The sequence below is a fragment of the Salvelinus namaycush genome, chromosome 17 (assembly GCF_016432855.1).
Source record: "Salvelinus namaycush isolate Seneca chromosome 17, SaNama_1.0, whole genome shotgun sequence".
In the NCBI taxonomy this organism is placed as follows: Eukaryota; Metazoa; Chordata; class Actinopteri; order Salmoniformes; family Salmonidae; genus Salvelinus; species Salvelinus namaycush.
The window spans coordinates 16157703-16420764 of NC_052323.1; the positions used below are offsets into that span (position 1 = coordinate 16157703).

At 44.6% G+C, this 263062-nt stretch overlaps 3 protein-coding genes across 3 annotated transcripts; 1 reads left to right on the forward strand and 2 right to left on the reverse strand.

Annotated features, from left to right (window-relative positions):
* Nucleotides 1-3720: 3720 nt before the first annotated feature.
* Nucleotides 3721-19426, reverse strand: LOC120062027 (sodium/hydrogen exchanger 6-like). The gene is made up of 16 exons (XM_039011830.1): nt 18808-19426; nt 16677-16876; nt 15973-16050; nt 15437-15513; nt 15200-15312; nt 14695-14800; nt 11198-11339; nt 10208-10313; nt 9993-10081; nt 9757-9870; nt 9397-9508; nt 5180-5333; nt 4940-4970; nt 4754-4839; nt 4457-4562; nt 3721-4174 (listed from the first exon to the last, which is right to left on the reverse strand). Exons 1-16 carry the CDS (start codon nt 19097-19099, stop codon nt 3896-3898), a joined length of 2085 nt encoding a protein of 694 aa, XP_038867758.1. The 5' UTR covers nt 19100-19426; the 3' UTR covers nt 3721-3895.
* Nucleotides 19427-21066: 1640 nt separating this feature from the next.
* On the forward strand, nt 21067-31909 carry LOC120062354 (transcription initiation factor TFIID subunit 7-like). The gene is made up of 12 exons (XM_039012267.1): nt 21067-21177; nt 21370-21446; nt 21780-21858; nt 22314-22447; nt 22799-22919; nt 23068-23126; nt 23632-23704; nt 24232-24345; nt 26180-26380; nt 30220-30332; nt 31021-31080; nt 31570-31909. The coding sequence occupies exons 1-12, from the start codon at nt 21138-21140 to the stop codon at nt 31612-31614; spliced, it is 1116 nt and encodes a 371-aa protein (XP_038868195.1). The 5' UTR covers nt 21067-21137; the 3' UTR covers nt 31615-31909.
* Nucleotides 31910-61036: 29127 nt separating this feature from the next.
* Nucleotides 61037-222495, reverse strand: LOC120061966 (dystrophin-related protein 2-like). Its single transcript, XM_039011751.1, has 24 exons — nt 222408-222495; nt 172609-172786; nt 135761-135917; nt 132259-132379; nt 129798-129909; nt 129386-129542; nt 123340-123486; nt 120381-120459; nt 119177-119237; nt 116654-116715; nt 116078-116152; nt 114130-114334; nt 98622-98707; nt 89793-89950; nt 79410-79576; nt 79145-79259; nt 77297-77433; nt 75684-75749; nt 69980-70045; nt 68353-68502; nt 63370-63619; nt 62286-62415; nt 61931-62017; nt 61037-61687 (listed from the first exon to the last, which is right to left on the reverse strand). The coding sequence occupies exons 1-24, from the start codon at nt 222493-222495 to the stop codon at nt 61668-61670; spliced, it is 2874 nt and encodes a 957-aa protein (XP_038867679.1). The 3' UTR covers nt 61037-61667.
* Between the last annotated feature and the right edge of the window lie 40567 nt (nt 222496-263062).

Consider the following 263062-nt stretch of genomic DNA (forward strand, 5'->3'; position numbering starts at 1 on the left):
CACAGAGACATACAAATAGTATCCGAGTTCATCAGACTCTGGGGAAGTAGATGAAGGGCCTCATTGCCAAAATCCCAGAGTATCCCCTTAACCCAGACCATAACCACACAGCTAACCGTATGCCTAACCCTAACCCTAATGAAGACCTAAAAGCTCTTTTTTGTTTTCATCCGTTATTTAGATTATAGCCAATTTGGACTTTGTGGCTGGGGTAACTAGTGACAATCTTATTTTTGGTCAGGAAAATCTCCAAGTGCACCTCCCATACCTACATCTGCCCTGGGAGGAAAACTTACTACAACTCAGCCTGTCAGTCCATGAGAAGGATGGGCTATTCTCTATGGAGAGGTGAAAAAATAAAAGAGATGGCTAAGACTCAGGCTGTCCATAGGGGGAATGTGATACACTGTTAGGGGTTGAAGGCCAAGGCTGGTGGAGAAATTACTGGGATGAATTCAGTTTTTCCTGTTCTTATTCCCGGCCAAACCTTAGGGGAAGGTCAGGACTGGACTTTCTGGATCTGGTAAGCCATTAGCTAACATTACATTCTTCCACCAGGACATGTTCAGAGGCAAACCAGACCGGGTCAACATCATCATGCTGATGTGAAATCAGCAGGTCAATAAGGAGACATTACAGAGGGTTCAATCAAAAGCACAGGCTGTGTTTATTGACCATTGCACGCAACTTGAACAGGTGAGAATATTTACAGAGATGTAAACAGTCAGTACCTGCAACACTGAGGAAGCACAGTGTGACACACACAGCGAAGTAGCAGTATAAACACATCGGACAGTCTGAAAACACAGAGTACAACAAGCCCCTTTGGTCAGCTACTTCAGACTAGTGTCAACATGTTAATTACAAGTTACCATAGTTACCATTCATCGTTCAAAACAATAGAACACATACTGTAAGAACAGTACAGGCAAGGTATAAGGTGACCTATAATGGGTCTTTTTTGACATTACATTACTTCATATGTTAGTTATAGACTGGCACACAGTCCTGATCTTGCTTGATTTCTTTTTTCCTTAAAGTGAAGACGGAGTCAGTGGCATGGAAAAGCAAGGAGGCCAATCTTGTTTCTCTTGGTTACATAGATCATAACCTGTGCATCAATGGATACAACCCTTCAGGTCGTGACCTCTGATAGTTATGACATGACCATGAGTTTACTAAAAATCATAATTCACAGGATTCATGTCAATTCCTTCATAACCCCAACAAAAGCCCCTTAAAAACAGCAACACAAACATGACAAATGGAACTTACAAGACAAATCTAACTCAGACAAAGGTTTCTAAAAAGACAAGTGCAAATGCTGCGCCATCGCGGACACTCGCCTTATTTCCCTTCTTCATCAAGAATAAACAAAACAGAGAGAGAAAAAAAACTATATATAAAATGGTGGGAAGAAAAATCATTTCCTGCACATTGTGGTGTCAAGAGGCATGCTTGATAAAAATAAAAAAGGAGACCACACGTCGTCAGAGGTTCCTGCACAACAGGAGATAACACTAAGTGGTACACTGCCTTCCTCTACCCCTCCCTCCCCAGGTGCGAAAGTGAATAACATTGAATATAGGTAGAATGTCCACTATTTCTCTCTACCTCCCTTTCCTCTGCTCCTACCCCGTCCCTCTCTTTGTACTTCCCTCCTACTCTGCCCTCGCTCTCTTTCTCTCCTCTGTAATGCTGTCTGGCACAGGGCCTGATTCCATCCACATCAACAGTGCGTCGTCAGGGTGGTGTCCGGTCAACACGTCCTGTTATACCACATTAACAGCCACCACTGATCCCAGACCCGTCACAGAGCAAACCCCCATGTAGCCAAGCAGCTAAAAGGAGCTACTCACTCTGGTGCCAGACATCAGCTATAAATAAACCCAGCCCCCATACATTGTAGTACGAGGCATATAGGATACATTAGAATCTAATATAACCTATTGTTTGATTATTTGACACAAATAAAGTATTGCACACATACATTTTTCTACAACCATGTCATCCCTACCAGCTTTTCTCTAAATATCTACTCTGAATCATAGAAACACAGAAATGATTGCTTCAAACATATCTTCATATCATTTCAATAACAAATATGTCTGTAGTTTTGGATCATTTAAAATCGAAATGTTATGAGTCCAACTGGCCTATTCAAGTTGTTTCTGATAGTATGTACCAATTCTTTGTCAAGTCATACAGTACCAGGGACAATATAGTCAATGACTCAAGGCAGTTAACAGTTGAACTGCGGTCCACTACATACAGTGTGGCTGCAGCACCTCAACAATGTTTGACATGGACATACTCAGGCCATTTCCATAAATAATCCAACCAAGCAAATTCGATTTGAAATAGAATTGAATAAGAAATTAATGTTTATCCAGATAAATTTGCCAAAAACAAAGCAAATTAGATCCTTAATTATGAGCTACTGTAACATGTTCCCTCTACTACTGTAACTAAACCAGATAGATCTTAGCCAATAGGAAGCAAGGGCTTAGCCCAGATGGAAGTACACACTAGGTTTGATTTGAGTAACATTTCAATCCCTAATGTCAAATATATACCATGTTACACGTGTATAGTATTAGAATTACAGTGAAAACGAGGATGTAGCTAAAGTACTTATAGTATGTTGCAAAATACATCAGGTTTTTTCAGGCTGCCTGCACTCAATTTTCATCAAATGTCAATGAAGGAGGAATGGCACCAACTTTCACCGTACGGGACATTTAGAACTCGCACTCGAAACGACAGCCCTTTTTTCTGCTTCTGTGGTGAGTGACATCAGCTTCTAAAAGAAGATGTCAAAACCTCCCAAAGTCACAGTCTGAGGTCATTGTGGGAGATCCAAGACGTGTGCTAGGTTACACAGAGCGAGCTGAATTATATTGTTAGCTTGGTTGAACCAGGCTAGAACATCGTTAACTATCTACAGACCAATGGCTCAAAACACAGGCAGCCTGTCAGCCGTAGAGAGGTCGCCACCCAGTGGACGGAGGAGTGTATCACTTCTAAAAAGGGAACATAAACTAGTGGTCACTCAGGCACTTGATTCTAACCGTATGCATAGCAACACAATGCAACGCCGAGCCACTAAGTCAGCCAGCATCCCTTGGATCACACAGAGAAGGCAGCAACATTCAGAATCAGACCCCAAAACAGGGCTACAAAACTCAGTCAGCCCCTCGACCTACCCACTCCCCACGCATTACAAAAAACAACGTTATTATGCACCCTGTGATACAGAGACAAATAGTATTAGCTAAGCTAGCTGTTGCACTGTGACCTCCACATACAGACTAATGCATGCGTATAGACGACTCTGCAGCGCTACGGTGAGCAGATTGCCACGTGCTTTCATTGGGTCCTGTTAGAAGACAAACTGAGAAAAGCTATCGGTTTAACCAAATCAAAAGGAAACATGAATAAATGATTCATATTATAATGATGGCGACAGGAGTAGAAATTAACAAACAATAATGAGGTAGACATGGATTAACCACTTGAGAAACTCAAAGAGGAGAGGCAGTGGGGGAGAGAGAGAGACAGATGAGGAGCGGTATGAGAGAAGAGGAAAGACAGAGAGAGAGAGGAGAGAGAGAGAGAGACAGATGAGGAGCGGTATGAGAGAAGAGGAAAGACAGAGAGAGAGAGGAGAGAGAGAGAGACAGATGAGGAGCGGTATGAGAGAAGAGGAAAGACAGAGAGAGAGAGAGGAGAGAGAGAGAGACAGATGAGGAGCGGTATGAGAGAAGAGGAAAGACAGAGAGAGAGAGAGAGACAGAGAGAGACCAGTCTCTTGCTGATCTTAGTTGATCTAATTCCTGCGGGGAGCAGGACGTAGAGTGAATTGGTCATCTGGCTAGCTGGCCTCTCTTTCGCCTCACATCCGCATGCGGTGTCGCGGGTCGGCGAGCGGGGGCTCGGAGTCGTCCATGGGCAGGACAAGACGAGTACCCCTCATCACCAGCTCGTGGTCCCCGTACGTCAGCTCGCGGTCCAGGTCGTCAGCGGAGATGACGGCGGAGGTGGTGCCCGCGGGCCCGGCACTGGTGTGGGCGCCGCTGGCGTCCGTGCTCACAGTGATGTCACCGTAGGTCAGGCTGATGTCCCCGTCTGTCAGGATGAGGTCCGAGTCGTCGTCCTTCAGCTGGCACTCGTTCTGGTGGCAGGAAAGAAACATTTCAAAATAGGTTACCACTAGATGACACTTTGATTATGACAGTTCTCACTAATCAAATACTCCTGCTATAACTGAACTAATGCTTTAGCTTTGATGAAATTAGCAACTCCTCATTTGCGTTCATTCAAATATACACTATCCGCTGTGATACTCATTAAAACAAAGAAGAAAACACTTCCTCACTACATGTCATCACTATTACCATAATCCCCCTAACAGGGTCACAGGGTTAATAGGAACACATGGTTGGTGGGGCCTGACCTCATAGGCCTGTGGGCTGGTGAGACATCTGGCCAGTGGTCCACAGCAGGCAGGCATGGTGACGGTGAGTGGGGGGCCGCTGTGGGTCAGGATGGGCTTCAGGTAGCTGGAGAGGGCGTAGAGTCAAGGCCTCAACTGTGTCACTTAGTAACAAAACAAACTGCTCAAATATGTAATGGGAGACTTACTATAGGAGAACCATCCGCCTCTTCTTCAGTACACCACTGCTGTCGGCTAGTATGTTATTGTATATATATGTGCAACTACTGCAATCAAATATATGACATCAAAGGATACTTGTGGTCAAAGTTGTACCAGATCCTGAAGAGCCAGGCACTCTCGTGTTTGGTGCTCCGCCGCTCTGATCCCTCTGTAATGCTCATCTGACGAGACACACAAGACTGATACAGCGATCCACTCAGAACAACAGACGATTACAGCATTCAAGTCAAATAACTCAACTTTCAGAGTCTTAATACTCACTGTGTTATCTGCGTCCGAATCGACTCCAACACTGTTACAAACGCAGATACACATAAATGAGTCGACCAGATCACAGTGGTCACAGACGATCATAATGAATATGGACAGGCAACCTTATGTGCTTTGTGTATCCTCGATTAGAATAAACATCAATTCAACAAAGGTTCCGTTTGAAGGTGACAAAAATAAATAGGCAGACACCAACATCCCCTAACCTTTGACCCCCCGCGGTGGACCTACCGTATGTGCTGGCAGGAGAGCATCTGAGTGGTTCCCCCTCCACAGACCCACACAGTGAAGAAGACGATGAGGAGGGTGGTGGTGAACATCATCTGACGGGCGTACGTAGCCGTGTCCCGGATGGAAAGGGCAAAGGTCATCGCCCCGCGCAGACCTGTGGAGGAAGACAAATCAAATTGGTCACACATATTATTGCGGGTGTAGCGAAATGCTTGTGGATAATGTAAGAAATAACACAAAAAAACTAAATACTGCAAAGTTGCTTAGGAGCCTGGATTCTTCTGGAAACAAGGAGGGGTAATATTGTGTGTGTGTGTGTGTCTCCACAAGTAATATCACTTAAATTAGCTTTTTGTTAGATAACGTCACTGGTGTGGGAACTCTGAACATTTCCAATTATAGTGATCACATGACAATCAGTTAAAACAGGTCCATAGGGGTCATTGAAACAACAGGTGCTGGTATGACTCAAGTTACTACATTAATATTCTATAAAGGATGTACTGTATTAGCAAAACAGCATCTCCTAAATCACCAGACAAACAAAAGCAGACTCATAAATGAACATATATATTTTTTTAAAGCTTTAGGACAAAAATTGGGACGATATTCCCAAAAATTCCCCAAACATATTTTACATACCGTCGTGGCCAAAAGTTTTGAGAATGACACATTAATTTCCACAAAGTCTGCTGCCTCAGTGTCTTTAGATATTTTTGTCAGATGTTACTATGGAATACTGAAGTATAATTACAAGCATTTCATAAGTGTCAAAGGCTTTTACTGACAATTACATTGATGCAAAAAGTCAATATTTGCAGTGTTGACCCTTCTTTTTCAAGACCTCTGCAATCCGCCCTGGCATGCTGACAATTAACTTCTGGGCCACATCCTGACTGATGGCAGCCCATTCTTGCATAATCAATGCTTGGAGTTTGTCAGAATTTGTGGGTTTTATTTTGTCCACCTGCCTCTTGAGGATTGAACACAAGTTCTCAATGGGATTAAGGTCTGGGGAGTTTCCTGGCCATGGACCCAAAATATCAATGTTTTGTTCCCCGAGCCACTTAGTTATCACTTTTGCCTTATGGCAAGGTGCTCCATCATGCTGGAAAAGGCATTGTTCGTCAACAAACTGTTCCTGGATGCTTGGGAGAAGTTGCTCTCAGAGGATGTGTTGGTACCATTCTTTATTCATGGCTGTGTTCTTAGGCAAAATTGTGAGTGAGCCCACTCCCTTGGCTGAGAAGCAACCCCACACATGAATGGTCTCAGGATGCTTTACTGTTGGCATGACACAGGACTGATGGTAGCGCTCACCTTGTCTTCTCCGGACAAGCTTTTTTCCAGATGCCCCAAACAATTGGAAAGGGGATTCATCAGAGAAAATGACTTTACCCCAGTCCTCTGCAGTCCAATCCCTGTACCTTTTGCAGAATATCAGTCTGTCCCTGATGTTTTTTTCTGGAGAGAAGTGGCTTCTTTGCAGCCCTTCTTGACACCAGGCCATCCTCCAAAAGTGCCATTCCTGAGCAAGCTCTGTACTGGTGGTGCCCCGATCCCACAGCTGAATCAACTTTAGGGGACGGTCCTGACACTTGCTGGACTTCCTTGGGCGCCCTGAAGCCTTCTTCACAACAATTGAACCGCTGTCCTTGAAGTTCTTGATGATCCGATAAATGGTTGATTTAGGTACATTCTTCTTTTTTTCTTTTCTTACCCCTTTTTTCTCCCCAATTTCATGGTATCCAATTAGTTACAGTCTTGTCTCATCGCTGCAACTCCCGTACGGACTCGGGAGAGGCGAAGGTCGAGAGCCATGCGTACTCCGAAACACAACCCAACCTAGCCGCACTGCTTCTTGACACAACGCACATCCAACCCGGAAACCAGCCGCACCAATGTGTCGGAGGAAACACCGGTCAGCGTGCACTGCGCCCGGCCCGCCACAGGAGTCGCTGGTGCGCGATGAGACAAGGATATCCCTGCCGGCCAAACCCTCCCTAACCCGGACGACGCTGGGCCAATTGTGCGTCGCCCCATGGACCTCCCGGTCGCGGCCGGCTGCGACAGAGCCTGGGCTCGAACCCAGAATCTCTGGTGGCACAGCCTTAGACCACTGCGCCACCCGGGAGGCCCCTTAGGTGCAATCTTACTGGCAGCAATATCCTTGCCTGTGAAGCCCTTTTTGTGCAAAGAAATGATGACGGCACGTGTTTCCTTGCAGGTAACCATGGTTGACAGAGGAAGAACAATGATTCCAAGCACCACCCTCCTTTTGAAGCTTCCAGTCTGTTATTCGAACTCAATCAGCATGACAGAGTGATCTTCAGCCTTGTCCTCGTCAACACTCACACCTGTGTTAACAAGAGAATCACTGGCATGATGTCAGCTGGTCCTTTTGTGGCAGGGCTGAAATGCAGTGGAAATGTTTTTAGGGGATTCAGTTCATTTGCATGGCAAAGAGGGACTTTGCAATTAATTGCAATTCATCTGATCACTCTTCATAACATTCTGGAGTATATGCAAATTGTCATCATACAAACTGAGGCAGCAGACTTTGTGAAAATTAATATTTGTGTCATTCTCAAAACTTTTGGCCACGACTGTACAGTACCAGTCAAAGGTTTGGACACACCTACTCATTCCAGGTTTTCCTTTATTTTTACATTGTAGAATAATAGTGAAGACATCAAAACTATGAAATAATACATACGGAGTAACCAAAAAGTGTTAAACAAATCAAAATATATTTTATATTTGAGATTCTTCAAAGTAGCCATCCTTCGCCTTGATGACAGCTTTGCAGACTCTTGGCATTTTCTCAACCAGCTTCATGAGGAAGTCACCTGGAAAGCATTTCAATTAACAGGTGTACCTTGTTAAAAATTAATTTGTGGAATTTCTTTCCTTCTTAATGCATCTGAGCCAGTTGTGTTGTGACAAGGTAGGGGTGGTATACAGAAGATAGCCTTATTTGGTAAAAGACCAAGTCCATATTATGGCAAGAACAGCTCAAATAAGTAAAGAGAAATGACAGTCCATCATTACTTTAAGATATGAAGGTTAGTCAATACAGAACATTTAAGAGCAGTCACAAAAACAATCAAGTGCTATGATGAAACTGGTTCTCATGAGGACCGCCACAGGAAAGGGAAACCCAGAGTTACCTCTGCTGCAGAGGATAAGTTCATTAGAGTTACCAGCCTCAGAAATTGCAGGCCAAATAAATGCTCCACAGAGTTCAAGTAACAGACACACCTCTACATCAACTGTTCAGAGGTGACTGCATGAATCAGGCCTTCATGGTCAAATTGCTGCAAAGAAACCACTACTAAAGAACACTACTCTGTCTTTGTGAGACGCAGAGTAGGTGAACGGATGATCTCTGCATGTGTGGTTCCTACCGTGAAGCATGGAGGAGGTGTGATGGTATGGGGGTGCTTTGCTCGTGACACTGTCAGTGATTAATTTAGAATTCAAGGCACTTATAACCAGCATGGCTACCACAGCATTTTGCAGCGATACGCCATACCAGCTGGTTTTCGCTTAGTGGGACTATCATTTGTTTTTCAACAGGACAATGACCCAACACACATCCAGGCTGTGTAAGGACTGTTTGATCAAGGAGCGTGATGAGTGCTGCATCAGATGACCTGGCCTCCACAATGAGATGGTTTGGGATGAGTTGGACCACAAAGTGAAGGAAAAGTAGACAAGTGCTCAGCATATGTGGGAACTCCTTCAAGACTGTTGGAAAAGCATTCCTTATGAAGCTGGTTGAGAGAATGCCAAGAGTGTGCAAAGCTGTCATCAAGGCAAAGGGTGGCTACTTTGAAGAGTCTAAAATATATTTTGATTTGTTTAACACTTTTTTGCTTACTACATGCTTCCACATGTGTTATTTCATAGTATTTAATGTCTTCACTATTATTCTACAATGTAGAAAATAGTAAAAATAAAGAAAAACCCTTGAATAAGTAGGTGTGTCTAAACTTTTGACTGGTACTGTATATATAACTGTGGCTGATATTTCATCCCCGGAAATCCTGAAATTGGATAGAAAGGGATAGCTTATTTTCCTTCACACGCCTTTTCTCTTCAAGTAAATACAAAGCTATTTATTCTGGTGACTGAACTTAAGCTGCAATTTATGAGAAAAGGAAATTGACAAACTGTGGCGCCAGATCTCTGTCTGACCACGTCACACACTGTACCAGCAAACATCATCATGTGTTGGAAGTTGGAGCTGATCTTGTTCCTGCGTCCCAGGTTGAGCAGGAAGGACAGGGGGTAGATGTTGGCTGCTCTTCCCAGGAACACTGCCAGCTGGGAGGAGAACACTGTCAAGGAGGCCTCCAAACAGTCCAGAGAAACAAAGAAACCCCTCCAGTCTACTGAATATTTGCACTCTAAAAAACATTAAAAAGCTATAGAATTTTTGTTCTTACCATGACCTTTCTGGTTTCACCAACTTTACATGCAATATAGTCCATACTCCACATTAACTCCCTACAGTGCTACTAAATCAAAAGTTGAATATTAATTGAAGTATTATAGTTTTGAGTAAAAGATACGAAAGCCCCGACGATGAAGGTGGGGTTGAAGATGTGGTTCTTGAAGGTGAACAACGCCAGACCCATGTAGGAGAAGATGAAATTCTCCGCCAGGAAGTTCAGCAGCTCAAACAACTACAGGACAACACAAAAACAACCTTTCAGGGACTCTGATGGAACATCAACATTTAGCAGATGACATTGCTGTCCAAAGTAGCTTGCCCGTAAATAACTGCAACGGTAAACGTTGTCCTCACCTGTTTGGTCCTGTCCTGGGACTCAGGGGACAGGTTGTTGAAGGTGTAGTGAGCCTGAGTGATCCCACAGAACAGCACCGCCACCACACCTGCACACACAACATCAAGCAGACACACCCACATCGTGATTAACCATAATAAGCTGGGTGATGAAAAATAACCCGTGGGGTGGGACCATGACCTGAGTGTAGCTTTGCGGTAAGATGAGGGTTTACCTGTGAAGCCACAGGCCTCAGCCATTAAGAAGGTGCTCCAGGACATGAGGAAGAAGAGAGCCGTCTCCAGGAGCTGGAAGTCTCTCAGCTTAGTGAACTTAGTGACGTGAGGAGAACAGTCAAGGAGAAAATACGACATGAAACACTACACTGACATTAGGAACACCTGCTATTTCCGTGACAGACTGACCAGGTGAATCCAGGTGAAAGCTATGATCCCTTATTGATGTCACTTGTTAAATCCACTTCAAATCAGTGTCGACGAAGGGGAGGAGACAGGTTAAAGAAGGATTTTTAAGCCTCCAGACCTGGATTGTGTATGTGTGCCATTCAGAGGGTGAATGGGCAAGACAAAAATATCTAAGTGCCTTTGAACAGGGGTATGGTAGTAGCTGCCAGGCTAGTGTGTCAAGAACTGCAACGCTGCTGGGTTTCACCCTCAACAGTTTCCTGTGTGTATCAAGAATGGTCCACCACCCAAAGGACATCCAGCCAACTTGACACAACTGTGGGAAGCATTGGAGTCAACATGGACCAGCATCCCTGTGGAACACTTGAAACCTGTTGAGGGCAACTCAATACTGGGAAGGTGTTCCTAATGTTTTATACACTTAATGTATACACTACACAACTCACTATACACTAGCTATTGCCACCATGGCAGAGATGGAGAAGAATGGCTCAGAGAGCGTGGCCAATTCTCAGTTCCCACATTTCATGGAGGAAGTGAAAATTGCAGTGAACTAGTTTTGAAATGGAAGGCAGTTTTATCTGTTTTGCTTTGTTGTTTTTTACAGAGAAGCTTAGAGAATTAAGTTCAACATATAGCAACAAGCAAGTTGATAATACCAAAAACCATAACTTAATACATTCTAATACAAGAACAAAAGCATTTCCATCTGTTTCTAACCTTGATGTTATTGCAACATCAATCTATATATTTCTAGACACTCAAATCACACAGGAAGTATATCACTGCGTAAAGGATATGAGTGCTGTCATGACCCCGGTGGCCACCCCCAGGGCGAATGATCCACTGAAAACACCCAGGAACACCCCGAAAGACTTCAACATGGCCATCACCTCAAAGGTGTGACTGTTGTCCCCCTCCGGCTGGTACGCCACGATGGACCTGGTACAAACACAGTCAATATTAGAAAAGGTACAACATAAGAGAACAGTTCAGGTGCCCTATGTGGGTGGATGAAGTGTTATAAGGCTGGAAATGAAATACTGGTATGTACTATAGCATTTCTGGAGCCTAGAAATGAATGTGCCTTGCTTGCAGAATACTTAAAGAAAACATGGATAATTTGGTATAATTACAGAACTAGAGAGCTGCTTTACAATGTGCTTTCATCCTGAGAAGGTTGAAAGTCTTGAATAATCTGCAACCCATTGATATCAGAACCAAGGTATGGTATATTCCTACAGACCAGGGGAGGGCTTAATCCTAGTGGACCCATAACTGATGATCAGAATGATCCTAGTGGTCCCCATAACTGATGATCAGAATAATCCTAGTGGACCCCATAACTGATGATCAGAATGATCCTAGTGGTCCCCATAACTGATGATCAGAATGATCCTAGTGGTCCCCATAACTGAAGATCAGAACGATCCTAGTGACCAAAGACTACACTGTATAGTACTAGTACTACCGTTTGCATGCCCAGTCTGTTTGAAGTGCAGATGGATCTCTTAGGCAAATACGGTGTGGCTTGCTTTCATAGTTTCATATGGAAATCATTAAGGAATGATGAGATTGTACTACAGTATGTAAATATTTGTGTATGGACATCTGCTAGTAAGTACTGTACGTGATGCCATTATTTTAGTAGCAATGTGCTACACTAGAGGGTTCTATAGGTATTCCAGCTACCAAGTTCGATCCATCGTCCGGTATTCCAGCTACCAAGTTCGATCCATCGTCCGGTATTCCAGCTACCAAGTTCGATCCATCGTCCGGTATTCCAGCTACCAAGTTCGATCCATCGTCCGGTATTCCAGCTACCAAGTTCGATCCATCTTCCGGTATTCCAGCTACCAAGTTCGATCCATCTTCCGGTATTCCAGCTACCAAGTTCGATCCATCTTCCGGTATTCCAGCTACCAAGTTCGATCCATCTTCCGGTATTCCAGCTACCAAGTTCGATCCATCTTCCGGTATTCCAGCTACCAAGTTCGATCCATCTTCCGGTATTCCAGCTACCAAGTTCGATCCATCTTCCGGTATTCCAGCTACCAAGTTCGATCCATCTTCCGGTATTCCAGCTACCAAGTTCGATCCATCTTCCGGTATTCCAGCTACCAAGTTCGATCCATCTTCCGGTATTCCAGCTACCAAGTTCGATCCATCTTCCGGTATTCCAGCTACCAAGTTCGATCCATCTTCCGGTATTCCAGCTACCAAGACAGATCGATCTTCCGGTATTCCAGCTACCAAGACAGATCGATCTTCCGATATTCCAGCTACCAAGTCAGATCCATCTTCCGGTATTCCAGCTACCAAGTCAGATCCATCTTCCGGTATTCCAGCTACCAAGTCAGATCCATCTTCCGGTATTCCAGCTACCAAGTCAGATCCATCTTCCGGTATTCCAGCTACCAAGTCAGATCCATCTTCCGGTATTCCAGCTACCAAGTCAGATCCATCTTCCGGTATTCCAGCTACCAAGTCAGATCCATCTTCCGGTATTCCAGCTACCAAGTCAGATACATCTTCAGGTATTCCAGCTACCAAGTCAGATACATCTTCAGGTATTCCAGCTACCAAGTCAGATACATCTTCAGGTATTCCAGCTACCAAGTCAGATACATCTTCAGGTATTCCAGCTACCAAGTCAGATACATCTTCAGGTATTCCAGCTACCAAGTCAGATACATCTTCAGGTATTCCAGCTACCAAGTCAGATACATCTTCAGGTATTCCAGCTACCAAGTCAGATACATCTTCAGGTATTCCAGCTACCAAGTCAGATACATCTTCAGGTATTCCAGCTACCAAGTCAGATACATCTTCAGATATTCCAGCTACCAAGTCAGATACATCTTCAGGTATTCCAGCTACCAAGTCAGATCCATCTTCCGGTATTCCAGCTACCAAGTCAGATACATCTTCCGGTATTCCAGCTACCAAGTCAGATACATCTTCCGGTATTCCAGCTACCAAGTTCGATCCATCTTCCGGTATTCCAGCTACCAAGTCAGATACATCTTCAGGTATTCCAGCTACCAAGTCAGACACATCTTCAGGTATTCCAGCTACCAAGTCAGATACATCTTCAGGTATTCCAGCTACCAAGTTAGATACATCTTAATGTATTCCAGCTACCAAGTTATATATATCTTAATGTATTCCAGCTACCAAGTTAGATATATCTTCAAGTTAGATACATCTATCCCTAAGAACTTTGGCAGAAACACTTCAACAGCTTTTCATTCAATTCAAACTGGAGGAACTATTAGGCCTAGATTTTGAAACTGGTAAAATATGGGGAACCACTCATGAAAGATTAGCTGAAGCTTGGAATTAGTGATGTTAGATAACATGTCAAAATCCAAATGGAGTCAATGGAATGGAAACCACTTGTTTTATGTGCTTGATACCATTCCATTGACTCCATTACAGCCATTATTATGAGCCGTCCTCCCCTCAGCAGCCTCCACTGGACGTAACAACAAACTTGTATCACCCAAACAGCAAATCACCAGGACTCCATACCACCAGAACCGGGTTGCAGTTTTAATTGGTGCCTCAAGATTTTCCCTAATGCATACCTCTGGATCTAATATGGGCTCAATACTCAAAACTTTTAGGTTCTGCAAACACCTGACGAACTTTGATTTGAGAGAACTATCCCTTTCTGGGTTGTACTTGTGCTGTGGTTCATATCTGCTATATGGAGTGTAATAGCTGGTCAATTGCCGTGCATGTTCTAACGACGCAAAAAGAAACCACTACAAAAGCACTGAACTAGCACACCAGTTCAGGGGAGTGTCTCGCGTCGCCGCCACACCCTCTACCCACTGATTGGCTCCAGGGGCGTGCCGCACCCCCGCACTGAGCCAACCATAACACAACCGAATTCTGAAATAATAAGAGTTCCCGGCAGAGGGAATGTAGTGGTTAGGGTTACCAAAAGGTCAGCCTCACAGTATTAATACTAGGCTTGTTATTGGTATAGTGCCAAGTCACACACAGGACATTCCATACCAACAAGTTGTTTGAGGGTGTCTGTGTGCCCATGTCCATGAACCTGTGTGGGTGTGTAGGCCAAACACCCCCTTATCCTGCCCAAATTATATATTTTTAAATAATTTAAAAACAGTTTCAAAGCACATCTGTTGAAAGATGAGGTTTGTCAGCCAAAGCTTCAAAACAATGGATCGCAAAGACAAACACAGAACTTCACAACGTGAGTGTGTACACACAGGCGCACAGACAGACGGTAGACAGGTGTGTCAGGTTAAGACGGAGGACTCACGAGGACAGCACCACGGCCACGGCGTCGTTGAGAACGCTCTCTCCAAACAGCAGAACGTACAGATCCACGTCCACCTGCAGCTCGTTGAAGATGGCCAGCACCGTCACTGCAGGACGAGAGACACAGTAACCCACGTTAGACTGTCTACAGAATGGCACAATCACATGCAGATGGACCCCCAAGACCACATTCTAGAACGTAAGACGGGCAACATATAGTTGGCAACATTCTACTAAAAACAACCCACAAATAGAGCCCTATAGGTTAGAAATCACTGGTGGTGTGTGCAGTCATAACATTCAGTACATCAGCCTATGCTATATTCCACAACTCACATTATTCCAGTCACTGAAATAATTAGTGGCAGTGCATGTATTTGCAGCTTGTGAATCAGGAAAACCCCCTTTAAATAACTATGTATGAACTAGGCATATTACTAGTGAAGCAAGCGGTTGAGCATTATGTAGTGTACTAAAGAGGTGACTGAGGTGAACGGGGTCTGTACCGGGGTCAGTAGCAGAGACGATGGCTCCAAACAACAGGCAGTCAGTGAAGAAGAAGTCCCCATTAAGCTGTCCCACTTGCTTCATCAGCGTGACACAGCCATACATCAGCAACCTGCACAGAGACAGAGATCATGCTACTTCAGCTGAGCATTTCTCTGACATGTCACACAAAGGACTAAAGGTGCATAAACACACAGATGTAATGCATACATGTATAATGCAGGGTATAAACTCACCCAATGATGAAACATGATATGACTGTTCCCAGAAAGGCATAGGCTAGGATGGACCCCATGTTCCTGAAGAAGTGTCTCTGGGAGAATTAGATGAAGGATTAGGCCTAAATATTACCCAAGAACAAATCAACACTGTGATTTAACTATCATTTAATGCTGCAATATGTAACTTTTTGGGCGACCTGACCAAATTCACATGGAAATGCGTGTTATAGATCTGTCATTATCATTGAGAGCAAGTCTAAGAAGTGGTAAATCTGTTCTGTGTGCACTATTTCTATGCTCCCCATATTTAAGTTTAGTTTTTGTATCTTTTACTTTTGGTTTTGTATACCAGCTTCATCTGAAAATACAATATTTGTGGTTTCTGGAAAATATTTCTCACTGCGGTTTAGATGGTAAAATGATTATCTACACTATACTTGCTTGTTTTATCACAAACTGAAATTAGGCAAACTGTTAGCATTTTAGCAACCAGGAAATGGCAGAGCGATTTCTGCATAGAGCATCTTTAAACAACTAACTACATGTCTTACCCTCTTCAGACTGTAGCCGGCATGGAAGATGATGGGGGGCAGGAGGATGTTAAAGAACACTTCGGGGTCAAAGGTCACCTATAGAAAAGAGGAAAAACACAAGAGGGATTGTATTACATGACTGAACTGTAGTGTCCCACTGACTATGGAGGACTACAACTAATAAAACCTGTTATTATTAGTTAGAATCTAATTATAACTAACAAGGGTTCTAAATCCCTTTTCAATTGTGTTGATGGATGAAAATAGCACTAGTTGTTATGTTTGTTAATCCAATGTCCTACAGTTAGGCCTAGTTCTGATCAAGCCTCTTTAGGCTGACATCAACTCTAAGTCCTAAATGGCATCAAGGAAAGGTTTATTTTCTCTGATCAGGTGACACAGTGTTTGCATAGAACAGAGCTGAATAGTGCTCTGTAGGCTACCTCAGGACATGACTGATTACATATGCTATGCTCCGAGTTAGACACAGTCTCACGAGTGTGTGTCAGACAGTGAGTAAGTGTGGAAAATGTCTAGGGAAAGATTGAGAAGGAAATATGTCAACAAAGGCAACCTACTTGCCTGATTCGTACTAAGCCTCCCAAACAGCACTTCAGATATGAAGAAACACTTTCAGACAACAACCATGCCATCTGTAAGCATCCACTGTTTTGGTCAGTCAAGCCATTCATAACTAGGACCACATCTGTTTGGGACTCTACCTTGCGAAGCATCTCGTTGTCTTGTACATCATTGATCTCAGAGGGGCTGATCTCACCCTTCAGACTGTACTCGTAAAACTTGCCACTGACGTTGACGAGCAGTGTGGGCGGGCTGGCATTGACATGGCAACTGAGGGTGACGTTACTAATGTCACGGGGTACGTGGATACCATAGCGCAGGACCACCCCAACCAGCACACCTGGAGGGAGAGAGAGGGAACAGAGGGAATTAAATGGGATGAACAAACACAGAATTGCACCTATGAAAGCCCCTACAGTACATGGCACAAGGTAACCCATGCTAACTGGGTTCACATTTGTCCTCTCCACCCTTAAAGCTGGTACAGCAGCACCTTGTGAATTGTACATAAATAACCAGGTAACAGGCTTCAGGGACGTGCATGGAGTAGAGAGTACTATACTAAACTACAGTAAAACACTGAAGCAAGTTGGACCTTCCTGGGTGTATAACACAGAACGGTATGGGTTTAGTGCATGCACAGTCGCATAACTGATCAGGCATGAATATTGTTTCCCAACAACAGAGATGTACACTGAACAAAAATATAAACGCAACAGGTAAAGTGTCAGTCCCATGTTTCATGAGCTGAAATAAAAGCTCCCAGAAATGTTCCATACACACATAAAGCATATTTCTCTCAAATCTTTTGCACAAATTAGTTTACATCCCTGTTAGTGAGCATTTCTCCTTTGCCAAGATAATCCATCCACCTGACAGGTGTAGCATATCAAGATGCTGATTAAAAAGAATGATCATTACACAGGTGCACCTTGTGCTGGGGACAATACAATTGTGCAGTTTTGTCACACAACGCCAGATGTCTCAAGTTGAGGGAGTGTGCAATTGGCATGATGACTGCAGGAATGTCCACCAGTGCTGTTGCCAGAGAATTTAATGTTAATTTCTCTACCATAAGCTGCCTCCAATGTCGCTTTAAAGAATTTGGCAGTACGTCCAACCGGCCTCACAACCGCAGACCACGTGTAACCACGCCATCCCAGGACCTCCACATCCGGCTTCTCCACCTGCGGGATCGTCGGAGACTAGCCAGCCGGAAAACTGATGAAACTGTGGGTTTGCACAACCGAATAAATTCTGCGTAAACTGTCGGAAACCATCTCAGGGAAGCTCATCTGCATGCTCGTCGTCCTCATCAGGGTCTTGACCTGACTGCAGCTCGGCGTCATAACCGAATTCAGTGTGCAAATGTGCATGATAATGCACGGCCCCATGTCGCAAGGATCTGTACACAATTCCTGTGAGCTGAAAATGTCCCAGTTCTTCCATGGCCTGCATAATCACCAGACATGTCACCCATTGAGCTTGTTTGGGATGCTCTGGATCAACATGTATGACAGTGTGTTCCAGTTTCCAACAATATCCAGCAACTTCGCACAGCCATTGAAGAGGAACGGGACAACATTCCACAGGCCACAATCAACAACCTGGTCAAACTCTATGCGAACAAGATGTGTCGCGCTGCAAGAGGCAAAAAACGGTGGTCATACCAACTGGTTTTCTGATCCATGCCCCTACTTATTTTTTTTTTTAAAGGTTTTTGTGACCAACAGATATCTGTATACCCAGTCATTTGAAATGCATAGATTAGGGCCTAAATAATTTATTTCAATCGACTGATTTCCTTCTATGAACTAACTCAGTAAAATTTTTGAAATTGTTGCATGAGTTTATATTTTTGTTCAGTATAACAGTGATACAGCCATTCTAGGACTCACATTGACCTAGCTAGGCATTATGGTGTCTCTACCGCATCCCTATAGGAATGACAACACTGTCAGCATATTTCCAGGTAATGTTAAAGGAATACTGTGAGAGTTAGTCCTTGTTCTACTTCCTCAGAGTCAGATGAACTCGTGGATACCATTTTTTTTTTTATGTCTCTGCGTGCAGTATGAATGAAGTTAGCGGTAGTTTCGCCAGACAATGCTAACTAGCGTTAGCGCAATGACTGGGAGTCTACAGGTATATTAGAAATGCTACGTAAAGATGCAATGACCTGTATAGCTAACTACATAAACAATATGACGATGAGTAATATCAATGACATCATGCAGTCTCCTGACAAGTGGGCCTCTCACCCATACTCACCATAGATCATAGCTAGTCCCGTTTCATGCAAAAACCTGAAACGACGGTGCTTGAATAACCATATAGTTAAAATCGTAAGGGTTAGGAGCATGATGAAAATCAGCAGGTCGGCACTGTCTTGTCTGTGGTTATCTTCAACCTTCCTCTCTGTTACGATGTTCTCCATGGCACTATCCTCTGCCCTGCAAACACTGATGCAGAACGACAAACAGGTTAGAACGGTCAAGGCTAACGTCTTCGACATCTTCCGAGTAGCGTTGACTCTGAATTTATTGTAACCCATGTTGAACATTCAATATTCAAGATAGTAGCTACGTTGCCGTTATTCAAAATTTCTAGATATATATTTCATGCGAGATAACTAAGCGGAGACAGCAACATTAGATTGATGTTTTCCTTCTCTTCGGTGGGGTTTATCGGCGGTTGGCATCAAACGTTATGGTGCATTATCGCCACCTTCTGTACTGGAGTATGGGCCAGAGGCAGGGAGAAACTAAATCTTACCTGCCAGCCCCGTTGCTTTAAAAAAATATAACAACATATTTGAGACTATATCTAATAAAGTTCTACTCAATATAATCTTTAAAATGATTTCCTGTATCCCCTTCTCCCTCATACTAGATCTCAGCCTCTCTCTTTCCTCTGATACTGCCCACACTGTAGCAATACATGCTCCACGGTCTCTGTTTCCTGGCAATAATCACACTTTCCTGTTGGATTCTTTCCTTAATCTTCTAAAAATAGCCTCCTCTCTTCTGTCCCTTCCTGGCGATGGATGGTTCCGGAAAGGAAAATGTTTTTTGTCTCCGTATTGCATTTTTTTATTGTTCAAATTAAAAGTATTTTCGGATGATAAAAATAAAATATGATAATGCTGCTAATTGTATGTGCCCATATTAGTGATGAATGTGTCAAACTATATATTGATTTGTAGATATTACTATTAACTCTTGAGATATAGTTTTTCTGGTTAGAACTCTTATTATGAAGTTTGCTTTGGATTTTGACCGGGAAGTTAAAGACGTCACTCGAGTAGTACGATGGTTACTAGTTACCACAGCCACAAAGTCATAAACCCCGCCCATACAATTTCTCTTCTTAAAATAAAAATAAAACCTTAACCCTAGCCTTAACCACACCGCTAACCTTATGTCTAACTCTAAGCTTAAATTAAGATAAAAAGCTTATTTTTGTTGTTATGAATTTTTGTCGTACCCTCTGTTTTGGTGTGTTTGGACCATGACAGGAACTTAGTGATAGGTCCAGAGGAACTTGAAGCTTATGACCGTCTCCACTACAGCCCCATCGATGTGAATGGGGGCGTGTTTGGCCCTCTGTTTCTTGTAGTTTCAGCTCCTTTATCTTGCTGACGTTGAGGGAGAGGTTGTTGTCCTGGCACCACACTGCCAAGTCTCTGACCTCCTAAGGTGTCTCATCATCGTCGGTGATCAGGCCTACTACCATCATGTCAACAGAAAACTTAATGATGGTGTTGGAGTCATGTGTGGCCATACAGTTGTGGGTAAACAGGGAGTAGAGGAGGGGGCTAAGCACGCACCCCTGAGGGGCCCCTGTGTTGCGGGTCAGCGTGGCAGATGTGTTGTTGCCTAGCCTTGCCACCCGAGAGCGGCCTGTCAAAAAGTCCAGTATCCATTTGCAGAGGGAGGTGTTTAATCCCAGGGTATTTAGTTTAGTGATGATCTTGGAGGGCACTATTGTGTTGAAAGCTGAGCTGTAGTCAGTGAACAGCATTCTCACGTAGGTGTTCCTTTTGTCCAGGTGGGAAGGGCAGTGTGGAGTGCAATAGAGATTGTCATCTGTGGATCTGTTGGGGCTGTATGTGAATTAGAGCGAGTCTAGACTAATGCAAAATGGTACGCAGTGTCATCTGGATATGTGTGCAACAAAAGTTCAACATTCACCTTCTGCTACCATTTCTGTCGAAACCATTCACACATACAGTTTGACTCATATGTTCCATAAATCCAACGTATGCAACACACAGAACGTTCTACAACTGCTTCTGCAACCCAATGCTGAAGGAAAACGCAGCGTAACATCGGAAATGAATGTACTTCGGTGTACTAAACTCTGTCGGTGTGATCGAGGCGTTATACGGAACTGTGTGTGCTGCAGTTACACTGCACTGACTGCAATATTTTTCCGAAAGGGATTTACTACCGTCCTGCTCCCATTCTGACCAGTAGGTGGCGGAATAGTCCATTGAATAAGGTCAAACGTAATCAAAGAAGAGTCTTCCGGTTTGCTGTGTTGTTTCTAGCTGTGTGTGCATCGACAAGGCTCTTTATTTTTCATTTCAAATAGTCACCATGCAGAACAAAAAGACCAAATCGAACTCCAAAATAAAAGGTACGTTTTGTTAATTAGTGGAATAGGAGATCGCCTGTCTTCGGTGAAGGTAGCGTAACGTTAACGTTAATAGAAACTCAACCAGACAGCTAACTAACTAGCCAGCTAGCTAACTAACCAGCTGGCTAGCTAGCTAGATAATCAAGCCTACCAAATATGACTATTAATATGTTATTATGCACTGATTTGCAGTGGGGAAGGTCGGTTCGAAAAACAAAGATGATGCACCCCATGAGCTGGAGAGTCAATTTGTCCTGCGGCTGCCTACGGTAAGAAAACATATGGAATATAATGGGATGAGGAGCATTTTTGGTTTTGTGTATTTTTTTAATAGCCATGTATCTCAAATTCAAAATGATGCTATTTTTTAACCAACTTAGCTACAGTCTACATGCTGAAACGTGTGAATATTGTATCAGAATGAATGTCACCATGATTGATTTATAATTGCCAACCATAATTGAACCTGAGACTCGAACACTCGTTTGCCTGTATTGTACCTTTCTGTGCACCCATATCTTGAAATAAAGGAAATCATACTTGACATGGCATAAATTGTTTCGGGATTGATGTATATTTTGACTGCATGATCTCTGTCAAAGGAATATGCCTCAACAGTGAGATGTATTGCCCAGTCTAGCAGCATGAACCTCAAAGACAGACTCACCATTGAACTGCACGGTAGGTATTGAGCCTTCATGTCTTGTTAGTTCAAGTGTTCCTTGTTGTTTTCATGGAATGGTCCTAACTGTTCACTCACAATATTACCATCTGCCGCAAAGGAAGTTGGTCACACTCTGTAATATAGTAAGTTAGTCTTTGTAATTTGCATAATTCAAATCAAGGATAAGGTAAATTGGCCTCATTAATCATGCTAATGAAGCAACTTGAAATTAAAGTAGAGGGAACCTTGTTTAACCCTGGTGCTCATTTAACCTTTTTTGGTTCAGAAGCAGTTATACCAGCATCACATTACAGAATGGCCATTCCTTCCCAAGAAAGCACCTATTGCCAACATAAGGATGAAATCATAGAAGTAGGATAATTACAACGGACATTCAAGTAAACCTGTGATAGGTGACCAGTAGTCAAATTATTTTTCTATGTGTGAAATGACATCGTATGATGTTCTGCAGCTGATGGTCGTCATGGCATCGTGAGAGTGGACCGTGTGCCTTTGGCGTGTAAACTGGTGGATCTGCCCTGCATCCTGGAGTCTCTGAAAACAGTGGACAAGAAGACCTTCTATAAGACTGCTGACGTCTGTCAGGTAGGACAGGAAGGATGCTCTCATACAAGCACCATATAGGAGTAGGATGGTGTATGAAGTCTCCAGACCAGTTGTCAATGGCTGCAGTGTCTGCTCTAAGGTTTAGAATGCCCTGTTTCTGTATGACATTTCAGTCATTTAACAGACGCTCTTATCCAGAGCAATTTACAGGAGCAATGAGGGTTCAGTGCCTTGCTCAAGGGCACGCCGAGAGATTTTTCACCTAGTCGGCTCGGGGATTAGAACCAGGGATTATTGATAATGACCTCACATAGTGTTGGTTTATATATTTTCAAGCATTCTATAAGGTTGATTATGCATTGCTCTTTGACCCTGTTCTGTGTGGGGTAGATGCTGGTGTGCACGTTGGATGGAGACCTCTACCCTCCCTTGGAGGAACCCACCGGTACTGTAGACCCCAAGAAGAAGAAGGACAAAGACAAGGACAAGAAGTTTGTGTGGAACCATGGCAGTAAGTAGACATATATCCCCTCTGTATTGAAATATGCTGAGTGTAGCACTTTGCAGCCTGCAGAGACTTAACTTCAAGCCTCAGCCAATCTGCAAGTTTCCTTTCTGATGGTTCTGTTAACTTTAAATCATGATGTTTTGGTCTCCAGTCACCTGTCCTCTAAAGAACACAAGGAAGAGAAGATTCAGGAAGACAGCAAAAAAGAAGGTACTGACATCTTGTGTTTCCCCTAGAGCGCTCTCTCCCCCTCATCTTGTGAATATTTTCTTCAGATGATGTCGGGATCTCGTCCCAGGCCCTTAATTCAAACAACACATTTACATTTCATAAAAGAGGAACTGCAGCGGATGTAAAAACTAAGATTTACATAAAAATAAAGGCCTTCCATCTTCATTTGCCCCAAAGGTTTGCAAGAGAGCAATCCAACTCTCTGCTTTGATCCAAGTGACAGAGAGCGAGTGAGAGGAAAGATTCCTACTTTGTCTTTTGAATAAATCTTCTTTAAGGTGCAACACCATATCGGTTTGGCTCGCTGTTCTTAATCGCTAATGTGTTTGCTGGCACATGGCCAGCCATTCGCTAGGGGTGGTGTGTGTGTGTGTGTGTGTGTGTGTGTGTGTGTGTGTGTGTGTGTGTGTGTGTGTGTGTGTGTGTGTGTGTGCGCAGAGTAGTCTGGAGGCATGAAGTAAGTCTAACCTGATTTCCTCTGCAGTACATCGAATCTCCCGACGTGGAGAAGGAGGTGAAGAGATTACTGAGCACGGACGCAGAGGCCGTTAGTGTCCGTATCCTTTAAGCTAGCTCACTGGGGCAAACACGCGCACAACACTCTGTCTCTAACGCTGCACCAAACCGTCACTAGGTATTGCAGTACCCTTTTATACACGCACTGTAAATGAAACACAACACATCCAATAGCTGTTGACCAGCGGGGACCCTACTCTGCTGGGCCTCACCTGAACTGAATCCTGCTAACGTGTTAATGTGAGACCTGCACACCAACACCTTCGTCAATAAGCACTGTGATGAAATGATAAAGCAGGAGGAACTATTCCCCAGGTCTTTGATGTAAATGAGAATGTGTTCTCGGTCAACCTACCTGGTGGGGGGGGGAAACAAGCACAGAACATGGGACAGCATCAACATCGGAGTGCACCTCCCTTAGTGTAGATTTCAATGGACGGTGGTACATGTTAATATGTCCTTGTAGGCCCATAGTGAAGCCAGTTTTGAGTAGCTGGAACGTGACATAACTTAATGAAAGCAGTGAGGTAGTGTTTGGTGTACAACATTTCCCTAACTTGGCGTTCAGGCTGGGAGGTGATAGCTGAGGATGAGACCAAGGAGGCAGACAACCACGGCTCTCTGGCCAACCTGGACTCATCACCTGGGACATCGGGACACAAGATGGGGCATGGCTCCTCAGGTAAGCACCATGGAAGTGGGCAAAATGTAGTAATACTATAATATGATCATTTAGCAGATGTGTAGCTTCCGTGCAGAGTGACTCTCAGTCCACAAATTGAATACATGTATTAAGTTAACTATGTTTGGAATGAGAGCCATAACTGATATTACAGGCTCCTACCACCTTAGGGCCATCACACCCACACAGAAGTTAGAACATACAGTATGCCACATAGCCTTTCACTGTTCCAACGCAGTACAGTAGTACAGTAGGCCTTAGTGCAGGGTTTCCCTAACTTTCTTTTGGCCCACAACCCTATTTTGGTATCAAAAAAAAATTGCGCCCCCCCCCCCCACCATGTAAAAAAGTGATGTCATCAACAGCCAATGTTAACTTTTTTCATTGGGGCTATGACAGTCTATTACAAATCAGTCTGACAGTACTTTTGACAGTATTTCAGTCTGAAGGAAGTTTGAAGTGACTGAAATGCATCAGAAAGGTCTTGGGATGTTCAGAAGATCATCAGACAATCATTTTGTTTGATCTTGATGTTCTTTTCCCCCCAGTGTGATTTAGTGCCTGGTCTTGTCCACTCTGTTATAATGAGGCTTGTTGGGTATTGTAAAGAGAAACAGAAGACCCATACGTGTTCCTGAGAGTCTAATCTTTCAGTGATGGGGTCATAATATGTAGCTTAAACCAATCAAAAGATAGAGCCACATTTGTAGGAAGAAAACAGAAACCTTTCTGTTTATTACAGTCACATCTAGCGGCTACCAGAGGTTACTGACACAACCCCGGTTCTAGGAACCAAACAAGATTATTATTATTTATTTTTTCAGTTTCTCTCGCGACCCCTAGTTTGGGAAACGCTGCTATAGCTTGTTCTCCATCTTTTTAAATAGTGAGCCAACATGTTTTCAGCACTTATTTCCCTGACCGATTAAAACTTGTTTACTCGCGCTCTCGTCTCTGCAACAGACATACAGTTCCTTCAGAAAGTATTCACACCCTTGACTTTTTCCGTTTTTTTTGTCACCGCCTGAATTCAATGGATTCAATTTAGATTTGTGTCACTGGCCTACACACAATACCCCATAATGTCAAAGTGGAATTATTTTTAGAAACTTTTTTAACAAATTAATAAAAAAGGAAAAGCTGAAATGTCTTGAGTCAATAATATTTTGTAGCTTAAAGCGGCAATCAGCAGTTGAAACGATAGTGTGCTCTGGAGTAATGGAACCACTCTCAAATTCATAGACAAAGGTATGGTTGCAAAGACTGGCCATCTGTGATATCAAAGTGATAGCTGTATCATGTTGTGAGTGTTTGTTTACATTTACTTTGTTTACAAACATTGGAGTAAAACAAGCTTGTATTTTGGTTTCTCATTGAGTATGACAGTTGAGCTAAGCTCATGAGGCATTTATAAGTTCTTCAAGAATCACTGTACATATCATTCATTTATAGGTCTAAAATGTATGTACAGTAGCTACTGCGTATTGCCCCTTTAAACCATTCAAAAGATAGAGCCATATTTGTAGGAAGAAAACAGAAACCTCTCTGTTTATTACAGCCACATCTAGCAGCTACCGGAGGTTACTGATGTTTTCCCGGTTTTATGAACCAAGTGCGAATTTGGTTCGAATACCATTTTCAAATTAGGTGACCGCACATGGGGTCCGGACCCCTAGTTTGGGAAAAGCTGCCTTGGTGTTTCTAAAACTGTCCTAAAGGGAGGATTGTGTTTTGTTGGTGAGGAGTGGTCGCAGTAAGAAGACTGAATTATTATTAAAATATCAAAAAAAAATATTATATTTGACAAAATGTGAAAATCAATGTTTTCTTCCAGCCCAACGTGACGAGCTGAGGGAGATCTTCAACGACATCAGCAGCAGCAGCGATGATGAGGAGGATGAGGGGGACCTTCGTCATGAGGACGAGGACCTGAACATCATGGACATGGAGGAAGACCTGGTTAGACAGCTCCAAGACAAACTCAACGAGTCATCAGACGGTGCTCGGGACGAGGCAGACAGGAACAACCAGATAGGTGAGGCCGGATGGAGAAGAGGGGTGGTGGAAAGAGAAAGAAGGGCAACGGGGAGTGGGCGAGTTTGTTTTTCATCACCGGGGCGATTGGGGGGTTGAAGATTGCAGTCATAGATATTAAGAGATTGGCATACCGTCCCCATGTTGGCACAACATGTTCCTTTGCAATAACATTGTTTTTTCTATTCTAAGTGGAGTGTGATTGTTTTGTAATTGGTATAAACATGGCGCCTGTCTACAGTATTGGAATAGCAGCCAATGTGGGGAGAGGAGGAGCGGGGGGGATGATATGTGGCTGTAATAGCAGCACAGAAGCACAGAGTACGGACAGACAATAAGAGGACCTCAAATCACATGAACCACTCTCAATGTCCCCATGTCAAAACGGACGACGGCAGTACCCCACCCTACACAAGTGAGCTTGAGTTGGAATGAAGCTGAGTTTTCTAGGTCAGAGAGACATCTCCCTCCCTCCTCCCTATCCCTTCATCTCCAGTTATATCCCCATTCAGAAGACGGACAGGTACTCGCTCTCTCCTCCTGGGGCTGGTTCAGCCACTGTGCTTTCTGTGACAGCTCACTGGCTTACAAGGAACCGTCTGTCACACAGCCACCCCCGTCCTGCAGCTCTCCCGACACTCTTGTAGGGCTGCCTCTTTCAAAGTCTGGCTGTGGCCGTCTACACGTAGTGCTTGTAATGAGGACCATGGCATCTGAAAAAGGGTTTTCAATCAATACTGACTGTGTGGGATGATGTTAGCTAAGACGGTGGCTCAGTGTGTATTAGGTTTTGATTGAATTGAATGGAAGCCACATGACCGCTGTTCCTTAGTAATACGAGCCCCTGTGGACCAGAGAATGAGAGCAGTCCGTTCTATTCCTTCTATTTCTATGGAGCAGACAGCTAACATTCACCTCAGTCACTTAGCCTGGTCTTATATTCACTTTAAATATGCCTATTGCACACTTTAAAACCCAAAGTAATCTGTCAAGCTGAATCCGCGTCCTATCACATCAGTTGTGTAGATCCGTCTATATGCCTCAATCCCCAAATGAATGGAAAAGATAAGCACTGACTAAAATCAGGAAATTGATACCTGGGGTCTGTATTTTTTTATTTAACAAGTCAGTTAAGAACAAATTGTTATTTACAATGACGGCCAAACCCTCCCCTAATCCGGACGACGCTGGGCCAATTGTGCGCCACCCTATGGGACTCCTGATCACGGCCGGTTGTGATACATCCCGGGATCGAATCAGGGTCTGTAGTGACGCCTCTAGCACTGAGATGCAGTGCCTTAGACCGCCTTAGACAACTGCGCCATCTCAATAGTCTCACAACGTTGCGTCTTCTCTCATCTTTTTTTATACCCTGAACAATCTAAATCTAAATTCAACATGTAAAGTGTTGCCCCCATATTTTATGAGCTGAAATAAAACATCCCAGAAATGTTCCACACGTACAAAAATCTTATCTCTAAAAAATTCTTCCTGTTAGTGAGAATTTCTCCTTTGCCAAGATAATCCATCCAACTGACAAGTGTGGTATATCAAGAAGCTGATTAAACAGCATGATCATTACACAGGTGCACCTTGTGCTGGGGACAATAAAAGGCCATTCTAAAATGTGCCGTTTTGTCACACAACACAATGGCACATATGTGTATGGCGTCGTGTAGGCGAGCAGTTTGCTGATGTCAACATTGTGAACAGAGTGCCCCATGGTGGGGTTATGGTATGGGCAGGCATAAGCTACGGACAACAAACACAATTGCATTTTATTGACTACAATTTGAATGCACAGAGATACCGTGACGAGATCATGAGGCCCAAGGTATCTGTGACCCACAGATGCATATCTGTATTCCCAGTCATGTGAAATCCATAGATTAGGGCTTAATGAATTTATTTCAATTGACTGATTTCCTCATGAACTATAACTCAGGAAAATCTTTGACATTTTTGCATGTTGCATTCATATTTTTGTTCAGTATATATATTTTTACAAAACATCCACATACAGAGGCACTATACCATCCCACTATATCATCCCTGCCCAGACCCACAGCCCAGTCTCCAGCGCCCGTTTCACTCTCCAACACATGGCCTCAAACTGCACCATTTTGTTCCTCTCTGTCGCCCACGCACTTAACATTTAGATAATAAAGCATTTGCTTTCCATTGTGCGATGGAGGATTGGTTGATTTCCAATTAAGTATACGTTTTTTTCAAGATGATATATGAGAAAAGTATCGTCTCAGCCAGCAAGTTTCTCACTACACCCCCAAATGCCGTGTCATGAAATATGCAGACAGACGGATTAAAAGTGAATGTACATTGTAATACTACTGCCAACGTTCTTACTCCGCCCATAACTTTTGGATTTTATAGTATTCCCAGAAGGCGTGCATTATTTAGTCATTGTTCGTTTTACACTTAAGTCATGACTCTGCCTTTGTGCTGTAGAATTGGTGAATTCTGTCTCTTGTATAATCAATTCTATACATTAGTTTATACTGGTTTGAGCATAGATTTTCATGACCTGGAATTTTGTTAGTGCCAACATTCCCTCCACTCTGTGCCAATAGTCTTGGTTCCAATAGTTTATATATTTTTTACATCTTAACTATCATATGAACATCCTTTTCTTACTCAGATAAGGTTTCTTCAAAATTACTCTGATGTCCAAAAGATTTCAAATGGACATTTCTTGATATGAAACTTTTAAGTTGCATGTTTGAAAATATTTACACTACCGTTCAAAGGTTTGGGGTCACTTAGAAATGTCCTTGTTTTTGAAATGACATTTTAAAAAATGGTCCATTTTAAAATAACATAAAATTGATCGGAAATACAGTGTAGACATTGTTAATGTTGTAAATGACTATTGTAGCTGGAAACGGCTGACAAGTCGTCAACTGGCAGCTTCATTAAATAGTACCCACAAAACACCAGTCTCAACGTCAACAGTGAAGAGGCCACTCCGGGATGCTGTTCTTCTAGGCAGAGTTCCTCTGTCCAGTGTCTGTGTTCTTTTTCCCATCTTAATATTTTCTTTATATTGGCCAGTCTGAGATATGGCTTTTTCTTTGCAACTCTGCCTAGAAGGCCAGCATCCCGGAGTCGCCTCTTCACTGTTGACGTAAGTGTCATCTGGGGAGGAGCATGCTCATCTTCAATATGTACCCATGTTCCTCTTTAGTGCGTTTAACGATGTCGCAAGTAAAAGCCCTGGGTGGCCGCTTCTCAATGTCTCCTTTTCATCATTCACACTCTAATTAAGGAGCTGGAAGAAGGAAGCTTGTCCTCTGTGTATCCTGATCAGTGCAGGTCAAGGAGAGGAAGCCCTGGTTGTTGTTTTTCTTCAATTGGGCCTGTAGCAAATGGCTGGTCTTGGTGGTGCTGTGTGTGGAAGAGTCAGTTGGTTGGATCTCCATACAAGTCGCCTCCTTTCAAGTTTTCCTTTCCCTACGTCCTACGTATCTTAAATTGATGCATGTCTCGTGGTAGGCGTCCAGCGTATTGTTTTCACTCTAATGTAGGTTAAAGGAATAGCTATCTTTCTGTGGTTTTTCTTCTTCATTAGTCCACTTTTGATACGGTCCTGACATGTTTTGCATGTCAGCAATCAAGTTCAAGATATAGGACTTTCAAAATGCAAATTGTAACATCAACATTTTGGGACGAATGAAGAACATTCGGGGGGGAAAAACTCTCTTTTTAGTGTGGGTTATTCCTTTAAAAAGTGGAGACAAGCAGAGGAATACACTTGATACTATGGAGATATGAAGTAGACTGTGTGTTTTGAGATGGGAATGGTTCCTTTGTCTGTTCCTGTAGTGATGGAGTACCAGATGCAGATAGACTGTGTGAAGGCCAAGCTGAAGGAGACGCGCGCCCGCAAGAAACAACAGGAGGACCTCATCATGAAGGTGGAGAACCAGGCCCTGAAGGTGAGTTATCGACGCACACAACTTTGACATTACGTTTGATTCATTCAGCAGACTGAGATGACCACAAAGGATGATTCATAAATAAGGCCTTCAAAAACAAGTCTTAGTAGCAGGCTAGTATTCACCCCCACACTCATATTCACACTTTCACTCAAACACACACACCGAGACACTCTCACTCACACACGCAGACACACACCGAGGCAACCTTGGAGGGAGAAGTCTTTATGTGGAATATTACCCCTCTAAGCGACTGAGTGTAAAACTTCCCAAACTCAGACCGCATAAAGAAGGCATAAATATTACATTTCCACCATCAGCCCTTTGGGGGGAGGGGGGGGGGGGAGCATTAAAAAATCATTGTTCCGCCAACTGCTCTTCGGGGACAGATTTACAACGTGTGAGACACGGGCGGGGACAGATTTATTTTTTTACCATGTCGTTTCAGCTCTGTGCTCGGCTGGCCGGGTCTGGCTGTGATCTATCTTTCACTGTTATTATCACAGCCACAGGAAAAGGTCACGGTTGTCTGACTGGCATTCCAAATGGCCTTTCTGTCAGATGGAAGATACGCTCGCTAGGAAACGGCGGCACGCTGAAGTTTCAAACATCAAAACAAGCTAAGGGAACTGTCTAATGACTGACCTCTTTTTTTGTTTTTCCTTCCCTCCCTCTCTTCTTTCTGCAGAACCGCTTTCAGGCTCTGCTTAATGAAATTATCCATCAGGAGGAGAGAGAGATGGAGCAGGTAATGTTGTCTGGGAAGACGGGAAAGGACATTTTAAAACTGCATCAGTTTATGACCTCTTGTTGGTTATGAGTTATAAATGTAATGAATTATTGTCTTTGGTATCAAGCAGCATTTGCTGTAAAGGAATGTGAAGGTGCAACTACGCTGCTTGAATAAGAGAGACAAACTAACCAAAACATGTTTGTTTGTGAGAACTGCTGTTGTCTTCCTCTAGTGACTGAACATCCCTACACATCCAGCTTTTAGAAGGATAAGGGTGGTATTTATAGCCAACATCCAAGCCAATTGGTTTGCTCAATCTTAATCAATCTTAATTTGGATTGTCAAGAACTCCTAACACCAATCTGAGTATCTGTATCAACTTGTGTCTGTCTTCACATCAGCTTGGTTAATGTTGGAAGATGTGTTAATCATCCACTTAGCCTACCAATGACACCCGGGCGTTCGGCATCAACCGATCTCTGCTCCGTTTCTCTGTCCCAACAGCTGGCCTCGCTTCAGGAGCAGCTGGACTCGCTGATCGAAAAGTGACCCAAGTGACCACCAGGGGGCAGCCAAGTGTCAAATAGGCGCAGTGAGAACCACGGGGGAAGAGCGAAGAAGCATCTGCCACCTCTGACAGCCCTCCTCAGTGACATGCTGTGTCATTCCATTATACATTTTCCCTTTAGCCTCCAGACATCATGACATCATTTGTTGAAGGATTCATTTTTATTTTGTATTGTTCCTTTTTTAATTCTGGGATGTTGTCGTGTTAGTAGGATTATAGAATGAGGGTTGTCTGTCTGCTACTCTGTATGAATAAACACTTTGTTTTACCATTCAATCGTGTGTCTGTGTTTGACATTTTCTAGTGACACCGTCTTACTTCATCTGAGTGACCATACCTATTACATACTAAGTCATCAACCCTGTTGACTGGACAGTGGTCTCCTATATCCTCTGATTACCCTCCTACCTTCTAGAAAGATTTTCTTCCACAGTGATCTCTCTCTACCTCGCCCTCACATGTTCCTCTGGTCACCCGCCTCTGACTTCATACAGGGGATTATTCTGACGATTGAGGGGGGGGTGGATTAGCACACTCAGATTAAAATGGCCATCTCCAAAACTCTGGTAATCCAGCCATCTGTCAGAGAGCAGGAGGGATGCCCCGGGCTGCAGCAGGACGCCAACACAAACAATCCCGCCTCACTAGGCTAATTAGGGAGAGCAGGAGAGTGAGAGGAGAAAGACACACACTGGGAAGTGGCACACGCTCCACTGCCTTTCTCCCAGAGCCTGCAGTGTAGCCCCATGGTATGAAATACACCTTTATACATTCTGACAGTTTACAGAAAAGGAGGTTTGGTCCCGAAATGGAGGAGACGTACCTACTGAACAGCCAAGAAGAACGTTCTGGCTGGAGGGACTGGCCCAGTGCCACGTTTAACGCCGGGGACCAAGGTAACACCCTGCATTCGTGATGGCATCGATTCCTTATAGGGCAATACTTTTGACCAGGGCCAGCATATAGTGCTCTGGTCAACAGTAGCATCCTATATACTGTACGGAATCGGTTGCCATCTCAGAAAACGCTGAACTATAGAAATGCCTAGGGTTTAATGTGTGGAGGAAATGATGCAATGTATAATTAGCATTGTGTAGTAATTAATACTTCACAGACTGATGCATATTTTTAGAGATCATTGTATCTCTCTGCCCACCTCAATTAGACTCTGTTGAATAATTCATGCAAGCAATTAAAATATTCTGTATCTGAGCGTAACACACCACAAACATTTGGTCAACGCAATTGCTACACAGCGTATTGGCATCTGTGGGGTTTGAACAGTCGCGGATCAGTGTGTTCGTGCACGGGCTGTGTGGTACTGATCTATGGCTGATGACGTCCCCTAACCACACACAGACACCTCACCACATCCAGCCATATGGCCCCGGGCCTGAAGTCCAAGGATGACAAAGATTTTCCGGGACAATGCCAACATGAATATCTGGCCCGTTCCCCAATTGTGTTCTGTGCTGCTCCCATTCTGTCGAGGAGCCTCCCACTCGGTTCCACATAGTTCAAACCAACACAGCATACAAATGACTCACATTAAAGAGAGCAAAAGAGGTTGGGGCCGTAGCATTCCAAATACATACAGACAGAATTGAGCTGAGGGTCAGCCAGAGTCCATAAACCCCCCCCAAATGACACTGTGTGTGTATGTGCGTATGTGTGTGTGTTGACAGTGGAACGTTCTGGAACATATGACAACAGCCTCCTCTCCTCTGCTCTGCTCTGCCACCTAATCCCCACTCTCTACCCCCCCCCCCCCCCCCCCCCCCCTCCCTCCAGACGCTGTTGGACAACTTTGAGCGCAGGGTGATTGACGGCAGTCATAAAACCAAAGTGCCGGCACTAGATTTTTGTGGGGAAGATGTTCAAGATGGAGGTGTGGGAGACGCTGCTGACCTCCATGAGGATCGGAGAGGTGGCCGAGTTCTGGTGTGATGCCGTTGTGAGTCCAGCGACCGTTCAATCAAATACACACACACAACGTACCTTGACTGGTTCAAACGCACAGACACACACACTTTCCCCTACCCGAGGTGAAACAGAGGTCAGAGTCAGAAGACTCAGGGACTTTCAATTTTCTGGTAATTAGTGTTCACTGGGATGGGGGAGGAAGCTGCTCCTCTCCTCCTTCTCATGCAGATGAAGCAGCCTCCGGTGGCCACCTACATGCTCTTATTAAAAACTGAAACAAAGAAATATTTTTGTGCGCTTCAATTTCTCTATTTCTCTCTCCATCTGGAGAAACAAAGAGTAGGAAGCATTTGCAAGTCAAATGGAGCTATTGATTGTGATTTGTTAGTTTAGGGCCGCTGGTTCATCAACCAGCAGGGGTGAGGTGAGCCACATCAATGTTTGTGTGGTGTTCCTGTCTCTAGTCAACTCACATTTTATTTGTCACGTGCTTCGTAAACAACAGGTGTAGACTAACAGTGAAATGCTTAATTACGGGTCCTTTTCCAACAATGCAGAGTTAAAGACTAAGAGGAATAAATACACAGAGAATAACAAATAAATAGTCAAAATAACATGGCTAGAGTATAAACAGGGAGTAGCAGTACAGAGTCGATGTGGAGGGGTATGAGGTAATAACATGGCTAGAGTATAAACAGGGAGTACAAGTACAGAGTCGATGTGGAAGGGTACGAGGTAATAACATGGCTAGAATATAAACAGGGAGTACCAGTACTGAGTCGATGTGGAGGGGTACGAGGTAATAACATGGCTAGAATATAAACAGGGAGTACCAGTACTGAGTCGATGTGGAGGGGTACGAGGTAATAACATGGCTAGAATATAAACAGGGAGTAGCAGGACAGAGTCGATGTGGAGGGGTACGAGGTAATAACATGGCTAGAGTATAAACAGGGAGTACCAGTAGAGAGTCGATGTGGAGGGGTACGAGGTAATAACATGGCTAGAGTATAAACAGGGAGTACCAGTAGAGAGTCGATGTGGAGGGGTACGAGGTAATAATATGGCTAGAATATAAACAGGTAGTACCAGTACAGAGTCGATGTGGAGGGGTACGAGGTAATAACATGGCTAGAGTATAAACAGGGAGTACCAGTACAGAGTCGATGTGGAGGGGTACGAGGTAATAACATGGCTAGAGTATAAACAGGGAGTAGCAGTACAGAGTCGATGTGGAGGGGTACGAGGTAATAACATGGCTAGAGTATAAACAGGGAGTACCAGTAGAGAGTCGATGTGGAGGGGTACGAGGTAATAACATGGCTAGAGTATAAACAGGGAGTAGCAGTACAGAGTCGATGTGGAGGGGTACGAGGTAATAACATGGCTAGAATATAAACAGGGAGTACCAGTACAGAGTCAATGTGGAGGGGTACGAGGTAATAACATGGCTAGAGTATAAACAGGGAGTACCAGTACAGAGTCGATGTGGAGGGGTACGAGGTAATAACATGGCTAGAGTATAAACAGGGAGTAGCAGTACAGAGTCGATGTGGAGGAGTACGAGGTAATAACATGGCTAGAATATAAACAGGTAGTACCAGTACAGAGTCGATGTGGAGGGGTACGAGGTAATAACATGGCTAGAGTATAAACAGGGAGTAGCAGTACAGAGTCAATGTGGAGGGGTACGAGGTAATAACATGGCTAGAGTATAAACAGGGAGTAGCAGTACAGAGTCGATGTGGAGGGGTACGAGGTAATAACATGGCTAGAGTATAAACAGGGAGTAGCAGTACAGAGTCGATGTGGAAGGGTATGAGGTAATAACATGGCTAGAGTATAAACAGGGAGTAGCAGGACAGAGTCGATGTGGAGGGGTACGAGGTAATAACATGGCTAGAATATAAACAGGGAGTAGCAGTACAGAGTCGATGTGGAGGGGTACGAGGTAAAAACATGGCTAGAGTATAAACAGGGAGTAGCAGTACAGAGTCGATGTGGAGGGGTACGAGGTAATAACATGGCTAGAATATAAACAGGGAGTACCAGTACAGAGTCAATGTGGAGGGGTACGAGGTAATAACATGGCTAGAGTATAAACAGGGAGTACCAGTACAGAGTCGATGTGGAGGGGTACGAGGTAATAACATGGCTAGAGTATAAACAGGGAGTAGCAGTACAGAGTCGATGTGGAGGGGTACGAGGTAATAACATGGCTAGAGTATAAACAGGGAGTAGCAGTACAGAGTCGATGTGGAAGGGTATGAGGTAATAACATGGCTAGAATATAAACAGGGAGTAGCAGTACAGAGTCGATGTGGAGGGGTACGAGGTAATAACATGGCTAGAGTATAAACAGGGAGTAGCAGGACAGAGTCGATGTGGAGGGGTACGAGGTAATAACATGGCTAGAGTATAAACAGGGAGTACAAGTACAGAGTCGATGTGGAGGGGTATGAGGTAATAACATGGCTAGAATATAAACAGGGAGTAGCAGTACAGAGTCGATGTGGAGGGGTATGAGGTAATAACATGGCTAGAGTATAAACAGGGAGTACAAGTACAGAGTCGATGTGGAGGGGTACGAGGTAATAACATGGCTAGAATATAAACAGGGAGTACAAGTACAGAGTCGATGTGGAGGGGTACGAGGTAATAACATGGCTAGAATATAAACAGGGAGTACAAGTACAGAGTCGATGTGGAGGGGTACGAGGTAATAACATGGCTAGAATATAAACAGGGAGTACAAGTACAGAGTCGATGTGGAGGGGTATGAGGTAATAACATGGCTAGAGTATAAACAGGGAGTACCAGTACAGAGTCGATGTGGAGGGGTACGAGGTAATAACATGGCTAGAGTATAAACAGGGAGTACAAGTACAGAGTCGATGTGGAGGGGTACGAGGTAATAACATGGCTAGAATATAAACAGGGAGTAGCAGTACAGAGTCGATGTGGAGGGGTATGAGGTAATAACATGGCTAGAATATAAACAGGGAGTAGCAGTACTGAGTCGATGTGGAGGGGTATGAGGTAATTGAGGTAGCTATGTACATATAGGTAGGGGTAAAGTGACTAGGCAACTAGATAGATAATAGACAGCAGCAGCAGCGTATGTGGTGAAAGTGTGTGGTGTCAGTATGCATCTGTGCGCGTGTTATGTGTGTGTGGGCGTATGTAGTGTGTGTGTGTATGTGTGTGTTTTAGTCTCAGTGTAAGCATGTATGAGTGTGTAGGTTGAGTCCAGTGTATCAATCCAGAAACTGTCAAGCGCTATGATGAAACTGGCTCTAATGAGGACCGCCACAGGAAAGGAAGACCCAGAGATACCTCTGCTGCAGAGGATATGTTCATTAGAGTTACCAGCCTTAGAAATTGCAGCGCAAATAAATGCTTCACAGAGTTCAAGTAACAGACACATCTCAACATGAACAGTTCAGAGGAGACTGCATGAATCAGGCCTTCATGGTCGAATTGCTGCAAAGAAACCACTACTAAAGGACGGACACCAATAAGAAGAAGAGACTTACTTGTCCTTTGGTCTGATGAGTCCAAATTTGAGATTTTTGGTTCCAACAGCCATGTCTTTGTGAGACGCAGAGTAGGTGAATGGATGATCTCCGCATGTGTGGTTCCCACCGTGAAGCATGGAGGAGGTGGTGTGGTTGTGTGGGGGTGATTTGTTGGTCACACTGTCAGTGACTTATTTAGAATTCAAGGCACTTATAACCAGCATGGCTACCACAGCATTCTGTAGTGATACGCCATCCTTTCTGGTTTGCACTTAGTGGGAATATCAATTGTTTTTCAACAGGACAATGACCCAACACACCTCCAGGCTGTGTAAGGGCTATTTGACCAAGAAGGAGAGTGATGGATTGCTGCATCAGATGACCTGGCCTCCACAATCACCCGACCTTAACCCAATTGAGATGGTTTGAGATGAGTTGGACCGCAGAGTGAAGGAAAAGCAGCCAACAATTGCTCAGAATATGTGGGAACTCCTTCAAGAATGTTGGAAAAGCATTCCAGGTGAAGCTGGTTAATGGAATGCCAAGAGTGTGCAAAGCTGTCATCAAGGCAAAGGGTGGCTACTTTGAAGAATCTAAAATCTGAATATATATTTTGATTTGTTTAACACTTTTTTTGGTTACTATATGATTCCATATGTGTTATTTCATAGTTTTGATGTCTTCACTATTAGTCTACAATGTAGAAAATAGTAAATATGAAGAAAAACACTTGAATGAGTAGGTGTGTCATAACTTTTGACTGGTACTGTATATATAGGGGTAAGGTGACTTGGCATCAGGATATATGATAAACAGAGAAGCGGCAGCATAAATGATGATTGTATGTGAGTGTGTGTGTAGAGTCAATATAAATGTGTGTGGGTGTTATGTATGTGTTGGAATGTCAGTGTGTGCGAGTGTGTAGAGTCCTGTGAGTGTGCATAAAGACACAAATTAAAATAAAATACAAGGGTCAACTCAGACTTGTACCGCTTGCCATGCAAAAGCATAGATAACAGTTTATGGCTTAGGTGGCTGGAGTCTTTAATAATTTTCCGGGCTTTCCTTCCACACCACCTGATATAGAGGTCCTGGATGAAAGGGAGCTCGGCCCCAGTGATGTACTGCGCTGTCCGCACCACCCTCTGTACCGCCATGCAATTGAGGGCGGTGCTGTTGCCAGTGACGCAGCCAGTCAAGATGCTCTCAATGGTGCAGCTGTAGAACTTTTTGAGGATTTGAGGGCCCATGGCAAACCTTTTCAACTTTCTAAGGGGGAAGAGGCGCTGTCGTGCCTTCTTCACGACTGTGCAAGTATGAGTGGACCATTTTAAGTCCTTAGTGATTTGGACACAGAGGAACTTGAAGCTCTCGACCCGCTCCACTGCTGCCCCGTCGATGTGGATGGGAACATGCTCGCACCCCCCGCTTATCAATCAGGTAACATTCTGAATATACACTGAGGGTACAAAACATTAGGAACACCTTCCCAATATTGAGTTGCACCCCCCTTTTGCCCTCAGAACAGCCTCAATTCGTCGGGGCATGGACTCTACAAGGTGTTGAAAGCGTTCCACAGGGATGCTGGCCCATGTTGACTCCAATGCTTCCCACAGTTGTGTCAAGTTGGCTGGATGCCCTTTGGGTGGTGGACCATTCTTGATACACATGGGAAACTGTTGCGTGTGAAACACCCAGCAGTGTTGCAGTTCTTGACACACTCAAACCGGTGCGCCTGGTACCTACTACCATACCCTGTTCAAAGGCACTTAAATCTCTTGTCCATTCACCCTCTGAATGGCACACATACACAATCCATAACTCAATTGGCTCAAGGCTTAAACATCCTTCTTTAACCTGTCTCCTCCCCTACATCTACACTGATTGAAGTGGATTTAACAAGTAACATCAATAAAAGATCACAGCTTTCACCTGGATTCACTTGGTCAGTCTATGTCAAGGAAAGAGCAGGTGTTTTTAATGTTTGTCTACTCAGTGTTCAGCTATGGTTTGGGGAAGGGTTAAAGGGAGAGGAGAAAAGAGGGGTTGAATGCATTACACACAACACACACAGGTTTAACAGGTAGTACACACACACCAGTGATAATACACACAACACATATACACACACACACCAGTGATAATACACACAACACATATACACACACACACCAGTGATAATACACACAACACATATACACACACACACCAGTGATAATACACACAACACATATACACACACACACCAGTGATAATACACACAACACATATACACACACACACCAGTGATAATACACACAACACATATACACACACACACCAGTGATAATACACACAACACATATACACACACACACCAGTGATAATACACACAACACATATACACACACACACCAGTGATAATACACACAACACATATACACACACACACCAGTGATAATACACACAACACATATACACACACACACCAGTGATAATACACACAACACATATACACACACACACCAGTGATAATACACACAACACATATACACACACACACCAGTGATAATACACACAACACATATACACACACACACCAGTGATAATACACACAACACATATACACACACACACCAGTGATAATTGGCAAATCCCATTACCAGTACACCCCCCAAAGTTTACTGAAACATATCTAAACACATGCAGCACCACACCTCCACACCCACACCCACACACACACAGACACACACACCACTGCCGATCACACACATCTGTCCAAACAAACACATCTTGGCGCCCACAAATACATCTCCAGACAACCATTCCAACCATTTACATTACAAGTCAACTCCAAACACAGCCTTCTCTCTCTGTCTCCAACAAACAACATCTCATCCTGCCTCAACCACTCAGCTCACGAACAAAACGGGTTATGCAACCAGCCACTAACCACCAGGGGTACAGGCGGAGGCAATAACAACAACCTGGATCCTTGGGACGTCATTACCCCGTTTAAAATGATTAAGGTAAGGGTTAAGTGTAGGGACGTCCTAAGGATCTCGGATACCACGAACCAACATTAAATCCTCAGCCAAGTGGAGCTGGGTCGTGTTCAGTAGGCAACAAATGAAGAAAACTAGGAGGGACTAAAAGGTCTTGTCCAATAAGAAATGATAATTTTCATTTTCAGTGGCAAAATGTTTTGCTAAAATGTGCGTTATTAAACTAGACCCTGGATGACTTTTTCATTTGCTCTGCCTGTCGCCCCTGCTCTCCACAGATGGGAGACCCCTTCTTCTACAAGCGGGATTTGTGGATATTGGACAAGGATGAGAAGATGAAGGAATTTCCACATTTCCAGGGATTAGCACTGTGCTGCCTTCTATGATTGTCTCCATAATCCTCAAGGAGTCTGACATACACAATATAGCTCAGTACCCTATGAATCATACTGAACCCTGAGACACTGTCCATAGAGGCTGTCTTTTCTTGGCTTCACTCTCTGTTCCACTGCATCGACTTATAGCGATGGCTGTGTGCGTGCGTGCGAGCGTGCAAGCGTGCGAGCAAGTGTGTGTGAGAGAAATCGCGGAATCCCTCCCAGCTCCAGTAGACCAGTAGGAACTGTTGAGTCCCAGTCCTCATAATGAGGCTTATGGGAATGGCCTGCCTGCTGGTTCCTAGTACCTTCCTTCTTCTCATCTACGAGAGCACCTTTCCTCCCTCTCTTCCTCTCAATCTCCTCCTCTCCCCTCCCATCCTTTTCCCCTTTGCCATCTCTCACTCTCTCCCCTCCCCTTGTCGTGTCATATTATCTTCTAGTCTCCATCACTTCCTATCTGCCATCCACCTCTCCTTAGCGTCCCCTCCTTCACTCCTTCCCTCCATCTGGGGAGACATCTTCTTTCTGAGAGGGACTCTGAGTCGGCGGAGGCTCTCCGTGGAGCTCTGTTATTGCCGGAGGCTATGAAGAAATCTATTTAAATGTTGGCAGAATGAAAGATTTAGAGGGAAGTGGGGATGAAATAGAGCGGAAAAGAGAGGAGAGCCATCAATGGGGATGTAAACCGGGCATTCCAGCCCACTCCTCAGAGAGACAGGATTAGGTGGTGTTTCTGAGACAGGGGGTCTGAGTCAGAAGGACACTCTCTGTTTCTTTCTCAGTCTCTCTCTTTTATATTTCTCTCTTTTATCTGTCTCTCTCTCTCTCTCTCTCTCACTCTTTCACACGCCATCTCATGTGCACACACACACACCCACACCCACACACACAACAACACACACCCACACACACAACAACACACACACACACACACACACAACAACACACACCCACACACACAACAACACACACACACACACATTATATCCCTCAGTAGGTTTGACGTGTTCTGCGCTGATAAGAAAACACAGTAATTGGCGATGTACCATATTCAAGCATGCACAGGCCTATATGAATAAAAATTACTATCACAGCTATTTCATAGTTAATGACACTACACTGGTGGATCCATTCTAATGAAGCCTCAATTTCAAAGATAGTAGTGAATATTGATTAATATTTCCATCTTATACCTTAATAGAATCTCTCTGTCTCTGTCTCTCTCTCTCTACTGTTCTCTCTCTCCACGCTTCCATTAATAACATCTCTCTCTCTCTCTCTCTCTCTCCCCTTCTCTCTCCATGCTTCCATCTCCACCCTCCCCTTTCCTACTATAAGAGGCCTAAAAGGAATTGTATGGTCAATCCGCCTTCTGCATTGTGGCAATGCGGCATTTACGGTGATACGGCCTCTGCAGAAGTCAGGGCATTCATACTTCTTGTGATTTGTGTAGCAGATCAGAGTTGTTGAGCAGAGCTGTTGTGAAGGAAGTTGTGAAGGAAGTTCGTTTGTGTTTATACAGGACCTCCCGCCCCCACCTACCTTCAACCACACTGTTACAACATTTGGTAAGCGCACTGATATGCGGTTCAGAGCTCGATTTGGCCTCTGCATGCGTACGGAGGCTCCGCAATTGCGTCACACCCTTCACAAGGAGCCTCCGGCCACAAATTTCTGATCGAGCATTTCAATTGGCTTTAAGGCCTATGCTCAGAGCTGCCAATTGACAGCAATGGTCGTGAGACACATGCGTTTGACACGATTCTCACGCACACACGCCACACCTCTTATATCTCACCCATTGGAAAGTACTGCTTTTATTATTTGTATTTGTCCATTGTATAGTGCGTATACAATTTTTACTTTTCAACTGTGCTCCACATCGTTTTGAAATCGAAGCATCTGCGACCGCAATTTAATATTACGCGCGGAACCTCTATCATTGTAAGGGAATGTATGGGATCAAACGGGATTGGATGCGAGTTGTAAAGAAACACCCATCAAGATTAGAGTGGAGCTGAATGGAGCTGAATGGAGAGAGAACGTTCTCCACTGAGATGATACAACTGTTTAAAGAGCAGCACTGTAGCCCTGTTTTATGTACAATGTTGTCAACACAATTAGATTTCCGTTATTCCCGTCCCAATTCAGCCTTTTGACAGCATGTACTAAAATCGTTTTAATCCACACTTGCATTAGTCCCCTCGTTTGGTGATTGGCATTTAGGCTGTGACAAGGAAAAAGCAGCAGACAGACAGACCTACAGTATGTTTTAGCAGGGAAGTTTGGTAGTGACCTGCTGATTGGTAAATATCCAAATAATTTTGTCAACCCAAAAGTGTAAGTTTTGATTCTAGAGGGGGTACAATAAATATACAAATACTTGGGGGAAGATTTATGTAATCTTGTCTTCAGGAGATTTCATTATCAATTTACTTTATTTAGTCTGATCAGTGGATTTCTCATTCTTACCAATGGGCTAAGCTATAGGGTAATGAGTGTGCTGCTCAGCAGCAACACTACTGCTATTCCCCACACTAACACTATTTTATTATTACACTTCTTCACAATTTTGCCAGTGTAATCACAGATTTGAAATCTGATAGGCCTACTTGTCTTGTTGAAAATTAATTATATGAGGCGATGTATTTTTACAGCCTTTCATGGACAGTTTTGAATAAGTCATGCAAATAAGCATTGGATATTAGATTCTCCAGGCCTTGAACATAATTTTTCACATTTTAGTATTATGCGAAATGGTAGGGGGACTCACAACTCATAAACACATCATATTTTGTCTATGTAAGATGATGGCAGGGATATTCAACAAGTTGGCATGAACCCTAGGATATTGATGTTTATCAGATTTCTCTTCAAGGTTGGGTGATTTTGAGAAATGAATTGTTATAACAAGAACATTTTCAAACACCAATCATTTGGGAAACATAGATCAGGGAAGGCCAATCCTCCTGGAGAGGAAGCAGGATTTTCTTCCAGACCTATTTTAAAGAGATAGTTCACCAAAATTACAAAATATAAAAGGTTTGTATCCTTACCTTGAAAGCAGTCTATGGACAAGAAGACAGCAATCTCTGATTTGGTGACCCACTGCCATTAATACTATAATAGTATTTGATTTGCACAGCATTCCCACTGACCTTCCCTCTGTCTCCCCATCTCCTTTCACTACTGTCTGAATAGTGTCAAACCACTTAAGAAATGTGTTTAAAATAATATTTAATCCCCCGAAAATCTCAAAATAACAAAGTCATCGAATTTTGAGTGTTCATTTAATGTTAAAAGTTTGTCTGAATACCCCTGACCTGTAAAATGTTCCTCCCCCAGACCCCGTCTAAGCAAAGTCTCAATCCAAGCTTTCTTCAAAAGTTGGCAGTCCTGCCCATGCTGCAGTGTGGAACGAGAAGGAAGCCAATAAATGCTTTCACATTGTGTCCAACCCGGACATACTCTTGCCTCTCTGGTACACAAAGAGAGGAGGGCCTTCGCTGATAGAATGAGGGGGAAATACTGGGAGGAGAAGGAGAAATACTGGAACTGCCTGGAGCAGGAGGAGAAAGAGGATGCAGCGTAGGATGAGAGCAAGGAGACCGAAGTGAAAAAGGAGGATGAATGCAAAGATGAAAAACCATGGAACATGGTTGTAACGAACGTTGAAACAGCCATTACTGCTACAGTGAAAGATAAGGCTACAATGAAGGATGAAACAGCCAATAAAAAGGCAGAGAGCAGTCTGGAAATCCAGACCAATCAGAGCTCTCCGTCCGTGGGAGAGGGGATGGACTGGCAGCAGAAGTTAAGACATCACGTTCCTGCAGAAGGAGGGCAATGTCCTGCTTACAGAGAAATACAGCGAGGCCACAAGGAGGCCCTGGAGCATGTGGACTTCATTCAGAACAAGGTGTGTTAGTTCCTTCAGCGGTCAGTTGATTCAGTGATATTTTAATTCAGTGATGTGTTCCAACGGTGTGTCCATTAAGTGGAATGTTCATTCATTCATTGGTCTCTTCATTCAGGGTAAGGTTTTCATTCAGTGTGAAACAACATTCATCTAGTCACATAACTGATAATACACTTGGAAATAAGTATTTAGAGAGAAAATCATGTTTTATTAGAGTGGCAAGCTGAAAAACAAAATGAATGTGGTTATGAAATGATTAAGAATGATGACGACAATCCACAAAGGCAATAGGACATTTGCTGGATAATGTTTGTGTTTTTGGAAGATCTTTTGAACACAAGGTGACTCCTCTAAGAGACCGAAGGAGAGCCATCGGTTCATGCCATCTCACAAGCTTTAATCATGTTCCATTGTTGCCACTCCACTGAAGAGAGAAGAGCAAGGCTACAGGGTTGTAGGTACACTGGCAGAACAGAACAGGAACAGACAGAGGAGAGATGGAGATAAAAATAACAGAGACCCTTGGAGATTTAGTGACAGCGCTTTCCCAGGCATCTCTTACTCTCTGTTACCCCCCCTCCCACTATTTCTGTCTCTCCCCCTTGCTCTTTCTCTCTCTGTCAAGCCTTCTCCATTTTCTCTCTGTGTCTCCCTCTCTCTCTCTCCCCCACCCACTCTTTCCCTCACTCTATGTATCCCTCCCCTCTCTCCATCCCCCTCCCTCCCGTCATCAATATATTTGCCTCTCCCTCCCTCTTTCCATCCCTATATCTCTCTCTCTGCCCCCCCCCCCCCCCTTCTCCCTCCTTTACTCCCTCCCCATCCCTCTCTCATGGTGGACTATAAAGAGAGGAGGGAGGACTGGGACTCTCTGGAGAAGGTGCGTGTGCCGAACACTCTCAACCTCAGCCAGTGTCTGCTGGAGCTCAGGGACTATCAGGAAGTTGTGGCGCTCAACACCAAGCTGCTCAAGAAACACACGTGTACTTTCTTTCTCACACACACTACCTCTCATTCTGTATGCTTTTCTCTTCCTTTGTCTTTGTTTCTTACCGCTCCTCGCCTCTGTCAGTTTCCCTCTCTCTTCCTGTACCTGTCTCCTCTTCGTCTGTTTCTCTCTTCATCACCCTCTCTCTTCCTGCACCTGACTCCTCTTCATCTGTTTCTCTCTCCATCACCCTCTCTCTTCCTGTACCTGTCTCCTCTTCGTCTGTTTCTCTCTCCATCACCCTCTCTCTTCCTGCACCTGTCTCCTCTTCGTCTGTTTCTCTCTCCATCACCCTCTCTCTTCCTGTACCTGTCTCCTCTTCATCTGTTTCTCTCTCCATCACCCTCTCTCTTCCTGTACCTGTCTCCTCTTCGTCTGTTTCTCTCTCCATCACCCTCTCTCTTCCTGCACCTGTCACCTCTTCGTCTGTTTCTCTCTTCATCACCCTCTCTCTTCCTGCACCTGTCTCCTCTTCGTCTGTTTCTCTCTCCATCACCCTCTCTCTTCCTGCACCTGTCTCCTCTTCGTCTGTTTCTCTCTCATCACCCTCTCTCTTCCTGCACTGGTCTCCTCTTCGTTGTTTCTCTCTCCATCACCCTCTCTCTTCCTGCACCTGTCTTCCACCTCTTCGTCTTGTTTCTCTCTCCATCACCCTCTCTCTCCTGTACCTGTCTCCTCTTCGTCTGTTTCTCTCTCCATCACCCTCTCTCTTCTGTACCTGTCTCCTCTTCGTCTGTTTCTCTCTTCATCACCCTCTTCTTCCTGTACCTGTCTCGTCTTCGTCTGTTTTCCTCTGCATCACCCTCTCTCTTCCTGTACATGTCTCCTCTTTGTCTGTTTCTCTCTTCATCACCCTCTCTCTTCCTGTACCTGTCTCCTCTTCGTCTGTTTCTCTCTCCATCACCCTCTCTCTTCCTGCACCTGTCTCCTCTTCGTCTGTTTCTCTCTCCATCACCCTCTCTCTTCCTGCACCTGTCTCCTCTTCGTCTGTTTCTCTCTCCATCACCCTCTCTCTTCCTGTACCTGTCTCCTCTTCGTCTGTTCCTCTCTTCCTGTACCTGTCTCCTCTTCGTCTGTTTCTCTCTCCATCACCCTCTCTCTTCCTGTACCTGTCTCCTCTTCGTCTGTTCCTCTCTTCCTGTACCTGTCTCCTCTTCGTCTGTTTCTCTCTCCATCACCCTCTCTCTTCCTGTACCTGTCTCCTCTTCGTCTGTTTCTCTCTTCATCACCCTCTCTCTTCCTGTACCTGTCTCCTCTTCGTCTGTTTCTCTCTCACCACCCTCTCTTCCTGCACCTGTCTCCTCTTCGTCTGTTTCTCTCTTCATCACCCTTCTCTTCCTGTACCTGTCTCCCTTCGTCTGTTCTCTCTTCACCCTCTCTCTTCCTGTACCTGTCTCCTCTTCGTCTGTTTCTCTCTCCATCACCCTCTCTCTTCCTGTACCTGTCTCCTCTTCATCTGTTCCTCTCTTCATCACCCTCTCTCTTCCTGCACCTGTCTCCTCTTCGTCTGTTTCTCTCTCCATCACCCTCTCTCTTCCTGCACCTGTCTCCTCTTCGTCTGTTTCTCTCTTCATCACCCTCTCTCCTGTACCTGTCTCCCTTCGTCTGTTTCTCTCTCCATCACCCTCTCTCTTCCTGTACCTGTCTCCTCTTCGTCTGTTTCTCTCTTCATCACCCTCTCTCTTCCTGTACCTGTCTCCTCTTCGTCTGTTTCTCTCTCCATCACCCTCTCTCTTCCTGTACCTGTCTCCTCTTCGTCTGTTTCTCTCTCCATCACCCTCTCTCTTCCTGCACCTGTCTCCTCTTCGTCTGTTTCTCTCTCCATCACCCTCTCTCTTCCTGCACCTGTCTCCTCTTCGTCTGTTTCTCTCTCCATCACCCTCTCTCTTCCTGCACCTGTCTCCTCTTCATCTGTTTCTCTCTCCATCACCCTCTCTCTTCCTGCACCTGTCTCCTCTTCGTCTGTTTCTCTCTCCATCACCCTCTCTCTTCCTGTACCTGTCTCTTCTTCGTCTGTTTCTCTCTCCATCACCCTCTCTCTTCCTGCACCTGTCTCCTCTTCGTCTGTTTCTCTCTCCATCACCCTCTCTCTTCCTGCACCTGTCTCCTCTTCATCTGTTTCTCTCTCCATCACCCTCTCTCTTCCTGTACCTGTCTCTTCTTTGTCTGTTTCTCTCTTCATCACCCTCTCTCTTCCTGCACCTGTCTCCTCTTCGTCTGTTTCTCTCTTCATCACCCTCTCTCTTCCTGTACCTGTCTCCTCTTCGTCTGTTTCTCTCTTCATCACCCTCTCTCTTCCTGCACCTGTCTCCTCTTCGTCTGTTTCTCTCTCCATCACCCTCTCTCTTCCTGTACCTGTCTCCTCTTCGTCTGTTTCTCTCTCCATCACCCTCTCTCTTCCTGTACCTGTCTCTTCTTCGTCTGTTTCTCTCTCCATCACCCTCTCTCTTCCTGCACCTGTCTCCTCTTCGTCTGTTTCTCTCTCCATCACCCTCTCTCTTCCTGTACCTGTCTCCTCTTCGTCTGTTTCTCTCTCCATCACCCTCTCTCTTCCTGCACCTGTCTCCTCTTCATCTGTTTCTCTCTCCATCACCCTCTCTCTCCATGTACCTGTCTCCTCTTCGTCTGTTTCTCTCTCCATCACCCTCTCTCTTCCTGCACCTGTCTCCTCTTCGTCTGTTTCTCTCTCCATCACCCTCTGTCTTCCTGTACCTGTCTCCTCTTCGTCTGTTTCTCTCTCCATCACCCTCTCTCTTCCTGCACCTGTCTCCTCTTCGTCTGTTTCTCTCTCCATCACCCTCTCTCTTCCTTTACCTGTCTCCTCTTCGTCTGTTTCTCTCTCCATCACCCTCTCTCTTCCTGTACCTGTCTCCTCTTCGTCTGTTTCTCTCTTCATCACCCTCTCTCTTCCTGTACCTGACTCCTCTTCATCTGTTTCTCTCTCCATCACCCTCTGTCTTCCTGTACCTGTCTCCTCTTCGTCTGTTTCTCTCTCCATCACCCTCTCTCTTCCTGCACCTGTCTCCTCTTCGTCTGTTTCTCTCTCCATCACCCTCTCTCTTCCTGCACCTGTCTCCTCTTCGTCTGTTTCTCTCTCCATCACCCTCTCTCTTCCTGTACCTGTCTCCTCTTCGTCTGTTTCTCTCTCCATCACCCTCTCTCTTCCTGTACCTGTCTCCTCTTCGTCTGTTTCTCTCTTCATCACCCTCTCTCTTCCTGTACCTGTCTCTTCTTCGTCTGTTTCTCTCTCCATCACCCTCTCTCTTCCTGCACCTGTCTCCTCTTCGTCTGTTTCTCTCTTCATCACCCTCTCTCTTCCTGTACCTGACTCCTCTTCATCTGTTTCTCTCTCCATCACCCTCTGTCTTCCTGTACCTGTCTCCTCTTCGTCTGTTTCTCTCTCCATCACCCTCTCTCTTCCTGTACCTGTCTCCTCTTTGTCTGTTTCTCTCTCCATCACCCTCTCTCTTCCTGCACCTGTCTCCTCTTTGTCTGTTTCTCTCTTCATCACCCTCTGTCTTCCTGCACCTGTCTCCTCTTCGTCTGTTTCTCTCTCCATCACCCTCTCTCTTCCTGTACCTGACTCCTCTTCGTCTGTTTCTCTCTCCATCACCCTCTCTCTTCCTGTACCTGTCTCCTCTTCGTCTGTTTCTCTCTCCATCACCCTCTCTCTTCCTGCACCTGTCTCCTCTTCGTCTGTTTCTCTCTTCCTGCACCTGTCTCCTCTTCGTCTGTTTCTCTCTCCATCACCCTCTCTCTTCCTGTACCTGACTCCTCTTCGTCTGTTTCTCTCTCCATCACCCTCTCTCTTCCTGTACCTGTCTCCTCTTCGTCTGTTTCTCTCTCCATCACCCTCTCTCTTCCTGCACCTGTCTCCTCTTCGTCTGTTTCTCTCTCCATCACCCTCTCTCTTCCTGCACCTGTCTCCTCTTCGTCTGTTTCTCTCTTCATCACCCTCTCTCTTCCTGTACCTGTCTCCTCTTCGTCTGTTTCTCTCTCCATCACCCTCTCTCTTCCTGCACCTGTCTCCTCTTCGTCTGTTTCTCTCTTCCTGCACCTGTCTCCTCTTTGTCTGTTTCTCTCTCCATCACCCTCTCTCTTCCTGTACCTGACTCCTCTTCGTCTGTTTCTCTCTCCATCACCCTCTCTCTTCCTGTACCTGTCTCCTCTTCGTCTGTTTCTCTCTCCATCACCCTCTCTCTTCCTGCACCTGTCTCCTCTTCGTCTGTTTCTCTCTCCATCACCCTCTCTCTTCCTGCACCTGTCTCCTCTTCGTCTGTTTCTCTCTCCATCACCCTCTCTCTTCCTGCACCTGTCTCCTCTTCGTCTGTTTCTCTCTTCATCACCCTCTCTCTTCCTGCACCTGTCTCCTCTTCGTCTGTTTCTCTCTCCATCACCCTCTCTCTTCCTGTACCTGTCTCCTCTTCGTCTGTTTCTCTCTCCATCACCCTCTCTCTTCCTGCACCTGTCTCCTCTTCATCTGTTTCTCTCTCCATCACCCTCTCTCTTCCTGCACCTGTCTCCTCTTCGTCTGTTTCTCTCTCCATCACCCTCTCTCTTCCTGCACCTGTCTCCTCTTCATCTGTTTCTCTCTTCATCACCCTCTCTCTTCCTGCACCTGTCTCCTCTTCGTCTGTTGCTCTCTCCATCACCCTCTCTCTTCCTGTACCTGTCTCCTCTTCATCTGTTTCTCTCTCCATCACCCTCTCTCTTCCTGCACCTGTCTCCTCTTCGTCTGTTTCTCTCTCCATCACCCTCTCTCTTCCTGCACCTGTCTCCTCTTCGTCTGTTTCTCTCTCCATCACCCTCTCTCTTCCTGTACCTGTCTCCTCTTCGTCTGTTTCTCTCTCCATCACCCTCTCTCTTCCTGCACCTGTCTCCTCTTCGTCTGTTTCTCTCTCCATCACCCTCTCTCTTCCTGTACCTGTCTCCTCTTCGTCTGTTCCTCTCTTCCTGTACCTGTCTCCTCTTCGTCTGTTTCTCTCTCCATCACCCTCTCTCTTCCTGTACCTGTCTCCTCTTCGTCTGTTTCTCTCTCCATCACCCTCTCTCTTCCTGCACCTGACTCTTCTTCGTCTGTTTCTCTCTCCATCACCCTCTCTCTTCCTGCACCTGTCTCCTCTTCGTCTGTTTCTCTCTCCATCACCCTCTCTCTTCCTGCACCTGTCTCCTCTTCGTCTGTTTCTCTCTCCATCACCCTCTCTCTTCCTGTACCTGACTCCTCTTCGTCTGTTTCTCTCTCCATCACCCTCTCTCTTCCTGTACCTGTCTCCTCTTCGTCTGTTTCTCTCTCCATCACCCTCTCTCTTCCTGTACCTGTCTCCTCTTCGTCTGTTTCTCTCTCCATCACCCTCTGTCTTCCTGCACCTGACTCCTCTTCGTCTGTTTCTCTCTCCATCACCCTCTGTCTTCCTGCACCTGTCTCCTCTTCGTCTGTTCCTCTCTCCATGTACCTGTCTCCTCTTCGTCTGTTTCTCTCTCCATCACCCTCTCTCTTCCTGTACCCGTCTCCTCTTCGTCTGTTCCTCTCTTCCTGCACCTGTCTCCTCTTCGTCTGTTTCTCTCTCCATCACCCTCTCTCTTCCTGTACCTGTCTCCTCTTCGTCTGTTTCTCTCTCCATCACCCTCTCTCTTCCTGCACCTGTCTCCTCTTCGTCTGTTTCTCTCTTCATCACCCTCTCTCTTCCTGTACCTGTCTCCTCTCTCTGTTGCATCATTCTCTAGGTACTGTTTTCTAAAGACATTAGTCAAGAGTGATATTCATTGTTTCCTTTTAATCTGAATTATTTATCACGGAGTGGATGTGATATTGATTTACTGATCATATCCTTCTCCTTCGCTCTTTCTGTTCTTTCACTCCCTTTGTATTTTTCTTCTCTATTCCTCTCTTACCCACTTTCTGGGCCTGTCTCCTGTTCCCTCGCTCCTTCGCTCAATCTCTAACTACACATAATTTACTCTGTCTCCATCTCCCCCTGTCTCTTCTAATATCCCTCTCTCTTATTCCCTCTCTCCTCCCTGCTTTTTCTCCTCTTACTTCTTTCTGACTGTTGACTCTTCCATTTCCTTCCCTCTACAAATGTCTTCCTCTACTGTATCCTCTATCCCTCCCTCCTCTAACCCTTCCTCCTCTATCCCTCCTCTACCCCTCCCTCCTCTATCCTTCCCTCCTGAATCCCTCCCTCCTCTACCCCTCCTCTATCTATTCCCCCCTCCTCTACCCCTCCCTCCTCTATCCTTACCTCCTCTCCCCCTCCCTCTCCTATCCTATCCTTCCCTCCTCTACCCCTCCCTCCTCTATCCCTCCCTCCTCTACCCCTCCCTCCTCTATCCCTCCACCCTCTATCCCTCCTCTACCCCTCCCTCCTATCCTTCCCTCCTCTACCCCTCCCTCCTCTATCCCTCCCTCCTCTATCCCTCCTCTACCCCTCCCTCCTCTCTCCCTCCTCTACCCCTCCCTCCTCTACCCCTCCCTCCTCTATCCCTCCTATACCCCTTCCTCCTCTATCCCCCTCTTCTACCCCACCCTCCTCTATCCTTCCCTCCTCTATCCCTGCCTCCTCTATCCCTCCTTCCTCTATCTTCCATCCTCTACCACTCCCTCCTTGATCCATCCTTCCTCTATCTTCCCTCCTCTACTCCTCCTTCCTCTATACCTCCCTCCTCTACCCCTACCTCCTCTACCTCTCTTCTACCCCCCTCCTCTATCCTTCCCTCCTCTACCCCTCCCTCCTCTATCCCTCCTCTACCCCTTCCTCCTCTATCCCTCCCTCCTCTATCCCTCCCTCCTCTACCCCTCCCTCCTCTATCCCTCCTCTACCCCTTCCTCCTCTACCCCCCTCCTCTACCCCTCTCTCCTCTATCCTTCCTTCCTCTATCCTTCCCTCCTCTATCCCTCCCTCCTATTTCTCTGTAGATATCTTCAAGGCAGTGTACCAGCAGCCTAGGGCCCACTTGGCTCTGTGCAACGAGCAGGAGGCCAGGAAGCACTTCCAGATGTTGGAGCGTTTGGAGCCCAGGTTCAAGCCCATTGTCAATCAGGAAAATAAGAGGATGGGTAAGAACCTCTGGAACAAGCACGTCAGCAATAAGAAGAACTACTGGGAAGCTACAGAGGAAAAGTAGGGCCCTGAGGAGAAGAAAGTAAAGAAAACTGGAGGGGAGTGTTGGGAAAGAAGGGGAAGCAGACCCGACTGTAAAAGAGGGAAGTAGTGATGGAGTGAGAGAGGAGAAGAAGCAAGAGGTAAAGGGGGTGGGGGGAGTGCGCAGACAGCAGCCACTGCTGAGAAAGAGGGAGGTGGTCGTGGAGTGGAAAAGGCTCGTGGGAAGAGAACAGAGAGTGTAGAGGTAGAGAGATGGACAGGCGGGGTAGATAACAGAGCAGGAGATAAAGAGACAGATATGGCAAGGAGATAACGTACAGTTGAATTCGGAAGTTTACATACACTTAGGTTGGAGTCATTAAAACTCGTTTTTCAACCACTCCACACATTTCTTGTTCACAAACTATAGTTTTGGCAAGTCGGTTAGGACATCTACTTTGTGCATGACACAAGTAATTTTTCCAACAATTGTTTACAGACAGATTATTTCACTTATAATTCACTGTATCACAATTCCAGTGGGTCAGAAGTTTACACTAAGTTGACTGTGCCTTTAATCAGCTTGGAAAATACCAGAAAATTATGTCATGGCTTTAGAAGCACAAGTCTGGTTCATCCTTGGGAGCAATTTCCAAATGCCTGAAGGTACCACGTTCATCTGTACAAACAATAAAAAAGAATGTGTCTGACTATATGGTGGAAAGACTCCTGTATTTATTTCATTTTTACTTTTGCGTTTTACTAAGAAAAGGCTATGTTTTTTATTTAAGTAGTATGTGTTCAGGAAGTGGAAATTAGTCTAAGCTATAAGAAGTTTGTTAATGGATATTTATATTTTGTGTTTTAAGTTATCATTTCAGGTTTACTTGGTGTTATCACTGTTACACACAATGATGGCAAGTATAAACACCATGGGACCACGCAGCCATCATACCGCTCAGGAAGGAGACACCTTCTGTCTCCTAGAGATGAACGTACTTTGGTGCTAAAAGTGCAAACAATCTCAGAACAACAGCAAAGGACCTTGTGAAGATGCTGGAGGAAACAGGTACAAAGTATCTATATCCACAGTAAAACGAGTCCTACATCGACATAACCTGAAAGGCCGCTCAGCAAGGAAGAAGCCACTGCTCCAAAATCGCTATAAAAAAGTCAGACTACGGTTTGAAACTGCACATGGGGACAAAGATTGTACTTTTTGGAGAAATGTCCTCTGGTCTGATGAAACAAAAATAGAACTGTTTGGCCATAATGACCATCATTATGTTTGGAGGAAAAGGGGGAGGCTTGCAAGCCGAAGAAAACCATCCCAGCCGTGAAGCACGGGGGTGGCAGCATCATGTTGTGGGGGTGCTTTGCTGCAGGAGGGACTGGTGCACTTCACAAAATAGATGGCATCATGAGGGAGGAAAATTAAGTGGATATATTGAAGCAACATCTCAGACATCAGTCAGGAAGTTAAAGCTTGGTCGCAAATGGGTCTTTCAACTGGACAATGACTCAAAGCATATTTCCAAAGTTGTGGCAAAATGGCTTAAGGACAACAAAGTCAAGGTATTGGAGTGGCCATCACAAAGCCCTGACCTCAATTCTACAGAAAATTTGTGGGAAGAACTGAAAAAGCGTGTGCGAGCAAGATAGCCTACAAACCTGACTCAGTTACACCAGCTCTGTCAGCAGGAATGGGCCAAAAGCTTGTGGAAGGCTACCCGAAAGGTTTGACCCAAGTTAAACAATTTAAAGGCAATGCTACCAAATACTAATCGAGTGTATGTAAACTTCTGACCCACTGGGAATGTGATGAAAGAAATAAAAGCTGAAAGAAATAATTCGCTCTACTACTATTCTGACATTTCACATTCTTAAAATAAAGTGGTGATCCTAACTGACCTAAAACAGTGAATTTTTACTTGGATTAAATGTCAGGAATTGTGAAAAACTGAGTTTAAATGTATATGGCTCAGATGTCAGGGAGGTCAGGGAAGGCTGCTATAAAGGCTAAATGTCAATCAACTGCCCCCCAGGAAGTAAACAAGGGTTGCACAGGGAACAAAGACACCAATGAGACAAGAAGCAGTACCATTCAATCCGAATCAACCAATAGGAGTACATTAGCCACCGCTGACCTTCCTAACCAGCAGGCCACAGAGGTACTTTCAGAGGTAGCTGAGGTGAGTCAGGTTAGACACACAGATGGACAGACCTAACAAAGGAGAGAGTCAGGTTAGACACACAGATGGACAGACCTAACAAAGGAGAGAGTCAGGTTAGACACACAGATGGACAGACCTAACAAAGGAGAGAGTCAGTTTAGACACACAGATGGACAGACCTAACAAAGGAGAGAGTCGGGTTAGACACACAGATGGACAGACCTAACAAAGGAGAGAGTCCGGTTAGACACACAGATGGACAGACCTAACAAAGGAGAGAGTCAGGTTAGACACACAGATGGACAGACCTAACAAAGGAGAGAGTCAGGTTAGACACACAGATGGACAGACCTAACAAAGGAGAGAGTCAGGTTAGACACACAGATGGACAGACCTAACAAAGGAGAGAGTCAGGTTAGACACACAGATGGACAGACCTAACAAAGGAGAGAGTCAGGTTAGACACACAGATGGACAGACCTAACAAAGGAGAGAGTCCGGTTAGACACACAGATGGACAGACCTAACAAAGGAGAGAGTCAGGTTAGACACACAGATGGACAGACCTAACAAAGGAGAGAGTCAGGTTAGACACACAGCTGGACAGACCTAACAAAGGAGAGAGTCAGGTTAGACACACAGATGGACAGACCTAACAAAGGAGAGAGTCAGGTTAGACACACAGATGGACAGACCTAACAAAGGAGAGTCAGGTTAGACACACAGATGGACAGACCTAACAAAGGAGAGAGTCCGGTTAGACACACAGATGGACAGACCTAACAAAGGAGAGAGTCAGGTTAGACACACAGATGGACAGACCTAACAAAGGAGAGAGTCAGGTTAGACACACAGATGGACAGACCTAACAAAGGAGAGAGTCAGGTTAGACACACAGATGGACAGACCTAACAAAGGAGAGAGTCCGGTTAGACACACAGATGGACAGACCTAATAAAGGAGAGAGTCCGGTTAGACACACAGATGGACAGACCTAACAAAGGAGAGAGTCAGGTTAGACACACAGATGGACAGACCTAACAAAGGAGAGAGTCAGGTTAGACACACAGATGGACAGACCTAATAAAGGAGAGAGTCAGGTTAGACACACAGATGGACAGACCTAACAAAGGAGAGAGTCCGGTTAGACACACAGATGGACAGACCTAACAAAGGAGAGAGTCAGGTTAGACACACAGATGGACAGACCTAACAAAGGAGAGAGTCAGGTTAGACACACAGATGGACAGACCTAATAAAGGAGAGAGTCAGGTTAGACACACAGATGGACAGACCTAACAAAGGAGAGAGTCAGGTTAGACACACAGATGGACAGACCTAATAAAGGAGAGAGTCAGGTTAGACACACAGATGGACAGACCTAACAAAGGAGAGAGTCAGGTTAGACACACAGATGGACAGACCTAACAAAGGAGAGAGTCAGGTTAGACACACAGATGGACAGACCTAACAAAGGAGAGAGTCAGGTTAGACACACAGATGGACAGACCTAACAAAGGAGAGAGTCAGGGTAGACACACAGATGGACAGACCTAACAAAGGAGAGAGTCAGGTTAGACACACAGATGGACAGACCTAACAAAGGAGAGGCAGAGGAAAGCAAAATGGATGAAGGGAGAAAAACAGAGGGAAAGAGTTCTGATGAACAGCCGTGTCCATCAGAGGGACAAGCAACACCAAGCCTGGGGTCCCCACTGGAAATATCCATCCCTCCACCAAGTCCAAAAGTAAACACAAGAAAAACAGGTAAAACATACACAGGCATTGATGTGATTCATGACATTGATGTGATTCATGACATTGATTTGATTCATGACATTGATGTGATTCAAGACATTGATGTGATTCAAGACATTAATGTGATTCATGACATTGATGTGATTCATGACATTGATGTGATCAAGGCATTGATGTGATCATGACATTGATGTGATCAAGACATTGATGTGATTCAAGACATTGATGTGATTCATGACATTGATGTGATTCAAGACATTGATGTGATTCATGACATTAATGTGATTCATGACATTGATGTGATTCAAGACATTGATGTGATTCATGACATTAATGTGATTCATGACATTGATATGATTCATGACATTGATGTGATTCAAGACATTGATATGATTCATGACATTGATGTGATTCATGACATTGATGTGATTCATGACATTGATGTGATTCAAGACATTGATGTGATTCAAGACATTAATGTGATTCATGACATTGATGTGATTCAAGACATTAATGTGATTCATGACATTGATGTGATTCATGACATTGATGTGATTCATGACATTGATGTGATTCAAGACATTGATGTGATTCAAGACATTGATGTGATTCATGACATTGATGTGATTCATGACATTGATGTGATTCAAGACATTGATGTGATTCAAGACATTGATGTGATTCATGACATTGATGTGATTCAAGATATTGATGTGATCATGACATATCATGTGGTGATTACCATAATTCAATTCAGGGTCATACTTGGTGGCATACACAAAAGACAAGCAGACGTTGTGTATAACAAATACAAATTGTATTTATTCTTTGTACACAAAGAGTAGAAAGCAGCCAGTAACCCACTCGTTATTAAAAAGCCTTTCTTTTTCAACAATTTTATACAGATTAAAAACCGATGGGGAGGACAACAACAAGGAGGAATGTCAGTACAGTACACAATTAAATAAACAAATAAGTAAATGACAGACACATTAGTCATAATCAAATGGACAAGTAATGAGGCGTAGTAACGTTGCTTTAAAAAAGACAGTAGAATAGAAAAGATGAGTCTGTGTTTTGCGGTGGCAGGGCGTCTCTGTGTGGTAAAATAGGCTAGGCTAGTGTATGTCGTTGTAGCTCTGATTCCCATAAGAGGTTAAGTAATTCATGGCCCTGCCGTGTTCGAGAACACCAACAAACCTCCCTGTGTCTCGTAACGATGCCAAGGTGCCCAGAACTCAGCGTGCACAGAAGGTCTCGCCATTAGGAATAATGAGCGGCGCTCGATAACGGGTTGACCAACTATATATAGCAGGGACACAGCCATACCCGTTGGCCATGTCCTCTAAACTGTTTCTGTCTCCGGCGACTAGGGCTTCTCCTCAATCACGCCGAAAATGATCGGACTGGTATCCAGCGTGAGGTCGCGCTACGGGGAGCCCGAGACACTACTCGTAGCGCTCCAATGTGGTTCGAGCTCCACAGTGGTTTTATCTCGAACATTAGACGCCTCAGATGGATAATCACATGACTACAGAGAGACGTGACGCGGGCAGTATAACGTAGTGTTCTTACAGAGGCTTCGATTCGATGGGCTACAACACAATGCCACTACAAAGACAGTATGGACTTCTGGGAGTTAAAGTAAGAGGGACACAGTGAAGAGCTACAGTTTTCTGCTGCACTGTTACATATCGTTATATCAGTCTGCCGAACTACCTGCTACAGTGGTGTAATCATTCATTCCACCTACTCTCTCCTACCTCCAGTATTGTCCAAAACACACAAAACATTTACAGTGCCTTCGGAAAGTATTCATGCCCCTTGACTTATTCAACATTTTGTTGTTACAGCCTGTATAAAAAAATATACTTTTCCCCCCTGACCCATCTACTCACAATACCTCATAATGACAAAGTGAAAAAATGTTTTTAGAAATGTTAGCAAATGTATTGAAAATGAAATACAAAAATATCTAATTTAAGTATTCACACTGCTGAGTCAATGTTAGAATCACTTTTGGCAGCGATTATGGCTGTGAGTCTTTCTGGGTAAGTCTCTAAGAGCCTTGCACACCTGGATAGGATTTTGCCTGAACATAGCTCTATTCAGTTTCTTTTTATAATAAAAAAAGGTCCCTGAGTCCTTGCCATTGACAAGCATTCCCATAACATGATGCAGCCACCACCACCATGCTTGAAAATATGAAGTGGGGCTCAGTGATGTGTTGTGTTGGATTTGCCCCAAACATAACACTTTGTATTCAGGACATAAAGTTGATTTCTTTACCACATTTTTTTCAGTTTGACTTTATTGCCTTATTGCAAACAGGATGCATGTTTTGGAATATTTTTTATTCTGTAAAGTCATTTAGGTTAGTATTGTGGAGTAAACATTTCCCCCAAAATAATTCCACTTTGACATTATGGGGTATTGTGTGTAGGCCAGTGACACAAAATCTAAATGTAATCCATTTTAAATTCAGGCTGTAACACAACACAATGTGGAAAAGGGCACGGGTGAATAGTTTCTGAAGGCATAAAGGTCTACATGACATATGGTTTCTAGGCCTAATCGCTGTAGTTCGTAATTGCACACACAGAGAGCGAGAGAGTTGTGATGCATTCCCAGCTGCGTATATTCAGAGCCAAAACTATGTTCAGGGGGCTCATCAATGTGTAATGAGACGTGTGTTTACAACCAAAGAGTAAACATTATTTGCGTTGCGTGTTTATTTCACTTGAGCAATTCTTTGTTCCTGGATCCTGTAAAGAAGGATGCCGGTGCACGTCAGCCCTTGGCAAAGGTAGAACAGATGTCAATGATAATGACTTTCTATGCCAGTTAAACACTAAACAGTGGCAGGCATTGTTCAGCGGGGGTGGTTAAGGAGTGATCGGGGGATAAGGCGGCTGAGGTATGGAATCGAGGCGCCCTCTCTTCCCCATATGGTTATTATCATTTCGATTATGAACGGCGCCCCACCTTGCTGACTCTCAACCTGTACAGTGTACAGTTCCCTAGCAACAGCAGCAAAACAAACAGACAGCCACGACGGAACTGGACGATGTGAAATGTGAACGCCGGCGCCTGGAGGGGATAAAGTCTAACGAATACTGGGATGGGATTCAAACTGAAATCTGTTCTTGGCAATAAGGTCAGAATGTTCTCTGAATGAATACAAACTATTCACATCATGGCTCCCTGCGACTGTGGGTGTAAGAACTTTATGGAAGTGGTACCTCATAAAAAAACAGAGCATCTGTCCTCTTTTTTTCTAGCAAACCGCTCGCCTACTGTCTGCGTCCGTCTCTTGGAGATTTGCTGTGGCAAGCACATCAAAGTGGATGGCTCCTCTCCACTCAGCCCAGGAGCACTAAACAGACTATTTTCTTCCCCTTTCCTTTGGTCTCTCAGATCTCCCCTCCTCCGAGCCTCCCTTCCACTTCGCTATCACATTCCCAGCATCCTCCCTCCCTCCACCCCACCAAAGCCCTATTTGACCCCACCCTTTTAATTAGTCTCTCAGGTGCTAGGCCGCTCTAGCGCTGTCAATTCCCACTGTCTTCCCTGTCCTTACTCATAAAGGCTCTCTGATGCCTCTAATGCAAAATGCCACAGAACCCAGACCCCTAAACAGAACTAGCATCTGATATTGAATGACATTCACATCCACCCACTACACCCAACTGATGCAATTTCCTCCTCTGATTGTGAAAACACTGAATGACAAAAAAGGCATATGTGAGCCAGTACTTTAACATCTGATAGACAAATGGATGAGTCACAAGCATAAAAAGAGAAAAGAAGAGAGGGAGAGGGGGAGGAGAGAGAGGAGAGAGAGAGCGCCAGGGCGAACTCCATTTAATAATGTTTGAGGCAGCAACATAAAACACACGTATTGGTCCGTGTTGAGCTCTGTCTGGGTTTAAGGCAAATAGACTGTGCTCTGTCTGGAGTGTCACATGATCCTGGTGTGATGGTAGCCCAACCGCCCCGCCAGCGTCGAGCTCCTACTATCCTAGGCATTTGTGTACCCCTGAAAGGTTTAAGCAACATGGGGCACTGGGGCATCATGCCTTCTCTGCTGTGCACGCAGCGGGAGCCAGAGGAGGGCCCGGCCTTTAAAGCTAGACGCTTTCTCAGCTAAACACATATCGGCGTTGTCTCGAGACTCTCCTCCTGAACAGAGAGACGCAAAATCACAGCCCTTCTTTCGTCACTGATTTCGTTTCACAAAAGTTTGCGGCTGTGAGTGCAAGCGTATGTGCGTTTATACGTGTGTATTCCTACTGTATGTGATATGAATCTGAGTATGAGTACGTGTGTTAATACAGCATGAGAGTTCATCTGAAACAACGTGGGTCCGCGCGTGTGTGATATGTGCACTCACTGTGACAGAGAAAGAGGGGAGCCATGCGAGAGAGACGACAGGCATCCCAGTTTGGTAAGATTAGAGGAGCTGTGTGCACAGAAGCAGCGCTGCATGCGCTGGCAGGCACTTTGGCTGTCTTAAATAAATCATAGGGTTTTACTGATGATGTGTCAGTCCCACAGAGTCAATAAGCTTGTTGTGGGTCCCGCTGGCTCCCCGACAATCTGCTCTGCTTTGCTCTGGGTACGCCTGCCCCAGCCGCATGATCACAGCCGCATGAAACGCAGCCAGCCTGGCCCACATCGAGTCAACGCTGGTGCGCATGAACGCCTCGTTAAAAAAAGAGAAGTTTGAAACGCATTAGAAAACAGGAAAAACACAAACGCACGCAGTTACTGGATAGAACAAACATGATGGAAATCCTCACTCATTTTTGCATTGTGTAAAAGTCATTTTTGTGGAAGGTCCTTGTGCTGTATGGATATAAAACGTCACACCTTCGGACGACTACGTGGACGCTGGTTAGCACAGTGTCATGGCTGGGATGCTAGCGTTAGCCAGTAGTGGATTAGCTAGCTAAAACTGTTTCTGCCTGGCTGGGCTGCTAACGTTAGCCGTTAGCTTCCTTAGCCTCCTTAGCTGGTTAACACAGTGTCTGGCTGCACCGCTTAGCCATAGCATAACTTTAGCCATAGCTTGTTAGCATAGTGCTTGGCCCGGCCTGGACGTTAGCATTAGCTGTTAGCCTTTGGCTCCCACAGGGGTGGTTAGTGCACAGAGGTCCAGGGGGAGGGAGAGGGGTCAGCTCTGGGTGAGCTGCTGTATGGGTCAAGGACCTGGTGCACTCTCTGTCCCTCTGACGGCAGCTATATGGGGCACGGGCCATCAGGCATCCCATCAGGCATCACTCTGCACTCCAAGCGTCGCCCTGGGTTAGATGAGTGACGTGGTTCCTGGAAGAGGAGAGAGGGGGAAAAGTGGCAATTAAGGGTCAAAATTCATTTTTAGAACACAAGCAGAATGGCCAGTACTCAATGTGGGTCTTCACCAGGCTAATGGGTTTTGATCAGGCTAGTAAACTGTACATACCCTGCTTCTATCTGCTGGAAGTAGACTCACTACCTTGATGGGCACAAGTAAATGGTTGTATCTGTGGCGTGTCTGTCTCAGGTCTGTAGGATCAGAGAGAGACTCACCAGGTTCTGAAGGGAAGACGTTTCTCAGCTGCTCTATGACCTCCTGCAGCTGCTGCACTGTGTCCTGTTCATGATCATCATCACCATCTCCTGTCACACACAGCATCACACGGAGAGAGATGAGTGACAACAGAACATTAAATCATCTCATTCCAATGTTGTTATGGCCCACTAAATTTCCCCCCAAAATGTTTTCCAGTCAATAATCCAGCAGGAATCGCTTGGAACTTGCAACCCACCAGTGGGACCTCGCCTGATTGCTGTCTCTGTTCATTTGGCAAATGACGGAGTGGAATGTTAGCTAAAAAGACTGGTACCCAGACAAGACAGGACCTAATATTTGGGAACATTTGACTTAGTAGCTCACCTGCTGCCTCTGTGTCTGTGGTCTCTCTACTGGGTCCGTCCCCCTGACGGCCTCCCCCTGACACCGGAGATGACAGGGACGAAGGTTCCGACCCGTTGGCCTCCGAATCGTCTTTGGGCTGGTGGAAAGTAAATAGTGTCATCAATCACCACAAAATTCCCATCGACAGCTACTTCAGAAAAGCACAAACGTTATTGGAATGTGTTGGTTGGGGTTGAAGGATATAGTAAACGCGCAGACGCACTAAATACGTCAAAGTGTTCCAGTGAAACTGAAGGCTGCGTTGGCTGGGGATTCAGACCTAGTTGTACGATGAACAAAGGAAAATCTACTTTCTACGCAGATGAAAACAGAACGGTTGACACTGACAGTTGACTGCCCACACCCACTCCACCACTTCATATTGGAACAACTGAAGGAAATAAAGAATCTACGTGCATGAACATTTCTTAAGAAGGGATTGAAAGGCATTATATGACATGGGAGGTTCATGGAAGTGGTGAGAAAGTTCAAATCTACAACTTTAGAATTCTTGGTATTCAGTCCCACTGTTCCCAATCCCATTCCCCTCTTTCCACTAAATGAACCATCTCTCCAGTCTCTCTTTCAATCTCCTCTCTCTATTCCCAATTTCCAAGTCTTTTCACCTGAGGAAATGCCTTTCTGTCACTCTCTCTTTCTCTCTCTCCCTCTACTGCAGCAGTACAAATGATCTTTCCATTCCTCCCTCTCCCTCTCTATATTCCCCATTCACACATTCCTATTCTCCTACAGCAGTGTCCTATTTTCTCTCAGTCCATCCATTCTCTTTGTTCCCCTTTTTTGCTTCCTTTTATCATTCTGCTTCTTAATCCCTCTTGAGTCTATCCCCCTCTTTCTTTCTCTCCTTACCGTAGGTATTTCCCTAAGTCTCTCAGCTCTATCCCCCTCCCTTTCTGTCTCTGTACCTGCAGTTTTAAGCCCTTATAGTCGTTCTCTACCTCACCCCCCCTCTCCTCTTTTCCAAGCCTTCTTTTGTCTTTCTCCCCCTTCTCTTTCTTTCCACTTTCCTTTCCCCTTCCTCCCTCCCTACCTGCAGCAGTAGCTCTCGTAGCCTGTGCAGCTGGGACTCCAGTTGTTTGTTGTGGTCCTCTAGGATCTGCATGCGTGTCTCCAGGCGAGTCTTGTGCTGCCGGAGGACCCTTGCCTCGGCCAGGAGCTCCTCGTCCTGCTGGCCCTCTGTGGGAGATCCCGGAACCCCCTCACCTCCTTCTGTCAGCTGGGGCGCAGCAGCCGCCTCCTCATGCCTCCACTTCAGCCGCCGCCACTCCCCCTGCAGCACCCTGGGGAATAGGAGAGAGGACAGAGACATCAGCAGACAGCATTTTAAAGAGCTGGGAGTTTTCACTGTCCACAATAGGCTATGCTAGTAAATGGTGTGAGCTGTCTGTAAGCGCCATAGTGCGTATAACTCAATGACTTTATTTCTACTGTAAAGCACATTTCTAAAAGAGAATTAATTTCAAAGTGGTTTACAAATATAATAAAAAAAGAAACGAAAGATAACACAAAACGTTTTCTATACAAATATACATTTAAGATAGACAAGAATATTTTTTGGGAGACAAATTCAAAAAGTAAAACAGTAAAATAACAGTGGACATGAGAATACAGCGAAAAACGTATAAATAAATGAAGATGGCACTATGGCTGAGACAACTAAAAGCACCGTAGGTAAAAGTGCAGCTAAAAAAGTATGTCTCAACCTTTTTCTTCAAATTGTCTACCATTTCTGAGGCCCTCAAATCCTCTGGCAGGCTGTTCCAAAGGCCAGCATCACAGTGACTAAAGGCAGGGCCGGTTCCTGGCATACAGTGCATTCGGAAAGTATTCAGACCCCTTGACTTTTTTCACATTTTGTTACGTTACAGCCTTATTCTAAAATTGATTAAGTACATTTTTTCCTCATCAATCTACACACAATACCCCATAATGACAAAGCAAAGACAGGTTTTTAGCAATGTGTGCAAATGTATAAATAAAAAAATACAGAAATATCACATTTACATGAGTATTCAGACCCTTTACTCAGTACTTTGTTGAAGCACCTTTGGCAGCAATTACAGCCTCAAGTCTTCTTTGGTATGGCACTACAAGCTTGGCACACCTCTATTTTGGGAGTTTCTCCCATTCTTCTCTGCAGATCCTCTAAAGCTCTGTCAGGTTGGATGGGGAGTGTCGCTGCACAGCTATCGGGTTCAAGTCTAGGCTCTGGCTGGGCCACTCAAGGACTCAGAGACTTGTCCCGAAGCCACTCCTGCATTGTCTTGGCTGTGTGCTTAGGTTTGTTGTCCTGTTGGAAGGTGAACCTTCGCCCCAGTCTGAGGTCCTGAGTGCTCTGGAGCGGGTTTTCATCAAGGAACTCTCTGTACTTTGCTCCATTCATCTTTCCCTCAATCCTAACTTCTCTCAGTCCCTGCCGCTGAAAAACAGCATGATGCTACCAAAACAGCAGCATGCTGCCACCACCAGGCTTCACCGTAGGGATGGTGCCAGGTTTCCTCCAGATGTGACGCTTGGCATTCAGGCCAAAGAGTTAAATCTTGGTTTCATCAGACCAGAGAATGTTGTGTCTCATGTCTGAGAGTCCTTTAGATGCCTTTTGGCAAACTTCAAGTGGGCTGTCATGTGCCTTTTACTGAGGAGTGGCTTCCGTCTGGGCACTCTGGCATAAAGGCCTGATTGGTGGAGTGCTGCAGCTCTGGTTGTCCTTCTGGAAGGTTTTCCCATCTCCACAGAGGAACTCTGGAGCTCTGACAGAGTGACCATCGGGTTCTTGGTCATCTCTTTGACCAAGGCCCTTCTCCCCCCATTTCTCAGTTTGGCCAGGTGGGCCAGCTCTAGGAAGAGTCTTGCTGGGTCCAAACTTCTTCCATTTAAGAATGATGGAGGCCACTGTGTTCTTGGGGACCTTCAATGCTGCAGAAATGTTTCTCTTCCCTTCCCCAGATCTGTGCCTCGACTAAATCCTGTCTCGGAGTTCTACAGATAATTCCGTCGACCTCATGGCTTGGTTTTGCTCTGACATGCACTGGCAACAGTGGGACCTTATATAGACAGGTGTGTGCCTTTCCAAATCATGCTCAATCAATTGAATTTAACACAGGGGGACTCAAATCAAGTTGTCAATTTTTTATTTTTTAGGAACTCAGTCAGGGTCTCAATTTACTACTGAGAGTAAGAATAATATAATTCACCAGGTGCAATTTCGAAATTTGGTTGTGCATCATTAGTTATTCTCTTGTTATGTCGTCCACTGACAGTTACTCAATTAGCCATATCAGCTGACAATTGTTAGCTGGCAATCTGTCTAAATCTGTAGTAATTATGATTGAATACCGACCTGCCAGGTGGGTTTTATCTAATGTTCACTGTCTGTGTGCTGATCATGCGAACTGACTAGTGACATAGTCAGGAAAAATGATCGCTCTAAACATATACACTGTATGAAAACAGAAACGTAATCGAGTTGAACTGTTGATCAGGATTAACTTGTGTTTAACATAAAGACGAATCCTGTGCATGCATCGTTTACCACAGCTCATAATTTTTTCTTTGTCTCTATAACATTTGTGACGACCCTCCCACTCTGTCTGCCGAATTCTTTCTCTTTGCTCTTGTTTTCCTTATTAGGATGTCGGTGGGCGGAGCTGGGAGGGTCGTCAGCGAAATGGGACACACCTGGGCTCGGGTGTGTCCTGGGGATAAATACACCTTTCCCCATTCATTGGGGAGACTCTCTCCACGCAGACACACTGCTGAATTTTGGTTGTGGCTGTTTTGTTTGTTTGCATTATCACATCTATGCACGTAACCACTCACTTACTCTACTGACTACACACACCATTGTTACTTGTTTATAGTTTACTTTAGTTAAGAAATATATTTGTGTTATTCCTTGATCTCCATGTTGTTTCGCTTTCTGTTGCGGGCTATGAGTCGGTTCGTGATACATTTCGCACAGACAATAAAGATCACTTTTCTGAGCAGCGAAATTGTGCACGGGAATCTTTTTCTTCTTATTTTCCTGACAATTTTCACAGAGCAAAGAAAGTTGAGGCATGGGATGACGGTACTAATTCTACCACATATGCATGAGCTACACACTCATGACTTCCACAATGAGTCTGATTTTGGTCGTCAGGCCCAGATTCTGACATATCACATGGGGTCCTATAAGCCAATCAGAATAAAGGAAGACAGCTGCAGTGCTAAATGAGGAGCACACAGGATATACCTCATCATAACAATACAGAAATAATACCAAACTAGGTTAAGGTTTCAGACACCAGCTGTGTGTATATATGTTATTCATCTAGCTTTATTAACCTATTATTCATCGGTGACAAACGGAGAGCAAACAAATGGGTGTGTGTGTGCGTGTGTGTTGGCCCGAAGGTCAGGGGCACGTAGAAAAGACAAAATAGAATAAATATGATGAATCATACCTTTTAAAGTTGCCTCTGGTATCAAATGAAGTGTATGGGAAAAGCATGATTCTCTCTCATTTCAACTTTTACTTCAAGGTCTTAAGGGTACTTAAGTAACACAGAATCCTATTTGGGCACGAGAATCCAATTGATGTGTTCCAAAGCCATTTCTTTCCCATCACACTCATGCATCATACAGTAGTATACTCTGTTCACTATACAATCACCCTAACGATGGTGTAGTTCTCACATTGGGTGTCAGAAGCATGGATAATTGATTAGGATGGCCATGGTAGTGACCCTGTAGAGTTGTAAGAGCTAAAGCTTGGAAGTCCTACAGGTTCTAAGACCAAAAGGTTCTACACCTTAAAGGTTCTAAGACCTAAAGGTTCTAAGCCCCAAATGTTCTAAGGCAGGGGTGTCAAAGTCAAATGGACGGAGGGCCAAATAAAAAATTTAGCTACAAGCCGAGGGCCGGACTGTTCGAATGTTCATTGAAAATTTTTTAAATGACGCATATAGTCTAGTGAACCTAATTGAACCTACTGAAAACCTAACAAATATATTCCAATATGATCAGATAAATAAAGCAATATTTTCTTATGGCTCTGTCAGTAATCTTTAATTTTTAACAGACACAAAAGACAAATTTCCTTTATATACTTATAAAGGAATTATATATTTATATATTTATATATTTATATATATATGGTGTTTCTGCTCATACTCACATTTAAAAAGAGTTGCCTTTTTTCTGGGCAAACTTCGTCACAAACTTTAATCATGCAGTTTTTGATGAAATCCCCCTCCGTAAATGGCCGGGCTGATTTAGCGATCTCTTCTGCCAAAATAAAACTGGCCTTGACAGCAGCCTGGCCTTGTGATTTGGCTTTTTTGAACAGAGCCTGTCGAGATTTGAGGCCTCGTTTTAATTCCTCTGCCTTTTGTAGCCTTTGTTCCATGTCCATATTCTTGTTTTTGTCCGCGTGTTTCGTTTCATAATGTCGTCTCAGATTATACTCTTTCAGTACCGCCACACTTTCTCCACACAGAAGACACACAGGTTTTCCAGCTACCTCCGTGAACATATACTCCGACTCCCACCTTGTTTGAAACCCCCGGTTCTCAGTGTCCACCTTCCGTTTTGCCATTTTTGATGGGTATCTGAAAGTTAATTTTACTGTGATGCTGACGACTGCTGTGCCAATAAATATTGAAATGAAGCAGCCTACTGCTCGGTGCGTCACCGTTGCATTGTGGGAAATGTAGTATTGGTGCGTGTAAAAGATCTGCGGGCTGCCGGCTTGCTGCGGTCTGCGGGCCGGTTCTAATAATAAATCAAGATCATCCCAGGGGCCGTAAAAAACCTTCTCGCGGGCCGGATGTGGCCCGCGGGCCTTGACTCTGACATATGTGTTCTAAGGCCAACGGGTCCTATGTCCTACAGGTACTAAGACAAAACAGTTCTACACCTTAAAGGTTCTAAAACCAAAAGGTTCTATGTTCTAAAAGTTTTAAGACAAAAAGGTTCTATACCTTAATGGTTCTAAGACCAATAGTTCTAAAGGTTCTAAGATTTTTCTCACCGGTTCTCGTTCTCCAGGCGGGCCAGCGTTCTCTGCAGCTCGTCCTTGTCCTGACAGTCCAGGTGGGCCAGCAGCATCTGTTGTCCGCTGGGGGAGTCCTGGTCCAGGGCGCCGGGGCTGGAGTGACGCAGGAGGTACTGATCTTCATCCCTGAGTCCCCCACATGACACAGCACAGGAGACACTCAGCACACTGAGCCACAACCCTGCCACCAGCAGCACAGCACAGCAAACAGCCACAGCACAGGACAGGACAGTGTACAGCCACAAACAAGACAGCACAGCACAGGACAGAGCAGCACAGCAGCACAGACAGCACTGCAGAAGCAAAGCGCAACCGACACATTGGTATGGTGGAGCAGTACTGACACGTAATGGCACAGACACACAGACAGCAACAGACACACGGACAGCAACAGCAGCACAGGCAGGAACGACGCACATGACATAGACAGACATGACATAGACAGACATGACATAGACAGACATGACATAGACAGACATGCAGAAATAAAGGACACTAATGACGCCAGAGCACAGCCAGACATACTGCAGCACTGGGCAGCAAGCTAACAGAGCGACATAAGAACGAGGGGACTCAGCACACACAAAGAGCAGCAGTAGAGACAGGACACAGAGACAGAAGACAGGAGACAGGAGACAGAGCAGTAGCCCTACTGACAAGAACAAAGTACAGAAACACTTGGAACAAACATAGCCACAGTGTCACAGTGATAAACCAGACACACAGAGCAAATAGCTTGCAGACAAACAGCACACTGAACAACTATACAAACAGCCATGTTGACACATCAAATAGGCAGCTTCACACACCATGCCAATGCCCTCCCTATCTCGCAAATACACACGTGCACATACAGACACACATACACAGACATGAACGCACACACTGACACACACACACACACACACACACACAGACATGAATGCACCCACACATATACACAGATATGAATACACACACTGACGTGGACCTATGCACACACAACGCACATAAACACAAACACACCCTCGCTCTCTTTCTCTCGACACTAAAAACACACACAGTAAACCCTTTGATGGAGGCCACTACACCTTGGTGGTAAAATTCATTTTGTTATAGCAGTGCTCATAATGAAAACACACACACACGCCTCACCCCCAAAACACTCTCTGTCTCAGCCAAAGCCTTTGATCAGGGCCAACACCTGTGTCCAGTCAGTTTATATGATTCCTTAGTGAGGGCTCACCTTATTGACTCCACCATTCACATCAAAGCTACTCCCCCTCTCCCCTCCTTTTCGCTCAGCCAGCCTCTGGCTCTTGACATCATGTTCTGTAGTATTTCAATGGGCCTCCCTCTCTCCTGTGTATTTGGTCTTTAATCACAGACTGTTATATGGTGAAGGGGGAGTGTGTGCACTGCCTCGGCCATGGGTCCTTTTCATAAACTTGGTGATTATTTTATGTGACTGACCAGCCTTCCCTGAATGTGTGTGTGCACACTCGGGGTATACACACAGGCATACACATGCCGACACACTCCCTCAGACACATAAACACGCACACACATACACTTGGCTGAAATGAAAGGGTTCAGTGTGTGGGGGAGGTGGGAGTGTACTCACAGACTCTCATCAGGCGACAGGCTATCTGTGAAGAAGGAACAATTCTGGTTCTCCATCTCTGCCAACCTGGACAACAGGAAAACAGAGAGAGAGAGAGAGAGAGAGAGAGAGAGAGCGAGAGAGAGAGAGAGCGAGAGCGAGAGAGCGAGAGAGCGAGAGAGCGAGAGAGCGAGAGAGAGAGAGAGAGAGAGAGAGAGAGAGAGAGAGAGAGAGAGAGCGAGAGAGAGCGAGAGAGAGAGAGAGCGAGAGAGCGAGAGAGCGAGAGAGCGAGAGAGCGAGAGAGAGAGAGAGAGAGAGAGAGAGAGAGAGAATAGGTAGGTACTCTGTAGTAAAAAGAGGTCAAGAGCAACAGATTGACAGATTTGATTTATTCTAGAAAGAAGAGAGGTTTTCATTCCAAGAAGAGCTATTCAGTACAGTACTGTATCGTAGTGTTTCAGGACCAAGGACAGCGAGTCTAGGTTTTCAGCCCTGCAGCAGTGACTGTTGTTTTTCAGTGGCATGGACAGCTACCCCACTGCACTTCTCTTTCTACTGCCTTACAGTGTAGTTGAGACGTTTGGCAGATCAGCACCATGGACATTTACCACACTGCTACAGACTGTTATCAGAGACAGAAGAGGAAGCGAGACACCACACTCGCTGTTTTGTTTCTTCTGGTTCAATGAAAGTCAATGAACTAAGTACACCAAACCCAGCTGCTATTGCATTTGTGTTTATGGGAGACACACCCACTTAAGTTAACCAGAACAGACCATTTTTTTCCAATGGTAAATGGCCAGAGCGAACTATCTTAATATATCCACCATCTGTGCTGTTATACTCCTCCCCTATTACCAGAATCAGCTTAATTCACCAAATACATTTGCATGTACAGGAATTTGATCTGGCAGCTGAATAGGGAGAACTTTGCTTTTAGCAACACCTCACTCTCTCAGCAGTGGGAACGGCCTTCCGAGGGAGCTGCCAGGAATGCAGCTCCCTGGCTGGTGTTGGAACCACCAGCCATGTACCACCTCCGCCAGAGACACTAATGAAATGTGTCTCATGCTACTCAAGCTCCCGGCCCCCCACAACACACACACACACACACACACACACACACACACACACACACACACACACACACACACACACACACACACACACACACACACACACACAATCCACCACCACCAAAAAACATCTATGGATTGACGGATGGAGGGAGAGAAAAGAGGGATGAGGATGGAGTGATGAAGAGAGCTCCATCATTATGGCCCCTCCCACCAAGGCCCATAGAGAGTACAGGCCATCCACTCTCATCATTATGACCCCTCCCACCAAGGCCCATAGAGAGTACAGGCCATCCACTCTCATCATTATGACCCCTCCCACCAAGGCCCATAGAGAGTACAGGCCATCCACTCTCATCATTATGGCCCCTCCCACCAAGGCCCATAGAGAGTACAGGCCATCCACTCTCATCATTATGACCCCTCCCACCAAGGCCCATAGAGAGTACAGGCCATCCACTCTCATCATTATGGCCCCTCCCACCAAGGCCCATAGAGAGTACAGGCCATCCACGCTCATCATTATGGCCCCTCCCACCAAGGCCCATAGAGAGTACAGGCCATCCACTCATCATTATGACCCCTCCCACCAAGGCCCATAGAGAGTACAGGCCATCCACTCTCATTATTATGGCCCCTCCCACCAAGGCCCATAGAGAGTACAGGGCCCGACTTGGGCCCTTAATCCATCCACTCTCACTATGACCAAACCTGGCCCTTTATCCATCCACTCTAACCGTGGCCAGACCTGGCCCTTTATCCATCCACTCTGACCGTGGCCAGACCTGGCCCTTTATCCATCCACTCTGACCGTGGCCAGACCTGGCCCTTTATCCATCCACTCTGACCGTGGCCAGACCTGGCCTTTTATCCATCCACTCTAACCGTGGCCAGACCTGGCCCTTTATCCATCCACTCTGACCTTGGCCAGACCTGGCCTTTTATCCATCCACTCTAACCGTGGCCAGACCTGGCCCTTTATCCATCCACTCTGACCGTGGCCAGACCTGGCCCTTTATCCATCCACTCTGACCGTGGCCAGACCTGGCCCTTTATCCATCCTTTATCCATCCACTCTGACCGTGGCCAGACCTGGCCTTTTATCCATCCACTCTAACCGTGGCCAGACCTGGCCCTTTATCCATCCACTCTGACCGTGGCCAGACCTGGCCTTTTATCCATCCACTCTAACCGTGGCCAGACCTGGCCTTTTATCCATCCACTCTGACCGTGGCCAGACCTGGCCCTTTATCCATCCACTCTGACTGTGGCCAGACCTGGCCCTTTATCCATCCACTCTGACCGTGGCCAGACCTGGCACTTTATCCATCCACTCTGACCGTGGCCAGACCTGGCCCTTTATCCATCCACTCTGACCGTGGCCAGACCTGGCCCTTTATCCATCCACTCTGACCGTGGCCAGACCTGGCCCTTTATCCATCCACTCTAACCGTGGCCAGACCTGGCCCTTTATCCATCCACTCTAACCGTGGCCAGACCTGGCCCTTTATCCATCCACTCTAACCGTGGCCAGACCTGGCCCTTTATCCATCCACTCTGACCGTGGACAGACCTGGCCCTTTATCCATCCACTCTGACCGTGGCCAGACCTGGCCCTTTATCCATCCACTCTAACCGTGGCCAGACCTGGCCCTTTATCCATCCCATCTGACCTTCGCCAGACCTGGCCTTTTATCCATCCCATCTGACCTTCGCCAGACCTGGCCTTTTATCCATCTACTCTGACCGTGGCCAGACCTGGCCCTTTATCCATCCACTCTGACCGTGGCCAGACCTGGCCCTTTATCCATCCACTCTGACCGTGGCCAGACCTGGCCCTTTATCCATCCACTCTGACCGTGGCCAGACCTGGCCCTTTATCCATCCACTCTAACCGTGGCCAGACCTGGCCCTTTATCCATCCACTCTGACCGTGGACAGACCTGGCCCTTTATCCATCCACTCTGACCGTGGCCAGACCTGGCCCTTTATCCATCCACTCTAACCGTGGCCAGACCTGGCCCTTTATCCATCCCATCTGACCTTCGCCAGACCTGGCCTTTTATCCATCCCATCTGACCTTCGCCAGACCTGGCCTTTTATCCATCTACTCTGACCGTGGCCAGACCTGGCCCTTTATCCATCCACTCTGACCGTGGCCAGACCTGGCCCTTTATCCATCCACTCTGACCGTGGCCAGACCTGGCCCTTTATCCATCACTCTAACCGTGGCCAGACCTGGCCCTTTATCCATCCACTCTGACCGTGGCCAGACCTGGCCCTTTATCCATCCACTCTGACCGTGGCCAGACCTGGCCCTTTATCCATCCACTCTAACCGTGGCCAGACCTGGCCCTTTATCCATCCACTCTGACCGTGGCCAGACCTTGTCCCTATGGCTAACAGACATTTATTTAACCACTCTCACTGTGGCCAGATCTGTCCCCTTAATTTAATCAGTTAGATCATTAATCAAATGGTTGTTACAGGACCGGAAGGCAGGGTAGAGAGGAGAGGGAGCCTCACCCCAGTATTCTATGTGAGAGCTGTATTCTTGGCCCCTGTCCTCAGGACAGTCCTGATGATGTGGGAATTTGTGAGTTAATTCCTATGAGTCCCACACTCTTAGAAAAAAGGTTACTTTTGGTTCCAGGTACAACCCTTTTTTGGTTCCAGGTACAACCCTTTTTGGTTCCAGGTATAACCCTTTTTGGTTCCAGGTACAACCGTTTTTGGTTCTAGGTACAACCCTTTTTTGTTCCATGTAGAGCCATCTTTGGAAAGGGTTCTACATGGAATGCAAAAGGGTTCTACTTGGAACCAAAAAGGGTTGTACCTGGAACCAGGGATCTTCAAAGGGTTATCTTATGAGGACAGTAGAATAACCCTTTAAGGTTCTAGATAGCACCTTGAGCTTTCTCTTTCCCTCCCTCCCTCCCTCCCTCCCTCCCTCCCTCCCTCCCTCCCTCCCTCCCTCCCTCAGAGTCTGTACTAATGACAAAAGGAGAGCTCTCCACTGGCACCTTGGTGTGTGACACACCAGCAAATCTGGATCCAACCCAAAACATCAAATACCCACAATCCTCCTCTGGGACATCATATTATTACACTGGATGAACATGTACACCCCCTCATATGACTGAGTAGAGAGAGACAGACACTCTTCTGCTGTGATGATGTCAGCCTCAGGGACCTTTTAATGTACGTAGTTGCATGGCATGGTTCTGACAGCCAGGCGTTTGCATTACTATGTGAATAAATATATATAGTCCCTAATTTGATGTGTTTTTCAAGAGGGAGAGAGAGCGAGAGGAAGCGAGAGAGAGGGAGAGAGGAAGAGAGAGAGAGAGAGAGAAAGAGAGGAAGCGAGAGAGAGAGAGAGCGTGAGGAAGCGAGAGAGAGGGAGAGAGGGGAAGAGAGAGAGAGAGAGAGAGAGAGAGAGAGAGGGAGCAAGAGAGCGAGAGAGAGAGAGAGCAAGAGAGTGTGTACTGGAGCCAATTTTGCATGAATTGAATGGCATCTGTGCAATGTACATTATTAAAATAATCAGCTTTTTCTCATTTAGCGAGCTCTCAGATTATGTTGTAATATAGTTAAAGTATGCTTAAACTGTCCTCTGTTAGGCTTTCAGAATCCAATTCAGAGTCCTCTGGTTGATAGACTTGTGAGGAGCTCAAGATGTTTCAGAACTGTAAGATGGCACACTACATCCAAAGTACATAAAAAGAGATAGAAACTGTAAAGCCAGCATAAAGCTACAAAGATACAACATCATCTCCGTCTTAACAGCAACTTCAGGAACACTGAGACTTCTTTGGCAAGTCTGCAAGCCAACAAATTAAGACATATGAGCATATCTCACTTAAGCAAATTGCACTGCTCCCTGCCCATTTCTCCATGTCTGTTTATCTATCAGTGAAGTTTTGTGGGTCTTCAGCTTGAGCCAAGGAGTTGTGCCAACTAAAGTATTCTAATTGGCAGGAGAAGACTAATAAACGTGAGAGGACTTGGAACAAAAGCAATTAATACAAGTCAATGGAAATAATGAATATGAATGACTGGGAGAGAAAAGAGTGACAACAATGTCTTAACTAAACAGTGAAAGAGACTCTCTCTCTCTCTCTCTCTCTCTCTCTGTAACCCTGTCAGACAGACTGCTGATCCGCATGCGCATCCTCCAGGTGACCAATGGACCCAGCGGCGTGCCACACTGCCCTACCATGCCGCCGGGCATCCACAACCAGGAGACCCCTGCTCACCCCAGACCGCGCTCATGCCCTTTTCAGTGTGTGTGAGTGAATGAGTAAGAGTGAGAGAAATAAAGAACGAAAGAAAGAAAGAAGGAAAGGGAGAGAGAGGATACCCGCTGGGCACAACAGTCTCCACTCAGGCCGAAGGTCAGACCAAGATGGATATCTCAATCAACTTGTGGAGAGAGAACTGGGGAGTGCCAGGAGAAAAGAAGGAGGGAAGAACTGGAGTAAGCAGAGTTAGGTAAGGAAAGATGGGGGTCATTATTTTGGGCTGCTGTGTGTGTGTGTGTGTGTGTGTGTGTGTGTGTGTGTGTGTGTGTGTGTGTGTGTGTGTGTGTGTGTGTGTGTGTGTGTGTGTGTGTGTGTGTGTGTGTGTGTGTGTGCATAACACCCTACCTGCTAGCAAAGTGCTCGATTCTGCTGTGTGTGTCTGCATGGGGTAGCTTGGGAGAGGAGCATGGCCTGGTCAAACACAGAAAAACATCATTAATACCTCTATTACTGGTACTCCCTAGTGTGTGTGTCTGTGTGTGTGTGTGTCTGTGTGTGTGTGACTTGCAAGCCAGATGTGGCCTTTAAACCAGGAGTTTCAAACCAATGTATTGAGGTAAAATTACTCTGGAACCAAAATAAGGTATTGTGAAATATGTATTGTATTGTCTTAAAGAATTGAATTATTTAATCTAATTGAATGATAACATATTTGCTTAGATCGCACTTGGTGAAGACCACATGACTGAAAATGAATTAATGCAACCATGTCTCCGTCACTAACAAATACAGTCATAGGTGGTAACTTTACAATTCACTCGAAAGACAAGGCACACTGGGAAATATGCAAATAAGTCTTTACACTAAGCAAACTGTTAATTTAACTCTGAAAAGTGTGGACCCATGTACAGTGCATTCAGAAAGTATTCAGACCCCTTGACTTTTTTCCACATTTTGTCACATTACAGCCTTATTCTTCCATCTCATATTGCTCAAATAAACAGCAAACCTGGTTTAAAAAAACAGATAAAGCAACACCTCGTGGCACGACGCCTCTCCCCTATTTGACCTAGATAGTTTGTGTGTATGTATTGATATGTAGGCTACGTGTGACTTTAAAAAAAATATATGTAGTTCTGTCCTTGAGCTGTTCTTGTCTAATGATGTTCTGTATTATGTCATTCTGTATAATGTTTCATGTTTTGTGTGGACCCCAGGAAGAGTAGCTGCTGCTTTTACAGCTAATGGGGATCCTAATAAAACACCAATACCAAATCATCTAAAATTGATTAAATTGTTTTTTTCTTCATCAATCTGCACACAATACCCCATAATTACGAAGCAAAAACTTTTTTTTTTTTTTAATTTCTGCAAATGTATTAAAAATAAAAACCGGAAATATCACATTTACATTAGTATTCAGACCCTTTAATCAGTACTTTGTTGAAGTATCTTTGGCAGCGATTACAGCGTTGAGTCTTCTTGGGTATGATTGTATAAGCTTGGTACACCTGTGTTTGGGGAGTTTCTCCCATTCTTCTCTGCAGATCCCCACAAGCTCTGTCAGGTTGAATGGGGAGCGTCGCTGCACAGTTATTTTCAGGTGTCTCCAGAGATGTTCGATCGGGTTCAAGTCCACACACACACACATGCACACATAGACACATTCTCCACTCAAGGACATTCAGAAAGTTGTCCCGAAGCCACTCCTGCGTTGTCTTGGCTGTGTGCTTAGTGTCGTTGTCCTGTTGGAAGGTGAACCGTGGTCCTGTTGGAAGGTTCTGAGCACTCTGGAGCAGGTTTTCATCAAGGACCTCTCTGTAAATCCACATCATCTACAACCAACTACCCTCCATGTGCCAAATCTTCTCTCCCCTCAACATCATATAATATAACACTTCATACACAAGCAGTCTCTCTCTCAACAAATAAAGTCAATGGCTATTTTTACAAGCTATTTTCCTGTCTTCTCGGTGCCAGTCTGTCTAGCCGTCTGTGTCTATAGGGGTATAACTCACGTGTCAGAGCTCTCGGCCTCCAGCACCGACTGGACAGGCAGGTAGCCCCGCTGAGGGTGCTTACTGAAGTACTGCTTCGACCGGAACTTGTTCTTCAGTGTCTTGGCAAAGTCCCGCATCTTCTCTCCTGAGGTGGTCTGACACATGGTTTACATGAAGGGACCGGGATGGAGGAGAGAAGAGGGTGATGAGGGGTGGGGGTGGAGGAGAGGAGAGGGGGATGAGGGGTGGGGGTGGAGGAGAGGAGAGGGGGATGAGAGGTGGGGGTGGAGGAGAGGAGAGGGGGATGAGGGGGGATGGAGGAGAGGGGGATGGAGGAGAGGGGGATGAAGGAGAGGAGAGGGGGATGAGGAGAGGAGAGAGGGATGAGGGCGAAATGGAGGAGAAGGGGGTGGGGGATGGGGGGATGGAGGAGAGGCGAGGTGGATGGGGGGATGGAGGAGAGGGGGATGGGGGAGGTTAGGGGCAGTGGGAGGACAGGAAGACAAAGTGAACCACTTTAGAATTCTCCATACTCCATACTCTATACTGCACATACGCGTGCACGCAGGGACGCACACACACTTGTGCACACATGCACCCAGACCCAGACCCAGACACACACACACACACACACACACACACACACACACACACACACACACACACACACACACACACACACACACACACACACACACACACACACACACACACACATGCACACACAGACACACATAGACACACCCGCGCACACACACGCACCTTGTGTTGAACTAAACTTTGTGATAGTGCCCTGCGGCTAATCCAGTACTCTGTCTCCCTCGGACCTGACTACCCACATCCACTCCATCATACAACCTAGCAGTATAGAAGTCAAAGCCCAGGTGAAAAACTCCAGCTCAACTCCACTTCAAACTTCCCCTGGTTGACATACTGCCCTGGGAGAAATGATTTGGATGTCTCTCTGCCATATCTCCCAGCCTCCATTGACTGCAGCTGAAGTAGTGTGCTAGTGTGGCCTCCTCTTTGTGCACTCTCTTAAAGGGGCAATCTGCAATTGCTATATCCATTTTTGGACTGATAAATTAATTATATATGCCCATTATTTGGAAGAATATAACTTATAATTGCCTTATGGGCTTAGTTCAGCTGTCGTACCCTGTCAGAACTCACATTATAAACATGTCTTACTTCACTGTTTGTAAACAATGTAATTGTATGCAAACAATGTATAGCCTCAAAACATGGTTAAAGAGATAGTACACCCAAATTACTAAATTACATATTGGTTTCTTTACCCTGTAAGCAGTCAAGGTATGACAGCAATCAATCATTTGGTTTAGTCCCCTTGGCACTGTTTCCACATGCTAACGTACTAGCATTTGTGGCACAAATCCCATTCAAGACATGGGACCGATACAAAATTTTTTCACGCATCATGTTCAAAACATCTATAAGTGACTTTGTTGAGGTTTACAATCAATTTGAGATACTTTCGTATGATTTGGACACGTGTGAAAAATGCTAATATCGGTCCCATGACTTGAATACTTACAGAAACCAATGTGTCATTTTAAAACAACAATTTTGATATCACGGACGGTCAGTCCTTGCATCCATAGCTCTGTCTATGCATTTGAGAGTGGTTACATATCTCCAGCCACAACCCTCAGCTGTGGACCGAAACAGTGGAGGGGTGGCCACTTTGTTATTGTTTAAACTGCAGATTGCCTCTTTAAGAGAAAAGTGTAGGTTATAGTGCGGGCTGTGTCTGAAATGGCACCCTATTCCCTACATAGTGCACTACTTTTGACCTTTAATAGGGTGACATGCAGGAGGCAGCCTGGGTGCAGTACTCTTTCTTACTGGGGTATAGTACTCCATGATGGGGTATTGGAGCTGCTTCTTTCCCTTGGTGGTGCGTCCTGTGAGGAAGCACGTCTGGCAGATGTCCACGTTGAATTGTTTCAGACTGCGGTACCTGTCAGGACAGATCGGTAGAATGGACGATCATATCACAGTCAGTAACAGAGAAGCCACATTAATAGCTCTATCCTATGTGTGCGTGTGTGTGTATGTGTGTGTGTCACACATCCACCTTTCATCTCTGATAGAGGTACAATAGACCTGCCTGAATCCCTTGATGGGGCACTGTTTACAGATGTAACACTTGGCCTGGTGCTTGGCGGACTCGGCCACAGCCACACGCTGTAGAACAGCCAGCCACACTACAGACTGGGGCTCCAGGCTCATCCACTCCAGGAAATGAGATACCTCGATGGCTGGCTTCCCTGGGGCCTACGGGAGGAAGAACATAGGAAACATTTTACCTGAGTATCTTGTACTTGTTCTGTCTCCTGCTTGATTGTCTGTAAAATGCTACTATCCATTACAGTTATGCAGAACAATTGACCTACAGTACCACTTCATCAAACTACCTGCAGTTCCATAGGGTACGTATTACTAGGTAATTACATATTCCATTAAAGTTCCCGCGGAAGAACTCTGTTAAAAGCACAAATACATAAACAGGAGGTTGATAGCGGCCAGAGAGAGGGGTGACATGCGTGAGGGCCGTGAGTATCTGTTGCTGTTCTAACGTTCCAAAGCAATTCCTGTGTTAGAGAGACAGCAGATAAACGGGATCACAGGAAGTCAGGTGAATAAAGGACAGCCTCACCAAGCGCAGAAAATCCATAATGTGCTAAATTCTCATTAAGTGTGCATCAGAGATGCATTAAAAGGTTGATTTCCCTGGAGCCTCGTCTCGGCTATGCCAAAGCAGGGTAATTAACGTATGTGTGTGTGCGTGCGTGTTATGGCTGCTGGAGTGAGGTCTCCAGGGGAACGAGGCTCCTCGGCTCTCTGCTCTTTTCTCTGCCCTGCTCTCCTCAACTCTCTCCTCTCCTCAACTCTCTCTTCTCCTCTCCTCAACTCTCTCCTCAACTCTCTACTCTCCTCTCCTCAACTCCTCTCCTCAACTCTCCTCTCCTTAACTCCTCTACTCTCTTCAACTCTCTTCAACTCTCCTCTCCTCTACATGAGACTATCCTAGCTAGTAGAACTGGACCCACTGACTGTCTACAGTATCAATAACTAATAGAACTGGACCCACTGACTGTATACAGTATTAATAACTAATAGAACTGGACCCACTGACTGTCTACAGTATCAATAACTAGTAGAACTGGACCCACTGACTGTCTACAGTATCAATAACTAATAGAACTGGACCCACTGACTGTCTACAGTATCAATAACTAATAGAACTGGGCTCACTGACTGTCTACAGTATCAATAACTAATAGAACTGGACCCACTGACTGTCTACAGTATCAATAACTAATAGAACTGGACCCACTGACTGTCTACAGTATCAATAACTAATAGAACTGGACCCACTGACTGTCTACAGTATCAATAACTAGTAGAACTGGACCCACTGACTGTCTACAGTATCAATAACTAATAGAACTGGACCCACTGACTGTCTACAGTATTAATAACTAATAGAACTGGACCCACTGACTGTCTACAGTATCAATAACTAATACAACTGGACCCACTGACTGTCTACAGTATCAATAACTAATACAACTGGACCCACTGACTGTCTACAGTATCAATTACTAATAGAACTGGACTCACTGACTGTCTACAGTATCAATAACTAGAAGAACTGGACCCACTGACTGTCTAAAGTATCAATAACTAATAGAACTGGACCCACTGACTGTCTACAGTATCAATAACTAATAGAACTGGACCCACTGACTGTCTACAGTATCAATAACTAATAGAACTGGACCCACTGACTGTCTACAGTATCAATAACTAATAGAACTGGACCCACTGACTGTCTACAGTATCAATAACTAATAGAACTGGACCCACTGACTGTCTACAGTATCAATAACTAATAGAACTGGACCCACTGACTGTCTACAGTATCAATAACTAATAGAACTGGACCCACTGACTGTCTACAGTATCAATAACTAATACAACTGGACCCACTGACTGTCTACAGTATCAATAACTAATATAACTGGACCCACTGACTGTCTACAGTATCAATAACTAATACAACTGGACCCACTGACTGTCTACAGTATCAATAACTAATAGAACTGGGCTCACTGACTGTCTACAGTATCAATAACTAATAGAACTGGACCCACTGACTGTCTACAGTATCAATAACTAATAGAACTGGACCCACTGACTGTCTACAGTATCAATAACTAATAGAACTGGACCCACTGACTGTCTACAGTATCAATAACTAGTAGAACTGGACCCACTGACTGTCTACAGTATCAATAACTAATATAACTGGACCCACTGACTGTCTACAGTATCAATAACTAATAGAACTGGACCCACTGACTGTCTACAGTATCAATAACTAATAGAACTGGACCCACTGACTGTCTACAGTATCAATAACTAGTAGAACTGGACCCACTGACTGTCTACAGTATCAATAACTAATACAACTGGACCCACTGACTGTCTACAGTATCAATAACTAATAGAACTGGACACACTGACTGTCTACAGTATCAATAACTAATAGAACTGGACCCACTGACTGTCTACAGTATCAATAACTAATAGAACTGGACCCACTGACTGTCTACAGTATCAATAACTAGTAGAACTGGACCCACTGACTGTCTACAGTATCAATAACTAATACAACTGGACCCACTGACTGTCTACAGTATCAATAACTAATACAACTGGACCCACTGACTGTCTACAGTATCAATAACTAATAGAACTGGGCTCACTGACTGTCTACAGTATCAATAACTAATAGAACTGGACCCACTGACTGTCTACAGTATCAATAACTAATAGAACTGGACCCACTGACTGTCTACAGTATCAATAACTAATAGAACTGGACCCACTGACTGTCTACAGTATCAATAACTAGTAGAACTGGACCTACTGACTGTCTAAAGTATCAATAACTAATATAACTGGACCCACTGACTGTCTACAGTATCAATAACTAATAGAACTGGACCCACTGACTGTCTACAGTATCAATAACTAATAGAACTGGACCCACTGACTGTCTACAGTATCAATAACTAGTAGAACTGGACCCACTGACTGTCTACAGTATCAATAACTAATACAACTGGACCCACTGACTGTCTACAGTATCAATAACTAATAGAACTGGACACACTGACTGTCTACAGTATCAATAACTAATAGAACTGGACACACTGACTGTCTACAGTATCAATAACTAATAGAACTGGACACACTGACTGTCTACAGTATCAATAACTAATAGAACTGGACCCACTGACTGTCTACAGTATCAATAACTAATAGAACTGGACCCACTGACTGTCTACAGTATCAATAACTAATAGAACTGGACACACTGACTGTCTACAGTATCAATAACTAGAAGAACTGGACCCACTGACTGTCTACAGTATCAATAACTAATAGAACTGGACCCACTAACTGTCTACAGTATCAATAACTAATAGAACTGGACCCACTGACTGTCTACAGTATCAATAACTAATAGAACTGGACCCACTGACTGTCTACACTATTAATAACTAATAGAACTGGACCCACTGACTGTCTACAGTATCAACTACTAATAGAACTGGACTCACTGACTGTCTACAGTATCAATAACTAGAAGAACTGGACCCACTGACTGTCTACAGTATCAATAACTAATAGAACTGGACCCACTAACTGTCTACAGTATCAATAACTAATAGAACTGGACCCACTGACTGTCTACAGTATCAATAACTAATAGAACTGGACCCACTGACTGTCTACACTATTAATAACTAATAGAACTGGACCCACTGACTGTCTACAGTATCAATAACTAATAGAACTGGACCCACTGACTGTCTACAGTATCAATAACTAATAGAACTGGACCCACTGACTGTCTACAATATCAATAACTAATAGAACTGGACCCACTGACTGTCTACAGTATCAATAACTAATATAACTGGACCCACTGACTGTCCACAGTATCAATAACTAATAGAACTGGACCCACTGACTGTCTACAATATCAATAACTAATAGAACTGGACCCACTGACTGTCTACAGTATCAATAACTAATAGAACTGGACCCACTGACTGTCTACAGTATCAATAACTAATAGAACTGGACCCACTGACTGTCTACAGTATCAATAACTAAGTAGAACTGGACCCACTGACTGTCTACAGTATCAATAACTAATAGAACTGGACCCACTGACTGTCTACAGTATCAATAACTAATAGAACTGGACCCACTGACTGTCTACAGTATCAATAACTAATAGAACTGGACCCACTGACTGTCTACAGTATCAATAACTAATAGAACTGGACCCACTGACTGTCTACAGTATCAATAACTAATAGAACTGGACCCACTGACTGTCTACAGTATCAATAACTAATAGAACTGGACCCACTGACTGTCTACAGTATCAATTACTAATATAACTGGACTCACTGACTGTCTACAGTATCAATAACTAGAAGAACTGGACCCACTGACTGTCTACAGTATCAATAACTAATAGAACTGGACCCACTGACTGTCTACAGTATCAATAACTAATAGAACTGGACTCACTGACTGTCTACAGTATCAATAACTAATAGAACTGGACCCACTGACTGTCTACAGTATTAATAACTAATAGAACTGGACCCACTGACTGTCTACAGTATCAATAACTAATAGAACTGGACCCACTGACTGTCTACAGTATCAATAACTAATAGAACTGGACCCACTGACTGTCTACAATATCAATAACTAATAGAACTGGACCCACTGACTGTCTACAGTATCAATAACTAATAGAACTGGACCCACTGACTGTCTACAGTATCAATAACTAATAGAACTGGACCCACTGACTGTCTACAATATCAATAACTAATAGAACTGGACCCACTGACTGTCTACAGTATCAATAACTAATAGAACTGGACCCACTGACTGTCTACAGTATCAATAACTAATAGAACTGGACCCACTGACTGTCTACAGTATCAATAACTAGTAGAACTGGACCCACTGACTGTCTACAGTATCAATAACTAATAGAACTGGACCCACTGACTGTCTACAGTATCAATAACTAATAGAACTGGACCCACTGACTGTCTACAGTATCAATAACTAGTAGAACTGGACCCACTGACTGTCTACAGTATCAATAACTAATAGAACTGGACCCACTGACTGTCTACAGTATCAATAACTAATAGAACTGGACCCACTGACTGTCTACAGTATCAATAACTAGAAGAACTGGACCCACTGACTGTCTACAGTATCAATAACTAATAGAACTGGACCCACTGACTGTCTACAGTATCAATAACTAATAGAACTGGACCCACTGACTGTCTACAGTATCAATAACTAATAGAACTGGACCCACTGACTGTCTACAGTATTAATAACTAATAGAACTGGACCCACTGACTGTCTACAGTATCAATAACTAATAGAACTGGACCCACTGACTGTCTACAGTATCAATAACTAATAGAACTGGACCCACTGACTGTCTACAATATCAATAACTAATAGAACTGGACCCACTGACTGTCTACAGTATCAATAACTAATAGAACTGGACCCACTGACTGTCTACAGTATCAATAACTAATAGAACTGGACCCACTGACTGTCTACAATATCAATAACTAATAGAACTGGACCCACTGACTGTCTACAGTATCAATAACTAATAGAACTGGACCCACTGACTGTCTACAGTATCAATAACTAATAGAACTGGACCCACTGACTGTCTACAGTATCAATAACTAGTAGAACTGGACCCACTGACTGTCTACAGTATCAATAACTAATAGAACTGGACCCACTGACTGTCTACAGTATCAATAACTAATAGAACTGGACCCACTGACTGTCTACAGTATCAATAACTAATACAACTGGACCCACTGACTGTCTACAGTATCAATAACTAATAGAACTGGACCCACTGACTGTCTACAGTATCAATAACTAATAGAACTGGACCCACTGACTGTCTACAGTATCAATAACTAATAGAACTGGACCCACTGACTGTCTACAGTATCAATAACTAATAGAACTGGACCCACTGACTGTCTACAGTATCAATAACTAATAGAACTGGACCCACTGACTGTCTACAGTATCAATAACTAATAGAACTGGACCCACTGACTGTCTACAGTATCAATAACTAATAGAACTGGACCCACTGACTGTCTACAGTATCAATAACTAATAGAACTGGACCCACTGACTGTCTACAGTATCAATAACTAATAGAACTGGACCCACTGACTGTCTACAGTATCAATAACTAGAAGAACTGGACCCACTGACTGTCTACAGTATCAATAACTAATAGAACTGGACCCACTGACTGTCTACAGTATCAATAACTAATAGAACTGGACCCACTGACTGTCTACAGTATCAATAACTAATAGAACTGGACCCACTGACTGTCTACAGTATTAATAACTAATAGAACTGGACCCACTGACTGTCTACAGTATCAATAACTAATAGAACTGGACCCACTGACTGTCTACAGTATCAATAACTAATAGAACTGGACCCACTGACTGTCTACAATATCAATAACTAATAGAACTGGACCCACTGACTGTCTACAGTATCAATAACTAATAGAACTGGACCCACTGACTGTCTACAGTATCAATAACTAATAGAACTGGACCCACTGACTGTCTACAATATCAATAACTAATAGAACTGGACCCACTGACTGTCTACAGTATCAATAACTAATAGAACTGGACCCACTGACTGTCTACAGTATCAATAACTAATAGAACTGGACCCACTGACTGTCTACAGTATCAATAACTAGTAGAACTGGACCCACTGACTGTCTACAGTATCAATAACTAATAGAACTGGACCCACTGACTGTCTACAGTATCAATAACTAATAGAACTGGACCCACTGACTGTCTACAGTATCAATAACTAATACAACTGGACCCACTGACTGTCTACAGTATCAATAACTAATAGAACTGGACCCACTGACTGTCTACAGTATCAATAACTAATAGAACTGGACCCACTGACTGTCTACAGTATCAATAACTAATAGAACTGGACCCACTGACTGTCTACAGTATCAATAACTAATAGAACTGGACCCACTGACTGTCTACAGTATCAATAACTAATAGAACTGGACCCACTGACTGTCTACAGTATCAATAACTAATAGAACTGGACCCACTGACTGTCTACAGTATCAATAACTAATAGAACTGGACCCACTGACTGTCTACAGTATCAATAACTAATAGAACTGGACCCACTGACTGTCTACAGTATCAATAACTAATAGAACTGGACCCACTGACTGTCTACAGTATCAATAACTAGTAGAACTGGACCCACTGACTGTCTACAGTATCAATAACTAATAGAACTGGACCCACTGACTGTCTACAGTATCAATAACTAGTAGAACTGGACCCACTGACTGTCTACAGTATCAATAACTAATAGAACTGGACCCACTGACTGTCTACAGTATCAATAACTAATATAACTGGACCCACTGACTGTCTACAGTATCAATAACTAATAGAACTGGACCCACTGACTGTCTACAGTATCAATAACTAATAGAACTGGACCCACTGACTGTCTACAGTATCAATAACTAATAGAACTGGACCCACTGACTGTCTACAGTATCAATAACTAATAGAACTGGACCCACTGACTGTCTACAGTATCAATAACTAATAGAACTGGACCCACTGACTGTCTACAGTATCAATAACTAGTAGAACTGGACCCACTGACTGTCTACAGTATCAATAAATAATAGAACTGGACCCACTGACTGTCTACAGTATCAATAACTAATAGAACTGGACCCACTGACTGTCTACAGTATCAATAACTAATAGAACTGGACCCACTGACTGTCTACAGTATCAATAACTAATAGAACTGGACCCACTGACTGTCTACAGTATCAATAACTAATAGAACTGGACCCACTGACTGTCTACAGTATCAATAACTAATAGAACTGGACCCACTGACTGTCTACAGTATCAATAACTAATATAACTGGACCCACTGACTGTCCACAGTATCAATAACTAATAGAACTGGACCCACTGACTGTCTACAGTATCAATAACTAGTAGAACTGGACCCACTGACTGTCTACAGTATCAATAACTAATAGAACTGGACCCACTGACTGTCTACAGTATCAATAACTAATACAACTGGACCCACTGACTGTCTACAGTATCAATAACTAATAGAACTGGACACACTGACTGTCTACAGTATCAATAACTAATAGAACTGGACACACTGACTGTCTACAGTATCAATAACTAATAGAACTGGACCCACTGACTGTCTACAGTATCAATAACTAATAGAACTGGACCCACTGACTGTCTACAGTATCAATAACTAATAGAACTGGACCCACTGACTGTCTACAGTATCAATAACTAGTAGAACTGGACCCACTGACTGTCTACAGTATCAATAACTAATAGAACTGGACCCACTGACTGTCTACAGTATCAATAACTAGTAGAACTGGACCCACTGACTGTCTACAGTATCAATAACTAATAGAACTGGACCCACTGACTGTCTACAGTATCAATAACTAATACAACTGGACCCACTGACTGTCTACAGTATCAATAACTAATAGAACTGGACCCACTGACTGTCTACAGTATCAATAACTAATAGAACTGGACTCACTGACTGTCTACAGTATCAATAACTAATAGAACTGGACACACTGACTGTCTACAGTATCAATAACTAATACAACTGGACCCACTGACTGTCTACAGTATCAATAACTAATAGAACTGGACCCACTGACTGTCTACAGTATCAATAACTAATAGAACTGGACCCACTGACTGTCTACAGTATCAATAACTAATAGAACTGGACACACTGACTACACAAAGCAACAATAACCAAAACACACACAACGTACACTCTCCATGGCCTCATAAAGTACAACAGATTTCTCTCTCTATACATACAGCCCACGGAGGGCCACAGCACAGAATGTCTACTGTAGTGTAACTTCCTCCCTCTGATCCTGCCATCCTCTATGGAGAGCCAAACCCATCTGCCCCTCTGTCATGAATGACTCCCCTATACCTCTACGCTACACCCTACACCCTACAACCTACACCCTACAACCACAGAACGTGCTAGCGCGTGTCATCCCCTCACTTTGACTTCATTGCCATGCCAACGTGATAAATTGTTTATCTGGGCACTTCTGATTGGAACTACACTGATAATAAAATGTGCTCATAAAAGACATGACATACAGCAAATAGAGTTGACAAACAGGGTTTTAATCCCCTGTGGCTGATATCAGGAGCATGGACGGGAATCGAGCGACATTTAATTACGGGTCGGCTGTAAAAAAGGGAAGATTTTTTTATATTTTTTAGAAAGGTTTTAAAAAGCCACCGCCCAAAAACCTAGTACCTACTCGTCCCAACTCTACCATTAAAGGGACTGCTTTAAAAATACATTTCTCTACTGAGCTAAATGCCATGAGGCGGGATTTCAAAAAAGCTGATCCCCCATGTATGAGAGTGGAAATGACAATGCCCTAGGTTCTTCTATGTCTCCATCTGCAACACTTTGAAATGATGTTATGCCCATAGATTCCATATGGTTCCCCTAACAGTATGTTAAACCAGATTGGTTTCACAAAACAAATTTAAAAATGTCCACAGACCACATTGGTTCACACAGGATTTCACTCAGAAAGAACAATTTTATCAGTAACACCTATGATCAATGACCCCAACATAGTGCATTGTAAGCACATTTATGATGCTTAAAGGCCCAGTGGCGTCAAAAACTAGACTTGACTGTGTTTTATATATATTTCCATATATACTGTGGAAAGTCAGTTAAGAACAAATTCTTATTTACAATGACGGCCTACCCCGGCCAAACCCCAACCCGGACGACGCTGGGCCAAATCTGCGCCGCTCGAAGGGACTCCCAATCACGGCCGGTTGTGATACAGCTTGGAATCGTACCAGGGTCTGTGGTGACACATCTAGCACTGAGATGCAGTGCCTTAGACCGCTGCGCCACTCGGGAGCCCAAAATACTGTGAAATTGTGAAAATGATGATAATACCTTTTTAAGATCTGTTTGAAAAGACTGCCTGATATTTCAGCCTGTTTTGGTGGGATGGAGTTTTGGCCTGCCTGGTGACATCACCAAAAAAAAGAGAATTTCAAACCTCTCTGCCAATAACAGCTCACTCAGACCACTCCCAGACAGTCCTAGCAAAATTCTTGCTTGAGAAATTGCGTGGTGTCTGCGTGCGTGTATGTATGTGTTTGCGGCCTGCGCGTGTCTGTGTGTGTGTCTGTCTGTGTGTGTGTGTAGGTGATCTCACCATACGGAAGCAGCTGCGTACACTGGGCTCCACATTGCTCCCCCCGAAGGCGGCCACCTCTCCCAGCTGTCGGGGGATCTGGATGGCTTCATAGAGCAGCATAGTGAGGTAACGCTGGTCTGTCAGACCCCCTGGACCAGACACCTGCCTGAACAGGTCTGACAAAACATACAGGGTTAATAAATATGTGTGTGTGTGTGTGTGTGTGTGTGTGTGTGTGTGTGTGTGTGTGTGTGTGTGTGTGTGTGTGTGTGTGTGTGTGTGTGTGTGTGTGTGTGTGTGTGTGTGTGTGTGTGTGTGTGTGTGTGTGTGTGTGTGTGAGACACTATGTTCACCCATGTGTAATGTGTAGTATCTAAGCCTGTGTGTAATGTGTAGTATCTAAGCCTGTGTGTAATGTGTAGTATCTAAGCCTGTGTGTAATGTGTAGTATCTAAGCCTGTGTGTAATGTGTAGTATCTAAGCCTGTGTGTGTATACAATATGTCTGCTTGTGTGAACGAGAGTATATTTAAGCAATAAGGCACGAGGAGGGGGTGATATATGGCCAATATACCATGGCTAAGGGCTGTTCTTGAGCACAACACAACGCGGAGTGCCTGGATACAGCCCTTAGCCGTGGTATATTGGCCATATACCACAAACCCCTGAGGTGCCTTATTGCTATTATAAACTGCTTACAAAATGTAATTAGAGCATTAAAAATAAATGTTTTGTATACCCGTGGTATATGGTCTGATATATCACAGCTGTCAGCCAATCAGCATTCAGTGCTTAAACCCCCCAGTTTATAATACTACTATTCACACCTATACATACAGTACATTCGAAAAGTATTCATACCCCTTAACTTTTTCCATATCACTCGGACAGAGCTCCAGAGGAACTTCCAGAAGGACAACCATCTCTGCAGCACTCCACCAATCAAGCCTTTATGGTAGAGTGGCCAGACCGAAGCCACTCCTCGATAAAAGGCACGTGACAGCCTGCTCGGAGTTTGCCAAAAGGCACCTTAAGGACACTCAGACCATGAGAAACAAGATTCTTTGGTCTGATGAAACCAAGATTGAACTCTTTGGCCTGAATGTCAAGCGTCACATCTGGAGGAAACCTGGCACCATCCCTACGTTAAAGCATGATGGTGGCAGCATCATGCTGTGGGGATGTTTTTCAGTGTCAGGGACTGGGAGACTAGTCAGGATCGAGGGAAAGATGAACGGCGCAAAGCACAGAGAGATCCTTGATGAAAACCTGCTCCAGAGTGCTCAGGACCTCAGACTGGGGTGAAGGTTCACTTTCCAACAGGACAACAACACTTAGCACATCGCCAAGACAACGTAGGAGTGGCTTCGGGACAAGTCTCCGAATGTCCTTGAGTGGCCCAGCCAAAGTCCGTACTTGAACCCTATCAAACATCTGTGAAAAGACCTGAAAATAGCTGTGCAGAGACGCTCCCCATCCAACCTGAAAGAGCTTGAGAGGATCTGCAGAGAAGAATGGGAGAAACTCCGCAAATCCAGGTGTGCCAAGCTTGTAGTAATACCCAAGAAGCTTGTAGTAATACCCTTGTAGTAATACCCAAGAAGACTCGAGGATGTAATTGTTTTTTTATGTGCAATTTTTATTTTATTTTGCATCATCATTATGGGGTATTGTGTGTAGATTGATGAGGAAAAATAACTATTTAATACATTTTTGAATAAGGCTCTAACCTAACAAAATGTTGAAAAAGTCCAGGGGTCTGAATACTTTACGAATGCACTGTATGTACCCACATCCATGTTCTCAGTATTTCTCTATCTGTGTGGGCGATATTTCCCTCTGCATGTATCTAGGTGTATCTATCTGGGAGAGAGAGAGAGAGAGAGAGAGAGAGAGAGAGAGGGGTACAGTAGAGGAAGAGAGAGAGCGAGAGAGAGAGAGAGAGAGAGAGAGAGAGAGAGAGAGAGAGAGAGGGGTAAAGTAGAGGAAGAGAGAGAGAGAGAGAGAGAGAGAGAGAGAGAGAGAGAGAGAGAGAGAGTGAGAGAGAGAGAGAGAGAGAGAGAGAGAGGTACAGTAGAGGAAGATAGAGAGAGAGAGCTACAGTAGAGGAAGAGAGAGAGAGCGAGAGAGAGAGAGAGAGAGAGAGAGAGGGAGAGAGAGAGAGAGAGAGAGAGAGGTACAGTAGAGGAAGATAGAGAGAGAGAGAGAGAGAGAAAGAGAGAGAGAGGTACAGTAGAGGAAGATAGAGAGAGAGAGAGCTACAGTAGAGGAAGAGTGAGAAAGAGAGAGAGAGAGAGAGAGGGAGAGAGTGAGAGTGAGAGAGAGAGCGAGAGAGAGCTACAGTAGAGGAAGATAGAGAGAGAGAGAGAGAGAGAGCTACAGTAGAGGAAGAGAGAGAAAGAGAGAGAGAGAGCTACAGTAGAGGAAGAGAGAGAAAGAGAGAGAGAGAGAGAGAGAGAGAGAGAGGGAGGGAGGGAGAGAGAGAAGAGGCAACCGTGCTGATCTAATTGTAGACAGAGAGCTGCATTAGCACTCGCTGCCTCGTCAGGCTCTGAAAGGGGCCTTCGTCTGCGAGTCGTGACTCTGCATGTCACTGAGGAGATGGATACTGACAGCTGTGTGAAGGTGCTGCACAATGCCATTATAAATAGCACCAGCCCCTTTCTGCCTCTCCCCTGCACATGACTCAGGGGGGAGTAGAAGACACTGACACCTGCATGTTAAACAGTAGTCTGATAATGTCAGCCTCTACCACACAGACACACACACACACACACACACACACACACACACACACACACACACACACACACACACACACACACACACACACACACACACACACACACACACACACACACACACACACACACACACACAGTATGTCTGCCATACTGCTACGCTGCCACGTTCACTCATTCACCAGATGTGCCCCTTGTTTACTAGCATAATCAGGGATCATCTCTCCTCTGAGCTGAGGAGACAAAATGTGTGATCAATCACTGGGACAAACTGGCATGGCTGACATTACTGCCCCCCTCTAGCCTCACAAGCCTCCAGCGGCATGCCGTTCCTACTTTGTCGGCCATCAAAAAAAACACTCAAAATCTGTCATTCAATTTTTTTCGAGCAGTCACAGATGGTGTGTCAGCTGACAGTGGGCCTGGCCTGACCTGCTGGGGCTGTCTAAAATCTTGTATCCCGTGACTTTCTGTTCCAGGTCTCACAATATGGATGACACCGCTCATTCTCTCTCCTCTCCCCCCTTCTTCACATATTTAAAAGGCTGTGTCATGAAATTAAGCTGTAAAATGGTTTTACTTCCCCTGAGCTGGGCACCAGTGAAATATTAGAGCATAATTGAAAATCAAAAAGGAAGCCAGAGGGGGCAGAGAGAATGCTGAGTGTGGTGAGAGAGTGTCTTCTCTCTGCTTAAAAGTCCTATGTACTTTGGAGAGAGACTCGTACATTTCCTCAGTGAAAACAATGTACTGAGCAAATGTCAAATTGGCTTTTTACCAAACTACCGTACGACAGACCACATATTCACCCTGCACACCTAATTGACAAACAAACAAAACAAAACAAAAGCAACGTCCTCTCATGCTTTGATGATTTCAAAAAAGCTGTTGACTCAATTTGGTATGAGGGTCTGCTATACAAATTGATGGAAAGTGGTATTGGGGGAAAAACATACAACATTATAAAATCCATGTACACAAACAAGAAGTGCGTGGTTAAAATTGGCAAAAAACACATTTCTTTCCACAGGACCATGGGGTGAGACAGGGATGCAGCTTAAGCCACACCCTCTTTAACATATATATCAACAAATTGGGGCACTAGAACAGTCTGCCGCACCCGGCCTCACCCTACTAGAATCAGAAGTCAAATGTCTACTGTTTGCTGCTGTTCTGGTGCTTCTGTCACCACCCAAGGAGGGCCTACAGCAGCACCTAGATCTTCTGCACAGATTCTGTCAGACCTGGGCCCTGACAGTAAATCTCAGTAAGATAAAAAATAATGGTGTTCCAAAAAAGGTCCAGTTGCCAGGACCACAAATACAAATTCCATCTAGACACCGTTGCCCTAGAGTACACAAAAAAATGAGACATACCTCGGCCTAAACATTAGCGCAACAGGTAACAAATGCCAACTGGCACTTCTATAAAGCTGTGAACGATCTGAGAGACAAGGCAAGAAGGGCCTTCTATGCCATCAAAAGGAACATAAAATTTGACACATCAATTAGGATCTGGCTAAAAATACTTGAATCAGTTATAGAACCCATTGCCCTTTATGGTTGTGAGGTCTGGGGTCTGCTCACCAACCAAGAATTCACAAAATGGGACAAACAGCAAATTGAGACTGCATGCAGAATTCTTCAAAAATATCCTCAGTGTACAACATAAAACACCAAATAATGCATGCAGAAACGAATTAGGCCGATACCCGCTAATTATCAAAATCCAGAAAAGAGCTGTAAAATTCTACCACTACCTAAAAGGAAGCGATTCCCAAACCTTCCATAACAAAGCCATCACCTACAGAGAGATGAACCTGGAGAAGAGTCCCCTAAGCAAGCTGGTCCTGGGGCTCTGTTCACAAACACAAACAGACCCCACAGAGCCACAGGACAGCAACACAACTAGACCCGACCAAATCATGAGAAAACAAAAAGAGAATTACTTGACACATTGGAATGAAAAAAAAATTGAGCAAACTAGAATGCTATTTGGCCCTAAAAAGAGAGTACATACAGAGTGGCAGAATACCTGACCACTGTGACTGACCCACACTTAAGGAAAACTTTGACTATGTACAGACTCAGTGTGCATAGCCTTGCTATTGAGAAAGGCCGCCGTAGGCAGACCTGGCTCTCAAGAGAAGACAGGCTATGTGCACACTGCCCACAAAATGAGGTGGAAACTGAGCTGCACTTCCTACCATTGTACATACCATTGTACATACAACCCATAGTTATGTTTATTTATTTTCCCTTTTGTACTCCAACTATTTGCACACTGTTACAACACTCTTACAACACCAGGACGTGTACTCAAAGCATGCGCAGACCAACTGGCAAATGTCTTCACTGACATTTTCAACCTCTCACTGACTGAGTTTGTAATACCTACAGTTGAAGTCGAAAGTTTACATACACTTAGGTTGGAGTCATTAAAACAAATTTTTCAACCACCACAAATTTCTTGTTAACAAACTATAGTTTTGGCAAGTCGGTTAGGACATCTACTTTGTGCATGACACAAGTAAATTTCCAACAATTGTTTACACACAGATGATTTCACTTATAATACACTCTATCACAATTCCAGTGGGTCAAAAGTTTACATACACTAAGTTGACTGTGCCTTTAATCAGCTTGGAAAATTCCAGAAAATGATGTCATGGCTTTAGAAGCTTCCGATAGGCTAATGTTACATCATTTGAGTCAATTGGAGGTGTACCTGTGGATGTATTTCAATGCCTACCTTCAAAGTCAGTGCCTCTTTGCTTGACATCATTGGAAAATCTAAAGAAATCAGCCAAGACCTCAGAAAAAAATTGTAGACCTCCACAAGTCTGGTTCATCCTTGGGAGCAATTTCCAAACGCCTGAAGGTACCACGCTCATCTGTACAAACAATAGTACGCAAGTATAAACACCATGGGACCACACAGCCATCATACCACTCAGGAAGGAGACAAGTTCTGTCTCCTAGAGATGAATGTACTTTGGTGCGAAAAGTGCAAATCAATCCCAGAACAACCGCAAAGGACCTTGTGAAGATGCTAGAGGAAACAGGTACAAAAGTATCTATATCCACAGTAAAACGAGTCCTATATCGACATAACCTGAAAGGCCGCTCAGCAAGGAAGAAGCCACTGCTCCAAAACTGCCATAAAAAAGTTAGACTAGGGTTTGCAACTGCACATGGGGACAAAGATTGTACTTTTTGGAGAAATGTCCTCTGGTCTGATGAAACAAAAATAGAACTGTTTGGCCATAATGACCATCGTTATGTTTGGAGGAAAAAGGGGGAGGCTTGCAAGCCGAAGCACACCATCCCAGCCGTGAAGCACGGGGGTGGCAGCATCATGTTGTGGGGGTGCTTTGCTGCAGGAGGGACTGGTGCACTTCACAAAATAGATAGCATCATGAGGGAGGAAAATTATGTGGATATATTGAAGCAACATCTCAAGACATCAGTCAGGAAGTTAAAGCTTGGTCGCAAATGGGTCTTTCAAATGGACAATGACCCCAAAGCATACTTCCAAAGTTGTGGCAAAATGGCTTAAGGACAACAAAGTCAAGGTATTGGAGTGGCCATCACAAAGCCCTGACATCAATCCTATAGAAAATGTGTGGGCAGAACTGAAAAAGCGTGTGAGAGCAAGAAGGCCTACAAACCTGACTCAGTTACACCAGCTCTGTCAGAAGGAATGGGCCAAAATTCACCCAACTTATTGTGTGAAGCTTGTGGAAGGTTACCTGAAACGTTTGACCCAAGTTAATTAAACAATTTAAAGGCAATGCTACCAAATACTAATCGAGTGTATGTAAACTTCTGACCCATTGGGAATGTGATGAAAGAAATAAAAGCTTAAATAAATCATTCTCTCTACAATTATTCTGGCAATTATTCTGGTGATCCTAACTGACATAAGTAAAGGAATTTTTACTAAGATTAAATGTCAGGAATTGTGAAAAACTGAGTTTAAATGTATTTGGCTAAGGTGTATGCTACCTTCCAACTTCAACTGTACATGTTTCAAGCAGACCACCATAGTCCCTGTGCCCAAGGAAGCGAAGGTAACCCGCCTAAATGATTACCGCCCCGTAGCACTCACGTCGGTAGCCATGAAGTGCTTTGAAAGCTGGCCATGGCTCACATCAACAGCATCCTCCCGGATAACCTAGACCCACTCCAATTCGCATACCGCCCCAACAGATCCACAGATGACGCAATCTCAATCGCACTCCACACTGTCCTTTCCCACCTGGACAAAAGGAACACCTATGTGAGAATGCTGTTCATTGACTACAGCTCAGCGTTCAACACCATAGTGCCCACGAAGCTCATCACTAAGCTAAGGACTCTGGGACTAAACACCTCCCTCCGCAACTGGATCCTGGACTTCCTGGGGTAGGCACCAACACGTCTGCCACGCTGATCATCAACACTGGGGCTCCTCAGGGGTGTGTACTTAGTCCCCTCCTGTACTCCCTGTTCACCCACCACTGCGTAGCCAAACACGACTCCAACACCATCATTAAGTTTGCTGATGAAACAACAGTGGTAGGCCTGATCACCGACAAAGATGAGACAGCCTATAGGGAGGAGTTCAGAGAACAGGCAGTGTGGTGCCAGGACAACAACCTCTCCCTCAATGTGAGCAAGACAAAGGAGATGATCGTGGACTACAGGAAAAGGAGGGCCGAACAGCCCCCCATTAACATCAACAGGGCTGTAGTGGAGCGGGTCGAGAGTTTCAAGTTCTATCATGGTCCAAACATTCCAAGACAGTCGTGAAGAGGGCACGACAAAACCTTTTCCCCATCAGGAGACTGAAAAGATTTGGCATGGTCACCAGATCCTCAAAAAGTTCTACAGCTGCACCTTCGAGAGCATCCTGACCAGTTGCATCACCGCCTGGTACGGCAACTGCTCGGCATCTGACAGTAAGGCGCTACAGAGGATAGTGGGTACGGCCCAGTACATCACTGGGGCCAAGCTTCCTGCAATCCAGGACCTATATAATAGGCGTGTCAGAGGAAAGCCCATAAAACTGTCAAGAGACTCCAGTCACCCAGTCATAGACTGTTTTCTCTGCTACCGCATGGCAAGCAGTACCGGAGCGCCAAGTCTAGGACCAAAAGGCTCCTTAACAGCTTCTACCCCCAAGCCATAAGACTGCTGAACAATTAATCAAATGGCCACCAGACCAGACTATTACATTGACCCCCCCATTTGTTTTGTACACTGCTGCTACTCACTGTTTATTATCTATGCATAGTCACTTCACCCCTACCTACATGTACAAATTACCTCTAACCTGTACCCCCGTGTAACCGATGTGAACTGGCTAGCTAGTTAGTGGTGGCTCTGAGACCTGAAGTAGTTGTTCCCCTTGCTCTGCAAGGGCCGTGGCTTTTGTGGCGCGATAGGTAACGATGCTTCGTGGGTGACTGTTGTTGATGTGTGCAGAGGGTCCCTGGTTCGAGCCTGGGTAGGGGCGAGGGGACAGACGAAAATTAAACTGTTACACCCGCACACTGACTCGGTACTGGGTGCCCCTGTATATAGCCTCGTTACTGCTATGTTATTGTGTTACCTTTGATAATTTTTTACTTTTGTTTATTTGGTAAATATTTTCTTAACTCTTCTTGAACTGCACTGTTGGTTAAGGGCTTGTAAGTAAACATTTCACGGTAAGGTCTACACTTGTTGTATTCGGCGCATGTGACAAATAAAGTTTGATTTGATTTGATTTGTATATGACATCCTATGACATTTGAAATGTCTTTATTCTTTTGGAAATTCTGTGAGTGTAATATTTACTGTTAATTGTTATTGTTAATTTCGCTTTTGTTTATTATCTACTTCACTTGCTTTGGCAATGTATGTTTCCCATGCCAATAAAGCCCTTGAATTGGATTGAATTGAGCGAGAGAGACAGAGAGGGACAGAGAGAGAGAGAGAGACAGAGCAAGAGAGCGAGTAATTCCCTTCATTAGCCTAAGTGGTTGTCTTCATGTAATGCTTGCAATCAGGCTGGTTTTGTTTTTTTCCTTTGTTAGGGGGCTGCAGGGCTGTGGTGTCTACATGAACGGGACTCATACTTACATTTATACTTCTCCTGAACATCCGCATTGCACAGGCTCACCAGTCCCGTCTTGAAGGAGAGGACGCGCATCTTCCCATTGCGACCACTAGGGAGAAAGGAGGAGGGCAGGTCAGAGAGAGAGAGAGACATTTTTGTATATATTCAGTGCATTCAGAAAGTATTCACACCCCATGACTTTTTCCACATTTTGTTAAATTACATTTTTATTCCAAAATTGATTAAATACATGTTTTTTCTCATCAATCTACACACAATACCCCATAACAACAAAGTGAAAACAAGTTTTTACAAATTTTTACAAATGTATTAAAGATAAAAGCAGAAATACCTTATTTACATAATAGTATTCAGACCCTTTGGTATGAGCCTCGAAATTGAGCTCAGGTGCATTCTGTTTCCATTGATCATCCTTGAGATGTTTCTACAACTTGATTGGACATGGACATGATTTGGAAAGGCACACACCTGTCTATATAAGGTCCCACAGTTGACAGTGCATGTCAGAGCAAAAACTAAACCATGAGGTCGAAGGAATTATCTGTAGAGCTTCGAGACAGGATTCTGTCGAGGTACAGATTTGGGGAAGGGTACCAAAACATTTCTGCAGCATTGGAGGTCCCCAAGAACACATAGGCCTCCTTCATTCTTAAATAAAAGAAGTTTGGAACCACCAAGACTCTTCCAAGAGCTGGCTGCCCGGCTAAACTGAGCAATCGAGGGAGAAGGGCCTTGGTCAGGGAGGTGACTAAGAACCCGATGGTCACTCTGACTGAGCTCCAGAGTTCCTCTGTGGAGATGGGAGAACCTTCCAGATGGACAAACATCTCTGCAGCACTCCACCAATCAGGCCTTTATGATAGAGTGGGCAGACAGAAGCCACTCCTCAGTAAAATGCACATGACAGCCCGCTGAGAGTTTGCCAAAAGGCACCTAAAGGACTCTCAGACCATGATAAACAAGATTCTCTGGTCTGATGAAACCAAGATTGAACTCTTTGGCCTGAATGCCAAGCATCACATCTGGAGGAAACCTGGCACCATCCCTACGGTGGGTGAAGTATGGTGGTGGCCGCATCATGCTGTGAGGATGTTTTTCAGTGGCAGGGACTGGGAGACTAGTCAGGGTCGAGGGAAAGATGAACGAAGCAAAGTACAGAGAGTTCCTTTATGCTCCGGAGCGCTCAGGTCCTCTGACCGGGGTGAAGGTTCACCTTCCAACAACCCTAAACACACAGCCAAGGACAAGACTGAACCACCCCCACAGCTTAGACATTTAAAGGTTAATTAATAAGAAATATGAATAACATTCCACCCATAAGGCCACTCGGTCATTTGACTGCAAGAAAGGGCTACTGCCAGTGTGCAAGACCAGGAAACAAGAGCTGCAGGGGGGGGTCCAGACCCTAGAGCTGTACTGCTGCGGGCTCAAGATCACACGGGAGCATGTACAATGAGTATACAAAACATTAAGAACACCTGCTCTTTCCATGACATAGACTGACCAGGTGAATCCAGGTGAAAGCTATGATCCCTTATTGATGTCACTTGTTAAATCCACTTCAATCAGTGTAGATGAAGCGGAGGACACAGGTTAAAGAAGGATTTTTAAGATTTGAGACAATTGAGACATGGATTGTGTATGTGTGCCATTCAGAGGGTGAATGGGCTACAATTTTTTTTAAGTGCCTTTGAACAGGGTATGGTAGTAGGTGCCAGGCGCACTGGTTTGTGTCAAGAACTGCAATGCTGCTGGGGTTTTCAAGCACAACCGTTTCCCGGGAGTATCAATAAAGGACATCCAGCCAATTTGACACAACTGTGGGAAGCATTGGAGTCAACATGGGCCAGCATCCCCGTGGAACGCTTTCGACACCTTGTAGAGTCCATGCCTCAACAAATTGAGGCTGTTCCGAAGGCTAAAGGAGCGATAACACAGCGCTCCCCATCCAACCTGAAAGAGCTTGAGAGGATCTGCAGAGAAGAAAGGACGAAACTCCCCAAACACAGGTGTGCCAGGCTGTAATCACTGCCAAAGGTGCTTCAACAAAGTACTGAGTAATGTGTCTGAATACTTATGTGAATGTAATATTTCAGTTATTAATTTAAAAAAAATTGCAAACATGTCTAAAAACCTGTTTTTGCTTTGTCTTTATGAAGTATTGTGTGTAGATTCATGAGGGGAAAAAACGATTTAATCCATTTTCGAATAAGGCTGTAACGAAACATGATTTTCTACATTGTAGAATAATAGTGATGACATCAAAACACCAAAAAAGTGTTAAACAAATCAAAATATATTTCATATTTGAGATTCTTCAGATTCTTTATTTGAGATTCTTCAAAGTAGCCACCCTTTTCCTTGATGACACACTCTTTGCACACTCTTGGCATTCTCTCAACCAGCATAACCTGGAATGCTTTTCCAACAGTCTTGAAGAAGTTCCCACATATTATGAGCACTTGTTGGCTGCTATTCCTTCACTCTGCGGTCTAACTCATCCCAAACCATCTCAATTGGGTTGAGGTTGAGTGATTGTGGAGGCCAGGTCATCTGATGTAGCACTCCATCACTCTCCTTCTTGGTCAAATAGCCTTTACGCAGCCTGTAGGTATGTTGAATCATTTTCCTGTTCAAAAACAAATGATAGTCCCACTAATCACAAACCAGATGTAATGGCTTATCGCTGCAGAATGCTGTGGTAGCCATGCTGGTTAAGTGTGCCTTGAATTCGAAATAAATCACGGACAGTGTCACCAGCAAAGCACCCCCACACTATCACACCTCCTCCATGCTTCACGGTGGGATCCACACATGCGGAGATCATCCGTTCACCTACTCTGCGTCTCACAAAGACATGGCAATTGGAACCAAAAATAGCAAATTTGGACTCATCATACCAAAAGACAGATTTCCACTGGTCTAATGTCCATTGCTCATGTTTCTTGGCCCTAGCAAGTCTATTCTTCTTATTGGTGTCCTTTAGTAGTGGTTTCTTTGCAGCAATTTGACCATGAAGGCCTGATTCACGCAGTCTCCTCTGAACAGTTGTTGTTGAGATGTGTCTGTTACTTGAACTCTGTGAAGCATTTATTTGGGCTGCAGCCTGAGGTGCAGGTAACTCTAATGAACGTATGCTCTGCAGGAGAGGTAACTCTGGATCTTCCTTTTCCTGTTGTGGTCCTCATGAGTGTCAGTTTCATCATAGCGCTTGATGGTTTTTGCGACTGCGCTTGAAGAAACTTTCAAAGTTCCTGACATTTTCCGGATTGACTGACCGTCATGTCTAATGATGGACTGTCATTTCTCTTTGCTTATTTGAGCTGTTCTTGCCATAATATGGACTTGGTCTTTTACCAAATAGGGCTATCTTATGTATACCACACCTACCTTGTCACAACACAACTGATTGGCTAAAACGACTTAAGAAGGAAAGAAATTCAACAAATTAACATTTAACAAGGCACACCTGTTAATTGAAATGCATTCCAAGTGACTACCTCATGAAGCTGGTTGAGAGAATGCCAAGAGTGTGCAAAGATGTCATCAAGGCAAAGGGTGGCTACTTTGAATAATCTAATCTATTTAAAACTTTTTTGGTTACTACATGATTCAAAATGTGTTATTTCATAGTTTTGATGTCTTCACTATTATTCTACAATGTAGAAAATAGTAAAAATAAAGAAAAACCCTTGAATGGGTGGGTATGTCTAAACTTCTGACTGGTACTGTATATATATTCTTTTTTTTTTTTTTTTTTTTTTTTTTTTTTTACACATGTTTAACCCCTTATTTTTTGGCACAAAATGACTTCCATACTTCCATTGGTTTGTATGAGTTACCTTCATACCAGTCCTGCGACACTTGTGGGGGTTGTAGAGCAACACACCATCCTGTGCAAGCCAAACTGTTTGGACGCTACAGACGTTTTCATGACTAGACAGATTTTCAGCACGTCTCATGGTCTGACAAACATCGCTATAGCTCGGCCACCTTACGCGGAAGCGTTGGATTGAGACTGATGTATCTATACTGCTATCTCTAGCTTAAACTGACCAATTTTGAAGGGGGATTGTTTTATTATGTTACTTAGATTGACGCACGGGCTCTTAATTAATAAACTTTATAAAATAAAAAATACACAAATCTGGCATTTCTATGTTAAAACCTTTCAGTGATACCCATCCCGGATCCGGGAGCATCCTCATCAAAAAAGCTGACTAGCATAGCCTAACCTAACGGGACAGGGATATCATATAATATAATTTTCATGAAATCACAAGTCCAATACAGCAAATGAAAGATAAACATCTTGTGAATCCAGCCATCATTTCCGATTTTTAAAATGTTTTACAGCGAAAACACAATATGTATTTCTATAGCTAACCACAATAGCCAAAGACTCAACCGCATATTTTCACCATGTTTCTACCGCATAGGTTGCTATCACAAAACCGACCAAATAGAGATATAATTAGTCACTAACCAAGAAACAACTTCATCAGATGACAGTCTTATAACATGTTATACAATACATTTATGTTTTGTTCGAAAAATGTGCATATTTGAGGTATAAATCATAGTTTTACATTGCAGCTACCATCACAAATAGCACCGAAGCAGCCAGAATAATTACAGAGAGCAACGTGAAATACCTAAATACTCATCATAAAACATTTATGAAAAATACATGGTGTACAGCAAATGAAAGATAAACATCTTGTGAATCCAGCCAATATTTCAGATTTTTTAAGTGGTTTACAGCGAAAACACAATATATATTTCTATTAGCTCACTACAGTAGCCAAACACACAACGCAATTTACTCCCCGCAAAAATAGCTTGCACAAAACCGACAAAATAGAGATAAAATTAATCACTAACCTTGAACAAATTCATCAGATGACAGTCTTATAACATTAGGTTATACAATACACTTATGTTTTGTTCGAAAATGTGCATATTTAGAGCTACAAATCCTGATTATACATTGTGAATACGTAGCATCGATTCACCAGAATCTCCAGAGATATTTTGGACACTCACCTAATCTGACCAAAGAACTCATCATAAACTTTACATAAAAATACTTGTTGTATGGCAAATGAAAGATACACTGGTTCTTAATGCAACCGCCGTGTTAGATTTTTAAAAATAACTTTACCATAACAAACAGCTTGCGTTATTGCGAGACAGCGCTCGCCAAAACGGCAGAGAATAGGAATCAACATTTTCCACAGAAATACGAAATAACATCATAAATTGTTCTTACTTTTGCTGAGCTTCCATCAGAATCTTGTACAAGGAGTCCTTGGTCCAGAATAAATCGTTGTTTGGTTTTAGAATGTCCTTTTCTTCTGTCGAATTCGCGCCACAATGCTAGCCAAGCTTGATAACGTTCCCATCTTCTCTCTACGCAAAGAACGGAAAACTCCAAAAGTCCCAATAAACGTTGAATAATCTGATAAAACTCGGTTGAAAAAACATACGATGTTATTATCACATGTATCAAATACAATCAGAGCCGGAGATATTCGCCATGTAAACCGAACGCTTATCAGAAGACAATATCGAGGTGCTTCGCGGGCCTTGGTAGAGAAAGGAAATTCCTGACCTGCCACTCCAAAAGCTCTTGTTCGACCTCAGATCAAGCTAGACACCCCATTCCACCTTCCACTGCCTGTTGACATCTAGTGGAAGGCGTATGAAGTGCATGTATATCGATAAATATAAGCCAGTTGAATAGGCAGGCCCTGAAACAGAGCCCCATTTTCAGAATTTTCACTTCCTGTCTGTAAGTTTGCTGCCAAATGAGTTCTGTTTTACTCACAGATATAATTCAAACAGTTTTAGAAACTTGAGAGTGTTTTCTATCCAATAGCAATAATAATATGCATATTGTATGATCTAGAATAGAGTACGAGGCCGTTTAAATTGGGCACGATTTTTTCCAAAGTGAAAATAGAGCCCCCCTATTGACAATAAGTTTTATTTCAGTCTTCTGTGATGTTTATAAAGTGTAATATTGGGACGCAAACTCAAAATGGAATATATTTCAACTCTATATCTGACATAGCACGTGTCTTCTTTTTTTTAAGCCCATGACAATATGTGTGAGGTGTATACTTTCGTTTCAAAGTGGATTTGTTTAAGACTACCAAGAGAAACTCTGTGTGACCCTGATTTAGCCCATTGTAGTCAAAGTTTAATGCCTGCCCCAACAGGTAGTTTACTAGCAGCAGACCCCAGGCTTGCTGACCACCCACCCAGGACAGAAAACACCACAGATGCTCCACTGTCTCCTCCTGCCCAGAGAGCAGACACCACCTCCTCACTGATGGATCAAGGTACGGCACATATCTGTTTGTAGCGATAGCCCCGTGAATAAAGAGAGAGAGAGAGTGAGAGAGAGTGAGAGAGAGCGAGAGAGAGCGAGAGAGCGAGAGAGATAGATCGAAAGAGAAAAAGAGAGATAGATAGATAGATACATAGATAGATAGAAAGAGAGACAAGAGAGTACTATAAAAGTCAGAGTGACATGATTAGGGTTTCACACTCAGGGGCATACGAGAGGCAGGGGGAGACATAGGAGAGGCATGGGGAGACATAAGAGAGGTATGGGGAGACATGGGAGAGGCAGGGGGAGACATAGGAGAGGCAGGGGGAGACATAAGAGAGGCAGGGGTGACATAGGAGAGGCAGGGGGAGACCTAGGAGAGGCAGGGGGAGACCTAGGAGAGGCAGGGAGAGACCTAGGAGAGGCAGGGAGAGACCTAGGGGGAGACATAGAAGAGGCAGGGGGAGACCTAGGAGAGGCAGGGGGAGACCTAGGAGAGGCAGGGGGAGACCTAGAAGAGGCAGGGAGAGACCTAGGAGAGGCAGGGAGAGACAGGGGGATACCTAGGAGAGGCAGGGGGAGACCTAGGAGAGGCAGGGAGAGACCTAGGAGAGGCAGGTACAGACAGGGGGAGACTTAGGGAGACTTAGGGAGAGGCAGGGGGATACCTAGGAGAGGCAGGGGGAGACCTAGGAGAGGCAGGGAGAGACAGGGGGAGACTTAGGAAAGTAAGGGGGAGACCTAGGGGGAGACAGGGGGAGACCTAGGAGAGGCAGGGGGAGACTTAGGGGGAGGCAGGGGGATACCTAGGAGAGGCAGGGGGATACATAGGGGAGGCAGGGGGATACCTAGGAGAGGCAGGGAGAGACAGGGGGAGACTTAGGAAAGTAAGGGGGAGACATAGGAGAGGCAGGGGGAGACCTAAGAGAGGCAGGGGGAGACCTAGGAGAGGCAGGGGGAGACCTAGGAGAGGCAGGGAGAGACCTAGGAGAGGCAGGGAGAGACCTAGGAGAGGCAGGGAGAGACCTAGGGGGAGACATAGGAGAGGCAGGGGGAGACCTAGGAGAGGCAGGGGGAGACCTAGGAGAGGCAGGGGGAGACCTAGGAGAGGCAGGGAGAGACCTAGGAGAGGAAGGGGGAGACCTAGGGGAAGACAAAGGAGAGGCAGGGGGAGATAGGGGAAGACATGGGAGAGGCAGGGGGAGACCTAGGAGAGACAGGGGAAGACAGGGGGAGGCAGGGAAAGACATAGGAGAGTCAGGGGGAGACCTAAGGGGAGACAGGGGGAGGCAGGGGAAGACCTAGGAGAGGCAGGGGGATACCTAGGAGAAGACATGAGAGGAAGCGGGAGACAGGGGAAGACATGAGAGGCAGGGGGAGACCTAGGAGAGGCAGGGGAGACATAGGAGAGGCAGGGGAGACATAGGAGAGGCAGGGGGAGACATAGGAGAGGCAGGGAGAGACATAGGAGAGGCAGGGAGAGACATAGGAGAGGCAGGGGGAGACATAGGAGAGGCAGGGGGAGACATAGGAGAGACAGGGGGAGACATAGGAGAGACAGGGGGAGACATACGAGAGGCAGGGGGAGACATAGGAGAGGCAGGGGGAGACATAGGAGAGGCAGGGGGAGACATAAGAGAGGCAGGGGGAGACCTAGAGGGGAGAAATAGGAGAGGCAGGGGGAGACATAGGAGAGGCAGGGGGAGACATAGGAGAGACAGGGGGAGACATAAGAGAGGCAGGGGGAGACATAGGAGAGGCAGGGGGAGACATAGGAGAGGCAGGGGGAGACATAAGAGAGGCAGGGGGAGACATAGGTGAGGCAGGGGGAGACATACGAGAGGCAGGGGGAGACATAGGAGAGGCAGGGGGAGACATAAGAGAGACAGGGGGAGACATAGGAGAGGCAGGGGGAGACCTAGGAGAGGCAGGGGGAGACCTAGGAGAGGCAGGGGGAGACCTAGGAGAGGCAGGGGGAGACCTAGGAGAGGCAGGGGGAGACTTAGGAGAGGCAGGGAGAGACAGGGGGAGACTTAGGAAAGTAAGGGGGAGACCTAGGAGAGGCAGGGGGAGACCTAGGAGAGGCAGGGAGAGACCTAGGAGAGGCAGGGAGAGACCTAGGGGGAGACATAGGAGAGGCAGGGGGAGACCTAGAAGAGGCAGGGGGAGACCTAGGAGAGGCAGGGAGAGACCTAGGAGAGGCAGGGAGAGACAGGGGGATACCTAGGAGAGGCAGGGGGAGACCTAGGAGAGGCAGGGAGAGACAGGGGGAGACTTAGGGGGAGGCAAGGGGATACCTAGGAGAGGCAGGGGGAGACATATGGGGAGGCAGGGGAGACCTAGGAGAGGCAGGGGAGACCTAGGAGAGGCAGGGGAGACCTAGGAGAGGCAGGGGGAGACCTAGGGGAAGACAAAGGACAGGCAGGGGGAGATAGGGGAAGACATAGGAGAGGCAGGGGGAGACCTAGGAGAGACAGGGGAAGACAGGGGGAGGCAGGGAAAGACATAGGAGAGTCAGGGGGAGACCTAGGGGGAGACAGGGGGAGGCAGCGGGAGACAGGGGGAGGAAGGGGAAGACATGAGAGGCAGGGGGAGACCTAGGAGAGGCAGAGGGAGACATAGGAGAGGCAGGGGGAGACATAGGAGAGGCAGGGAGAGACATAGGAGAGGCAGGGAGAGACATAGGAGAGGCAGGGGGAGACATAAGAGAGGCAGGGGGAGACATAGGAGAGGCAGGGGGAGACATAAGAGAGGCAGGGGGAGACCTAGAGGGGAGAAATAGGAGAGGCAGGGGGAGACATAGGAGAGACACGGGGAGACATAAGAGAGGCAGGGGGAGACATAGGAGAAGCAGGGGGAGACATAGGAGAGGCAGGGGGAGACATAAGAGAGGCAGGGGGAGACATAGGAGAGGCAGGGGGAGACATAGGTGAGACAGGGGGAGACATAGGAGAGGCAGGGGGAGACATAAGAGAGGCAGGGGGAGAAATAGGAGAGGCAGGGGGAGAAATAGGAGAGGCAGGGGGAGAAATAGGAGAGGCAGGGGGAGACATAGGAGAGGCAGGGGGAGACATACGAGAGGCAGGGGGAGACATAGGAGAGGCATGGGGAGACATAAGAGAGGCAGGGGGAGACATGGGAGAGGCAGGGGGAGACATAGGAGAGGCAGGGGGAGACATAAGAGAGGCAGGGGGAGACATAGGAGAGGCAGGGGGAGACATAGGAGAGGCAGGGGGAGACATAAGAGAGGCAGGGGGAGACCTAGGAGAGGCAGGGGGAGACCTAGGAGAGGCAGGGAGAGACAGGGGGAGACTTAGGAAAGTAAGGGGGAGACATAGGAGAGGCAGGGGGAGACCTAAGAGAGGCAGGGGGAGACCTAGGAGAGGCAGGGGGAGACCTAGGAGAGGCAGGGAGAGACCTAGGAGAGGCAGGGAGAGACCTAGGGGGAGACATAGAAGAGGCAGGGGGAGACCTAGGAGAGGCAGGGGGAGACCTAGGAGAGGCAGGGGGAGACCTAGAAGAGGCAGGGAGAGACCTAGGAGAGGCAGGGAGAGACAAGGGGATACCTAGGAGAGACAGGGGGAGACCTAGGAGAGGCAGGGAGAGACCTAGGAGAGGCAGGTACAGACAGGGGGAGACTTAGGGAGACTTAGGGAGAGGCAGGGGGATACCTAGGAGAGGCAGGGGAGACCTAGGAGAGGCAGGGAGAGACAGGGGGAGACTTAGGAAAGTAAGGGGGAGACCTAGGGGGAGACAGGGGGAGACCTAGGAGAGGCAGGGGGAGACTTAGGGGGAGGCAGGGGGATACCTAGGAGAGGCAGGGGGAGACATATGGGGAGGCAGGGGAGACCTAGGAGAGGCAGGGAGAGACAGGGGGAGACTTAGGAAAGTAAGGGGGAGACATAGGAGAGGCAGGGGGAGACCCAAGAGAGGCAGGGGGAGACCTAGGAGAGGCAGGGGGAGACCTAGGAGAGGCAGGGGGAGACCTAGGAGAGGCAGGGAGAGACCTAGGAGAGGCAGGGAGAGACAGGGGGATACCTAGGAGAGGCAGGGGGAGACCTAGGAGAGGCAGGGAGAGACCTAGGAGAGGCAGGGAGAGACAGGGGGAGACTTAGGGAGACTTGGGGAGAGGCAGGGGGATACCTAGGAGAGGCAGGGGGAGACCTAGGAGAGGCAGGGAGAGACAGGGGGAGACTTAGGAAAGTAAGGGGGAGACCTAGGGGGAGACAGGGGGAGACCTAGGAGAGGCAGGGGGAGACTTAGGGAGACTTAGGGGGAGGCAGGGGGATACCTAGGAGAGGCAGGGGGAGACATATGGGGAGGCAGGGGAGACCTAGGAGAGGCAGGGGAGACCTAGGAGAGGCAGGGGAGACCTAGGAGAGGCAGGGGGAGACCTAGGGGAAGACAAAGGAGAGGCAGGGGGAGATAGGGGAAGACATAGGAGAGGCAGGGGGAGACCTAGGAGAGACAGGGGAAGACAGGGGGAGGCAGGGAAAGACATAGGAGAGTCAGGGGGAGACCTAGGGGGAGACAGGGGGAGGCAGGGGAAGACCTAGGAGAGGCAGGGGGATACCTAGGAGAAGACATGAGAGGCAGGGGGAGACCTAGGAGAGGCAGGGGAGACATAGGAGAGGCAGGGGGAGACATAGGAGAGGCAGGGAGAGACATAGGAGAGGCAGGGGGAGACATAGGAGAGGCAGGGGGAGACATAAGAGAGACAGGGGGAGACATAGGAGAGGCAGGGGGAGACATAGGAGAGGCATGGGGAGACATAAGAGAGGCAGGGGGAGACATGGGAGAGGCAGGGGGAGACATAGGAGAGGCAGGGGGAGACATAAGAGAGGCAGGGGGAGACATAGGAGAGGCAGGGGGAGACATAGGAGAGGCAGGGGGAGACATAAGAGAGGCAGGGGGAGACCTAGGAGAGGCAGGGGGAGACCTAGGAGAGGCAGGGAGAGACAGGGGGAGACTTAGGAAAGTAAGGGGGAGACATAGGAGAGGCAGGGGGAGACCTAAGAGAGGCAGGGGGAGACCTAGGAGAGGCAGGGGGAGACCTAGGAGAGGCAGGGAGAGACCTAGGAGAGGCAGGGAGAGACCTAGGGGGAGACATAGAAGAGGCAGGGGGAGACCTAGGAGAGGCAGGGGGAGACCTAGGAGAGGCAGGGGGAGACCTAGAAGAGGCAGGGAGAGACCTAGGAGAGGCAGGGAGAGACAAGGGGATACCTAGGAGAGACAGGGGGAGACCTAGGAGAGGCAGGGAGAGACCTAGGAGAGGCAGGTACAGACAGGGGGAGACTTAGGGAGACTTAGGGAGAGGCAGGGGGATACCTAGGAGAGGCAGGGGAGACCTAGGAGAGGCAGGGAGAGACAGGGGGAGACTTAGGAAAGTAAGGGGGAGACCTAGGGGGAGACAGGGGGAGACCTAGGAGAGGCAGGGGGAGACTTAGGGGGAGGCAGGGGGATACCTAGGAGAGGCAGGGGGAGACATATTGGGAGGCAGGGGAGACCTAGGAGAGGCAGGGAGAGACAGGGGGAGACTTAGGAAAGTAAGGGGGAGACATAGGAGAGGCAGGGGGAGACCCAAGAGAGGCAGGGGGAGACCTAGGAGAGGCAGGGGGAGACCTAGGAGAGGCAGGGGGAGACCTAGGAGAGGCAGGGAGAGACCTAGGAGAGGCAGGGAGAGACAGGGGGATACCTAGGAGAGGCAGGGGGAGACCTAGGAGAGGCAGGGAGAGACCTAGGAGAGGCAGGTAGAGACAGGGGGAGACTTAGGGAGACTTGGGGAGAGGCAGGGGGATACCTAGGAGAGGCAGGGGGAGACCTAGGAGAGGCAGGGAGAGACAGGGGGAGACTTAGGAAAGTAAGGGGGAGACCTAGGGGGAGACAGGGGGAGACCTAGGAGAGGCAGGGGGAGACTTAGGGAGACTTAGGGGGAGGCAGGGGGATACCTAGGAGAGGCAGGGGGAGACATATGGGGAGGCAGGGGAGACCTAGGAGAGGCAGGGGAGACCTAGGAGAGGCAGGGGAGACCTAGGAGAGGCAGGGGGAGACCTAGGGGAAGACAAAGGAGAGGCAGGGGGAGATAGGGGAAGACATAGGAGAGGCAGGGGGAGACCTAGGAGAGACAGGGGAAGACAGGGGGAGGCAGGGAAAGACATAGGAGAGTCAGGGGGAGACCTAGGGGGAGACAGGGGGAGGCAGGGGAAGACCTAGGAGAGGCAGGGGGATACCTAGGAGAAGACATGAGAGGCAGGGGGAGACCTAGGAGAGGCAGGGGAGACATAGGAGAGGCAGGGGGAGACATAGGAGAGGCAGGGAGAGACATAGGAGAGGCAGGGGGAGACATAGGAGAGGCAGGGGGAGACATAAGAGAGACAGGGGGAGACATAGGAGAGGCAGGGGGAGACATAAGAGAGGCAGGGGGAGACCTAGGAGAGGCAGGGGGAGACATAGGAGAGGCAGGGGGAGACATAGGAGAGGCAGGGGAGACATAAGAGAGGCAGGGGGAGACCTAGAGGGGAGAAATAGGAGAGGCAGGGGGAGACATAGGAGAGGCAGGGGGAGACATAGGAGAGACAGGGGGAGACATAAGAGACGCAGGGGGAGACATAGGAGAGGCAGGGGGAGACATAGGAGAGGCAGGGGGAGACATAAGAGAGGCAGGGGGAGACATAGGTGAGGCAGGGGGAGACATACGAGAGGCAGGGGGAGACATAGGAGAGGCAGGGGGAGACATAAGAGAGGCAGGGGGAGAAATAGGAGAGGCAGGGGGAGACATAGGAGAGGCAGGGGGAGACATAAGAGAGGCACGGGGAGACATATGAGAGGCAGGGGGAGACATAGGAGAGGCATGGGGAGACATAAGAGAGGCAGGGGGAGACATGGGAGAGGCAGGGGGAGACATAGGAGAGGCAGGGGGAGACATAAGAGAGGCAGGGGGAGACATAAGAGGCAGGGGGAGACATAAGAGAGGCAGGGGGAGATATAGGAGAGGCAGGGGGAGACATAGGAGAGGCTGGGGGAGACATAAGAGAGGCAGGGGGAGACATAAGAGAGGCAGGGGGAGACATAGGAGAGGCAGGGGGAGACATAAGAGAGGCAGTGGGAGACATAGGAGAGGCAGGGGGAGACATAAGAGAGGCAGGGGGAGATATAGGAGAGGCAGGGGGAGACATAGGAGAGGCAGGGGGAGATGGGGAGACATAAAGGGAGGTAGAGAAGCGAGGGCATGTCAGCACCTGTCTGCTGTGTGTCATCTTCAATATGTGCCCCCAGCTCCTCACCACGTGGGACGCGTTACTCCCCGCACACCCAAAGAGTGTGACATGCCCTCTGAGGAGCTAAGGACACACACGCACACACACACACACACACACACACACACACACACACACACACACACACACACACACACACACACACACACACACACACACACACACACACACACACACACACACACACACACACACACACACACTTCTCCTGAATCAAAAGCGCTCTGACAAACCCACTCTCCAAAATAACCATAGAAAAGAGAGGGAAAAAACTGCATTGGTTGTCTCTTTAGTGAGGACACCTCATGATTATTACCGCTCACACTGCACACACACTGCAAACACACACACACACACACACACACTGCAAACACACACACACACACACTGTACACACACACACTGTACACACACACACACACTGCACACACACACTGCAAACACACACACTGCAAACACACACACACACACCTGTACACACACACACACTGCACACACACACTGCAAACACACACACTGCAAACACACTCACACACACACTGCAAACACACACACACACACACACACACTGTACACACACACACACACACACACTGCAAACACACACACTGCAAACACACACACTGCAAACACACACACACACACCTGTACACACACACACTGCTATTGCAATGCCCCCCCCCCCCCCCCACCCCTTTTAATGCTGCTACTCCTGGTTTATAATCTATGTATAGTCACTTTACCCCTACCTACATGTACACAATCCCTCAATTACCTCGACTACGCTGTACCCCTGTACATTGACTGGGTACAGGTACCCCTGCATATAGTCTTGTTATTGTTATTTTATTGTTTATTTATTTATTTATTTATTTCATAAAATCTTTTGCAAATCTTTTATTACTTAAAAAATTCTGGATGTCAGTAAGCTTTTCACGGTAACGTCTACACCTGTTGTATTTGGAGCATGTGACAAATAACATTTAATTCAATTTGATTTGACACTGCACGCACAGCTCATTTACACCCAGAGTTTATCGGAAAACAAAAAAGCAATTACAGGAAATATATGTGGAGGATAAAATTGCTGATTTCCACTCATTAGCAGCAGGTAGTTAATTAAGAGCTGCAAATTACATTAATTACGTTTATTTTAAAAATGGGGCTGTTTCTTTTTTCTCTCTTTTTTTCATGTTCGCCGGGAATTGCGCCTCTCGGATTCTGTGGAGGGCTTGGCAGTTGACAGAGAGGGACAGGCAATCAGAATCAAACAGTTTATGCTTCTGCTGGGTCTCAGTTGCCCTGATTGGACGCCTGCCAGATTGATTGAGCTACAGCCTCTCTGTAATCTTACTCACGACGAAGCCTCCCAGCCACACAGCCTACTTCACCAACGAGACGCCCCGCTGAGAGGACTCTCAACCAATCAGAGCACTGGAGTAGCAGAGCGTGATGGTCCTTGATTGTGGGAAAAGGTTTTTATACTTGCGAGGTGGAGACAGGGTGAATTTAGCCAAGGATATGTGAGAGGTATATTGGCAGTAATGTCAATGGCAGAGTGTCCCAGATAAAACAGAGCTGCATGTGAAACAGAACTGACAAAAACAGAGGTATTTGGTTCATTAGCTTAGCGTAGCACTTACAAGTAGCTAACAACACAACTGTCATGAACAGTCACTAATTAGGTGAAGATTAAACTTAAGTCTGAACCCAAAACCCCTCAAAGATAATACGAGGTGAGGTAATGTGTTGCTATGTGCTATCAGTGACGTCCAAGAGACATTGACACATTGAGCAGCCAGTTAAAAAAAACTACCTGGTTTTGTTGAGGCCATGTAAGGTTTAGGGTCAGGGGGCAAGGGGTCAAGGTGAACGGTCAGCAGTGGTCAATTGTACCTGTCGTAGACGTTGAGCAGCCAGTTGAGACACATGTCCACACAGAGAGGGATGTTGACCACGATGGCTCTCCTCTCCTCCTCCAGTCTCTCATACAGGCCGGTCAGGGCATGAATCATCTCCACCACATCCATCACATGTTCCCCGTGCTGCAGATCCTGCTCCCTGAACACGTCCACCACACTCACCAGCCTCAGCAGGTCCACTGGATGGATGCACACACACACACACACACACACACACACACACACACACACACACACACACACACACACACACACACACACACACACACACACACACACACACACACACACACACACACACACACACAAACAAACCACCAGGGGACAGGAGAGTGAAGGAGAGAGTGCTTATTCACCTTTTTCCCCCCACTTAAGCGCTGACAGATGTTGCGAGAGCGCCAACCCAAATTAGATTTTGCTCCTCTAAACTAATTTGAATGGCCATCCCAGGCTGGGCAGAGGACTGGAGATAAGAGGGTGTCCTCTAATGACAGATGTGATTGGATAGGGGAGATAAGGAGATGGCAAAGCACAGGAGATGGCTGGAGTGGGTTAGGGTTGGGAGAGGAGTCACTTCTAGGCATTTTAGATGGACTTTTATAGAGCTCAATCCATACTTAGAAAGAGGAAGGGAGAGAGAGACACATCTCCTCTCCTCCCCAACCCTGAGAGAGAGAGAGAGAGAGAGAGAGAGAGAGAGAGAGAGAGAGAGAGAGAGAGAGAGAGAGAGAGAGAGAGAGAGAGAGAGAGAGAGACAGAGAGAGAGAGAGAGAGAGAGAGAGGGACAGAGAGACAGAGAGAGAGAGAGGGACAGAGAGAGAGAGAGAGAGGGACAGAGAGAGAGAGCGAGAGGGACAGAGAGAGAGAGAGAGAGGGACAGAGAGAGAGAGAGAGAGAGAGAGAGAGAGAGAGAGAGAGAGAGAGAGAGAGAGAGAGAGAGAGAGAGAGAGAGAGAGAGAGGAGAGAGAGAGAGAGAGAGAGACATATTTCCCTCAGATTACACAGATCCACAAAGAATTTGAAAACAAATCCAATTTTGATAAACTCCCATATCTACTGGGAGAAATTCCACAGTGTGCCATCACAGCAGCAAGATTTGTGACCTGTTGCCACAAGAAAAGGGCAACCAGTGAAGAACAAACACCATTGTAAATACAACCCATATTTATGCTTATTTATTTTAACTTGTGTGCTTTAACCATTTGTACATTGTTACAACACTGTGTATATATATATAATATAACATTTGTAATGTCTTTATTGTTTTGAAACTTCTGTATGTGTAATGTTTACTGTTAATTTGTATTGTTTATTTCACTTTTGTATAATATCTACCTCACTTGCTTTGGCAATGTTAACACATGTTTCCCATGCCAATAAAGCCCCTTGAATTGAATTGAATTGAATTGAGAGAGAGAGAGAGAGAGAGAGAGAGAGAGAGAGAGAGAGAGAGAGAGAGAGAGAGAGAGAGAGAGAGAGAGAGAGAGAGAGAGAGAGAGAGAGAGAGAGAGAGAGGCAGGAGGGTATAGCGTTTTCAGCAGTGCGTTCATGCTGTGCTTTCGCAGGCCATTTCCCTGTGTCGGAGGGACGAAGAGGGGTGGAGAGTTGAATGGAGAGAAAGCGAGAGTGTGAATGGAGAGAGGATGAAAAAGGATGTGAGCAGCCCCCTGTGGTAAAGCGTGGCCGCAGGGCTGACTCAGGGTCAGGGGGAGCCAGAGCGTGGGGAAGGGAGGGATGGAGGGAGGAGAGGAGGAGACGTCTGGACTGTGGAAGATAAAGCTACTACGCTTGGTCCTGGAGCGGGCACACACGCATTTATGCCTCACTCATCCACATGACCTTGGCTAATTACCTCCCCTCACGTAACTCAATTGGGCCAATTAATTAATTCAATTAGCCTGCATGACAAACACAATACGTACATCTCAGAGCCTTCTGCACCCGCCGCAGCTTCATGGCTGTCCGGTACGCTGAGAACTTGATGTTGTTCAGATCCGCTAATGAAGAAAGGAGAGAGGGATAGAGAGAGAGAGAGAGAGAGAGCGAGAGAAAAATAAATCTCAAGTTAAAGGATGGCAAGGACATCCTACTCGTCTGCTCTCATCCTCCCTGTGTTTATCAGCCCATCAGTGAGTCATTAGCAGGGGCGATGTTGCTACATAATGCCGCTCCCTCAATGCCTCATAGCAAGTCTGTCTGTCTGTCTGTCGGTGTGTGGACAACCCCCCCCCCCCCCCCCCCCCGTCAGATAACATTAATAAAAGCCACCCAATGCTGTTTAATAACAATTTATTAAAATGAAATGTAGGAAAAAGCAATCATTGAGCCGTCAAATTGTTCCCGCAGGTTAATGAGAATGGTGTCGTCGGTCTTGGGGGTGTCTGAAATATGGGCCCTTAATGAGGTATGGGGTGATGGTGGCAGGGGCTCTGTGGGCCTCTGGAGGCCCTGCGGAGGTGCACGGTAAGGGCCTAACTCTTTCATTGTCTTTATCTTACCCAGCACCTGGTACAGCTCCGTCATTTTTGGATGGTCCCAGCACGTTGTCTGGGCCTGATGGCTGAGGGAGAGTAGGAAGGGAGAGAGGAGAGGGGAGAGAGGGAGAGGGGGAGAGGGGGAGGAGAGATCGAAGGAGGACAGAGTTAGACAAGAGTAAAGGGTTTACAAGGGAGAAAGTAAGGAAGGTGAATAATTTCATTCCAAAACGCTATATATCCATTTTCAGAAATGTTCGTAAATGAGCTTTTATTGTTTAAAGAAATGATGAAAGATTGGTGTGTTTTTTCACTATATAATCACAGCATGGGGTTATTCAATGAAGGCATGCATTTGTTTAAAATCTATCACTTGAAGGTTTCATTTCAGAGAGACAAATAATCATGTATTGTTCTGCTAAATGGTATATATCTGCCTCACTCTCAGAGGAATAAGTAGAACTGCAACGTTTTACAAAGTCAAATGTAACTAATGACATTTTTATAAAGAAATTTACGAATTATACATTTGTGACATCAATATTTTATAATAATTAAAAAAATGATATGTATGTAAAACATTTATGTTTGACATTTGAGTCATTTAGCAGATGCTCTTATTCAGAGTGACTCACAGTAAGTGCATTCATCTTGAGATAGCTACTGTAGGTGAGACAACCACATATCACATCAAATACACAGGATATGAACATTCCCTTCCACCTAAACAATGGATGTATATCGGCTTGCAACAAAAATAAAAACATTTTCACACACATGAAGGTGCCTATAAACAATCATGTCTGATGAAAACACAACTGTGAAAAATTGGTGGATGTAGTTTCCATCTATGACCTTATGGACCTGTAAAGGTCAGACACACAGCAGCAACAAGACAGTAGGACCAATGTTCCACTACGATCACTCCTCACCCTTCACTGTGTACCGGCTATAGCTCTACTGTGCACCGGCTATAGCTCTACTATGCACCGGCTATATCTCTACTGTGCACCGGCTATAGCTCTACTGTGCACCGGCTATAGCTCTACTGTGCACCGGCTATAGCTCTACTGTGCACCGGCTATAGCTCTACTGTGCACCGGCTATAGCTCTACTTTGCACCGGCTATAGCTCTACTGTGCACCGGCTATAGCTCTACTGCTCTGACGGAGTTAAGTAAATGTGATATTTCAGATTTTTATTTTAATACATTTGCAAAAATTTCTACAAACCTCTTTTTGCTTTGTCATTATGTGTAGATTGAGGGGGAAAAAACAATTTAATCAATTTTAGAATAAGGCTGTAATGTAACAAAATGTGGAAAAAGTGAAGGGGTCTGAATACTTTACAAATGCACTGTATGGCGGACATGTAAGAGGCTTCACATAGAGAGTTGCTACTGTCTCTACACGTCATTAAACAGACAACCTACCCTAACACTGTCAGGACCCGGTGCGAGAAACAGTCACTAATAATCGTCAGAACCCAGAAGATGAGGCAGACACAGCAGTACTAGAGATGGTGGTTTAATTAAAGAACAAAATCTTCAGGCAAAGAAACTAAATCCACAATGTCCAAAAATAAAGCCAAGAGGCACAAAGTGGAAATCCTCCAAAATACAAAAGAAACTCCACAAAGTGGTAAAAAAACAGCAGGGAAAAACAAACCTCAAAAGACTACTCAAATAATACACAAGAACTAAACCAGAGAACCTCTGGAAAATCCAACAAGAGAAATATCTATATAAAACAAGGCTTGGGCTGGGGCTGGGTGCTAACTTACAAACACTGAGCAAGGAACACACAGGGTTTAAATACTAACAAGGGAATGACCTACAGGTGCAAACAATAATTAGAGCAAGAAAAACAAAAGGTACAAAAAAGGTGCAATGGGGACATCTAGTGACCAAAACCCGAACAGTCTTGGCCAAAACCTGACAAACACTCTACCTTCTCAGCCCATAGTACAAGGAGCAGCGCAGGAAAAGGAAAATGTACCATGGGAAAAACGATAGCCAATAAATAATTGACGCGCTCAGCTAAATAAATGAGCGAGCCCCAAGCAGGAAGTTTGCCAGGACCCGGGGGCAACTCCAATGCCCGTCATTACCTGTATGAGACTGTTGGATGGATTAGGTGCCCAACAGAGTGCCCGTCAGATATTCCCCTCCAGTGGCACAGTTACACAGCCCATAAGAATTAATAGTCAGGCAGCAGGTGGGGACAGGGGGGGGGCACAAGGGCTAACAGCAGTGATTAAGAAAATAAACACCCCTGTTTGTAAAAGAGATACGCCGACACTCACACACAGTACACATACTGTACATACACGCGCATGGATGCACACATACACAAATACACAAGCAGACACCTCAGAGCTGAAAGAAAAACACAGCCCAGACCGGGACAATGGAGCATTGATGAAGTAAATAGATAAGTGGTCAGGAGGGACTGAGCTCAATACTGTTTTTCTAGGGATACCTTATGAATGTGTCTTCTGGTAACTCAATACTGCCATCTGAACAGTGACTCAATACTTTAGACTTACTTGATGTAGTAGGGCACTTTGTTTGGCGAGACGGCACGTTCCCAGGGTATCTGCACTGAACCTGTAACGGAAAATCAATCGCTAAGGCACATCAAGCATGAAAAGCCATTTGCACATAACCAGTGACCATGTTCACGTCCCCAATGGCACCCTATTCCCTACTTAGGGCCTATTCCCCCATAGGGCGCTGGTCAAGAGTAGTGCACTATAAAGGGAATAGGGTGCCATTTGGGACGTAGGCCACGTGGATCCAGACAGTCTGTGACCATTCAGAGGGAGAGCTGCAGTACATAATAGATGGACTGAAGCTGAAACGGTAAACGCAGCCTTTTGTGTCTAGTCCCAGAGAGGATTATTGTTGGTAAAGGCTAACGGAAAATGGGAGGTGAAGGAGTCCCACACCCGGTCAATGTAGCATTTTAGCTGTAAGCTTAGCTAGATTGGCCAAGCTAGCTGGGACTGGAATAGGCTAGACTGGATGAATGGGAGATAAAGGGAGACGCACGGGGACACACACACACGTGGACACAAGGACACTGTCACGATAGACATAGTACTCGGTGAGGCAGCTACACACCTTTACACACACAAACACACACACAAACAGGCGAGGAGAATCAGCTCAGCCCCAGTAGCATGACAGTCCTTACACAGCGTGACTGTGGCAGAGCTGGGGGGACTGAGGACGGCAGGAGTTCCCTTTTAATATTATACCACCATCACAGAGCAGCACACACACACACACACACACACACACACACACACACACACACACACACACACACACACACACACACACACACACACACACACACACACACACACACACACACACACACACACACACACACACACACACACACACACACACACACAGCATGGGCAAAATCAAACCAATCAAAGAGAACTACGGAAACGTCTCTATCTCACTACTGCTGCTGTGACTCAGTGGGGGATTAAGGTGCAAAGCCTGCCCCCTCCACGCCCAACCCAGACACCACAGCCTCACACATCCTCATACACAACCTCACACTATGACCAACCATGTTGTAACCCCCTTCCCTCGAACAACCCCCCCACACACACACCACCCATCCTAATTTTCAGCCTCCCACCCCCTCCTCCCCCCAGCCCCTATACAGGAATGGTACAGCGTGGCACGGCACCCAGTGCCAACTTTACATGAAGGGAGAGGAGCACTTACTGGACAGGAAGTGCTGGGATCCAGGGCCAAAGTCTCTGTGAGCATCCTGCAGCTGCTTCAGACGCTCTTCAATGGAGGCCTGCGAGGAGAGACACACACACACATTTACATTACATTACACACACACACACACACACACACACACACACACACACACACACACACACACACACACACACACACACACACACACACACACACACACACACACAGAGCACGGGAGAAATCCAAGAGCATCATGGAACCGTCTCCATCATGTCTCATTCCCCCTACACACACCCCTCCTCCCTCCCTCCTTCTCCCCCTCCTCATCCTTCATTTGGCAATTAAATAGTGCTACGGAAAAAAGGAAACATTGACGCACCTCCCCTGCCACCTTGCCTTAGCACTTTGAAGAGCGTCAGGTAGGGACAGACGACACGGAATCTACTCTGCTCTGTTCAGCTCTGTTCAAATGAGGACAGTCATTTCACAGTAAGCTCTGTGTGTGAGAATAGAGGTGTGGGGGCGGAGGAATGGGGAAGGTGGACCCATACACACGTCAACAAGCCAGAGGGATTTGAGTTGATGAAAACAAGTTGTGCCATTCATTGTCTCTGTATGTTGTGTTTTGTCGATGTGGCTGTCCAAAAAGGGATTTGTTGAGAACTAATCCTGGTTTATTTACAAGGTATTCGATTGAGTGTATAAATCATTGTCAGAGGATGTCGAAACGTCTCCACCAACAAAGGGCACTAAATCCACTCACACACACAGAGTGAGAGTGAAAGTGAGAGTGAGAGTGAGAGTGAGAGAGAGAGAGAGAGAGAGAGAGAGAGAGAGAGAGAGAGAGAGAGGCACAGTTATCCCTAGGTACAAGCCCAACGAGCTGTAATGAGAAGTTAGCGTTATGGAGAGAACATTACCACCGCTCAGCATACACACGGCTGAGCAGGATGCACTCAAGTCGTACGCAGATTGCTTTGGACTAATTTGGATCAGTTTGAATGCGGCATGGAGATGACTGTGCCAACACTGCAGCTGACCACCATCTATCGCTGCTACCGCTAGACTGCTAGGCTAACGGAGGTTCTCTCACAGCAGAAAGACTCAATTATTCAAGAGAAAAATATTTGAGAATCAGCCTTGAAAATGCATTACATCTGTGTCACTGGAGACAGAGGAGCAGTAACAGATGTTACTCAAATTACATGGATTTAGCATTTAGCATCATATTATTCAACAGGAGAATGACGGAAGGAAGAGAGAGAGGGAGAGAGGGAGCGAGAGAGGGAAAGGGAGAGGGGGGGGGCATTCAATATGTTGCAGTGTTCTTGCTTTGGCAACAGACTAATCGCTGAATTTAATTATTGAATTGAGAGAGGGAGTGAGAGAAAGAGAGAGTGAGAGAAAGAGAGAGTGAGAGAAAGATTGTACAGTTCTTGACTATGGTAACACCAGCAGCCACCACTCTTGAACCTTTGGAGGCTGTCTACCATAGCCCTCTTCGCTTTACTACAGGTGACAGTTTTAATACTCATCACTGCATCCTGTATCAGAAGGTTGGCCAGAACTCACTGAAGTCCCGTAGATCACTTCCTTACTCCCTTCTTGTTTACAAAGCTCTGCTCCACAAGTGTCTAACAAAACTCACTTCCCTGTTGAAATATACAAATATGACATACCCAATCAGTTCGCAGGGTTGGTTAACTCTTGAGGTCCCGCTTGTCTCCATAAAGTCTGGTAAATCCGCCTTTAGTTTTAACGCTCCAGTTATGGAATACCTTACAAAACAAATGACACCTGGATTCCCTGGTGCCAATAGAACAGTTTAAAACTGTACTTAAATGAGTTCACTGAAGTGTGCAGTTGTTTCAATTGATTATTATAACTTGTTGTAATGACCTGATGTAATGTATTTATAGCTGTCTTGTAGTTTTTATCTTTTTGTTGTTGCTGTATTGATGTACTTTTTGTCCTCAGGGCACCATTATAAATGAGACCCTGGTCTCAGTTGGGGTACCCTGAATAAATAAAAGTTCATAAATACGAGAGCCCTGCCTTATTTGCTGACTCCTGGTGTAAAGGACATCACGCTGCTTGCTTAGCGAGTACCACTTCCTCCCGATTCGGCAATTACCTAGCGTGAACTCAGGACCTCACAAACACACGTGACCACACTCCTCAAGCGTCAACTCATCTTCAACCCACACACAGTTGTATCTTCAACCCACACACAGTTGTACCATCAACCCACACACAGTTGTACCATCAACCCACACACAGTTGTATCTTCAACCCACACACAGTTGTACCATCAACCCACACACAGTTGTACCATCAACCCACACACAGTTGTACCATCAACCCACACACAGTTGTACCATCAAGGAAGGTTGAGGTTGTGTGGAGGTTGAAGAGATGTTGTGGGAAGGTCGAGGTTGTGGGGAGGTTGTGGGGAGGTTGAAGAGATGTTGTGGGGAGGTTGATGTTGTGGGGAGGTTGTGTGGAGATTGAAGAGATGTTGTGGGAAGGTTGAGGTTGTGGGGAGGTTGAAGATATGTGGGGAGGTTGTGTGGAGATTGAAGAGATGTTGTGGGAAGGTTGAGGTTGTGGGGAGGTTGTGGGGAGGTTGAAGAGATGTTGTGGGAAGGTTGAAGTTGTGGGGAGGTTGAAGAGATGTTGTGGGAAGGTTGAAGTTGTGGGGAGTTTGTGTGGAGATTGAAGAGATGTTGTAGGAAGGTTGAGGTTGTGGGGAGGTTATGTGGAGGTTGAAGAGATGTTGTGGGAAGGTTAAGGTTGTGCAATGACCACAGATGAAGTGAAGTTAATATAACACAAGGTTATGAGCGAGGGTATTATGGAGAGGTTGAAGAGAGAGTTGAAGGAAAGGTTGAGGGGATTCTGAGGCAATGTTGAGGTGAGGTTGTGGGAAGGTTGTATGGATGTTGTGGGAGGTGGTTGAGCGGGCTCCAGTTACCTGCAGTAGTTTCCAGCGGCTGTTGAGGTGCTCCAGGGAGCGGGAGTTTTCCATGGACAAATGGACGTCAGAGATGGCCAGCTCATGAGCCAGGTCATTAATGTGCTTCATGCCCTCTTTTACCTGAGTCAGCTCCTCCTTAAACAACTAGAGGAAAGAGGGGGGGAGGGAGGGAGGGAGGGAGAGAGGGAGGAGCGAAGAGGAGAAAGAGGAGAAGGAGAAAAGAGGGGGAAGGAGAAAAAAGGGGCAGTGAGCAACAGAGAGAGAGGGAGAAAGAGAACGAATGGGAGCAGGAGAGGGAGGAAAGAGAGAATTAGAGGCTCATAGACAGACACATAATACATGGTGCTGGTATATAGACAGATACATGGTACATGGTGCTGGTATAGACAGACACATGCTACATGGTGCTGGTATAGACAGAGACATGCTACACGGTGCTGGTATAGACACACACATGGTACATGGTGCTGGTATAGACAGACACATCATACATGGTGCTGGTATAGACAGACACATGCTACATGGTGCTGGTATAGACAGACACATGGTACATGGTGCTGGTATAGACAGACAGATGGTACATGGTGCTGGTATAGACAGACACATGCTACATGGTGCTGGTATAGACAGGCACATAATGCATGGTGCTGGTATAGACAGACAGATGGTACATGGTGCTGGTATAACCGTACACATCATACATGGTGCTGGTATAGACAGACAGATGGTACATGGTGCTGATATAGACAGCCACATGGTACATGGTGCTGGTATAGACAGACATATGGTACATGGTGTTGGTATAGACAGACACATGGTACATGGTGCTGGTATAGACAGACACATGCTACATGGTGCTGGTATAGACAGACACATAATACATGGTGCTGGTATAGACAGACAGATGGTACATGGTGCTGGTATAGACAGACACATGCTACATGGTGCTGGTACAGACAGACACATGGTACATGGTGCTGGTATAGACAGACACATGGTACATGGTGCTGGTATAGACAGACACATGCTACATGGTGCTGGTATAGACAGACACATCATACATGGTGCTGGTATAGACAGACACATGGTACATGGTGCTGGTATAGACAGACAGATGGTACATGGTGCTGGTATAGACAGACACATCATACATGGTGCTGGTATAGACAGACACATGGTACATGGTGCTGGTATAGACAGACACATGCTACATGGTGCTGGTATAGACAGATACATGGTACATGGTGCTGGTATAAACGGACACATCATACATGGTGCTGGTATAGACAGACAGATGGTACATGGTGCTGGTATAGACAGACACATGGTACATGGTGCTGGTATAGACAGACACATGGTACATGGTGCTGGTATAGACAGACACATCATACATGGTGCTGGTATAGACAGACAGATGGTACATGGTGCTGGTATAGACACATGGTACATGGTGCTGGTATAGACAGACACATGGTACATGGTGCTGGTATAGACAGACACATGCTACATGGTGCTGGTATAGACAGACACATGGTGCTGGTATAGACGGACACATAATACATGGTGCTGGTATAGACAGACACATGCTACATGGTGCTGGTATAGACAGACACATGGTACATGGTGCTGGTATAGACGGACACATAATACATGGTGCTGGTATAGACGGACACATAATACATGGTGCTGGTATAGACAGACACATGGTACATGGTGCTGGTATAGACAGACACATGGTACATGGTGCTTGTATAGACAGACACATGGTACATGGTGCTGGTATAGACAGACACATCATACATGGTGCTGGTATAGACAGACACATGGTACATGGTGCTGGTATAGACAGACACATCATACATGGTGCTGGTATAGACAGACACATGCTACATGGTGCTGGTATAGACAGACACATCATACATGGTGCTGGTATAGACAGACACATGCTACATGGTGCTGGTATAGACAGACACATGGTACATGGTGCTGGTATAGACAGACACATCATACATGGTGCTGGTATAGACAGACACATGGTACATGGTGCTGGTATAGACAGACACATGGTACATGTTCGGGTCAACTCCATTTCAACTCAGTCGATTATGGAAATCAATTGACATTTGGTTCATAACGTTCATCAAAGAATGAGAAATTAACAATGCATGCTCAGTTCCTTTCCTCCGTTGACTGAGTTTAATGGCACTAGACTCACTCTGCTATGGCTGTGTGGACTGTTGACCTAGCATTGGAGCAGCTGCCTGCACATACATCATCACCATGGTAGAGATACAACAGGGATCACTCGTGGCTTACGCAACTTAAGAGTCAGATCAACCCAGAACAAACAGCACTAATGATCTAAGGGATGTGTGTGTGGGTGTGTGTGTGTTTGTTCATACGGGTGCATGTGTGTTCATATGCATAAGTGTGTGTGTTCATATGCGTGCGTGCATGTATGTGTGTGTGTGTGTGTGTGTGTGTGTGTGTGTGTGTGTGTGTGTGTGTGTGTGTGTGTGTGTGTGTGTATGTGTGTGTGTGTGTACTACAGACAGACAGAGCCTGCTGACATGCCTGCCATGGTGACATAGTAAAACAAGGAATATGTGCTGGCACTGACAGCATGGTAAACATTTACATGATCATTGTGAAGTGCCTCTCTCTCCTCTCTCTCTCTCTCTCTCTCTCCTCTCTCTCTCTCTCACTCTCTCTCTCTCTCTCTCTCTCTCTCTCTCACTCTCTCTTTCTCTCTCTGCCATCGTAATGAAGAGCCATGTTAATTTAGCCCTGCCTGCCGCGGTCAAGACAGTGACAAAACGCTGTGTATTAGCAAGTAAACAAATAACTGGCTGGGAATTCAACATCGGCCAATCAACTGAGGGGGCTTGAACTCCCGTCATATCAACATGTCTCTGTCATATTTCAGCAAGCCATGACACCCAACATCTCAGATTGTTCTGAAATCGTTTCTGTTTTTTAGAAACAGATAAGATGAGCATTCCGGAAAGCATTATATTCTTAAAATATAATTTGATCTCTGAGAAATTAAGCGAATTGATTGCACCCAAATTGGCCATTCTAATTTATAGGATTCATATAATATTCAATAATTATAGTACTTAACATCCAATTTGGACCAAACTTTTTTCTAACAATGAGTAAGACATGAGGAATCCAAAGAAGTTGTCAAAAGGGAAGCACAGCCGCAAGCTGCCCAGTGACACGAGCCTACCAGATGAGCTAAATTACTTTTATGCTCGGCTTCGAGGCAAATAACACTGAAGCATGCATGAGAGCATCAGCTGTTCCGGACGACTGTGTGATCTCACTCTCCGTAGCCGATGCGAATAAGACCTTTAAACAGGGCAACATTCACAAGGCCGCAGGGCCTAATGGATTACCAGGACAGCTTCTACCCCCAAGCCATAAGACTCCTGAACATCTAATCAAAGAGCTATCCAGACCCCTCTTTTACGCTGCTGCTACTCTCTGTTTATTATCTATGCATAGTCACTTTAACTCTACCTTCATGTACATATTACCTCAATTACCTTGACTAACCGGTGCCACCGCACATTGACTCTGTACCGGTACCCCCTGTATATAGCCTCGCTATTGTTATTTTACTGCTGCTGTTTAATTATTTGCTACTTTTATTTTTTACTCATCTATTTTTTACTTAACACTTTATTTTCTTAAAACTTCTTAAAGCATTGTTGGTTAAGGGCTTGTAAGTAAGCATTTCAGTGTACGGTCTACACCTGTTGTATTCGGGGCATGTGACAAATAAAAATTGATTTGATTTGAGTGTCTTTTAAGTCCAAGTGGGCTGGGCATCCTGACGATACAGGACACTATAATAATAAAATAACTCAAAATCAAATCGCCCAGAAACACTCAACCCACATTTAGTCAATACTAACAGAGCTCCAATGATAACAGAAACAGGGCTAAGAGAGCAGATGGATAGAGATACAGATTCTCCATAATGATAGTGAAATTACAGCCATCTAGACAGCACAGTGGAGGAGACTCTTTACAGCTGATAAATTAGTGAGTGTAGCTGGAGGGAATCTTCTAAGTAGTTTTTTTATCAATAATTTCAGAGCTTTGTCTCCATATCTAATCAATACAGCTGAAACTAGTCGTGTTTTCAGGCACTATTTCATCTGTGTCTATTCCACTGCTATTTTTTATTTTTTACTTTAAATCATTTCTGGGGGAAATGACATGCACAGATTTTGTCTGGTCCTGGTGGCTAGGCAGAGGGTAGACACAAACACACACACAACCACGTAGGCAGGCAGGCACGACACACACACGCTCACATGAACACACACACAGCTTACTATTTGAAGCACACACAGCTTGCTTAATATTTCGGACACACACACGCAGGTACTGTACGTACAGTGGAAGTCAGAAGTGTACATACACCTTAGCCAAATACATTTAAACTCAGTTTTTCACATTTAATCCTAGTAAAAATTCCCTGTCTTAGGTCAGTTAGGATCACCACTTTATTTTAAGAATGTGAAATGTCAGAATAATAGTAGAGAGAATGATTTATTTAAGCTTTTATTTCTTTCATCACATTCCCAATGGGTCAGAAGTTTACATACACTCGATTAGTATTTGGTAGCATTGCCTTTAAATTGTTTAACTTGGGTCAAACGTTTCGGGTAACCTTCCACAAGCTTCATACAATAAGTTGGGTGAATTTTGGCCCATTCCTCCTGACAGAGCTGGTGTAACTGAGTCAGGTTTGTAGAACTCCTTGCTCGCACACGCTTTTTCAGTTCTGCCCACACATTTTCTATAGGATTGAGGTCAGGGCTTTGTGATGACTACTCCAATACCTTGACTTTGTTGCCCTTAAGCCATTTTGCCACAACTTTGGAAGTATGCTTGGGGTCATTGTCCATTTGGAAGACCCATTTGCGACCAAGCTTTAACTTCCTGACTGATGTCTTGAGATGTTGCTTCAATATATCCACATAATTTTCCTCCCTAAGGATGCCATCTATTTTGTAAAGTACACCAGTCCCTCCTGCAGCAAAGCACCCCACAACATGATGCTGCCACCTCCGTGCTTCACGGTTGGGATGGTGTTCCTCGGCTTGCAAGCCTCCCCCTTTTTCCTCCAAACATAACGATGGTCATTATGGCCAAACAGTTCTGTTTTTGTTTCATCAGTCCAGAGGACATTTCTCCAAAAAGTACGATCTTTGTCCCCATGTGCAGTTGCAAACTGTAGTCTGGCTTTTTTATGGCAGTTTTGAAGCAGTGGCTTCTTCCTTGCTGAGCAGCCTTTCAGGTTATGCCGATATAGGACTCGTTTTACTGTGGATATAGATACTTTTGTACCTGTTTCCTCCAGAATCTTCACAAGGTCCTTTGCTGTTGTTCTGGGATTGATTTGCACTTTTCGCACCAAAGTACGTTCATCTCTAGGAGACAGAACGCGTCTCCTTCCTGAGCGGTGTGACAGCTGCGTGGTCCCATGGTGTTTATACTTGCATACTATTGTTTGTACAGATGAACGTGGTACCTTCAGGCGTTTGGAAATTGCCCCCAAGGATGAACCAGACTTGTGGAGGTCTACAATTTTTTTCTGAGGTCTTGGCTGATTTCTTTTGATTTCCCATGATGTCAAGCAAAGAGGCACTGAGTTTGAAGGTAGGCCTTGAAATACATCCACATGTACACCTCCAATTGACTCAAATGATGTCAATTAGCCTATCAGAAGCTTCTAAAGCCATGACATCATTTTCTGGAATTTTCCAAGCTGTTTAAAGGCACAGTCAACTTAGTGTATGTAAACTTCTGACCCACTGGAATTGTGATACAGTGAATTATAAGTGAAATAATCTGTCTGTAAACAGTTGTTGGAAAAATTACTTGTGACATGCACAAAGTAGATGTCTTAACCGACTTCCCAAAAATATATTTTGTTCATTAACAAGAAATTTGTGGAGTGGTTGAAAAACGAGTTTTAATGACTCCAACCTAAGTGTATGTAAACTTCCGACTTCAACTGTACCTTGGTGGCGTCAATGTGGTCCTGCAGGGAGTCGATGAAGAGGTCCCCTACAGGCTCCCATGCATCCCGGACGCCCTCAGCTTGCTCCAGGGCCATCGCCAGCTCCTCCATGGCTGCTTGCGTCTGCAGCAGTCGCTCCAGGGTCCGCTCCATGTGCCTGAGTCACACACACAACTATTTAACTACAACAGTTATTTTCAGTTTCAACCACTAACCCGTTAACTTCAACCCAACAAATCACCCTAATAACTGAGCATTAACCCCAAGTCCCCAACCTAACCTTATGTGCACAATGCTGACAAAATATAGACCCAATGAAATTTGAGCATAGGCAGGGTAAAAACATATCTAGCCAATCAGAATCATGAGTAGGTTGTAGCCCAATGGAGTGGGCCTGTGTCGTATATCTGACCTGTGTCGGTCCACGCAGCGGGCAGTCAGCTTCTCCCACAGGTCACTGGTTACATTGGCCTGCTTCCACACCGAGCGACTCACGTTCAGGATCCGTTTCCTCGGAGACACTTCTGGAGGGGGATGAGATGGTGAAGAGGGGCAAGGGGTGAGGGAATGAGCGGCCAGGCAGAGATAGTGTTAGACTCAATGTGTGCAAACATCAGTTGAAAGAAACAAGGGAGAAAGAGGAGAAATAAGGGTGGGAGCCAGGGAGTGTTGGAGGGTCTGAGAGGGAGTGTTGGAGGGTCTGAGAGGGAGTGTTGGAGGGTCAGAGAGGGAGTGTTGGAGGGTCTGAGAGGGAGTGTTGGAGGGTCAGAGAGGGAGTGTTGGAGGGTCTGAGAGGGAGTGTTGGAGGGTCAGAGAGGGAGTGTTGGAGGGTCTGAGAGGGAGTGTTGGAGGGTCAGAGAGGGAGTGTTGGAGGGTCTGAGAGGGAGTGTTGGAGGGTCAGAGAGGGAGTGTTGGAGGGTCTGAGAGGGAGTGTTGGAGGGTCAGAGAGGGAGTGTTGGAGGGTCTGAGAGGGAGTGTTGGAGGGTCAGAGAGGGAGTGTTGGAGGGTCAGAGAGGGAGTGTTGGAGGGTCAGAGAGGGAGTGTTGGAGGGTCAGAGAGGGAGTGTTGGAGGGTCAGAGAGGGAGTGTTGGAGGGTCTGAGAGGGAGTGTTGGAGGGTCAGAGAGGGAGTGTTGGAGGGTCTGAGAGGGAGTGTTGGAGGGTCAGAGAGGGAGTGTTGGAGGGTCTGAGAGGGAGTGTTGGAGGGTCAGAGAGGGAGTGTTGGAGGGTCTGAGAGGGAGTGTTGGAGGGTCAGAGAGGGAGTGTTGGAGGGTCTGAGAGGGAGTGTTGGAGGGTCAGAGAGGGAGTGTTGGAGGGTCTGAGAGGGAGTGTTGGAGGGTCAGAGAGGGAGTGTTGGAGGGTCAGAGAGGGAGTGTTGGAGGGTCTGAGAGGGAGTGTTGGAGGGTCAGAGAGGGAGTGTTGGAGGGTCTGAGAGGGAGTGTTGGAGGGTCAGAGAGGGAGTGTTGGAGGGTCTGAGAGGGAGTGTTGGAGGGTCAGAGAGGGAGTGTTGGAGGGTCAGAGAGGGAGTGTTGGAGGGTCAGAGAGGGAGTGTTGGAGGGTCTGAGAGGGAGTGTTGGAGGGTCAGAGAGGGAGTGTTGGAGGGTCAGAGAGGGAGTGTTGGAGGGTCTGAGAGGGAGTGTTGGAGGGTCTGAGAGGGAGTGTTGGAGGGTCAGAGAGGGAGTGTTGGAGGGTCAGAGAGGGAGTGTTGGAGGGTCTGAGAGGGAGTGTTGGAGGGTCAGAGAGGGAGTGTTGGAGGGTCAGAGAGGGAGTGTTGGAGGGTCAGAGAGGGAGTGTTGGAGGGTCAGAGAGGGAGTGTTGGAGGGTCAGAGAGGGAGTGTTGGAGGGTCAGAGAGGGAGTGTTGGAGGGTCAGAGAGGGAGTGTTAGTGCTGATGCCTGCCACCACGAACATTGGGGAAAAAAGGAGGAGGGGGAAACCGTAAGAAACATTTTGTTGGGGGCAGAGAGAGAGTTCACACCCCGTCTTTTCCCCATGCCTGCCACAAGCGGTGAAGAGCAAGAGGATGCTGGGTGGGGGAGGGAGGGAGGGAGGAAGGAGGGAGGGGGGCAGAAAGCCTAGAATGTTGCATTATTGATTTGACCAGATGGTGTGAACTGGATGAATTGGTCCCGACCCAACTGCTCTCCCAAACATACATCCTCTGATCCACTCTGATACAGCAGGACAGGTATCTGCTAATCAGACCTAATGGTGGATACACGCCTGCTGGAGACCAACTTAATGAACTTAAATTTCTCTCTGCTCTTACTACTCACGTCTGATTTAGGTATGTGGTGGGGTGGGGTGTGTGTGGTAGAGTGGGATGGGGTGTGTGTGGGGGGGGTGGGGTGTGTGGTGGAGTGGGGTGTGTAGTGGGATGGGGTGTGTGTGGTAGAGTGGGATGGGGTGTGTGGGGGGGGGGGTGTAGTGGGATGGGGGGGTGTGGTAGAGTGGGATGGGGTGTGTGTGGGGGGGTGGGGGGTGTGGTAGAGTGGGGTGTGTATTGGGATGGGGTGTGTGTGGGGGGGTGGGGGGTGTGGTGGGGTGTGTGGTGGGGTGTGTAGTGGGATGGGGTGTGTGTGGTAGAATGGGATGGGGTGTGTGTGTGGGGGGGGTGGGGTGTGTAGTGGGATGGGGTGTGTGTGGGGGGTGGGGTGTGTAGTGGGATGGGGTGTGTGTGGTAGAGTGGGGTGGGGTGTGTGTGGGGGGGTGGGGTGTGTGGTAGAGTGGGGTGTGTATTGGGATGGGGTGTGTGTGGGGGGGTGGGGTGTGTGGTGGGGTGTGTGGTGGGGTGTGTAGTGGGATGGGGTGTGTGTGGTAGAGTGGGATGGGGTGTGTGTGTGGGGGGTGGGGTGTGTGGTGGAGGGTGGCCAGACCTTTTCCGTCGGGCAGCGTCTCCTCGGGCTCCTGGAAGGGGTGCTGTGTCAGGAACGCCTGGGCAGACTCCAGCACCGAGTAGATGAAGGGCCCTCGAGACTTGACATCCTCCATGAAGACCTGGAGACAGACAGGACAGACAGGTGCCCACAGAAAGATGAAAGCATAGTACAACCACAACATGCATGGGCTCATTATAATACATAAATGACGCATACACACGCACACATGTATACACTAATTTGAATACATAGACAAGAACATTCTTTACAGACATGCACATGTTGGCACACACACGCATAAAGACAGCGAGGAGCCACTGGCAGGACCCCGTAGGACTGCCTGTCTGTCTGTACTACTGTCTCAGGGCTGTGAGAGCCTATGGAAGAATAGAAGGCCAGGAGTACACAGAGTATTGGTCAGCTGGCCTCCTCACAAAGATCACCCAATTACCTAGAGAGGCTGGCTGCTCCTGGCTCTGTTCCTGCAACTCTGCTCATGGAAATCATGAAGACCTTAAACTGCCTGACTACACGCACATTATCCAGATTTCTACTTCACGTTTAGAAACCAACACAATGGAATTAATGACTCCAAGACGGCCCCTGAAATGGCACCCTATTCCCTACATAGTGCTCTACTTTTGACCATGAGGCCCATAGGGCTCTGAGAACCCTCTGGGTCCCACCGCCAGCGTCAACCAGCCTCTCCCTAATCTCCATTCACTACTCATCTACACTAGGTATAAACTTGAATCTTCATTCATTAATACAGTAGGAGAGTGACATATATTTCCTCCCTCCCATGTCATTTATTTAGGAAAAGCCAGAGGCTTTTCCAGCAGGATGGGAAAGCCATATCCTCTTAGTATATGAAGAGATTACCATTTTTTTAATGTGAAATCTGCTAGACTACAAGCTTACTTTCTCCCGTGGCGAGCAGCGACTGTCTTTCAGTGCCTATTAAACCCCACAACCGCAGCCAGTCATTCCCTGATAACACCAGCCCCCCTCCTCGCTCACTGAATTAATTACGAAACCCCGCTGAACTGACAAATACAACCGACGCTAAGCAAACACGCAAAAAATCTGATCTGTGCAGGAGCTGTAGTTCTTGATAAGATTTTCTGCTGAGGTTACTAAGGAAAGTAGGATTTTAACTCGCTTTTCTCATTTTTCTCAGGGAACGGTTGCTACCCTAGGAGGAATTGGGGAGGGGGGAGGGTTGCTTCCCTCCCTCAGGCCTCCTCTGCGTTAAAACTTTAATTCCAGTTAAATTTCACACTGAGAGGTTCCATCATTAGCTGAAGGAACATTCAAAATAAAGACTTCAGCTCCGATTAGGCTGCATTATGCATGCTGGAAGAGACGGAAAAGTCTGAGGAAATGGTTTCATTACCCCCTCCAAACATGTTGACAGTCCCCCATTTATGTTTGGGGCCCTCAGAGACCCCATTACACTGAGCTTTCTCACAACACAGAAGACATATCCAGCTTTCATCATCTCTCTGTTCTGTAGATGATTTGATTCTGCACTACACACACACTTTTTTGAACGCTACACACACATATACTTAGAGCGAAGAACACACACACACACACACACACACACAAAGACACACGCACACAAACTGAAAGGGACACATCCCTACATACCAAAAGACAGCAGAATAAATCTACTTAAGATCAATAATTCTCATTTCTTAAAACCCTGTAATTCTCCACAGAAAACTCAATGCTATTTCACTCTCCGCTTTGTCGGAAAGGTTTTAGAGCAACGGTGCGTTTGGGGAGTGGGAACATCTTAGATAGATTATAAAGGAATACTGCATTTAAAATGGGGACATAGAGAAAAGAAAAGTGGTGGTGGAAGGAAACGGGGGAAGAAAGAGGGGGGTGAAGAGAAGAGGAGGGGGAAGGAAACGGGGGTGGAAAGAGGGGATGGAGAGAAGAGGAAGGGGAAGGAAACGGGGGAGAGAAGAGGAGGGGGACAGTTTTTGACACCGTTTTTTCACAGTAGATCATACTGGTTCTTACTGATTCGTACTGGTTCATATTGAGTAACAGAATCAGCAGGATGGGAAACAGAACATTAGAGAGAGAGACAGAGATCAAGATAGAGCAACGGTGCGCTTGAGAGAGATAGAGAGAGAAAGAGATGGTGTGTGACTGGATGGTTTGTGTCCTGTTAATTGGGAAGCGGATTTCACAGTGCCAGTTGGTCGGGGTGGAGGGGGAGGAGAGGGGGAGGACCACTATCACTGTCAATACGACTCTCCCCCCTCAGAGACTCACTGCAAAATCTGACAGCACAGAAAATTGGAACAAAGGTGGAAAGAGCATTCTGCTGTAGTACATGACCAATTATGGTGTGTGTGTGTGTGTGTGTGTGTGTGTGTGTGTGCGTGCGTGCGTGCGTGCGTGCGTGCGTGCGTGCGTGCGTGCGTGCGTGCGTGCGTGTGTGTGTGTGCGTGTGTGTGTGCGTGTGTGTGTATCTGCCCTCCTGCCTGCCTGCCTGTTTGTGTTCTGGGGAGATCTCACACCGAATGGAGGTGTTTTTCCCGGGAAATGGATAAACAACCCAGGAACCATTGCTAGGAAGGATTTTCTCAATGTTCTGCCACAGAATGAGGAGGAGTGCAGAACAAGCCCCTGAATGTGAGAGACTATTTCTCCCCATCTTATATTCTGCACCCTTCATCTGCTTGGCTCCACTGCTCTCAGCTTTCAACCACTTTTATTCCCCTTTCACATAGTAGCAAGGGCTTTTTAACATGTCAGTCAATTAAAAAGATTTCAGCTGAGGCACTTTTCTTACTTAACGGCAGTTCAGGGTATCTTTACAGCTTCACCACTGGGCGGCTTTAACACACACCACAGACATCTTGTTGCCTCAGATCTCTCCTGCAGATAACAGCCAGAGTCTTAAATGCTGAAATAGAGTCGTTATTTTGATACATGGACAAATTAAGAGAGCCTCAAATTAAAGTGGTTGCTAAATGAAAGTAGGTAAATCGCTGAGAAGGGATTGAGGGATGGAGGGATCAATGGATGGATGGAGGGAGGGACGGAGAGGTGGAGGGGTGGAGGGATGGAGGGATGAGGTATGTACTCCTATCTAACTACTTACCCTCCGTCCTTAATGTTAATGGCTAACCAGACTAATAGGTTAAACTAAGGGTAGTGTCACAGCACTGAAACATAGCCTAGTGGTCGTATTCATTTCATACAGGTAACTAGGGAGTTTCTAGGGAGAAACTGTGAAGGGTTAGTGTTAGGTGCCTTTGCATTCGTTTGATCAATACAACTCAACTGGATGGTAATTCTAACACACATTCTTGCAGCTCGGCACGAACGATGGGTTCCACTCAAGGAATCTTGGAAACCTACACAAGGGTTGAGGAACAAAGTTGGAGAGCTCTGCCTTACAAGAACATCCTGATTATATACTAGTTTGGCGTGTTTGTATGATGTCGTTTTTTAAAGGGGCCCAACACAGTACCTGGTGGAACTCCCTTTGGTGTTGGACGGCCCCCACATCGCCCCCTATGGGCAGCTGTTCCGACAGCTCCTCGTCCTTGGCCGTCAGCCAGTCTATGATCTCCTGCAGGGAGAGCTGCAGCTTCCCACTGTTGTCGGAGAACGCCTCTAGCCGCACCCTGCAGACAGGCAGACAGACAAACAGACAGAGCAAAACGACAGTCAGCCAATGGTTGCTCATGATACCCAACACATCTACCAATTGGGTGACATTGGTAAACTGCCATCCCACAATCCCCCCTATGAAAAGAGCTGCAATAAATGCAACTTTAAAAACAATACAAAAAACGAAATGTATGAGATGGTGAAGGAACATATGAGAGGGAAGGGGCCGAGACAGAGAGAGAGGGAGGGGGGACAGAGAAGGGGAGAGAGGGGGGGCAGAGATAGAGAGAGGGGGGGGGGCAAAGAGAGAGAGAAATGATCTCACTCCAATACATTTTTATAGAAAGTTAGCAAAAATAGATAAGATCTTGCTATAATGGAAAGGAAAATACCTGTCTATTTGTGGAAAAATCACCCTGATTAACTCTTTAGTCATATCACAGTTTACCTATTTGCGTATGGTTTTGCCTACACCTAGTGACCTGCTTTTTAAATTATATGAACAAAAAATATTCAATTTTATTTGGAACGGCAAGCCAGATAAAATTAAAAGGGCCAATTTATATAACAAATATGAATTCGGAGGGCAGAAATTATTAAATATTAAAGCATTAGACCTCTCACTAAAGGCATCAGTCATACAAAAGTTATACTTAAATCCTAACTGGTTCTCTGGTAAATTGGTACGAATGTCTCATCCTATGTTCAAGAAGGGCCTTCTTCCCTTTATTCAGATTACACCTGCTCACTTTCGGTTGTTTGAAAAGGAAATAATCTCCAAAATATATTTATTTTTTAAACAAGCCTTAGAAAGTTGGTTGCAATTTCAGTTTAATCCACCTGAAAAGACAGAACAAATAATACAACAAATATTGTGGTTAAATTCAAATATACTAATTGAATAAAAAAATGTATTTTTCGAAGAAATTTTTAAAAAGGTATAATTTTAGTGAATGATATCATAAATAGGACTGGTGGAGTTATGTCACACATGCAGCTAACACAGACATATGGAAATGTCTGCTCTACCCAAAATTACAACCAATTAATTGCAGCATTACCACAAAAATGGATGAGGCAAGTAGAAGGGGAAAAAAGTAAGGAACTTGTATGTCAGCCCTGTATTAAAGAACATAAATGGTTAAAGAAAAGTGTGATAAATAAAAACATATACCAATTTCATTTAAGGACTAAAAAACTGACAGCTGTGCCATATAAATTGCAAAATAGTTGGGAAGAGATTTTCGATGTACCCATTCCATGGCAAATGGTTTATGAATTGATACGCAAAACAACGCCGGATTCAAAACTTCAAATGTTTTAATTTAAATTGCTATACAAAATTCTTGCAACTAATAGAATGTTATATATAAGGGGGATACAATCTTCCCAGCTCTGCAGATTCTGCTGTGAGGAGGCAGAGTCATTAGATCATTTATTTTGGAGTTGTTCATACGTAGCTCGTTTTTGGTCACAGGTCCAGGAATGGCTGAAGAATTGCAACATTTGCCTAGACGCTACAGATAGCAATACTGGGTGATTTGAAAAGCCATAGTCAATCAATCAATAATATAATAATTATTTTAGCAAAAATGTTTATTTTTCATTTACAATCTGTAGAAGCTATGAGAATAGGAAGGTTCAATTATTTTGTGAAGCATCACAGCACAGTTGAAAAATATATGGCAAATAGAAATCCGAAATGGATGATGTTGAGAGATAGATGGGAGGGTTGAATGGAGCTGAATGGTGGGACTAATAACAAGATAAACAATGTAAAACATACGGGATCTGTAAAATGTATATAGGTTCGGAGCTTTTGTGAAATAACACAGTTACAAATAGAAATCAAACTGGATGGACATCAGAAATAGAGGAAGGACTAAGAACAAACAAGAGAGAACTATTGTAAAGTAGACTGTGTCTGTAAAATGTGTATAAGATGTATAAATTGAAGGTAAAAGCAGAAGTGTTTATTAGTTTACTCCAATTGGGGGATCGGTAGTAGAGTTGCGGGGAATAATAATAAAGGTATATTCTTTAAAAAAGTATGTATGTCTATATAGGTATGTGTATGTATATATGTGTATATGTGTGCATGCGTGTATGGATATATATATTTACCAAAAGAATATGGGGGATTTGAAATGATGCAGACAATTACATTGATGGAAGCAACATTCTTTCTGCAATATTAAGCTGATCCACCCCTTAATTAAAAAAAAAAAGTAAAATAAATAAATAAATAAATAAAAAAGAGAGAGAGAGGGGGGAGACAGAGATAGAGAGAGATAGAAAGAGGGGGAGGGACAGAGAGAGAGAGAGAGAGAGAGAGATAGAGAGACAAGCAACAGTGCCCACCTTAGCCAGGACCCTAAAGGACATCGCCCCCTACCACAGCCCCAACACCTTACACAGGAGCAACAGATCAACAGACACCCCACCCAGACCAACAAGACATTCTCATACAGATTACATCTAGACACCATTGCCCTAGATTACACAAAAAACTATACATACCTCGGCCTAAACATCAGCGCCACAGGTAAGTTCTACAAAGCTGTGTACAATCTGAGAGACAAGGCAAGAAGGGCCTTCTATGCCATCAAAAGGAACATAACATTTCAAATAAAATTCGACCTACCAATTAGAATCTGGCTAAAATTATAGAACTCATTGCCCTTTGTGGTTGTGAGGTCTGGGGTCCGCTCACCAACCAAAAATTCACAAAATGGGAGAAACATTAAATTGAGACTCTGCATGCAGAATTCTGCTAAAATATCCTCATTGTACAACGTAAAACACCAAATAATGCATGCAGAGCAGAATTAGGCCGATACCCGCTAATTATCAAAATCCAGAAAAGAGACGTTAAATTCTACAACCACCTAAAAGGAAGTGATTCCCAAACCTTCCATAACAAAGCCATCACCTAGAGAGATTAACCTGGAGAAGGGTCCCCTAAGCAAGCTGGTGCTGGGGCTGTGTTCACAAACACAAACAGACCCCGTAGAGCCCCAGAACAGCAACCCAATTAGACACAACCAAATCATGAGAAAACAAAAAGATAATTACTTGACACATTGGAAAGAATTAACAAAATAACTGATCAAACTAGAATGCCATTTGGCCCTAAACAGAGAGTACACAGTGACAGAATACCTGACCACTGACTGACCCAAAATTAAGTAAACCGTTGACTATGTACAGACTCAGTGAGCATAGCCTTGCTATTGAGAAAAGCAGCCGTAGGCAGAAAAGGCTCTCAAGAGAAGACAGGGTATGTGCACACTGCCCACAAAATGAGGTGGAAACTGAGCTGCACTTCCTAACCTCCTGCCAAATGTTTGACCATATTAGAGACACATATTTCCCTCAGGTTACACAGACCCACAATGAATTCGAAAACAAATGTAATTTTGATAAACTCTCATATCTATTGGGTGAAATACCACAGTGTGCAATCACAGCAGCAGGATTTGTGAATTTTAATGGGAATTTTAATGTTTCTGCTTTTCTTATAACTAATTTCTTTGTTCTATTTATGTGCTGTTCTAATAACCAATTTATGTTTTCATGCAAGTGACTGATTTAACAAATCCTCAGTAGCTGCTATTTAGCAGTACGCCCAGACCTTGTTTTCAGAACGAAAGATATCTCAGTCTCAAGGTCTCAGCTTAGAGAGAATAAGTGAGGTATTGGTCTGTCACATGAATGAAACAAAATGGTAATGATTAATTAATTATGCTAAATCATGCAAATATAACTTGTCTTTTTATAGCCGTATATAAGACAACTGCTGGGACTGCCGTTCTGTACTTTAACTATTTGCACATCGTTACAACACTGTATATAGACATAAATTTACATTTGAAATGTCTTTGTTATTTTGGAACTTTTGTCAGTGTAATTTTTACTGTACATTTTTTATTGTTTCTTTCGCTTTTGTTTATCATTTATTTCACTTGCTTTGGCAATGTAAACATAAAGTTTCATATGCCAATAAAGCCATTTGAAATTAAATTGAATTGAAAGAGGGAGAGAGAGAATGTGCACCACCTGCTACCGCTTTGACTGCCTCAAAGCTGCTGATTTGGGGCGGCAGGTAGCCAAGTGGTTAGAGCGTTGGGCCAGTAACCAAAAGGTTGCTAAACTGAATCCCCGAGCTGACAAGGTAAAAATCTGTCGTTCTGCCCCTGAACAAGGCAGTTAACCCACTGTTCCTAGGCCGTCATTGTAAATAAAAATTTGTTCTCAACTGACTTTAAAAAAATGTATTTAACATTTATTTAACTAGGCAAGTCAGTTAAGAACAAATTCTTATTTACAATTATTTCTTATTTAGTTAAATAAAGGTTAAATAAAAAATATATATATATATGTGAGCGAGCACTATGGAGCTAGTCATGGTGATGTGGTAGTGAACACTATGGAGCTAGTCATGGTGATGTGGTAGTGAACACTATGGAGCTAGTCATGGTGATGTGGTAGTGAACACTATGGAGCTAGTCATGGTGATGTAGTAGTGGTAGTGAACACTATGGAGCTAGTCATGGTGATGTGGTAGTGAACACTATGGAGCTAGTCATGGTGAAGTAGTAGTGAACACTATGGAGCTAGTCATGGTGATGTGGTAGTGAACACTATGGAGCTAGTCATGGTGATGTGGTAGTGAACACTATGGAGCTAGTCATGGTGATGTGGTAGTGAACACTATGGAGCTAGTCATGGTGATGTGGTAGTGAACACTATGGAGCTAGTCATGGTGATGTGGTAGTGGTAGTGAACACTATGGAGCTAGTCATGGTGATGTGGTAGTGAACACTATGGAGCTAGTCATGATGATGTGGTAGTGAACACTATGGAGCTAGTCATGGTGATGTGGTAGTGAACACTATGGAGCTAGTCATGGTGATGTAGTAGTGAACACTATGGAGCTAGTCATGGTGATGTGGTAGTGAACACTATGGAGCTAGTCATGGTGATATAGTAGTGGTCGTGAAACCTATGGAGCTAGTCATGGTGATGTGGTAGTGAATACTATGGAGCTAGTCATGGTGATGTGGTAGTGAACACTATGGAGCTAGTCATGGTGATGTGCTAGTGAACACTATGGAGCTAGTCATGGTGATGTGGTAGTGAACACTATGGAGCTAGTCATGGTGATGTGGTAGTGAACACTATGGATCTAGTCATGGTGATGTAGTGAACACTATGGAGCTAGTCATGGTGATGTAGTAGTGAATACTATGGAGCTAGTCATGGTGATGTAGTAGTGAACACTATGGAGCTAGTCATGGTGATGTGGTAGTGAACACTATGGAGCTAGTCATGGTGATGTAGTGAATACTATGGAGCTAGTCATGGTGATGTGGTAGTGAACACTATGGAGCTAGTCATGGTGAAGTAGTAGTGAATACTATGGAGCTAGTCATGGTGATGTGGTAGTGAACACTATGGAGCTAGTCATGGTGATGTGGTAGTGAACACCATGGAGCTAGTCATGGTGATGTAGTGAATACTATGGAGCTAGTCATGGTGATGTGGTAGTGAACACTATGGAGCTAGTCATGGTGATGTAGTAGTGAATACTATGGAGCTAGTCATGGTGATGTGGTAGTGAACACTATGGAGCTAGTCATGGTGATGTGGTAGTGAACACTATGGAGCTAGTCATGGTGATGTGGTAGTGAACACTATGGAGCTAGTCATGGTGATATAGTAGTGGTAGTGAAACCTATGGAGCTAGTCATGGTGATGTGGTAGTGAATACTATGGAGCTAGTCATGGTGATGTGGTAGTGAACACTATGGAGCTAGTCATGGTGATGTAGTAGTGAACACTATGGAGCTAGTCATGGTGATGTGGTAGTGAACACTATGGAGCTAGTCATGGTGATGTGGTAGTGAACACTATGGAGCTAGTCATGGTGATGTAGTAGTGAACACTATGGAGCTAGTCATGGTGATGTAGTAGTGAACACTATGGAGCTAGTCATGGTGATGTGGTAGTGAATACTATGGAGCTAGTCATGGTGATGTGGTAGTGAATACTATGAAGCTAGTCATGGTGATGTGGTAGTGAACACTATGGAGCTAGTCATGGTGATGTAGTAGTGGGAGTGAACACTATGGAGTTAGTCATGGTGATGTGGTAGTGAACACTATGGAGCTAGTCACGGTGATGTGGTAGTGAATACTATGGAGCTAGTCATGGTGATGTAGTAGTGGTATTGAACACTATGGAGCTAGTCATGGCAATGTGGTAGTGAACACGATGGAGCTAGTCATGGTAATGTGGTAGTGAATACTATGGAGCTAGTCATGGTGATGTGGTAGTGAACACTATGGAACTAGTCATGGTGATGTGGTAGTGAACACTATGGAGCTAGTCATGGTGATGTGGTAGTGAACACTATGGAGTTAGTCATGGTGATGTGGTAGTGAACACCATGGAGCTAGTCATGGTGATGTAGTAGTGAATACTATGGAGGTAGTCATGGTGATGTGGTAGTGAACACTATGGAGCTAGTCATGGTGATGTGGTAGTGAACACCATGGAGCTAGTCATGGTGATGTGGTAGTGAACACTATGGAGCTAGTCATGGTGATGTGGTAGTGAACACTATGGAGCTAGTCATGGTGATGTGGTAGTGAACACTATGGAGCTAGTCATGGTGATGTGCTAGTGAACACTATGGAGTTAGTCATGGTGATGTGCTAGTGAACACTATGGAGCTAGTCATGGTGATGTGGTAGTGAACACTATGGAGCTAGTCATTGTGACATGGTAGTGGAGGTGAACACTATGGAGCGAGTCATGGTTATGTAGTAGTGAACACTATGGAGCTAGTCATGGTGATGTGGTAGTGAACACCTATGGAGCTAGTCATGGTGATGTGGTAGTGAACACTATGGAGCTAGTCATGGTGATGTGGTAGTGAACACTATGGAGCTAGTCATTGTGATATGGTAGTGGAGGTGAACACTATAGAGCTAGTCATGGTGATGTAGTAGTGAACACTATGGAGCTAGTCATGGTGATGTGGTAGTGAACACTATGGAGCTAGTCATGGTGATGTGGTAGTAAATACTATCAAACTAGTCATGGTGATGTAGTAGTGAACACTATGGAGCTAGTCATGGTGATGTGGTAGTAAATACTATCAAACTAGTCATGGTGATGTAGTAGTGAACACTATGGAGCTAGTCATGGTGATGTGGTAGTGAACACTATGGAGCTAGTCATGGTGATTTGGTAGTGAAAACTATGGAGCTAACCATGGTGATGTGGGAGTGAATACTTTGGAGCTAGTCATGGTGATGTAGTAGTGAACACTATGGAGCTAGTCATGATGTTGTGGTAGTGAACACTATGGAGCTAGTCATGGTGATGTGGTAGTGAACACTATGGAGCTAGTCATGGTGATGTGGTAGTAAATACTATCGAACTAGTCATGGTGATGTAGTAGTGAACACTGTGGAGCTAGTCATGGTGATGTGGTAGGGAACACTATGGAGCTAGTCATGGGGATGTAGTAGTGAACACTATGGAGCTAGTCATGGTGATGTGGTAGTGAACACTATGGAGCTAGTCATGGTGATGTGGTAGTGAACACTATGGAGCTAGTCATGGTGATGTGGTAGTGAACACTATGGAGCTAGTCATGGTGATGTGGTAGGGATAGTGAATACTTTGGAACTAGTCATGGTGATGTGGTAGTGAACACTATGGAGCTAGTCATGGTGATGTAGTAGTGAACACTATGGAGCTAGTCATGGTGATGTGGTAGTGAACACCATGGAGCTAGTCATGGTGATGTGGTAGTGAAAACTATGGAGCTAGTCATGGTGAAGTAGTAGTGAACACTATGGAGCTAGTCATGGTGATGTGGTAGTGAATACTATGGAGCTAGTCATGGTGATGTGGTAGTGAACACCATGGAGCTAGTCATGGTGAAGTAGTAGTGAATACTATGGAGCTAGTCATGGTGATGTGGTAGTGAACACTATGGAGCTAGTCATGGTGATGTGCTAGTGAACACTATGGAGCTAGTCATGGTGATGTGCTAGTGAACACTATGGAGCTAGTCATGGTGATGTGCTAGTGAACACTATGGAGCTAGTCATGGTGATGTGGTAGTGGTAGTGAACACTATGGAGCTAGTCATGGTGATGTGCTAGTGAACACTATGGAGCTAGTCATGGTGATGTGGTAGTGAACACTATGGAGCTAGTCATGGTGATGTGGTAGTGAACACTATTGAGCTAGTCATGGTGATGTGGTAGTGAACACTATGGAGCTAGTCATGGTGATGTGGTAGTGAACACTATGGAGCTAGTCATGGTGATGTGGTAGTGAACACTATGGAGCTAGTCATGGTGATGTGGTAGTGAACACTATGGAGCTAGTCATGGTGATGTGGTAGTGAACACCATGGAGCTAGTCATGGTGATGTGGTAGTGGAGGTGAACACTATGGAGCTAGTCATGGTGATGTAGTAGTGAACACTATGGAGCTAGTCATGGTGATGTAGTGAATACTATGGAGCTAGTCATGGTGATGTGGTAGTGAACACCATGGAGCTAGTCATGGTGATGTGGTACTGGAGGTGAACACTATGGAGCTAGTCATGGTGATGTAGTAGTGAACACTATGGAGCTAGTCATGGTGATGTAGTGAATACTATGGAACTAGTCATGGTGATGTGGTAGTGAACACTATTGAGCTAGTCATGGTGATGTGGTAGTGAACACTATGGAGCTAGTCATGGTGAAGTAGTAGTGAACACCATGGAGCTAGTCATGGTGATGTGGTAGTGAACACTATGGAGCTAGTCATGGTGATGTGGTAGTGAAAACCATGGAGCTAGTCATGGTGATGTAGTAGTGAACACTATTGAGCTAGTCATGGTGATGTGGTAGTGAACACTATTGAGCTAGTCATGGTGATGTGGTAGTGAACACTATGGAGCTAGTCATGGTGATGTGGTAGTGAACACCATGGAGCTAGTCATGGTGATGTGGTAGTGGAGGTGAACACTATGGAGCTAGTCATGGTGATGTGCTAGTGAACACTATGGAGCTAGTCATGGTGATGTGGTAGTGAACACCATGGAGCTAGTCATGGTGAAGTAGTAGTGAATACTATGGAGCTAGTCATGGTGATGTGGTAGTGAACACTATGGAGCTAGTCATGGTGATGTGCTAGTGAACACTATGGAGCTAGTCATGGTGATGTGGTAGTGAACACTATGGAGCTAGTCATGGTGATGTGCTAGTGAACACTATGGAGCTAGTCATGGTGATGTGGTAGTGGTAGTGAACACTATGGAGCTAGTCATGGTGATGTGCTAGTGAACACTATGGAGCTAGTCATGGTGATGTGCTAGTGAACACTATGGAGCTAGTCATGGTGATGTGGTAGTGAACACTATTGAGCTAGTCATGGTGATGTGGTAGTGAACACTATGGAGCTAGTCATGGTGATGTGGTAGTGAACACTATGGAGCTAGTCATGGTGATGTGGTAGTGAACACTATGGAGCTAGTCATGGTGATGTGGTAGTGAACACTATGGAGCTAGTCATGGTGATGTGGTAGTGAACACCATGGAGCTAGTCATGGTGATGTGGTAGTGGAGGTGAACACTATGGAGCTAGTCATGGTGATGTAGTAGTGAACACTATGGAGCTAGTCATGGTGATGTAGTGAATACTATGGAGCTAGTCATGGTGATGTGGTAGTGAACACCATGGAGCTAGTCATGGTGATGTGGTACTGGAGGTGAACACTATGGAGCTAGTCATGGTGATGTAGTAGTGAACACTATGGAGCTAGTCATGGTGATGTAGTGAATACTATGGAACTAGTCATGGTGATGTGGTAGTGAACACTATTGAGCTAGTCATGGTGATGTGGTAGTGAACACTATGGAGCTAGTCATGGTGAAGTAGTAGTGAACATCATGGAGCTAGTCATGGTGATGTGGTAGTGAACACTATGGAGCTAGTCATGGTGATGTGGTAGTGAACACCATGGAGCTAGTCATGGTGATGTAGTAGTGAACACTATTGAGCTAGTCATGGTGATGTGGTAGTGAACACTATTGAGCTAGTCATGGTGATGTGGTAGTGAACACTATGGAGCTAGTCATGGTGATGTGGTAGTGAACACCATGGAGCTAGTCATGGTGATGTGGTAGTGGAGGTGAACACTATGGAGCTAGTCATGGTGATGTAGTAGTGAACACTATGGAGCTAGTCATGGTGATGTAGTGAATACTATGGAGCTAGTCATGGTGATGTGGTAGTGAACACCATGGAGCTAGTCATGGTGATGTGGTAGTGGAGGTGAACACTATGGAGCTAGTCATGGTGATGTAGTAGTGAACACTATGGAGCTAGTCATGGTGATGTAGTGAATACTATGGAACTAGTCATGGTGATGTGGTAGTGAACACTATTGAGCTAGTCATGGTGATGTCGCAGTGAACACTATGGAGCTAGTCATGGTGATGTGGTAGTGAACACTATGGAGCTAGTCATGGTGATGTGGTAGTGAACAATATGGAGCTAGTCATGGTGATGTGGTAGTGAACACTATGGAGCTAATCATGGTGAAGTAGTAGTGAACACCATGGAGCTAGTCATGGTGATGTGGTAGTGAACACTATGGAGCTAGTCATGGTGATGTGGTAGTAAATACTATCGAACTAGTCATGGTGATGTAGTAGTGAACACTATGGAGCTAGTCATGGTGATGTGGTAGTGAACACGATGGAGCTAGTCATGGTGATGTGGTAGTGAACACTATGGAGCTAGTCATGGTGATGTGGTAGTGAACACTATGGAGCTAGTCATGGTGATGTAGTAGTGAACACTATGGAGCTAGTCATGGTGATGTAGTGAATACTATGGAACTAGTCATGGTGATGTGGTAGTGAACACTATTGAGCTAGTCATGGTGATGTGGTAGTGAACACTATGGAGCTAATCATGGTGATGTGGTAGTGAACACTATGGAGCTAGTCATGGTGATGTGGTAGTGAACAATATGGAGCTAGTCATGGTGATGTGGTAGTGAACACTATGGAGCTAGTCATGGTGAAGTAGTAGTGAACACCATGGAGCTAGTCATGGTGATGTGGTAGTGAACACTATGGAGCTAGTCATGGTGATGTGGTAGTAAATACTATCGAACTAGTCATGGTGATGTAGTAGTGAACACTATGGAGCTAGTCATGGTGAAGTAGTAGTGAACACCATGGAGCTAGTCATGGTGATGTGGTAGTGAACACCATGGAGCTAGTCATGGTGATGTGGTAGTGGAGGTGAACACTATGGAGCTAGTCATGGTGATGTAGTAGTGAACACTATGGAGCTAGTCATGGTGATGTAGTGAATACTATGGAGCTAGTCATGGTGATGTGGTAGTGAACACCATGGAGCTAGTCATGGTGATGTGGTAGTGGAGGTGAACACTATGGAGCTAGTCATGGTGATGTAGTAGTGAACACTATGGAGCTAGTCATGGTGATGTAGTGAATACTATGGAACTAGTCATGGTGATGTGGTAGTGAACACTATTGAGCTAGTCATGGTGATGTCGCAGTGAACACTATGGAGCTAGTCATGGTGATGTGGTAGTGAACACTATGGAGCTAGTCATGGTGATGTGGTAGTGAACAATATGGAGCTAGTCATGGTGATGTGGTAGTGAACACTATGGAGCTAATCATGGTGAAGTAGTAGTGAACACCATGGAGCTAGTCATGGTGATGTGGTAGTGAACACTATGGAGCTAGTCATGGTGATGTGGTAGTAAATACTATCGAACTAGTCATGGTGATGTAGTAGTGAACACTATGGAGCTAGTCATGGTGATGTGGTAGTGAACACGATGGAGCTAGTCATGGTGATGTGGTAGTGAACACTATGGAGCTAGTCATGGTGATGTGGTAGTGAACACTATGGAGCTAGTCATGGTGATGTAGTAGTGAACACTATGGAGCTAGTCATGGTGATGTAGTGAATACTATGGAACTAGTCATGGTGATGTGGTAGTGAACACTATTGAGCTAGTCATGGTGATGTGGTAGTGAACACTATGGAGCTAATCATGGTGATGTGGTAGTGAACACTATGGAGCTAGTCATGGTGATGTGGTAGTGAACAATATGGAGCTAGTCATGGTGATGTGGTAGTGAACACTATGGAGCTAGTCATGGTGAAGTAGTAGTGAACACCATGGAGCTAGTCATGGTGATGTGGTAGTGAACACTATGGAGCTAGTCATGGTGATGTGGTAGTAAATACTATCGAACTAGTCATGGTGATGTAGTAGTGAACACTATGGAGCTAGTCATGGTGAAGTAGTAGTGAACACCATGGAGCTAGTCATGGTGATGTGGTAGTGAACACCATGGAGCTAGTCATGGTGATGTGGTAGTGGAGGTGAACACTATGGAGCTAGTCATGGTGATGTAGTAGTGAACACTATGGAGCTAGTCATGGTGATGTAGTGAATACTATGGAGCTAGTCATGGTGATGTGGTAGTGAACACCATGGAGCTAGTCATGGTGATGTGGTAGTGGAGGTGAACACTATGGAGCTAGTCATGGTGATGTAGTAGTGAACACTATGGAGCTAGTCATGGTGATGTAGTGAATACTATGGAACTAGTCATGGTGATGTGGTAGTGAACACTATTGAGCTAGTCATGGTGATGTCGCAGTGAACACTATGGAGCTAGTCATGGTAATGTGGTAGTGAACACTATGGAGCTAGTCATGGTGATGTGGTAGTGAACAATATGGAGCTAGTCATGGTGATGTGGTAGTGAACACTATGGAGCTAATCATGGTGAAGTAGTAGTGAACACCATGGAGCTAGTCATGGTGATGTGGTAGTGAACACTATGGAGCTAGTCATGGTGATGTGGTAGTAAATACTATCGAACTAGTCATGGTGATGTAGTAGTGAACACTATGGAGCTAGTCATGGTGATGTGGTAGTGAACACGATGGAGCTAGTCATGGTGATGTGGTAGTGAACACTATGGAGCTAGTCATGGTGATGTGGTAGTGAACACTATGGAGCTAGTCATGGTGATGTAGTAGTGAACACTATGGAGCTAGTCATGGTGATGTAGTGAATACTATGGAACTAGTCATGGTGATGTGGTAGTGAACACTATTGAGCTAGTCATGGTGATGTGGTAGTGAACACTATGGAGCTAATCATGGTGATGTGGTAGTGAACACTATGGAGCTAGTCATGGTGATGTGGTAGTGAACAATATGGAGCTAGTCATGGTGATGTGGTAGTGAACACTATGGAGCTAGTCATGGTGAAGTAGTAGTGAACACCATGGAGCTAGTCATGGTGATGTGGTAGTGAACACTATGGAGCTAGTCATGGTGATGTGGTAGTAAATACTATCGAACTAGTCATGGTGATGTAGTAGTGAACACTATGGAGCTAGTCATGGTGATGTGGTAGTGAACACTATGGAGCTAGTCATGGTGATGTGGTAGTGAACACTATGGAGCTAGTCATGGTGATGTGGTAGTGAACACTATGGAGCTAGTCATGGTGATGTGGTAGTGAACACTATGGAGCTAGTCATGGTGATGTGGTAGTGAACACTGTGGAGCTAGTCATGGTGATGTGGTAGTGAACACTATGGAGCTAGTCATGGTGATATGGTAGTGAACACTATGGAGCTAGTCATGGTGATGTGGTAGTGAACACCATGGAGCTAGTCATGGTGATGTGGTAGTGAACACCATGGAGCTAGTCATGGTGATGTGGTAGTGAAAACTATGGAGCTAGTCATGGTGAAGTTGTAGTGAACACTATGGAGCTAGTCATGGTGATGTGGTAGTGAAAACTATGGAGCTAGTCATGGTGATGTGGTAGTGAACACCATGGAGCTAGTCATGGTGATGTGGTAGTGAACACCATGGAGCTAGTCATGGTGATGTGGTAGTGAAAACTATGGAGCTAGTCATGGTGATGTGGTAGTGAACACTATGGAGCTAGTCATGGTGATGTAGTAGTGAACAGTAACAGAGAGCTACTCTCACTGTTACTGACAATATGTTGACCAGGTCAACAGGTGTGCAAAACACACAGACACAAATAAACGGAGATCTATAGACAGCAGTCTGAAGCATAGGAATGGTACATTGGATTAGTTGTTTCCTGCAGAGACAAAGGCACTTGTCAAAGAACACAACCTGGCTTGTCATTTCATGTCATTTCATGTCATTTCACAGATTAGTTAACAAAGAAGAGAGTTGTAGTGTCTCTTAAAAGCCCTCAAGGAAGGAAGTTTGTTATTTTGTGGGATAACACATGCGCGCGCGTGTGCGTGTGCGCGTGTGTGTAAAAGAAAAATAGATACTGAAGAGAGGATCTGTATCAGTTTGTGTATGCCTCTGTGTAGAGTACACTCTTAGAAAAAGGGTTCATTGGGGATGTACAGTATATACAACCTTTTGGTTCTTTGGTCAAAATTTAAGAACCTTTTTCAGAAAAAAAGTTAAATGCTCTGCAGTTATATCATTCAAAAACCAACTGTCATTTTTATCCAGCATAACATCTCAAGACAGTTGGAAATAGTGCCTACCAATAAGCAAATGTTTTAGGGTTAGCAAAGTCGCTTTTTTAATTCAAACATATGAAGCCATAATCATATGATAAACTATAAGCTAGATAAATAAGGCTCTTTTAGAGTTCGAACTTTATAGGTTACCGTTTGTTTGGTAGCTAGCTGAGGAGAAAGCCACCTCTAATTAGCCACTTTACAAGCTAGCTGACTCATCTTACAAATAAACTTCCATTTTAATTATTGAATATGCCAAATAGAACTACATACCCAGCCTGACACTGGCAATTATCTCATTGTTGCTTTTATTTCAGTATTACAGTGTGGAGTCAGAGGCAGATTCCTCTTTTGGCTGCTGCTGACGACAACTGTAAGTTGGTCCTCAGCATGATAATAATGAAATGTATGCATATTATTTTGTCTTCATTTTTGCGGATATACAATAGACTCATGTTTTGGCTCCTCGTGTTCTTCTCAGGAACCAGACAGGCGATACCCCATACTGTAGCTGTACCATGAATAAGGCAGAAACCTTCTGAAGGTTGCTACCAAAACTGACGTGGGCCATTATTCAAATAAAGAGCCTCCCTGACCAACAGTGCATATTTCCAAACTATGTTTGCATTACTGTACCCAAACTGTTAGTTTTGAGTTTGACTGTAAGGACAATACAATCTAAAAACTATGCTGGTATTTTTTTGTGCATCATTTCATGGCCTTATATTATCTTCTTAGCTAGTACTATTGTAGCCTAGCCATACATCATACATGGTACTATACAGAGTTCTATATGGAAACAATTTGGTTCAGTGAAGAAGATCCCCTAGGGTTCTGATCAAAGAACCCCACAAATGGGTTCTACTGAATACTGAACACAAATATCAGCGCAACATGTAAAGTGTTGGTCCCATGTTTCATGAGCTGAAATAAAAGATTCCAGAAATGTTCCATACGCTTCTGTGCACAAATTTGTTTACTTCCCTGTTGGTGAGCATTTCTCCATTGCCAAGATAATCCATCCACCTGACAGGTGTGGCATATCAAGAAGCTGATTAAACAGCATGATCGTTACACAGGTGCACCTTGTACTGGGGACAATAAAGGACACGGGCACGTGCAATGTACAGTTTTGTCAGACAACACAACGCCAGATGTTTCAAGTTTTGAGGGCGTGTGCAATTGGCATGCTGACTGCAGGAATGTCCACCAGAGCTGTTGACACAGAACTGCATGTTAATTTCTAAACCACAACCAACGTGCTTTTGGAGAATTTGGCAGTACGTCCAACCGGCCTCACAACTGCAGACCACGTGTAACCACGCCAGCCCAGGACCTCCATATCCGACTTCTTCACCTGCGGGATCGTCTGAGACCAGCCACCCGGGCAGCTGATGAAACAGGGGTATTTCAAATAAAAATAAAAACAAAATACAATTTTATTAGTCACATGAGCCGAATACAACAGGTGTTCACCTTACAGTGAAATGCTTACTTACGAGCCCCTAACTAACTACGCAGTTTCAAAACATACGGATAAGAGATAAAAGTAACAAGTAATTAAAGAGCAGCAGTAAAAAACAATAGTGAGGCTATATACAGGGGGGTACTGATACAGAGTCAATGTGTGGGGGAAACGCTCAGTGGGGAAAAACTAATTCTAATTGGCTGGGCGTGGGTCAATGGGTTCCCTCCCAGGCCCATCCATGGCTGTGCCCCTGCCCAGTCATGTGAAATCCATAGATTAGGGCATAATTTATTTATTTCAATTGACTGATTTCCTTATATGAACTATAACTCAGTAAAATAATAAAAAATTGTTGAATGTTGCATTTCTAGTTTGGTTGGTATATAACTTTTAGTGGTTCCGTATATGAAGCAAGCGATGGAACCCTTTATAGTTCTATTAAGAACATTTTTTTCTAAGTGTGTACCATATATCCAAAGTGAAACCTGTGCGTATTTGAGTGTACTGTCCCATACCCCCTCTACCTACCCTCCAGCTCAGTGGTAATTGAATCAGAGCAAAGGTTATGGTGTGATATGAGGCCCCAGTGGAATAGGCTCCAGATCAGATTGAAGGGTTCAAAGGGACACATGTGGCCTATACCTCCTGGGGATCCTCTGTCCTCATGCCTGAACATAACCACTGATCCGTAGCACTCACCTGTGTGTGTGTGTGTGTGTGTGTGTGTGTGTGTGTGTGTGTGTGTGTGTGTGTGTGTGTGTGTGTGTGTGTGTGTGTGTGTGTGTGTGTGTGTGTGTGTGTGTGTGTGTGTGTGTGTGTGTGTGTGTGTGTTCAGAGAGCTGTCTCTATACTGTCACACTGAGAAACACACGCTGAGTGGGTCTTTACACAAACAAATGCACACACACACGCACACGCACACGCACACACACACGCACACACACACACACACACACACACACACACACACACACACACACACACTTATACTCACCACACAGTTTGAGTACCTGCAGACACACAGCACTCAGCATGGATGGAAGCCGGGCTGATTGGGATCAGAGAGAGCCGGTCGTCTAATACCTTTAGTAAGGTTGTCCATCATCAGGAAGCACCCAGGGCAGCTTTACTGGGTGGCTTCAAACACCCACAAATCAAGCCTCAGGGCACGGCCTCTCCTCTCACAGACAACCATCACATCACCAACTTCCATTTCACAGTGAAGGTGAAACAAATTGAGTGCTGTGCTGCTGTATTAGAATCATTGCTACATGCCGGGAGCTGCCTGCTTCAGCTCCAGACCAGACCAAGACTGGACTGGATTAGACTGGGTTGGACTGGGCTAGGCTGGACTTGACTAGGCTGAGCTAAGCTGGGCTGGGCTAGGTTGGACTTGATTAGGCTGGACTGGGTTAGGCTGGACTGGGCTAGGCTGGACTGGGCTAGGCTGGACTGGGTTGGGCTGGGTTAGGCTGGACTGGGCTAGGCTGGACTGGGCTAGGCTGGACTGAGCTAGGCTGGGCTGGGCTAGGCTGGGTTAGGCTGAACTGGGCTAGGCTGGACTGGGCTAGGCTGGGCTGGTTAGGCTGGGCTAGGCTGGGCTGGGTTAGGCTGGGCTAGGCTAGGCTAGGCTAGGCTAGGCTGGGCTGGGTTAGGCTGGACTGGGCTGCGAGGAGAGAAGGAGAGAAGTCCTGGAGGTATTTCATCCTCGGTGAGTATACGAGGATTAATTGAAAGGATTTTTATAGGCGCTTTCTGCTGCATTGAGATGCCAGATGCCAAAGAGGGAGAGAGGGGGAGAGCAGTGAACCCCTCCTGAAGCTGTCAGTCCCGATACACTTGTGGGTGTGGCCACAGTGACAGCAGTCAGGGGCTGTCACAGTCACACATTGCACAAGAGTGTGTGTGTGTGTGTGAGCATTTGACAGGACTAAAGGGAATCAATAACAATGGCTTAATGGTATGTGTAGCTACTTGGCCATGAGGTAGACAGATAGTCTTGTGTACCTACTTGGCCATGAGGTAGACAGATAGGCTTGTGTAGCTACTTGGCCATGAGGTAGACAGATAGGCTTGTGTAGCTACTTGGCCATGAGGTAGACAGACAGGCTTGTGTAGCTACTTGGCCATGAGGTAGACAGACAGGCTTGTGTAGCTACTTGGCCATGAGGTAGACAGACAGGCTTGTGCAGCTACTTGGCCATGAGGTAGACAGAAAGGCTTGTGTAGCTACTTGACCATGAGGTAGATAGACAGGCTTGTTTCCTCCACACTAGATAATAGAACCCAGGCCAATTCATCAGGAGCAAAAACACCAAATTATCACAAAAAGAGACCAAAGAAAGGGGCTTGCTTATGCAACATGGGCTACAGAGGCAGACACTAAATGTAACATTTCTTAATTATCACCTCCAAAAGGAAATAAAGAGGCATATAGAAATCTAACTCCTTAATCGGGTTGGGGGATTATCCTGAAGAGGCTGCTTCCTGGTTCAGTGATTCATTAATGCACAAGATATGAGTGGAGCGTTTTTTTTAGGAAGGAGGGCGAGAGCGAGGGTGGGAGAGTGAGGGAGGTAGAGAAAGAAAGAGCATGCCTGCGGGGTGTCTCAGAAGCATTTTCTTTGAGGCTTGTGTCTTCCTCCTACACTCCCTCCCTCCCTCCCTCCTTACCATTGCAGATATGTCATACTGTAAGTGTGTTGGCACTTGGAGGCTTTTAACTAAACTGTTAAAAAAAGAGACAGAGTTGGAATGACTATTTAAAAAAAATATATATATTAATCTTTATTTAAATAGGCAAGTCAGTTAAGAAGAAATTCTTGTTTACAATGACAGCCTACCGGGGAACCGTGGGTTAACTGCCTTGTTCAGGGGTAAAATGACAGATTTTTAACTTGTTAGCTCGGGGATTCGATCCAGCAACCTTTCGGTTACTGGCCCAACGCTCTAACCACTAGGCTACCTGCCACCCTTAAAAGGGACTAGAGACTATAGGAAGGGGGCTGGGGCTATAAGGAGGGGGCTGGGGACTATAGGGAGGGAGAGCCCAAAGTCCAAAGTCTTAGGATATAATGACAGGCTAACTCTCCCCTATAGTGCTTCAGTGACTTACCTCAGTCAGTAACCAACATTCACTGGCTCTCTGTGTGAATCACACACTTATTGAGTACACACACACATACACTACACACACACACACACACACACACACACACACACACACACACACACACACACACACACACACACACACACACACACACACACACACACACACACACACACACACACACACACACACACACACACACACATACACTGCACACACACACTGTACACACACTTTATTTACATTTTAGTAATTTAGCAGAGGCTCGTATCCAGAGTCAGTGCATTCATCTTAAGGTAGCTAGGTGAGACAACCACAGTCATGTAAGTACATTTTTCCTCAATTAAGTAGCTATCAGCAAAGCCAGAGCTAGTAGGGGAAACAGAATCAAGTGTGAGTGTTAGTGTTAGTTCGCTAAAGGTGAGGGGGGATGGGGTCAGGCATGAGGAGGGGGTGCTGGGGGATTATTTAAGATACAATTTGAAGAGGTAAGGTGTCAGATGTTTTCAGAAGATGAGCAGGGACTCTGCTGTCCTTGCTTAAGGGGGAAGCTGGTTCTACCATTGGGGTGTCAGGACAGAGAAGAGCTTGGACTGGGCTGAGTGGGAGCTACCCTCCCACAGCAGGGTCAGGACACCAGAGATGGCAGGACAGAGTGCTTGGGTAGGGGTGTAGGGTTTGAGCATGAGTGAGTTTGTGGTTGTCTGTGTGGGGATGAGGGCGTTTGCATGTGTTACAGACGCCACAATGCTTGCTTAGCGAGTACCACATCCTCCTGATTCAGCTCACACCTAGGCTCAAACCCAAGACCTCTACTTCGCTAGCACATGTGACCGCCCTCCTTGACAACGTTCCAACAGGTGGAGCCACCCAAAATGTACTAATTGGATTGCTCCGTCCGTGACATTTCAAGCTAGCTGTGAAGTGAGCTTACGGTACGTTCTGAACTCTGTTTCACATGCGTGCGTGCATGTTTGCTTGCCTGTTTGTGTGTGTGCGTGTGTGTCCATCAGTGGGCTTTCCTGTAAGAGCGGAAGAGAAGGGCAACACATAAGGGACGCCTCAGATCTGCCATATCCCATTGTTGGAGTGTTCCAATTCTGTATGTCTTCTCCCCTGAGGGACTGGGGAGCTTTTTATAAACCCCTGCTTCCTGGTACGTGCACATCTCTTCCTGGCAATTCAAAGAGACACTGCGGTAGTCCAAAACCTAACTGCCTCCACATTGTTTCTAATCTCACCAGAGTGTGTGATTTGTTCTGCACCAGCTGACGGAGAGGCACAGTTCAGGGCTCCTCCACAGCTTTGTGCAGTTTAATACCTAGCTCTACACGGCGAACAGCAAGCAGCATGCTATTCTATTAAATAATTCATGGCTCCCTAATTCCCTGTCGTGTGTTCCATCATTAGTGTGTCTGAAAGTTAGTTTGCCTGCCAGCCCTGGCAAAAACAAAACGTCACCCCGCTACGAGACTGTGGTGTCGTTCCCAAAAGATGCTGCAGCTGTGTCCCCTCCTTTACTAAATCTTTATCTTCTGTCACCTCCTCTGCCCGGGTGACGCAACTGACACTTTCCCCAGTGCTAACAGGAATTATGTACAGTTACACGCGCTTGTTTACCAGAGCCGCACTCGCCCAGTGCCAGCCACATCAATTCCGAGCCACACCCAATACCCGACATTAGGACAGAGTTTTCACCGCAATCCGACTCACCCGCGTAGAATTGTTCCGAGAGTCGATCCATTACCCGCCAAATAACATGCATTTATTGTTTGTTTTTATGACTTCAGAGTAGTAGGCTATTATTCCCCTTCCCTGAATGAATGAATTTGTCTGCATGTCTATTCAACATTTGGATAAAAGCAAACCACGTCATTAATTGAGAAAAATATTTTTTTTTTCACAACGCAAAGCGGCACATGGAGAATCAAATCGCTTTGAAAAAAAGTGCCTTCGAATTAGCGTTCTTACCTAATGATAGCCAACATAACAACACCTTTACATTCAATATTGTTTAGATAAACAAGTAGTTTAATTGAAACTTAAACAATCAATTCTCGGAATCTAATATAGGCTGCAAAAATACATTTGTTTAGTAGGCTATACTCAAACTTTTACCAGCCTCGCCGGTTTAAACTTAATACGGCCTGTATTAATGTAGGCCTAATAATTAAATGATAGCTAACATCTACCTGTCTTTGTCCACAATGACTCCAAAATAACAAACTGGGGATTTCAATCGCGCAGCACCTCTTTCCATAATGGTGTATTCCCCCATCATAAACTCAATTTTTATTTATCCGGTTACGTTAGCCATTTTCACGTGAGCCAGGCTAGCCAGGGGAAGTCAACTTGGCAATGCATTCTCACGTGAGCCAGGCTAGCCAGGGAAAGTCAACTTGGCAATGCATTCTCACGTGAGCCAGGCTAGCCAGGGAAAGTCAACTTGGCAATGCATTCTCACGTGAGCCAGGCTAGCCAGGGAAAGTCAACTTGGCAATGCATTCTCACGTGAGCCAGGCTAGCCAGGGAAAGTCAACTTGGCAATGCATTCTCACGTGAGCCAGGCTAGCCAGGGAAAGTCAACTTGGCAATGCATTCTCACGTGAGCCAGGCTAGCCAGGGAAAGTCAACTTGGCAATGCATTCTGACGTGAGCCAGGCTAGCCAGGGAAAGTCAACTTGGCAATGCATTCTCACGTGAGCCAGGTTAGCCAGGGAAAGTCAACTTGGCAATGCATTCTCACGTGAGCCAGGCTGGCCAGGGAAAGTCAACTTGGCAATGCATTCTCACGTGAGCCAGGCTGGCCAGGGAAAGTCAACTTGGCAATGCATTCTCACGTGAGCCAGGCTAGCCAGGGAAAGTCAACGTGGCAATGCATTCTCACGTGAGCCAGGCTAGCCAGGGAAAGTCAACTTGGCAATGCATTCTCACGTGAGCCAGGCTGGCCAGGGAAAGTCAACTTGGCAATGCATTCTCACGTGAGCCAGGCTAGCCAGGGAAAGTCAACTTGGCAATGCATTCTCACGTGAGCCAGGCTGGCCAGGGAAAGTCAACTTGGCAATGCATTCTCACGTGAGCCAGGCTAGCCAGGGAAAGTCAACTTGGCAATGCATTCTCACGTGAGCCAGGCTAGCCAGGGAAAGTAAACTTGGCAATGCATTCTCACGTGGGGGGACGGAACATAAGCTCTGCACGTGGACAAATTAGATAGTTTCACCTAGGGCAACGTTAATGGAGTATTCCATTACTTGCAACAGTATAAATTTTTTTGAAAAATATATAGGCCTATATTTAACAATGAAAAGGCTTTGTATGAATTAAATACAATCATTCAGGGGCGGCACGCACCTCAAAAAAGTATGTATGGATGGCTGGGGGGTGGTCCTTTGCATTTTTCAAACAACTTGTCACGGGTGTCTAGTTCTTCCTCCTCCTCGGACGAGGAGAGGAGAGAAGGATCGGAGGACCAAAATGCAGCGGGTTGTGAATACATAATGAAGTTTATTCAACAAATGACGAAACACGAAAATAACACTTGATAATAAACTACAAAATAACAAAACGACGTAGACAGACCTGAACATGGAACTTACATAACTACACGAAGAACTCACGAACAGGAACAGACTACATCAACACGAAACGAACAAACGAAACAGTCCCGTGTGGTGCGCAGACACAGACACGGAAGACAATCACCCACAAACAAACAGTGTGAACAGCCAACCTATATATGGTTCTCAATCAGAGGAAAACGTAAAACACCTGTCCCTGATTGAGAACCATATAAGGCTAATTACAAACGACCTAAACATAGAAACACAAAACATAGAATGCCCACCCCAACTCACGCCCTGACCAACTAAACACATACAAAAATAACATAAAACAGGTCAGGAACGTGACAGAACCCCCCCCCCTCAAGGTGCGAACTCCGGACGCACCACCAAAAGTCTAGGGGAGGGTCTGGGTGGGCATCTGTCCACGGTGGCGGCTCAGGCTCTGGGCGTGGTTCCCATCCCACCATAATAAATCCCCGCTTCCTTATCCCCCTCACAATGACCACCCTCCAAATAACCCCACCTAAATTAAGGGGCATCACCAGGATAAGGAGCAGCACCGGAATGAGGGGCAACACCGGAATGAGGGGCAACACCAGAATGAGGGGCAACACCAGAATGAGGGGCAACACCAGAATGAGGGGCAACACCAGAATGACTGGCGGATCCTGGCTGGCTGGCTCTGGCGGATCCTGGCTGGCTGGCTCTGGCGGATCCTGGCTGGATGATGGCTTAATGCTGGATGACGGCTCTGGCTGGTCATGGCTGGATGACGGCTCTGGCTGATCATGGCTGGATGACGGCTCTGGCTGGTCATGGCTGGATGACGGCTCTGGCTGGTCATGGCTGGATGACGGCTCTGGCTGGTCATGGCTCGCTGACGGCTCTGGCTGGTCATGGCTCGCTGACGGCTCTGGCTGGTCATGGCTCGCTGACGGCTCTGGCTGGTCATGGCTCGCTGACGGCTCTGGCTGGTCATGGCTCGCTGACGGCTCTGGCTGGTCATGGCTCGCTGACGGCTCTGGCTGGTCATGGCTCGCTGACGGCTCTGGCTGGTCATGGCTCGCTGACGGCTCTGGCTGATCCTGTCTGGCGGAAGGCTCTGGCTGATCCTGTCTGGCGGAAGGCTCTGGCTGATCCTGTCTGGCGGAAGGCTCTGGCTGATCCTGTCTGGCGGAAGGCTTTGGCTGCTCCTGTCTGGCGGAAGGCTCTGGCGGCTCCTGTCGGGCGGAAGGCTCTAGCGGCTCCTGTCTGGCGGAAGGCTCTAGCGGCTCCTGTCTGGCGGACGGCTCTGTAGGCTCATGGCAGACGGGTGACTTTGCAGGCTCATGGCAGACGGGCGGCTTTGAAGGCTCAGTACCGACGGGCGGCTTTGAAGGCTCAATACAGACGGGCAGTTCATTCGGCGCTTGGCAGACGGACAGTTCAGACGGCGTTGGGCAGACGGACAGTTCAGGCGCCGTTGGGCAGACGGGCAGTTCAGACGCCGCTGGGCAGACGGCAGACTCAGGCCGGCTGAGACGCACTGTAGGCCTGGTGCGTGGTACCGGAACTGGAGGTACCGGGCTAAGGACACGCACCTTCAGGCTAGTGCGGGGAACAACAACAGGGCACACTGGACTCTCAAGGCGTACTATAGGCCTGGTGCGTGGTACCGGCACTGGTGGTACCGGGCTGAGGGCACGCACATCAGGGCGAGTACGGGGAGAAGGAACAGTGCGTACAGGGCTCTGGAGACACCCTGGAAGCCTGGTGCATGGTGCCGGAACTGGAGGTACCGGGCTAAGGACACGCACCTTCAGGCTAGTGCGGGGAACAACAACAGGGCACACTGGACTCTCGATGCGCACTATAGGCCTGGTGCGTGGTACCGGAACTGGAGGTACCGGGCTGAGGGCACGCACCTCAGGGCGAGTGCGGGGAGAAGGAACAGTGCGCACAGGAGGCTTGGTGCGTGGCGCCGGGACTGGAGGCACTGGGCTGGAGACACGCACCATAGGGCTAGTGCGTGGAGGAGGAACAGGGCTCTGGATACGCACTGGAAGCCTGGTGCGTGGTGTAGGCACTGGTGGTACTGGGCTGGAGCGGGGAGGTGGCGCCGGAAATACCGGACCGTGCAGGCGTACTGGCTCCCTTGAGCACTGAGCCTGCCCAACCTTACCTGGTTGTATGCTCCCCGTCGCCTGACCAGTGCGGGGAGGTGGAATAACCCGCACCGGGCTATGTAGGCGAACCGGGGACACCATGCGTAAGGCTGGTGCCATGTAAGCCGGCTCAACGCTCAATCTAGCCCGGCCGATACGTGGAGCTGGAATGTACCGAACCGGGCTATGCACACGTACAGGAGACACCATGCGCTCTACTGCGTAACACAGTGTCTGCCCGTACTCTCGCTCTCCACGGTAAGTACAGGGAGTGGGCGCAGGTCTCCTACCTGACTTCGCCACTCTCCCTTTAAGCCCCCCCCCAAATAAATTTTTGGGGTTTACTCACAGGCTTTTCGGGTTTCCAGCCACGTCTCCTTGCTGCCTCCTCAAACCACCGCTCCTGGGCTTTAGCTGCCTCCCTCTCTTCAGCAGAGCGGCGATATTCCCCTGTCTGAGCCCAGGGTCCTTTTCCGTCCAATATTTCCTCCCATGTCCACGAGTCCTGGTTTCTCTGTTGAGCTCTCCCACGCCGCTTGGTCTTTGGTTGGTGGGTGATTCTGTCACGGGTGTCTAGTTCTTCCTCCTCCTCGGACGAGGAGAGGAGAGAAGGATCGGAGGACCAAAATGCAGCGGGTTGTGAATACATAATGAAGTTTATTCAACAAACGACGAAACACGAAAATAACACTTGATAATAAACTACAAAATAACAAAACGACGTAGACAGACCTGAACATGGAACTTACATAACTACACGAAGAACTCACGAACAGGAACAGACTACATCAACACGAAACGAACAAACGAAACAGTCCCGTGTGGTGCGCAGACACAGACACGGAAGACAATCACCCACAAACAAACAGTGTGAACAGCCAACCTATATATGGTTCTCAATCAGAGGAAAACGTAAAACACCTGTCCCTGATTGAGAACCATATAAGGCTAATTACAAACGACCTAAACATAGAAACACAAAACATAGAATGCCCACCCCAACTCACGCCCTGACCAACTAAACACATACAAAAATAACATAAAACAGGTCAGGAACGTGACACAACTAAAACACATTTTTCCTGCAATCTAGAGCCATAATCATTATGCTTAATTCTATGTAAAAAATAAGTGTATTTTTCAGCATATCTAAGCATAACTCTTGAACTGTCTGTATCCTCCTGAATGGTGGTTCTATTTCAAAAGAAACTAAATATGCTTCACTGCATCTCTGCTAAAATCTGCATAAAGATTGAAAGGAAAGTGGGTCTAATTCAGTACATTTAGTAATTGAGTGTTTTTCTAAAGTTTACCAACCTTGCCAGCAGGCATGCCAGCTAAGATAGCAGGACAAGCTAGCTACTCTAACTTCATTGATAGCCTTAAATGGCTTCTTGGTAGCTAGTTATGAGGTTAGGAGATTGTGAATCTATCTGGGCTAGTTAACTTCTTTGGGGTAGGGGGCAGTATTTTCACGTCCGGATGAAAAGCGTGCCCAGAATAAACGCGTGCCCAGCTACTCAGCCATAAAAGCTAGAATATGCATATTATTAGTAGATTTGGTTAAAAAAACCACTCTGAAGTTTCTAAAACTGTTTGAATGATGTCTGTGAGTATAACAGAACTCATATGGCAGGCAAAAACCTGAGAGAAAATCCAACCAAGAAGTGAGAAATCTGAGGTTGGTCGATTTTCAACTCAGCTCCTATTGAAGACAAAGGAATTCTCCAGTTGGAACATTATTGAAGAATTATGTTAAAAACATCCTAAAGATTGATTCAATACTTCGTTTGTCAGGTTTTTACGGACTGTAATATAACTTTTTTAACTTTTCGTCTGTACTTTCCGCTGGACTTGCCCGTGCGTCGTGAGTTTGGAAAGTGTACTGAACACTAGAACAACAAGGAGGAATTTGGACATAAATAATGTACATTATCGAACAAAACAAACATTTATTGTGGAACTGGGATTCCTAGGAGTGCATTCTGATGAAGATCATCAAAGGTAAGTGAATGTTTATAATGTTATTTCTGACTTCTGTTAACTGCACAATATGGCGGATATATTTTTGTCTTGATTGGGCTCTGAGCGCCGACCTCAGATTATTGCATGGTTTGCTTTATCCGTAAAGCTTTTTTGAAATCTGACACAGCGGTTGCATTAAGGAGAAGTGCATCTAAAATTCCATACTTAACACTTGTATTTTCATCAACATTTATAATGAGTATTTCTGTAAATTGATGTGGCTCTCTGCAAAATCACCGGATGTTTTGGAACTACTGAACGTAACGCGCCAATTTAAACTCAGATTTTTGTATATAAATATGAACTTTACCGAACAAAACATACATGTATTGTGTAACATGAAGTCCTATGCGTGTCATCTGATGAAGATCATCAAAGGTTAGTGATTAATTTGATCTATATTTCTGCTTTTTGTGAATCCTCTCTTTGGCTGGAAAATGGCTGTGTTATTCTGTGAATAGGCACTCACCTAACATAATCGTTTGGTTTGCTTTCGTCGTAAAGCCTTTTTGAAATCGGACACTGTGGCTGGATTTACAACAAGTGTATCTTTAAAATGGTGTAAAATACATGTATGTTTCAGGAATTTTAATTATGGGATTTCTGTTGTTTTGAATTTGGCGCCCTGCAGTTTCACTGGCTGTTGAAGAGGTGGGACGCTACCGTGCTAGGTGGCTAGTATTATTATTATTAGCACAACAACCCAAAAATGTAAAGAAAATAAAGAAATATATATACAGTACCAGTCAGAAGTTTGGACACACCTACTCATTTAAGGGTTTTTCTTTATTTTTAATATTTTCTACATTGTAGAATAATAGTGAAGACATCACAACTATGAAATAACACATATGGAATCATGTAGTAACCAAAAAAGTGTTAAACAAATCAAAATATATTTGAGATTGGAGATTCTTCAAAGTAGCCATCCTTTGCCTTGATGACAGCTTTGCATACTCTTGGCATTCTCTCAACCAGCTTCACGTGGGAGTCACCTGGAATGCATTTCAATTAACAGGTGTACCTTATTAAAAGTTCAGTTGTGGAATTTCTTTCCTTCTTAATGCGTTTGAGCCAATCAGTTGTGCTGTGACAAGGTAGGGGTGGTATACAGAAGATAGACCTAATTGGTAAAAGACCAAGTCCATATTATGGTAAGAACAGCTCAAATAAGCAAAGAGAAACAACAGTCCATCATTACTTTAAGACATGAAGGTCAGTCAATCCAGAAAATTTTCTTCAAGTGTAGTCGCAAAAACCATCAAGCGCTATGATGAAACTGGCTCTCATGAAGACCGCCACAGGAAAGGAAGACCCAGAGTGACCTCTGCTCCAGAGGACAAGTTCATTGGAATTACCAGCCTCAGAAATTGCAGCCCAAATAAATGCTTCACAAAGTTCAAGTAACAGACACATCTCAACATCAACTGTTCACAGGAGACTGCGTGAATCAGGCCTTCATGGTTGAATTACTGCAAGGAAACCACTACTAAAGGACAACAATAATAAGAAGAGACTTGCTTGGGCCAAGAAACACGAGCAATGGACATTGGAAATCTGTCCTTTGGTCTGATGAGTCCAAATTTGAGATTTTTGGTTCCAACCGCCATGTCTTTGTGAGATGCAGTGTAGGTGAATGGATGATCACTGCGTGTGTGGTTGCCACCGTGAAGCATGGAGGAGGAGGTATGATGGTGTGGGGGTGCTTTGCTGGTGACACTGTCAGTGATTTATTTAGAATTAAAGGCACAATTAACCAGCATGGATACCACAGCATTCCGGAGCGATACGCCATCCCATCTGGTTTGCGCTTAGTGGGACTATCAATTGTTTTTCAACAGGACAATGAGACAAAACAACCTCCAGGCTGTGTAAGGTCTTTTTGACCAAGAAATAGAGTGATGGAGTGCTGCATCAGATGACCAGGTCTCCACAATCACCCGACCTCAACCCAATTGAGATGGTTTGGGATGAGTTGGACCGCAGAGTGAAGGGAAAGCAGCCAACAAGTGCTATGTGGGAACTCCTTCAAGACTGTTTTAAAAGCCTTCCAGGTGAAGGTTGATAGAATGCCAAGAGTGTGCAAAGCTGTCATCAAGGCAAAGGGTGGCTACTTTTAAGAATATTTTGATTTGTTGAGCACTTTTTTGGTTACTACATGATTCCATATGTGTTATTTCATAGTTTTGATGTCTTCACTATTATTCTACAATGTAGAAAATAGTTTAAAACAAAGAAAAACCCTTGAATGAGTAGGCTTGTCCAAACATTTGACTGGTACTGTATATATTTTAAACAGGACAAATTTGAGGGGGCACGTGCCCATGTGCCCCCTATGGGCATGACACCTCTGCATGTGACATTGCGTCAAACAAGTATATACCATGTCCATGACATTAGATTTGGGCAATCAAAGCACCACTACTGTCACAGGCTCCATATACTGTATAGATTAGAAGGTGAAGTGGGATATTTCTGATCAATGCAAAAATTAAATAACAATTATGGAATTAAGTGATAATGAGAAGGATAAGACAACAATGAGCAACCAACAGGCTGTTGTAATCTGAATTGAGTTGTTGTAGAAAAGGACGGGGAGCGCAGCAAAACAGACTGAATTAACCTGGCTAGCTAGCCGCTAACTTAGCTGGCTAGCGTAGCTAGCTTCTTTACATCGATGTGATGCAGTCAAGACAGGCACTACCAGGTGGAATGATATATAACCTACGGCAGAAACAAGTTTGTCTTACTAGCGCGAGTATAGCTACTTTCTCTCTCCCTCCCTTCCATCTCAGACAAACCAACCGCTGCCCTTCCCCAGCTTGCTGCAGTAGCAGCACTAGCAACATGCTGTCTCTCCTGAGTCTCGCAGCAAAGTGCTCAAGTTTTTAAAAGTTTAACAAAAAATAAAACATGTCGACTATCCGGATATTGCAAAAATGTACGATATTATTCAAAAAGTGACCCCTGTTGAGCTACACCCCTGACCCTTGTCCACACACTCTCAAGGCATGTGTGGGTGGTAGCCTACTGTGTCTTCCTCACCACTCACAGAATGGAATTCACAACACAATGCAACACAACAAGAGCTTGGGTTTGTACAACACGTATTATCTTGATTTAAAGAAATTCTGACCAGCAATATACAGTGCATTTGTAAAATATTCAGACCCCTTGACTTTTTCTACATTTTGTTGTGTTACAGCCTTATTCTAAAAGGGATAATAAAAAAATCCTCATGAATCTACACACAATAACCCATGATGACTAAGTGAAAACAGGTTTTTAGAAATGTTTGCAAATTTATTTTTAAAAAGAAGAAAATATATCTTATTTACATAAGTATTCAGACCCTGGGCTCCAGAGTGGCGCAGCGGTCTAAGGCACTGCATCTCAGTGCTCGAGGCGTCACTACAGACACCCTTGTTCGAATCCAGGCTGTATTACAACTGGCCGTGATTGGGAGTCCCATAGTGCGGCGCACAATTGACCCAGCATCGTCCGGGTTTGGCCGGCGTAGGCCGCAATTGTAAATAAGAATTTGTTCTTAACTGACTTGCCTAGTTGAATAAACGTTCAACACATTTTTATTTTATTTTAAATGAGACTCGAAATTAAGCTCAGGTTTATCCTGTTTCCATTGATGAGATGTTGAGATGTTTCTACAATTTTATTGGAGTCCACCTGTGGTAAATTGATTGGACATGATTTGGGTAGGCACACCCCTGTCTATATAAGGTCCCACAGTTGACAGTGCATGTCAGAGCAAAAACCAAGCCATGAGGTCGAAGGAATTGGCCATAGAGCTCCGAGACAGGATTGTGTATAGGCACAGATCTGGGGAAGGGTACCAAAAAATGACAATAACATTGAAGGTCCCCAAGAACACAGTGGCCTCCATCATTCTTAAATGGAAAAAGTTTGGAACCACCAAGACTTCCGAGAGTTGGCCGCTCGGCCAAACTGAGCAATCAGGGGAGAAGGGCCTTGATCAGGGAGGTGACCAAGAACCCGATGGTCACTCTCCACAGTTCCTCTGTGGAGATGGGAAAAACTGTCCAAATTGTCCAGAATGACAATCAGGCCTTTATGGTAGAGTGGCCAGACAGAAGCCACTCGTCAGTAAAAGGCACATGACAGCCCGCTTGGAGTTTGCCAAAAGGCACCTTAAGGACTCTCAGACCATGAGAAACAAGATTCTCTGGTCTGATCAAACCAAGATTGAACTCTTTGACCTGAATGGCAAGTGTCACGTCTGGAGGAAACCTGGCACCATCCCTACGGTGAAGCACGGTAGTGGCGGCATCCTGCTGTGAGGATATTTTTCGGCGGCAGGGACTGGGAGACCAGTCGGGATCGAGGGAAAGATGAACAGAGCAAAGTACAGAGAGATCCTTGATGAAAACCTGCTTCAGAATGCTCAGGACCTCAGACTGGGGCGAAGGTTCACCTTCCAACATGACAATGACCCTAAGCACACAGCCAAGACAATACAGGAGTGGCTTCGGGACAAGTCTCTGAATGTCCTTGAATGGCCTAGGCAGAGTCCGGATTTGAACCCGATCAAACATCTGTAGAGAGACCTGAAAATAGCTTTGCAGCGACGCTCCCCATCCAACCTGACAGAGATTGAGAGGATCTGCAGAGAAGAATGGGAGAAACTCTCCAAATACAGGTGTGCCAAGCTTGTAGCGTCAAACCCAAGAAGACTTGAGGCTGTAATTGCTGCCAAAGGTGTTTCAACAAAGTACTGAGTAAATGGTCTGAATAATATTGTAAATGTGATATTTCAGTTCTTTATTTTTTATAAATGTACAAACATTTCTAAAAACCTGTTTTTGCTTTGTCATTATGTGGTAGATTGATGAGGATTCTTTTCAAAAAAACATTTTAGAATAAGGCTGTAACGTAACAAAATGTGGAAAAAGTCAAGGGGTCTGAATACTTTCCGAATGCACTGTAATTTTTTCTGAACCACGAGCCTGCCCTGCAGGTTGAAAGAATGTTTTCATTCCACCTGCCAGCTGATTTTCATTGCAGGTCATCAACGGGGAACATGGGTATTGAACCCGATGCAGGACTTTAAGGGGAAGGTCTGAACTGTTCATATAGAAGAGAGCTGCACAAAATCACAAAATCCAGCTGTTCAAAACCCTAACATTATCACAAGTATTTACTATCAAACAGGTACATATGTATTATCAAAGGGATAATATCAAGCACATACTGTATCAAGCACTTTTTTGTATGTTCAAACAGCATCAACAAACATGGTTAAGCGAGGCATCCCATCAGGGAACCAACAAGAAAACCTAAACACAACCCAGAGGCTTCCAAAATCTCACTCTAACACTAAACAAACTACTGACAATATCTTCATATGAAGATGACATTCCAGCCACACCATCTGACTGGATGATTGATGTCGAAATGGTCCAATAATGTTTGAGTTATTCCCACCTCTTCCATCCCACTGGCCTGAGGGCTCGTTTAACCCTTGACCCCTAGTAATGTTTGACAGAGAGTCTATTCAGGTATCATTAATATTGTAGCTCAACAGGGCCTGTAGGGGCTCAGCCAGGAAGTGTTGCAGGGAAGAGCTGGTGGAAGATAATGTGGGGCGCAACACAGCCACTGTAGTTAACACTGACTGACTATAGGGGGCACTGCCAGGAGAGAAGGGGAGGAAGGGTGCCAAGGACAAAGAAGGGAGGGAGAGAGGGAGAGAGATGGGGAGAGGGAGAGGGAGAGAAAAAGACAGAGGACGATGGAAAGGGGAAACTGAAAAAGAGAGAGAACTACTGAGAGAGAGAGATAAATAAAGAGAGCCAGACAGAGCCCTGCCATGAACCAGACAGAACAGGGAGAACAGAGACAGGCTCAGAGTCTCTGGCCCTGCCCCCACACAGAAGATCCAAGCGCAGGCGAGTGGCACTCTGAAACCATCCCAGCCATGCCATGTGTCCCTCCCTCTACGGGCACACACATTCCCATCGTGCCAGTCTGCCACCCACGTCACCCCCAGAGGGCATTCTCCATAGGCCACTGCACACAGCACGATAGTGTTACACACACACCACAAGAACAATAGCCCACTGTTTCAAGGACATCACAAAGACTACCTCTATAAACTTTGGTATTATGATGATGATGATGAGGATAATTTAGGCAAAACTGAAAGGCAACAGATTATTCAGCCATCAATAATCTATGAATTGTATTGTTCACAGGTAGTATAATGGTCTTGTTCAACCAAGTAGCCTTTTCCTAAAGCTCTAGGTACTTTAGATTGTAAGGGTTAATTCTTTAGAGTCTAAGACATTGTGGGAGAGGGGGGGGCTAAACTGATATTTAGAATTGTTTTAAGATGGTCATACTATGGATCATTTAGCTATATAATTTAGAATTTTAGGACCCCTTTAGGTATAAAAAAATATATAAAAGATTGATTTTGGGGGCCTCTCGAGTGGTGCAGTGGTCTAAGGCTCTGTCGCAGCCGGCCGTGACCGGGAGACCCATGGGGCGGCGCACAATTGGCCAAGCGTCGTCCGGGTTAGGGGAGGGTTTGGCCGGCAGGGATGTCCTTGTCCTGTGGCGGCCCGGGAGCAGTGCACGCTGACACGGCCGCCAGGTGTACGGTGTTTCCTCCGACACATTGGTGCGGCTGGCTTCCGGTTAAGTGGGCATTGTGTCAAGAAGCAGTGAGGCTTGATTGGGTTGTGTTTTGGAGGACGCACGGCTCTTGACCTTCGCCTCTCCCAAGTCCGTACGGGAGTTGCAGCAATGAGACAAAACTGTAACTACTAATTGGATACCACGAAATTGGTTAAAAAATAAATAAATAAAATAAAATAAAATAAATAACAAATATTGATTTTGGCCTTTACTACTAAAGCCCATAGAAACGCATTGAATAACACATTCATAAATGTCAAAAATATAGTCAAAACATAAATCATAAGAAACAAGGTCTTGAAGTGTCAGTCCTAAATCTAGGAGATATTAAAAAAACTCAGGAAATATATATTTTTACACATATTTAACAAAACTACCTTCATACTTCCATTCGTTAAAAAAAATCCAGCACTGGTTACCTTCAGACGAGTCCCGTGACGCTAGTTTGTAAGTCAAATCGTTCGGACACTACAGGCGTTTTTTGTGAAAAGACCGATTTTCTCATGGTCTGACAAACACCGCTCTAGCTCTGCCACCTATTACCACAGATGAAGGAAGTAAGACACTGGCGGATGCGATGGATTGAGACGCATCCAATGCAAAAAAACAGATATCTCTAGCCTAAACTGACGGATTATGATGGGGATTGTTTTGTTGTGTAACTTAGATTGACTCTAAGGGGTTAATGTGTAGCAGTCGTAGTTCATCTGATCTATTCCTGTTTAATCAACGTACCTGGGGAAATGAAGTGTTTTCCCATTCACATCCATAATCATTTAGAGTTCATTATGCCACATTATGTATACAGAATATTTATCATATGGAGCCGTGGTTTCACTGATTGGAGTCTTAATCATGACACACCTCAAGCAAACAACCATCGCCTCGGTAACTGTATAATAAACACAACACCAATAACAGACTGTACTCCGTCTAGTCCTTAGACTCTCTTTTGTTGAAAAAATATATAATTACCTCTACTGGTGTGACACACTGAAAAAAAAATATATATATAAATGTCGACCTTCAGATTCTATGAATTACCAGGCTTGGTGATGTGGACTAAGGCTTATCAACGTGTTTCAATGCATTGAGCATTCACAAGTAAGTGAGTAATAGCTTATACAGCTAGCCTATACAGGACCATGGTGTTAGGCAGTAGCAGTAGATTAGGGGTTGTAGTGTGGTTTCTATGGTGACAAGCAGGAGCAGGAGAAGCAAGAGAGGCCTTGGCCAGTTAGACAGAAGTAGGACAGCTGCCTTTAGCTCCTCCTCCTACCTCTGCCATTGGAACAGAAGTTCCACCACAGCATATCCATCAAAACCTGACAAGCCATTAGATAAACCAACCTCCAGTTGTCCAGGAGTTGGCACTCAGTCCTGTACACATCTCTCAGGGACATCTCTTAGCACTCGCTCTCCACTCCTTTAAAGACATGACCGTAGCGATCTGTCTCTCTCTCTCTCGCTGTGGGCCAAATGATGTCAGAAGGGGTTGAGTGTGTGTGTGTGTGTGTGGGTGCGTGCGTACGTGAGTGTATGCCTGTATGCGTGCATATGAGTGTGTGCTACCACTGCAGGCTATCCATAGTGATCTCATTACAAAACGCTGCAGGGGGAACTGTCTTAACGAATATCCCCACATGTCCCTGCTGGAAGCACCAGGATGATGAGGGTCAAGTAAGTCATTAAAGGGGCCAATCCTGTAAATAGGATGCCAGCTGAATTAAAGTCAGACCAATGACATGCCAAGCTTGGGCGCCTTCCAATTAGTCATCAAAGCAGTACTACAGTTGTTCCTAATTGTTTTGCAGATGCAGACCTCACTATTAACCCACATATTATTAATAATGAATAGGCCCACTTGGAGATGTATCTGAGAATATTTCATTACGTGACAGCACATTATAGAGACAATGTTTTTCTAATTGTGGGAACAGCAGTGAACAAATCAGAGCAACAGCTTAGAAATGCTAGTACACGTAGGATATTAGAAGTACCAACACTGCACAAACGTCGGCGCATGAAAGAGTGGCTGGAAGACGCTTGTTTGCACAGCATGTTTCAAAACCCGACATTGTGACAGCAGGGTTTTGAAACATTGTGTGTTTTCTTGAAATTATTCTGTTGATACTCTCCCACTGCCTAAAGTAAATGGTATATTAATCACATTGAAATATAGTGTATATCACACTCCCATTGAAACCCAGTATACAGTATAACACATGCATACCATTGAAACTCAATATATAAAATATCCTACCCCCATTGAAACCCACTTTAAAACACATCCTACCACCATTGAAACCCAATTTAAAACACATCCTACCCTCATCGAAACCCAATTTAAAACACATCCTACCTCCATTGAAACCCAATTTAAAACACATCCTACCTCCATTGAAACCCAATTTAAAACACATCCTATACCCATTGAAACCCAATTTAAAACACATCCTACCACCATTGAAACCCAATTTAAAACACATCCTATACCCATTGAAACCCAATTTAAAACACATCCTATACCCATTGAAACCCAATTTAAAACACATCCTATACCCATTGAAACCCAATTTAAAACACATCCTACCACCATTGAAACCCAATTTAAAACACATCCTACCACCATTGAAACACAATTTAAAACACATCCTACCACCATTGAAACCCAATTTAAAACACATCCTATACCCATTGAAACCCAATTTAAAACACATCCTATACCCATTGAAACCCAATTTAAAACACATCCTACCTCCATTGAAACCCAATTTAAAACACATCATACCTCCATTGAAACCCAATTTAAAACACATCCTACCACCATTGAAACCCAATTTAAAACACATCCTACCCTCATCGAAACACAATTTAAAACACATCCTACCTCCATTGAAACCTAATTTAAAACACATCCTATACCCATTGAAACCCAATTTAAAACACATCCTACCACCATTGAAACCCAATTTAAAACACATCATACCTCCATTGAAACCTAATTTAAAACACACTCCCATTGAAACACATGTATAACACTCCCATTGAAACTCAATGTGAAGGAGAATCCTAACCCCATTGAACCCCATTGTAAGCAACGTCTTACCGGATGTTGTGGGACTTGCGTTTGATCTCGTTCCAGCAGAGGTTCATGTCTCCAGATGTGTGGTGCCCTCCCAGCCTGCTACACTTCGTCCCCACCACTCCGTCCTCCTGCCCCTCAGCATCCACCGTGGACTGGCAGGGCACACAGTGGCATCCCGGCCACCCTGGTCGCCCCGCAGCTACACACAACAACACAGAACACACACATTAGCCTATTTTTATTTTTAAATGTTTTATTTAACCTTTATTTAACCAGGTAGGCTAGTTGAGAACAAATTCTCATTTACATCTGCGACCTGGCCAAGATAAAGCAAAGCAGTTCGACACATAAAACAACACAGAGTTACACATGGAATAAACAAACCTACAGTCAATAATACAGTAGAAAAAAAGTGTATATATATGTATATATGTATATATATAGGCAATAAAATAGCCCATAGTGGCAAGGTAATTACGATATAGCAATTAAACACTGGAGTGATAGATATGCAGAAGATGAATGTGCAAGTAGAGATACTGGGGTGCAAAGGAGCAACATTAACAAAATAAATACAGTATGGGGATGAGGTAGTTGGATGGGCTATTTACAGATGGGCTATGTACAGGTGCAGTGATCTGTGAGCTGCTCTTACAGCTGGTGCTTGAAGTTAGTGAGGGAGATAAGAGTCTCCAGCTTCAGCGATTTTTGCAGTTCGTTCCAGTCATTGGCAGCAGAGAACTGGAAGGAGAGGCGGCCAAAGGAGGAATTGACTTCGGGGGTGACCAGTGAGATATATCTGCTGGAGCGCGTGCTGCGGGTGGGTGCTGCTATGGTGACCAGTGAACTGAGATAAGGCTGGGCTTTACCTAGCAAAGACTTGTTGATGACCTGGAGCCAGTGGGTTTGGCGACGAGTATGAAGCGAGGGCCAGCCAACAAGAGCGTACAAGTCGCAGTGGTGGGTAGTATATGGGGCTTTGGTGACAAAACGGATGGCACTGTGATAGACTGCATCCAATTTGTTGAGTAGAGTGTTGGAGGCTATTTTGTAGATGACATCGCCGAAGTCGAGGATCGGTAGGATGGTCAGTTTTACGAGGGTATGTTTGGCAGCATGAGTGAATGATGCTTTGTTGCGAAATAGGAAGCCGATTCTAGATTTAATTTTGGATTGGAGATGCTTAGTGTTGGTCTGGAAGGAGAGTTTACAGACTAACCAGACACCTAGGTATTTGTAGTTGTCCACATATTCTAGGTCAGAACCGTCCAGAGTAGTGATGCTGGATGTGCGGGCAGGTGCGGGCAGCGATCGGTTGAAGAGCATGCATTTAGTTTTACTTGCATTTAAGAGCAGTTGGAGGCCACGGAAGGAGAGTTGTATGGCATTGAAGCTCGTTTGGAGGTTAGTTAGCACAGTGTCCAAAGAAGGGCCAGAAGTATACAGAATGGTGTCGTCTGCGTAGAGGTGGATCAGAGAATCACCAGCAGCAAAAGCGACATCATTGATGTATACAGAGAAGAGAGTCGGCCCGAGATCTGAACCCTGTGGCACCCCCATTGAGACTCCCAGAGGTCCGGACAACAGGCCCTCCAATTTGACACACTGAACTCTACCAGAGAAGTAGTTGGTGAACCAGTCGAGGCAGTCATTTGAGAAACCAAGGCTGTTGAGTCTGCCGATAAGAATGTGGTGATTGACAGAGTCGAAAGCCTTGGCCAGGTCGATGAATACGGCTGCACAGTATTGTCTCTTATCGATGGCAGTTATGATATCGTTTAGGACCTTGAGCGTGGCTGAGGTGCACCCCTGACCAGCTCGGAAGCCAGATTGCATAGCAGAGAAGGTACGGTGGGATTCGAAATGGTAGGTGATCTGTTTGTTAACTTGGCTTTCGAAGACCTTAGAAAGGCAGGGTAGGATAGATATAGGTCTGTAGCAGTTTGGGTCTAGAGTGACCGCAGCAGCTTTCCAATCTTTGGGGATCTCAGACGATACGAAAGAGAGGTTGAACAGGCTAGTAATAGGGGTTGCAACAATTTCGGCAGATAATTGTAGAAAGAGAGGGTCCAGATTGTCTAGCCTGGCTGATTTGTAGGGGTCCAGATTTTGCAGCTCTTACAGAACATCAGCTATCTGGATTTGGGTGATGGAGAAATGGGGGAGGCTCGGGCGAGTTGCTGTGGGGGTGCAGGGCAGTTGACCGGGGTAGGAGTAGCCAGGTGGAAAGCATGGCCAGCCGTATAATTTTTTTATTGAAATTCTCAATTATCGTGGATTTATCGGTGGTGACAGTGTTTCTATAACTTCTATAGCTTCTACAGCTTCTATAACATTGCATCGTAACGTATAATCACGTCGTATTATATCATATGCAGGGTTGGGGTCAATTCCATTTAAATTCCAGTCAACTCCAAAAGTGAACCAAACTCCAATTCAAATTCAACATTTTCCTAATTGAAAATCACGAAGAGAATTGGAATTGAAATGTTTGTGTACTTCCTTAATTGACTGGAATTTAAATGAAATCGACCCCAACCCTGATCATATGTGCACTCATAAATGGGTACTGCGTTTTACATGAACATTGTGACCTAACCAAAAGAATTCCAAAGCCCTACTCTTAGACACATGTCTACACTTGGATGTGTGAACAAATACACGTGGATACATCCTAACCTTTGTCAGGTTTGTGATGGCCTCAGCTCAGGCAAGTGATGAGAGAGTGTTTGTAGGGTCGTGACATCTCTTCTGTCTGGCCACTGAGCTGTCAGGGAGCTTCCTCTTCATCTCCAATCAAGTCTAATCATCCTCCCCTCTAGGAGGTCACCGCCTATACCTTCACTACAGCCTGCACTAAATTACTATTGCCCCGTAGCACTCACATCTGTAGCCATGAAATGCTTTGAAAGGCTGGTCATGGCTCACATCATCGGCATCATCCCAAACACCCTGGACCCACTCCAATGCACCCACTCCAATTCGCATACCGCCCCAACAGATCCACAGATGATGCAATCTCTATTGAACTCAACAGTGCCCTTTCCCACTTGGACAAGAGGAACACCTATGTGAGAATGCTGTTCATTGATTACAGCTCAGCATTCAACAACATAGTGCCCTCTAAGCGCGTCCCTAAACTAAGGACCCTGCAATTAAACACCTCCCTCTGCAACTGGATCCTTGACTTCCTAACGGGCTGCCCCAAGGTGGTAAGGGTAGGCAACAACACATTCGCAATGCTGACCCTCAACACGTGGGCCCCTCAAGGGTGCGTGCTTAGTCCCCTCCTGTACTCACAGTTCACCCACGACTGCGTGGCCATCATTAAGTTTGCAGACCACACAACGGTGGTAGGCCTGATCCCCGACAATGATGAGACAGCCTACATGGAGGAGATCAGAGAGTTGGCAGTGTAGTGCCAGGACAACAACCTCAACGTCAGAAAGGCTAAGGAGCTGATCGTGGACTACAGGAAACGGCTGTTGTGGAACAGGTCGAGAGCTTCAAGTTCCTCAGTGTCCACATCCCTAAGGAACTATCATGGTCCACACATATTAACACAGTTGTGAAGAACGCACAACAACGCCTCTTTCCCTGCAAGAGAAAATAGATATACATGGAACTGAAAAGGGTTCTACTGGAACTAAAAAAGGTTCTCCAATGGGGACAGACAAACATCCCTTTTGGAACCCTATTTTCTAAGAGTTTAAGCATATATCACCCTCACCGTCTCTCTCCCCCCTCTCTCTCCTCTCTCTCCCCTTTCTCTCCTCTCTCCCCCCTCTCTCTCCTCTCTCTCCCCTTTCTCTCTCTCTCCTCTCTCTCTCCTCTCTCTCCTCTCTCTCTCTCCTCTCTCTCCTCTCTCTCCTCTCTCTCCCCTTTCTCTCCTCTTTCTCCCCTTTCTCTCTCTCCTCTCTCTCCCCTTTCTCTCCTCTCTCTCCCCTTTCTCTCTCTCTCCTCTCTCTTCCCCTTTCTCTCTCTCTCCTCTCTCTCTCTCCTCTCTCTCTCTCCTCTCTCTCTCTCCTCTCTCTCCCCTCTCTCTCTCACCTCTCTCCTCTCTCTATCCTCTCTCTCTCCTTTCTCTCCTCTCTCTCCCCTCTCTCTATCCTCTCTCTCCTCTCTCTCCCCTTTCTCTCTCTCTCCTCTCTCTTCCCTTTCTCTCCCCTTTCTCTCTCTCCTCTCTTCCCTCTCTCCTCTCTCTCTCCTCTCTCTCCTCTCTTACCTTCTCTCTCCTTTCTCTCCTCTCCCTCTCCTTTCTCTCATCTCTCTCCTCTCTCTCCTTTCTCTCCCCTCTCTCTCCTCTCTCTCATCTCTCTTTCCTCCTCTCTCTCCTTTTCTCTCCTCTATCTCCTCTCTCTCCTCTATCTGCTTGCCTCTCATTATTGAGACAGCCCTCTGTTTGTTCAAGGGCAATTTCCCAATTTTGTATGAATCAGCATCTCTCTCTCCCTCGTCCTCTGTATAATCCACTGGCTGGATGATTAATCCTCTCTGTTCATGGTTCTTCAGTTATGTGGATAGGAGCTCAGATACTGTTAATACCTACAAGCCACACAGGCTCACTGGAACTCCAGCTATTAAACATATTAAAATCACCAGCAGCAATGAGCAGCCAACAGGACCTTTTCCCCAGCTTAGCCTAATATCGCTGAGCAATTATGACTGCACAGACGGACCGTAATAACACACAACACAGCGATATGAAGCGGAGTGACCATGTTTTGTTTGTTTACTTGATGGCAAATTGAGCTGAATCAACAGGAAAGGCCATCAACGACAGCAGTAGCGGTGGAACTGCACCCCTGTTTATAGCTTTGACTGAGGAAGGCGTTTTTTCCAACCATACGAAGGGGAGCCTTGTGTTAGTGATGCCAGAAAACTGGGCAGGCCTGGGCTATCTTCCTTCCTCTCCTCTCTGTGTCCAGACCGGAGACAAGCACTGGCATCAGTACTGGCAACTGCGTCAGGCAGGACCACCAGCATCGGACCAGCATACTCATGCATACACAAGAGTGATGCACACATACACACAAACCATTGAAAATCATGGACACACACACAAACACACACACTACATTCCCCAACACACTTACACAGAGTAATTCAACGACACATACCATCAACTCATGTTTCACAAATGGACACATGAGTTTCATATGCTGCACAGGTCCATCTCTGGACATGTATTATTGACGAGTGTGGTATCTGATAATCGCTGAAGCACTCTCCCATTTTCCCAAGAGGGCTGAGCCTGTGTGGGGAGCACTGAGGTTTACCGGTAAGCTCTTCACTCCGTGCTGCAGCACTAGGCTGTATTTATTTAGTTTCTTTGGCAAGGATTCTCGCCTAGACTGAATTGAATAAAAACAGTCTATCACTGACTCATAAAACACCAAGGTGTCTTTAAAAAAATACACCACCTCATCAAAACCTAGCTGATCAACACAGTTCATTGTGAAATACGAATTACTTAATTACTTATTAGAAATTTGTGACAGGGACTGTCATTTTTCGTGTGTATTACACAATTTTCTTCACAGCTCATTTTTGTGTGTATTAGACAATTTAATTTCTTCATAACGCATTAGTGTACTGTACATTCCACAAATTTCTATTTGTTGTGGCTAATGTTTGCTAGGAGGGGATTAAGGTTAGGGTTAGGTTTAAGGGTTAAGGGTTAGGTAACAAGCTAGTTAAAGTAACATGCTAGCGAAAGGGTTAGGATTAGGGTTAGCTAACATGCTACCAAAGTAGTTAAAAAGTAGTAAGTTGTTGTAAAGTTGATAATTAGCTAAAATGCTAAAGTTGTCCATGACGTGGTTCAAACACGCAACAATTGGGTTACTAGACAGTCAAGTTATACGCCCACCCATCCTCCCCGACCAACCACCCTCCTTTTGTTTCTGTCTTAAGTAACCTAATCATTGTACTTTAATATATTTGCATCAATTGACCATGTCTTTCCGAAATATACTCAAAAGCTTTCGAGTATTGTCGTGGAAATTCAGTCCTGAGAGAGATTTGGTAATTTCTTCAAACAATCATCTTTATTTAATATCGATTAATTATTGCAATACTGAGGCTGGTCGAATATGGTTCTCAATTAGAGGCAGGTGTTTGACGTTTCCTCTGATTGAGAACCATATTAAGGTAGGCTGTTCTCACTGTTTGTTGGTGGGTGATTGTTCCTGTGTCTGTGTCTACCACACGGGACTGTTTCGTTTGTTCGTTCGTTTGGGTAGTCTGTTCCTGTTTCATGCGTTCTTCGTGTTTATGTAAGTTCTTATGTTCAGGTCAGTCTACGTCGTTTGTTATTTTGTAATCAATTCAAGTGTTCTTCGTGTTTCGTCTTTATTTAAATAAATCAGTATGTCATCATACAACGCTGCGTTTTGGTCCGACCCTTACTCCTTCTCCTCATCCGAGGAGGAGGAATTAGACAGCCGTTACAGAATCACCCACCTACCAAGGACCAAGCGGCGTGGGAGAAAGCAACAGCGATCGCAGGATTTCTGGACATGGGAGGAAATATTGGACGGTAAAGGTCCATGGGCACAGCCAGGAGAATATCGCCGCCCCAAAGCTGAGCTGGAGGCAGCGAAAGCAGAGAGGCGGCGTTTTGAGGAGCTAGCCCGGAAGCAGGAGAAGGATCTGGGCTACACTACGTGGGAGGAGATCGACAGGTGGGCGATCGACCCAAGGAGAGTGCCGGAGCCCGCCTGGGATTCTCTGGCGCAGTGTGAGGAGGGATACCGGCGAATGGAGGCAGCGCGACGACGCGGTAGGAAGCCTGTTAGTCAAGCCCAAAAATTTCTTGGGGGGGGGGGGGGGGCTAAAGGGTAGTGTGGCGAAGTCAGGTAGGAGACCTGCGCCAACTTCCCGATCTTACCGTGGAGAGCGAGAGTACGGGCAGACACCGTGTTATGCGGTAGAGCGCACGGTGTCTCCTGTACGTGTGCATAGCCCGGTGCGGATTATTCCACCTCCCCGCACTGGCAGGGCTAGATTGAGTATTGAGCCGGATGTCATGAAGCCGGCCCAACGCATCTGGCCACCAGTGCGTCTCCTCGGGCCGCCATACATGGCACCAGCCTTACGCATGGTGTCCCCGGTTCGCCTACATAGCCCAGTGCGGGTTATTCCACCTCCCCGCACTGGTCGGGCTACGGGGAGCATACAACCAGGTAAGGTTGGGCAGGCTCAGTGCTCAAGGGAGCCAGTACGCCTGCATGGTCCGGTATATCCGGCGCCACCTCCCCGCCCCAGCCCAGTACCATCAGTGCTTACACCACGCACTCGTCTTCAGCCCGGTACCACCAGTTCCGGCACCACGCACCAAGCCTCCTGTGCGTCTCCAGAGCCCTGTTCCTCCTCCACGCACTAGCCCTATGGTGCGTGTCTCCTGCGCATTACCACCAGTGCCTACACCACGCACCAAGCCTCCTGTGCGTCTCCAGAGTCCTGTGCGTCCTGTTGCTGCTCCCCGCACTAGCCTGAAGGTGCGTGTCCTTAGCCCGGTACCTCCAGTTCCGGCACCACGCACCAGGCCTACAGTGCGCCTCAGCCGGCCAGAGTCTGCCGTCTGCCAAGCGCCGCCTGAACTGCCCGTCTGTCCTGAGCCTTCAAAGCCGCCCGTCTGTACTGAGCCTTCAAAGCCGCGCGTCTGTACTGAGCCTGCAAAGCCGCCCGTCTGTACTGAGCCTTCAAAGCCGCCCGTCTGTCCTGAGCCTTCAGAGCCGTCCGCCAGACAGGAGCCGCTAGAGCCGTCCGCCAGACAGGAGCCGCTAGAGCCTTCCGCCAGACAGGAGCCGCTAGAGCCTTCCGCCAGACAGGAGCAGCCAGAGCCTTCCGCCAGACAGGAGCAGCCAGAGCCTTCCGCCAGACAGGAGCAGCCAGAGCCTTCCGTCAGACAGGAGCAGCCAGAGCCTTCCGCCAGCCATGAGCAGCCAGAGCCTTCCGCCAGCCATGAGCAGCCAGAGCCTTCCGCCAGCCATGAGCAGCCAGAGCCGCCAGCCAGCCATGAGCAGCCAGAGCCGCCAGCCAGCCATGAGCAGCCAGAGCCGCCAGCCAGCCATGAGCAGCCAGAGCCGCCAGCCAGCCATGAGCAGCCAGAGCCGCCAGCCAGCCATGAGCAGCCAGAGCCGCCAGCCAGCCATGAGCAGCCAGAGCCGCCAGCCAGCCATGAGCTGCCCCTCAGTCCGGAGCTGCCCCTCAGTCCGGAGCTGCCCCTCAGTCCGGAGCTGCCCCTCAGTCCGGAGCTGCCCCTCAGTCCGGTGTTGCCCCTCAGTCCGATGTTGCCCCTCAGTCCGGTGTTGCCCCTCATTCCGGTGTTGCCCCTTAGTCCGGTGCTGCCCCTTAATCCAGTGGGGTTAATTTGGAGGGTGGCCATTGGGAGGAGGCTACGGAAGCGGGGATTGACTATGGTGGGGTGGGGACCACGTCCGGAGCCGGAGCCGCCACCGTGGACAGATGCCCACCCAGACCCTCCCCTAGACTTTGGTTGTGCGCCCGGAGTTCGCACCTTGAGGGGGGGGGTTCTGTCACGTTCCTGACCTGTTTTCCATTGTTTTTGTATGTGTTTAGTTGGTCAGGGCGTGAGTTGGGGTGGGCATTCTATGTTATGTGTTGCTATGTTGGGTTAAATGTGTTGCCTGATATGGTTCTCAATTAGAGGCAGGTGTTTGATGTTTCCTCTGATTGAGAACCATATTAAGGTAGGCTGTTCTCACTGTTTGTTGGTGGGTGATTGTTCCTGTGTCTGTGTATGTCGCACCACACGGGACTGTTTCGTTTGTGTTCGTGTATGTGTTCGTTCCTGTTCGTGCGTTATGTTATCTCGTTCAGGTTTGTTCACATCGTTTCTTGTTTTGTAGCTTATTCAAGTGTATTTTGTGTCAGTGTTCGTCTTGTCAATTTAATTAAATCATTATGTCTACATACCTCGCTGCATGTTGGTCCGATCCCTACTCCTTCTCCTCATCCGAGGAGGAGGAATTAGACAGCCGTAACAATAAGAATTTGTTCTTAACTGACTTGCCTAGTTAAATAAAGTTTTTTTTTAAATTGCAAGTGGGTTGTTCTCTTAACCCCTCCGTGGCTTAGTTTTCCAGATGCAAGGATGATTTAGAGACAATTAGGAATTGTTCTAAACTCCTCCTGGCTATCTCTGTCTCGGTTACACCCACCACATCTTGTCTATATAATGCAGTCTTTAACTTATTTGTCAGCTCAAGCCATCTCCAGTGACCATACGTCCAGATTAGCTACAGGGAACTAGAGTGAAGCCCATGAAAACACAGAATTAAACAGAACACAAATGCCCTATTTGATAAGTATTAATTGCTAACTATTAATATCAAACAAACCAGGTAAATATGTAATTTTCCTATCACAGTATTTTCCCCAGATGAGAAATAAATCAGATCAAAGACAATCCAAGATAAGATAAACAGCTTTTCCTCATCTCCCAGACAGACGACAACTGTTCAACTACGCAGATAAAACTGCCAGCTGATCAAAGAAGTGACAGTAGTTCCTACTTCCTTCTATACACGTACATACAACACCCTGATAATAATCTCCAGGTATCACCACCACCACTTTTCTCAGATCAGTCTCTCTGAGAAGCAGCAACACAGTATCTACACTACTTCACTCTCATTATGAAACCATAACAGATAGTTGACAGTTACCGTGCTTACCTTGATATATTAGAATCCCAACAGAGAGAATCCCTCCAGGAGCTACAGTAGTGCTACGATAGTGTTCCTCTCACACTGAAGTTCCTGTGATTTTAAGAGGGGTTCCTCACTATTCCCAGAGTGACATTTGTCCTGTCTATAGGCTGCAGAGAATGGAGAGAATGCTGTGATGACTGGTGATGAGGGTGTGGTGGGGACACACAGAGAGACAGAGGCTCCCTCTCCGGTCAATGAACTTATTGTCACTGCACATTCCTCATCACACCAACCTGGTCCTCTACTCCTACCCACTGGCACTGGAAAAGGCCATCTGCCCAGGGTCCAGCCGGTCAATGCCCTTCAGTGACATACAGGCTACAGCAGTGGTTCCCTAAAGGTTTTGTTCTGTGGTCTATCAAAAGCTTTTAGGAATTTCGCTATGGCCCTTCAAGATGAACAGCGAAGGGAGCCTTGTGACATCACTGCCGAAACAACACACTCTCCTCTTTGGAGAAGAAACAACGGGCTGGAGCTCTCACATGGGTTAAACTGCATAGCTGCTTGAGATTGGGTATGAACTCTCCTCCTTCCTCTCCTTCCAGAACAGAGAAAGTGACTGGCAAAGGCACCATCAGAAGACTAATGCCATAATCCAGTCTTAAGCCAGTAGAAAGGGCTGTGAACCACCAATGGGTCCTGATCCACCATCTGGGAATAACGAAGAACTGACCACCATGCAACAACACACAGGGCTGAGCAACACACACAGTGACACCCAGAACAAATCTCCCTCGCACCACAGCCAGTTTCCACTGGGTAGTGGCTTAAGACTCTGTGGCTGTGGATTTGTGACACAGTTTAATAACACAACTTTGGCTAGGACAACTAAATGTCAGGCCAACACAGAGTTAGAGAATGGGCTTCCAGGGGATACAGTTTGTGGGGGGATCCAGTAAATGTGTGTGTGTGTCCACATATCTGTAGCAGCTGCCTGATGGTGGTTAGCGGTGCCACTACCCCCTTCTCCACTGGCCTGTACCCACATCCCCCCCAACGGCCACCAGATTTAGCTAACCGTGTCGTCAAGAGAAAACACAGCAGCCATAGAGCTTACTGAATCCACTGCTGCTCACACAGGACAGAGGAGAGAGGGACGAGAGAGGAGAGAGAGAGACGCTCGCACATGCTAACACACGCACACACACACAAATGTACACAAACATGCTCACACGCGCACGTAGGCACACACACAAAGTAGGTGCCCACAGGCCACAGGTTGTCAAAATGGAGATATTCCCCTGAAAGTGGCAGCAACCCTCCCAGCTCTGACTGGTCCTTGGATGTGATTTGTGACGCGGGCCACCAAGAAGAGCAGTCAGGAGAGAAGAAATGTTCCCCCACCCCCTCCTACTCCTCCACCTCCACTTTCCCACCGAAATATTTGACCCTCCAGTCTCAATTGTGATCCTTCCAACACTATTTCAATGACAAGTTTATGGGCGCTCTGCCCTTGCTGCGTTGGTTACTGAAGAGCTCTGCGTTTTGAAATTAGACCCCCATTAGCATTAGCAGTCATTATCCCGTATTTAAGGCTGTCTGACTGCCTGGCGGTGCAGAAGAGATGTTATTGGAGCACTTTCACCCGACACTCTTCTCAACGCATCATTAACATCAGGTGAACATGTATTATTCATATACAGTATCTGTGTGCTAAGCTCTGTGAAGTGCTTGAGGGGCAGCAGTCCAACTTCAACTGACTATGTGATGACTGTGTGTGTGTGTGTGTGTGTGTGTGTGTGTGTGTGTGTGTGTGTGTGTGTGTGTGTGTGTGTGTGTGTGTGTGTGTGTGTGTGTGTGTGTGTGTGTGTGTGTGTGTGTGTGTGTGTGTGTGTGTGTGTGCGCGTGCGTGCGTGTGCGCGTGCGTGTGTGTGTGTGTATCTGCCTGCCTGTTTGTATTCGGGGGAGTTCTCACACCGAATGGAGGTGTTTTTACCGGGAACTAGATAAATGTGTGTGTGTATGCCTTAGCCCATAACATTATCGTCCGTGTGTGTTCCTGCATTCCACAGTGCTCATTTTCTAGTTGGAGATTGTAATGTATGGTGATGCCAGACATACACTATGCAGTAAAACACTGGATGCTTATGCAACTGTCAGAATGTGGGTCTGGGAAGAATCATGTAATCTTCTGTTTAATTATATTTATGACTAATGCTGTGAGCTGCTGTGAGTCTCTCTGCTGTCAAGCTGTGGAGATTTAAGCTACAAAAGGTTCTTAATAAGGTTGAGTCGTCGCCGCAATAAATGCACCAGTCAGATGAAACCTTGTCTGTTAAGGATTGAGATGACAGCTAAAGTGTTAGATCAAAGAGGAAAGGTACTGTAGTTTCTTCTCCAGGATTTTTGTACGATTAAAGGCACTTTCTCCTCCTCTACATGTAAGATCCTTCCCTGAGAGTGAATTTGTGATGTGATTCTATGTGATTTTTCCTTTATTTAACTAGGCAAGTCAGTTAAGAACAAATTCTTATTTTCAATGACGGCCAAGGAACAGTGGGTTAACTGCCTTGTTCAGGGGAAGAACGACAGCTGTCAGCTCGGGGATTCAATCTTGCAACCTTTCGGTTACTAGTCCAACGCTCTAACCACTAGGCTACCTGCCACCCCAATATCAATAGCAAATTGAAACACAGTGAAAACACTCAGGCTTAAAGCATTGCGGAAACAAAAATCACAAAACAAAATGATCATATTTGTTAGCTCAAGTACAAGTGTAGAAGTAATTCATTTGGTGGATTAAAGTGCCTTTCTTAATTAAAAAGCAGATTGCTTCCTGAGTAAAAGAGATTTGGTGCACCTTGTGCACATTCAAATGATCACTGAGTGCAACACCGACCATGGTGGAACTAAGTGGTGGAATCTGGGAGCAATGGAAGGCAGAAAAGAAATCCAATTCCACTGAGGGTTCAATGAGTCACACAGTGGGCAATATCCAATCTGCTATGACTGAGAATTAGGTGCCCTGACAAAATCATTCTCCGAAGTGATATTTCTGTCAAAGGAAAACATGTTTTATCTATCAAAGTGCTATTAGGGTGCCGTGCAATACTCTCAGCCCTGCTGAAATGGCAGCACTGTAGATATAAAGTAGCGCGAGAGGCAAAATAGTCTAATATGATTGTCAGCAATAGGATTAAAATAACATTTCAATCCATCTCTCAAACAGATTGTTACAGCTTTCCGCCTTGCCTTTCTAATAGAACCAGAAAGCTTTTAGGGGATTAGTTGGAGAAATTAGACTATTCATCTCATTGGAGTTGACATTGTGGGCCTAAGTCTCATTGTTGAAGTATTCAACATATTCATATTACATATTTCTTTTAAACATCAAAATGCATCAGACTAAAATAAGCTTTGAAGTGAGAAATATGGGTTCTCTGGGAAATTCGAAACTACTCTACAGTCACCCATTAAATTCATGCACTTCTCTCATCTGAAATAACTGTTTTCCCACAACAAATGTGCACTCTGTTTAGACATAATTAAAACAAAATTAATACAAATAAAACATGCACCTCAGCTGCGTGTAAGCAAGTCTGATAAAATAAACTCTACCCTGCTGCTGCTACTTTCTAAGAGCCAGCCACGTGTGCAGAGGGAACACTTGATTCAGAAAATAGTTTGTTTGCCAAACCACAATTGAGATGCCGGCTAATTAAGATGAGTTTCTCAACAAAGACTGTAAAGTGAAATGTTCCATCTACACCGTACAATGCAAGCGCTGCACATCACAAAGACTTCCATTTTACAGCCCCAGCCCACCACACTGACCTAGCACTCCTTCTGCTTTTCTATAGGAGGTCCCTGCGATGTTTAGGCAAACAGCATATCGTGGTAATGCACCTAAAGAGCTGGTCTGCACACCGACATTAAACTTGAAAGATGAAGAAGGAAGAAGGAGAAGAAGAAGAAGGAGGAAGGAGAAGAAGAAGAAGGAGGAAGGAGAAGAAGAAGAAGGAGGAAGGAGAAGAAGAAGGTGTTAAGACTTAATCTGGAAGCCGTTGCAGCAGACTATTGAGTACACAATAATAGGTACCACATGTGCTAATGACGGATACCGTCACCCACAGAAATAAAAGTCACGGCTGCCAACAGCTCTAATCAGTGAGAAAGTGATTTTAGTGGCTCACACACACAAGTTAGGCTCATTTGAAAGCTGGGAATCTCATTAAAGTGGAGACAAAGGACTTGTGACAGGGTCTGGTGTGACATTTGGCTATCCACTCGCCGTCCACACTGGCAGGTCTGTCAGCCTTGTCACTTCCTATTTGCTGAGCCGGCCACAGAGATTGTGAGAGACAGGAAGGAGCCTGGTGACAGCTTGTTGTTAAGTAAAAAGCCAACCATGAATTATGAAAATGGATGAGAATACTGCATTGAACTGCCCAGTCCATCATTAACTGACAAACAGTTATAAATGGTACTGTGATGTACTGCACCTTGTACTGCAATGGACTGCACCTTGTACTGCAATGTACTGCACATTGTATTGCAATGTACTGCACCGTGTACTGTAAAGTACTGCACCGTGTACTGTAAAGTACTGCACCTTGTGCTGTAAAGTACTGCACATTGTACTGTAATGTACTGCACATTGTACTGTAATGTACTGCACATTGTACTGTAATGTACTGCACATTGTACTGTAATGTACTGCAATTGTACTGCACCTTGTACTGCACATTGTACTGCAATGTACTGCACCTTGTACTGCAATGTACTGCACCTTGTACTGCTATGTACTGCACCTTGTACTGCTATGTACTGCACCTTGCACTGTTATGTACTGCAGCTTGTACTGTAATGTACTGCACCTTGTACTGTAATATACTGCAATATACTGCACCTTGTATTGTAATGTGCTGCACCTTGTACTGTAATGTACTGTACCTTGTACTGTAATGTACTGCACCTTGTACTGTGCGTTGTACAGCAATATACTGCACCTTGTACTGCTATGTACTGCACCTTGTACTGTTATGTACTGCAGTAATGTACTGCACCTTGTACTGCACCTTGTACTGTAATATACTGCAATTTACTGCACCTTGTATTGTAATGTACTGCACCTTGTACTGTAATGTACTGTACCTTGTACTGTGCCTTGTACAGCAATGTACTGCACCTTATACTGCAATGTACAGCACATTGTACTGTAATGTACCTTACTGAGCAATCCTACTGTACAGTATGTTCTGTTTCTAAAGAGGACAATGAACCACAGTGTTTGTGTCGAGATGCAGTCAAAATCAGAAAGACGAGTGAAAGACCCAAAGTTTTCCTAGTTAGGTCAAATGGTGAAAAATAACTCCTGGCTTTAATCATGATAGAAGTTACTACAATTGGAAAATAAGACATGAAGAAACCATGAAGGCGGCAAGAAGACAAATGTGTTTTTCTGGTAGCATAAGACAAAACATAACATACTCATTGCCTTACAAACTCAATCTAATTAAGACTCATACTAATCTGATGTTCAAGAAAATAGGGTCGTGTCTGTTTTCCTCTAATTACCAGAAACGAGTGTAGTCACACAGAATTTTTTTTTACTATAATTATTTATGAAAGTCATGACAAGACATACAGAAAGGGAAAGAAAACAAGACGCAGACTGAACGTAATTCAATGCACAAATCAAAGGAGTCACATAAGAATATCAAAGCACCAATCACTTGAAGCCTTCAGTAACCCCAATAGAAAATCACACTCCAGGGCCTCCCGAGTGGGGCAGACCCTGGGTTCAGACCCGGGTTCATGCCCGGGCTGTGCCACAACCGGCATTTACCGGAAGTCCCATAGGACGGAGCACAATTGGCCCAGGGTCATCCGGGTTAGAGGAGGTTTGGCTGCGGGGGCTTTACTTGGCTCATCGCACCCTAGCGACTCCTTGGGCCGGGCCGGGTGCCTGCAGGCTGACTCCGTTCGCCAGTTGAATGGTGTTTCCTCCGACACATTGGTGCGGCTGGCTTCCGGGTTAAGCTGGCGGGTGTTAAGGAGCGCGGTTAGGCGGGACATGTTTCTGAGGATGAATGACTCCACCTTCGCCTCTCCTGAGCCCATTGGGGAGTTGCAGTGATGAGACTAGTAAAAAATTGGGGAGAAAAAGGGGGAGAAAATAAAAAGTAATACACAAAAAAATACAAAAAACACGTTCACACTCCAGCAATGTTCAAGGCCTGGTGTTGATTTTTTGTGCTTTAGGAAAAGGGTGAGATGGAAAGAAAGAGTAATTTGTTTCTATGACATTAATTGGGTCTGTTTCAACGCACTAACGATGTGCTAATGATGGAGGAGAGCTTAAAATATTCAGGTAATGTTTATCCTCAGCATGTCTCTGAGAACATATTAACATTTTCTGACTTCCTGTTACCGTCAGTTCAAAGTCTGGTAATTTGAAGAATCTTGACTATTTCTGGAATTTTTCACAAAAGGGGTAAGGACCCCCAGACCCCTCTCCCTCTACTTGGCATGGGGCTAGTGGTTTGGATGGTTGAGAGAAGTGTAGGCCTCCTCAACACATTCCTAAAAACACTGCCCTTTGACACAGGGAGAGTAGGCAGCAAGAATGGACGGAAAGTGACATTTAAGAACAGTCCTTTGGAAATGACATTCATTGTTCCCAGAGTTGAAGACACAGTTGTACACAGAGGGCGGTATTCAGGCCAGACTCTGATAAAAAGGTCCAAAATGAGGCATGAAAGCTTCCGTTAAATTGGTACACAGGACTAGGAAAGAGTGCAACACAAGCACTAGCATGGAGGGATGGCCTGTTGTTAAGCAGAAGGAAAGACAGAACACCAAAGCCACAGCCTCTGAATGTAAACCGTTAAGAGTACATGAGTGAAAGGGTAAAGCACAGTTTACAATGAGGTGCAGGTACACCATGGGAGAGTTTAATGGAAAGAGCCCACAGCCACAGCCTGAACACCATGCGGATGCAACAAAATTAGTCAGATGAACGGCAGTATTTTGTCTGGGAAAAAAATGTTTTATGTAACCCCCAAAGAAAGGAAAAGTGGCAGAGAAATAGAACAAGAAGAAGTGAGAAAATGTGTTGTAGCTCATTAGAATGTGAGAACTGAAGGATAGTTACTATGGCTACAGTGCCATTATCTCATCATCTCCCTGTCATTATCCAACTCTGTATCGGACCTGTATAAAAATCACTCAGCTTATACGCATCATTTGATGAGCTGCACATAACAATATAAAGCTCATTGAGACACATACAGTACAATGGTTATTGTATGAGGCAAACATTTACCTCCCACCAGACCAATGGAGACTGCTGAGGGGAGGACGGCTTATAATAATGGCTGGAACGGTGTGAATGGAATGGTATCAAACACATGGAAACCACGAGTTTCATGTATTTCATATCATCCCACTCATTCCACTCCAGCCATTACCACGAGCCCGTCCTACCCAGTTCAGGTGCCAACAACCTCCTGTGCACCAGATTATAGTGTTTTGGCAACGGGGGGGCCGTTGGATCTGCTTTCTAACAATGGGAATACAGTGGCCTGTCAAGCTGTCTAGCTGCATTTACTGGTTTCATCCAAGCAGTTTACTCTGCTCTGCCTGTCCCCCTACATGCCAACTCATCCTGAAGTGAAAACAAACACAGAGAGCACTGAGGTTAACGCGAGCGGAAAGATCATAGAATAACTATGGCCTGCTTTTCCACCCAAACCCACAAGGAAACCAAAGGGACATGTTATTCACCCAGCTACTTTGATATTCATACATTCAAACTGATGATGTCACATAACACTGCAATACATTCCTGCTAGGAAGGTTAGTTCAGAAACACTTGAGCCTTCTGATGGCCTGAAAACAGAGGTTTTGTAATAAAGCAATTGGTAAAGCTTTGCTGTTGTGAATCAAAGGATATTGTAGCAAAAGTTGGTTAAAGCTGGTGTTTTTGCTGGGGCTCATGTCTCCAGGCGAGTCATCTCTTTGTTGGAGAGATAAAGAGGAGAGATAAGATGATTTTGATTAATGGCTCTTTGGCTATGGGATGCCACAGGCAATGCCTTTCATTGCAGATCTTTCATTTGGAAAACCAGAAAGAGCACTGTGTTCCTTTCAACTTGGCCCACCTGCATCGCTACAGAGAAACAACCAAATGATCAAGACTATAAATTCCTCCTTTTCATTGGTTGATTCAACCATCCAATTACTGGGAATGTTGTTAAACTCTTCTGAAGCAAACTCAAATCCTCAATGACACTAAAACATACACTCCCCTCCATATCTATTTGGACAGTAGCTAAAATTAACAATAACAGTTAGTTTTCAGTTTCCCCCTCTCCACTCAGACCAATCCCAGACGGCCCTAGCAAAATTCTTGCTTGATAAATTGCTCATTGCTAAGAAGCTATTTTTGTTCATTTTTGACCATTTTAATTGAAAACAATCACAGTAAGGTACTTAATTGTTATCCAGAAATGATTTGAATAGAGATAAAAATGGCAGAATTGGCCCTTTAATAAATAGCTGAGGAAGAACATTTAAGAACCTTCATTTTTTTTCAGTGTAGGCTACACATTGAAAGTTGAATCTTATAACATTACACACTCAAAACGTTTGTGCAAATCATCCATTGACATCCATGGCATCTGTGTATGATTTTAGCAAAACCCTGGGTTCTGTTGTGTGTTTCTAGGCCTGAGTGTTTCCAGCACTGGGCCTTGGCAGAACAAGTCCTTAATCATGTTTCAAAGCAGACTCATAAAGCACGGTGAAGACCTCCCCAGGGAACCACGCTGGGTAAACAATACCCTCGCTTTGTCATGCTGTTGAATTAGGGGATCACTACACGCATGTAATTAACATTTGTATTTGACGGAGGACAATAATTAATCTTTGTTAAATGGAAATCGAGCAAACGTCTCCTGCTGAGAAATGGAGAAATGGAGAGAAATATGGAGTTGATATGGAGTTAAACTGAGAGGAGAAGGCAAAAACAAGACTCATTTGGTTGTCAAGCACCAAATAATATCACAAAGAGCAAAATAAGCCAAAAATAGACAGCTAGTGTTCCACATTTGGTACTAGTGTTTCTGTAGGAGCGGGCTGGCACTGGCAGTGTCTCTGCGTCTCTGGGAAAAGGCAGGAGGAGAGATGTCTATTGTAGGAGGGAGAGCGCTGACTGGTTGTGACCAGTCGTTCCTTGTCTTTCCAGGGAAAGTCTGCATGCTGCAGGAGATGTGGGTGAGCTGATGAAAAAGTGACAGAGTGATATATTGTGACTGCAGTGGTAGAAATTCAAATGATCTGTCCTAACCTTTTGGGGTGGTGTCTGAATGTTCACTGGATAAACTAAATACAATAGACAAAGTCATTTAAATACAGCAGAAAGAGTGAGAGAGTGAGAGAGGGTTATAGAGTGAGAGAGAGAGAGAGGGGTAGAGAGAGGTAGAGAAAGAGAGAGAGGGAGATAGGGAGTGACTGAGCATGAAAAAGAGAGAGGAGGGGGATAAAAACTTTGAAGCAGCGATGCCTTTCTGCCTGGAGGCAGCAAGCGTGCTAGCTCTTCCTCTTCCTTTCTCCTGAGCGAGAGGCTGTTTGAGTGGCTTTGAAGATCACAGTGATACCAGCCAAAGCAGCCCAGAACAAGACATCATCTCTCTCTCTCCCTACATCTTTCTCCCTATGTATCTCTCTCTCTCCATCTTTCACTCCATCTTTCTCTCTCTGTATATCTATCTCTCTCCATCTTTCTCTCCATCTCTCTCTCTATATATCTGTCGGTGGGGCTCTTTTTCTCCTCCCTCCTATCCTCATGCTCTTTTTTCCCTCTTCCTTCCTTTCCATCCTCCCTCCATCTCTCTCTAGCCCTCAACCCTGGGGAAGGAAGAGAAGGGGTAGTTTGTTTGGGAGTTTGTTTCAACATAATAGTGTCCACAGACCACCCATCACCACCATTACGATGCACTCAAAGACGAGGTAAAGGAGAATGAGATAGAAAGAGAGTGAGAGAAAGAGAAAGAGAGAGAGATGGAGAGAGACAAAGAGAGACAGAGAGCGAGAGGAGCAGAGGAGGCTTAGTGGTAATCAGTCGACCAAACCCCACAGGAGGGTACAACAGATAAAACAATCAGGGGTTCTTAGAAACATAAAGATCTAAGTAAGTGAGAAAAAGACAGAGAGAGCAAGAGAAAGAGAGGCAATGTGTGTGAAAGACAGTGGGGGAGGAAGAGAGAGAGAGGGGGGGGGGTGTGTGAGAGACAGTGGGGAAGGAAGAGCGAGAGAGAGAGAGAGAGAAAGAGAGAGAGAGAGAGAGAGAGAGGGGGGGGGGTGAGAGACAGTGGGGAAGGAAGAGCGAGAGAGAGAGAGAGAGAGAGAGAAAGAGAGAGAGAGAGAGAGAGAGAGAGAGAGAGAGAGAGAGAGAGAGAGAGAGAGAGAGAGAGAGAGAGAGAGAGAGAGAGAGAGAGAGAGAGGGGGAAAAGAGAGTGTGTGTGAGAGACAGTGGGGAAGGAAGAGAGAGATAGAGAGAGGAAAAGAGAGTGTGTGTGAGAGAGAGAGAGTGTGCGAGAGAGTGAGAGATAAAGGAAGGAACAGAAAGTGTAAGAGCGAGAGAAAGTGAGAGATTGTGAGAGAGAGAGAGAGAGAGGAAGGAAGAGAGAGAGAGAGAGAGAGAGAGAGGAAGGAACAGAGAGTGTGTGAGAGACAGAGAGAGAGAGAGAGAGAGAGAGAGAGAGGAAGGAAGTGAGAGAGAGAGAAAGAATAAGAGAGAGAGAGAGAGAGAGAGGAAGGAAGACATTGTGCGAGATAGAGAGGGAGGAAGAGAGAATGAGAGAAGGAGGAGAGAGAGAGAGAGAGAGAGAGAGAGAGAGAGAGAGAGAGAGAGAGGGGGGGAAGGAAGTGAGAGAGAGAGAAAGAAAGAATAAGAGAGAGAGAGAGAGGAAGGAAGACTTTGACTTTTTGTCTTTCTTTAATGAAACATTCTCATTTCATTAAAACCTTACCCCCCCCCCCTTAAAATAAAAAACCTAAATATATCCTGTACTGCATACATGTACCATACTCACCTTGTCCTCTACCCCATGACACAAAACAACACCACACATCACAATAACCAAAACCTCATCACTTCTACAACTTTATATCCATTCCAGTCGAATGCCGAGTAGTTGCCATACCATGCGGTGAATCTGCAGACGTGTTGCTGTGCGTTTTGTTGCTGTGCGTTTTGCTGCCAACTTTACTTTACTTTGCTAGCTGACAACTTTACGTTTTTTGTTTTGTTTTTGTTTTTAATTACCGTTTATATTTTTAGTTTTTCCATCGCAACTTTTTTCCCTCATTCAACTTTTTCACTCCGGACGCTTTATCTGGACATGGTTCGTCAACACCTTCAACAGCCGAAGCTAAGTAGTAACATTAACATGATGCCTTCTAATTGCAGTCGCTGTACTCATAATATACAGGAGAACGATCGCCTTACGGCGAGAATAGCTGTGCTACAAGCCCAGCTTCAGACGCAATCGTTAGGCAAGGGTAATTTCAGTGTAGGAAAGGAAGAAACAGCGTCTGTGCCACCAGTAAGTACAGATAGTAACGTTAGTATAAATCCCCCCGCACAGTCCCCGCAGCCGGACAACTTTCTCATGGCTTCTGGAGGGAAATGCTGTTGGAATGCTCAACCGGTGTCGCTCATTCAGCCGACAGAAACTTTCAACCGGTTCTCCCCATTATGTAGCGAGTCGGAGTCTGAGTCTGAGTCTTCTCTTGTCTCTACTCCTCCCGTTACGGGGTCTGAGACGCCGAAGGCTCCCACCATTAGCTCTGACAAATTGAAAACCCTAGTCATTGGCGACTCCATTACCCGCAGTATTAGACTTAAAACGAATCACCCAGCGATCATACACTGTTTACCAGGGGGCAGGGCTACCGACGTTAAGGCTAATCTAAAGATGGTGCTGGCTAAAGCTAAATCTGGCGAGTGTAGAGAGTATAGAGATATTGTTATCCACGTCGGCACCAACGATGTTAGGATGAAACAGTCAGAGGTCACCAAGTGCAACATAGCTTCAGCGTGTAAATCAGCTAGAAAGATGTGTCGGCATCGAGTAATTGTCTCTGGCCCCCTCCCAGTTAGGGGGAGTGACGAGCTCTACAGCAGAGTCTCAGCACTCAATCGCTGGTTGAAAACTGTTTTCTGCCCCTCCCAAAAGATAGAATTTGTAGATAATTGGCCCTCTTTCTGGGACTCACCCACAAACAGGACCAAGCCTGACCTGCTGAGGAGTGACGGACTCCATCCTAGCTGGAGGGGTGCTCTCATCTTATCTACCAACATAGATAGGGCTCTAACTCCTCTAGCCCCACAATGAAATAGGGTGCAGGCCAGGCAGCAGGCTGTTAGCCAACCTGCCAGCTTAGTGGAGTCTGCCAATAGCACAGTCAGTGTAGTCAGCTCAGCCATACCCATTGAGACTGTGTCTGTGCCTCGACCTAGGTTGGGCAAAACTAAACATGGCGGTGTTCGCCTTAGCAATCTTATTAGGATAAAGACCTCCTCCATTCCTGCCATTATTGAAAGAGATCGTGATACCTCACATCTCAAAATAGGGTTACTTAATGTTAGATCCCTCACTTCAAAGGCAGTCATAGTCAATGAACTAATCACTGATCATAATCTTGATGTGATTGGCCTGACTGAAACATGGCTTAAGCCTGATGAATTTACTGTGTTAAATGAGGCCTCACCTCCTGGTTACACTAGTGACCATATCCCCCGTGCATCCCGCAAAGGCGGAGGTGTTGCTAACATTTACGATAGCAAATTTCAATTTACAAAAAAAAAAATGGCGTTTTCGTCTTTTGAGCTTCTAGTCATGAAATCTATGCAGCCTACTCAATCACTTTTTATAGCTACTGTTTACAGGCCTCCTGGGCCATATACAGCGTTCCTCTCTGAGTTTCCTGAATTCCTATCAGACCTTGTAGTCATAGCAGATCATATTCTAATTTTTGGTGATTTTAATATTCACATGGAGAAGTCCACAGACCCACTCCAAAAGTCTTTCGGAGCCATCATCGACTCAGTGGGTTTTGTCCAACATGTCTCTGGACCTACTCACTGCCACAGTCATACTCTGGACCTAGTTTTGTCCCATGGAATAAATGTTGTAGATCTTAATGTTTTTCCACATAATCCTGGACTATCGGACCACCATTTTATTACGTTTGCAATCGCAACAAATAATCTGCTCAGACCCCAACCAAGGAGCATCAAAAGTCGTGCTATAAATTCTCAGACAACACAAAAATTCCTTGATGCCCTTCCAGACTCCTTCTGCCTACCCAAGGACGTCAGAGGACAAAAATCAGTTAACCACTTAACTGAGGAACTCAATTTAACCTTGCGCAATACCCTAGATGCAGTTGCACCCCTAAAAACGAAAAACATTTGTCATAAGAAACTAGCTCCCTGGTATACAGAAAATACCCGAGCTTTGAAGCAAGCTTCCAGGAAATTGGAACGGAAATGGCGCCACACCAAACTGGAAGTCTTCCGACTAGCTTGGAAAGACAGTACCGTGCAGTACCGAAGAGCCCTCACTGCTGCTCGATCATCCTACTTTTCCAACTTAATCGAGGAAAATAAGAACAATCCAAAATTTCTTTTTGATACTGTTGCAAAGCTAACTAAAAAGCAGCATTCCCCAAGAGAGGATGGCTTTCACTTCAGCAGTAATAAATTCATGAACTTCTTTGAGGAAAAGATCATGACCATTAGAAAGCAAATTACGGACTCCTCTTTGAATCTGCGTATTCCTCCAGGGCTTAGCTGTCCTGGATCTGCACAGCTCTGCGAGGGCCTGGGATCGGGAGAGACACTTAAGTGTTTTAGTACTATATCTCTTGACACAATGATGAAAATAATCATGGCCTCTAAACCTTCAAGCTGCATACTGGATCCTATTCCTACTAAACTGCTGAAGGAGCTGCTTCCTGTGCTTGGCCCTCCTATGTTGAACATAATAAACAGCTCTCTATCCACCGGATGTGTACCAAACTCACTAAAAGTGGCAGTGATAAAGCCTCTCTTGAAAAAGCCAAACCTTGACCCGGAAAATATAAAAAACTATCGGCCTATATCGAATCTTCCATTCCTCTCAAAAATTTTAGAAAAAGCTGTTGCGCAGCAACTCACTGCCTTTCTGAAGACAAACAATGTATACGAAATGCTTCAGTCTGGTTTTAGACCCCATCATAGCACTGAGACTGCACTTGTGAAGGTGGTAAATGACCTTTTAATGGCGTCAGACCGAGGCTCTGCATCTGTCCTCGTGCTACTAGACCTTAGTGCTGCCTTTGACACCATCGATCACCACATTCTTTTGGAGAGACTGGAAACCCAAATTGGTCTACACGGACAAGTTCTGGCCTGGTTTAGATCTTACCTGTCGGAAAGATATCAGTTTGTCTCTGTGAATGGTCTGTCCTCTGACAAATCAACTGTACATTTCGGTGTTCCTCAAGGTTCCGTTTTAGGACCACTATTGTTTTCACTATATATTTTACCTCTTGGGGATGTTATTCGAAAACATAATGTTAACTTTCACTGCTATGCGGATGACACACAGCTGTACATTTCAATGAAACATGGTGAAGCCCCAAAATTGCCCTCGCTAGAAGCCTGTGTTTCAGACATAAGGAAGTGGATGGCTGAAAACTTTCTACTTTTAAACTCGGACAAAACAGAGATGCTTGTTCTAGGTCCCAAGAAACAAAGAGATCTTCTGTTAAATCTGACAATTCATCTTGATGGTTGTAAAGTCGTCTCAAATAAAACTGTGAAGGACCTCGGCGTTACTCTTGACCCTGATCTCTCTTTTGACGAACATATCAAGACTGTTTCAAGGACAGCTTTTTTCCATCTACGTAACATTGCAAAAATCAGAAATTTTCTGTCCAAAAATGATGCAGAAAAATTAATCCATGCATTTGTTACTTCTAGGTTAGACTACTGCAATGCTCTACTTTCCGGCTACCCGGATAAAGCACTAAATAAACTTCAGTTAGTGCTAAATACGGCTGCTAGAATCCTGACTAGAACCAAGAAATTTGATCATATTACTCCAGTGCTAGCTTCCCTACACTGGCTTCCTGTTAAGGCAAGGGCTGATTTCAAGGTTTTACTGTTAACCTATAAAGCGTTACATGGGCTTGCTCCTACCTATCTTTCCGAGTTGGTCCTGCCGTACATACCAATACGTACGCTACGGTCACAAGACGCAGGCCTCCTAATTGTCCCTAGAATTTCTAAGCAAACAGCGGGAGGCAGGGCTTTCTCCTATAGATCTCCATTTTTATGGAACAGTCTGCCTACCCATGTGAGAGACGCAGACTCGGTCTCAACCTTTAAGTCTTTACTGAAGACTTATCTCTTCAGTAGGTCATATGATTGAGTGTAGTCTGGCCCAGGAGTGTGAAGGTGAACGGAAAGGCTCTGGAGCAACGAACCGCCCTTGCTGTCTCTGCCAGGCCGGTTCCCCTCTCTCCACTGGGATTCTCTGCCTCTAACCCTGTTACAGGGGCTGAGTCACTGGCTTGCTGGTGCTCTTTCATGCCGTCCCTAGGAGGGGTGCGTCACTTGAGTGGGTTGAGTTACTGACGTGATCTTCCTGTCTGGGTTGGCGCCCCCCCTTGGTTTGTGCTGTGGTGGAGACCTTTGTGGGCTATACTCGGCCTTGTCTCAGGATTGTAAGTTGGTGGTTGAGGATATCCCTCTAGTGGTGCGGGGGCTGTGCTTTGGCAAAGTGGGTGGGGTTATATCCTTCCTGTTTGGCCCTGTCCGGGGGTTTCTTCGGATGGGGCCACAGTGTCTCCTGACCGCTCCTGTCTCAGCCTCCAGTATTTATGCTGCAGTAGTTTATGTGTCGGGGGGCTAGGGTCAGTTGGTTATACCTGGAGTACTTCTCCTGTCTTATCCAGTGTCCTGTGTGAATTTAAGTATGCTCTCTCTAATTCTCTCGTTCTCTCTTTCTCTCTGAGAACCTGAGCCCTAGGACCATACGTCAGGACTACCGGGCATGCTGACGCCTTGCTGTCCCCAGTCCGCCTGGCCTTGCTGCTATTCCAGTTTCAACTGTTCTGCCTGCGGTTACGAAACCCCTACCTGTCCCAGACCTGCTGTTTTCAACTCTTAATGATCGGCTATGAAAAGCCAACTGAGATTTATTCCTGATTATTATTTGACCATGCTTGTCATTTATGAACATTTTGAAAATCTTGGCTCTCTCTAATTTTCTCCTTCTCTCTTTCTTTCTCTCGGAGGACCTGAGCCCTAGGACCATACGTCGGGACTACCGGCCGTGGTGACTCCTTGCTGTCCCCAGTCCGCCTGGCCTTGCTGCTATTCCAGTTTCAACTGTTCTGCCTGCGGTTATGGAACCCCTACCTGTCCCAGACCTGCTGTTTTCAACTCTTAATGATCGGCTATGAAAAGCCAACTGAGATTTATTCCTGATTATTATTTGACCATGCTTGTCATTTATGAACATTTTGAAAATCTTGGCTCTCTCTAATTTTCTCCTTCTCTCTTTCTTTCTCTCGGAGGACCTGGGCCCTAGGACCATGCGTCGGGACTGCCGCCCGTGGTGACTCCTTGCTGTCCCCAGTCCGCCTGGCCTTGCTGCTATTCCAGTTTCAGCTGTTCTGCCTGCGGTTATGGAACCGCCACCTGTCCCAGACCTGTTGTTTTTCAACTCTTAATGATCAGCTATGAAAAGCCAACTGAAAATTATTCATGATTATTATTTGACCATGCTTGTCACTTATGAACATTTTTGAACATCTTGGCATAGTTCTGTTATAATCTCCACCCGGCACAGCCAGAAGAGGACTGGCCACCCCTCATAGCCTGGTTCCTCTCTAGGTTTCTTCCTAGGTTTTGGCCTTTCTAGGGAGTTTTTCCTAGCCACCATGCTTCTACACCTGCATTACTAGCTGTTTGGGGTTTTAGGCTGGGTTTCTGTACAGCACTTCGAGATATTAGCTGATGTACGAAGGGCTATATAAAATAAAATTGATTGATTGATTGATCTTCCCCAGCTATACAGACAGTCCCCACAGCACACCATTTCTCCTGAAACATCTTCCCCTGCTATACAGACAGCCCCCCTGACACACCATATCTCCTCAAACATCTTCCCCTGCTATACAGACAGCCCCCCTGACACACCATATATCCTGAAACATCTTCCCCTGCTTTACAGACAGCCCCCCTGACACACCATATCTCCTCAAACATCTTCCCCAGCTATACAGACAGCCCCCCTGACACACCACATCTCCTCAAACATCTTCCCCTGCTATACAGACAGCCCCCCTGACACACCATATCTCCTCAAACATCTTCCCCTGCTATACAGACAGCCCCCCTGACACACCATATCTCCTCAAACATCTTCCCCAGCTATACAGACAGCCCCCCTGACACACCACATCTCCTCAAACATCTTCCCCTGCTATACAGACAGCCCCCCTGACACACCATATCTCCTCAAACATCTTCCCCAGCTATACAGACAGCCCCCCTGACACACCATATCTCCTCAAACATCTTCCCCAGCTATACAGACAGCCCCCCTGACACACCATATCTCCTCAAACATCTTCCCCAGCTATACAGACAGCCCCCCTGACACACCATATCTCCTCAAACATCTTCCCCTGCTATACAGACAGCCCCCCTGACACACCACATCTCCTCAAACATCTTCCCCAGCTATACAGACAGCCCCCCTGACACACCATATCTCCTGAAACATCTTCCCCAGCTATACAGACAGCCCCCCTGACACACCATATATCCTCAAACATCTTCCCCTGCTATACAGACAGCCCCCCTGACACACCACATCTCCTCAAACATCTTCCCCAGCTATACAAACAGCCCCCCTGACACACCATATCTCCTCAAACATCTTCCCCAGCTATACAGACAGCCCCCATGACACACCATATCTCCTCAAACATCTTCCCCAGCTATACAGACAGCCCCCCTGACACACCATATCTCCTCAAACATCTTCCCCTGCTATACAGACAGCCCCCCTGACACACCACATCTCCTCAAACATCTTCCCCTGCTACACAGACAGCCCCCCTGACACACCATATCTCCTGAAACATCTTCCCCTGCTATACAGACAGCCCCCCTGACACACCATATCTCCTGAAACATCTTCCCCTGCTATACAGACAGCCCCCCTGACACACCATATCTCCTCAAACATCTTCCCCTGCTATACAGACAGCCCCCCTGACACACCACATCTCCTCAAACATCTTCCCCTGCTATACAGACAGCCCCCCTGACACACCATATCTCCTCAAACATCTTCCCCTGCTATACAGACAGCCCCCCTGACACACCACATCTCCTCAAACATCTTCCCCAGCTATACAGACAGCCCCCTGACACACCACATCTCCTCAAACACCTTCCCCTGCTATACAGACAGCCCCCCTGACACACCACATCTCCTCAAAAATCTTCCCCTGCTATACAGACAGCCCCCCTGACACACCACATCTCCTCAAACATCTTCCCCTGCTATACAGACAGCCCCCCTGACACACCACATCTCCTCAAACATCTTCCCCTGCTATACAGACAGCCCCCCTGACACACCATATCTCCTCAAACATCTTCCCCTGCTATACAGACAGCCCCCCTGACACACCACATCTCCTCAAACATCTTCCCCTGCTATACAGACAGCCCCCCTGACACACCATATCTCCTCAAACATCTTCCCCTGCTATACAGACAGCCCCCCTGACACACCATATCTCCTCAAACATCTTCCCCTGCTATACAGACAGCCCCCCTGACACACCACATCTCCTCAAACATCTTCCCCAGCTATACAGACAGCCCCCCTGACACACCATATCTCCTCAAACATCTTCCCCTGCTATACAGACAGCCCCCCTGACACACCATATCTCCTCAAACATCTTCCCCAGCTATACAGACAGCCCCCCTGACACACCACATCTCCTCAAACACCTTCCCCTGCTATACAGACAGCCCCCCTGACACACCACATCTCCTCAAACATCTCCACACTTTTTATCATTCTATAGAACTCAAACTCAACCCTAAGGCGCACAGAGACCATCCCATTAAACAATAGTAAAGGGTCTGTTATCCCCCCACCTTTGACCCTGTTCATCCTTGTTAGCCAAATAGACAACTTTGATAGACAACCAAATAGACAACAGAAAATTCAACAACACACATTTCTCCTTATTTGAATATTTGTACTCCATTATAAACATCCTGCCAGTAAAACCCACCCCCAACCTCTAACACAAACATTCCAACAGAGACATGAATGGCATTAACCTGGCACACACAGAAAACACATGAATCACAGTTTCACTCATAACACAGAAAGAACACCCCTGCCCGACTCCCGGTTCAACCCGTGCCAACCAGCTGTTAGTGGCCAGGGCTCCATGTAGAACTCTCCACTGGGGATTTGTAGCAGTGGTGGAAAAAGTACTCAATTGTCGTACTTGACTAAAAGTAAATGTAAGTAACAGAAAATAACTCAAGTAAAAGTGAAAGTTAACCAGTAACATACTACTCGAGTAAAAGTCTAAAAGTATCTGGTTTTAAATGTACTTAAGTACAGTGGTGGAAAAAGTACTAAACTGTCATACTTGAGTAAAAGTACAAAGTAAAAATAAATGCTATACATCAAATTCCTTATTTTAAGCAAACTAGACGGCACTATTTTCGTATTATTTTTAATTATGGACAGAAAGGGGCACACTCCAACACTAATTTACAAACACAGTAGTTGTGTTTTGTTAGTCCGCAAGATCAGAGGCAGTAGGGATGACAAGGCGTTATATTGATACTGTAGGTGCCATAATGCTGTCCTGCTTGAGCATTCTAAATGTAATGAGTACTTTTGTGTGTCAGGGAAAATGTAAGGAGTAAAAAGTACATTATTTTCTTAAGGAATGTAGTGGAGTAAAAGTAAAAGTTGTCAAAAATATAAATAGTAAAGTAAAGTACAGATACCCCCAAAAAACGACTTAAGTAGTACTTAAAAGTATTTTTACTTAAGTACTTTACACTACTGGTTTGTAGAGCCCCTCCATCTAAAACCCACCATACTTTCCACCCCACATACCCCCTGCCACTGATGTACCTTCACTCCTGTTAGGCTTCTAATGTTCCTTGCATTCCGAGGCCCTTGTGAAATAGACAGCCAAGCCATGGTTATGTGGTGATCCGAAAAACCCACCGGGAGAATGGTAGCTTCCTGGACATGTAAAAACGATCAAGCCAGGCTGCACTCACCCTAGCTCCAAAGACCTTCACCCATGTACAGTGGGGCAAAAAAGTATTTAGTCAGCCACCAATTGTGCAAGTTCTCCCACTTAAAAAGATGAGAGAGGCCTGTAATTTTCATCATAGGTACACTTCAACTATGACAGACAAAACGAGAAAAAAAAATCCAGAAAATCACATTTTTTATGAATTTATTATTTGCAAACATCTACACCACCATCTATAACATGACTAGACCCAGCCTCATCTACACCACCATCTATAACATGACTAGACCCAGCCTCATCTATACCACCATCTATAACATGACTAGACCCAGCCTCATCTACACCACCATCTATAACATGACTAGACCCAGCCTCATCTACACTACCATCTGTAGCATGACTAGATCCAGCCTCATCTACACCACCATCTATAACATGACTAGACCCAGCCTCATCTATACCACCATCTATAACATGACTAGACCCAGCCTCATCTACACCACCATCTATAACATGACTAGACCCAGCCTCATCTACACTACCATCTGTAGCATGACTAGACCCAACCTCATCTACACCACCATCTATAACATGACTAGACCCAGCCTCATCTACACTACCATCCATAACATGACTAGACCCAGCCTCATCTACACCACCATCTATAACATGACTAGACCCAGCCTCATCAACACCACCATCCATAACATGACTAGACCCAGCCTCATCTACACCACCATCTATAACATGACTAGACCCAGCCTCATCTACACCACCATCTATAACATGACTAGACCCAGCCTCATCTACACCACCATCTGTATCATGACTAGACCCAGCCTCATCTACACCACCATCCATAACATGACTAGATCCAGCCTCATCTACACTACCATCCATAACATGACTAGACCCAGCCTCATCTACACCACCATCCATAACATGACTAGACCCAGCCTCATCTACACTACCATCCATAACATGACTAGATCCAGCCTCATCTACACCACCATCTATAACATGACTAGACCCATCCTCATCTACACCACCATCTATAACATGACTAGACCCAGCCTCATCTACACCACCATCTATAACATGACTAGACCCAGCCTCAGCTACACCACCATCTATAACATGACTAGACCCAGCCTCAGCTACACCACCATCTATAACATGACTAGACCCAGCCTCATCTACACCACCATCTATAGCATGACTAGACCCAGCCTCAGCTACACCACCATCCATAACATGACTAGACCCAGCCTCAGGTACACCACCATCTATAACATGACTAGACCCAGCATCATCTACACTACCATCCATAACATGACTAGACCCAGCCTCATCTATACCACCATCTATAACATGACTAGATCCAGCCTCATCTACACCACCATCTGTTCCATGACTAGTCCCAGCCTCATCTAAACCACCATCTATAACATGACTAGACCCAGCATCATCTACACTACCATCCATAACATGACTAGACCCAGCCTCATCTATACCACCATCCATAACATGACTAGACCCAGCCTCATCTATACCACCATCTGTAGCATGACTAGACCCAGCCTCATCTACACCACCATCCATAACATGACTAGACCCAGCCTCATCTATACCACCATCTGTAGCATGACTAGACCCAGCCTCATCTACACCACCATCCATAACATGACTAGTCCCAACCTCATCTACACCACCATCCCTGGCATGACTAGTTCCAGCCTCTGCTGCCTGCATATCATTGCCCCCTGCACGTTGACCTCGATTTCCCCCACTGGCTCTTGTACCCTCACCTTGTCTACGGCCTTTATATGGGCACGCAAAGCTCTTATGCCCCAAATCCCCACACTCAAAACACTATCTGTACTGGCAAACCCTGTGTATAGCCCCTCCCCATGCCTCACTTTAAAATGCACATTTAACTGTTGCTCGTTGTTATTCAGAAACATGAACACTTGCCTCCGGAACGAAACAACATGCTTAACGGCATCTGCCTGAAAACCTGCCGACAGTACACGAAAACCACAAAAAAACTTACCAACCCGACTCAGTTCTTTCCGGGATTTGATCATCTGTAATAAACGGAGGCAAATTAGTTGTTACCACTCTAGTCGAAGGACTCGACAGGGGAGAAATCGGCACCAACACATTCCTTACAAATATCCGGCTAGCAATTAGCCTACCCACCAAATTCACTCTTTTCATGAACACAACCACATTCATTCTAGATGCAAAATGTATAAATTCAGCTCCTACCGGGCCTCCCGAGTGGCGCAGTGTCTAAGGCACTGCATCTCAGTGTTAGCTGTGCCACTAGAGATTCTGGGTTCGAGTCTAGGCTCTGTCGTAGCCGGCCGTGACCGGGAGACCCTTGGGGCGGCGCACAATTGGCCCAGCGTCGTTCGGGTTAGAGGAGGGTTATGTTTCGGAGGAAGCACGGCTCTCGACCTTCTCCTGTCTCTAGTCCGTACGGGAGTTGCAGCGATGAGACAAGACTGTAACTACGATTGGATAGCACAAAATTTGGGAGAAGAAGGGGTTAAAAAAATAAAAAAATGTTCGCCTAGGGCGAGCAGAACCTCCTCCACCTTAACTCCAATCTTAGGAACACAGCTGAATCCATGCCGTAACGACAGAGTCTCCTCCGCGCTAGGCTGTGAAGCCATCGCGCGCACCAAACCCCAGGAAACTAAAAATCTTTCCTTTTCCTCCCTAACTTTGAAAAAAACTGTGGATACCACTAAACTAACAGTGTGTTAAAACTTCTACAGACCACCCATCCCGGATCCGGGATCATTCTCATCAGAAAGGCTGACTAGCATAGCCTAGCCTAGCGCCACAGGGAATATAATATAATATAACTTCATGAAATCACAAGTCCAATACAGCAAATGAAAGATAAACATCTTGTGAATCCAGCCAACATGTCCGATTTTTCAAATGTTTTACAGCGTAAAACACAACATAAATTTATGTTAGCTCACCACAATAGCCCAACACACAATGCCATTTTTTCACCGCAAAGATAGCTTTCACAAAACCCACAAATAAAGATAAAATTAATCACTAACCTTTGAACAACTTCATCAGATGACAGTCTTATGACATCATGTTATACAATACATTTATGTTTTGTTCAAAAATTTGCATATTTATAGCTACAAATCGTGGTTTTACATTGGCGACATGGTCAGATATGGCTCCAAAACAGCCAGAATAATTACAGAGAGCAACGTGAAATACAGAAATACTCATCATAAAACATTTATGAAAAATACATGTTGTACACATAATTAAAGATAAACATCTTGTGAATCCAGCCAACATGTCCGATTTTTAAAATGTTTTACAGCGAAAACACAACATATATTTATGTTAGCTCACCACAATAGCCCAACACACAACGCCATTTTATCACCGCAAAGATAGCTTTCACAAAACCCACAAATAGAGATAAAATTAATCACTAACCTTTGAACAACTTCATCAGATGACAGTCTTATGACATCATGTTATACAATACATTTATGTTTTGTTCGAAAATGTGCATATTTATAGCTACAAATCGTGGTTTTACATTGGCGACATGGTCAGAAATGGCTCCAAAATGTCCGGAGAAATTTTAGAGAGTCACGTAATCTAACAGAAAAACTCATCATAAACTTTGCTGAAAAATACATGTTGTACATATAATTAAAGATACACTGGTTCTTAATGCAACCGCTGTGTTAGATTTTAAAAAAATAACTTTAGTAAAAAGCACAGCATGCAATAATCTGAGACAGCGCTCAGCCATTCTCCGCCATGTTGGAGTCAACAGAGTCAACAAAAATACGAAATAACATCATAAATATTCCCTTACCTTTGATGAACTTTCATCAGAATGCAGTGCCAGGAATCCTAGTTCCACAATAAATCGTTGTTTTGTTTTAGAATGTCCATTTCTTCTGTTGAATTAGCAACTTTGGCTAGCATGTGTAGCTCACGTGTCCATGAAGATTTGACGCAATGAACGAAAAATTCAAAAAGTGATAATAAAAGTCGAATAAACTGGTCAAACTCAGTTGAGAATCCATCTTTAGGATGTTTTTCTCATATATATCCAATAACGTCCCAGACGGAGCATTTCTTCGTGTCTACCTAACGCATTGCAGACAAAGATATGACATACCCAAGTGCGTAACCAAATACTGCCAATATGGCTGACCTGTCATTCCAAAGACTCTCATCCAGTCCCACATAAGGCTAGACACTTCATTCCACGTTCTACTGCCTGTTGACATCTAGTGGAAGGCGTATGAAGTGCATACAGATCCATAAATACAAGGCAATTGAATAGGCGATGCCTTTCACAGAGACCCATTTCAGAATTTTCACTTCCTGTTTGGAAGTTTGCCTGCCAAATGAGTTCTGTTTTACTCACAGATATAATTCAAACAGTTTTAGAAACTTCAGAGTGTTTTCTATCCAATAGTAATAATAATATGCATATCATATGATCTAGGACAGAGTACGAGGCCGTTTAAATTGGGCACAATTTTATCCAAAAGTGAAAAGGGCGCCCCCTATTTCCAAGAGGTTAATTAACTTAAAACTCCACCATAGAAAATAAAAATTGAAAGAAAACACCATGAAGAAATTCAAGAAAACTGCCTCTCAACTACACACAGCCTCTCAACTACCAAACACTCCCAGCATGCACTGCGAGAGAGAGAGAAAGGAAGGAAGAGAGAGAGAGGGAGGAAGAGAGAGGTGTGAGAGAGAGAGAAAGAGAGAGAGAGCGAGAGAGGGGGGAAGGGAGAGAGAGAGAGAGAGAGTGTGAGAGAGAAAATCCTTGACTATGTACAGACTCAGTGAGCATAGCCTTGCTATTGAGAAAGACTGCCGAATGCAGACCTGGCTCTCAAGAGAACACAGGCAATGTGCACACTGCCCACAAAATGAGGTGGAAACTGAGCTGCACTTCCAAACCTATATTTATGTTAATTTCTTTTCCCTTTTGTACTTTAACTATTTGGACGTTATTACAACACTGTATATAAACATAATATGACATTTGTCATTATTCTTTTGGAACCTTTTTGAGTGTAATGTTTCCACTTTTGTTTATTATCTATTTCACTTGCTTTGGCAAAGTAAACATATGTTTCCCATGCCAATAAACCCTTTAAATTGAAATTGAAATTGAGAGGAAGGATGAGAGAGTATGTGTGAGAGACAGACAGAGAGAGAGAGGGGGGGGGAGAGTGTGAGAGACAGAGTGAGTGTGAGAGGTAGGAAGAGAGAGTTTGAGAGAGAGTGTGAGAGAGAGAGAGAGACGCACACACTGAAGGCTACGCACGAGAGCCTGAGTGATGCTCATGACCTCAGTGCTTACAGAGAGAGAGGCGAGAGCTATTTCTGAATCCACCATGAATCTTTCACAATTAGACAGCCTGATTGCCAGAGTCCTCTGTTGCTATGTGATGACAACCTACCTTCACAACACATCCATTTATCTGCGTTTCTTAATGGCTCTCATAAACAAAGCACCTAGAAACTTAAGTGAAGAAACCAACAGGTAATTTTCAGTTTGATGCTTTAATTGCTTTAATTGTGCATTTTGTGCTACAAAGGAGATGTAATTGATCCAAACTGTCAGCTCTAAAGGAATTTACCAACAAACCAGCCTCAGCTTTCCATGAAAACAACTACTGTACACAGCTCCTATGTAGCCTAGTACAGTTCTTTCCCTATCAGTCAAACTATACTCAGAGCTATGTCCGGCAGTGGTGGGACCACTGGAGTAGCTTGCTACATCTCTATCCTCCGGTATGCGCATGGTTGAGACTCCCATTCACCCATCCATCTGAGGTGCTTGTCACGTCCTGCTGCCTGGCGCCATTACAGCGGCCATCACTCAGGCATTATTCATGGCCCTGGAAGAGTTTGTCAGGGGCTGTGCCCGCAGGTGCTGTGACAGCCCTCTCAATCACCCACAATCCCCAGCAGCTCCCCGCCAGCCCGATCCTACCGACACCACCACGATGGCAACCCACATCCCAGCTGACCTCTCTGCCTCCCATCCCCATTCGAAGGGGAATCGACATCCCTCCGTGAGTTACTTACATACATAAATACTGCGGTGAATACCTTCATTTGGAATATATGTGTTTCTGATGAAAGCCCGCCTGGCATCTGTCCGCCACACAAATAACGGCCAGCGCCACACATTTCAATGCCTAGCCTGTCCACGTCAGCATACTCCCGGGTGAAAGATTGCCAGGGGATTGTATTAACTTGTTTGTTCAATTTCACAGAGCCACATAACTCCTAGCGCCATCAGGAGCTCTCCCCCCCAAACCATTACTTTCTCCCTGTGATGCCTACCTAGCATACGCTACACTACACCAAGTAGGCCCAGAAACCTAATTTATACACAGCCATTCAGGTGTGTCACGCCAACCTTCATGGCAGACAGTAAATATCTCACCGCCTGCCGCCTTCATCTTTCTGTTGACAAAGTGAGGAGGGATACGCAGGGGGACTATTTACCTAATATTACTGCATTTGATACATTAACATAGATCGTATCACGGCTGTCCTCGCGCCCCGCTTCTCAGCTCAATCACAGACATTAGAGAGACTCAAGGTGAGATGTTGGCCCGGCTGTTATTTTCGACTCCCTCCCCCTGACTATGTGAATAAGGTCCGTCGCATTACATTAGCTATATTCCAACACTTGGCTTCCGCTCAAATACATGATTAACTCTCCCTAAGTAGTGTGGATGTATTGCTGTTTACAGAATATTCTACAGCGAGCCGCTGTGCAGTCCTGTAATTATTTTTAGCCACGGCGACGAACATCCAAAGTTCTTTAAGGTTCTGTGCCTTCAGAAAGTATTCATAACCCTTGACTTATTCCACATTTTGTTGTGTTCAGCCTGAATTCAAAATGGATTAAAAATATATATATTCTCACCGATCTACACACGATAACACATAATGACAAAGTGAAAACATGTTTGTTTTTTATCTTTGAAAATGTATTTAAAATTAAATACAGAAATATCTAATTTGAATAAGTATTCACACCCCTGAGTCAATGTTAGAATCTCCTTTGGCAGCAATTACAGCTGTAAGTCTTTCTGGGTAAGTCTCTAAGAGCTTTGCACACCTGGATTGTACAATATTTGCACATTATTCTTTAAAAAATTCTTCAAGCTCTGTCAAGTTGGTTGTTGATCATTGCTAAACAGCCATTTTCAAGTCAAGCCGATTTAAGTCAAAACTGTAACTAGGCCACTCAGGAATATTCAATGTCGTCTTGGTAAGCAACTTTAGTGTATATTTGGCCTTGTGTTTAAGGTTATTGTCCTGCTGAAAGGGGAATTTGTCTCCCAGACTGAACCAGGTATTCCTCTAGGATTTTGCCCCTGCTTAACTCTATTTTGTTATTTTTTTTATTTAAAAAAAAACCTTGTCCTTGCCGATGACAAGTATACCCATAACATGATGCAGCCACCACCATGCTTGAAAATGCGAAGAGTGGTACTCAGAAATGTGTTGGATTTGCCTCAAATATAACACTTTGTATTCAAAACATAAAGCTCATTTCTTTCTCCCATTTTATGCAGATTTACTTTAGAGCATTTAAAAATATATTGTTATTCTGTAGAGGCTTCCTTCTTTTCACTCTGTCATTTAGGTTAGTACTGTGGAGTAACTACAATGTTGTTGAAATTCACTGCTCAAATGAGGGACCTTACAGATAATTGTATCTGTGGGGTACAGAGATGAGGTAGTCATTCAAAAATCCTGTTAAACACTTTTATTGCACACAGAGCGAGTCCATGCAACTTATTATGCGACTTGTTAAGCACATTTTTACTCCTGAACTTATTTAGGTTTGCTATAACAAAGGGGTTGAATACTTATTGACTCAAGACATTTCAGCATTTCAGTTTTTATTAATTTGTAAAAGATTCTAAAAACATAACTCCACTTTGACATTATGGGATATTGTGTGTAGGCCAAACCTAAATTTAATAAATTTTAAATTCAGGCTGTAACACAACAAAATGTGGAAAAAGTCAAGGGTTGTGAATACTTTCTGAATACACTGTAAATAAGATTTGGTTCTGTGACTTCAGCGAAAAAACAGAATGCTATCCGTAGTCTTTCCAAAACAGTTGAGCACTTCTTCAAGCTCCTTTATCATTTATAATTTTACCAGCCAATATAGAATAATATTGAGTCATACTTGTGTTTGAGACCCTTGCTCAACTCTTAGCATCCCTAAAGACAGTGTTGCTTATGGTCAAGTACCTCGGCTAATCAAGCGTGGCGCAGACGGTGTGTATCAAAACAGTAACAGGTTCAATCCAGCGGATAATTGCATTCATTCATTAGTTCCACCCCGGAGGGCTGAGACACGTCTGACCACCTGACAAATCAAATCCAAAAATGACGATGAAGAGATGCATAAATATGACAAGCTGTGGAACACACAGACACACACAAACACATAGCTAACCACACACATAAACACATAAACACACACACACTGACAAAACCTCAGTTTCTCACATAGAGAAAACACATGCAAAAATCCTCATTGACTGCTAGCAACGTCCTTCACCGCAAAGACACCTCCGGCAATGAAGTCTTCTCCCGAGCAGTGTCTGGCACCATAAGGGATTAGTTCCTGGCTAATGAATGGCGATTTGGTGGTGTTCTTAGAGAGCGGAGGGTGGACCTTGTTTCCAATCCCTCCCTGACAATTACTCAGCGCTCCCTGGGATTAGGAATCAGGTGCTAAACCTGCTGGGAAACCTGGAGAAAGTGAATAAACTCTCTGCCTTCGGCTGTGACATACAGCAACACTCCTACCACATACACACAACACTGACAGACACACACACACACCGATCACATTTCCAACACAACACAACACAGATCAATAGCTTCACACTCCCCCTACTCTCCATCACACACATACTCCACAGCAGTTCTACAATGAAGGTGCTGAGAAAGCATCATTCCCCCTGGCTCATCGAGTCCTTATGATGATGGGCTCCCCAATGTGTTTCAGCCACATCAACTTACATTAACCAACGCCGCCAGATTCACGTTTGAAACAGCTCTATCCGCATCAGCAGGCAGAATAAAAACACATATTACTTTTCATTGATGACACACTACACTAAAAAAAACAATTTTATTTATCCGTTATTTTACCAGATAAGTTGACTTCTAATTTACAGCAACGACCTGGGGAATAGTTACGGGATGAATGAGCCAACTGTAAACTGGGGATTATTAGGTGACCGTGATGGTTTGAGGGCCAGATTGGGAATTTAGCCAGGACACCTGGGTTAACACCCCTACTCTTACAATAAGTGCCATGGGATCTTTAATGACCTCAGAGAGTCAGGACACCCGTTTAACATCCCATCCAAAAGACAGCACCCTACACATGGCAGTAAGGTGCCCTAGGGCATTGTAATATTTTTTTTAGACCAGAGGAAAGAGTGCCTCCTACTGGCCCTCCAACACCAATGAATTAAATGAACTAGTTATTGGACGAGTTATGTCACACATCCATATTCTCAGTAATATGTAAATTACCTAGTTATGTCACAAATGCAGTTAACAAAAGTATATGGAGATCTGCTCTACTCAAAATGACATCCAACTGACTGCAGCATTACCGCAAAAATGGAAGAAGTAAGTGGAAGGGGGAGAAGGTAGGGAACTTGTCTGTCGGCCCTGCCTTAAAGACCAAAATTGGTTAAATAAAATTGTTATAAATAAAAAGTATACCAGTTTAATTTAAGGACCATAAAATTGACAGCTGCGCCATAAAAGTTGGGAGGAGATGTTCAATGTACCAAGTCCATGGCACATGGTTTATGAATTGATACACAAAACAACGCCAGATTCAAAACTTACAGTTATTCTATTTGAATTACTATACAAAATTCTTGCAACCAATAAAATGTTATATATAAGGGGAATACAACCATCCCATCTCTGCAGACTTTGGTGTGAAGAGACAAAATCATTAGATCACTTATTTTTGGTACTGCCCATATGTAGCTTATTTTTGGTACTGCCCATGTGTAGCTTATTTTTGGTACTGCCCATATGTCGATCATTTTTGGTACTGCCCATATGTAGCTTATTTTTGGTACTGCCCATGTGTAGCTTATTTTTGGTACTGCCCATATGTCGATAATTTTTTGGTACTGCCCATGTGTATCTTATTTTTGGTACTGCCCATATGTAGTTTATTTTTGGTACTGCCCATATGTAGTTTATTTTTGGTACTGCCCATATGTAGTTCATTTTTGGTACTGCCCATGTGTATCTTATTTTTGGTACTGCCCATATGAAGCTTATTTTTGGTACTGCCCATATGTAGCTTATTTTTGGTACTGCCCATGTGTAGCTTATTTTTGGTACTGCCCATGTGTAGCTTATTTTTGGTACTGCCCATATGTCGATAATTTTTTGGTACTGCCCATGTGTATCTTATTTTTGGTACTGCCCATATGTAGTTTATTTTTGGTACTGCCCATATGTAGTTTATTTTTGGTACTGCCCATAGGAAGCTTATTTTGGAACTGCCCGCATGTAGATCATTTTCGGTACTGCCCATATGTCGATCATTCGCAGGTTCAGTTAGTGACTCCCCGGGGATTTCAGTGGAACAAGTTGTTGCAGTGGGGAGAGGAGGGAAGAGAAAGAGAATCACAGTGTGGCTAAATTCACTGGTATGGTCTGTTTCCTGAGGTAAATCCATACAGCGAATCCTGGCTAAGGCATCCATTTTGGACACTTCAGATTGGATAAAACAACTGTCTTGAACTTACCCAGGTCTTCCTAATCATGGCTCTGTGTCAGAAAATATTTTTACTTTATTTAATGGTGAAAAATAAATCCTTTTGATCACTGTATTGGCTAAGTGAGAAAGATATGAAATGAATTTAATTTGCAGGAGGGCAGAAGAAAGGAGGGATGTTTCCCGAAGGAGGAATTGGAGCAAGCATCTGTCTCTAAACTAGAAAATGTCAAGTCCTGTTAATCTTATCTGAACGCCTGCCTGCTGACATGGATTTAATTTCACACAGGCGTACACAGGCTGACGTGCGTGAGTGAACACGAGGGCGCCCATACGCACACGGGAAACATTTCTCAGCTCAGACAAATGGTGTGTGGTTGTTATTAACTTAACAGACACACATCCATCAGCATCCCCCAAACACATATACTCACACACACGCACTTCCACCCCCACATAAACACAAAGACCAACAAACGCATCACATTTGACCCCCATAACAAATACATACTGACACTATCTCTCGCTCTCTCTTTCTTTCTCTCCTTCTCTCTCACACACACACATATACACACACAGGCACGTGCACAGATAGGGCTCAACCAGTGTTTATTTTGATCACCTGCCCCCCCCCCCCCCCCCCCCCCCCCAAAGGTCTGTGCACGGCCCTGAACACACACACACGCACACGCACACGCACACACACACACACACACACACACACACACACACACACACACACACACAATGTTCACTGGGGGAGAGTGAATAAATGGCAGGCGTTCCATGGAGAGCTCAACATTCACAGTCTGTTCCCTGCCATCACCATGCTCACCCTCATGCCCACCCCCATCCCCATCCCACCGGATTAAAAGCCAGCCTCAAGAGCAGAGGAGACAATAGAGATAAGCCTGGATGCTAACTGAAGGAAGAAGCACAGAGAGGAAGGATGGGAGGGCCAGTAGGAACCGGGGAGAGCACTGGCGGGGAGACAACGCCACATTAGCTCATCTTCAGGCCCGCTGCGCTCCACTAGGCGTCCAGAAGAGTGCACATGCACTGGGGCCGCTGGCTCCTATAATGGAGTGAGAGAGGGGAGAGGAGGTGGGAGGAGGAGCAGAGGGAAGAGGCGTGTAAAGCAGAAAACTCCTCTGAGACATTCTGGTGTAGGGTTGTAGTGAGTGACTTTGGGGACATAGAGAGTGGGTGACTGGGTGTTTTCAGATGGTGGGTGTGAGTTACGGGTCAGTGGAGGACGATGATAGTGGTGGTGAGAGTGTCACGGTCTATAAATGGACAATCAGAGATTCTGTGGTCTGCAGTTTTCTAGGTACTCTACAAAGTGATTCGTATCATCTCATTTGATTGTCCTATGTATCTGCACTCGTAGCCATGTCTCCCTCAGAAAAGAGAATTGTGCATCAATGTAAATGGACTAACTGGTTTAAATATATGGCTAAATAAAAGAGAATATCATGTCAAATCAGTATGTCTAGAATACTCTGAATGTCACAAAAAAATACACATTTCTTTAATTCCACCGTAAGACATGGATTATGATATGGTAATTATAGAAAAAACTGTGATTAAAAGGTCTCGGTTGAAGCCAAGACTAGTGAAAAGGAAGCTTGGAGGCGACAGGAAAGGCTTTATAAGAAGCATTATGTACAGTATATGTATATCTTTAGAGATTAGTTTATGATTGTTAGCATTAGCATGGTTAGCATTAGCATGGGAGGTTAGCATTAGCATGAGAGGTTAGCATTAGCATGAGAGGTTAGCATTAGCATGAGAATACCGGCAGAAGGACTGCCATACTGTATTAGCTTCCTCTAAAGTAAACAGTTGGCTCTGAACATTCTGTGACACAGGAGCATAGGGACATATGCGCGCACACACATAACACATACACACACATACCGACAGAACACAAACGCACACACATAACACACACTTTAACACTCATCATATGCTGCTGCTAATCTGTTCAATATTTTACTCTTTTTATCATCTATCCTGATGCCTAGTCACTTTGCCCTGCCTTCATGTACATACAGTATCTACCTCAAATACTTCATTCCCCTGCACATTAATCTGGTACTGGTACTTTCGGTATATAGCTCCATTCTTATGTAATTTATTCCTCTTGTGTTACTATTTTCGTTTTATAATATATATTTTTTGCTCTGCATCGTTGGGAAGGGCTCATAAGCAGGGCTCATTAGCAAGCATTTCACGGTAAAGTCTACACCCGCCCTATTTGGCGGATGTGACAAATACCATTTTATTTTATTTGGCATTAAAGTAATTGTTCAGTGAAAGTCTGACTTTTAAAAGTTAATATTCTGTTAACTCATACCCAAATAATGTTGTTGACTCGTCTTTATTGCCAAATTTTAAATTGGAGAAAAAAACAGTATAAAAAAACTATTTTAAACATAGATCTCAAACAGACTATTTAAAAATGCTTGCTACTTCCTCATAGAGAATGATTTCATCCTGCCTCATTGGCGAAGCTGGACAATCAATAATCGACTCGCATTAATATTTTTTATGACCGGTAGACGCCCACACCATTCTGTTGTTGGGGAACGCCCACACCCTTCCAACAAGCTGCTTTTTAACATACAGTACAAGTCAAAAGTTTGGACACACCTACTCATTCAAGGGTTTTTCTTTATTTTTACTATTTTCGAAATTGTAGAATAATAGTGAAGACATCAAAACTATGAAATAACACATATGGAATCATGTAGTAACCAAAAAAGTGTTCAACAAATCAAAAAATATTTTATATTTGAGATTTTTCAAAGTAGCCACCCTTTGCCTTGATGACAGCTTTGCACACTCTTGGCATTCTCTCAACCAGCATCCCCTGGAATGCTTTTCAAACAGTCTTGAAGGAGTTCCAACATATGCTGAGGACTTGTTGGCTGCTTTCCCTTCACTCTGCGGTGAAACTCATCCCAAACCATCTCAATTTGGTTGAGGTTGGGTGATTGTGGAGGCCAGGTCATCTGATGCAGCACTCCATCACTCTCCTTCTTGGTCAAATAGCCCTTACACAGCCTGGAGATGTGTTGTAACTCTGGGTCTTCCTTTCCTGTGACGGTCCTCATGAGAGCCAGTTTCATCATAGCGCCTGATGGTTTTTGCGACTGCACTTGAATAAACTTCAAAGTTCTTGAAATGTTCCATGTTGACTGACCTTCATGTCTTAAAGTAATGATGGACTGTCATTTCTCTTTGCTTGTTTGAGCTGTTCTTGCCATAATATGGACTTGGTCTTTTACCAAATAGGGCTATCTTCTGTATACCACCCCTACCTTGTCACAACACAACTGATTGGCTCAAACGCACACCTGTTAATTGAAATGCATTCCAGGTGACTACCTCATGAAGCTGGTTGAGAGAATGCCAAGAGTGTACAAAGCTGTCATCAAGGCAAAGGGTTGCTACTTTGAAGAATCTCAAATATAAAATATATTTTGATTTCTTGAACACTTTTTTGGTTACTACATGATTCCATATGTGTTATTTCATAGTTTTGATGTCTTCACTATTATTCTACAATGTAGAAAATAAATAGTCAAAATAAAGAAAAGCCCTTGAATGAGTGTCCAAACTTTTGACTGGTACTGTTTTTAATTACAATTTTTTGGAAGGAAACGTATTTCACTCATTTTATGATTTTATTTTATTTATTTATTTCACCTTTATTTATGATTAATGATTAATTATATGATTTTTATGATTAATGATTAATTATAGGTCATATTTCATAGAAATCTGGAAACAACGGACAGTTACTTTAAGAGAGAGTAATTTCATCTGTCCTGCACACAAACTATTTAAGGCATTGCCTTATGGCACACAGCTGAGGAGAAGTAGTGTTTCATGCCCATTTGTATCAACAACATGGAAGCGCAGGGAACTAAACTTCCAACCTAAACAGGCCTTTGTCAATCTCCCGTCCCGAGTTCTAAAGCAATCTCACTGCTGTGTACTTCTTGGCAAAGTACAGCAAGCTCTCCTCAAATGTCTCAGAGCAAGATAAGATTCTAAAAGGCTGCGACTCCAGAGGTGGTTCTGGAGCATCGAGGCAGCATCCCCCCGCCCGGCCATTCCGACTGAGCGTGCCAGAACCACAGTCTGTGAAGCTAAGACTGTGATGTGCTGCCAGCCTGCCAGCCCTGGGTATAAAGGGGCATGGGCTGCTACCCCAGCTGCGTCGCCAAGGCAAAGTCCCCACCGCCTCATAGTCTTTTACACAATACCCCACAACCTAGCTAACACCGTGTATTTACCATTCTCCCTAACACTGAGAATAGTTGTGCTGCTCTGCTTCTGGGCTCTACAAGATGGTGCTCTCTAATTTACAGACAGAGATAAGGGCAGGTGGGAGGATATTACTTGTGGGTAGAAACTGATTGAATTGGCTCCAGCAGGTCAAACATACCTAAATGACAGCACACCCGGAGCTGAGCAGACGTAGTTATCTACCTCAGAGGAGAAGCCATGGCTTGTCTGATAGGGCCGGGAACATGAAGGGAAGTCAGACTGACTGACTGCTGGCTGGGTGTGTGTGGGGGTGGATGAAAATGATTAAATGCATTGTGTGTTGCAGGTCTAGGGGCGGGAGGGAGGAGAGTGGGGAGGGAGACAAGGTCATGATCATGTGAGCCCGTACAGTGTGTGGGAAGGAGAGTAAACAAATCCACACGGATATGATCCTCAGCTGGGGCATTTAGAGGGCCTGCGATGGAAGGAGGGAGGAGGCTGAGAGAGACAGACAGAGAGACAGACAGACAGACAGACAGACAGACAGACAGACAGACAGACAGACAGACAGACAGACAGACAGACAGACAGACAGACAGACAGACAGACAGACAGACAGACAGACAGACAGACAGACAGACAGATACACAGAGAGGTCTTCTTATAACATATTTTCTATCAAACATTTTGGAACTTTTTCCATTTCAGTCTCAGTTCTGGAGAAACAACATAGGGTCAACAGTGCTACTGTCTGGTTAATAGCTGTAAGCAAACAGTTAACACACTGCAGACCTGACAATAAGACCTAGGAATGGCTGTCATGAGCCCTGCGCTCACCCCTTACTTTGACTGGCACTTGTGTGTTATAGTCGTTGCTACGCTTCACAGTCGAGGCCAACATTTCATATGGAAAATTGGTTTAGCATCATGTTTTTCTTCCCATCTCAAAGGGGCCAGTCTTTGAAATGTTATTGGTGAGTGTGACATTGTTGAGTTTCTCAGGTGACACCTGGAGACTGAATGAAATGTCTTTCTGTTCGGTTGACTTTGAACAAGACAACATCACCGCTTTGATCAGGCCTCCGGGGAGCCCAGTAACCCAGGTCCTGTGTCACATGCTTGGCTTGAGAAATCACCTCTCTGTCTGTCTGTCTCGCTCACTCACTCTTTCCTACTCTCTCTGTATCTATCTCCTTCTCTTCCTCTCACTCTGGATCTCTCCATCTCTCTCTATATCTCTCTCTCTTTGTATCTCTATCTCTCTGTATCTCTCTCCCTCTAGCTCTCTCTCTCTCTCTGTATCTATCTCTCTTTGTAGCTCTGTCTATCTGTTTCTCTCTCTCTCTCTGTATCACTCTGTCACTGTATCTGACTCTTTCCCTCTCCCTCCTTCCCTTCCTTCCTCCCTCCCACTCTCTCTCTGTATCTCTCTCTCTCTTTGTATCTCTATCTCTCTGTATCTCTATCTCTCTCCCTCTAGCTCTCTCTCTCTCTCTCTCTGTATCTATCTCTCTTTGTAGCTCTCTCTATCTGTTTCTCTCGCTCTCTCTGTATCACTCTGTCACTGTATCTGACTCTTTCCCTCTCTCTCCCTCCCTCCCTCCCTTCATTCCTCCCTCCCACTCTCTCTCTCTGCATCTATTTCCCTCTCTCTGTATCTACAGTTGAAGTTGGAAGTTTACAAACACCTTAGCCAAATACATTTAAACTCAGTTGTTCACTATTCCTGACATTTAATCCTAGTAAAAATTCCCTGTCTTAAGTCAGTTAGAATCACCACTTTATTTTAAGAATGTGAAATGTCAGAATAATAGCAGAGAATTATTTAGTTCAGCTTTTATTTCTTTCATCACATTCCCAGTGGGTCAGCAGTTTACATACACTCAATTAGTATTTGGTAGCATTGCTTTTAAATTGTTTAACTTGGGTCAAACGTTTCGGGTAGCCTTCCACAAGCTTCCCACAATAAGCTGGGTGAATTTTGGCCAATTCCTCCTGACAGAGCTGGTGTAACTGAGTCAGGGTTGTAGGCTATCTTGCTCGCACATGCCTTTTCAGTTCTGCCCTCAAATCTTCTATAGGATTGAGGTCAGGGCTTTGTGATGGCCACTCCAATACCTTGACTTTGTTGTCCTTAAGCCATTTTGCCACAACTTTGGAAGTATGCTTGGGGTCATTGTCCATTTGGAAGACCCATTTGCGACCAAGCTTCAACTTCCTGACTGATGTCTTGAGATGTTGCTTCAATATATCCACATAATTTTCCTCCCTAAGGATGCCATCTATTTTGTAAAGTGCACCAGTCCCTCCTGCAGCAAAGCACCCCCACAACATGATGCTGCCACCCCCGTGCTTCACGGTTGGGATGGTGTTCTTTGGCTTGCAAGCCTCCCCCTTTTTCCTCCAAACATAACGATGGTCATTATGGCCAAACACTTCTATTTTTGTTTCATCAGACCAGAGGACATTTCTCCAAAAAGTGACCTTTCAGGTTATGTCGATATAGGACTCGTTCTACTGTGGATATAGATACTTTCGTACCTGTTTCCTCCAGCATCTTCACAAGGTCCTTTGCTTTTGTTCTGAGATTGATTTGCACTTTTCGCACCAAATTACGTTCATCTCTAGGAGACAGAACGTGTCTCCTTCCTGAGCGGTATGACGGCTGCGTGGTCCCATTGGTGTTTAGAATGGGGAATTAGTGTTTGTACAGATGAACGTGGTACCTTCAAGCATTTGGAAATTCCTCTCAAGGATGAACCAGACTTGTTGAGGTCTACAATGAGTTCTTGGCTGATTTCTTTAGATTTTCCCATGATGTCAAGCAAAGAGGCACTGAGTTTGAAGGTAGGCCTTGAAATACATCCACAGGTACACCTCCAATTGACTCAAATGATGTCAGTTAGCCTATCAGAAGCTTCTAAAGCCATGACATCATTTTCAGGACATCATCAAGCTGTTTAAAGGCACAGTCAACTTAGTGTATGTAAACTTCTGACCCACTGGAATTGTGATATAGTGAATTATAAGTGAAATCATCTGTCTGTAAACAATTGTTGGAAAATGACTTGTGTCATACACAATGTAGATGTCCTAACCGACTTGCCAAAACTATAGTTTGTTAACAAGAAATGTGTGGAGTGGTTGAAAAACAAGTTTTAAATACTCCAACCTAAGTGTACGTAAACTTCCAACTTCAACTGTATTTCCCTCTCTCTGTATTTATCTCCATCTCTCTGTATCTATCGCCTTCTCTCTGTATTTATCTCCGTCTCTCTGTATCTCTCTGTATCTATCTCCCTCTTTCTGTATCTACAGTATCTCCCTCTCCCTCTGTATCTATCTCCCTCTCTCTCGCTCTTTCTCTCTCCCCAATTCAGTGGGCTTTATTGGCATATGAAACATATGTTCACATTGCCTAAGCAAGTGAAAAAGATAATAAACAAAAGTAAAATAAACAACAACAAAACATTACAGTAAACATTACACTTACAAAAGTTTCAAAGGAATAGAGACATTTCAAAATTCATATTATGGCTCTGTATTATGTCTCTGTCTCTCTCTAAACATCATGAAAGGATAGGACTTAGAACTATGGAGGGAAAACAACACAGAACAGCGATCTCATCTTTGAAGCTAGATCTACAATCTCTCCACAACCAAAGAAATTCAATCGGTCACTAGTGATAAATTACCCAGTGGTGAAGACGTGATTGACGTGGCTGCAGATTCAGCGTCTCTGTGGAATTGGGTCAACACGTCTCTTCCCAGAGGTGGACCAGTCGCTGGTGTCCAATGGTGCTCTCCTTCTCTCCTCAGAGGGGGGACCTATGGAGGGAAGTGAGGAGGGTGAGATTTTGGACAAAATTACCTGAATGGACTATCACTAGCAAGGACTATCAAAAAAATAAACTTTGAACAAACCAAAACCTGCAGAAGATACATAGCGGAACCTGGAAATACCACCCAACACAACACTGGGTAAGTAATGTTCAGCCAAAAAGTAAAAGACAATAATCTCTAGGTAATTGTGTTACTTAAAGCTTAATAAATAAGGCTCCTAAACTACCAAGCTGCTATGAAAGAAACTGACCTGGCTGCAACTTCAATCAGCACTGAAGTTTGAAGTGAGAGGTGTGAAAACTCTTGGGCCTAACAATGGCAAGAGAGTTTCACAGACCAGCACAACAACACCCCCCCCCCCCCCCCCCCCCCCCCCCCATCAACAAGATCCGGAGGGCGGAAGATGGAGATTGACGGCTGTCTGAGAGAGCTGTCTGCTCTACGGGCTGAGGTGAGAGAACTTAGAGGCACACATGGCACTGAATGAAGAGGTGAGAAAGCTGAGGTGTGACAGAGAGCAGGACAATCCCCCAGACAAGCCAGCAGAACAGCCCACCTCAGACCCGGACCACAACACCACAATAGGACAGACAACACAGGATCCCCTATCCACATCATAATTCACACAGGCACAAATGACCTGAGGGCCCAGCAGGAAAGGGTGGCAACAGCACTCAATGTAGTGATTGAAAAAGCTTCTTCCACTTTCCCCAACGCACAAGTGGTTATCTCCACCCTGCTACCACAAAAATACTTTCACCCTGCCACAATACAGTGGGTGACCACCATACAGCGGGTGACCACCATACAGCGGGTGACCACCATACAGCGGGTGACCCCCATGCAGCGGGTGACCACCATACAGCGGGTGACCCCCATGCAGCGAGTGAATGCAAGCATTTTGTGAGACTGTTCCTCAAAACCTAATGTCTACCTGGCCCACCACTCCACCCTGGCCTTTACGACCAGGTCCACATCTACAGGCAGCAATCCTAACTTTTGCCAGGACCGTGAAGGACATCACCCTCAACCGTAGCCCCAGCACCTCACACAAGAGCAACAGAGCAACAGACCCCCAGCCCAGACCAGCGAGACACCCTCCCAGACCTGCAAGACACCCTCCTGAATTACCTGCACCAAGAGAACCCACGCCAAGAAGACCTACACCCAGACCACAGCATTACCGGCCACACCCCAACCAGCTAAGACCACCCCAAGCAAACCCTGGCCACACCCTATATAGGCCCCCCCATATCAGACCTATGCCCCTTCTGCCCACTGCATGCCCCCGCCCCTACGGCAAGGTCCTCAACATGACAGCAGAACATATGCCCAGGCAGTGAGCAGAGCTACAGGCCCAACCCCCACTATTACACCTGCCCAAGCCCCGTCCTGTGACCTAAGAGGTATGTATCAGATGCTCAACATGCTTTGCTCACATCTACTGTGATGGTCCAGGCCTAAACCACACAGAAATAACAGTAGACACTATGGAACACAAAGCTTTTACTATCTCATCCTGGAATATACAAGGTCTGAGGTCATCTGCCTTTGGCCTAAAGAGCAGGAACCCAGACCTCACCAAAGAAATTGTAAATACAGACATGGTCATCCTACAAGAAACAAGGTATAAAGGAAACAGACCCACTGGTTGCCCTCTAGGTTACAGAGAGCTGGTAGTCCCATCCACCAAACTACCAGGAGTGAAACAGGGAAGAGACTCAGGGGGTATGCTAATTTGGTATAGAGCAGACCTAACTCACTCTAATAAATTAGTCAAAACAGGAACATTATACATCTGGCTAGAAACTAATAAAGGAAATGATCTCAACAGAGAAAAATGTCCTCATGTGTGCTACCTATATCCCCCCAGTAGAATCCCCATACTTTAACGATGACAGCTTCTCCATCCTAGAGAGGGAGGTCAACAATTTCCAGGCCCAGGGACATGTACTAGTCTGTGGCGACCTAAATGCTAGAACTGGACAAGAACATGACACCCTCAGCACACAGGGGTATAAACACCTACATGGAGGTGACAGCATTCCCTCCTCCATATGCCCCCCTAGACACAACTACGACAACATAACCAACAAAAACGGGTCACAACTCCTGAAGCTCTGTCGAACTCTGTGTATGTATACAGTCAATGGCAGGCTTTGAGGGGACTCCTATGGTAGGCACATCTATAGCTCATCTCTTGGCAGTAGTATTGTAGACTACTTTATCACTGACCTCAACCCAGAGTCTCTAAGAGCGTTCACAGTCAGTCCACTGACATCCCTATCAGATCACACCAAAATAACACTCTACTGTGCAGCCGTCTTCATCGACCTGGCCAAGGCTTTCAACTCTGTCAATCACCACATTTTTATCGGCAGACTCAATAGCCTTGGTTTCTCTAATGACTGCCCCGCCTGGTTCACCAACTACTTTGCAGACAGAGTTCAGTGTGTCAAATCGGAGGGCATGTTGTCCGGACCTCTGGCAGTCTCTATGGGGGTGCCACAGGGTTCAATTCTCAGGCCGACTTTTCTCTGTATATATCAATGATGTCGCTCTTGCTGCAGGCGATTCCCTGATACACCTCTACGCAGACGACACCATTCTGTATACTTCTGGCCCTTCCTTGGACACTGTGCTAACTAACCTCCAAACGAGCTTCAATGCCATACAACACTCCTTCCGTGCCCTCCAGCTGCTCTTAAACGCTAGTAAAACCAAATGCATGCTTTTCAACCGTTTGCTGCCTGCACCCGCCCGCCCGAATAGCATCACCACCCTGGACGGTTCTGACCTAGAATATGTGGACAACTATAAATACCTAGGTGTCTGGCTAGACTGTAAACTCTCCTTCCAGACTCATTAAACATCTCCAATCCAAAATCAAATCTAGAATCGGCTTTCTATTTCGCAACAAAGCCTCCTTCACTCACGCCGCCAAACTTACCCTAGTAAAACTGACTATCCTACCGATCCTTGACTTCGGCGATGTCATCTACAAAATAGCTTCCAATACTCTACTCAGCAAACTGGATGCAGTCTACCACAGTGCCATCCGTTTTGTTACTAAATCACCTTATACCACCCACCACTGCAACCTGTATGCTCTAGTCGGCTGGCCCTCGCTACATATTCGTCGCCAGACCCACTGGCTCCAGATCATCTATAAGTCTATGCTAGGTAAAGCTCCGCCTTATCTCAGTTCACTGGTCACGATAACAACACCCACCCGTAGCACATGTTCCAGCAGGTATATCTCACTGATCATCCCCAAAGCCAACACCTCATTTGGCCGCCTTTCCTTACAGTTCTCTGCTTCCAGTGACTGGAACTAATTGCAAAAATCGCTGAAGCTGGAGAATTTTATTTCCCTCACCAACTTTAAACATCAGCTATCTGAGCAGCTAACCGATCGCTGCAGCTGTACATAGTCCATCTGTAAATAGCCCACCCAATCTACCTACCTCATCCCCATACTGTTTTTATTTACTTTTCTTCTCTTTTGTACACCAGTATCTCTACTAGCACATCATCATCTGCTCATTTATCACTCCAGTGTTAATCTGCTAAATTGTAATTATTCGCTACTATGGCCTATTTATTGCCTACCTCCTCATGCCTTTTGCACACACTGTATATAGACTTTCTTTTTTTTGTACTGTGTCATTGACTTATTTATTGTGTTATTGGCTTGTTTATTGTTTATTCCATGTGTAACACTGTGTTGTTGTCTGTGTCACACTGCTTTGCTTTATCTTGACCAGGTCGCAGTTGTAAATGAGAACTTGAGTTGAGTTTGAGTTTGAGTTTATTTTTACAGGGACAGTGCACATTAATCAACGTTTCAGTAAAAGTGCCGGTTTTAGCCAGCCGGCTAATTTTCAACCGCAGTCCCTGGGCAGGTTATTAAAAACAATTACAATATAGACAATAGCAACATAGAACAAGACATAGCATACAGACATAGCAACATAGGACAAGCCAGACGTAGCATACAGACAGAGCAACATAGAACAAAAAGCAGCAAGACAAAATTCATAAAAGCAACAAAGTGTTTCCACACCTCACAAGTTACAGACAACAGACATGGAAAGCGGCAACACACAGCTAGGGACCATGTTCACAAATCTGATTGACCTTTAGCCATGTCTTCAAGCATTTTGTGAAAGTGTGATATGTGGTGCAGTTATGTGTGTCTGATGGCAGTGTATTCCAGACATGGGAAGCTCTCACAGAAAAAGCGGATTTACTAAAGGTGCTTTTCCTTAGGGGAACTACACAGTCACCTCTCATGGCAGACCTTGTGGATCTGCTGCCATATGTTTGGGTTTTCTGTTTAACAAAAATACTGAGTGGAGGGGGAGCCAAGCCATTTAGGATCTTGAATACAAGACATGCATCGGTGTATTGCACAAGATTTTCCCAACTCAGGAGCTCATGCTTTCTGAGGATGTGCTTGTTCTCAACTAGCCTCCCTGGTTAAATAAAGGTGAAATAAAAAAATTAAAAAAATTAATACTTGAACAGAGCTTTGCTCAATCATGAGGCATCAAAGCTAAAGGAACTGAATAATATTAAGAAATGCTAAAGATGGAAGGAAAGTAGTGTGGAAATCTACCAAAAAACAATTAGGACATAACAAATTAAATCACTTCTAGACAATTTCCTGGACAACATGTTTCACTGTAATAGTGAAGGTGTAAACTTGGCAGTAGAAAACCTTAAACAGTATATTTGACGTCTCAGCTTCCCAATCAAATCTAAAAAATGTCAAGGAGACAACCTAAGAAAATTAACAACAATGACAAATGGTTTGATGAAGAATGCAAAAACCTAAGAAAGAAATTGAGAAACCTATCCAACCAAAAACATAGAGACCCAGAAAACCTGAGCCTACGCCTTCACTATGGTGAATCGTTAAAACAATACAGAAATGCACTATGGAAAAAGAAGGATCAGCACGTCAGAAATCAGCTCAATGTAATTGAAGAATTCATAGAATTTAACCACTTCTGGGAAAATTGGAAAACTCTAAACAAACAACAGCATGAAGAGTTATCTATCCAAATGGAGATGTATGGATAAACCACTTATCCAATCTTTTTGGCTCTATAGCAAAAAACAAACAGCAAAAAAATATACATGATCAAATACAAACCCACTGGATTCTCCAATTACATTGAATGAACTACAGGACAAAATACAAACCCTCCAACCCAAAAAGGCCTGTGGGGTTGATGGTATCCTAAATGAAATGATAAAATATGTGACCTGTTTCAGGAAGGCGTTTGTCACGGGTAACAAACTTGAATGAGATTTGTGAATACAAATACAATTGTTAAATTACGAGCCTAGTTGGTTTAGCCACAGAAAAAGTCAGCAACCTTCCCGCTAGCCATGATTGGCTGAGATAATGAGTGGGCTGGACATGCCGAGAGATGAGTTTGGATTCGTCTGCCATATAGCACGCTTCTGTCTATTTGAGCTGATCAGTATGTCTAGGTAATCCTGTCTAACGTGGCTTTTTAAAAATGTATCATGTAGTAAAACTGCATTAGTGTTGCTCTCCACTTTCGGAGGACCGAGTTTTGAAATCATTGGAATTTGAGTATGATAGCTAAGGAGATGGAGAAAACGCCTGTCTCTGGATTACATCTTCAAACTAAGGGAGACACGTCCATCCATGAATGATGAATACGGATAAGATAGTCTAGCTAGCTACATTTTCAGATATTACATGTTTCAAATTTTGACAGAAAGTGGTTTAATTTCAAGTTAAAGTGTACTGTTAGCTAGCTAGCTAACGTTAGCTGGCTGGCTCGCTAGCTAACAGTACATGTATGATCTTATTATTCGTATCTCCGAGCCATTTCGTTGGCTAGCTATAGCCTAATGTTAGCTAGCTAACATTGAACCTGGTTGGTTAGCTACCTGCAGATTCATGCAGGAGGATACCTAGTCAGTTGTACAACTGAATGCCTTCAACTGAAATGTGTCTTCCAACCCCTCTGAATCAGAGAGGTGCAGGGGGCTACCTTAAAACTTCTTAGCGCTAGGGGTCAGATTATTATTTTTTTTCTAAATACGTACCCAATGTAAATGTAAATTTTCTCTGGCCCAGATCGTAGAATATGCATATAATTTACAGATTAGGATAGAAAACACTCCTAAGTTTCCAAAACTGTCAAAATGTTGTCTGTGAGAAAAATAATATTTATTCTGCAAGCGAAATCGTGAGAAAAAGTAACCCGGAAGTGATATTTGTTTAAAAAAAACGTTGTTTCCTGGCTTGTCTAACCTCCATTTAAAGGGGTATCAACCATATTCTTTTTCCAATGGCTTCCTCAGGCTGTGACCAGGCTTTAGACATAGTTTCAGGCTTATATTTTGAAAAATGAGCGAGATGTTTCAAAACAGGTCAGGTGTCCTCCGAATATTTCCTGCGCGCGAGAGAGGGGCTCTCCATTTTCTTTTTCTCTCTTATTGAATAGGTTATGCTCCGGTTGAAATATTATCGATTATGTTTGTTAAAGCCAACCTGAGGTTTGATTATAAAAAACATTTGGAATGTTTCTACGACCATTTCGGATACTTTTGGGGATTTGTCGAACGGAACAAGGCTTTTGTTTCCGCAAAATATTGTGCAAACCTCCCGGGTGGCGCAGTGGTCTAGGGCACTGCATCGCAGCACTAGCTGCGCCACCAGAGTCTCTGGGTTCGCGCCCAGGCTCTGTCGCAGCCGGCCGCGACCGGGAGGTCCGTGGGGCGACGCACAATTGGCCTAGCGTCGTCCGGGTTAGGCCGGTAGGGATATCCTTGTCTCATCGCGCTCCAGCGACTTCTGTGGCGGGCCGGGCGCAGTGCACGCTAACCAAGGGGGCCAGGTGCACGGTGTTTCCTCCGACACATTGGTGCGGCTGGCTTCCGGGTTGGAGGCGCGCTGTGTTAAGAAGCAGTGCGGCTTGGTTGGGTTGTGCTTCGGAGGACGCATGGCTTTCGACCTTCGTCTCTCCCGAGCCCGTACGGGAGTTGTAGCGATGAGACAAGATAGTAATTACTAGCGATTGGATACCACGAAAATTGGGGAGAAAAGGGGGTAAAATTACATTTTTTTAAATTAAAAAAAATATATATATATATTGTGCAAACCAAATGGCGTTGTTTTGTGATAAAAGTAAATTTATCGAACAAAAGAACATTTGTTGTGTAACTGGGAGTCTCGTGAGTGGAACCACCCGAAGATTATCAAAGGTAAGCGATTAATTTGATTGCTTTTCTTACTTTCGTGACCATGCTAGCCAAGCTAATATAAGGCTAAACTGTTATAGCATAGAAAGCTACACTCACAAAAGCTTGGATTTCTTTCGCTGTAAAATATATTTTCAAAATCTGACACGATAGGTCGATTAACAACAAGCTAAGCTGTGTTTTGGTATATTTCACTTGTGATTGCATGATTATAAATATTTTTAGTCATATTTTTTAATCTGATACGTTTGGAAATTTCCGTCTTCCTTTCAGGACCGGAATGAGGCTGTCGTTTTTTTCATCATGACGCACAACCCAAATGGCGTTTTTTTGTGATAAAAGTAATATTTATCGAACAAAAAGAAGATTTGTTGTGTAACTGGGAGTCTCGTGAGTGGAAACGTTCGAAGATTATCTAAGGTAAGCGATGAATTTATTGTTTTTCACACTTTCGTGACTATGCTAATTTGGGGTTAGCTGATGTAGCATTGAAAACTACACTCACAAAAGCTTGGATTTCTTTCGCTGTAAAATATATTTTCAAAATCAGACACCATAGGTGGATTAACAACAAGCTAAGCTGTGTTTTGGTATATTTCACTTGTGATTGCATGATTATAAATATTTTTAGTATTATTATTTGACTGTGGCGCTATGCTATTCAGCGTTGCTGATGACAATTATCCCGGTACCGGGATGGGTGGTTCAGAAAGGTTAATAGACATCCAGGTCTTCGGCGCCCGGGGAGCAGTGAGTTAACTGCCTTGCTCAGGGGTAGAATTACAGATTTTTACCTTGTCACCTCGGGGATTCTATCCAGCAACCTTTCGATTACTGGTCCAATGCTCTAACCACTAGGCTTCCTGCCGCCCCTAGTAACGTTATGAGTTGAGATTATGGTTCATTGTTTATCTAGCTAGCTAGCTAACGTTAGCTGGCTGGCTCACTAGCTAACGTTACGTGTATGATCTTATTATTTGTATCGCTGAGCCATTTGCTTGGCTAGCTATAGCCTAATGTTAGCTAGCTAAAAATGTACCTGGTTGGTTAGCTACCTGCAGATTCATGCAGGGTAGTAACGTCATGAGTTGGGATTATGGTTCATTGTTTACCAAGCTAGCTAGCTACATGTCTTAACGGGTGCGTTTGTAAATTCAGTCTGGCCCTCTACTCCGATTTCCGAGCACTCTCGTCTGAGTCTGCCAGAGTGCAGAATAACTGATGAATTTACGAACGCTCAACACCCATTGAATATGGCCGGTGTCAGTAAATGTCAGCAAAAAAGTGTAATTCAATTGTTGCCAGCAGCACAGTTGCTGGGTGGCAGGTAGCCTAGTTGTTAGAGCGTTGGGCCAGTAACCGAATGGTTGCTAGATCAAATCCCCGAGCTGACAAGGTAAAAATCTGTCGTTCTGCCCCTGAACAAGGAAGTTAACCCACTGTTCCTAGGCCGTCATTGTAAATAAGAATTTGTTCTTAACTGGCTTGCCTCGTTAGATAAAAGTTAAATAACAAAATAAAACAGTTACAGTCACCAACGCTCTGGATAACATGAAAACAGCCTAACCAGCTCTGCTAGGGTGAGTAAAATGGTCAGTTTGAGGTTATTTCTCATTTGTGTCTGGAAGTAGCAAGCTAGCCAATGTTAGCTTGACTACATTTGTGGGGTCAGAATGTTGGGATCAACCTTACTCATCGGCCAGAGCGTCCAGTTTGCACTCTGAATGCTCCGAGAGCAAAACGCTCTGAATTGACAATCTGACAGCACAGTTGCTCTGCTAGGGCGAGTAATGTTCAGTGAGCTGTTCTATCATTTGTGTCTGGAAGTAGCTAGCAAGTTAGGTGGATGCTTGACTGCTGTTAGTACAGAACACTCGGATCAAACCATAAAGAGATGGGTGGGGGTAAAGCTTAAGAGGGTGTGAACAATGCTGAATGGGTGTAGACAAAGAAGGGCTTTCCAGTAGTAGTACAAAAACATTCAAAGGCCATTTTCTCAAAAGTGAGTTTAGAAGTTTATCAACTTTCTAAGCAGAATAACTTTCCCATTATTCCTCAACTGTAGTGTATGATATACCATTTTGTAGCTCTGAGTTTACTTTTATCCAATGTAAAAATAAGAAAATAAAAATGTTTGCTACATAACACCGATTTGATTTGGTCGGTCACATATATAGACCACAAATTCCAATTGGCTTTACATAAACTCTTTACCATCATCCTCAGCTCTGGCATGTTCCCCAATATTTGGAACCAAGGACTAATCACCCCAATCCACAAATTTTGACCCCAATAACTACCTTGGGATATGCGTCAACAGCAACCTTGGGAAAATCCTCTGCATTATCATTAACAGACTAGTACATTTCCTCAGCGAAAACAATGTACTAAGCAAATGTCAAATTGGCTTTTTACCAAATTACCGTACAACAAACTACGTAATTACCCTGCACACCCTAATTGACAAACAAACAAACCAAAACAAAGGCAAAGTCTTCTCATGCTTTGTTGATTTCTAAAAAGCTCAATGGCATGATTTATGGAAATTTATGGAAAGTGGCGTTGGGTGAAAAATATAAGACATTATAAAATCCATGTACATAAACAACAAGTGTGCGGTTAAAATTGGCAAATAACACACACATTTCTTTCCACAGGGCCAGGGGGTGAGACAGGGATGAAGCTTAAGCCCCACCCTCTTCAACATACACTACCGGTCAAAAGTTTAAGAACACCTACTCATTCAAGAGTTTTTCTTTATTTTTACTATTTTCGACATTGTAGAATAATAGTGAAGACATCAAAACTATGAAATAACACATATGGAATCATGTGTGATTCCCAATCTGGCGTGTGTGATTCCCAATCTGATTCCCAATCTGGCCCTCAACCATCACGGTCACCTAATAATCCCCAGTTTACAATTGGCTCATTCATCCCCCTCCTCTCCCCTGTAACTATTCCCCAGGTCGTTGCTGCAAATGAGAACGTGTTCTCAGTCAACTTACCTGGTAAAATAACGGATAAATAAAAATGTAGTAACCAAAAAGTGTGAAACAAATCAAAATATATTTTATACTTGAGATTCTTCAAATTGCCACCCTTTGCCTTGAAGACAGCTTTGCACACGCTTGGCATTCTCTCAACCAGCTTCATGAGGTAGTCATCTGGAATGCATTTCAATTATCAAGTGTGCCTTCTTAAAAGTTAATTTGTGGAATTTTTGTTCCTTCTTAATGCGTTTGAGCCAATCAGTTGTGTTGTGACAAGGTAGGGGTGGTATAGAGAAGATAGACCTATTTGATAGTCCAAGTCCATATTATGGCAAGATCAGCTCAAATAAGCAAAGAGAAATGACAGTCCATCATTACTTTAAGACATGAAGGTCAGTCAATACAGAAAATGTCGAGAACTTTTAAAGTTTCTTTAAGTGCAGTCGCAAAAACCATCAAGCACTATGATGAAACTGGCTCTCATGAGGACCGCCACAGGAATGGAATACCCAAAGTTACCTCTGCTCAGAGAATAAGTTCATTAGAGTTACCAGCCTCAGAAATTGCAGCCCAAATAAATGCTTCACAGAGTTCAAGTAACAGACACATCAACTGTTCAGAGGAGACTGTGTGAATCAGGCCTTCGTGGTTGAATTGCTGCAAATAAACCACTTCTAAAGGACACCAATAATAAGAAGAGACTTGCTTGGGCCAAGAAACACGAGCAATGGACATTAGACCGGTGGCATTTGGTCTGGAGTCCAAATTGGAGATTTTTGGTTCCAACCACCGTGTCTTTGTGAGACGCGGTGTGGGTGAACGGATGATCTCTGCATGTGTATTTCCCACCGTTAAGCATGGAGTAGCAGGTGTTATGGTGTGGGGGCGCTTTACTGATGACACTGTCTGTGATTTATTTAGAATTCAAGGCACACTTAACCAGCATGGCTACCACAGCATTCTGCAGCGATACGCCATCCCATCTGGTTTACACCTCCAGGCTGTGTAAGGTCTATTTTACCAAGAAAGAGAGTGATGGAGTGCAGCATCAAATGACCTGGCCTCCAAAATCCTCCAACCTTAACCAATTGAGATGGTTTAGGATGAGTTGGACAGCAGAGTGAAGGAAAAGCAGCCAACAAGTGCTCAGCATATGTGGGAACTCCCTCAAGACTGTTGGAAAAGCATTCCAGTTGATGCTGGTTGAGAGAATGCCAAGAGTGTGCAAAGCTGTCATTAAGGCAAAGGGTGATTATATGAAGAATCTCAAATATAAACATATTTTGATTTGTTTAAGACTTTTTTGGTTACTACATGAATCCATATGTGTTATTTCATAGTTTTGATGTCTTCACTATTATTCTACAATGTAGAAAATAGTAACAATAAAGAAAAAACGAAAAACCTTGGTTCAAAAACGAATTGGCTAGGGCACTAGAACGGTCTGCAGCACCTGGCCTCACCCTACTAGGTGTCTACTGTTTGCTGATGATCTGGTGCTTATCTCCCTAACCAAGGAGGGCCTACAGTACCACCTAGATCTTCTGCACAGATTCTGTCAGACCTGGGCCCTGACAGTAAATCTCAGTAAGACAAATATAATGGTGTTCCAAAAAAGGACCACGAATACAATTTCCACCTAGACACCGTTACCCTAGAGCACACAAAAAACAATACATACCTCGTCCTAAACATCAGCGCCACAGGTACAGTGGCAAGAAAAAGTATGTCAACCCTTAGTAATTACCTGGATTTCTGCATAAATTAGTCATAAAATGTATCTGATCTTCATTTTAGTCACAACAATAGACAAACACAGTCTGCTTAAACTAATAACACACAAATTATTGTATTTTTCTTGTCTATATTGAATACATAATTTAAACATTCACAGTGTAGGTTGGAAAATGTATGTGAACCCCTAGGCTAATTACTTTTCCAAAAGCTAATTGGAGTCAGGAGTCAGCTAACCTGGAGTAACCTGGAGTCCAATCAATGACACGAGATTATAGATGTTGGTTAGAGCTGCCATGCCTTATAAAAAACACAAAAAAATTGAGTTTGCTATTCACAAGAAGCATTGCCTGATGTGAACCATGCCTCAAACAAAAGAGATCTAAGAAGACCTAATAATAAGAATTGTTGACTTGCGTAATACTGGAAAGGGTTACAAAAGTATCTCTAAAAGCCTTGATGTTCATCAGTCCACGGTAACACACATTTTCTATAAATGGAGAAAATTCAGCACTGTTGCTACTCTCCCTAGGAGTGGCCGTCCTGCAAAGATGACTCCAAGAGTACAGTGCAGAATGCTCAATGAGGTTAAGAAGTATCCTAGAGTGTCAGCTAAGGACTTACAGAAATCTCTGGTAGATGCTAACATCTCTGTTGACAAGTCTACGATACATAAAACACTAAACAAGAATGGTGTTCATGGAAGGACACCACGGAAGAAGCCACTGCTGTCCAAAAGAAACATTGCTGCATGTCTGAAGTTTGCAAAAGTGCACCAAGATGTTCCACAGCGCTACTGGCAAAATATTATGTGGACAGATTACACTACAGTTGAGTTGTTTGGAAGGAACACACAACACTATGTGTGAAGAAAAAAAGGCACAGCACACCAACATCAAAACCTCATCCCAACTGTAAAGTATGGTGGAGGGAGCATCATGATTTGGGGCTGCTTTGCTGCCTCGGGGCTTGGACAGCTTGCTATCATCGACGGGAAAATGAATTCCCAAGTTTATCATGACATTTTGCAGGAGAATGTTAGGCTATCTGTCTGCCAATTGAATCTCAACAGACGTTGGGTGATGCAACAGGTCGTCACAGACAAACCAAGCTGCCCAGAGAGGACAGTCTGGCTATAGAGATCGGTCATCACAGCAAACCTGGCTGCCCAGAGAGGACAGTCTGGCTATAGAGACTGGTCATCACAGACAAACTTGGCTGCCCAGAGAGGACAGGCTGGCTATAGAAACTGGTCGTCACAGACAAACCTGGCTGCCCAGAGAGGACAGTCTGGCTATAGAAACTGGTCGTCACAAACAAACCTGGCTGCCCAGAGAGGACAGGCTGTGCTCACTCTGCTCCAGGGGAGCTGTAGAGACAGATTACACTGTGACAAATACTCAGACCTAAGAGAATATTTATTTCCCAAAATTATCATTCAGTACAAAGAATTCGAAACTATAAAAGTTAAAAAATATTTATTGGGTGAAAAGCCAAAATGTGCCGTTTTGGCAGCCAAATACGTTTCCCCCTGCCACAACCTGAGGGACAGCCAGTGAAAAGTGTCACGTTAATAATATTTCCCAATTAGTTTTGTCTTTCATACCATCTCATGTGGCTTCTCAGTCAGGTTGAGACTGGTCTACTGCTATTGCTTTTATGTATTATTATTAGTAGTCCCATTAATATTGGTGTTGAAGCTGCTGTAATGGTAAACACATTTCCACTACTACTACTATTGATGCCTTATTGCTGTTGGTTCCACCATTTTTTGTTAAATGTATACTTTGACAATTTAATTAAGTAATTGAACTTGGCATGTAAATAAATTCAATTGAAACTGAAATTGAGATAGAGAGAGACTGACTCCACCAGTCCCATCATCCTGTTGTAGGGTGTTTCTTATCAGCAGCCAGCATGCTGTCCCCTCATCACGGTGGCTGCTGGGGAGCTGAACACTGAGCCCTGGCTGCCGCTAGGAAACAGAGAGGTGAACAAGGGACGAATGCCAATGGGCCGAGCCAGCCGAGCCAGCCCTGAGATTTCATTACTTCCCCAGACGAGAACATAGCGCTGGCCTGTGGAGCACTCCGACCCCGGCCCCAGGTCTGATAGCCATGTTAACATGCAACAGGAGCCCTCTCCTTACTCGCCATTGCACGAGACTCTTGACCTTTACACACATCGATAACCGCATAAATCCCATTTGATTTGGCCCCTACTGGAAGGTTTGGGGGTTAAAGGCCTGGGATAGGCTAAGAGGGAGATAAGAGATAGACTTTTAGGGAGGTTTGGCAGCTACTAGTTCTGTGTAAAGGTGTGTCGAGCTCTCTAATAAATCAGCGTGGGGAAGAAAGTGCAGAGGTGAGCGGAAAAATGTAGTGCACTCTCAAGGAGTTCAAAACAGACCCATAAAAGTTTAATGCACAGCTGGCAGCTAGCAGCCCAGCAGAAAAAAAGGGAGAGAGCTATTTCCAGAGGTGTAGCTAGCATTCATAATTCACATTATAGTTTTAGGCAGAGGAATACAGGGTTTCTGTTCAGATTCATCGTCTTCCTCTCGAACTTCTCACACTTTGCGTTCTATTATTTGCCGTGATTGGAGACCTGGTTTGACTTGTCTGAACGTTTCATACCGCAGTCAAAATACTAACCAGCAGCAGAGATCCTCTCAAAAGACAGAGAGAGAAATCAAGATGATAGCTACCGCACACTGTGTCATATGTCAGTTGTGCAGAGGTGAGGACGGAGTCAAGCGCAGGACACAGAACTGAGTAAAATAACGTGCTTTACTCTGAAAAATAAATCAGCCAAAATAATCCACGCAGGGATAACAACCCTAACACAAACAGGAATAATCACGCACAAAACATAATGGGAACCAGAGGGTTAAATAGGGAAATAATAATAACTTAATGGGAACCAGGTGTGTACACTCAAGACATAAGACATGGAAAACAGAAACATGGATCGGTGGCAGGTAGAAAGCCGGTGATGACGATCGCCGAACGCCGCCCGAACAAGGAGAGGCACCAACTTCGGCGGAAGTCGTGACACAGTGGTTGTACTTAACTCTGAGTGACGAGTGAAAAGGAAGCTTTCATTTTCCAATCTCCCAAAAATAACCGCCCCCAGAACAGCTATTTTTTACATTTCATCTGAACAAATTAAATCTCTCTTTAATAACATATTTAATCAAAGAATATGTATTCATATCTGAAATAATCAGGACAGAGGTGAGAAGTAAAGGAAAGAGGGAAAGACAGGAAGATAGACAAGAGGATAGACAGGAGGAAAGACAGGAGGATAGACAGGAGGAAAGACAGGAGGGCAGACAAGAGGATAGACAGGAGGATAGACAGGAGGAAAGACAGGAGGGCAGACAAGAGGATAGACAGGAGGATAGAAAGGAGGAAAGACAGGAGGAAAGACAGGAGGGCAGACAAGAGGATAGACAGGAGGATAGACAGGAGGAAAGACAGGAGGAAAGACAGGAGGAAAGACAGGAGGAAAGACAGGAGGGCAGACAAGAGGATAGACAGGAGGAAAGACAGGAGGATAGACAGGAGGAAAGACAGGAGGATAGACAGGAGGATAGACAGGAGGATAGACAGGAGGAAAGACAGGAGGATAGACAGGAGGAAAGACAGGAGGGCAGACAAGAGGATAGACAGGAGGGCAGACAAGAGGATAGACAGGAGGAAAGACAGGAGGATAGACAGGAGGAAAGACAGGAGGATAGACAGGAGGAAAGACAGGAGGATAGACAGGAGGATAGACAGGAGGATAGACAGGAGGAAAGACAGGAGGGCAGACAAGAGGATAGACAGGAGGATAGACAGGAGGAAAGACAGGAGGATAGACAGGAGGAAAGACAGGAGGGCAGACAAGAGGATAGACAGGAGGGCAGACAAGAGGATAGACAGGAGGAAAGACAGGAGGATAGACAGGAGGAAAGACAGGAGGATAGACAGGAGGAAAGACAGGAGGATAGACAGGAGGATAGACAGGAGGATAGACAGGAGGAAAGACAGGAGGATAGACAGGAGGAAAGACAGAAGGATAGACAGGAGGAAAGACAGGAGGATAGACAGGAGGAAAGACAGGAGGGCAGACAAGAGGATAGACAGGAGGATAGACAGGAGGAAAGACAGGAAGATAGACAAGAGGATAGACAGGAGGATATACAGGAGGATAGACAGGAGGATAGACAGGAGGAAAGACAGGAGGATAGACAGGAGGAAAGACAGGAGGGCAGACAAGAGGATAGACAGGAGGAAAGACAGGAAGATAGACAAGAGGATAGACAGGAGGATAGACAGGAGGAAAGACAGGAGAGCAGACAAGAGGATAGACAGGAGGAAAGACAGGAGGAAATACAGGAGGATAGACAGGAGGAAAGACAGGAGGAAAGAAAAGAGGATAGACAGGAGGAAAGACAGGAGGAAAGACAAGAGGATAGACAGGAGGAAAGACAAGAGGAAAGACAGGAGGAAAGACAGGAGGAAAGACAGGAGGACAGACAGGAGGAAATACAGGAGGAAATACATAAGGAAAAACAGGAGGAAAGGAGGAAAAACAAGAGGATAGACAGGAGGAAAGACATGGAAAGAAAGAGACAGGGAGGAAAAGTAGAGGGACAACAACCATGGGAAAGAGATATATATATAGAGAGAGAGAGAGTAAAGGAAGCACACTTCAAAAGCCCCTCTACATCTCACCTTTCCCCTAAAAGACTGGATGTCACATTGTTTTACCTCCTATCTCCACTCCCCCACCGCCCACCATCCATCCCATCGCCCTCTGCACCTGAGCGTTTAGCTGACTAGAAACGGTGTGAAGCATTTTAAAATAGCCCATCTGTGCACCCTTTCAAGGAGCAGTAGGAAGAGGGCCGGGGATGTCAATGCATCCATCCCTTGCTTAGGTGGACCACAGGACATGTGGCAGACAGAGCTGGGTGAGAGGCACTACAGCAAAAACCACTCAGGCAGCCCACCTGATGCCCTATTCCCTCCACCAGGAAGGGGCCTCAGAGTTTAGTCACAATTCGAGGAGACAGAGTTGCTTGTCACTTTGGATAGAACACCATGCTGAAGTGACTTCCTTCACAACACAACGTCAATTCATCATCCACACTGTTAACCCCCCTGTCACTTCCCCTCCGCCCGGATAATGAAGCATTTTGTCACTGGAAATTGGTGTGCGCTCATTCAGATAAGCTTCGTCAACATTCGGGAGCATGAAATGGCTTGTGATGGGGGTCGGGTGACATGGAGGGCTGACTTCATTGAATCAGTCCTGTTGGGAGGGTTGTGGCGATTAGCGGGCTATTATGCAGAGGCAACAACAATAACAACAACAAATAACACCGACCACCTCACAGACAGCAGGGAGACATGGGTACCTGGCCCTTTGTTGTAGTGGATCTCACACACACACACACACACACACACACACACACACACACACACACACACACACACACACACACACACACACACACACACACACACACACACACACACACACACACACACACACTAACCAATCAACATGCACACACACACACACCAACCAATCAACATTTACACACACACACACACACACTACACACAATGAGTGTGCTCCAGTGCTCTTCTTGCATGTGATTCCTGATCAGATGGCAGAATGTAGGTAGACAGAGCAACCTTGCTTCAGAGATAAAGAGAGAAAAATAGAGAAAAGTGAAATAAAGAGAGAAAATGAGAGATAAACAGAGATAAATAGATAAAAATAGAGGAAATGAGAGAAAAAGAGAGATAGAGAGAGATAAAGAGAGAGAGAAGTAGAGAGAGGAGCAGCAGGCAGGCAGCAGCAGCTCTTGCCCAGCTCTTCCCATTAAGACAGCTGTGTGAAACGACTTAGTCCAGCCCCCGCCAATGGTCCAATGGCAGGCCCCAGCCTCACAGCAGTACACTAGCTAGGCCTGGATGAGCCATAACTCTACACACACTAGTATTACTGCACCATGTGACAGGCTGCTGATTAAAAAAGAGATTTGAAGTAATTTTGCTTGATTGATTTGATATTAGAACTAGGAAGGAAGCACTTGTCTATTCAAGATTTAAGATGGCAGAGTGTATCTTTATCTAACTGCAGGTATACTCCGGGTAATTAAGGTAATAAGGGAATGAGATCCTTATCTTAGGGTAAAGTAGTAGAGCGTAATTAAATAATATATATTTTGTTTGTGGTCTGTATGCATGGGTGATGCTATCTATTTCCTTTTGGTAAAAGGAAATCTATTTCCTTTGTTAGCCAACTTGCCGTCATGCCAAACAACTATTGTGCCTTGACAAATGTACTGTATAAACTCAGGCTACAGTTTATCCACTCACACAATGATATATCTAACACATCATTCAAAAACATATGCTTAAAACAATAAGTGAGTACAAGTACAAGTACAGTACATGACCAAAAGTATGTAGATAGCTGCTCGTCAAACATCTCATTCCAAAATCACAGGCATTAATATGGAGTTGGTCCCCCCCTTTTCTGCTATAACAGCCTCCACTCTTCTGGGAATACTTTCCACTAGATGTTGGAACATTGCTGAAGGGACTTGTTTCCATTCAGCCACAGAGCATTAGTGAGGTAGGGCACTGATGTTGGGCGATTAGGCCTGGCTCGCATTCGGCGTTGCAATTAATCCCAAAGGTGTTCGATGGGGTTGAAGTCATGGCTCTGTGCAGGCCAGTCAAGTTCTTCCACACCGATCTTGACAAACCATTTCTGTATGGACCTCGCTTGTGCACAGGGGCATTGTCATGCTGAACCAGGAAAGGGCCTTCCCCAAAGTGCTGCCACAAAGTTGGAAGCACAGAATCGTCTAGAAAGTCATTGGATGCTGTAGCGTTAAGATTTCCCTTCACGTGAACTAAGGGAGCTAGCCCGAACCATGAAAAACAGCCCCAGACCATTATTCCTCCTCCACTAAACTTTACATTTGGCACTATGCATTCGGCAGGTAGATTGTGATGGTGTGTGAGATTGTGTGTGTGTGTGTGTATGTGTCTGCCCTCTTCCTTCTGCGGTGCATCTTTCTTCACCACATGCCTCCAGGATCACCTTGAATGCGCACGGTGGAGAGTCAGGATCTGCTGCTGAAGCTACTCTGCCACACAGCATAGCACTGCCTGAACCCTGTGCAACTTCCAAATGGGAGGGAGACATTTTGAATGCTGTACATGTACACAGTCAAGCGTGAAGGCTGTGGCCTCACACGTCAAAGAGCTGGCGGGATCTTTGGGGGGCTAAGTGCTTTGATGGCTTGTAGGTCATCTTATCAGGCAATGAACCCAGTCTGTAGTGTATCTGTACACCCAGGGTGATGCAGAGATAATGCCAGCATCCCAAATGGCACCCTATTCCCTACATAGTGCATCCATAGGTCTCTGGTCAAAAGTCGTGCACTATGTAGGGAACAGGGTGTCATTTGGGATGCATCCACTCTATCTAGCAGCATGTTTTCAAGCAGCTCCTGCTGATAGCTCAACTTTAAGCCCCTTTTTCCCAGTTATGAAACAGCAGCCACAAATGTTATGGCTGTTCCTGAATAGTTATGACGACCCCCTGTGTTAATGCACCTTAAGATCGTCCATCTTTGATTCCAAGGCCCATAAGCATGACCATTGAATTAGCGTTTACCTACTTTTCAAGTGCCTCCATGACACAACAGCATCAGAAACTCATTAAGCTTGCTATACATGCACCGCAGCCCCGTACGATTTGGTCAAGCCAAATGTGTTTACGTCAAATCAAGTTTGAGAGCTGTGTGAATAAATAAACTCTCTTTTCTCACTCCCTCTGCGAAGCAACCTTTCTCCAGTCCATCTGTAATGCTGCAATAACCTACACTGCTGCTTCAACATGATTTAAAACTTAACTAAATGGCTGCTGGGTTATTCAAGCATTCTTAGAAAGGTAACGCACAAAACCCATGACGTTGGCAGAGTCGCCACTCGTCGGGTACATTTACACGTACTGTAAAGCTGTGAAATGGAATTGCATTTTTTTATGACTTTGCCCAGCCAAACTGCTGCATCAAATCAATGGAAGGGTTCCCTCCTCTGTTTATTACCACTGTTGGTCTAGTGTTGAACAAGTCAGTCAGGTTGAGTTCATCTTAAAGAGGTCAAACAGGTTAATTACTCTGTGGGTCACACCATTTCACACCCCGATGGACACATTGGAAAAGGAGAGGAGTGTGAATCCGCTGTATAAGACTCTCTATCTGATCTTAATCACACTCCACACTACCCCTAATGGGTTCTCTGTTGACTGTGGTAGATTGTTGTCTCTGTTAGGTTGATACTATAGCCTACCCACTACATGATTTATTAGAGATATATCAACCTAGGACCCGTTTGGGGTTGGGAAAAATATGGTGTGCAAACACACACAGTGCCTTCAGAAAGTAAAGTATTCACACCCATTTTTCCACGTTTTGTTGTGTTACAGCTGGTATTTAAAATGTATTAAATTTAGATTTAGTGTCACTGATCTACAAACAATATCCCATAATGTGAAAGTGGAATTTTGTAAAAAAATAAAATAAAAAACGACATAAAATAAAAAATAATAATTAAAATGCAGTACAAATGAAAAGCTGAAATGTCTTGAGTCAATAAGTATTCAACCCCTTTGTTATAGCAAACCTAAATAAGTTCAGGAGTAAAAATGTGCTTAACAAGTAAGATAGTAAGTTGCATGGACTCACTATGTGTTCAATAATAGTGTTTAACATGATTTTTGAATGACTGCCTCGTCTCTGTACACCACACATAAAATTATCTGGAAGGTTCCTCAGTCGAGCAGTGAATTTCAAGCACAGATTCAACCACAAATACCAGGGAGGTTTTCCAATGCCTTGCAAAGAAGGGAACTGAATATCCCTTTGAGCATGGTGAAATTATTAATTAGATTTGGATGGTGTATCAATACACCCAGTCACTACAAAGATACAGGCATCCTATCTAACTCAGTGTCCAGCGAGGAAGAAAACCACTCAGGGATTTCACCATGAGGCCAATGGTGATTTTAAAACAATTACAGTTTAATGGTTGTGATATGAGAAAACTGAGGATGGATCAACAACATTGTAGTTACTCCACAATGCTAACCTAAATGACAGAGTGAAAAGAAGGAAGAATAATTTTCAGAATAAAAAATATTCCAAAACATGCATCATGTTTTCAACATGGCACTTAAGTAATACTGCAACAAACATGGCAAGGAAATTTACTTTTTGTCCTGAATACAAAGTGTTATGTTTGGGGTACATCACTGAATACCACTCTTCCTATTTTCAAGCATGGTGGTGGCTGCATCATGTTATGGGTATGCTTGTCATCGGCAAGAACAAGGACAGGGGAGTTTCTTTAGATAACAATAAATGGAATAGAGCTAAGCACAGGAAAAATCCTAGAGAAAAACCTGGTTCAGTCTGCTTTCCAACAGACATGAGACAAATTCACATTTCAGCAGGACAATAATCTAAAACACAAGGTCGACTCTACACTGAAGTTGATTACCAAAACGACATTGAATGTCCCTGAGATGCCTAGTTACAGTTTTGACTTAAACCGGCATGAAAATATATGGCAACACTTGAAAATGGCTGTCTAGCAATGATCAACAACCAACTTGACAGAGCTTGAAGAATTCAAAAAAGACCCTGGGCAAATATTGTAGAATCCAGGAGTACAAAGCTCTTAGAGACTTATCCACAAAGACTTCCAGCTGTAATTGCTGCCAAAGGTGTTCTAACCTGTATTTACTATTAAATACTTAATGTAATCAAGGTCAAAAGTTTGGACACACCTACTCATTCAAGGGTTTTTCTTTATTTTTACTATTTTCTACATTGTAAAATAATAGTGAAGACATCAAAACTATGAAATAACACATATGGAATCACGTAGTAACCAAAAAAGTGTTAAACAAATCAAAATATATTTTATATTTGAGATTCTTCAAAGTAGCCACCGTTTGTCTTGATGAAAGCTTTGCACACTCTTGGCATTCTGTCAACCAGCTTCACCTGGAATGCTTTCCCAACAGTCTTGAAGGAGTTCCCACATATGCTGAGCACTTGTTGGCTGCTTTTCCTTCACTCTGTGGTCCAACTCATTCCAAATCATCTCAATTGGGTTAGGGGTCGGGTGATTGTGGAGGCCAGGGCATCTGATGCAGCACTCCATCACACTCTCATTCTTGGTCAAATAGCCCTTACACAGGCTGGAGGTGTGTTGGGTCATTGTCCTGGAGGAGATTTTCAGAAGGCACAACACACGTGGGGGAGCTGAGATGGAGTTAGGAGTTTGAAGATTAACTAAAAGTTGAATCAGTGGTTAGTAAGTCAAGAAAGGGATCTCTATAGGATCTCTGTAGATATAGATATATATAGAGAGAGAGTCTGAAAGAGACTTTGCTCACCGCTGGGCTGCCTCATATCCATGTGGTCCTACTGCTATGATGGAACAGCCCTATCCTTCCAAGTAAACTGATCTAGTATGGAGAAAAACTAAATGGCTAGATGATGTTAGGTTCTGACATCTAAATCCAGAATCTCCATTGTGTTATTATCATCGTGGAGAAGTTGCAAATAACTATTCTTATGCACCAGCACTTTATAATACAGGACTATATAATACAGCACTTTATAATACAGGACTTTATAAAATAGCACTTTATAATACAGCACTTTATAATACAGCACTTTATAAAATAGCACTTTATAATACAGGACTATATAATACAGCACTTTATAATACAGGACTTTATAAAATAGCACTTTATAATACAGGACTATATAATACAGCACTTTATAATACAGGACTATATAATACAGCACTTTATAATACAGCACTTTATAATACAGGACTTTATAATACAGGACTATATAATACAGGACTATATAATACAGGACTTTATAAAATAGCACTTTATAATACAGCACTTTATAATACAGGACTTTATAATACAGCACTTTATAAAATAGCACTTTATAATATAGCACTTTATAATACAGGACTATATAATACAGCACTTTATAATACAGGACTATATAATACAGGACTATATAATACAGCACTTTATAATACAGCACTATATAATACAGCACTTTATAATACAGCACTTTATAATATAGCACTTTATAATACAGCACTTTATAATACAGGACTATATAATACAGGACTTTATAATACAGCACTTTATAATACAGGACTATATAATACAGCACTTTATAATACAGGACTATATAATACAGGACTATATAATACAGGACTATATAATACAGGACTATATAATACAGCACTTTATAATACAGGACTATATAATACAGGACTATATAATACAGGACTATATAATACAGCACTTTATAATACAGGACTATATAATACAGGACTATATAATACAGGACTATATAATACAGGACTATATAATACAGCACTTTATAATACAGGACTATATAATACAGGACTATATAATACAGCACTTTATAATACAGGACTATATAATACAGGACTATATAATACAGCACTTTATAATACAGGACTATATAATACAGGACTATATAATACAGGACTATATAATACAGCACTTTATAATACAGGACTATATAATACAGCACTTTATAATACAGCACTTTATAATACAGCACTTTATAATACAGGACTTTATAATACAGGACTATATAATACAGGACTATATAATACAGGACTATATAATACAGCACTTTATAATACAGCACTTTATAATATAGCACTTTATAATACAGGACTATATAATACAGCACTTTATAATACAGGACTATATAATACAGGACTATATAATACAGCACTTTATAATACAGCACTTTATAAAATAGCACTTTATAATACAGGACTATATAATACAGGACTATATAATACAGCACTTTATAATACAGGACTATATAATACAGCACTTTATAATACAGGACTATATAATACAGGACTATATAATACAGCACTTTATAATACAGGACTATATAATACAGCACTTTATAATACAGGACTATATAATACAGGACTATATAATACAGCACTTTATAATACAGGACTATATAATACAGCACTTTATAATACAGGACTATATAATACAGCACTTTATAATACAGGACTATATAATACAGCACTTTATAAAATAGCACTTTATAATACAGGACTATATAATACAGGACTATATAATACAGCACTTTATAATACAGGACTATATAATACAGCACTTTATAATACAGGACTATATAATACAGGACTATATAATACAGCACTTTATAATACAGGACTATATAATACAGCACTTTATAATACAGGACTATATAATACAGGACTATATAATACAGCACTTTATAATACAGGACTATATAATACAGCACTTTATAATACAGGACTATATAATACAGCACTTTATAATACAGGACTATATAATACAGGACTATATAAAACAGCACTTTATAATACAGGACTATATAATACAGCACTATATAATACAGCACTTTATAATACAGCACTTTATAATACAGGACTATATAATACAGCACTTTATAATACAGGACTTTATAATACAGCACTTTATAATATAGCACTTTATAATACAGGACTATATAATACAGCACTATATAATACAGCACTTTATAATACAGCACTTTATAATATAGCACTTTATAATACAGGACTATATAATACAGGACTATATAATACAGCACTTTATAATATAGCACTATATAATACAGGACTATATAATACAGCACTATATAATACAGGACTATATAATACAGCACTTTATAATATAGCACTTTATAATACAGGACTATATAATACAGCACTTTATAATATAGCACTATATAATACAGGACTATATAATACAGCACTATATAATACAGGACTATATAATACAGCACTTTATAATATAGCACTTTATAATACAGGACTATATAATACAGCACTATATAATACAGCACTTTATAATACAGCACTTTATAATACAGCACTTTATAATACAGGACTATATAATACAGCACTTTATAATACAGGACTATATAATACAGCACTTTATAATACAGGACTATATAATACAGCACTTTATAATACAGGACTATATAATACAGGACTATATAAAACAGCACTTTATAATACAGGACTATATAATACAGGACTTTATAATACAGCACTTTATAATACAGCACTTTATAATACAGGACTATATAATACAGGACTTTATAATATAGCACTTTATAATATAGCACTTTATAATATAGCACTTTATAATACAGCACTTTATAATATAGCACTTTATAATACAGGACTATATAATACAGGACTATATAATACAGGACTATATAATACAGGACTATATAATACAGGACTATATAATACAGGACTATATAATACAGCACTTTATAATACAGGACTATATAATACAGGACTTTATAAAATAGCACTTTATAATACAGCACTTTATAATATAGCACTTTATAATACAGGACTATATAATACAGCACTTTATAATACAGGACTATATAATACAGGACTATATAATACAGGACTATATAATACAGGACTATATAATACAGGACTATATAATACAGGACTATATAATACAGGACTATATAATACAGGACTATATAATACAGCACTTTATAATATAGCACTTTATAATACAGGACTATATAATACAGCACTATATAATACAGGACTATATAATACAGCACTTTATAATACAGGACTATATAATACAGGACTATATAATACATCACTTTATAATATAGCACTTTATAATACAGGACTATATAATACAGGACTATATAATACAGGACTATATAATACAGGACTATATAATACAGCACTTTATAATACAGGACTATATAATACAGGACTATATAATACAGGACTATATAATACAGGACTATATAATACAGGACTATATAATACAGGACTATATAATACAGGACTATATAATACAGGACTATATAATATAGCACTTTATAATACAGGACTATATAATACAGCACTATATAATACAGCACTTTATAATACAGCACTTTATAATATAGCACTTTATAATACAGGACTATATAATACAGGACTATATAATACAGCACTTTATAATATAGCACTATATAATACAGGACTATATAATACAGCACTATATAATACAGGACTATATAATACAGCACTTTATAATATAGCACTTTATAATACAGGACTATATAATACAGCACTTTATAATATAGCACTATATAATACAGGACTATATAATACAGCACTATATAATACAGGACTATATAATACAGCACTTTATAATATAGCACTTTATAATACAGGACTATATAATACAGCACTATATAATACAGCACTTTATAATACAGCACTTTATAATACAGCACTTTATAATACAGGACTATATAATACAGCACTTTATAATACAGGACTATATAATACAGCACTTTATAATACAGGACTATATAATACAGCACTTTATAATACAGGACTATATAAAACAGCACTTTATAATACAGCACTTTATAATACAGGACTATATAATACAGCACTTTATAATACAGCACTTTATAATACAGCACTTTATAATACAGGACTATATAATACAGGACTTTATAATATAGCACTTTATAATATAGCACTTTATAATATAGCACTTTATAATACAGCACTTTATAATATAGCACTTTATAATACAGGACTATATAATACAGGACTATATAATACAGGACTATATAATACAGGACTATATAATACAGGACTATATAATACAGGACTATATAATACAGCACTTTATAATACAGGACTATATAATACAGGACTTTATAAAATAGCACTTTATAATACAGCACTTTATAATATAGCACTTTATAATACAGGACTATATAATACAGCACTTTATAATACAGGACTATATAATACAGGACTATATAATACAGGACTATATAATACAGGACTATATAATACAGGACTATATAATACAGGACTATATAATACAGCACTTTATAATATAGCACTTTATAATACAGGACTATATAATACAGCACTATATAATACAGGACTATATAATACAGCACTTTATAATACAGGACTATATAATACAGGACTATATAATACATCACTTTATAATATAGCACTTTATAATACAGGACTATATAATACAGGACTATATAATACAGGACTATATAATACAGGACTATATAATACAGGACTATATAATACAGCACTTTATAATACAGGACTATATAATACAGGACTATATAATACAGGACTATATAATACAGGACTATATAATACAGGACTATATAATACAGCACTTTATAATACAGGACTATATAATACAGGACTATATAATATAGCACTTTATAATACAGGACTATATAATACAGGACAATATAATACAGCACTTTATAATACAGGACTATATAATACAGGACTATATAATACAGGACTATATAATACAGGACTATATAATACAGGACTATATAATACAGGACTATATAATACAGCACTTTATAATACAGGACTATATAATACAGGACTATATAATACAGGACTATATAATACAGGACTATATAATACAGGACTATATAATACAGGACTATATAAAACAGGACTATATAATACAGGACTATATAATACAGGACTATATAATACAGGACTATATAATACAGGACTATATAATACAGGACTATATAATACAGCACTATATAAAACAGGACTATATAATACAGGACTATATAATACAGGACTATATAATACAGGACTATATAATACAGGACTATATAATACAGCACTTTATAATACAGGACTATATAATACAGCACTTTATAATACAGGACTATATAATACAGGACTATATAATACAGGACTATATAATACAGGACTATATAATACAGGACTATATAATACAGGACTATATAATACAGGACTATATAATACAGGACTATATAATACAGGACTATATAATACAGCACTTTATAATACAGCACTATATAATACAGGACTATATAATACAGGACTATATAATACAGCACTTTATAATACAGGACTATATAAAACAGGACTATATAATACAGGACTATATAATACAGGACTATATAATACAGGACTATATAATACAGGACTATATAATACAGGACTATATAATACAGCACTTTATAATACAGCACTATATAATACAGGACTATATAATACAGGACTATATAATACAGCACTTTATAATACAGGACTATATAATACAGCACTATATAATACAGCACTTTATAATACAGGACTATATAATACAGGACTATATAATACAGCACTATATAATACAGGACTTTATAATACAGGACTATATAATACAGGACTATATAATACAGCACTTTATAATACAGGACTATATAATACAGGACTATATAATACAGGACTATATAATACAGGACTATATAATACAGGACTATATAATACAGGACTATATAATACAGGACTATATAATACAGGACTATATAATACAGCACTATATAATACAGGACTATATAATACAGGACTATATAATACAGGACAATGATATTGTTACCATATTAGCAATACGAGACATCAATATAGGACTGTGTTGGTGTGGAGACTATGACATTATGCTCAAAATAGCAGTAGTCATGAATACCGTCTGTAACATTTTTCTTCTTCCCTTGGCTGGTGAAACGCAGTGAAAAATTGTCTGTCAGCCCCACATCTATCAAGCAGAATAGTATCCCTTACAGAAGAGGCAATTACCACCATTGAAATACTGTATCTTAATATACGGTTCACACATGCACACACAGTGGTTATTATCGTATCACATTTAAAGTCTCTGTCTTCTGTTTCCTTTCATGAGTCTTTCCTCCCATCATGGCTGTCAGGTTCAATTTGAATAGAGCCGGCTCCGTTATCATGACAGCCCACCCACACTGTCACAACTTGATGCCTAGGCCGAGCTAGCAGTGCATAAGAGGAGACAGAGAGGAGGGCTGTGTGGTGACCTTGTCCTTGCTGTGAAGTATATGGCATTGTGCTGGCTGCCACTAAAGGCGTGATGTTCACAAATTTCATGGGCACTATTCTCTCCACAAATCACAGGTCATCTGTCCCTTCCTCCTCCCTTCCTCCTCACATTCTTTCCTCCTCCCCTCCTCTCCTCTGCCCTCCTCCCCCTTTCTCCCCTCCTCTCCTCCTCCTATCCTCTCCTCCCCTCCTCCTATCCTCTCCTCCTCCCCTCTCCTCCTCCTCCCCTCCTCCTATCCTCCCTCCTCTCCTCCCTTCCCTCCTCCTCATGTCCTCTCCTCCTCCCCTTCCCCCTACATCCCCTCCCCTCTCCTTTCCTTTCCTCTCCTCTCCTCCCCCCCTCCTACCGCCCCCTCCCAATCCCCTCCTCCTATCTTCTCCTCCTCCTATCTTCTCCTCCCCCTATCCTCCCCTCCTTTCTTCCTCCTTTCCTCCTCTCCCACTCTCCTCCTCACGTCTCCTCCTCCTATCCTATCCTCTCCTCCTCCTCTCCTCTCCTCCCATCCCCCTCCTACTATCCTCTCCTCCCCCCTACTCCCCTCCCCTCCCCCCTCCCTCTCCCCTCAATTCCTGCTCAGAGCCTTCTGCTTTTACATCGAGGTCCTTGAGGTAACTGGTGTTGAATGTTCGGCGGCTGTAGCAGAGGGCTAAGTGTGCGCTGAGTTATGTTGACAGAAACATTGCTTCACGGGAGCCACCACCGCCCGCCAGCTCCCTCCTCCCGCACCTCCCCCAAGTTTCACAGTGACATTTCGGGAATGAATGATATTTAGGGGTCGGATGGAATTTCATTTGAGCAATGAAATTACCGAAGGTTAAAAGGAAAGAAAAACAAATGCAATCAAGCCATTGATTTTCAGACAAAAACTGTGGTGATCCATTGGAGGCTATAACTGCAGTCTATAAATAAGAAGCCTCATGTCTGCCTTTGTGGTAGGCCCATAACAGTACAGAGCAAAATATTGACAACACTGTTTCATGAAGGGGGCCTGACCAGCCTCAGCAATTGTAAGGGAACCACTGTTTAATACTGCAGGGTATGTCTTGCCTATTTCCTATTCGTCGCAGATAAGAAATGAGAGGCATTTTCCACATGGGTTATTCATGACCAAACTACTGGTGACTCAGGTAGTTTTTAGACAGTTTTCTCTAGTGCTTAAGTCATCATTCCCTTCCCAAGCGAACAGGCTTGGCACAGCACTCCTCAACAGTTGACAGTTACTGTCACCTGGTGAAAAGTAAACTCTGCCACCCACTCCCACCCACTGACAGCTAGGCCTATACCTATTCTTATAGTTGATTGCATACATATTTTATGTGGCAGTACTGTTGAATTGATTTACAACAAACAAGTCAAAAGATTGTTTATTTTTGTAGCCTATTGTTAGGCTTTTACTATAGTATGCAACCTAGCTGTTTGTATGTAGCCTACATAAACCAACTGTATGCAGACAGAGAACATAATAATAGAACTGACATCCGCTCTGTCCTTCTATTTATGAAAATCCCATCAACGTTAATGACAGGAGGAAAGGCATTGCATTATACATGGGAAAGGTACTTACAGTAACACAGCACTTTTACACATTACCGGAAAGAGTCTAACTTCAAAGTCTCCTCATGTCAGTAGGAAGTGAAATAGACAGAGAGCTATGATATACCCCTTCCTGGACTGAAGCCCCAAAAGATCCACATCAATAGGCTCCTTTCATTTAAGTAAGAAATACATAGCGAGCAAGTAAAAAATTGGTGAAATCCTACGCCCCTGGGCCAGATATCTTGAGATGAATGGAGTTTTTCCGCCTCCAATTCCATAAAGCCTGCACAGCAAATTTCACACAGCCATTTTGTGCTCTACTGATAAAACACTTTGAAAGCCCAATGACACAGACAATGCCTTCAGATGGGGGAAGAGCGACATTCCTATTCTCTCACTCCCTTTTCATCAATGTCCCCAAAAATCGAGGGAACTGCAGTACTGGAATAGGGGAAAAAAACGCCACAAAAACTGACTACGCCGTTCAAACCCGCTCACTTCAAAAAAGACAAATAATTTGGCTGAAGATGAAGCCATCAAATAAAACGTGTTCATTTGCAGCTGATAGCCCTTGCGCCGCAAATGATTAAAGCATATTTGGCCTGGATGCCATGGTTTCAAGTGTTATTTGAAATAAGACGTATTAGGGGCCAACACAATGACTATGCACCTGCAAGCCACTCTCTCTCACAGCCAGTGTTTTCAGCTCAGCTCATCTGCATACTGGCACTCACAGCTCTTTATTGATGAATAAAAGGACATGGCTGGAGATGGGGCTTGCTTTTAATGCTTAATGTGAGGGAAAATGAGATGGATTATGGAGTCAGGTCCCTGTAATTCATTTCCCCACTTCCGGCTCAGTGCCTTTTGCTCATCTCCGGAGGAAACCGAGTTGCCTAATGAAGATTTCACATTTGGACCTCTCCTGGAAGCCCTCATATTTTACCTCAGCTCTTCACGTCAACTTCCAAACCAGTGGAGCATGCTGTGTACCTCTACTGAATATGGTCAAACCATTTTCCTCTGTGGTCCATCTGGGGAGCTATTGGTGGAGGACGTTCAATTAAAGAGTGTTTAAGGAAGTCATCTCTGTCTCCTGACTGGCTCTCAAACCCACCGAGGTGCTTCAACAACTTGCTATCCATTGGCTCATTAACAGTTGCTGGCGACTAGAAGGAAAATAAAAAGGCTGTTTCTCTGTTCGCTTATCTAATCCATTTGGCACAGTCACAGCTGGTGATGTCATGTGTTATTAACTGAATATGGGTTTGAATCCCAGGCCTATGTAGATTAAAGGCCCTGGTCCTGCTAGGAAGCCATTGTAGTGTCCCCGCATGCCCACACTAGAGGATGAGTAATGGTACTTCACTGACACACCGCCTCCAACAGGGAAAGAGAATGGGGTGCCGTGCGCTAGCGGGCGGACCACATCTGTGAGCTCACCTCAGTTGGCCTCCATCCCTTTTAATCCAGCCGATGCTTCTCCCCATATTCCCTTGTCCCAAATTCAGAGATAGCGCTTTGCCTATTACCCCCTCGGGCTGAGGCTCCCCTTCTCTGGACTAACTCGACATTCAGACGCTATTTAGAGCCATTAGGCCACTAAGGTCAGCATTTGACTTACAGCTTCGGGCGGAACAGTTTTTTTTTGTGCTTTGCTGTTTTTTCAACAGACTGCACACAAAGAATTCCATTACTCATTAGCTTTGGCTTGTGGTCCATTATAAAGCTGGAAAAGGGAAAGTAGGGACAAAAGTAGGGACATTCAAGCTGGCATTGCAGTTATTGTTTTTGCAGCAGCTTTAAATGAGGAATGGTCTGGTAAACATTCAGGAAACTAATGGAGGCCAATGTCTTTTCCTGAGGAAGAGATGGGGAAAAGAGCCTAGAGATGGCATTTTAATCTAAGGCCGATTTTTATAGGATGACGACTTTGGATAGCCAATGACAACTGACGACAGACGATTAACCAGTAGTGAGAATCTCAGAGACTCCCCCAGTTACTTGATAGAAGAATCAAACCTCATACATTTCCTGATGGAGTTGAGGTGAAGGAGTTCAAGAGAAAGTGGAGCGGTGGACGCATCAGCCGCTCTCTGACAGAAAGGGCAAAGACAAGCAGTGGAGGCCAAATTGTTCTATACTAACCTTCAAAATCATCAGAGGAAAATTACACATCTCCAACAACACATAGAAGCAGCATGGCTGTGAAAAACCCTGTGTAATTTTCAAGAGATTATATGTGTGAAAATACATTACTAACGGGGGACAAAGACACAGCGACAATTGAATGGTTACAAATTGAAAATGGAATCAGGGGAAGGGTTAAGTGATGCACCACTCACCGTCAATAGCTCAACACCGCTTCCTTCAACAGCAGCTTGCTGTTTCCAAATAATGTTTTCAATGGGTATTCGTCTTTTGTCCATTGATTGGATTTATAAAGTGCTTTTGCTCTAGATGGTTTACATTGTATGGGGAAGCTGGGCATCTGCTCGAGATATCGAGATCTCCCTAGACCAGAGGAAAGAGTGTCCCTACTGGCCCTCCAACACCCCTTTCAGTAGAGTCTGGTCTTCCATCCAGGTGAGGTACCAACCAGGACCAAACCTGCTTAGCTGCAGAGGCCAGCAGTGCAACATATAGTTTATTTCTGTTAGATAAATATGTCCATGAAACAAAAAGTAAGCCTGTTTTATATTTTTTTGTTAACATCTTGTTACAGAGACAATGTTGATTATTGAGGACTATATGGGTGCCTTCCAATCAGACAAATGGATGCGTAGAAGACGAAGCAACTCAGTGCTTTTCAATGGGTGGAGTGTGTGTGTGGAGTGTGGGGGGGGGGGGGGGGGGGCTAGGTTTGTGTTGTTCTGTCCGTCATAAAATGCAAAGACGATCCATCAACAAATTTTTAAAAACGTAAAACCGCGTTTTCCCGCACCAGACAGCTGCGTTGGACATGCGTGTCATGCATTTTGACACAGGCACAAACTCAGGAGGTGTCATAGGGGTCTTCAAATGCGGTCGAGAGGTACAGGACAGACAAGAAAACACTCAAGAACAGCCTTATAAATATATATAACAGCTCTGGTCTGATGTCTCAAGAACATTACATTTAAGTTTTTGTTGTCTTTTACTGTGGACTTTTCTTACGTAAGAACATTTGAATTTGATACAATTTCAGCCTCGCTATCATGTGGGATTCATTGTGCTGTTTTTTTCTTCAGACACAATAAGGAGCCTGTAAATGAACTGTAATTGAAATGAACTCCTGCATGGTGTTGCTGGCTGCAGAGAACCCTGAGAGTAGAACACTCAGACACCTAATTAGAAAAGGATAACATGGCCATGTTTTTCAATGTTTTTCCATTTGTTTCTGCCCTGCCTGCTACCATAACATCATTGTCCTTCGATCAACACCTGCGGAACTAAGACCCTAGTGTCACTTTCCAGGGAGGTAGGCTCCGGCTGTAATTTCAATTCAATCTTTCAATCACAAATCCAATTCGAGAGTAGGGTAGAAAACTGCATTCATATTTGATCAGCAGCTATCAAATCAAAGGCCCCCCAATAAAGCCAGCCAGCTTTTCTGTGACTATACATCATAGCAATGAGCAGTAAAGAGGCGGCGGTCTCCTAGTATTCTAGCCAGCTCCCCAGCCCCCACTCATTCACATATCGTGAAATGTCCGCCTTTTCCGCACACTCGCTGCAAACTCGCCTTGACCTCGGGCGAAAAAACGACGAAAGCGCCTTGTCACTTCCACGCTGTGAAGAGCAGACTAATTACTCTGTGGAGTGTGGTCGCACCATCCTCCCCGGCCTCAGCCTAGCGAGAGAGAGCGAGAGGACGAAAGAGAGGAGATAAGGAGAGAAAGACAGAGAGTAGAAGAGAAAGCGGGAGAAAGGACGAAAGAGAGAGAGGGAGTGTGGCTCTCCTTATTAAATTCCACCAACATTTATTCCACACGTTAATTTCATTGAGTTCCAGGGGTGAGACATGAAGGCAGAGCAGGAACAAATTGCTTTCATGTTACAGAGAGCATTCCCACTGGATGGCAACGTGCAGGACGCGCCTCCTCTAATTAAATTCCCCCCGTTGTATTTAAAAACCATAAGATGTAATTAGAACATTTAGTTCCATTAAAAACACAGACATTTTTTCCCCTCCTCCTCCTCCATGCCAAAATGTAATTACATTTGGGTTTGCTGCAGTGTCCCTGAGTCCTTGTTGGGAGAGTTGCTATAGAGATGACCACCACAACCGAGCTTGTGCCAGGCAATCCTTGAATGTTGCACAAATACGCACACACCTCTCCTTATCTATGTTTACCGTTATGTTCTGCACACACACACACAAACCCCTTTAACTCTCCCTTGCTAACTGTTTTAACCACTCCCTCCTGCACACACACACACACACACACACACACACACACACACACACACACACACACACACACACACACACACACACACATTCTATCTATCTGTCTCTTCCACATTCACTGCACACATGCATACAGACACACACAGCCTAACACACACACTCTTTATTCTTAATCAGGCACTGACCGATGAGCCTCTGAGCTAGACATTCATATTTTCCCGAAGATCTACCAAGATATGGCCACTATGCCAGAGTTCGCCCAAAATAAGACAGTTGCTACGCCACATTGCCACCTTGGCTGTGCCACTGTGTAAAGGTTTCACAGCAAGGGAAACTGATATTTAGTAATGATAGAGTAACTTTGACCACCAATGTTGTGAATGGCGAAACAGGCCAATTCAGAGTGCTATCATGTTCCTCAATTAATTCAGCGCATTTCAGTGGTAGGCCTGCCTATGTTATGTCGACCCAGAGCGCGCTCAGAACGCACCCCGGTTGTTGAATCATACACACTTTGTAAAGGCAGTCAAACAAAAGCCAAATGACCAAAGTTGCTAAGCTTGCTAGCTAGATAACCTCCCGGGAATGACAGAATATCTCCTAGTTGGCAAAATCGAGTTGATGATTGTACATATAGCACATCAGCTCATGAATAACAGGGATATGAAGACACAGAATTGTTTAAATATCAAGGTATCTTAGAGGGGACCAACTGTGTTATAAAAGGGTGCCTTTAGGTGCCTTTTGGCAAACTCCAAGCAGGCTGTCGTGTGCCTTTTACTGAGGAGTGGCTTCCGTCTGGCCACTCTGCCATAAAGGCCTGCTTGGTGGAGTGCTGCAGAGATGGTTGTCCTTCTGGAAGATTCTCCCATCTCCAGAGAGGAACTCTGGAGCTCTGTCAGAGGGAAGAAGTTAAGAACCATCTTGGTGGTTCTTAACTTCTTCCCTTTCAGAATGATGGAAGCAACTGTGCTCTTGGGGAACTTCAATGCTGCAGACATTTTTTGGTACCCTTCCCCAGACCTGTGTCTAAACACAATCCCTTCGACCTCATGGCTTGGTTTTTGCTCTAGAAACATCTCAAGGATGATCAATGGAAACAGGATGCACCTGAGCTCAATTTCAAGTCTAATAGCAAAGGGTCTGAATACTTATTTGAATCAAATGTATTTATAAAGCCCTTCTTACATCAGCTGATGTCACAAAGTGCTGTACAGAAACCCAGCCTAAAACTCCAAACAGCAAGCAATCCAGGTGTAGAAGCAGTTATTTACTTATGTAAATAAGGTATTTCTGTTTTTTATTTTGTATAAATTTGCTAACATTTCTAAAAAACAGTTTTTGCTTTGTCATTATGGGATATTGTGTGTATATTGATGAGGGAAAAAAATTTCCCCATACATTTTAGAATAAGGCTGTAATGTAATTTTTTTTTTGTTGAAAAAGTCAAGGGTTCTGAAAACTTTCTGAATGCACTGTACACGTTGTATACTCACTTGTTTTTCAGTGGGCGTTGCATATACTGACTTCTTAATCCCTACTGATACGCAACTAAGTAGTGCAGGGGGGTACACGCCATATTCATTAATAGGACTGATGGAACAGATCGGAATGTTTAGCTTAAAATGTTGATCAACTATTATTTCTTCACATTTTAGGTCTGCCGTGTTGTTCTCAACACCAGTTTAAATCAATGTAGCCTACAGTTTTCTAGAAATCAGGCTTTTTTTCAGGTTCAGGCTCATTTAATTTAAGTGATTTCGGACGAGGCCTGTGGTCGGGCTTCAGCTCACCGGATTTGGGCCGGACCGAGACATAACTTTCAGTTCTGATGAGAATTCTGAACTGTATTCAGGACTCGTGCTGTTGATGCACATGTTGTGGATTTTGTGGAATTGCATAAGTGCAGCATTGGGGGAAAATTTCCTTGGTCTTTTTTGGGGGGGGGTGAAGAGTGGTCACGGGAGAGTCCCAAAAACCCAGTTAACTGTCTTAATCCCTAGTCTGAGTTTAGACGTTCATCTTTATCATCATGAGCAGTAGGTGGAGTCGTCTCCTCTCAACCTCCTTCTGCATCTGACTAACACTCCCTACCTCCTTTGCTCCTCCCTCCCCACTTCCCTCTACAACTCCCTATCTCCTCTGCTCCTCCCTCTCCACTTCCCTCTACAACTCCCTATCTCCTCTGCTCCTCCCTCCCCACTTCCCTCTACATCTCCCTACCTCCTCTGCTCCTCACTCCCCACTTCCCTCTCCCTCTCCATATCTCCTCTGCTCCTCCCTCCCCACTTCCCTCTCCCTACCTCCTCTGCTCCTCCCTCCCCACTTCACTCTCCATCTCCTCTGCTCCTCCCTCCCCACTTCCCTCTCCATCTCCCTACCTCCTCTGCTCCTCCCTCCCCACTTCACTCTCCATCTCCTCTGCTCCTCACTCCCCACTTCCCTCTCCCTCTCCATATCTCCTCTGCTCCTCCCTCCCCACTTCCGTCTCCATCTCCTTATCTCCTCTGCTCCTCCCTCCCCACTTCACTCTCCATCTCCTCTGCTCCTCCCTCCCCACTTCCCTCTACATCTCCCTTTCTCCTCTGCTCCTCCCTCCCCACTTCTCTATCTCCTCTGCTCCTTCCCTCTCCATATCTCCTCTGCTCCTCCTCCTCACTTCCCTATCTCCTCTGCTCCTCCCTACCCACTTCCCTCTCCATCTCCCTATCTCCTCTGCTCCTCCCTACCCACTTCCCTCTCCATCTCCCTATCTCCTCTGTTCCTCCCTCCCCACTTCCCTCTACATCTCCCTACCCCCATATCTCCCTTTCCCTGTGAACCTCCCTCTCTTAGTCACTCTCCTCCACATCTCCCTCTATCTCTCTACCCCCCTCCCCCTCTCTCTCCATCTCTCTCTCTCTAGGTAAGCTGCTGCGCCGTCCAGACTCCTCTATAGGACATGACAGCAGAAATCAACGGCAATGTGATGGCCCCTTTTCACCATCATTAAGTCTCTCTTCTCCCTGGCTGAATGGAGTCCTAAGTTAAGGACAACTCATTCTACGGCCCACATCAGCACCCCAACCATAATCACCCACAGCAAGTACAATACTATACATCAATACAGCCCTTCATTTACAGTAGCAAATGTGGTTTTATATCCTGCATAGGCAACATAAAAGCTGAAATGTATGGCGATTTTCAATACACTGCAACCGGCAACAATTTCAAAGATTTTACTGTGTTACAGTTCATATAAGGAAATAAGTCAATTGAAATTATTAATTTAGGCCCTAATCTATAAATTTCACATGACTGGTAATTCAGATATGAATCTGTTGGTCACAGATACCTTTTAAAAAAGTAAGGGCGTCAATCAGAAAACCAGTCAGTATCTGGTGTGCAGCGTGACATCTCCCTCACATAGAGTTGATCAGGCTGTTGATTGTGGCCTGTGGAATGTTGTCTCACTCCTCTTCAATGGCTGTGCGAAGTCTGGTGAGTATGCAGGCCATGGAAGAACTGGGACATTTTCAGCTTCCAGGAATTGTGTATAGATCCTTGTGACATGGAGCTGTGCATTATCATGCTGAAACGAGGTGATGGTGGTGGATGAATGGCACGACAATGGGCCTCAGGATCTTGTCAATCAAATTGCCATCGATAAAATGCAATTGTGTTCGTTGTCCGTAGCTTATACCTCCCCATAACATAACCCCACCGCCACCACGGGCACTCTGTTCACAACGTTGATATCAACAAACCGCCTGCCATCTACCCGGTATGTACCTGGGATTCATCTGTGAAGAGCACACTTCTCCAGCGTGCCAATGGTCATCGACAGTGCGCATTTGCCCACTGAAGTTGGTTACGACGCCGAACTGCAGTCAGGTCAAGAGCCTGGTGAGGACTATGAACACATAGATGAGCTTCCATGAGACCGTTTTTAACAGTTTGTGTAGAAATTCTTTGCTATGCAAACACACAGTTTCATCAGCTGTCCGGGTAGCTGGTCTCAGACGAACCTACAGGTGAAGGTCCTGGGCTGGCGTGGTTACACGTGGTCTGCGGTTGTGAGGCCCGGTTGGAAGTACTGCCAAATTCTCTAAAACGACGTTGGAGGTGGCTTATAATAGAGAAATGAACATTAAATTCTCTGGCAACATCTCCCTCAAAACTTGAGACATCTGTGGCATTGAGTTGCGTGATAAAACCTCACATTTTAGAGTGGCCTTTTATTGTTCCCAGCACAAGGTGCACCTGTGTAATAATCATGCCGTTTAATCTGCTTCTTGATATGCCACACCTGTCAGGTGGATGGATTATCTTGGCAAAGGAGAAATGCTCACTAACAGGGATGTAAACTAATTTGTGCACAACATTTTAGAGAAATAAGCTTTATGTGTGTATAGAACATTTCTTGGATGTTTTAATTCAGCTCATGAGACATGGGACTAACACTTTGCTTGTTGCGTTTATATTTTTCCACAGTATATTTCAGATAATTTCACAATTCCAATTATTTATATTTCTGCTTTTCTTCATTCCTGCTTTCCAAATCAATAGCGATGATGATACCCTGCATTCATTGACAGTCTGTGTGGTATCGAGGTCACAGATTTTAGCTAGGCTGGTCTTTGTATCATGCCAAGTGTATACATTGGTTTTATATAATGCTGGGATAAGCCATGGGCTCTCAGTTTGTGAGCACACAGCTGTCTTGCTCTGAGCACGGGCTCTATTCAAATTCAGGGTGTGTTGCTGGCCAAATTAAATCACAAAGACCATTAAAAGTATCATTATAACTGCAAGCCACTGGTGCCTTCATAACGCCTTATTTAATTGTGAGTTAAGCGAAGAAATCAAACGTTTATATTGATTCCAGTCAATCTTTGATTCGTAAATCCAAAGCGTTTTCTTAGAGAGGCCACGTGTTGAAACAATTGTATGTTTTGTTCCACTCAGCATATTAAATAGATGAATAGAGAAACAGAATCAACAAAGCTGTGCACAATTGAAAGGGCTTTGAGATGGCTGCTAATAAAAGGCCTGTTAATAGCACTGGGGCCTAATGAGCAGCCTTTTAGAGCTGTGCTGTGCACACATGCTTCCTCTGTGTCTCTGTCAGTGTTCCTGTGAACGTCAGGAAACAGTGCCAGAGCTCTTTCTCACTCAATCAGTGTGCTCTGCAGGCTAACAACAGGGAGTGTGACATGTCAATGCCATCTCCACCGCGAGCCTGATGACGCAACTCGTTAGTGGGACACATTTAACAGGTGTGTGCTGGGTGGGAGGGGTGTGTGTGTGTTTGTTAGTGTGTACAGTCTTATGTCTTATGTGGGCGATGTTCTACATGATAACAGAATACTTTTGGCGATCCTCTACTTTGTTGTCATGACTTGTCAAAAATGTACAATATATTCTCCCCCATCAACTATCAGCCCACAGACCAGACAAGCCAGGGAAGGCTGCGCTGGCAGGGCCTCATGACCGTTCAACCCAACAGGCCTCATGACCGTTCAACCCAACAGCCCTCTCTCCTTGACTGAATGCACCTATTCCCTCACCCTGCAGGACGCCAAACTTCTAAAGCGCCACGCGCCAAGGACAGCGGGGCACACACGGCTTGTTGCATTCAGCGGCGATACCGAGAAATGGCTCTCACGCTTTCATTTTGACACACAAAGCCGACTCTTTTCTGTGACCAAAGGGGCCTTTCCAAATCACGCCAGTGCCCATACGGCAATCATCTGCAAAACCTCCCCCCCTGGAGTCAGCCTATTCCACTTCTGACGAGAGGCGAGCGCCCAACTACACCTCCTGCTGCTGGCTCATTTGGAAGTGTGGCAGTCGCAGCACGCACACACAATTGCACTTCTGTGGTAACAGTCCCAGTGAAATTACGCCTACACTGCTAACACACTTATTTTCCTCCTGAAACTTGTCAGTGTTGCGGTTCCACAGTGACAATCACAGCATACCAGGGGAGGTTCAGAGGAAGAGTGTGTGTGTGTGTGTGTACGATCACGTCTGCGTATGTGTATCTTAGTTTGTTTTTACAGGAAGTGTACATGTGATGTCAGGTCTAATTAGCCAGCTTGTCCTGAGGCTCATTACTCACAGCCAGGAGGAGGAGGATGCACAGGGAGTATCCACCACTTTCAGACACTCATGTCCACTTTCCTCTCACCTCAGAAGGGTGACAAGGCTTTGATAAGGGCACACACACCCTCTCTTGACCTGGTGTCACACCCCTAGAGTGCCACCCCTCTCCCCTTCCTCCCCTGGAACCTGTTTGAGATGTGCGACATCAAAATCCTTCCTGCCAGTCCAGTGAGATGACCCCCACAACAGCATGTTTTATTTATCTGATTCCAGACAGCATTGTTAATAAGGTCTGGTAATAGGCTACATAACAAGTTTGTCCTTTAGTTCCTTTAAAAGCAGACCAGTTTTGTGA

What these genes read in the sequence shown, in the direction of transcription:
- LOC120062027 (XM_039011830.1), bottom strand. Translation starts at nt 19,099, where the DNA reads ATGTTCAACATGGGTTACAATAAATTCAGAGTCAACGCTACTCGGAAG. An exon ending in CGTCTCTGCTACTGACCCCG is followed by an intron (nt 14,801 to 15,199) that starts GTACAGACCCCG and finishes CTCGTCCTGCAG; the next exon opens with TGACGGTGCTGGCCATCTTC. An exon ending in TGAGGCCTGTGGCTTCACAG is followed by an intron (nt 10,082 to 10,207) that starts GTAAACCCTCAT and finishes TTGTGTGTGCAG; the next exon opens with GTGTGGTGGCGGTGCTGTTC.
- LOC120062354 (XM_039012267.1), top strand. Translation starts at nt 21,138, where the DNA reads ATGCAGAACAAAAAGACCAAATCGAACTCCAAAATAAAAG. An exon ending in GGAAGACAGCAAAAAAGAAG is followed by an intron (nt 23,127 to 23,631) that starts GTACTGACATCT and finishes TTTCCTCTGCAG; the next exon opens with TACATCGAATCTCCCGACGT. An exon ending in TGGAGAACCAGGCCCTGAAG is followed by an intron (nt 30,333 to 31,020) that starts GTGAGTTATCGA and finishes TTCTTTCTGCAG; the next exon opens with AACCGCTTTCAGGCTCTGCT.
- LOC120061966 (XM_039011751.1), bottom strand. Translation starts at nt 222,495, where the DNA reads ATGGGGGTCACCCGCTGTATGGTGGTCACCCGCTGCATGGGGGTCACC. An exon ending in TCATGGAGTACTATACCCCA is followed by an intron (nt 77,434 to 79,144) that starts GTAAGAAAGAGT and finishes ACCATGTGTCAG; the next exon opens with ACCACCTCAGGAGAGAAGAT. An exon ending in CGTCTTCCCTTCAGAACCTG is followed by an intron (nt 61,688 to 61,930) that starts GTGAGTCTCTCT and finishes CTCCTCTTCCAG; the next exon opens with GAACCACGTCACTCATCTAA.